The 244,183-nt window shown below is 56.6% G+C and overlaps 3 protein-coding genes across 4 annotated transcripts; 2 read left to right on the plus strand and 1 right to left on the minus strand.

The window, feature by feature from the left end:
• The first annotated feature begins 5,168 nt into the window (after window positions 1-5,168).
• On the plus strand, window positions 5,169-23,878 carry DPH7 (diphthamide biosynthesis 7). The gene is made up of 9 exons (XM_064171451.1): window positions 5,169-5,376; window positions 6,322-6,458; window positions 8,097-8,184; window positions 11,008-11,102; window positions 13,678-13,844; window positions 14,775-14,847; window positions 19,070-19,135; window positions 19,925-20,097; window positions 21,292-23,878. The coding sequence occupies exons 1-9, from the start codon at window positions 5,239-5,241 to the stop codon at window positions 21,894-21,896; spliced, it is 1,542 nt and encodes a 513-aa protein (XP_064027521.1). The 5' UTR covers window positions 5,169-5,238; the 3' UTR covers window positions 21,897-23,878.
• Window positions 23,879-26,859: 2,981 nt separating this feature from the next.
• On the minus strand, window positions 26,860-27,504 carry MRPL41 (mitochondrial ribosomal protein L41). Its single transcript, XM_064170992.1, has one exon. The coding sequence runs from the start codon at window positions 27,375-27,377 to the stop codon at window positions 26,970-26,972; it is 408 nt and encodes a 135-aa protein (XP_064027062.1). The 5' UTR covers window positions 27,378-27,504; the 3' UTR covers window positions 26,860-26,969.
• Window positions 27,505-27,658: 154 nt separating this feature from the next.
• On the plus strand, window positions 27,659-238,884 carry PNPLA7 (patatin like phospholipase domain containing 7). 2 transcript variants are annotated; one of them, XM_064171045.1, is made up of 36 exons: window positions 27,659-27,766; window positions 28,454-28,488; window positions 33,070-33,132; window positions 33,516-33,603; window positions 34,681-34,763; window positions 38,365-38,453; window positions 40,126-40,266; window positions 41,735-41,894; window positions 42,998-43,078; window positions 51,749-51,877; window positions 55,104-55,184; window positions 56,324-56,468; window positions 57,548-57,640; window positions 65,970-66,070; window positions 69,735-69,881; window positions 81,635-81,712; window positions 85,708-85,913; window positions 91,421-91,552; window positions 92,666-92,789; window positions 113,357-113,470; window positions 131,992-132,052; window positions 134,595-134,744; window positions 150,737-150,800; window positions 152,488-152,656; window positions 157,729-157,911; window positions 158,867-158,985; window positions 179,458-179,614; window positions 196,811-196,927; window positions 204,713-204,782; window positions 209,415-209,531; window positions 212,417-212,565; window positions 214,497-214,649; window positions 222,160-222,267; window positions 232,765-232,849; window positions 237,114-237,217; window positions 238,186-238,884. In XM_064171045.1, the coding sequence occupies exons 1-36, from the start codon at window positions 27,715-27,717 to the stop codon at window positions 238,264-238,266; spliced, it is 4,029 nt and encodes a 1,342-aa protein (XP_064027115.1). In that variant the 5' UTR covers window positions 27,659-27,714; the 3' UTR covers window positions 238,267-238,884. The 2 variants fall into 2 exon arrangements, with proteins under 2 accessions (XP_064027115.1, XP_064027116.1); XM_064171046.1 differs by lacking the exon at window positions 214,497-214,649.
• The last annotated feature ends 5,299 nt before the right edge of the window (window positions 238,885-244,183 follow it).

Genomic DNA, 244,183 nt, shown 5'->3' on the forward strand with positions numbered 1-244,183 from the left:
GAGGGAAGTGGCTGCAGGGAATGTGACTCCAGAAAGGTCCCAGGGGCTGCAGCAGACATGTCCACACCTACAGAGCAGTTCCTGCTCATTGCTGTGTGAGCCAAGGTCTGCCAGCATTGTAACTTGGAGGTCTTGTGGCTGAAAGGAGCCAGCTACACTTGGAAGTGGCAGCTCTGCTTTGTGTAACCTGTGTGGCTCTGCAGTGGATGAAGCTCTCAGAAGTCCTCTTTCCCCTCTTACATGGTGGATGCCTTCACATGGGCAAGGGTTAGGCTACAGGGCCATGTTCTTGGAGCAGGCCTCTTCAGTATAGGTCAAAGAGTCAACTTCTATCCTCATGGACACACTCTCCAGCATGCATCCTGTGACCCAACTCTTCTCTCCTTGTGGAGACACTCTCCAGGATGTTTCCAGTGGCCCAACTCTTCTGTCCTCATAGAGACACCCTCCAGGATGTTTCCAGTGAGCCACCTCTTCTATCCCCATGGAGACACTCCCCATGTGTTTCCTGCACCTCTGGTGCCTTGGTTCTCTGAAGCACAAAGTGCTCCTCATTTGCACACACCACTGAGTTACCTGGCACCAAAACAAGGCCTAATGAATGAGGCTTCCTAGATAGGAACATCTATGTGGAAGAGGAGCTGCAGAGGACTTCTGGGGAGAAAATGTGGTCATGCTTGCTGGGCTGTGAAGAGCATGGAGGGAGAGAATGAGGACATGGGACATGAGAATGAGAGCAGTGGGTTAGCATCAGGGAGCTCTGCACCTCCACACCCCCTTTTGCAGCCATCCTTCTCTGAGCTGTGGTGCCTGGCAAGCTGCTTGAGGATCTGTTCTGCTGCTTTTGGGAGGCAGTTTGACTGTTCAGCTCAGTGCCATGTCCTGGACATACATGGCCTTGTGCAGCTGATGGGGACATCCAGGCCTGAAAGAGCTCCTGCTGGTGGCTCACACTGCTTCATCTTGGGCCACTGGGAGTGGGCAAACATCTGTCTGATGTTAGCAAGTTCCAGGAGGACCTCGTGAGCTTCCAGATGTTTTGGGAGACTGGAGAAAGGTTGTCACAGCTGCAAGGTGGCAGATTGAGCTCATGCCTGCAGCACACACCGTGGAAGCACACCATGCTGCTTTCACCCCAGCTGCTCTCCTTCAGAGCAAAGCAGAGTGGTGGCACCAAACCCAAAGGTTCACAGGTCAGGTCAGACTGATAAAACCATCAAACAGGAACCCCAAATCTGGCCTGTGGCACAGAGCTCAGCATTCACCTCTGGTACTGGAGCCTCTGAGGGTTATGCTTGAAAATCTTCCTGGGTTTAAAAACTTCTGAAATGGAACTCTCAGAATCAGTCAGGGCTGGAAGGCACCACAAGGAGCAGCCAGTTCCAACCCCCCTGCCATGCCCAGGGACACCCTACCCTAGAGCAGGCTGCACACAGCCTCAGCCAGCCTGGCCTCAAACACCTCCAGCCATGGGGCCTCAAACACCTCCCTGGGCAACCCATTCCAGCCTCTCACCACTCTCCTGCTCAACAACTTCCTCCTCACCTCCAGCCTCACTCTCCCCACCTCCAGCTTTGCTCCATTCCCCCCACTCCTGGCACTCCCTCACAGCCTCAAAAGTCCCTCAGCTTTTTTGTAGCCCCCTTCAGATCCTGGCAGGTCACAAGAAGGTCCCCTGGGAGCCTCCTCTGCTCCAGCCTGCACAGCCCCAACTCTCAGTCTGTGCTCACAGCAGAGCTGCTGCAGCCTCAGCATCCTCCTGGCCCTGCTCTGGACACTCCAGCATCTCCACAGCCCTCTTGTCCCAGGGGCTCCAGAACTGGATGCAGTACTCCAGGTGGGGTCTCAGCAGAGCAGAGCAGAGCAGAGGGGGAGAATCCCCTCCCTGGCCCTGCTGGCCACACTGCTGCTGCTGCAGCCCAGGCTCTGCTTGGCTTTCTGGGCTGCAAGTGCACACTGCTGGCTCCTGCTGAGCTTCTCCTCCAGCAGCACCTCCAAGTCCCTCTCCTCAGGGCTGCTCTCCAGCCTGGCACTGCCCAGCCTGCATTGGTGCTTGCCATTGCCTCCACCCAGCTGCAGGACCTTGCCCTTGGTCTCGTTGAGCCTCCTGAGCTTGGCTTGTGCCCACCTCTGCAGCCTGCCCAGCTCCCTCTGGCTGGATCCTGCCCTCCAGCCTGGCTGCTGCACCTCACAGCTTGGTGTGGGCAGCAAACCTGCTGAGGCTGCACTCAGTGCCTCTGCCCATGGCACCCACAGAGATGTTGAGCAAGACTGGTCCCAGGTCTGACCCCTGAGGGACTGCACTTGTCACTGCCTGCACTTGGCCATGGAGCCACTGACAGCCACTCTGTGGGTGCAGCCATCAAGCCACTTCTTTGTCCATCCTGTGGTCCACCCAATCAAACCCATGTGGCACCAGCTTGCAGACCAGGATGTGGTGGGGGACAGTGTCAAAGGCCTTGCTCAGGGCCAGGTAAATGAACTGATGAAGGTAAAACAGGAGAGTGGAAAGACTTAAATGCTTAAAGGTGACATTGGAGACAGTTAAAGACCAGGCAGTGGGTGGCAGACATGCTGCTGGTGCCATCAGAACAGAGGACAAAAGCAGGTTGGTGTGATTAAGCAGCAGCATGGGGGATGCTCACAGAATAAGAAGAAATCCTTCCTAAATAATTCTTGTCCAATGTAGGAGGTGGAAAGAATGAGATTTGGCAGGAGAAATGTGAAAAACAAAACAAAAACCCCCAAGCAAACAAAAAAACTGACCCCCAAAATAAGGCAAGGGGAAAGAGACTGAAGAACATTGAATAATAGAACCTGCACAGTTCAGAAGACACAAGCAGGGAGACCTTCAGTCAGTGGATGTCCAGTTCTAGAGCCCCCAGCACAAGGACCTGGAGCTGTCGGAGCAGGTCCAGAGGAGGCCACAAAGATGATCAGAGGGCTGGAGAAGCTCCCCTGTGGGGACAGGCTGGGAGGGTTGGGGCTGTGCAGCCTGGAGAAGAGAAGGCTGCAGAGAGACCTTAGAGCAGCTTCCAGTACCTGAAGGGGCTGCAGGAGAGCTGGGGAGGGACTGTGGAGAAGGGCTGGGAGTGGCAGGCTGAGGGACAATGGCTTTGAGCTGGGAGAGGGGAGAGTGAGAGTGGAGAGGAGAAAGAAATTGTTGAGAGTGAGGCTGGGGAGACACTGGCACAGGTTGCCCAGGGAGGCTGTGGATGTCCTCTCCCTGGAGGTGTTGAGGGCCAGGCTGGATGAGGCCTTGAGCAAGCTGTGCTGGTGGGAGGTGTCCCTGCCCCTGGCAGGGGTTGGCACTGGAAGAACTTTAAGGTCCCTTCCAGTCCAAACCATTCCATGATTCTATGTCTTGTGCAGTCAAGGGAAGGTCAGGCCTGAAGGTGAAGTCCCAGGTGAATTCTCTGCACATGTGTGTGCTGTGAGAGCTGGGGGAGTTCAGGCAGCAACACTTCCAGATGGAGCCCTCAACAGGGAGTCTGCTTTAGGAGAGCTTCAAGCCAAGCTGAAATGAGCAGTACCAGGTTGCCAGGATCAGACAGTGCCGCCCACGGGCTCCAAGGGAATTCAAGGATGAATAAGCTGAGCTACCAGCTGGGATGATAACCTCTCCCTTGGTACCCACCACAAATGTGACAGCAGCTTCTGAAGTGACTTTGGTGTGGCATCTGCAGCCACTTAGCCACTTTAGAAGTACTTTGATGGAGCATCAGTGGCTGAACGTTGTGGAGGGCTCAGGAGAGGGTTAGTTGTGGGGAGCTGTTCTTCAGATCTCTGCTGAGATTGCTTTAACTGCACCACCAAGCAGGGGATCAGGGGGGCTGGGCTGGCACAGGCCACTCGTCCCTCCAGCCTGAACTCAACCCTGATTGTGCTCAGGACACGTAATGAGAAAAGGGAGAAGAGGAATTGCCAGCACATGGACAAGTGCTAGAAAGACAGGGCAGGAAGGGTTAAAGGGGTTTTGGTGGAGGGAATTCAGCAGAGGGATGCCAACTACACTGAAAAATAACTGAGGGAAAGCAATGAAGCAAGGAAGCAGGAAGGTGACAACATCCACTGGTGACATTATCCAGTGCAGTAATAATGCAGCAAAGGCTGAGTGGAGAATCGCAGGAGGACCTTAGGAGACAGACTGGTGGATGAAATTCAGCATCAAGAAATGCGGTGCTGCTCGTGGGAGAACATCAAAAGATGAGCCCCTGGCTGACTCTTCACTCAGCAACCAGTCCTTTGGGTTGTGAAATGGTCCTGCAGACATTTCTGCCTGGGAAAACAAGAGCAAAGGAGGCTGAAGGCGAGGACAGGAGAACAGAGCACAGCACCATGGCATCAGCTGGCTGCATCCTGCGTGCAGGTCTCACCTTCCATCTCGGAAAGGACTGCGAGGAAAGGGGCAGGCTCAGGGCAGGAAGCTCCTTGGTGTGCAGCAGCTCCTGCCGAGGCACAGCCACGTGTGGCACAGAGTGGTGGGCACTGGAAGGGACCTGCGGGCATCATCCAGTCTGACCCCCTTGCTCCAGCAGGGCACCCACAGCAGCTTGCCCAGCAGCACAACGGCCAGGGGGGGTTGGAAGCTCTGCAGAGCAGGAGACTGCACAGCCTCTCTGAGCAGCCTGCTCCAGCCTCCAGCACCCTCACACCAAACAACTTCTCCTGTTCAGCTGGAACCTCCTGGGTTCCAGTTTGTGCCCACTGCCCTTGTCCTGTCCCTGGGCACCACTGAGAGGAGTCTGGCCCCAGCCTCCTGCCCCCCACAGGTCCTTCAGCTGCTGCTGAGCATTGCTCAGGTCCCCTCCGGGGCTGCCCTTCTCCGGGCTCAGCGCCTCCAGGGCTCTCAGCCTTTGCTCCTCAGAGGAGCTACAGCGAGACGAGGAACGCTTCAGAGGCGGCAGGGGGCAGATGCCAGGGGAAGGCGGAGCGGGCTGGTCCGAGCGGCAGCACCGTGGCTCCTACCCGCGGTGTGGGCTGCAGCCCCCCGCCCGCTGCCTGCGGTGGGTGCCGCTGCGCTGCGGCTCCGGGCAGAGGAGGCCGCTCAAGGGTTAAGGACGGAGCTCGGCCCCAACGCTGCTGCTGCCCACAAGCTGCCCTGGGCACCGCCTCCCCGCTGCCCAGCGGCTTGAGCCCGGCTGCCGGCCCTGCCCGGGCCCGCCCCGCTCCGCGGCTGACCGGGAAGCAGACGGCGGCGGTTCCGCTGCGCCGCCCGCGGCCTGAGCCCGCCCCGAGATGGCGGCGCCGTGCCGGACGCGGACGCTGCAGGTGGTGGACACGGAGTTCAGCGCGGACGCGGTGGAGTGGTGCCCGGTGGAGGGCTGGCACAGCATCCTGGCCTGCGGCACCTACCACCTCCGCCCGCCCGCCGCGGTGAGCCTGCCCGCCCGCCGCCACGGGGCTCGGCCGCACCGCGGCTGGGCTCGGCCAGGGGGTCCTGCCCTTCGCGGGCCGCCCCAGCCGGGCCGGGAGTCCCCTCGGTGCTTTCGTGCCCTTCGCTGGCCGCTCCAGGCGGCTAAGGAGTCCCCTCGGTCCGTTCCTGCCCTTCGCGGGCCGCCCCAGCCGGGCCGGGAGTCCCCTCGGTCCTTTCCTGCCCTTCGCTGGCCGCTCCAGGCGGCTAAGGAGTCCCCTCGGTCACCTCGACCAGTCCCGGGAGTCCTTTCTTGCCCTCCGCTGGCCGCCACAGCCGGGCCAGGAGTCCTCTCGGTCCCCTCGGTCCTTTCCTGCCCTCCGCTGGCCGCCACAGCCGGGCCAGGAGTCCCCTCGGTCCTTTCCTGCCCTTCGCTGGTCGCTCCAGGCAGCTAAGGAGTCCCCTCGGTCCTTTCGTGCCCTTCGCTGGCCGCTCCAGGCAGCTAAGGAGTCCCCTCGGTCCTTTCGTGCCCTTCGCTGGTCGCTCCAGGCAGCTAAGGAGTCCCCTCGGTCCTTTCCTGCCCTTCGCTGGCCGCCACAGCCGGGCCAGGAGTCCCCTCGGTCCCCTCGGACCATTCCTGCCCTTCGCTGGCCGCCCCAGCCGGGCTAGGAGTCCTCTCGGTCCCCTCGACCGGCCCCGGGGGTCCTTTCCCTGCCCTTCGCTGGCAGCCTCAGCCCCGTGCCCTGCCCGGCCGTGGCCTTGGGGTTACCTTGAGGGGGCTGAGCAGACCTTGCGAGCGAGGGTGGATGGCTCTGAGGTGGCTGTGGTGGCTTTAATGCCTCAAGGGAGGGACTTGACCTGCCGGGTCCCTCTGCTGTGCTGCTGCCGGCAAGCTCTGCGGCGGGGAGAGCTCTGGGCTGGTAGAACTGCTGCTGAACCTCCTCTTTGCTTCGCCCTTTTTGCTGCAGAGCGACTCCCGAGGCAGCAGTGGTGCCTGTGACCGGACCGGGCGCCTCTACCTCTATCACTACCACGAGGAGCAGCCTTTCATCCCCCTCACCGAGATCCAGAGGATTGACACTGCTGCCATCCTGGACATCAAGTGGTAATGCTGCTCCCTGGCTGTATGGAGCTCACAGCAGCTTGGTTTGCTCTTCGGGGGGGGGGGGCTGTTGGCAGGGACACCTCCTACTAGAGCAGGTCACTCAAGTCAACATCCAACCTGGTGCTGAACACCTCCAGGGAGGTTGTGGAGCACAGAAGCACCCAACGTGATCTTTGATCACGTTGGGTGCTTCTGTGCTCCACAACCTCCCTGGGAAACCTGTGCCAGTGTCTCAGCACCCTCAACCTGTGCCAGTGTCTCAGCACCCTCAACCTGTGCCAGTGTCTCACCACCCTCAACCTGTGCCAGTCTCTCCCCACCCTCACTCTCAGGAATTGTTTCCCCATCTCATAGCATCATAGAATGACTCAAAGACAATCTCCCCCAGCTCAAAGCCATTGTCCCTCATCCTGCCACTCCCAGCCCTTGTCCACAGTCCCTCCCCAGCTCTCCTGCAGCCCCTTCAGGTACTGGAAGGCTTCTCTAAGGTCTCCCAGCAGCCTTCTCCAGGCTGAACAGCCCCAACTGTCCCAGCCTGTCCTCGCAGGGGAGGTTCTCCAGCCTTCATCATCTTCATGGCCACCAACAGTTCCGTGTCCTTCTAGTGCTGGGAACACCAGAACTGGCTGCAGTAGTCCAGTGCTGCTCCTCCATATGCTCATTTCTCTTATGCTTTTCTGGTTCTTTAGGAGCAGTTGGTCTGGGGCTGAGTGGCTGGAAAGCAGCCAAGAGAAGAGGGACCTGGGGGGTGCTGGTGGATAGTAGCTGAGGATGAGGCAGCAGTGTGCCCACGTGGCCAAGAGAGCCAATGGCATCCTGGGCTGGCTCAGGAGCAGTGTGGCCAGTAGGACAAGGGAGGTTCTTCTGCCCCTGTGCTCAGCACTGCTCAGGCCACACCTTGAGTGCTGTGTCCAGTTCTGAGGCCCTCAATTCAAGAGAGATGTTGAGGTGCTGGAAGGTGTTTGGAGAAGGGCAGCAAGGCTGGGGAGGGGCCTGGAGCAGAGCCCTGTGAGGAGAGGCTGAGGGAGCTGGGGGGGTGCAGCCTGCAGCAGAGGAGGCTCAGGGCAGAGCTGATTGCTGCCTGCAGCTGCCTGCAGGGAGGCTGTAGCCAGGTGGGGTTGGGCTCTGCTGCCAGGCAGCCAGGGCCAGAAGAAGGGGACAGAGGCTCAAGCTGTGCCAGGGCAGGTCTAGGCTGGCTGTTGTTAGGAAGTTGTTGTCAGAGAGAGTGATTGGCATTGGAATGGGCTGCCCAGGGAGGTGGTGGAGTCTGTGTGGCTGGAGGTGTTGAAGCCAATCCTGGCTGGGACACGTAGTGCCATGGTCTGGTTGGTTGGGCAGGGCTGGGTGCTAGGTTGGGCTGGATGAGCTTGGAGCTCTCTTCCAACCTGCTGGATTCTATGATTCTGTGATTCTATGACTGTGGAGCTCATTCATTTCATACCCCACAGTAGCTGTCCCCTGTGTACAGTCCCCTCCGTGCAGGTTCCTGGGTACCTGAGGAGCCTTAGGTTTTCTTAAGGAGATTTCTTTTGCTCCAGTGCCTCGTGCATCTTGCAGCAGGAAGTTAGGACTTTGCTCTCCTCCTTAAATATGTGAAAGATAAGACCTTCAAGACCTGTTTAACTTGATTTCTTTTAGGTGCCACATTCCTGTTGCAGAACATCCCATGGTTGGCATTGCAAACTCGACAGGCGCCGTGGAGTTTTGCCACCTGACTGGCAGTGAGGTAGGAGGCTGTGACACCCACTGCTGCTGAAGCTGAAGTGTTCAGAGCCATGTAGGAAAGCAGTAGGAGAGGATTAGAGCCATGCAAATGATTAAGGGAGTTGAACATCTTCCTTAGGAGGAGAGCCTGAGGGAACTGGGGCTTGGAGCTTGGAGAGGAGAAGAAGGGGTGACCTCATTCATGTTTATCAATACAGAATCAGGCAGGCTTGGAAGGGACCACAAGGAGCAGCCAGTTCCAACTCCCCCTGCCATGCCCAGGGACACCCTACCCTAGAGCAGGCTGCACACAGCCTCAGCCAGCCTGGCCTTAAACACCTCCAGCCATGGGGCCTCAACCACCTCCCTGGGCAACCCATTCCAGCCTCTCACCACTCTCCTGCTCAGCAACTTCCTCCTCACCTCCAGCCTCACTCTCCCCACCTCCAGCTTTGCTCCATTCCCCCACTCCTGACACTCCCTCACAGCCTCAAAAATCCCTCCCCAGCTTTTTGTAGCCCCCTTCAGACCCAGGGAGGCCACAAGAAGGTCCCCTGGGAGCCTCCTCTGCTCCAGCCTGCACAGCCCCAACTCTTTCAGTCTGTGCTCACAGCAGAGCTGCTGCAGCCTCTCAGCATCCCTCTGGCCCTGCTCTGGACACTCTCCAGCATCTCCACAGCCCTCTTGTCCCAGGGGCTCCAGAGCTGGATGCAGTACTCCAGGTGGGCTCTCAGCAGAGGGGGAGAATCCCCTCCCTGGCCCTGCTGGCCATGCTGCTGCTGCTGCAGCCCAGGCTCTGCTTGGCTTTCTGGGCTGCAAGTGCACACTGCTGGCTCCTGCTGAGCTTCTCCTCCAGCAGCACCCCCAAGTCCCTCTCCTCAGGGCTGCTCTCCAGCCACTCCCTGCCCAGCCTGCATTGGTGCTTGGCATTGCCTTGCCTCAGCTGCAGGACCTTGCCCTTGGTCTTGTTGAGCCTCCTGAGCTTGGCTTGTGCCCACCTCTGCAGCCTGCCCAGCTCCCTCTGGATGGATCCTGCCCTCCAGCCTGGCTGCTGCAGCACACAGCTTGGTGTGGGCAGCAAACTTGCTGAGGCTGCACTCAGTGCCTCTGCCCATGGCACCCACAGAGATGTTGAGCAAGACTGGTCCCAGGGCTGCTCCCTGAGGGACTGCACTTGTCACTGCCTGCACTTGGCCATGGAGCCATTGACAGCCACTCTGTGGGTGCAGTCATCAAGCCACTTCTTTGTCCATCCTGTGGTCCTCCAATCAAACCCATGTGGCACCAGCTTGGAGAGCAGGATGTGGTGGGGGACAGTGTCAGAGGCCTTGCTCAGGGCCAAGTAAATGACACATGCAAGGGTGAGTGCCAGGAGGATGGAGGAAGCCTCTTGGTGATGCCCAGTGACAGGACAAGGGGCAACGGGTGGAAGTTGAGGCAATGGAGGTTCCATCTAAAGCTGAGGAGGACTTTTTTCCCTGTGAGGATGACAGAGCACTGGCACAGGCTGCCCAGGGGTGTTGTGGAGTCTCCCTCCCTGGAGATACCCAAGAACCATCTGGATGCCTTCCAGTGTGATCTGCTCTGGGTGATGCTGCTCTGGCAGAGGGCTGGAGCAGATGAGTTTTCAGGGTCCCTTCGTGCCCCTGGCACTCTCATTCTGTGATTTCCATGTTTTCCTCACTGTGCTTAGCTTTTTAAATACTTGTCATTTAAATACTGCTTTTGGTCTGGGCAGCCTGATCTAGCTGGAGGTGTCCCTAAGGAGTTGACCTTAGAGGGTCCCTTTCAGCCTGATGCATTCTGTGGTTCTGATAATGCTTTTGCTAAATGCCACAGATGTGTTCATGGCTCCAGAGACTCTCTGGGCTCTGCCCACCTGCAAAGTGTGGCAAATGAGAAGCATGAGGGGACAGAAGCTAACCCTGGAAACTGGCACTTAAGAATAGCTATGGGATGGACTCGGTGAAGACAGCAGAAGGTGCAAAGTGGTTAAGAACAGGGAAGAATTGTGGAGAGAGGCTTCTGGCTGGTGAGGGGAGGGAGTGATCAAGAGGAACATTCACAGAGTGGAGCAAGAGAAGGAAGTCTGTAAAGGCCTTCAGCAGCCAGGTCAGCACTTCCCCTGCACTTCACTCGTGAGAGGAACCAAAGCCTAAGTGGTGTGGTGGGAGATGTGTAGCAGGAGAGTGGGGGTCCTGTGTGTCCAGAGAAGGGCAACGAGGCTGGGGAGAGGCCTTGAGCACAGCCCTACGAGGAGAGGCTGAGGGAGCTGGGATTGGTTAGCCTGGAGAAGAGGAGGCTCAGGGCAGACCTTATTGCTGTCTGCAACTACCTGAGGGGTGGTTGTGGCCAGGAGGAGGTTGCTCTCTTCTCTCAGGTGGCCAGCACCAGAAGGAGAGGACACAGCCTCAGGCTGTGCCAGGGGAGATTTAGGCTGGAGGTGAGGAGAAAGTTCTTCCCTGAGAGAGTCATTGGACACTGGAATGGGCTGCCCGGGGAGGTGGTGGAGTCGCCGTCCCTGGAGCTGTTCAAGGCAGGACTGGACGTGGCACTTGGTGCCATGGTCTGGCCTTGAGCTCTGTGGTAAAGGGTTGGACTTGGTGATCTGTGAGGTCTCTTCCAACCTTGGTGATACTGTGATACTGTGGTACTGTGACACTGTTTGTCCTTCAGCTGGTACTGAGTGCCCATAGGTGTCTGTGGGGTGGTTCATCTCTTCTGGAGCGTGGGGCTCTGCCATGCTCAGCAGTCTGGAGAACACCTGCTGTGGGTGTCAGCAGTACAGGTGGTGTTAGGGCCTGCTGTCTTCCCACTCTTAACCCACTCCTTTTCTTTCCAGTAGAAGAACAGCTGCATGCTGGAGCCTTGCTTCAGGGTGGATCTCGGCGCACAGCGTCTGGCCTTATCTTTGGACTGGTCCACAGGACGAGAGCAATGGTGAGGACAGGAGATGGTATTGGAGGCCACTGTGTGTGTGGCAGCTCTCAGCCATAGGCTGAGCATTTAATAATGAACCCTTGGTGGCTTCTTGCAAAGCAGCTTAAATCTTTCTTGGTCTCAGCTGCACCTTCTCTAGAAGATACTTTTTCCAGAGCAAGGGTGACAGAGGAAAGTGAAGGCATAGCAGGGCCAGTGTAAGAGACTAAGTCAGCAACAGGTGGGAGGTTGTGCTGTGGTGAGGGGCAGCAGGTGGGTCAGGGACACATCCTCTGTTGCCTTTGCTAACAAGGAAAGACCAGAGTGGGATGCAGATACAGCCACTGGCTCCAGCTGCTCTTGGAGGTTTTTTGTGTGAAGTTGTGTCAAAGAACTACAACAGCTCATGGAGGGAGCTTAGAGGTGAGTTAGAAATGGGAGAGAATTGGTTTGGAAATGGCTCCATCTTCTCTCTCTGCAGTAGGTCTCCCCTTAGCCTCCTGCTATTCCAACCAGAAGAGGGAGGAGACTTTGGGAGGCTCTTGTCAGTCTGACCTGGAGGAAAATAGAATCTGCCTTCATGTGTAATAGCAAGCATGGGACAGGTCCTGTTCTGTGTCTAGCAGAAGGCAGACCCAAGGCTGGCTTTCTTCCCCTCCTGTGGCTGTGAGGGCTTACTGCCCTGTGAAATCAGGGAGTGGGGATGGTTGGTGTAGGTGATTTTGGGATGGGCTGGAGCTGGGAAGAGCAGAATACATACAAACATTCCTTCAGAGAGTCACAGCAGGGTTTGGGTTGGAAGGGACCTGAAAGATTTTCCAGTTCCAAGCCCCTGCCATTCGCAGGGACACCTCCCACCAGCACAGCTTGCTCAAGGCTTCATCCAGCCTGGCCTTCAACACCTCCAGGCTTGGAGCTTCCACAGCCTCTTTGGGCAACCTGTGCCACTGTCTCCCCACCTTCACTGCAAAGAATTTCTTCCTCATCTTCACTCTCAATCTACCCTCTCCCAGCTCAAAGCCATTGTCCTTTGTCCTGGCACTCTAAGCCCTTGTCAAAAGTACCTGTCTGGTTTTCTTGTACAGCCTGTTGCTGTGTTGTACAGCCTGTTGCTCTCAGTGTTGTATTGGATCAGACACTCCTGCAACAGCAGGTGTCTGTTCTGCTGTCTGTTCTTTGGCTGCTCTTTGTGAATCCAGCAGCTTCTCAGGACACAGGTTTCAGTAACTCCTGATGCTTTCTGTGTGTTGTGCAGATCAGGGCACAGGTTTCACTAACTCCTGATGCTTTCTGTGTGTTGTGCAGCTCAGGGCACAGGTTTCACTAACTCCTGATGCTTTCTGTGTGTTGTGCAGCTCAGGGCACAGGTTTCACTAACTCCTGATGCTTTCTGTGTGTTGTGCAGATCAGGGCACAGGTTTCACTAACTCCTGATGCTTTCTGTGTGTTGTGCAGCTCAGGGCACAGGTTTCACTAACTCCTGATGCTTTCTGTGCTGTGCAGCTCAGGGCACAGGTTTCACTAACTCCTGATGCTTTCTCTGTGTTGTGCAGATCAGGGCACAGGTTTCACTAACTCCTGATGCTTTCTGTGCTGTGCAGCTCAGGGCACAGGTTTCACTAACTCCTGATGCTTTCTGTGTGTTGTGCAGCTCAGGGCACAGGTTTCACTAACTCCTGATGCTTTCTCTGTGTTGTGCAGCTCAGGACACAGGTTTCACTAACTCCTGATGCTTTCTGTGTGTTGTGCAGCTCAGGGCACAGGTTTCACTAACTCCTGATGCTTTCTGTGTGTTGTGCAGCTCAGGGCACAGGTTTCACTAACTCCTGATGCTTTCTGTGTGTTGTGCAGCTCAGGACACAGGTTTCACTAACTCCTGATGCTTTCTGTGTGTTGTGCAGCTCAGGGCACAGGTTTCACTAACTCCTGATGCTTTCTGTGTTGTGCAGCTCAGGGCACAGGTTTCAGTAACTCCTGATGCTTTCTGTGTTGTGCAGCTCAGGGCACAGGTTTCACCAACTCCTGATGCTTTCTGTGTGTTGTGCAGCTCAGGGCACAGGTTTCACCAACTCCTGATGCTTTCTCTGTGTTGTGCAGCTCAGGACACAGGTTTTAGTAACTCCTGATGCTTTCTGTGTGCTGTGCAGCTCAGGGCACAGGTTTCACTAACTCCTGATGCTTTCTGTGTGTTGTGCAGCTCAGGGCACAGGTTTCACTAACTCCTGATGCTTTCTGTGTTGTGCAGCTCAGGACACAGGTTTTAGTAACTCCTGATGCTTTCTGTGTGCTGTGCAGCTCAGGGCACAGGTTTCACTAACTCCTGATGCTTTCTGTGTGTTGTGCAGCTCAGGGCACAGGTTTCACTAACTCCTGATGCTTTCTGTGTGTTGTGCAGCTCAGGACACAGGTTTCACTAACTCCTGATGCTTTCTGTGTGCTGTGCAGCTCAGGGCACAGGTTTCACTAACTCCTGATGCTTTCTGTGTTGTGCAGCTCAGGACACAGGTTTCACTAACTCCTGATGCTTTCTCTGTGTTGTGCAGCTCAGGGCACAGGTTTCACTAACTCCTGATGCCTTCTCTGTGTTCTGCTGCAGTGGATGTCCCTTGAGAGTCATCAGCAGCGATTCAGAGGGGAAGCTCAATCTTTTCTCCATAGATGAATCTGCTCCTTCTGTGCACGTCCTGAACCAGTGGGAAGCTCACAAATTCGAGGCCTGGATTGCTGCTTTTAACTACTGGGACACTGACATTGTGTACTCAGGTCTGTAAGGGCTGGGAATCCTGTTCAGAGGTGTTCAGGAGGGGACATCTTCTTCAGGGATGTGAATTCCATGGCATTTTGTTGGCCAGGGTTGAGTAGGCTGCTTGCATCACACCTCCTTCTAGGAGCTGGGGTCTCTGCTGTGGGTAAAAGGCTTCTTGATTGTGGGGAGTGGTTGGAGTTAGGAGGAGCTGTACCTTTTAAGCTCCACTTTGGGTGTTGGTAAAAAAGATGTTAATTCCTTGTGGAGTGCAAAAGAGAGCAGAGAGCTTCTGGATTCCAGGCTTTTTCTCTTCTGTTTTTGTTGTTTTGCTTAGCAGTGAGAGTGTGGCTGAGGAATGGCTCCTCTGTGAGCCTCAGGTGCTGGGTGGTAGTCACAGATTGCATTGGGTTGGACGAGACCTCCAAAGCTCCTCTTGTCCAACTCCCCTGCAGGCAGCAGGGACACCTCCAACTAGAGCAGGCTGCCCAGGGACACAGCAAGTTTGACCTTGAATTGTTTCAGGGGCAGGACCTCTACCACATCTCTGAGCAACCTGTGCTGGTATTTCACCACCCTCACTGTGCAGAACTTTCTCCTGATGTCCAACCTACCTCTGCCCTGCTCCAGTTCCAAACCATTGCCCCTGGTCCTATCCTCACAAGTCCTTCTGAACAGTCTTTTGCCAAACTTCTGTAGGTCCCCTTTAGATACTGAAATGCAGCTCTGAGGTCTCCCTGGAGCCTTCTCTGGGGCTCAGCTTTCTCAGCCTGTCCAGTTCTTTCAGTGAGATCCTACAGCTGGAAAGCATCAGCTCACTGGGAAATAGTTCTTAGCCCTGAGTAGCTGAATCAGTTACTGTGCAGATTCTGTGAGGCTCTTGTGCTGCCTTAGTGCCCAGTGCTGCGCTGGGATGGTGCTCTGGGTGACCAGCTTTTGTCTTTGTGCAGGAGGAGACGACAGCCTGCTAAAGGGCTGGGACACCAGGTGCAGTCCAGAGGCTCCAGTCTTCACCAGCAGGAGGTAAGCAAGGCAGGTGTGCAGCTGCAGCCTGCAGCTCTCGGCTGTGAACACAGGGTGCTGCTGTGCCCCTTCCCAGCCCGTGGAGCTCAGAGACATGCAGCGGCTGTGGAGTCCTGTTCCTGCCTGCCCACCCTGGGAAATGGAGACAGCAATTAGATTGGTTTGTCTGAGGACAACTTCAGGTTGGAACTTTCTTCTTTGTGTTCACCAACCTTGAGTGCTGTGTCCAGTTCTGGGCCCCTCAATTCAAGAGAGATGTTGAGCTGCTGGAAGGTGTCCAGAGAAGGGCAACAAAGCTGGTGAGGGGCCTGGAACACAAAGCCTATGAGGAGAGGCTGAGGGAGCTGGGGGTGTTTAGCCTAGAGAAGAGGAGGCTCAGGGGTGACCTCATTGCTGTCTACAACTACCTGAAGGGACACTGTAGCCAGGTGGGGGTGGCCTCTTCTCCCAGGTAACCAGCAATAGAACAAGGGGACATAGTCTTAAGTTGTGCTGGGGGAGGTCTAGGCTGGATGTGAGGAGGAAGTTGTTGTCAGAGAGAGTGATTGGCATTGGAATGGGCTGCCCAGGGAGGTGGTGGAGGCACCATCCCTGGAGGTCTTCAAGAAAAGCCTGGCTGAGGCACTTAGTGCCATGGTCTAGTTGATTGGCTAGGGCTGGGGGATAGGTTGGACTGGATGATCTTGGTGGTCTCTTCCAACCTGCTTGATTCTTTGATTCTATGATTCCATAACAAGCCAGCAGCTTGCTTCTACCTTGTGAGGTTCAGGAAGGACAATGCAGAGTCCTGCACCTGGGGAAGAATAACAGCAGGCACTAGTGCAGACTAGAAATTGTCCTGCTGGCAAGCAGCTCTGTGGAGAAAGATCTCGGAGTGCTGGTGGGCAGCAAGTTCTGCATGGGGCAGCAACGTGCCAATGGCATCCTGGGGTGCAGCAAGAAAAGTGTGGCCATCAGGGCTAGGGAGGTTTTCCTGCACCTCTGCTCTGGTGAGACCACAGCTGGAATGCTCTATCCAGTTTTGGGCTCCCCAGTTCAACAGAGACAGGAACCTGCTGGAGAGTCGAACAGAGAGCTCTGAGGATGATGAAGGGACTGAAACATGTCTCCTATAAAAGAAGGCTGAGAGCCCTGGGGTTGTTTGGTCTGGAGAAGGTTGAGAGGGGATCCAGTGTCTATTAATATGTGAGGGGTGAGTGACAAGAAGGGGCCAGGTTCTTTTCAGTGGTGTCCTGTGACAGGAGAAGGGGCAGTGAACACAAACTGGAAGCCAGGAGGTTCCACATCAGCATGAGGAGAAAGTTGTTTGGTGTGAGGCTGCTGGAGGCCTGGAGCAGGCTGCCCAAAGAGGTTGTGGAGTCTCCTCTGAAGACTTTCAAGACCCACCTGGATGTGCTCCTGCTGTGGCAGAGGGCTTGGGCTCAATGATCAAGTGATAAAGGTCACTTTAGAGCGCTCAGATTTACCCTAAGAGTTATTAGAGTGGTTAACTAATTTGGTTTTCCAACACGAGATTGATCCAGTAGAAGGAAAATGTCATCATCTCCCTGAGAAGTGGTTGGTCAGTTTGACTGATCTGTCTTGCAACCAGGGCTGGTTTTGAAATGAGGCCTGTTCCAAACTGGAGCAGGGTACATTTAGGTTGGACATCAGCAGGAAGGGTGGGGAAATACTGCAACAGGTTGCCCAGAGATGTGGTCCAGGCCCCATCCCTGGAGGCATTCAAAGTCCAACTCAATGGGACCCTGAGCAACCTGATCTAGTTAGAGGTGTCTCCTGCTGGCTGCAGGGGGGTTGGACAAGATGGCCTTTGAGAGTCTCTTTTAACTCAATGCAGTCTGTGAATCTGTCTTGGTGATGAACTCTTTTCACTTTGGGACATGGTTTAATGGGTATGGTGGTGTCTGGCTGATGATCTTAAAGGTCTTTTCTTTCAGCACTGGTCAGGCCACACCTTGAGTACTGTGTCCAGTTCTGGGCCCCTCAATTCAAGAGAGATGTTGAGGTGCTGGAACATGTCCAGAGAAGGGCAACAAAGCTGGTGAGGGGCCTGGAGCACAAATCCTATGAGGAGAGGCTGAGGGAGCTGGGGGTGTTTAGCCTGGAGAAGAGGAGGCTCAGGGGGGATCTTATTACTGTCTACAACTACCTGAAGGGGCATTGTAGCCAGGTGGGGGGTGGCCTCTTCTCCCAGGTAACCAGCAGTAGAACAAGGGGACACAGTCTCAAGTTGTGCCAGGGTAGGTCTAGGCTGGATGTTAGGAAGAAGTTCTTCCCAGAGAGAGTGATTGGCATTGGAATGGGCTGCCCAGGGAGGTGGTGGAGGCACCGTCCCTGGGGGTCTTCAACAAAAGCCTGGATGAGGCACTTAGTGCCATGGTCTGGTTGACTGGCTAGGGCTGGGTGCTAGGTTGGACTGGATGATCTTGGAGCTCTCTTCCAACCTGGTTGATTCTATGATTCTATGATTCCAACCAAAACATTCCTGTGATGCTAGATGACATTAAAGATGCTGTAAGCTTGGTAACCACAACCTAAGCCAGTCTCAGAAAGAGAAGAAGGTGATAGGTAGTTTAAAGTTACATTGACATAGGAATGTACTGAGATAATCAGCTCTGGAACAACATTCTGAGGACCTACCAGGGAGGTGGTGGAGGCACCATCCCTGGAGGTGTTCAGGAAAAGCCTGGATGAGGCACTTAGTGCCATGGTCTGGTTGACTGGCTAGGGCTGGGGGATAAGTTGGACTGGATGAGCTTGGAGATCTCTTCCAACCTGCTTGATCCTGTAATTCTATGATCTGCAGAGGTCCCTTCCAAGCCCTGCCACTCTGTGATTCTAAGGTGGTGATGGTTGCTTTTTGCTAACAGAAGGCTGCTGAATTCCACTGTTCCTTGGGGAATTTTTGTGTCTGTGAAATGTAGTTAAACCTTATTTTGTCACATTTTCTACATGTTTTCTTCTCCACTCTTGCCTCCTTTGAAGCATTTGTCTGGTGGCATAACCTGTCCTTTAGAATATGCTTGCAGCAATCTTCAGAGCTCTGCAGTGAAATTCTATCTGTAGCTTTAAAATACCCTTGGGATCATTGCTCTGGAAATGTCAATGCTGGGAGTGAAGTCTGGTGGGAATGGAGCTGTCATCTTGGAATTCTCACAGGCCCTGAACACCAGTTTGTGGTGCAAATATTGCCAGGAATTATTGGTGCTGAGGGGCTGTGTGAGTAGAAGTTTTGATCTGGAAAGGCTGTTGGATCCTGTGGGTGATGCTTTGCCTGTGTGAGTTCACTCTGAGTTCACTTTGTTGTCTTCCCCTGAGACACTTGGAGCTGGACCTTATGTGGAGTCTCCACATCTGATGTGGACTTCCAAATATTGAAATCCCAAGCACAGCTCCAGGCTGGGTGGGGAATGGCTGAGAGCAGCCCTGAGGAACAGGTCTGGGGTGAAGAAAAGCTCAACATGAGCCTGCAGGGTGAGTGCAGCCCAGACAGCAACCCTGTGCTGGGCTGCAGCCAGAGGAGTGTGGGCACAGGGCAAGGGAGGGGATTCTGCCCCTTGGCTCTGCTCTCCTCACACCCCACCTGCAGTCCTGGGGGCAGTTCTGGAGCCCCCAGCACAAGCAGGACATGGAAGTGTTGGAGCCAGACCAGAGGAGGCCACCAAGATGCTGAGAGGGCTGCAGCAGCTCTGCTGTGAGCACAGGCTGAGAGAGTTGGGGCTCTGCAGCCTGGAGAAGAGAAGGCTTGGAGGAGACCTTGGAGTGGCCTTCCAGGATCTGCAGGGGGCTGCAGGAGGGCTGGGGAGGGACTATTGACAAGGTCTGGGAATGAGAGGAGGAGGAGGAGGAATGGGTTTGAAGTGGCAGAGGGGAGACTGAAACTGGATGTGAGGAAGAAGTTGTTTGCAGTGAGGGTGGTGAGAGACTGGCACAGGTTGAGGGTGGTGAGACACTGGCACAGGTTGAGGGTGGTGAGACACTGGCACAGGTTTCCCAGGGAGGTTGTGGAGCACAGAAGCACCCAATGTGATCAAAGATCACATTGGGTGCTTCTGTGCTCCACAACCTCCCTGGAGATGTTCAAGGCCAGCTTGGATGAGGCTGAGACCTTGAGCAACCTCCTCTAGTGGGGATAAGCTTTGAGGTCCCTTCCAACCTAACCCACTCTGTGGCAGGATCCCTTCTGAACTCCCACACTGCTGTCCCTGTGGCTCTTTTGCAGGCACTCCATGGGTGTGTGCAGCATTCAGTGCAGTCCCCATCGGGAGAACCTTCTGGCTACTGGCAGGTAAATCCCATCAAACTGCTTAAATATTTGGGTCAGTTTTGGGGCCCTCACTCTAAGTAGTGCACTGAGGGGGTGGAAAGAGTCCAGGAAATGGCAGTGAAGCTGGTGAAGGGTCTGGAGAACAAGGATTGTCCCCCTAAACTCAGCGCTGGTGAGGCCACACCTTGAGTACTGGGTTCAGTTTTGGGGGTCTCACTACAAGGACACTGAGGGGCAGGAGCAGGTCCAGAGAGGGGCAACAAAGCTGGTGGAGGGTCTGGAGAACAGGGATGGGGAGGGACAGCTGAGGGAACTGGGGTAGAGGAGGCTGAGAGGAGACCTCATTGCTCTTTACAGCTCCCTGAAAGGAGGCTGGAGCCAGGCGGAGGTTGATCTCTGCTCCCAAGGAGCAAGCAATAAGCCAAGAGGAAATGGCCTCAGATTGTACCAGGGGAAGTTTAGGTTGGACATTAGGAACAATTTCTTTCCCAGAAGGCTTCCCAGGGCAGTGGTGGAGTCCTCATCTCTGGAGGAGCTTCAAAGCTGTGCAGATGTGGTGCTGAGGGCCATAGGTTAGTGGTGACCTGGCAGTGCTGGGCTCATGGTTGGACTTCATGACCAGAAAAGTCTCATCCAACCAAACTGATTCCATGGCTCCAGGATTCACTAATGTGAGCACAGCCTCCTCTGAGCCTTCAAACCTGCTGCTGCTGCAGGTGTGGTGCCTGCAGCCATCCTGTGTGTGGAAAGCAGGCTCCCTTTCCTGGCTGTCCTTGTCACACTCACTCAGCCTTCCTGCCGTGTCTCCAGCTACGATGAGCATGTGCTGCTGTGGGACACGAGGAACATGAAGCAGCCCCTGGCAGACACCCACGTGGAAGGTGGAGTCTGGAGGCTGAAGTGGCACCCAACGTGTGAGTTTGTGCTGCTGGCAGCCTGCATGCAGAGCGGCTTCAAGATCCTCGACTGCCGCGGCAGCATGGGTGAGTGCTGGGGGAACAGAGGTGCTCTCAGGCTGCTCTGCTGCCTCTGGCTTAACTACTGGCAGGCCTCCAGCTCTCAGCATGCTGGAAAGATCTAGAGGTTGTTAGCAGAGTTTTTATTCCAACTTGGGGTGACTCAGACCTCTCCTCGCTGTGGGCCTGGTGTGCTGTGCAGAGGCACTGTTATTATCCACCTGCCCTAATTCCTTTCCTGCAGGAAAGCCTTGGTGGGAAGACATTCCCTGGGAAGACATGACTATTGTGGTTTGTCTTCCTCTTGATGGTTCAGAGAGGTTCTTCTGAATGGCAGGTGGTGCTTTGCTGCAGGCAGCAGCTACTGACCTGCCTTCCTCAAAGGCTGTGCAGCTTGGTTTAGCCAGAAGAACACGAAGAAGCTGTTTGCATTTACATCACAAAGACAGGCTGAGAGGAAATGGAGGCCTTCTGGACTTCTCCAAGCCTTGGGCAGATCCACACCGTGCAAAGTGTGGATGTAGGCAGGGAGGAACTCTGTGCCCAGTTGGTGCCAGAGTCCAGCACTGAAAGCTGATGGGAGGAACTCACCTGCGGTTTGTGACTAACCAGAAGCTGAGCTGGCAGCCTCACCAGCTGTGTCTGTGGCTCAGTGGGGATCATTCCCTGCTCCCTGTTGTCTTTGTGGCTCAGTGGGGATCACTCCCTTCAGTACTGGGTCCAGTTTTGGGGGCATCACTACGGGAAAGGGCTGGAGTATGTATAGAGAAGGGACACAAAGCTGGGGAAGGGTCTGGAGAACAGGGCTGGGGAGGAGCAGCTGAGGGAGCTGGGGTGGGGGTTAACCTGGAGAAGAGGAGGCTGAGGGGAGACCTCATTGCTCTCTACAGCTCCCTGAAAGGAGGTTGGAGACAGGTTGGGCTCTTTCCTGTAGTCTCAGGTGATAGGAGATAAAATGGCCTGAACCTGTGCCAGGGAAGGGTTAGGTTGGAGATGAGGAAAAATTTGCTGCTAAGAGTGTTCAGGGACTGGCACAGGCTGCCCAGGGAGGTGCTGGAGTCCCCATCCCTGGAGGTGTTCCAGGCACCTGTGGCCATGGCACTTGGGGCCATGGTTTAGTGGCTGTGGTGGTGTTGGATTGAGGATTGGACTGGCTGACCTTAGAGAGCTTTTCCAGCCCAAACAGTTGCTTGGTTGTGTGACGATGACTTTGTTTTCCAGCGGAGAACACGGAGGAATGCCTCATCCTGTCATCCTATGTCCTGCACAATTCCCTGGCCTACGGGGCTGACTGGTCAAGGCTGTGTCCAAGGGATTCCCTGACTGCCACCCAGGAGGCTGCTGCTCTGTGCCCATGTTCAGAGGAGCCTGAGGGAAGATCAGAGGAAGGAGATGAGAGACTGAATTTGCAAGTCCAAAACCTGAAGATAATTTATGAGTCTCCTACAGCTACTTTTGATGTGATCTTGGATGAGGAGAGTGAAAGCCCTGCCTTGCCCCTCCAAGCAGAGAGGGGGCCTAAGCTGTCTGGGGATGCTGATGCAAAGAGGAGCTGTGATTTGGCTGGGGGTACCGGCCGAGGGGGAGGTCCCAGCTCAGCCAGTGGGTCTGACTCGGGAGCTGAGAGACGCAACGGGACAGGCGCGGGCCGGGGCGGGGATGCAGCCAGGGCTGCAGACAGCCCGAGGCAAGTGAGCATTGTGGCCACTTGTTCTTTCTATGACAATATCCTGCACGTCTGGAAGTGGGAGATGAGCCTGGGGACCCCTTCAGAGACGCCAGGTAGTGGATCTCCCTCTGAAAGAACAGCTGCAGATTTGCACTGACCAGTCCAGAGGAGAGGGGCAGCAGCATCCTGTGAAAGCCACTTCTGAGCTTAGGGCCCCTCTCGTTTCTGGTGGGGTTCTCCAGTTTTACTGGCAAGTTACCAGCACCACTGAGCTTGTTGAGTCTTTTAAGCCTGGCACTGAAGGACTCTTGGGTGTTTTACTGCCAGCACTGAGCAAAGCCTTTGCTCTGAGGACTGTCAAGCACAGGCACATATATTTGGCTTCCCATTCCTGTCCCAGCTGAGAGCAGGACAGCTCTGGCTGGCCAAGGCTGCTCTCTGTCCCTTGTATCTGAATCCCTGCAAGGCTGCCTTGCATCTGTGTGGCTGTTCTCTTAAGCCTGTTTTCTTTCCATCACCACCCAAACTTGTCTGTGCTGTTTGGTGTAGACAGACAGGACCTGCTCAGAGCTTTTTGGCATGCCTCAGGAAAGCCTGGGAGCAGAGGCTTATGTGTGTGTGTGTAGCTGCTTGTGTGATCTGTGAAAGAGGGTGACACTTGGACAGTGGAGGTGTTCCAGGCCAGGCTGGGTGAGGCACTGAACAACCAAGGCTAGTTAGGAAGCATCCCTGCCCCTGGTGGGGAGGTTGGAGCAGATGATCACCGAGGTCCCAGCCAAGCGAGGCCATTCTGGTACAGTGCAGTGTGCTTCTGGGGGTGCTGAGTAGAGAGAAGCTCTTCCTTAGAAATCCACTATGTCAGACAGCAGTTTGGTGCTGGGAACCTTTGTTCTGAGCAGGTCTTTTCTTGGAGGGATTCTGGTCTGTCTGCACAGCTTAACTCCATCCCACTCCTTCCTGGGTTGCAGTCTCACTTCATTGTTCCCCAGCTACACACAGCCTGGTTCAGCACAACTCATGTAGTGAGCTCCCCACCTTCTGTGGTGAGTGGTGACAGCCTGGCCCAGGCTGCCCGGAGCCGTGAGAGATGCCCCACCCCTGGAACCGTGCCAGGTCAGGCTGGGGCTCAGAGCGACCTGCTGCAGTTGCAGATGTCCCTGCCCACTGCAGGGGCGTTGGACTAGATGACCTTTAGAGGTCCCTTCCCACCCAAACCATTCCATGATTGCAGTGCCACACGAAACCGACTCCACAACCTCTTAGAATCATAGAATCAAGCAGGTTGGAAGAGACCTCCAGGATCATCCAGTCCAACCTAGCACCCAGCCCTGGCCAATCAACCAGACCATGGCACTAAGTGCCTCAGCCAGTCCTTTCTTGAAGACCCCCAGGCACGGTGCCTCCACCACCTCCCTGGGCAGCCCATTCCAATGCCAATCACTCTCTCTGGGAAGAACTTCTTCCTAATATCCAGCCTATACCTACCCTGGCACAACTTGAGACTGTGTCCCCTTGTTCTCTTGGTATCCAACTCCTCTTTTCTGCTCTCCACACAAACTTCCAGGTCCAAAGCCAAGATCTTTCATATCTAAAGGTGAACAGCTTTAAGACCAAAACCTCCAAAAAAAGTATGAGCAGTGTTTCCTGACATCCTTGAAGCTCAAAACAAGTGCAGAAACCAAAACCTTACCAACATTGCCCAAACTACCTCCAGGAACAGCTGCAGAATTCCTCATGGTTGCTCCATTAGCTTGCTTTTTTTTCACTGTGAACTATCAGCAGAACAGTGTTTCTGGAGCACTTTGTTATCTTCCTAGAAACAAAAAACCAGCTTCAACTTGGTAAGTGACTTCTAGCTCGCATGGTGTCTCTTCGGGGGGGGGTTCTCAAGAATGAGTTGTGTGGAAGGAAAGGAACCACCAGCAACAGGTACCTGTAACAGTGCTGCACTCGACAGGGACAGCAGGACAGAACTGAACTGTTTTGAAACTCCCTTTTCCCAAGGTGAATGTGTCTTCTACAAGATGTCCTTGAGCACTGTTACAGGAAGATTCCCATCGGTGTAGTGAGCAGGAGCTTTTGGTAAATAAAATCACCCTATTTTTGGATGTTTCTAAAATAAAACCAATACAAGTGACAGATCTGCCTTGGCTGGTTTGATTTTAGTAAGTTAGTCCTTGGGAGGAGCTTCTGCTGTGCCTTGTGAGGCTGAGACTCCTGACTGCTGTTCAGTCTCTTCCTCAGTGCTACAGGCAGCAAGGTTGCACCCTCAGCAAGTCTGCAAGTGAGAGCAAGCTGTGTGGTGTAGTTAGTAAGACTAAGGACAGGATGGCAGCCAGAGAGACCTGGACAGGCTGCAGAGGTGAGCTGAGGAGAAGCTAATGAGGTTCAATAGAGAGCAGAGTCCTGCACCTTGGTGGGGACATTCCTTGGTATCTATCCAGGCTGGGAGATGATTGAGAGCAGTCCTGCAGAAAAGGATCTGGGGGTACTGGTGGGTGAGAAGCTGGACAGGAGCCAGCAATGGGCACTGGCAGCACAGAAGGCCAAGGGCAGCCTGGGCTGCATCCAAAGCAGTGTGGGCAGATAGAAAGGATCCTGCCCCTCTGCTCTGGGGAGACCTCACCCGCAGGGCTGGGGCCAGATATGGGGGCCTCAGCACAAGAGAGACTTGGAGCAGGATCAGAGGCCACAACGGTGATCAGAGGGCTGAAGAACCTCCCCTGTGAGGACAGGCTGGGAGAGTTGGGGCTGTTCAGCCTGGAGAAGGCTCCAGGGGGACTTCAGAGCTGCATTTCAATAACTAAAGAGGAGGAGGAACTGTTCAGAAGGGCCTGTGGGGATAGGCCACGGGCAGTGGTTTGACACCGGAGCAGGGCAGAGTTAGGTTGGACATCAGGAGGAAGTTCTGCACAATCAGGGTGGTGAAACATTGGCACAGGCTGCCCAGGGATGTGCTCACTTGATGCCCATCCCTGGAGATGCTCAAGGTCAGACGTGATGTGGCTCTGAGTAACCTGCTCTAGTTGAAGGTGTCCCTGCTGCCTGCAGGGAGCTTTGAGGGTCCCTTCCAATCTGAGTCTATCTGTAGGGATGCTTTGGTGTTGAATGTTCCTCAGCAGCCAGAGCAGTCAAGCAGGTTTCCTCAGGCCTCAGGGAGGACACTGAGGGTGTATCCTCTGCCTGGCACTTTGAAGGCTGTAGTGCATGTTTTATTGCATGTTTTATTGCCCTCTGACATGAAGAGAAGCCAGTCTGAGATTAGCACAGCTGCAGTGGTGTCACAGGGTGTGACCAGACTGGGGCACTGGATTTATGCATTAGGCTTGGTCCTTACTCTGCCCTGAGAAATGAGTAGCCTCAAAAACTGCCTTCACATGGGCAAGGGGTGACCTGCTCAAGGCCAAACTGGTATGAACATCACAGAGGGTACCTATCACAGGGTGCAGGATTTCCTGCTCTTCAGCCTTGAGTTTGCTTTTTCCCACCTCCCTCCCAGCCACTGCAAACAGTTATCCCTTCTGGAAAGGTGAGGTAGAGCCCAGGAACAGGGCATCTTGAAAGGAGGGGGCAAAGCACCACCTGTGCCCACACCATCAGCACCCAGAGCTGAAGGCTGTTTGTGTGTGACAATTACTCTGAGCTGAAAAATGCAGGTTGGGTTTTAGCCACAAAGGCTGCATCTTCCCTCAGCCCCACCACGGGTGGGAAGGGATTTTACACAAGGGCTTGTGATAGGATGAGAAGGAAAGAAGTTGGGAGAGGGGAGATTGAGACTGGAGGTGAGGAAGAAATTGTTGAGAGGGTGGAGAGATGCTGGAATGGGCTGCCCAGGGAGGCTGTGGATGCCTCCTTCCTGGAGATCACAGTATCACTAAGGCTGGAAGAGACCTCACAGATCATCAAGTCCAACCCTTTAGCACAGAGCTCAAGGCCAGACCATGGCACCAAGTGCCACGTCCAGTCCTGCCTTGAACAGCTCCAGGGACGGCGACTCCACCACCTCCCCGGGCAGCCCATTCCAGTGTCCAATGACTCTCTCAGGGAAGAACTTTCTCCTCACCTCCAGCCTAAATCTCCCCTGGCACAGCCTGAGGCTGTGTCCTCTCGTTCTGGTGCTGGCCACCTGAGAGAAGAGAGCAACCTCCTCCTGGCCACAACCTCCCCTCAGGTAGTTGCAGACAGCAATAAGGTCACCCCTGAGCCTCCTCTTCTCCAGGCTAACCAATCCCAGCTCCCTCAGCCTCTCCTCATAGGGCTGTGCTCAAGGCCTCTCCCCAGCCTCATTGCCCTTCTCTGGACACGCTCAAGCATCTCAATGTCCCTTCTAAACTGGGGAGCCCAACCTTATCCTTTAATAAATAGTTTCGTGGTGATATCTGGTCTCGTTTGCACCTTCATTTCACAACATGGAAATCCATAAGAACTGGTCTTGCTCCTCTCATTCATCTCTGTTCTCCGGACCTTGACAAGCTTGCATCCTTTTAATGTGATGACCAGCAAGACACTGCTTCTGCAGGAACTGATGTCCAAAAGTAACAATCTGGAGCTGTTTCAAATCTAAAGAGCTTTCTTGCAACCTCAAGTAGCTGCCCAAAGTAACAGACGCTCAATGTCCCTACAGCTGTGTCCCGATTAAGAGTAGTTTTAAGGCTGAGGCAAGCCTGAAGGACGGTGGCATTGAACATAAGCTACAGATCTCAGAGAGCCCAGGGTACAGGCCTGGGATCTCATGTCTGTGGCACACTTCACTGCAGGTAAATCCATCGAAGTGCCCCCTCGGTGGCTGGAGCTGCCACTGGGGGCGAGCAGTACTGCTCTGCCCGAGGTGACACTGTTCGGCTGGGCGCGTCCTGCTCTCCACCGCAGATAACCTGACTCTCCCTCCCTTGTTTCCAGAGGCAGGAATTCCTTCCCGGAAGGGACTGATGCTGCTTCAGCCACCCAGACAAAACCTGCCCGCTGTTACTTACCGGCACCTGGGCAATCGGCTCTCGCCCGAGCAGGCCACCCGCGGGCCCACGCAACACAACCACACAGACAAGCACCGCTTCCCTTGGCGGCGGATGGGCACCACTCGCCAGCTCCCCAGCAACGACTTAAAGCAGACAAGGCAGGAGGCCAGAGCGGGAGGGTTCGGTTTAATGGCAGTGACTGCAGGGGTCCGGTCCGTGCCGGCGGTGCCTCACGCAGCAGCGATGCAGCAGCCCCAGACCCCGCGGGCGCCTCCCTACCGCACGTAGTTCTTGGGGAAGAGCTTGAAGAGCTTGCCCTCCTGCGTGGGCTCGAAGCCGTACTTCTCCAGGTTGTCGGGGTCGAAGGTGCCTTCCTTCACGTCCTTTCTGATGTGGGGAGCTACCACCTCGCTGAAGAGCTGCTTGGCCGTCATGGGCGGCTCGGAGCCCTCGGGGGTGCGGTACGACACGTACGGCTTGAGCTTGAAGCCCTCCAGGTTGGGAACGACGAACTCGGGCACCATCTCCTTGATGAGGATGAACTTCTTGTTGGCGGTGAGCACGCCTGGCCTCTTGGCGCCTCGGCCCTTGTTGTAGGTGCGCGGGCCGCGCTTGCTGGTGAACGGGGACATGCGGTCGGCTCCCCGCACCAGCCCGCGGACCAGCTGGGTCAGCAGCCCCATGCCGGACACCTGCGGGGCTCTAAGGCACGGTAACGGCGAGGCCGCAGCCTGCCCCTCGCCGCCCTCACGCCACGGCCCCGCCGCCCTCCAACACCGCCCGCTCCCATTGGCCCAGCCGCGCCGCCACCTCTGCGCCCTCCAACACCGCCCTCTCCCATTGGCTCAGCCGCGCCGGCCAATCCGCCGTTGGGGGCGGGGGCAGGGGCCCGCCCGCCAATCAGCGGCGAGCAGCGGCGGCGGTGGGCGGGGCGTGTGGGCGGCGCTCCCCGCGCGACCTTCGCCCCCGCCCGGCCCGGGAGCGGCTCCGCAGCGGCGCTCGGCGGCGGCCAGCGAGGGGATGCGGCCGGGCTGCGGGGCGGAGAGTCGACAGGTCACGGACCCGCCTCAGGGTAACTGGGGAGCGGCAGCGGCGGGGGCCAAGCCCTCGCGGGCTCTTGCAGCAGCTTGAGAGGCGCCGGTTCGCGGTGCCCGGGGAGGGAGTTTGTTTTGTAACGTCCGCGTCCCGTGAGAGGGGAGAAGCGGAGGCCGGTTGGGGGGGGGTTAGGTCTCGGCCTGTCGGACGGGCAGCAAAGCAGAGTGAGCGCGGTCCGGCCTGGGGTCCCGAGCAGCGGTCAGGGCCCGCTCGTGTCCTGTGCGGGATCGCCCCCGGCAGTGGGTGCCGGTGAGGCTCCCCGGGGCGGCAGGCGAACACCGCGGGGCTGCATTTCCCCCAGGGCGCTTCCGTGTCTGCCGGGGCGGCTGGGCTGTGGGTGCCTGGGAGGTCGCTCCCGGCAGGGTTTCAGCGCCGGTGTCCCGGGGAGGAGCAGAGCGGCAGCTCCGTGAGCTGAGCCCTGTGCTGCTGCTGCTGCCGCCCGCAGCCTTCGGCGGCTGTCCCGGCTGGAGCTCCGCTCCTCCTTGAAGGCTTGCCGGGGTTTGTTGCTCGGTGCAAAGAAGGGAGGATGCTTTCGTTCCGCTTGAATTGTCTCGTTGAGGAGGAGCAGAGCAGGGACCACGCCTTGAGCTGTGTGGGGTTATGAAGTGTGGTTGCCTCTTCCCTTAATCTTCGTCCTTTGTTTTTGTTGCTGCTGTACGTCCAGACATGGCTGAAGAAGGCAACAGCACCAGCCTTGAGGTACGATCTGCTTTGCTGTTGGTTTTGGACCTCTTTGTTTCCCCGTTGGTATCTCCAGAAGCTGATAGCTGTGGCCCCCGGGCTGACAGCCTTTGGGCCGTGCCTTCAGCTGGGGCATTTGTGCTTTGAAGGATCTTTTGTGCTTCTGGAAGTGTCCAGCTTGGTCCCGTGTTTTGTGTGTGGATGTTTTTGTTATTGCCTGCTCCTATTTGTTCATTTATTAGCCACAAAGCATTCAGCTTCTGCTTCCTGAAAGCCAGGAAGCTCTGCCCCAGCCTGAGGAGCAACTTCCTTGCTGTGAGGCTGCTGGAGGCCTGGAGCAGGCTGCCCAGAGAGGTTGTGGAGTCTCCTGCTCTGGAGACTTTCAAGACCCACCTGGCTGTGTTCCTGTGTGACCTGCCCTGGGTGATCCTGCTTTGTGGGGGGCTTGGCCTCAATGACCTCTGGAGGTCCCTTCCAACCCCTACCAAGCTATGGTTCTGTGATTCATGCTTGAAGCTGTTAGCAGGCTGATGTGATGTAAGTTCTTCCTGCTCCAGCAGTGTCCTTTTAGCCTAAAGGTGGAAGAATCACAGCATTCTCTGGCACAAGCTGGTTTGTTCTTAATCATCAGCCTGAAACTCGGTCCAGCATGGCATGTGATGCTTTTTGTAGCTGGGAAGGACAAAGCCCATGCCTGGAAACAGTTCTCAGCACTGAAAAACACCAAACAAGCCACTGGTGGAAGAAGTGGTGTGAAAATCCAGGGTCTGAAATCAGAACCCAGGGGCATGGAGCTGTGTGCTGCTGTGGGCAGTGCTGGTTGGAAGACCTTGCTCTCAGCACTGATAAGTGCTTCCACCCCTCCCTGAGTGGGGAATGTCTCACTGTTTGTTTGCCTGTGGTTGCAGGGTGAAGTTGTTAAACTCTCTGCTGCTCTGCATGAGCCCTGAGCATTATTGAGATGTCTGATTCTGTTAATTGCCTTTAATTCCCATTTTCTCAATCAGTTTTTAATCTCTTAGTGCATCTCTGCCCTCTTGCCTCGTTGGTCCTCTCACTAGGATGGGCTGAGGGTGTTCAGCCTGGAGAAGAGAAGGCTCCAGGGAGGACCTTAGAGCTGCCTGCCAGTGTGTGAAAGGACCCTACAAGAAGGCTGGAGAGGGACTTTCCATGAGGGTATTTAGAGACAGGACAAGGGGTTTTAAGCTGAAGGAGAGTAGGCTTAGGAAGTGTAGGAAGAGTAGGTCTTGGGAAGAGGCTCTTCAGTACAAGGGTGGTGAGACACTGGCACAGGTTGAGGGTGCTGAGACACTGGCACAGGTTGAGGGTGCTGAGACACTGGCACAGGTTTCCCAGGGAGGTTGTGGAGCACAGAGGCACCCAATGTGATCTTTGATCACATTGGGTGCCTCTGTGCTCCACAACCTCCCTGGAAGTGTTCAGGACCAGGTTGGATGAATCCTTGAGTGACCTTTTCTAGTGGGAGGTGTCCCTGCCCATGGGACTGGATGAGCTTTAGTGTCACTTCCAAGCCAAACCCTTCTGTGACCCTGTAAAGTGAGGGTGTTCTCAGGGCTGCCCTACAGGTGTGTTGTGTTTGAGGCTGTGTAAAGCATGTGTGAGTCCTTGGCTGTCACCCTCCTAAGAGTTCCTGCAGACTTGGGGTGCAGAACTGGTGCCTCCCCCATGGCCTCATACCTCTCCCAGGTGCTGTCATCTAATTACAAGAACCCTCAGAGGCCTGGCAGAGCTGCCATGTGAGGAGAGGCTGAGAGAGCCTGGACAAGAGAGGGCTGAGGGGAGACCTTATTGCCCTGGAGCAGGACAGACAGGAGGATGCAGACTTGATTTCCACAAGCAGTGCTATGGAGAGGACAGGGGATGATGGGGACAGGCTCCTGCTGGGGCCATTCCCATTGGGCTCCAGAAGGAAATGTTTGCCCAGGAGCACAGTCAGAGGCTGGAATCATCTGCCAAGGGCAGCAGTGGAGTGCCCTGCACTGGGCAGTTGAGGACTCCTCTTGCCAGGGTGCTGGAGCAGCTCACTGCAGCTCTGCTGTGACCTGGAGAGGTTGGAGCAGATGATCCTTAGGGTCCCTTCCAACCTGGCATTCTGTGACCTGCTTCTGTGTCTCAAGTGTCTGCATGGCTGCAGCCTGTTTGCTCTCTGCTTTCCCAGCAGGGCTGTCAGACAAGTGTCCCCCTGAGGCAGGGGCTTCTGTCAGGGATTCACTGCTGCTTCTGAGGAACCTTGCCAGAACCTCTTCATTTGTTTTGGAGGTCTGAATTTCTTTCCCTCTTCACCTTTGTGCGTTGGGGCCTGAGGGCTCAGCCTGTGCCTCTGTGTGTGTTTTGCTCATCAGTTTGTTCCCCTCGGGCAGCAGCAATGTGTCTGGCAGTTAGCAACTACTATTTTGGATGTTATTTGAGCTGATACAGGCCTGGGTAGGAGCAGAACCCTGCATGTCCCTGGAGTAAATGAAGTGAGCACAATAGGCTCACACTTGAGCTTCCAGCTCCGTGTCTGCTCTGTGTTGCTAGCAAAGATGCAGCTTTGCCTCCTCAAATTCTTGTGGCTTCCCCTGCACCCCCCTAAGGACAGTCTGCTGAGAGCAGTGGTTGGGTCAGTTTGACTCCTGTTGGAGGATCAGTTGTTGTTCTGCTGTGTGGCAGCTTCAGAGGACAGGCTGATGACAGTGCTGTGTTGCAGTGGACTGGTCAGACAGGGGCTGAGTTTGCACTGGAGAGCTGGAATGGATTTCAGGAGAGAGACAGACTGGTTTGGTGACTCTTGGTGTGCCTTTATTTCCCTCCTGATGGCACAGCTGAACTCAGAAGTGATGCAGACCTGCAGTCAAGGGCAGAAACTGGCACCTGAACTGTGTGTATAGCACTTCTTGGATCACAGAAGGAGTTGAGCTGGAAGGGACCTTCAAGAACATGGGCAGGGACACCTCCCACCAGCAGGGACACCTCCCACCAGCACAGGCTGCTCAAGGCCTCATCCAGCCTGGATTTCAACACCTTCAGGCAGGAGGCAGCCACAGCCTCCCTGGGCAGCCTGTTCCAGTCTCTCCCCACCCTCACTCTCAACAATCTCTTCCTCCTCTCCACTCTCACTCTCCCCTCTCCCAGCTCAAAGCCATTGTCCCTCAGCCTGCCACTCCCAGCCCTTGTACAAATCCCCTCCCCAGCTCTCTTGCAGCCCCTTCAGGCACTGGAATGCTGCTCTGAAGTCTCCCTGCAGCCTTGTCTTCTGCAGGCTGCACAGCCCCAACCCTCCCAGCCTATAGGGGAGGTTCTCCAGCCTCTGATTATCCTGGTGGCCTCTTCTGGACCTGCTTCAGCAGCTTCGTGTCCTTTTTGTGCTGGGGGCATAATCAAATACTTGCAAGGCTCAGGACTTAGAGGGGGAGGTGTCCTTGTACTCAGCTTGTGTCTTGCTTGCTCCTTTCTTGTTCTTATTCACAGATTTCTCCTCCCTTTCTGGTCTGTTTTGAGCTGATGTTTGTGAGATGTTTTTTCCTGGTCAACAACAGTTGGCTCATGTCCCAGGACAGCTACCTTAGGTTAGAGCTTCTCCCCATGTGCATAGTTTTCTTTGTGTGATTCATTCAGCCTGCTGGTTTCTGGCTTGCTTCCCCAGCCTCCTGAAGTCCTGTACATCAGCTTCTCATCCTTGCTGCTCTGAGTGGCACAGAAAGTTATCACCTCACTCTTTGACCCTGTTTTAGGGCTCTTTAGGACTGTGTTCAAGAGGCAGCAGTGCAGGACTCCCTCTCCACTGAATGTCTTGTGTTGGTGAAGTGTGCTGGGGTTGAAAGGAAGAGGTTGGAAAATCACAGAACCAGAGAATGGTTTGGGTTGGAAGGGACCCTCAAAGCTCATCCAGTCTAACCCCCTGCAGTCAGCAGGGACATGCTCCACCACATCAGGTTGCTCAGAGTCTTGTTGAGCCTCACCTTGACTGTTTCCAGGGATGAGGCCACAACTATCACCCTGGGCAACCTGTTGTAGTGCTCCAACACCCTCATGGTGCAGAACTTGTGCTTAGCATCCAGTCTAAATCTGCTCTGCTGCAGTTTCAAACCATTGTCCCTCATCCTACTACTCTAAGCCTTTGTGAAAATTCCCCCTCCCAGCTCTCCTGCAGCTCCTTCAGGCACTGGAAAGCTGCTCTCAGCTCTCCCTGCAGCCTTCTCTTCTCCAGGCTGAACAGCCCCAACTCTCCCAGCCTGTCCCCCCAGGGGAGCTTCTCCAGCCCTCTGATCGCCTTTGTGGCCTCCTCTGGAGCTACTCCATCAGCTCCAGGTCTCTCTTGTGTTGGGGGTCCCATAGCTGGCCCCAGCCCAGCAGATGAGGCCTCCCCAGGGCAGAGCAGAGGGGCAGGGTCCCCTCTCTCCATCTCTGCCCACACTGCTTTGGATGCAGCCCAGGCTGCCCTTGGTCTTCTGTACTGCCAGTACCCACTGCTGGCTCTGTCCTACTCCTCACCCACCAGCACCTACAAGTCCTTTCCCAGCCCAGGCACTGAGGTATTTTTGTGGAGGCTTTTTGCCAGTTGTGGGGAACTAATTTCACCTTCTCTTTTGTTGCTAGGCTGTTTCAGCCCTTGGAACCCCAATTGTCCAGTTTGTGGAAGACAGGATACAGACAACGATGGTAACGTAGAGTTTGATCTGCTGGGCTGAAGGAACCTGTGTGTAGCTACCCCTGAGCTCTGGGAGCTCGAAGTCACAAAGTCTGAGTGGTTGTTCCTTTGCTGTGCATGAGGCAGGGATTAATCCTTGTGACTTCATCCCACGGGCACTGAATTGATCTTTGGGGTTGGAGGGGGAAATGCTGCCTGCTTTGTGAGGGAGACACTGCCACGGTCTGAGCTCTTTCCACGTGTGGAGGCGCAGTTTAAAATCAAGCATTTATGAACGTGCTTGACTTGCTTGGGCTTCTTCCTGAGCTAAGTGCTCTTCAGTCCTCCAAGAAGTGCTTAATTTTCTGTGTTAGAAGTTTCCTAACTCCTTTCCTCCCCCCAATTCCTCTGACAGCTGACTGGGATGGCGATCGGAGCTGCCGTGGCCCTGCTGCTTATAGCAGTCGTTGTCTTTGTTGTCTACAGAAGAGTGAAGCAATCCAGTAAGTCCTCAGCAGCTCTTTGCAAACCACTTTGTCTCAGCTGCCTGCAGTGCTGTGGGAACCAGGTCTGGTGGGCTCTGTACTAGCTGCTTGCTGTGAGGTTAGGGGCTCCTTGCAGGGAAGCAGCTTGAGAGGGATGAAGAACTCTGCTGCTTCGCTTGCCGAGGGCTGAGTGTGGATTTCACAGCTCTCACCTGCAGGATGCTGGAGGGTTTTGATTCTCTGCTGGATGAGAGCCTCGGTGGCTGTTGGCATGCAGAGGATTTCAGCTGTGATTTGCTTAGTGTTTAAAGGCATTGAGGAGGTCCAGAGCAGGGCAATGAAGGTGGTGAAAGGTGTGCAGAGCAAATCTTGCGAGGAGCAGCTGAAGGAACTGGGAGGAAAAGAGGCACAGGGGAGACTTTTTCTAGATACCTGCCACCCCCCTGACAAGAGGTTGGAGCCAGGTGGGGGTTGGTCTCTTCTTCCTTGTAGGAGGTGATATAGGACAAGAGGAAGTGGCCTCAGGTTGCACCAGGGAAGGTTTGGGTTGCATTTTAGAAGTAACTTATTCACTGAAAGGGCTCTCAGACTGAAAGAGCTTCCTAGGGAGGCAGTTGAATCCCTATCCTTGGAGGTATTTCAGCACATGGTGCTGAGGGCTGTGGGTTAGCCCCAGCCTTGGCAGAGCTGGAGGATGGTTTGACTTGGTGATCTTAAAGGGGTTTTCCAACCGAAACAGCTCTATGGTTCTAAGATTGCGTGGCTCACCGTTAGAGTGGTGACAGATGGGTGAATGGCAGGGTTGCTTTGTGAGCTTAAAGTGACCTGATCTTTGGATCTGTTTTGAGAGTCTTTTTACCTCCTCCAGTGATCATGTAGGAGCCTCAGGCTCCTCCCTAGCCAGGCTTGGCTCACCAGAGTTGGGTAAGAAGTTTCTTCTCTTGGTTTGAATTCTACCTGCTGGCCACGGGAGCTTGCTGCTTAGTAGAGGGAGTTGTAGCTGGTGGTAAGGAGGTAGAAGCAACCTGTGCTGGGTTTGTTTTGCCTTGGCACAGACCTGCAGGGGCTTTCTGATGGGATGCTTCTCTGTTCCAGAACAACTACAGCCACACGTGCCTCAGTACAGGTTCCGCAAGAGAGACAAAGTCATGTTCTATGGGAGGAAGATCATGAGGAAGGTGAGGACTCCTGGCATGGTGGGAGGGCAGGGGAGGTCAAAACCCACTTGGGGAGGTGCTGTAGACTTTGCAGTGCTTCTCTTGCTCTGCCTGGCCCAGGGTGTTTGCTAAGGAGCAAGGGCAAGGTGTGAGTGCATTTCGTGTTCCCACTTGCACTTTGCCTCTGAACAGGATCAGAGCACTCAGAGATGTGGGACTGAGAGCTGGAAACTGCCACAACCCCCTGTCCATGAGGGTCATCTTGGCACTGCTTCCTCGGGGAGCTTGCCCAGCAGTGCTGGGAGGGCCCCAGCTCCAGTGTATCACAGTATCATCAGGGCTGGAAGAGACCTCACAGATCATCAAGCCCAACCCTTTAGCACAGAGCTCAAGGCCAGACCATGGCACCAAGTGCCACGTCCAGTCCTGCCTTGAACAGCTCCAGGGACGGCGACTCCACCACCTCCCCGGGCAGCCCATTCCAGTGTCCAATGACTCTCTCAGGGAAGAACTTTCTCCTCACCTCCAGCCTAAATCTCCCCTGGCACAGCCTGAGGCTGTGTCCTCTTGTTCTGGTGCTGGCCACCTGAGAGAAGAGAGCAACCTCCTCCTGGCCACAACCTCCCCTCAGGTAGTTGCAGACAGCAATGAGGTCTCCCCTGAGCCTCCTCTTCTCCAGGCTAACCAATCCCAGCTCCCTCAGCCTCTCCTCGTAGGGCTGTGCTCAAGGCCTCTCCCCAGCCTCGTTGCCCTTCTCTGGACACGCTCAAGCATCTCAATGTCCCTCCTAAACTGGGGGGCCCAGAACTGAACACAGCACTCAAGGTGTGGTCTAACCAGTGCAGAGTACAGGGGCAGAATGACCTCCCTGCTCCTGCTGACCACACCATTGCTGATGCAGGCCAGGATGCCACTGGCTCTCTTGGCCACCTGGGCACACTGCTGGCTCATGTTCAGGTGGGTATCAATCAGCACCCCCAGATCCCTCTCTGTCTGGCTGCTCTCAGCCACTCTGACCCCAGCCTGTACCTCTGCATGGGGTTGTTGTGGCCAAAGTGCAGCACCAGCACTTGGAGCTATTGAACTCCATCCCCTTGGACTCTGCCCATCTGTGCAGGCAGTCAAGGTCCTGCTGCAGAGCCCTTCTGCCCTCCAACCCAGCCACATCTGCCCCCAGCTTGGTGTCATCTGCACACTTGCTGATGACTGACTCCATGCCCTCATCCAGGTCATCTATGAAGCTGCTAAAGAGGATGGGGCCCAGCACAGATCCCTGAGGGACACCACTAGTGACAGCTGCCAGCTGGATGTGGCACCATTCACCACCACTCTCTGGGCTCAGCCCTCCAGCCAGTTCCTAACCCAGCACAGAGTGTTGCTATCCAAGCCATGGGCTGACAGCTGCTCCCAGTTGCCCTCAGTGATCTTTCTCCCAGAATTGCTCCTGCAAAGGAAATGCAGGGAATAAATATCTGTAAAAGTCACCTTTTTTTGCAGCCATTAAAACTGTCCTCAACATGAACAGGAGCTAAGAGATGCTGAGAGGTAGAGCCCTTAGAGCTCACACCTTGGTTGTCCACTGTGGGGGGGTCAAGGCTGTGGAAGCTTCCTCAGCGAATGCCACTGGCCTGGCTCAGGGCTCCTGCAGTTCTGCCTGAAGTGCTGATGCGGCAGCACCGCGTTCTCCTTCTGGGCAAGCCTCTCCAGACGTGCTGTGGAGGAAAAGGAGATGATCAAGGGCAGAGACGCTTTCCCCTGGGGTTCAGCTCCTTTGGGAGCCGACCAGAGAGCCGCTCCCGTTTGGCGGTGCCGGCGGAGGCGCTGTGCTGGCCGTGCAGTTGCTGCATGGCTCCAGACGGGGGCGCTCAGCAGCCGCCGAGAGCGAGCCGGAGCCGGAGCCGGAGCCTGGGCGCAGCTCCGCTGCTGGTCACGGCCGCAGCGCCCTTAGGGCTGGAAATGACCTTCGCGTTCAGGGCTGAGCTCATTGCTGCCTGCAGCTGCCTGCAGGGAGGCTGTAGCCAGGTGGGGTTGGGCTCTGCTGCCAGGCAGCCAGCAACAGAAGAAGGGGACAGAGTCTCAAGCTGTGCCAGGGCAGGTCTAGGCTGGATGTTGTTAGGAAGTTGTTGTCAGAGAGAGTGATTGGCATTGGAATGGGCTGCCCAGGGAGGTGGTGGAGTCTGTGTGGCTGGAGGTGTTGAAGCCAAGCCTGGCTGGGGCACTTAGTGCCATGGTCTGGTTGACCATGAGGAGAGGCTGAGGGAGCTGGGATTGGTTAGCCTGGAGAAGAGGAGGCTCAGGGCAGACCTCATTGCTGTCTGCAGCTACCTGAGGGGAGGTTGTGGCCAGGAGGAGGTTGCTCTCTTCTCTCAGGTGGCCAGCACCAGAACGAGAGGACACAGCCTCAGGCTGTGCCAGGGGAGATTTAGGCTGGAGGTGAGGAGAAAGTTCTTCCCTGAGAGAGTCATTGGGCACTGGAATGGGCTGCCTGGGGAGGTGGTGGAGTCGCCGTCCCTGGAGCTGTTGAAGGCAGGACTGGATGTGGCACTTGGTGCCATGGTCTGGCCTTGAGCTCTGTGCTAAAGGGTTGGACTTGATGATCTATGAGGTCTCTTCCAACCCTGATGATACTGTGATACTGTGACTGGCTAGGGCAGGTTGGACTGGATGATCTTTGAGGTCTCTTCCAACCTGCTTGATTCTGTGATTGAGTCCAGCCAGTAACCCTACTGTACCTCACAGCCTCAAGCACCACATCTGCAGGGCTTTTAAACACCTCCAGGGGTGATGAGTCCACCTCCTTGAGCAACTTGTTCCAATCTCTTGGCCACTCTTGCAGCAAAGGCATTTTTCCTCATCTCCAACCTAACCCTCCCCTGGCACAATTTCAGGTCATTTCTTCTCCTATCCACCTGATACTAGGGAGCAGAGCCCAACCCTCACTTCACTGCAGCCTCCTGTCAGGGAGTTGTAGAGAGCAATGAGGTCTTCCCTCACTCTCCTCTTGTCCACACTGGACATCCCAGTTTCCTCAGCTGCTCTCTCCAGCCCTGTTCTCCAGACCCTTCCCCAGCTTTGCCCATCTCTGAACATGTTTCAGCTCCTCAGTGTTCCTCTTGGAGTGAGATGCCCCAAAGTGAACACAGTACTCAGGTGTGGCCTCATCAGTGCAAATTACAGAGGGATGATCTCCTCCCTGGTCCTGCTGGCCACACCATTGCTGATCCAAGCCAGGATGCTGTTGGCCTATGTGGCCACCTGGGCCCATGCTGGCTCATGAACCAGTTTACCAGCATCACAGGCTGCTGCAGGAGTAGTGGAGCTTTAAACATTGCTGATGTGCCTGATGTTGAGTGTTCCTGCCTGAGGAGCATACAGCTGGGGAGTATTTTCCCTCCATCATCCCTTACCACTGGAGTGATTGCTACAAAATGCACTCCACTTGCTTGGAGAAAGGAAGTACTCCTGGAGCAGATGTTCCAGGCCCTCCAAGGTCTTCTTAATGCTTCACTCTGCTCATCTTCTAATGACTTGGAGCCTTTGCAGGGTTGGGGGCAGTGGGTTGGGTTTTTGGTTTTGTTTGGCTCTTCCTAAGTGTGTGTTTGTTTCCCTGATTCCCTCCTAGGTTACAACTCTCCCCAACTCCCTGGTTGGGAACACTGTGCCTCGCCAAAGGATGCGCAAGAGGGCCAAGGTTCTGTCTTTGGCTAAAAGGTATCTGGGGGGTTGGGACTGGAGAAGTTTTGGCAAGAAAGGGTGGTTTGGTGGTGGTGTGGAGCCTTATCCCTAGCAGAGCACTGAAAACACACGCACAGCTGCAGGGGAGGTGTTGCAGAGCTGCAGGGGAGGTGTTGCTGAGCTGCTGGGAGGTGTTGCTGAGCTGCTGGGGAGGTGTTGCTGAGCTGCTGGGGAGGTGTTGCTGAGCTGCTGGGGAGGTGTTGCTGAGCTGCTGGGGAGGTGTTGCTGAGCTGCAGGGGAGGTGTTGCTGAGCTGCTGGGGAGGTGTTGCAGAGCTGCTGGGGAGGTGTTGCAGAGCTGCTGGGGAGGTGTTGCAGAGCTGCAGGGAGGTGTTGCAGAGCTGCAGGGAGGTGTTGCAGAGCTGCAGGGGAGGTGTTGCTGAGCTGCAGGAGAGGCGTTGCAGAGCAGCTGGGGAGGTGTTGCTGGGAGGGTTGCTCAGTGGAGTGGTTTGTGCAGGCAGTGCTGGCTCTGGTTCTGCTGAGGGGCAGCTGGAGGGTAGCATGGTGCTGTCTGATCTGACTGCTAGTGGGCTACCTGCTCATTCTATGGCCCAGGAGTGTGCTAGGGCTTCCTGGAGGCTGTTTGCCAAGGGTGTGCTCAAGTGCCTGTGTCTACCTTTGAGGAGCTTGGAGTTAGCCAGAGGGGCTTTGATCAGAGGGCTGGAGCCACCTTCCCTGTGGGCACAGGCTGGGAGAGTTGGGGCTGTTTGGCCTGCAGAAGAGAAGGCTGCAGGGAGACCTCAGAACAGCTTCCAGTGCGTGAAGGGGCTGCAGGAGAGCTGGGGAGGGACTCTGGGCAAGGGCTGGGAGTGGCAGGCTGAGGGACAATGGCTTTGAGCTGGGAGAGGGGAGAGTGAGAGTGGAGAGGAGGAAGAAATTGTTGAGAGGGTGGGGAGAGACTGGCACAGGTTGCTCAAGGAGGCTGTGGCTGCCCCCTGCTGAGGTGTTGAAAGAGGCCTTGAGCAGCCTGTGCTGGTGGGAGGTGTCCCTGCCCGTGGCAAGGGCCTGGCACTGGATGTTCTTGAAGGTCCCTTCCATCCTGACCCATTCTGAGAGAGTTTGGGCTGTTCAGCCTGGAGAGGAGAAGGCTCTGAGGAGACCTTTTAGTGGCCCTCCAATATCTGAAAGGGACTACAGGAAAGCTGGGGAGGGACTTTTAGGGTGTCAGGTAGTGATAGAACTGGGGGGAATGGAGGAAAGCTGGAGGTGGGTGGGCTCAGACTGGGGTAGGGTAGGATGTCCCTGCCCATGGCAGGGGGGCTGGAACTAGATGATCCTTGTGGTCCCTTCCAGCCCTGACTGGTTCTATGGTTCTATGAGTGTTAAAAAGACATTCTTCAGCATGAGAGTGGTGATACCCTGGCACAGGCTGCCCAGGGAGGTGGTGGAAGCCTCATCCCTGGGTGTTTTTGAGGCCAGGCTGGCTGTGTCTCTGAGCAACCTCATCTAGTGTGAGGTGTCCCTGCCTATGGCAGAGGGCTTGGAACTGGATGATCTTAGGGGTCCCTTCCAGCCCTGACAATTGGGTTGGGTCTGTGGGGGTGGGTCTGTGGGCTGACTTTGCTGCAGTCAGCCTGGTGCCAGCACACAGGCAGTGCCTAAGCAAGTGAGGAGACCTCCTGAGTTCCTGACTTGTGTTCTCCTTTGCAGGATCCTGCGCATTAAGAAGGAATGTCCAACCCTGCAGCCAAAGGAGCCACCTCCCTCTCTGCTGGAGGCAGACCTGACTGAATTCGATGTGAAGAACTCCCATCTGCCATCAGAAGTTCTCTACATGCTTAAAAATGTTAGGTAATGTTCAAGGGAAAGTCCCTCCCCAGTTCTCCTGCAGCCCCTTCAGGTACTGGAAGGTTGCTCTAAGGTCTCCCTGCAGCCTTCTTTTCTGCAGGCTGAACAGTCCCAACTGTCCCAGCCTGTCCCCACAGGGGAGCTTCTCCAGACTCTGATCACCTTGGTGGCCTCCTTTGGACCCTCTCCGACAGTTCCAGGTCCTTTTTGTGCTCCAGAAGTGGAGGCAGTGCTGCAGGTGTGGTCTCAGCAGAGCAGAGGGTCAAAATCCCCTCCCTTGTCTTGCTGCTCACACTTCTCAGCATGTGAAGTTGGAAGGGACCTCTGGGCACATCCAGTCCAAGCCTCTGCTCCAGCAGGGCACCCACAGCAGCTTGCCCAGGAGCACAATGGCCAGGGGGGAGCTGGAAGCTCTCCAGAGCAGGAGACTGCACAACCTCTCTGGACAGCCTGCTCCAGGCCTCCAGCACCCTCACACCAAAGAAGCTCCAAGTGGAAATGTGCAGTGCTGCAGCTTGTGCCTGCTGCCCCTTTCCTCTAGCAGTGTGTGAGCCTTGCAGGTCTTTGTATTTCATCCCTCTGGGCAGTCATGCTGGGGTCTGCTCCAGGGAGTTGGGGTGTACTTTGTACAAGCAGAGATTCACACAATGGGTTGGGTTGGAAGAGAAGTTAAAGCTCATCCAGCTCCAACCCCCTGCCATGGGCAGGGACACCTCCCACCAGCACAGGGTGCTCAAGGCCTTGTCCCAGCCTTCAACAACTCCACTCTTGGAGCCTCCTTAAGATCTCTGAGCAACCTGTTCCAGTACCTCAGCACCTTCTGAAACTGGTGGCCTTGCTCTGAATGATACTCAGAGGTGTTTAAGAGGAGGCTGCATGAGGCACTTGGTGCCATGGGTTAGGTCATTAGAAGGTTAGGTGCTAGGTTGGACTCCATGATCTTGAAGGTCTTTTCCAACCTGCTTCTTGAAGGGAGGCTGTAGCCAGGTGGGGTTGGTCTCTTCTACCAGGAACCCAGAGACAGAACAAGCCTCAAGCTGTGCCAGGCCAGGTTCAGGCTGGATGTTAGGAAGAAGTTCTTCCCAGCAAGAGAGATTGGCATTGGAATGGGCTGCCCAGGGAGGTGGTGGAGTCCCCATCCCTGGAGGTGTGTCAGAGGAGGCTGCATGAGGCACTTTGTGCCATGGGTTAGTTAATGAGAAGCTGTTAGGTGCTAGGTTGGACTTGATGATCCTAGAGGGCTTTTCCAGCCTGGTTGATTGGGTTTCAGGAAGGAGCTCCAGCATTTCACAGTGCTCCCAGTTCTGTCTTGGGGAGTTCTGCTCCTCCTGCCATGCTGCTGGACTGCCAACAGCTCCCCCTGCGCTTCCTCTGCTGGTTGTTCCTGGGGGTTTTGCTGCCTTAGGGAGGATATTTCCAAGGCAGTGCTGATTTTTGTCTTTTCCCTCCCTCTGCATTTTCTTTCCTGCAGGGTCCTTGGCCACTTTGAGAAGCCTCTTTTCCTGGAACTGTGCAAGCACATGGTTTTTGTGCAACTGCATGAAGGAGAGTACATCTTCCGGCCTGGGCAGCTGGACAACAGCATCTATGTGGTGCAGGATGGCAGGCTGGAAGTTTGCATCCAAGAGAGTGTAAGCATCTGTGGCTGCTGAGATCAAGCTGTTGGCATCAGTCATGAAATGGTTTAGGTTGTTGGGAGCCTCAAAGCTCAGCTAGTTTGACCTCCCTGCCATAGGCAGGGACACCTCCCACTAGAACAGGTTGCTCAGGGTCTCATCCAGCCTGGTCCTGAACACCTTCAGGGAGGTTGTGGAGCACAGAAGCACCCAATGTGATCAAAGATCACATTGGGTGCTTCTGTGCTCCACAACCTCCCTGGGAAACCTGTGCCAGTGTCTCAGCACCCTCAACCTGTGCCAGTGTCTCAGCACCCTCAACCTGTGCCAGTGTCTCCCCACCCTCAACCTTGTTGTGGCCTTTGCAGTACCTGAAGGGGGCTACAGGAAAGCTGGGAAGGGACTTTTAAGGCTGTCAGGGAGTGCCAGGAGTGGGTGGGGAATGGAGCAAAGCTGGAGGTGGGGAGAGTGAGGCTGGAGGTGAGGAGGAAGTTGTTGAGCAGGAGAGTGGTGAGAGGCTGGGATGGGCTGCCCAGGGAGGTGGTTGAGGCCCCATGGCTGGAGGTGTTTGAGGCCAGGCTGGCTGAGGCTGTGTGCAGCCTGCTCTAGGGTAGGGTGTCCCTGGGCATGGCAGGGGGGTTGGAACTGGCTGCTCCTTGTGGTCCCTTCCAGGATGAGGTCTGGCCTCAGCCTTCTCTTCTCCACACTCCACACCCCCGGCTCCCTCAGCTGCTCCTCCCCAGCCCTCTTCTCCAGACCCTTCCCCAGCTTTGTTGCCCTCCTCTGGACCTGCTCCAGCCTCTCAGTGTCCTTCTTGGAGTGAGTGGCCCAAAACTGAGCCCAGGATTTGAGCTGTGGCCTCAGCAGTGCTGAGCTTTTAGTTGTTGGGTTTACCACATTCTGGAGGCTGCTGTAAGACTTTGGTGTCTGAGTTAGCAGACTTCCATCAGAGCAGGCAGGAAAGAAGCCCCCAGGAGCAATGGGGAGCCATTTCTGTCGGGGGTGCTCAGGGTGCCTGGCAGTTTGTGTGCAAGCTGAGCTGTCTGAAGTGCTGCTCTGTCTGTGCCAAATGTGCAGCTGTGAGCCTGCAGTGATCTGCTTCTGTCCTACTCTTGCAGGATGGCACAGAGATGGTTGTGAAGGAGGTGCTGGCAGGAGACAGCGTCCACAGCCTGCTCAGCATCCTTGATGTCATCACAGTAAGTGCTTGAAGCTGCAGGTCCCCTGCAGTGCTACTTTGTGGCACAGGGCCTGTGAGGTAGACTTTGCACAGTGCTGGGAAGGAAGCCGAGTGGAAACTCTTTCTTTGACAACTTCTTTTCCTCCTCTGGGATCTCCAAAACTCTAAACTTACCTGTGTGGTGTGCAAGGGGGTTGTGAAATGTCTGCCTGGAGTGCAGCACTGCCTGCTCCTGGCAGGCTGGAGGGGTTGGGGAGCACCGTGGTGGCCCTGGAGGGGTTGGGGAGCACCACGGTGGCCCTGGAGGGGTTGGGGAGCACCACGGTGGCCCTGGAGGGGTTGGCAGGCACAGTGGTGGCCCTGGAGGGGTTGGCAGGCACAGTGGTGGCCCTGGAGGGGTTGGCAGGCACAGTGGTGGCCCTGGAGGGGTTGGCAGGCACAGTGGTGGCCCTGGAGGGGTTGGCAGGCACAGTGGTGGCCCTGGAGGGGTTGGGGAGCACCATGGTCGCCCTGGAGAGGTTGCCAGGCACTGTGCTGGCCCGGGAGGGTTCAGGGGCGCTGTGCTGGCCCTGGAGGAGTGGACAGGCACTGTGCTGGCCCTGGAGGAGTGGACAGGCACTGTGCTGGCCCTGGAGGAGTGGACAGGCACTGTGATGGCCCTGGAGGGGTCAGGGGCACTGTGCTGGCCCTGCAGTACTCTGTTCCTAAGTCTGGAGAACTGAGGCATGGTTGATTTGCTCAAGGTCACAAAGCAGTGAGGAGGAGGAGCAGGTTTGTGCCCAGAATTCCACACACTTACACTGTTTGGTTTGTTACTATCTTGGTTTAGTTAGTCTGAGGCCAATAACCCTGCCAGTTGCTGTTGCTGTAATTGTGGTGTGAAGCCACTTGATGGATTGAGCTTTCCCCAGACATGTTTGTGCTGCTGGTGTCCATCTGGAGGTTGTGCTCTTTGGCAGGGGGCAGGATAAGCTGGGAGCTACCTGGGCACATCTATGGCACCAGTGAGTGGTGCTGGGGCTTGTTCCAGCTGCAGTTGCAGCAGTGGTTTGCTGAGAGTGTACCAGTGCCTGCATTTGGGAGAAGCTAGATTTGAGGGGGTGAAGTCATCATCTTTGGCAGTTGCAGGACTTTGATAGATGGGAGCATGAGGATAATCTGGTCAGTGAGGTACAGAAGCAGAGAAAAGGCCTCTAAGGTCACCCAGTCCAACCTTCAACCCAGCACCACCATGGCCACACATGGTTTGAGCACCTCCACCACCTCCCTGGGCAGCCTGTGCCAATCCCTGCAAAGAAATTGTTCCTCATCTCCAACCTAACCCTGCCCTGGCACAATTTCAGGCCTTTTCTCTCTTGTCACCTAACACTGGGGAGCAGAGCCCAACCCCACCTCACTGCAACCTCCTTTCAGGGCAATGAGCTCTGCCCTCAGCCTCCTCTTCTCCACACTGCACACCCCCAGCTCCCTCAGCTGCTCCTCCACAGCCCTTTTCTTTCAGACCCTTCCCCAGCTTTGTTGCCCTTCTCTAGACCTGCTCCAGCCTCTTGATGTCCCTCTTGGAGTGAGGGGCCCTAAACTGAACCCAGGATTTGAGGTGCAGCCTCACCAGTGCCCAGTGCAGCCCACCAAAGGCACAGTCCCTGCCCTACTCCTGTTGCTCACACCACTGCTGATCCAGGCCAGGCTGCTGGTGACCTTTGTGGCCACCTGAGCAGATCCTGGCTCATCTTCAGCCACTGTCAACTGCACCCCCAGGTCCTTTTTTCCACTGGACAGTTTCCAGCCACTGCTCCCAGCCTGGAGCCTTCAGGGAGTAGTTGTGCCCCAAGTGCAGGACAGAGCACTTGGCCTGGTTGAACCTCATACAACTGCCCTGTGCCCATGGCTCCAGCCTGGCCAGGTCCCTTTGCAGAGCCTTTCCTACTCTTCAGCAGCCCAACAGTGCCACCCGGTTTAGTGCTACCTGCAAACTTTCTGAGGCTGCACTCAATTCCCTTGCCCAGAGCATTGGTAAGATACCAAAGAGAGCTGGCCCAGCCCTGAGCCCTGGGCAGCAGCAGGGGTGAGCTCCTGCCAGCTGGGCTCAGCCAGTGCTTAGCCCAGGGAAGCATCCACCCGTGCAAGCTGACCTGCTGTGTTTCCTGGGTGCTTGGCTGCCTCTGCTCATTGCAAGGAGCTGTTACTCTGAGCCAGGAGTCCTAATGATTCTGTGAAGCTTTCCTTGCCACTCTGAGCAGGCCTCTGTCTGGGTGATTGCCATGAGGCTTGCTGCAAGTCAGAAACAGTTCTTAAAGCTTGGTCACATTTTGCTCCATCAAGAGAAGTGGCATGAGAAGGACTGGGAGTGTGCAGGTCTGGTTCTTGCTGCTGTCACATTCATCCTGGGAGCAGCTGCAGAGGTGTCTCTGCCCCCCTCACTTCCAGCAGTAGATTGTTTTGCTCACAGTATTGTGAGGAGGAGACAGCAGCATCAGCACCACTCCTGTTCCTTTCCTGCTTTCTTGGTGAGTCAACAAAAAGAAATCACAGAATGGGTTGGGTTGGAAGGGACCTCAAAGCTCATCCAGCTCCAACCCCCTGCCATGGGCAGGGACACCTCCCACCAGCACAGCTTGCTCAAGGCATTGTCCAGGCTGGCCTTGAACACCTCCAGGGAGGGGGCATCCACAGCCTCCCTGGGCAACCTGTGCCAGTGTCTCACCAGTCTTGCTCTCAACAATTTCCTCCTCATCTCCACTCTCAATCTGCCCTCTCCCAGCTCAAAGCTCTCCAGAGCAGGAGACTACACAGTATCTCTGGGCAGCCTGCTCCAGGCCTCCAGCACCCTCACACCAAACAACTTTCTCCTTCTGCTCAGTTGGAACCTCCTGGGTTCCACTCTGTGCCCATTGCCCTTGTCCTGTCCCTGGGCACCACTGACAAGAGTCTGGCCCCAGCCTCTTGCCCCCCACCCTTTAGCTGTTGCTGGGCATTGCTCAGATGCCCTCTGGGGCTGCTCTTCTGCAGGCTCTCAGCCCCAGGGCTCTCAGCCTTTGCTCCTCACAGAGATGCTCCAGAACCCGGGGCTGCAGCAGTGGTGGGGTAGTGGTGGGGGGAGGGAGGCAGGGGTAGGGTGGGAGGAAGGCAGGGATTTGGGTTGGAAAGGAAGGCAGGGGTCAGGGGAGGGAGGAAGGCAGGGGTCAGGGGAGGGAGGAAGGCAAGGGTAAGGGGGGAGGAAGGCAGGGCTGGGGGGAGGAAGACCAAATGCAAGCAGTGGGGATAGGCAGAGCATGCCAGATTTCTGGGTGCAGGGAGGAGTTAGCAGTGCAGGTGGGAGGGGGTGAGGCAGCTGCATGTCCTGTGGCAGATTGCTTACCCAGCTTGGGTGGGGCTTGGCCATTAGCTGTGCCCTGGGCTCAGCTGCTGCCTCAGCTGTGCCATCTGTCACCTGCAGCAGTTAATTCCTCTGCAGAACACGAGGCAGCAGTTACCTGCCTGGAGAACACAAAGTTCTGTGTGGCAGCCCCCCTGGTTCACTCCTGATGATAGCTCCTGGTGCCCTCAGTGTGCTGTTCAGGCAGGGTAATGGGAGCTGGGGGTGCTCCATGTGCTGCTGCTTGCAGCTGAGGAGTGACAATTAGAGAGCATTTCCTCTTCACCTCCCTCTGACAGCTTCTAGCATGTCCCAGACCAGCCAGAGATGGGACCTGGCCCTTTCAAAAGCAGTGAAGGGGCTGGGGAGAGGGAAAATTGCACTGAAGGGATGGGCTGCTCTTTGGAGAGGGGGAGAGAGCTGGGCACAGACTGCTGCATCGTTAGCCCTTATCATCCTAACACTGCTCTGCTGAGAGGCTCTCAGCATTGGGCTCTCCTCAGACAAGCACTGCTCAGAGAACAGCCCAGGCAGACCACCTGAGGGTGACACCTGGGGCTTCTTTTGCTCTTTCCACTAAGTGTTTTGGAGCACTACTAAACTTAGAGCCTATCCTTGGGCCTGGAACTGAAGATTTAATCAACTTCTTTAGGTTTTCACTTTTGTTTTTCACTGGCACCAAGCACTGCCAGCCCAGCCCCAGCCTGGCCTGGGCTGGTCCCCAGCAGTGTGGGCAGCAGAGGCAGGGAGGGGATTCTGCTCCTCTGCTGAGCTCTGCTGAGACCCAGGGAGGGGATTCTGCTCCTCTGCTGAGACCCAGGGAGGGGATTCTGCTCCTCTGCTGAGACCCAGGGAGGGGATTCTGCTCCTCTGCTGAGACCCAGGGAGGGGATTCTGCTCCTCTGCTGAGACCCAGGGAGGGGATTCTGCTCCTCTGCTGAGACCCAGGGAGGGGATTCTGCTCCTCTGCTGAGCTCTGCTGAGACCCAGGGAGGGGATTCTGCTCCTCTGCTGAGCTCTGCTGGACCCCACAGCACAGGCAGGGACCTGCTGGAGCAGGGCCAGAGGAGGCCACAGCAGTGCTGGCAGGGCTGGAAGGGCTCTGCTGTGAGGCCAGGCTGGGGGAGTTGGGGGTGTTCAGCCTGCAGAGGAGAAGGTTCCAGGAAGACCTTCTGGTGGCCTTGCAGTGCTTCAAGGAACAGTTTTGAGCAGGGCCTGTTGGGACAGGCCAAGAGGTGATGGTTTGAACTAGAAGATGGAGATTGAGAGTGGAGAGAAGGGAGAAATGTCTGACACTGAGGGTGGTAAGAGAGGTGAGAGCCCCATGCCTGGAGCCATTCCAGGTCAGGTTGTTTGGGGTTCTGAGCACCCTGCTCTAGTTGCAGCTGTCCTTGCTGGCTGCAGGGGTTGGACTGGATGAGCTTGGAAGGTCCCTTGCAAGCCAAGCCCCTCTGTGAGTGTGTTTGGTGAGGAGCTGGGAGGCAGCAGAGCTGATGAGAGCTGCAGGGCTGTGTGTGCTTGGAGCAGGCTGGACACAGCCTCTTGTACATCTGAGCATGGGGAGAATCCCAACTGAAGTCAAGCTTCAGACTGACCTGCAGACAGAGGATGCTGCCTTTGGGTTAGGGCACAGCAGAAGCACAGAAATGTCATTTGTTGACTTCTTTACTTAATTAAAGGGAGCTGAGGTGGCCTGGAAGCTTTGCACTCTGGGTCAAAGAGCTGTGTAAAATTGCAGCTCCCCCAGGAACCTGAAGATCAAAGCTGCTAATGGCAGCCCCCAGATCTTCTGAACAGCTCAGCTGAAGTTGGTGTAATTAACAAATTGGCTCCAATTAGTGTAATGTAAGCATCTGTTTTGTGGTGACCTCCAGAGCAGCAGCAGAGCTGGAGCTTTGCTTCCCTGAGAGGATGCAGTTGTAGAAGGATCTGATAGATTCATGGGTTGGGTTGGAAGGGACTTTAAAGGTCATCCAGTGCCAACCCCTGCCAGAGGCAGGGACACCTCCCACCAGCACAGCTTGCTCAAGGCCTCATCCAGCCTGGCCCTCAACACCTTCAGGGAGAGGACATCCACAGCCTCCCTGGGCAGCCTGTGCCAGTGGCTCCCCAGCCTCACTCTCAACAATCTCTTCCTCATCTCCACTCTCACTCTCCCCTCTCCCAGCTCAAAGCCATTGTCCCTCAGCCTGCCACTCCCAGCCCTTCTCCAAAGTCCCTCCCCAGCTCTCCTGCAGCCCCTTCAGGCACTGGAAGCTGCTCTGAGGTCTCCCTGCAGCCTTCTCTTCTGCAGGCTGAACAGCCCCAACTCTCCCAGCCTGTCCCCACAGGGGAGCTTCTCCAGCCCTCTGAGCATCTTGGTGGCCTCCTCTGGGTCCTGTTCAGCAGCTCCAGGTCCTTCCTGTGCTGGGGCCCCAGAGCTGTAGGCAGTGCTGCAGGTGAGGTCTGAGCAGAGGGGCAGAATCCTCTCCCTGTGCTGCTGCTCACACTCATAGAATCACAGAATCAGTCAGGGTTGGAAGGGACCACAAGGAGCAGCCAGTTCCAAGCCCCCTGCCGTGCCCAGGGACACCCTACCCTAGAGCAGGCTGCACACAGCCTCAGCCAGCCTGGCCTCAAACACCTCCAGCCATGGGGCCTCAACCCCCTCCCTGGGCAACCCATTCCAGCCTCTCACCACTCTCCTGCTCAGCAACTTCCTCCTCACCTCCAGCCTCACTCTCCCCACCTCCAGCTTTGCTCCATTCCCCCCAGTCCTGTCACTCTCTGACAGCCTCAAAAGTCCCTCCCCAGCTGTTTTGGAGCCTCCTCCAGATGCTGGCAGGCCACAAGAAGGTCACCTGGGAGCCTCCTCTGCTCCAGCCTGCACAGCCCCAACTCTTTCAGTCTGTGCTCACAGCAGAGCTGCTGCAGCCTCTCAGCATCCTCCTGGCCCTGCTCTGGACACTCTCCAGCATCTCCACAGCCCTCTTGTCCCAGGGGCTCCAGAGCTGGATGCAGGACTCTAGGTGGGGTCTCACTCGATGCAGCTCAGCTTGGCTCTGCTGTGCTTTTTGGGCCAAAGTTGTCCTGCAGAGGCTGTGTTCAGCTGGCTGAGTGCTCTGGAGGCCTTGCAGGGGTTTTTGGCTGTAATCAGCATTTAGCATCTGTGTGGTTTAGTGTTTGGGGAAACTTCCCTTCTGCTGCTCAGGAGGCCTGAAGGCTTTGGAAGCTGTACCTGAGGGGAGAGCTGTGCTCAGCCTTAGTTCACAGAAGCACAGAATGGTGGAGTTTGAAGGGACCTCTGGAGATGTCTTCAAGAAAAGACTGGCTGAGGCACTTAGTGCCATGGTCTAGTTGACTGGATAGGGCTGGGTGCTAGGTTGGACTGGATGAGCTTGGAGGTCTCTTCCAACCTGGTTGATTCTATGATTCTATGTCCCTCTTTGGGGCAGAGTCATCTGGGGCAGGTCACACAGATGGCTGTTGAAGTGCCTTAGATCCTGCTCCATAGCACAGAAGGGTTCTTTTTATCTTAGCAGTAGCTAAAGCAACATCTCCTGTGTGAGTAAAGGAACTCAGGACTTCCAGATACTGTTTTCAGCACTTGCTAATGGAGCAGAAAGGGCTGTCTGGAGGGTTGACTCCAGTGATTGACTTTCTTCTGCTCTGGCAGGGGTGTTGGACTTGATCTCTCCAGGTCTCTTCCAGCTCCTAACACTCTGTGATCTATTCTGATTCAAGGAGGGGAAATCCTAAAGGAGAATCTTGCCTTGCTGTGTGAAGAACCTCTGTATGCTCCCCACTTCCAGCTTCATCCTTCACTGGTTTCTCAATTCCCCATCTGCTCTTCAAGCAACTCAGAATGGGCTGGAACCAGCTTACCTCAAGTAAAGAATCCCTGGCATAGGCTGCCCAGGGAGGCTTTGGATGTCTCCTCCCTGGAGGTGTTCCAGGCCAGGCTGGAGGAGCCCTTGTGCAACCTGGGCTGGTGGAGGTGTCCCTGCCCATGGCAGCAGGTTGGCACTGGATGAGTTTTATGATCCAGCCCAAACCATTTCTGTGATCCTATGAAGCTAGGAAAGAGAATCATAGAATCATAGAATCAACCAGGTTGGAAGAGACCTCCAAGCTCATCCAGTCCAACCTAGCACCCAGCCCTATCCAATCAACCAGACCATGGCACTAAGTGCCTCAGCCAGGCTTTTCTTGAAGACCCCCAGGCACGGTGCCTCCACCACCTCCCTGGGCAGCCCATTCCAATGCCAATCACTCTCTCTGTGAAGAACTTCTTCCTAACACCCAGCCTAGACCTACCCTGGCACAACTTGAGACTGTGTCCCCTTGTTCTATTGCTGGTTGCCTGGGAGAAGAGGCCACCCCCACCTGGCTACAATGCCCCTTCAGGTAGTTGTAGACAGTAATAAGATCCCCCCTGAGCCTCCTCTTCTCCAGGCTAAACAGGCCCAGCTCTCTCAGCCTCTCCTCATAGGATTTGTGCTCCAGGCCCCTCACCAGCTTTGTTGCCCTTCTCTGGACATGTTCCAGCACCTCAACATCTTTCTTGAATTGAGGGGCACAGAACTGGACGCAGCACTCCAGGTGTGGCCTGACCAGTGCTGAGTCCAGGGGAAGAAGAACCTCCCTTGTCCTACTGGCCACACTGTTCCTGATGCAGGCCAGGATGCCATTGGCTCTCTTGGCCACCTGGGCACACTGCTGGCTCATCTTCAGCTATTATCTATCAGTACCCCCAGGTCCCTTTCCTCCTGGCTGCTCTCAGCCACTCAGTCCCCAGCCTGTAGTGCTGCTTGGGGTTGTTGTGGCCAAAGTGCAGAACCCTGCACTTGGCCTTGTTAAATCTCATCCCAGCAGAAGCTGCCTGGGTTTGTTCTCTGCAACATTTAACACACACAGCTCTGCAGGAGTCTAAAGGTAGCTGTGTCTTAGGGCACAGCAGCTCTGCCTGAACCTTAACTATGTCATTTGTGTCCTGTTTGCTGCTGTTACTGCAGCACAGCAGTCACCAGCACAGGTGAGAAAATCACCAAACCCTCTTTTCTCTGTGGTCCCCACCAGCTGGAAGCTGAAATTCTTCTGAGGCTTGGCTTTCTCTGTAGCAGAGCTGACAGAGCAGCCAGTTGGCCTTCACCTGGTACAGCTGCTTGTGACTCTTCTTCCTCTGCCTCTGTCCTGTTGATGCCAGCGTGAATTCCCCTGAGCCTGCTGCTCTTGTGGCATGGAGCTGCTGGAGCACAGCTTCAAGGCTCTTTGTGGTCAGCTGGTGCCTGTCAAGCATATGTGGGGGCAGCTCTTGGCTGGATTCACCCTTTTGTCTCTGAAACTCTCTCCTAGGGTCACCCTGCTCCCTACAAAACTGTCTCAGCCCGAGCAGCCATTCCCTCCACCATCCTGCGCCTTCCAGCGAGTGCCTTTCAAGATGTCTTCAAGAAATACCCTGAAACTCTTGTCAGAGTGGTACAGGTGAGCTCTGGGGGTGCCTGGGCTTGGGAGGGGGCAGAAATCACTCTGCTGGCAGAGTCAGGAGGAGGAGGTGGAAGTTCAGCACAAGCTCCTCATGCTTTAGCAGCTAAGGAGCTGGTCAGTGTGGCTTCTCTGCGAGGTTTGGATTGGTTCTGCTCTTCCTGTTGCTCTTAGGGCCCCAGCTTGAGTGATCTCAGCATTAATCATGGACAGGGAGAAATAAACCTGTGCACATTGCATCAGTTTCTGCATGTGATGGCCTCTTGAATCAGCCTGACCTGCACTGTCAGCTTGTGGCTCCGTCTGGAGTAGAATGGGCTGATGTGGGCTCTGCATCCTCTCACTTGCTGCCTGGGACAGGACAAGCAGCAATGGGTGGAAGCTGCAGCACAGGAGGTTCCAGCTCAGCACAAGGGGGAACTTCTTGCCTGTAAAGGTCCCAGAGCCCTGGCACAGGCTGCCCAGAGAGGTTGTGGAGTCTCTTTCTCTGGAGCCTTTCCAAGTCTGTCTGGATGTGTTCCTGTGTGCCCTGAGCTAGACTGTGTGGTCCTGCTGTGGCAGGGGGCTTGGACTGGATGATCTTTGGATCCCTTCCAACCCCTGACATCCTGGGATCCTGGTTACACAGCAGTGAGGTCCAGAGTGCCTCAGAACATGGCCAACACTGCTGCTTGTTGGGAAGAAGGACTGAGGAGCCCTCAGAAGCTGTCTGTGGAGAGATGATGCTTTGTGCAGTTCCCAGCACTCAGACTGACCTGTGAATTTGCAGTGCAGAAGGAGCTGCCAGCACCTGAGGAGAGAGCTGCCTTAGCTTTAAGGTCACAGAATCACAGCATGGTAGGGGTTGGAAGGGACCTCTGGAGATTGAGTCCAACCTCCTTTCCAAGGCAGTCACCTAGAGAAGGCCACACAGAAGCACATCCTGGTGGGTTTTGAAAGCCTGCAGAGGTGCAGACTCCACAACCTCTCTGGGCAGCCTGTTCAGAGTTACAGAAGTTCCTCCTCATGTTCAGGTGGCACTTCTGATGTTCCAGATTGTGCCCTTTGCCCCTGGTCCTGTCCCTGGGCACCACTGAACAAAGCCTGGCCCCATCCTCCTGACACCCACCCTTGAAGCTGATGAGACCTGCCTCAGGCTGCCCTTTCCCTGGCTGTAAGGCCCCAGTTCACTCGGTCTCTTCTCATGAGGGAGATGTTTTAGTCCCCTTCCCTGGCTCTGCAGGAGCTCTGAGAGCTCTCAGGTGAGCACAGCAACATTTCCTGTGTGTCCTGCAGGTAGAGGCCAGTGCAGGGACTGGTACCTGAACAAGTTCAGCCTGACAGTTGGCCAGGTGGCCCCACAGGTGCCCCAGGCAAAGGGAGGCAGGTGACCTGCTGAGTTATTCTGCCCTGTCCTTTTGCTTTGCTGTCACTTCAGATCTTTTTGGCCTTACAAGCTGGTATCTGGCTGATTTATGGGTGCCACGTGGCACTGCCAGCGCTGATGGCTGAGGAGATCATTGCACAGCTTTAATTAGCTCCATGGGAGCTGATACAGAGGAGAGGAGGGGGGCTTGAAAGAGGCAGTGAGCTGCCAGGGCAGAGGGAGGTCAGGCAGCAGTGATGTCTGAGGTTGGAGTGCTTGGAGGAGCACAGGCAAGGGAGCAGTGGGGTAATTCCAGCCGTGAGGAGGAGCAGTCACAGGCAGCCACTTTGATTGCAAGGTGTGGTTTACTGGTGTGTGGTTTACTGGTGTGTGGCTGTTGGTGTGTGGCTACTGGCGTGTGGCTGTTGATGCGTGGTCGATCACAGTATCATCAGGGTTGGAAGAGACCTCACAGGTCACCAAGTCCAACCCTTTAGCACAGAGCTCAAGGCCAGACCATGGCACCAAGTGCCACGTCCAATCCTGCCTTGAACAGCTCCAGGGACGGCGACTCCACCACCTCCCCGGGCAGCCCATTCCAGTGTCCAATGACTCTCTCAGGGAAGAACTTTCTCCTCACCTCCAGCCTAAATCTCCCCTGGCACAGCCTGAGGCTGTGTCCTCTCGTTCTGGTGCTGGCCACCTGAGAGAAGAGAGCAACCTCCTCCTGGCCACAACCTCCCGTCAGGTAGTTGTAGACAGCAATGAGGTCTCCCCTGAGCCTCCTCTTCTCCAGGCTAACCAATCCCAGCTCCCTCAGCCTCTCCTCGTAGGGCTGTGCTCAAGGCCTCTCCCCAGCCTCGTTGCCCTTCTCTGGACACGCTCAAGCATCTCAATGTCCCTCCTAAACTGGGGGGCCCAGAACTGAACACAGCACTCAAGGTGTGGTCTAAGCAGTGCAGAGTACAGGGGCAGAATGACCTCCCTGCTCCTGCTGGCCACACCATTGCTGATGCAGGTCGATGGGTGCGTGGCGATTGGCGCGTGGTTGATTGGCACATGGTGTGTTGGTGCGGGGCTAATGGCACGTGGCTATTGGTGTGTGGGCTATGGGCATGGGTCTGTTGGTGCATGGTCTGTTGGCGCGTATGGCTGTTGGTGCATGGTCTATGGGCGTGTGGCTGTTGGCACGTATGGCTGTTGGCGCATGGTCTGTTGGCGTGTGGCGACTGGCGTATGGTCTGTTGGCGTGTATGGCTGTTGGTGCATGGTCTGTTCGAGTGTGGCGATTGGCACGGGGCTTTTGGTGCATGGTCAGTTGGTGTGTGACAGTTGGCGCGTGGTCTATGGGCGCGTGGCTGTTGGCATATATGGCTGTTGGCGCGTGTGGCTATGGGCACGTGGCTGTTGGCGCGTGGTCTGTTGGCTCAGTGGCTATTGGCACAGTGGCTATTGGTGCGTGGTCTAAGGGCACGTGGGCTATTGGCACGTGGTCTGTTGGCTCAGTGGCTATTGGCACAGTGGCTATTGGTGCGTGGTCTAAGGGCACGTGGGCTATTGGTGCGTGGTCTGTTGGCTCAGTGGCTACTGGTGCGTGGCTATTGGCTCAGTGGCTACTGGCGCGTGGCTATTGGCGTGAGGCCCATCGGGGCGTGGCTGTTGGTGTTTCCAGCAAACAAGCATTATTTGGGGTGGGGGAGGAAGTCTTTGGGCTCTTGGGGTGCCTTTGCCGAACCACTTGAGTCTGTCTGTGCCTCAGTTTCTCAGCTGCTCAGCAGTGTGGAGTGCCTCGAGGTGCTCTGCTCCATATCTGAATGGCAGAGCAGGAAGCAGAGTGGGAGAGTGCTGAACCCAGCCCTGTTCTTGATTTCCCACCTCCAGATCATCATGGTGAGGCTGCAGAGAGTCACCTTCCTGGCTCTGCACAACTACCTTGGCCTGACTACTGAGCTCTTCAGCTGTGTAAGTCTGGGGTACATCTAACCTGCTCTTCCTGTCCACCCTGGCCCTGGCTGGGCACAGGTTGGTTCTCCCTGTTTCAGAAGGTCACAGAAGAGATGTTCTACAGTCACTCAATGAAGTACTTCAGAAGAACAGTTAGAACAGCCCAGAAAATCACCAGCTTGTGCTGATGCCTCAGGGATTGGGAGAGAAGCATAAATTCAATCCCAGAACCTCAGCAGGGTGGGGTTTGGAAGGGACCTCTGGGGATCATCCAGAACAAGCCCCTGCTCCAGCAGGGCACCCACAGCAGCTTGCCCAGTAGCACAGTGGCCAAGGGGGGTTTGGAAGCTCTGCAGAGAAGGAGACTCCACAACCTCTCTGGGCAGCCTGCTCCAGCCTCCAGCACCCTCACACAAAACAAGTTTCTCCTCCTCTTCAGATGCAACCTCCTGAGTTCCACTCTGTGCCCACTGCCCTTGTCCTGTCGCTGGACACCACCAACAAGAGTCTGGCCCCAGCCTCTTGCCCCCCACCCTTAAGCTGTTGCTGAGCATTGCTCAGATGCCCTCTGGAGCTGCTCTTGTCCAGGCTCAACAGTCCCAGGGCTCTCAGCCTTTGCTCCTCACAGAGATGCTGCAGGCCCTTCAGCAACTTTGCAGCCTCTGCTGGGCTCTCTCCAGCAGTTCCCTGTCTCTCCTGAACTGGGGAGCCCAGAGATGGACACAATACTCCAGCTGTGGCCTCACTAGGTCAGAGAAGAGAGAGAGGAGAACCTCCCTTGCCCTGCTGCCCACGCTCCTCTTCATGCACCCCAGGCCACCATTGGCATTCTTGGCCATGAGGGCAGACTCTTGTAAAGGTCTGCAGGATTGCATCTCTCCAGCCTGGTGTCTGTGCAGAGCACCTGTATGGATAAGGAGTCTTGACCCGGGGTAATGATCCTGAGTCACAGTTCAAAGGGTTGTGTGCCCCTGGTGGGACAGCATCTGGTCAGAGGGTACTTAATGGAACTGGCCTGAAATCCATGGGCTGTAGCTGGGAGTGCTGAAGCAGCTGGCACCAAAGTGGGAGGAGTACCCCAGGGTCGATCCAGGGTCAAGTCCTCTTCACGCAGGAGCCTGTGGCTGATGTTTGCCTTTTCTCCTTGCCTCCTGCAGCAGAGCCAAACCATCCCTCACCTCTCTGTCACCAGTGTCACAGCTGGAGGGAGCTCGAGCAAAGCAGTCCGAAGACAGCTGCTGAACGTCTCCGAGGAGGAGCGTGGGGAGAGGCTTGAGAAGGCTGCCGAGGCGCTGGACATGGGTAATGCGCTGGGAATGCCCTTGGTGGTGTTCTGCAGCTGCTCTGCTATCGATCCCAGGATGTTTATTGGATTAGAGGGCTTGGGGATTGTCTTCAATCAATGTCGAGTCTGAAGCCTTTGGTAGTTGTGAGCCTTAATTGGAAGTGATTAGGGTTGTTAATGATGTTGGGGTGGGGAAGGCACAGAAAGGAGCCGCTGGAGTTGGCTTTATAGTAGGAGCTGTGACGGTTCTGCACTGCAGGTAGTAGCAGAGGAGTTGCTGCGTGGGGAAAGCATTCAGGTGGAAGGGGCAGTGTGGAGGCTAAAGCTGGGGAAAATGAGTTGGATTTTGTCTCTAATCCTGAAAATTCCTTTAAATGGAATTAAAAGCAGTGAGGAGGTGTAAAAGAGTTTGCGACTGGGGCTTGAACAGAGCCTGAGGAGGTGTACAAGAGTTTGAGACTGGGGCTTGAACAGAGCCTGAGGAGGTGTAAAAGAGTTTGAGACTGGGGCTTGAACAGAGCCTGAGGAGGTGTAAAAGAGTTTGAGACTGGGGCTTGAACAGAGCCTGCAGCAGGCTTTGGAAGTGGGGAGTGAGAGGTTTGAGTTGGAAGGGACCTTCAGGATCGTCCAGTTCCAACCCCTCTGTTCTCATTTGTACTTCTTACCCTTGTCCTGCCCCTGGCCAGCACTGATCATCCAGTGCCAACCTCCTGCCATGGGCAGGGACACCTCCCACCAGCACAGGTCACTCAAAGGCCTCATCCAGCCTGGCCTTGAACACCTCCAGGGAGGTTGTGGAGCACAGAAGCACCCAATGTGATCTTTGATCACATTGGGTGCTTCTGTGCTCCACAACCTCCCTGGGAAACCTGTGCCAGTGTCTCAGCACCCTCAACCCATACCAGTGTCTCCCCACTCTCACTCTCAACAATTGCTTCCTCCTCTCACTCTCCCCTCTCCCATCTCAAAGCCATTGTCCCTCATCCTGCCACTCCCAGCCCTTGTCAGAAATCCCTCCCCAGGTCTTGCTGTCTTTTATGAGGGAGCCTCCTGGGCAGTCCCTGACACTTGTGTAACCTCTGGTTCTGCATTTCAGATTCCTTGAAGGTTCCTGGCACAGAGAGCTGTGAGCATGTGTTCAGAAGAAGCCTTTCTTCACCTCCCTATGCTGGGTCTGCAGAGGCTTGTGGTCAGTAGTGCTCAGCACCACCTAATGTGTGTAATGGTTAGGGGGGCAGAGCCTGGGAGCTCTGGGGCAGCTCCTCCTTCTGCTTCTCACAGGTGATCATCCTCCACTCACGCTGCTTCCTAGCTCTTTTGTCAGACATTGCTGCTCTGAAGTGACAAATGGGCTGTGAGCAGGGAACATTCCCTTGCTGGCTTCATTAGCAGTGGGGAACAGGCAGGAATTTGGCTACCAAGAGGGCTGCAAAGGAAGAGCTTTATTAATTGATCCAGCTGAAAGCAAGGGAGCTGAGGTGATCTGCTCTCCTCTCTCTCCTGCAGGAGATGACACACGGCTCTAGCTTGGCTGATGGTCCCAAAGAGCACATTAGGTGGCTCTGTTGCTTTTAGAGCAATGCTTTCTGAGTGGGTAATGAAGATGATTTACCATGGAATGCTCTGATGAGACTTTGATGAGGCTGAGCTCTCCTATGGTGCAGTGAACTTCAGACTTCTCCACCACAGGCTTGCTCTGATCCAGGTGTTTAGGTCAAGTTAATGATCCAGATAGAGAAAATGGAACTTCTTGGGTGAGCTTGGGTTGCTGTGGCTGCAGAAGCATAATCATGGAATCATTAAGGGTGGAAAAGGCCTCTTTGATCCTCAAGTCTAACCATAACCCAGCTACCATGACCACTAAACCATAGCCTGATGTGCCACATCTGCAGCTTCTTGAGCACCTCCAGGGATGGGGACTCCACCACCTCCTTGGGTAGCCTGCTCCAGTCCCTGACCACTCTTGCAGCATAGAAATTGTTCCTCATCTCCATCCTAGCCCTCCCTGGCACAGCTTAAACCTATTTGCTCTCATCCTGTCACAAGCTACCTGGGAGAAGAGACCAACCCCAGCCTCACTGCAGCCTCCTTTCAGGGAGCTGTGGAAGCAATGAGGTCTCTCCTCAGCCTCCTTTTCTCCACACTACCCAGCCCCAGCTCCCTCAGCTGCTCCTTGCATGTCCTGCCCTCCCAGGCCCTCAGCAGCCTCATTGCTCTTCCCTGGACACCCCCCAGCCCCTCAGTGCCTTCCTTACATTGTGGAGCCCAGAACTGAGCCCAGCACTCAAGCTGTGGCCTCACCAGAGCTGAGTGCAGGGCACTAGCACTGCCCTGCTCCTGCTGGGCACACTGTTCTCTTCCAGCCCCGCCAGAGTCACCTCACCCTGATAATGAGAGCAGAGAGAGGTCTGTGCTTCGTTGGCAGAGTGCCAAATGCACCATCCCGAGGCAGTTGTGAAGCTCCTGCTCAGACACTGCAGTGACTCTGAAGGTGCAGTGCACAGAGGAGGGAAGGAAAGCTCAGTCAGTGGAGGCTCTGTGGATATGTTCAAAGATCTGTGAGTGTCATCAATTCAGAGTCTGGCTTGGGTTGGAAGGGACCTTTAGTCCCAGCAGCACAGGCTGCTCAAGGCTGCATCCAGCCTGGCCTGGAACAGCTCCAGGCAGGGGCAGCCACAGCCTCCCTGGGCAGCCTGTGCCAGTCTCTCCCCAGTCCTCACAGGAATTTCTTCCTCAGCTCCACTCTCACTCTCCCAGCTCAAAGCCATTGTCCCTCAGCCTGGCACTCCCAGTCCCTCCCCAGCTTTCCTGCAGCCCCTTCAGGCTGCTCCAAGGTCTCCTTTGAGCCTTCTCTTCTGCAAGCTGAACAGCCTCAACTCTCTCAGCCTGTCCTCACAGCAGAGCTTCTCCAGCCCTCTGAGCATCTTAGTGGCCTCCTCTGGACCCTCTCCAACAGTTCCAGGTCCTCTTTGTGCTGGGGCCCCAGAACTAGAGGCAGTGCTGCAGGGGAAGTCTGAGCAGAGAGTGGGGCAGAGTCACAAATAGATCATTCTTCTGAACCAGGGAAAGGACTTAAGGGGAAGTGTTGAAGTGCCCTGTGCAGGACTTGGCTCTGTTTTCATCAGTGTTAGGTTGTTCTGCACTCCAAGAGTCTCAGCAGACATGACTCAGTGGTGAGCTGAGGTAATGCTTCCTCTGGACACAGCCCCAAAGTGGTGCTGTGAGGTCTACCCACCAGGCTGTGCTGCCATACACTGAGACCTGGACACATGGAGAGTTGAGCAGAGGGGAACCTCCTGAAGCTCAGCAAGGGCAAGTGTAGGGTCCTGCACCTGGGCAGGAACAACCTCCTGCAGCACTACAGGGGAGGAGGGACCTGCTGAGAAGTAGCTCCATGGAGAAGGACCTGGGACTGCTGCTGGAAGTTCAGCATGAGCCAGCAATGTGCTCTTGTGGCCAAGAATGCCAGTGGTGGCCTGGGGTGCATGAAGAGGAGCGTGGGCAACAGGGCGAGGGAGGTTCTCCTCTCCCTCTTCTCTGACCTAGTGAGGCCACAGCTGGAGTATTGTATCCATCTCTGGGCTCCCCAGTCCAGGAGAGACAGGGAACTGCTGGAGAGAGTCCAGCAGAGGCTACAAAGATGCTGAGTGGCCTCTGAGAGCAAAGGCTGAGAGCCCTGGGACTGTTGAGCCTGCAGAGGAGCAGCTCCAGAGGGCATCTGAGCAATGCTCAGCAACAGCTTAAGGGTGGGGGGCAAGAGGCTGGGGCCAGACTCTTGTCAGTGGTGCCCAGGGACAGGACAAGGGCAATGGGCACAGAGTGGAACCCAGGTGGTTGCATCTGAACAGGAGGAGAAGTTGTTTGGTGTGAGGGTGCTGGAGGCCTGGAGCAGGCTGCCCAGAGAGGTTGTGGAGTCTCCTGCTCTGCAGAGCTTCCAAACCCCCCCTGGCCATTGTGCTGCTGGGCAAGCTGCTGTGGGTGCCCTGCCTGAGCAGGAGCTTGTTCTGGATGATCCCCAGAGGTCCCATTCAAGCCCTCCATGCTGGGTTCTGTGATCTGCCCAGGCAGATACACTTCTGAGGAGGAGTTCCTGAGTGTTCTTAGAAGCTTTCACCTGGAAGGATCTCCTCAAGTTAGCAGTGAACACATCCATCTGTCCTTCCTGTCTCCTTTTATGTGCCATGGGAGTTGTGTCAGGGTACACAGAGCTTATCAGAGGGAGCAAATGAATTTTCCCTGACAGAAGGAGCATATCTAATTGGGTCATTATGGTTTGCTTCACTTAATGGAGCTAAGCCCTGCTCGCTGCAGAGAGGCTGCAGCTCACCCAGACACCACCTTGGTGTCTTTAATGAAAAGGTCAAGATCTTCCTTCAGGTTCTCTTCCCCACCTTAGTGTGTTCAGGCTCTGTGGGCATATTGATTCTGCTTATTACTGGCTCAGAGGGAGAGCTGCTTGCTATTAGAGCCATCCAGGTGCTATCATCCCAGTTTGGCTCCTTTCAGTTAACAAAACCTGCTGCAAAGGACCTTGGGGGAACTACTTCTGCCTTTCTTGCCCCAGGGCTTGGGCTCTGCTTTCGTCTGCCTTCTGTGTGCAGCTATCTGACTTCAGACAGAGCAGCTGTGTAGGTGAGGAGGTAGAACTCTGCTGGCTTAGGCAGGTCTGCTTGGACAGGATATGAACCTTTGGTGTGGAGAGAGGTGGAATGAAGTCAGGTGGAGTATCTGAGCTGGTGGACAGAAATGTCACAGATTGCTTTGGTTTGGAAGGGACCTTAAAGCTCATCCAGTGCCAACTCCCTGACGTGGGCAGGGTCACTTCCCACCAGCACAGCTTGCTCAAGGCCTCATCCAGCCTGGTCCTGAACACCTCCAGGGAGGTTGTGGAGCACAGAAGCACATCTTTGATCACCTTGGGTGCTTCTGTGCTCCACAACCTCCCTGGGAAACCTGTGCCAGTGTCTCACCACCCTCAACCTGTGCCAGTCTCTCCCCACCCTCACTCTCAACAATTTCTTCCTCCCCTCCACTCTCACTCTCCCCTCTCCCAGCTCAAAGCCATTGTCCCTTGTCCGGCCACTCCCGGCCCTTGTCCAAAGTCCCTCCCCAGCTCTCCTGCAGCCCCTTCAGGCACTGGAAGCTGCTTTAAGGTCTCCCTGCAGCCTTCTCTTCTGCAGGCTGCACAGCCCCACGTCTCCCAGCCTGTGCCCACAGGGGAGCTCCTCCATCCCTCTGAGCATCTTGGTGGCCTCCTCTGGACCCTCTTCAGCAGCTCCAGGTCCTTCCTGTGCTGAGGTCTCCAGAGCTGGAGGCAGTGCTGCAGGTGAGGTCTGAGCAGAGCAGAGGGGGAGGATCCTCTCCCTGTGCTGCTGCTCTCCCTGCTTTGGGCCACACTTGATTAGGTGAAAGAAATACAACAGGGTCTCCTGTGTGGTACTTCTCCATTTTTAAGGTTCCTGACAGTAAATGCTCCCAGTTCAATGCTTTTAAGGTTCCACAGCAGCTACCTTGCATTGCTTGCTTTCTGGGTGTTTTTCCCCAGGGATAAGGGAATCTACTTCTCCTTCCTCAGAGCTGAAACTGATTCCCTGCAGAGTATGTGCAGGAGCACAGGAGTAGCCCTGTTAGGAAAGCAAGAGGGAGTTCAGGAGGTGACACTTGGGATGCTCTGCACAGGGCCCTGGCAGGGCTGGACTGATGGGCTGAGGGCAGCTGTTGGAGATACAACAACCCCAGTGGCTTGCAGAGGAGGCTGGAAAGTGCCCAGCATAGGAAGGCCTGGGGGTGTTGATCAATGGCAGCTGGAGGTGAGCCAGTGTGAGCCCAGGTGGCCAAGAAGGCCACCAGCATCCTAGCCTTGGTGTGGCCAGCAGGAGCAGGGAGGTGATCTTGGCCCTGTGCTGGGCACTGGTGAGGGCACACCTCAAACACTGGGTTCACTTTTTGGCCTCTCACTTCAAGAAGGGCATTGAGGGGCTGGAGCAGGGCCAGAGAAGGGCAACAAAGCTGGAGAAGGGTCTGGAGAACAGGGCTGGGGAGGAGCAGGTGAGGGAGCTGGGGGTGTGCAGTGTGGAGCAGAGGGGGCTGAGGGCAGAGCTCCTTGCCCTGAAAGGAGGTTGCAGTGAGGTGGGGGTTGGTCTCTTCTTCCAAGTAACAGGACCAGAGGAAGCTGCCTCAGGTTGCATCAGGAGAGGTTTAGGTTGGCCCTTAGAAGAAACTTCTTCACTGCAAAGGTTCTCAAACCCTGGAAGAGGCTCCCCAGAGGTGTGGTTGAATTCCCATCACCAGGAGGTGTTTCAGAGAGGCAGAGATGTGGTGCTGAGGGCCGTGGGTTAGCCCCAGCCTTGGCAGAGCTGGTGGTGATCTTAGAAGGCTTCTCCAACTCGAAGCAGTCTGTGAAGGCACAGAGGCAGCTGGAATCCTGCCCGAGCCCACGTCAGCTGCCATTGTTTGTGCAGTGCCTCTGGGGCCAGCAGTGTGTGGGATAGCAGGGAGCATGTGTTCGCCCTGGAGCCTTGCATTCCACTCTCCCAGTTTCCCACTGCCTTCTGTTCTTTTGACTCAACAGTTCCAGTTAAAGCTCCTTCTGCTGTTTCCTTTCTGCCTCCCATTTGAGCAACAAGACAGTTTAATTAATCACTGTGTGGGAAGCTCAGAGCTACGGCTGGGAGGAAGACTTCTGCTCTGAATAGAAGGCTAGTAGACAGGAGCTTCCACTCTTAGAGTGCCTCCTCTTCTTCCCATCTCATTTCTTTAGTCTGCAGACCTAGGCAGAGGATGCTTTTCTTGCCTGCATGCCCATCATCAGATGTGTTAGGTTTGACCTAAGCAGGCTGTGTTTAGATGGCAAATGCACTTTGGTGTGCTGGGGGCTCAGGGATTAACCCTGAGCCTGTGCTTCGTGGAGCAGCCTAATGGACAGGCAGTGAGGGCAGCACACAGGGAGGCACAGCATGGCAGGGGTTGGAAGAGACCTCCAGAGCTCAGCCAGTCCAACCCCACTGCCAGAGCAGGCTCACCCAGGGCAGGGCACACAGGAACACATCCAGGGGGTCTTGAAAGTCTCCAGAGCAGGAGACTCCACAGCCTCTCTGGGCAGCCTGCTCCAGGCCTCCAGCAGCCTCACACCAAAGAAGTTTCTCCTCATGTTGAGGTGGAACCTCCTGGGTTCCAGCTTGTACCTGTTCTTCCTTGTCCTGTCCCTGGACATCAGCAAGAAGAGCCTGGACCCTTCATCCTGGCACCCACCCCGCAGGTGTTTAGAGGCACTGATCAGATCCCCTCTCAGCCTTCTCCACACCAAACAGCCCCAGGGCTCTCAGCCTCTCCTCACAGCAGAGGTGTTCCAGGCCTGCAGTTATCTCAGAGCTCTCATTGGACTCCCTCCAGCAGGTCCCTGACTCTCCTCAACTGGGGAGCCCAAAACTGGACCCAGGATTGCAGGTGAGGTCTCAGCAGGGCAGAGCAGAGGGGGAGGAGAACCTCCCTAGCCCTGCTGGCCTCACTTGTTGAAGCACACCAGGATGCCCTGGGCCCTGTTGCCCACAAGGGCACATTGCTGGCCCCTGGCTAGCAGCCTGTGCTGCCACTCCTGCTGCCCCAGCTCTTCTTTAGAAGTAAGTTAAGGTCTTCACCACTGCAGCCTGTATGAAATTGGAGAGAAAGGAGTATGAAATCAGTTATGAAATGAGTCCCATCAACAGCCTTGTGGTCTTATGAGCTGTGAGGTTTACTAATGACAGTCCTTGGGTCAGCCTGGTGGGTTCCTTGTTTGGAAGCTGAGCATGAAATGATGTTATGACTCCAGTGGCAGATTTGGATTTACTTCATGGTTTTGGATGGCAGAATGCCAGCATGGTGAGATTTCCACCTGAGGAAAGGCTGAGAGCTGGGTTTGGGCAGCCTGGAGAGGAGAAGGCTTGGGGCAAACCTTGTTGCCATGGAGCAGGACAGGCAGGGTGGCTGCCAGAAGGATGCAGGCTCCCTTTGCACAAGCAGTCCCATGCAGAGTACAAGGGGAGATGGGGACAAGCTGCTGGGGAGGTTCCCATTGGGCTCCAGAAGGAAATGTTTGCCCATGAGCACAGCTGGAGAATGGAATCATCTGCCTGGGCAGCTGAGGACTCCTCTTGCCAGGGTGCTGGGGCAGCTCACTGCAGCTCTGCTGTGACCTGGAGAGGTTGGAGCAGATGATCCTTGGGGTCCCTTCCAACCTGGCATTCTGAGGTTCTGTGATTCATGAGCATGGAAAATCCAGACAAGCTGCAGAAAGAATCTGCAGTGATTTCTGGCTTTGGGTGGCTGTTCTGCAGGGAGGGACTGAAGCTTGCAGGTCGTTCTGATCTCCCTAGGAGAGCTGTTGCAGTGCAGCAGGGACAAGAAAACTACTTTGGTTTGGTGGAGAGAAGGGAAATAATCAACTGCCGGAGAGCAGTGAAGGGGAAAAGGCCTTAGAGGGGCTGGTGGATTGGGAGGGTGACCCTGAGCCACCAATGTGCTCTGGTGGCCAGGAGGGGCAATGCTATATCTGGGGTGGATTCGAAGGGCTTGTAGGTCGAGAGAGGTTCTCCTGCCCTCTGCTCTGCCCTGCTGAGGCCACATCTGGAGTATTGTGTCCAGTTCTGGGCCCCTCAGGTAAAAAAGGACTTCAGGCAACTGCTTGAGAGAATCCAGCCCAGAACCACCAAGCAGTGGAACAACTCCTGTGAGGCCAGGCTGAGGTTGCTGGGGCTGGGGGCAGAGGAGCCTGGGGGCTCCACTCAGTGCTGTGCTAAAGATGTGCATGGGGCCACAAAGCTGCTGCCCCAGGGGAACATCTTCACCAGGAGAGCCTGAGGGAGCTGGGACTTGGAGCTTGGAGCAGAGAAGCCTGAGGGCTGCCCACATTCGTGTTGATAAAGATGTAAAGATGAGTGGCAGAGGCTGCAGCCAGGCTCTGCTGGGGGATGCCAGTGCCAGCACAAGAGGCACTGCTGGAAGCTGAGGCAGAGGAAGTGCCATGGAAACATGAGGAGGAATTTGCTCCCTGTAAGGGTGACAGAAGTCTGGCACAGGCTGCCCAGGGGAGCTGTGGAGCCTCCCTCTCTGGAGAGATTCAAGACCTGCCTGGATGTGTTGCTGTGTGAGCTGCTCTGGGTGCTGCTGCTCTGGCAGGGGTTGGACTGGCTGAGCTCTGGAGGTCACTCCCAGCCCCTGGCACTGTGATTCTCTGACAGCAGTGAGGACAATCCTGTGGATTTGCCTCTTCCTGAGGTCCTTCAGCTGAAAACGACTCTAATAGTTGTGCTGTGCACAGGAGTGGCTGTGGCAGCTGGATGTGGCTGTGTGCACATGAGAAGGTGTAAAGTTCCCATTGGATCTTCCAGGTCTAAAGGAAGCAGGAAAAGAAATAAGAATACAGAGGCCACTGCAAACCAGAAAGCAGCCCAAGGGAGCTGGAGGAGTCTGTGTGCTGCCTGCTCTTCCTGAGATCCTGCAGTCAAGGAGGTGCTGAAAGGCTTTTCTGTTGCTTGTAGGTAATGGCAGTGGTGCCAAGTCAGACATGGACATGGCCTACGAGAGGGCCAGAGTGCACTTTGGCTCCGAGGACACCGCCAGCAGTCCCGTGGTGGCCAAGGTAGGCCATGCCCAGCCTGCTTCTTCCCTTGCCCTTCCCTGCAGCATTCCCCACCCAGCCTGGAGCTGTGCTTGGGATTGCACCCACCCAGCTGCAGGAGCTCACACTTGGCCTTGTTGAATGCCATGAGGTTGGCCTGGGCACAGCTCTGCAGCCTGTGCAGGTCCCTCTGGATGGATCCCTGCCCTCTAGCAAGTCACCTGTGCCACACAGCTTGGTGCCATCTGCAGACCTGCTGAGGGTGCCCTGATTGCTCTGTGCATGTCCCTGCAGAGATGTTAAGCAGAGCTGGTCTCCATCTGTGGAGATATTCAAGGTGAGGCTCAAGAAGGCTCTGGGCAACCTGATCCACTTGAGGCTGCTCCTGCTGCCTGCAGGGGGTTGGAGTGGATAAGCCCCAACCAACCTGATCCAAAGTGGTTCCAAGCATGGGGCAGCTCCCACCTCTCTGGGCAGCCTGGGCCAGGCTCTCACTACCCTCAGTGTCAAACATTTCTCCCTTCCCTCCACTCTCAATCTCCCTCTTTTAGTTCAGAGCTGACTGGATGAGCTTTGGAGGTCCCTTCCAGCCCATTCTGGGGTTCTGTCACCCTCTTGGCTCCAGCTGCAATTCCATTGTCATGAATCATAGAATCAGGCAGGTTGGAAGAGAGCTCCAAGATCATCCAGTCCCCCCCAGATGATCTTGGTTAAATGTTTCCTCCTTCAATTCACACTGCTGTCTTTGCAGCTCTGTGTGACTTGGGGTAGCTCACAGAGTCACTGCATGGTTTGGCTTGGAAACCTTCCAGCTCTTCTGGTTGCAGCCCTCCTGCTGTGGGCAGGGACACCTCCTACAAGACCAGGTTGCTGTAGACCCCATCCAACATGACCTGGAACATCTCCAGGCTTGAAGCCTGCACAGCTTCTCTGGGCAACCTGTTCCACTCTGTCTCCTATTCCATGTGCCCAATAGAGCAACCCACTCCATGACTGTCACCACCCCCATGGGGAACATTCCTCCTGAGGGCTCATCCAAATGGAGCTTCTTGCAGTTTGAAGCCACTACCTCTTGTCCTGTTGCTCCATGCCTTTGTGAAATGTCCCTCCCCAGCTTTCTTGCAGCCTGCTTCAAACACTGCAAGGCTGCTCCAAGGTCTCCCTGCAGCCTCTCCTCCAGGCTGAACACCCCCAACTCCCCCAGCCTGGCCTCACAGCAGAGCTCTTCCAGCACTGCTGTGGCCTCCTCTGGCCCTGCTCCAGCAGGTCCCTGCCTGTGCTGAGCACTCCAGAGCTGCCCCAGCACTGCAGGGGGAGTCTGAGCAGAGCACAGCAGAGGAGCAGAATCCCTTCCCTGCCCCTGCTGCTCACACTGCTGGGGATCAGCCCAGGCCAGGGCTGGCTCTGAGCTTCAAGCTCATCCAACCCGGCCTTTGACACCCCCAGGGAGGAGACATCCACAACCTCCCTGGGCAACCTGTGCCAGTCTCTCCCCACCCTCACTCTCAAGAATCTCTTCCTCATCTCCACTCTCAATCTCCCCTCTCCAAACTTAAACTCAAGGTCCTGGCACTCCCAGCCCTTGTCCAAAGTCCCTCCTGAGCTCTTCAGGCAGTGGAAGGCAGCTCTAAAGCCTCCCCAGAGCTGCCTTTTCTCCAGTCAGACCATGCTGCATTTGTGAGATCCTCGTTGCAGGGAGGAGTTGAGTTTGCCTCAGCCTGTGAACTTCTGCAGGTTTTCAGGCTCCATTTCTAAGGCTCTTTTTGTGGTCTGCTTTTTATGAAGACTGATCTGGAAGTCAAGAGCACCAAAAACTGTGGTAAAGGGTTGGACTTGATGATCTGTGAGGTCTCTTCCAACCTTGGTGATACTGTGATACTGTGATACTGTGAAAAATGCCCTTGAAATATTCAACTGCAACCCAAAATGACAGAATCCCAGAGTGGCAGGTGGGAAGGGACCCCAAGGATCATCTGCTCCAACCTCTCCAGGTCTCAGCAGAGCTGCAATGAGCTGCCCCAGCACCCTGGCAAGAGGAGTCCTCAGCTACCCAGGGCAGGGACTCCACTGCTGCCCTTTGCAGATGATTCCAATCTCCAGCTATGCTCATGGGCAAACATTTCCTTCTGGAGCCCAATGGGAACCTCCCCAGCAGGAGCTTGTCCCCATCTGCCCTTCTCCTCTGCATGGGACTGCTTGTGCAAAGGGAGCCTGCATCCTGCTGGCAGCCACCCTGCCTGGCCTCGTACCTGGTAATAGGTCTGAGCAGAACAGCAGCTCAGTGTCACCTCGATGCCCATTTCCCCTTCCCCTCCACCCCCTCATACTGTGTTGATCAGGCTCTAGCTCCCCACGCTGGCAGCTGCCCAGTTCCTCTTGTTCTCCCCTCTCTCAAGCTGTGATGAGTAACTGTTTGAGTGGAGCTCAGCTTTGCAGAGAGCTGCAGGGCTGCTGAAGGTAGCCAGGCAGGAGCTCCTTTGCAAACTTAGCTTTTGGCCTCCCTCCCTTCCTTTTTTTTTTGCAGACCACCACCAGTGGTGGTGTGCAGAGAACCCAGAGGATAGGGCAAGTTTTTGCTGGGTAGGTGCCCAAGAAGAAAGGGCCCTGGGGGTGCTGGTAGAGAGGAGCTGCAGATGAGGCAGCAGAGTGCCCAGGTGGGCAGCAGAGCCAGTGGCATCCTGGGCTGGCTCAGGAGCAGTGTGGGCAGCAGGACAAGGGAGGTTTTATTAATGGTCTGGACCAGGGGATTGAGTCCAGCATCATTAAGTTTGCAGATGGCACCAAGCTAGGAGCATGTGGGGATCTGTTGGAGGGTAGCAGAGCCCTGCAGAGGGACCTGGCCAGGCTGCATGGGTGGGCAGAGGCCAATGGGATGAGACTGAACAAGGCCAAGGGCAGGGTTCTACACCTTGGCCACAACAACCCCAAGTAGCACTACAGGCTGGGGCCAGAGTGGCTGAGAGCAGGCAGGCAGAGAGGGAGCTGGGGGTGCTGGGAGAGAGGAGCTGCAGGGGAGGCAGCAGTGCCCAGGTGGGCAGCAGAGCCAATGGCATCCTGGGCTGGCTGAGGAGCAGTGTGGGCAGCAGGACAAGGGAGGTTCTTGTGCCCCTGTGCTCAGCACTGCTCAGGCCACAGCTGGAGTGCTGTGTCCAGTTCTGGGCTCCTGAATTGCAGAGAGCTGTTGAGGTGCTGGAAGGTGTTTGGAGAAGGGCAGCAAGGCTGGGGAGGGGCCTGGAGCAGAGCCCTGTGAGGAGAGGCTGAGGGAGCTGGGGGGGTGCAGCCTGCAGCAGAGGAGGCTCAGGGCAGAGCTCATTGCTGCCTGCAGCTGCCTGCAGGGAGGCTGTAGCCAGGTGGGGTTGGGCTCTGCTGCCAGGCAGCCAGGGACAGAAGAAGGGGACTCAGACTTAACCTGTGCCAAGGCAGGTCTAGGCTGGATGTTATGAGGAAGTTGTTGTCAGAGAGAGTGATTGGCACTGGAATGGGCTGCCCAGGGAGGTGGTGGAGTCTGTGTGGCTGGAGGTGTTGAAGCCAAGCCTGGCTGGGGCACTTAGTGCCATGGTGTGGTTGGTTGGGCAGGGCTGGGTGCTAGGTTGGGCTGGCTGAGCTTGGAGCTCTCTTCCAACCTGGCTGATTTTATGAGTCTAAGTCCTGCATTTCTGCTGAGACTTGTTGTGTTTCTTTGCAGTCCATACTGAAGAAGACTGTGACAGTGACAGAAACTCCCTCAGCAGTTTTCCACTACAGTGCTGTGCAGGATTCCTCCAACAGCAAGCAGGTGGATGCCATTGTTGAAGCAGCCAAGAAAGACCTTTCCTCCTTGATGAAACTCGATGTAAGTTCACAGGCTCATGGAATGCCTTAGGGTGGGAGGAACCTCAGAGATCATCTGCTCCAGCCTCCTTGCCCTGGGCAGGGACACCTCTCAGCTAGACTTGGTGGCTCAAGGCCTCATCCAACCTGCCCTTCAACAGCTCCAGGGAGGGAGCATCCCCAGCCTGTCTGGGCAACCTAATTCAGAGTCTCACCACCCTCAGACTGAGAACTTCTTCCTGAGCTCCAATCTAACAGTGCAGTGAGGCTCCAGAGATGTGCTCTGTTGTTGCTTGCTTTGCACAGGAGTGCAGCACTTCTGTCTGTCTGCAGCAGGCTGAGCTCTCTTGTGCTGTTCATCTTCAGCTCCTCTCAGGCATTTAGAGATTCATGGAATGCTTTGGCTTGGAAGGGACCTTCAAGCTTATGCAGCTCTAACCCCCCTGCCATGGGCAGGGACACCTCTCAACTAGACTTGGTTGTCCAAGGCCTCATCCAACCTGGCCTTGAATGCCGCCAGGAAGGAGGCAGCCACAACCTCTCTGGGCAGCCTGTTGCAGTGTCTCACCACCCTCAGAGTGAGGAACTTCTTGCTCAGCTCCACTCTAACCCTGCTGTGCCTCAGCTCCAAACCATTCTCCCTTGGCCTGGCTCAAACACCCTCAAGAAGTGTCTCTCTGCAGCCTTCCTGCAGGATCCCTTCAGTTATTTGCAGGCAGCTCTAAGGTCCCCCTGGAGCCTTCTCCTCTCCATGCTGCACCCTCCCAGCTCCCTCTGCCTGTGCTCACAGCAGAGCTTCTGCAGCCCTTGCAGCATCTTTGTGCCCTCCTCTGGCCTCACTCCAACATCTGTTTCTTCCTGGAGGCAGGATTGGAGGTGAGGTCTGAGCAGAGCAGAGCCCAGGGGCACAATCCCCTCTCCTGCCCTGCTGCCCACACTGCTCTGGCTGCAGCCAGCACTCAGCTGCCTGCTGGGCTGCAGGAGGCACTGCTGGCTCCTGGGCAGCTGCTCAGCACCCAACACCCCCAAGGCCAAGGCTTTTTCTTCAGGGCTGCTGTCAGCCCCCTCTGCACCCAGCCTGGGTCTGTGCCTGAGGTTGTCTTGCCCCAGCTGCAGGACCTTGCCCTGGGAAATGTTCCTGCATTAAAAAATGGCTTTGGGTTTGCTTTTTCCTCTCCTTCTGCCAGACACTGAAATGTAAATTGCCTACCTGGTGGACTGCAGACCAGCTGAATGTTTTGTTCTCTGCTCTGTTGAAGTTATTAACAGGGCTGGAATCAATCTGAATTATTCTGCCTTTGGAGAAGGCTTTTCTGAGCCACACTGCAGGAATCTCCTCTGCCTGGGCACAGATTTATCCCTGGGAGAGGCAAATGTGCCATTTCTGCTGCTTTGTAGTTTCCTGCTGTCACATACTGCGTGATGGAGGCTCTGGGAGGGCCTTCAGGTGGTTGCTGAAGCCATTAATCCTGTTGGCAGAGCATCCACGAGCCTTGTTTGGGCTTTGGCCTTGATTGTGTCTTTGGCCAGTGGCTCTGAGTGGGTTTCAGAGCCGAGTGCCTGTGCTGTGCCCGTTCCAAGTGCAGCGCCGGAGCCCTGGCAGCCACCACTGAGCTCAGCCCCTGCCTATCACCTTCCTGCTGTCAGGAGGAGGGAAAATGTTTTGTTTTCATCATTCCTCTGACTCCAGCTGCATGTCAGTACAGAGATGTGTCTGCCCATGCAGCTCAGGAGAGTTCAGAGAAATCAGCCATCTGTCTAAGCCAGCCACAGGTCTCCCTCCTTTGGTACAGCTCACACTGCTCCAGGCTGCAGCTGTACCAGAGGCCTGGGCACAGCTGCTGCAGCTTCCTCCTCTCTTCTTAAGAACTCTCAGCAAAAGCACTTCCTAGAACCTCAAACATTTAACTTAACACAATCCCAGCATGATGGGGGTTGGAAGGGACCTCTGGAGCTCATCCAGTCCAAGCCCCTGCTCCAGCAGGGCACCCACAGCAGCTTGCCCAGCAGCACAATGGCCAGGGGGGGTTGGAAGCTCTGCAGAACAGGAGACTCCAGAACCTCTCTGGGCAGCCTGCTCCAGGCTCCAGCACCCTCACACCAAACAACTTCTCCTCCTGTTCAGATGCTACCTCCTGGGTTCCAGTTTGTGCCCCTGCCCCTTGGTCTATCACTGAGCACCACTGACAAGAGCCCAGCTCCCTCCTCTGGCCTCCCCCCCTTTAGCTGTTGCTGAGCATTGCTCAGATCCCCTCTGGGGCTGCTCTTCTGCATGCTCAACAGTCCCAGGCTTTTGGATTTTAACATTCCCTACTGAGTTCCAAACTGTTCCTCTTGCAGCTTTAAAATCTTCATCATGATCTTGCAGCCACCAGCAGTGAGGCTCCAGAGATGTGCTCTGCTGTTGCTTGCTTTGCACAGGAGTGCAGCACTTCTGTCTGTCTGCAGCAGGCTGAGCTCTCTTGTGCTGTTCATCTTCAGCTCCTCTCAGGCATTTAGAGATTCATGGAATGCTTTGGCTTGGAAGGGACCTTCAAGCTCATGCAGCTCTAACCCCCCTGCCATGGGCAGGGACACCTCTCAACTAGACTTGGTTGTCCAAGGCCTCATCCAACCTGGCCTTGAATGCCCCCAGGAAGGAGGCAGCCACAACCTCTCTGGGCAGCCTGTTGTAGAGTCTCACCACCCTCAGAGTGAGGAACTTCTTCCTCAGCTCCACTCTAACCCTGCTGTGCCTCAGCTCCAAACCATTCCCCCTTGGCCTGGCTCAGACACCCTCAGCTAAAGTCTCTCTGCAGCCTTCCTGCAGGATCCCTTCAGTTATTTGCAGGCAGCTCTGAGGTCCCCCTGGAGCCTTCTCCTCTCCATGCTGCACCCCTCCAGCTCCCTCTGCCTGTGCTCACAGCAGAGCTGCTCCAGCCCTTGGAGCATCTTTGTGGCCTCTTTTGGACTTATTTATATCTCGTGAAAGGCTGTAAAGTATGTCAGATGAAACTCTTGTTGCAGGAGGAGTAAAGCAGGAGTAGGAACTTTCACCTCACACCTTGCATGGGACAGAAGTTTGTCTGCAGTACACAACTGTGGTCTTCATTTATATCCCTGTCTGACTCCAAGGAAGAAATTCCAAGGTCACTGCAGCTGCTGATAGAGCAACTGCTCATTAATTCTTTAATTAGCTATCTGCTCTTTTAAAGCCAGAGCAAATCTCTCAGTAATTAAGAAGGAAACAAGTTAGGCTTGAAGGTATTTGGAGCAGCAGCCTCAAAATGCAGCATGCAATAGGCAGTGGTTTTAACATCATCATCTAAACAATGATGGATTCATAGATTGCCATGGGCAGGGACACTGCTCCCCAGCAAAGCTTGCTCAAGGCCTCATCCAGCCTGGTCCTGAACACCTCCAGGGAGGTTGTGGAGCACAGAAGCACCCAATGTGATCTTTGATCACATTGGGTGCTTCTGTGCTCCACAACCTCCCTGGGAAACTTGTGCCAGTGTCTCAGCACCCTCAACCTGTGCCAGCATCTCACCAAACTCATCCTATGCCAGTGTCTTACCACCCTCACTGTAAAGAAGGTCTCCAGAGCAGCTCTGTGCAAAGCTGGACACAGCCTTGCTTTGCAAAGGTTGAGCTGCAAGACACCAGGACTGCACTGTCCCTCTGCAGAGGAACAGCATTGAATCATGGAATGGGTTTGGCTTAGAAGGGATCTTCAAGATCATCCAGTTCCAACACTCATGCCATGGGCAGGGGCATCTCCCACCAGCACAGGTTGCTCAAGGCCTCATCCAGCCTGGTTCTGAACACTTCCAGGGTGCTTCTGTGCTCAACAACCCCCCTGGGAAACCTGTGCCAGTCTCTCCCCACCCTCAACCTGTGCCAGTCTCTCCCCACCCTCAACCTGTGCCTGTCTCCCCACCCTCAACCTGTGCCAGTGTCTCACCACCCTCAGCCTGTGCCAGTCTCTCCCCACCCTCACTCTCAACAATCTCTTCCCCCTCTCCACTCTCACTCTCTCCTCTCCCAGCTCAAAGCCATTGTCCCTCAGCCTGCCACTCCCAGCCCTTCTCCAAAGTTCCTTCTCAGCTCTCCTGCAGCCCCTTCAGGCACTGGAAGATCACGTTGGGTGCTTCTGTGCTCCACAACCTCCCTGGGAAACCTGTGCCAGCATTTCCCCCCCCTCAACCTGTGCCAGTCTCTCCCCCCCCTCAACCTGTGCCAGCATTTCCCCCCCCTCAACCTGTGCCAGCATTTCCCCCCCCTCAACCTGTGCCAGCGTTTCCCCCCCCCTCAACCTGTGCCAGTCTCTCACCACCCTCAACCTGTACCAGTATCTCCTTGCCCTCGCTCTCAACAGTTTCTTCCTCTTCTCCACTCTCAATCTCCCCTCTCCCAGCTTCAATCCGTTGCCTCTCACCCTCTCAACTAAGGCAGGCTCTTCTGACTTGGGTAATACAGCAACTTGGTTTTCACAAGCAAGTGAGCATCTGCTGGAATGTAGCCAAGAGGCAGAAGCCTCGTTCAGAGGCCAATACTCCTTTCTTCTAGGCAGGAGAGCAGAAGCTGATTCTTCTCCAGCAGTGGAAGAAAGACCTTGTTGTGTCTCAACTCTTGGGTTCAGTGCTGCTTACATAAATCAGGAAATGAATCCTCTGAGCTCTTCTCTCACAGTATTACCTCAGGTCTTGGATTTCTTGGCTGGCTGCAGGCGTTTGAAGTTGCCATTTTTCAGAGGAGCCAGGCAGTGTGCCTGAAATCAGGAGGCTGTGATGACAAATGGTGATGCCTGGGGGCTCTCTTGGCTTGCTTCTTTGGTGCTTTGTTTTGCTTCATCAGAATGAAAGAGCAGGAGGGAGGAGAGGGTTGGCTACTGGGCAGTAGTGCTTCAAAAGGACTTTGGGTACCTGACCCGTGGATGAGGAAGGGAGGATGTAGCCAGGTGGGGTTGGGCTCTGCTGCCAGGCAGCCAGCAACAGAAGAAGGGGACAGAGGCTCAAGCTGTGCCAGGGCAGGTTCAGGCTGGATGTTGTTAGGAAGTTGTTGTCAGAGAGTGATTGGCATTGGAATGGGCTGCCCAGGGAGGTGGTGGAGTGGCCGTGGCTGGAGGTGTTGAAGCCAAGCCTGGCTGGGGCACTTAGTGCCATGGTCTGGTTGGTTGGGCAGGGCTGGGTGCTAGGTTGGGCTTGCTGAGCTTGGAGCTCTCTTCAGCCTGCCTGATTCTGTGACTCTGTGATTGTCTTTTGTTCTAAATGTCTGCAGTTCCTTGGAGCTCTCCCCTGAAAGGTTTTCAATCTCCTGCAACTTTTACATCTTTCCACCTTTACCTACAGCTGGGATCTGAGAGTCAAAACACCTTTGTAGGGCACATCTGAGTGAGTTGTAAGGGAATGGCTCAGAGTCACTGAATGAAGCAGGTTGGAAAAGACCTCTGATATCATTGAGTCCAACATAGCACCCAACACCTTCCAATTCACTAACCCCTGGCACTGAGTGCCTCATGCATGCTGCTTCTGAATGCCTTCTGGTGACTCCACCACCTCCCTGGGCAGCCCATTCCAATGCCAATCACTCTCTCTGACAACAACTTCCTCCTCACATCCAGCCTCAACCTGCCCTGGCACAGGTTAAGTCTGAGTCCCCTTCTGTCCCTGGCTGCCTGGCAGCAGAGCCCAACCCCACCTGGCTACAGCCTCCCTGCAGGCAGCAATGAGCTCTGCCCTGAGCCTCCTCTGCTGCAGGCTGCACCCCCCCAGCTCCCTCAGCCTCTCCTCACAGGGCTGTGCTCCAGGCCCCTCCCCAGCCTTGCTGCCCTTCTCCAAACACCTTCCAGCACCTCAGCATCTCTCTGCAATTGAATTAAATTAAAACTAAATGAGAGCAGATTAAGACTGGATGTGAGGGACAAGTTCTGCACCAGGAGGCTGCTGGAACACTGCAGCAGGTTGCCCAGGGAGCTGCTTGAGGCCCATCCCTGGACATATTCAAAGTGAGGCTGGAGAGGGCTTTGGGCAACCTGCTCTAGTGGAGGATGTCCCTGCTGAGTGCAGGGGGTTGGACTGGATGAGCTTTGAGGTCCCTCCCAAGCCAGTCTATGATTCTATGTCTGCAAGCTCCCCAATGAGCTCTGCATAGCAACAGCTTTTTCTGCTTGCATTAGCTCAAACAAAAGCTGTGGCAAAGATTTGTCTTCATGTCTAAGACTACTTAAGTAAGAGAATAGATTGCAGAGAGGGCTGGGAAGTCTTCCTCATCAGAGAGCTGGCATGTGTCTGCCTAAGCTGCTCTCAAAGCAGTGACTTAGCACTATCTGATCTGCCTTGGGCACGGCAAGAGAGTGGATGACCTCCAAGCAGTCCTTGAAGTCCTGCTTGTCTGTGCTGCTACTACCCTGATTAATGGCTAATAGGCCTGGAAAACAACCCCACAGGCAAGAGGCATCCTGCCTACTATCTTCTCTCTTCAACAGGCAAGAACAGCAGCCCCAAATTTCTCCCTGCTGAGGCCAGGCTGAGGGAGCTGTGGCCCTGGAGCCTGGAGGAGCCTGAGGGCTGCTCTCATTGCTGTGCTGAAGATGTGCAGGGCAGTGTCAGGAGGATGCAGCCAGGCTCTGCTCAGGGGTGGCCAAGGACAGGACAAGGGGCAACAGGGGCAAGCTGGAGCAGAGGAGGTTCCATGGGAACAAAAGGGAAACGTTTGTCACTGTGAGGGTGACAAAGCATTGGAGCAGGCTGCCCAGGTTGTGGATGCTCCAGCCCAGGCTGGAGAGGCCTGGGATTGTTTAGCCTGACAGCTGATTTCATACTCATTCCTCTCCAATTTCATGCAGGCTGCAGTGGTGAAGACCTTAACTTACTTCTAAAGAAGAGCTGGGGCAGCAGGAGTGGCAGCACAGGCTGCTAGCCAGGGGCCAGCAATGTGCCCTTGTGGCCAACAGGGCCCAGGGCATCCTGGTGTGCTTCAACAAGTGAGGCCAGCAGGGCTAGGGAGGTTCTCCTCCCCCTCTGCTCTGCCCTGCTGAGACCTCACCTGCAATCCTGGGTCCAGTTTTGGGCTCCCCAGTTGAGGAGAGTCAGGGACCTGCTGGAGGGAGTCCAATGAGAGCTCTGAGATAACTGCAGGCCTGGAACACCTCTGCTGTGAGGAGAGGCTGAGAGCCCTGGGGCTGTTTGGTGTGGAGAAGGCTGAGAGGGGATCTGATCAGTGCCTCTAAACACCTGCGGGGTGGGTGCCAGGATGAAGGGTCCAGGCTCTTCTTGCTGATGTCCAGGGACAGGACAAGGAAGAAGAGGTACAAGCTGGAACCCAGGAGGTTCCACCTCAACATGAGGAGAAACTTCTTTGGTGTGAGGCTGCTGGAGGCCTGGAGCAGGCTGCCCAGAGAGGCTGTGGAGTCTCCTGCTCTGGAGACTTTCAAGACCCCCCTGGGTGTGTTCCTGTGTGCCCTGCCCTGGGTGAGCCTGCTCTGGCAGTGGGGTTGGACTGGCTGAGCTCTGGAGGTCTCTTCCAACCCCTGCCTCTGTGAAATTCAGCACTGCACAGTTAGAGGGTTTGACCTAAACAAGTGCAGAGCCCTCCCAGCCATGAGCTCTGAGAAGAGGAAGGAATTGCACAATCTCAGTGAGCCTCTGAGGTCCCTTCCAGCCTCAGAATCACCACTCTGACTCTGTGAGTGCACAGCAGGTAACAATTTGTGTTACTACAAGAGATCATAAATCAGCAGAGGTCCAGGATGCAGAACTGAAAGCACAAACAGTGTCTGGAGAACAAAAGCTGCATTTAACTGAGAAAGGCAATTCTTTGTCAAAGGGAGAGAGAGTGGTGAATGGTGCCACATCCAGCTGGCAGCTGGCACTGGTGCTGTGCCCCAGGGATCTGTGCTGGGCACAGTCCTGTTGAATATCTTCACTGGTGATCTGGAGGAGGGGATTGAGTCCAGCATCAATAAGTTTGCAGGTGACACCAAGTTGGGAGCAAGTGTGGAGCTGTTAGAGGGCAGGAGGGCTCTGTAGAGGGACCTGAACAGGCTGCAGAGATGGGCACAGTCCAGTGCCAGGAGCTTTAACAAGGCCAAGTGCAGAGTTCTACACTTTGGCCACAACAACCTCATACAGTGCTAAAGGCTGGGGCCAGAGTGGCTGAGAGCAGGCAGGCAAAGAGGGAGCTGGGGGTGCTGGGAGAGAGGAGCTGCAGGGGAGGCAGCAGTGCCCAGGTGGGCAGCAGAGCCAATGGCATCCTGGGCTGGCTGAGGAGCAGTGTGGGCAGCAGGACAAGGGAGGTTCTTCTTACCCTGTGCTCAGCACTGCTCAGGCCACCCCTGGAGTGCTGTGTCCAGTTCTGGGCTCCTGAATTGCAGAGAGATGTTGAGGTGCTGGAAGGTGTTTGGAGAAGGGCAGCAAGGCTGGGGAGGGGCCTGGAGCAGAGCCCTGTGAGGAGAGGCTGAGGGAGCTGGGGGGGTGCAGCCTGCAGCAGAGGAGGCTGAGGGCAGAGCTCATTGCTGCCTGCAGCTGCCTGCAGGGAGGCTGTAGCCAGGTGGGGTTGGGCTCTGCTGCCAGGCAGCCAGCACCAGAAGAAGGGGACACAGCCTCAAGCTGTGCCAGGGCAGGCTGAGGCTGTATGTTGTTAGGAAGTTGTTGTCAGAGAGAGTGATTGGCATTGGAATGGGCTGCCCAGGGAGGTGGTGGAGTCTGTGTGGCTGGAGGTGTTGAAGCCAAGCCTGGCTGGGGCACTTAGTGCCATGGTCTGGTTGGTTGGGCAGGGCTGGGTGCTAGGTTGGGCTGGCTGAGCTTGGAGCTGTCTTCCAACCTGCCTGATTCTGTGACTCTATGATTTCAAACCATTCTCCCTCATTCTATCACTCCAAGCCATTGTAACAAGTCCCTCCCCAGCCTCCTTGAAGCTCCTTCAGTTATTCAGCTCTGAGGTTTCTCCAGAGCCTTCTTTTCTCCAGGCTGAGCACTCCCAGCTCCCTCAGCCTGTCCTTGTGCTGCTCCCTTCCTGGGGGAGCTTTCCTCTCTTCAGGCTTTGTGAGCCTGGGTGATGCTGTACAGCCAGAGCTGCATATAGAGAGAGGAAACACCCCAGAAATTAGTGGAGTTGATACTGCTTGAAGTGCAATATTTTGACAGGTGCTTGTCAGGCTGCCTGCATTTGATGTCTTCCCCTCCAGCAGCCTGGTTTCATTAGAACTAATTTCTGATGGAAGGCTGTGGGGTGGGTTGGTTTTTTTCCCCCCATCAGCTGTAGGTGTACAGAATCATTCTGATTCGTTCACTTCCTCTGAAGTCCTTTGGGTTTGATTTCCCCAACCAAAAATGGAAGGAGGGAAAACCTCTGCCCCACCACTGGCCCTGCTGCCAGGGTTACATCTCTCTTGTATTGTTTTCCTGCTGCTCCTCAGGTTGATGATTAGGAGCAGATTGTGCTCTGCTGCCTGGGGTGAAGTGATTCTGACTCTGCATCTGCCTTGTCCTGCTCTTAATGGTTCCAGGATGTCAGGAGTTGGAAGGGACCCAAAGAGATCATTGAGTCTGACCTCCCTGCCAGAGCAGGATCATACAATCTAGCCCAGGTCATACAGGAACACATCCAGACAGGCCTGGAAAGGCTCCAGAGAAGCTCTGTGCAAAGCACTGGACACAGCCTTGCTTTGTAGAGGCTAAGCTGCAAAGACACCAGGACTGCACTGGACTGGAATGGGTTGAGTTGGAAGGGACCTTAAGGCTCATCCAGTGCCAACCAGGGACACTTCCCACCAGCACAGCTTGCTCAAGACCTCATCCAGTCTGGTCCTGATCACCTTCAGGGAGGTTGTGGAGCACAGAAGCACCCAATGTGATCAAAGATCACATTGGGTGCTTCTGTGCTCCACAACCTCCCTGGGAAACCTGTGCCAGTGTCTCAGCACCCTCAACCTGTGCCAGTCTCTCCCCACCCTCACTCTCAACAGTTTCTTCCTCCTCTCCACTCTCACTCTCCCCTCTCCCAGCTCAAAGCCATTGTCCCTCAGCCTGCCACTCCCAGCCCTTGTCCAAAATCCCTCCCCAGCTCTCCTGCAGCCCCTTCAGGCACTCGAAGGCTGCTCTGAGGTCTCCCTGGAGCCTTCTCTGTTTTTGCCCCAACCCATTCAGATGTTGCTTTGAAAGAATTTCTGGATGGGATGAAAATGCTGCCAAAAGGAAAGGTGGCCTGGATGGAGCATCTGTGTTTGAAGCTGAGGGGATGTGGGACACAAAGTCATAGAATAGGATCATAGACTCAGGCAGGCTGGAAGAGAGCTCCAAGCTCAGCCAGCCCAACCTAGCACCCAGCCCTGCCCAACCAACCAGACCATGGCACTAAGTGCCCCAGCCAGGCTTGGCTGCAACACCTCCAGCCACAGCCACTCCACCACCTCCCTGGGCAGCCCATTCCAATGCCAATCACTCTCTCTGACAACAACTTCCTCCTAACATCCAGCCTAGACCTGCCCTGGCACAGCTTCAGGCTGTGTCCCCTTCTTCTGTCCCTGGCTGCCTGGCAGCAGAGCCCAACCCCACCTGGCTACAGCCTCCCTGCAGGCAGCTGCAGGCAGCAATGAGCTCTGCCCTGAGCCTCCTCTGCTGCAGGCTGCACCCCCCCAGCTCCCTCAGCCTCTCCTCACAGGGCTCTGCTCCAGGCCCCTCCCCAGCCTTGCTGCCCTTCTCTCAACACCTTCCAGCACCTCAACATCTCTCTTGAACTGAGGAGCCCAGAACTGGACACAGCACTCCAGGTGTGGCCTGAGCAGTGCTGAGCATAGGGACTGCATGGGCAGGCCTTTGAGCTGGAATGGAAGTTCACACCCAGAGTGCCAGGCTGGAAGGGACCCCAAGGATCATCTGCTCCAAACTTTCTAGCTCACAGTAGAGCTGACAAGAGCTGGGCCCAGCACCTGGTGGAGCTGAGTCTTCAAAGAGCCCAGTGTAGGGCACTCCACTGCTGCCCTTGGGAGGTGGTTCCAAGCCTCTGACTGTTCTCATGGGGAAACATTTCCTCCTGGCCAGGACCTCCCTGCTGTGGCAGTCTCCTCTAGTTTCACCTTCCCTCCAGACTCATGCTGCTCATGCCAGCTGCTGTGGGTCTGTTGTCATTAGAGGCCTTTTCCAGAGTCTGGGGGCCAAGCTGACAGAAAATCATTCAGAATCTTAAGTCTGATCAATTAAAACCAATCCAGGTTTAGTGTGAACCTTGAAGAAGGAGCTGGTGAGTAGCTAGAGGGTAGAGAAAGAGAGAAGTCAGCCAGTTTGAAAGAGATTCAGGTCCTGGGAAGGTCATCTTCAGTGCCTGATTCTCTTCATTTGCACAGTGGGGATGGTGCCTGGGGCTGTGCAGGCTGGAGCAGAGGAGGCTCCCAGGTGACCTTCTTGTGGCCTCCCTAGGTCTGAAGGGGGCTCCAAAAAAGCTGGGGAGGGACTTTGGAGGCTGTGAGGGAGTGTCAGGAGTGGGGGGGATGGAGCAAAGCTGGAGGTGGGGAGAGTGAGGCTGGAGGTGAGGAGGAAGTTGTTGAGCAGGAGAGTGGTGAGAGGCTGGAATGGGTTGCCCAGGGAGGTGGCTGAGGCCCCATGGCTGGAGGTGTTTGAGGCCAGGCTGGCTGAGGCTGTGTGCAGCCTGCTCTAGGGTAGGGTGTCCCTGGGCATGGCAGGGGGGTTGGCACTGGCTGCTCCTTGTGGTCCCTTCCAGCCCTGCCTGATTCTATGGTTCCTCACCTTCCTGCCTCGTACAAGTGAGCTGTATCCTCCCTACCCCTCTCTTCTCCAGGATCCTTCGTTGCTGAATGGCAAAGTGACTCTGCACCAGGTTACTGCTGGCACTGTGCTGTCCAGGCAAGGAGATCAGGTGAGTGAGCATCACTTGAGAGCAGGCAGACCCAAGTCTGGCTCAGGCTTTGTCACCCCCAGCAAGGTACTTATGTACATGGATGGTGAATGGAAAAAATCCCCTCCCAGCCTTGTGCTGTGGAGTGAAACAATCCCAGCTGTCAGCCTGCTGTGCCCCCAGAGTCACAGAGTGCTTTGGGCTGGGAGGCCAAAGTCTAAAGGCTTTCTAGCCCAGCACCCCTGCAGTGAGCAGGGCAGCTGCAGCTCGAGCAGCTTGCTCAGAGCCCCAACCAACCTGATCCAAGATGCTTCCAGCCATGGAGCAGCTCCCACCTCTCTGGGCAGCCTGGGCCAGGCTCTCCCCACCCTCAGTGTCAGACATTTCTCCCTTCTCTCCACTCTCAATCTCCAGCTTTTAGTTCAAAGCTGCTATCACCCCTGGGCCTGTCCCAATAGCCCTGCTCAAAACTCTGTCCCCAGCTCTCTGATCAGCCCTTGAAGCCCTGCAATGCCACCAGGTCTCCCTGCAGCTTTCTCCTCTCCAGGCTGAACACCCCCAACTCCCCCAGCCTGGCCTCACAGCAGAGCCCTTCCAGCCCTGCCAGCACTGCTGTGGCCTCCTCTGGCCCTGCTCCAGCAGGTCCCTGCCTGTGCTGTGCTGAGCACTCCAGAGCTGCCCCAGCACTGCAGGAGGGTCTGAGCAGAGCACAGCAGAGGGGCAGATTCCCCTCTCTGCCCCTGCTGCCCACACTGCTGGGGATCAGCCCAGGCCAGGCCAGGATGGAGCTGGGCTGGCAGTGCTGGGTGCTGCCTCATGTTGAGCTTCTCCTCCCCCAGCAGCTCCCAAGCCTCTCTCCTTAGCACTGCTCCATCCATTCTCCATTCAGTCTGGGTTTGTGCTTGGGGTTGGCCTGACTCAGGTGCAGCACTTTGCACTTGGTTCTGTTCAGCTTCCTGAGGTCGGCCCTGGCTGATTCTCACTCTGGTCCCTGTCCCTTTGGGTGATGTCCCTGTCCCTTTGGGTGATGTCCCATCCCATCCCTCTGGCATATCAACTGCACCACCCAGCAGCTGCAGCACAGTGGAAATCTGGTACCTGTCTGGGTTCAGCTCTTACAGACCTTCAGGAGAGTGTCTGGAGTGCCATACCTTGCCCCTTGCTGGGGGCTCTGCAGCCTGGCTCAGCCTGGCTCCTCCCCACACTGCAGGGTTTTGGTGCTGGCACTCACTTGCAGGATTTTTTCCCCCTTCCAGCAGAAATTCAGTTTGTTTGCTCCTGGCAAAGAGTGCTTAGGAGCTAATGAAACTCATCTGTCATGATGCTGTGTCAACAGCCCAGATCCTGCCACGGTGCTGAGGGGCAGCTCCAGGGACAGTGCAGCCACCTTCTGCTCTGCTGAGCTGCCACAGAATGGCTTGGAGCCTCCAAAGCTCAGCCAGTCCAAGCCTCTGCAGTCAGCAGGGACATCCTCCACTGGAACAGGTTGCTCAGAGCATTGGAGAGCCTCACCTTGAATATCTCCAAGGATGAGGCCTCCCAATAGAACAGGTTGCTCAAGGCCCCATCCAGCCTGGTCCTGAACACCTCCAGGGAGGTTGTGGAGCACAGAAGCACCCAATGTGATCAAAGATCACGTTGGGTGCTTCTGTGCTCCACAACCTCCCTGGGAAACCTGTGCCAGTGTCTCAGCACCCTCAACCTGTGCCAGTGTCTCACCACCCTCACTGCAAACAACTTCTTCCTCACATCCAGTTTCAGTCTCCCCTCTGCCACTTCAAACCCATTCCTCCTCCTCCTCCTCTCATTCCCAGACCTTGTCAATAGTCCCTCCCCAGCCCTCCTGCAGCCCCCTGCAGATCCTGCAAGGCCACTCCAAGGTCTCCTCCAAGCCTTCTCCTCTCCAGCCTGCACAGCCCCAACTCTCTCAGCCTGTGCTCACAGCAGAGCTGCTGCAGCCCTCTCAGCATCTTGGTGGCCTCCTCTGCACTGGCTCCAACACTTCCATGCCCTGCTTGTGCTGGGGGCTCCAGAACTGCAGACAGGACTCCAGGTGGGGTATGAGGAGAGCAGAGCCAAGGGGCAGAATCCCCTCCCTTGCCCTGCTGCCCACACTGCTCTGGCTGCAGCCCAGCACAGGGTTGTGTCTGGGCTGCACTCACCCTGCAGGCTCCTGTAGAGCTTTGCATCAGCCCAGACCCCAGGGCCTGTTCCTCAGGGCTGCTCTCAGCCATTCCCCACCCAGCTTGGAGCTGTGCTTGGGATTGCACCCACCCAGCTGCAGGAGCTCACACTTGGCCTTGTTGAATGCCATGAGGTTGGCCTGGGCACAGCTCTGCAGCCTGTGCAGGTCCCTCTGGATGGATCCCTGCCCTCTAGCAAGTCACCTGTGCCACACAGCTTGGTGCCATCTGCAGACCTGCTGAGGGTGCCCTGATTGCTCTGTGCATGTCCCTGCAGAGATGTTAAGCAGAACTGGTCTCCATCTGTGGAGATATTCAAGGTGAGGCTCAAGAAGGCTCTGGGCACCCTGATCCACTTGAGGCTGCTTCTGCTGCCTGCAGGGGGTTGGAGTGGATGAGCCCCAACCAACCTGATCCAAAGTGGTTCCAAGCATGGGGCAGCTCCCACCTCTCTGGGCAGCCTGGGCCAGGCTCTCACCACCCTCAGTGTCAAACATTTCTCCCTTCCCTCCACTCCCAATCTCCCTCTTTTAGTTCAGAGCTGACTGGATGAGCTTTGGAGGTCCCTTCCAGCCCAGTCCATTCTGGGGTTCTGTTACCCTCTTGGCTCCAGCTGCAATTCCATTGTCATGAATCATAGAATCAGGCAGGTTGGAAGAGGCCTCCAAGATCATCCAGTCCAACCTAGCACCCAGCCCTGCCCAACCAACCAGGCCATGGCACTAAGTGCCCCAGCCAGACTTGGCTTCAACATCTCCAGGGACAGAGACTCCACCACCTCCCTGGGCAGCCCATTCCAATGCCAATCACTCTCTCTGACAACAACTTCCTCCTAACATCCAGCCTAGACCTGCCCTGGCACAACTCCAGGCTGTGTCCCCTTCTTCTGTTGCTGGCTGCCTGGCAGCAGAGCCCAACCCCACCTGGCTACAGCCTCCCTGCAGGCAGCTGCAGGCAGCAATGAGCTCTGCCCTGAGCCTCCTCTGCTGCAGGCTGCACCCCCCCAGCTCCCTCAGCCTCTCCTCACAGGGCTCTGCTCCAGGCCCCTCCCCAGCCTTGCTGCCCTTCTCCAAACACTTTCCAGCACCTCAACATCTCTCTGCAATGGAGGAGCCCAGAACTGGACACAGCACTCCAGGTGTGGCCTGAGCAGTGCTTACTTGTCCTGCTGCCCACATTGCTCCTGAGCCAGCCCAGGATGCTGCCCATCTGGGCACTGCTGCCTCCTCTGCAGCTCGTCTCTCCCAGCACCCCCAGCTCCCTCTCTGCCTGGCTGCTCTCAGCCACTCAGTCCCCAGCCTGTAGTGCTGCTTGGGGTTGTTGTGGCCAAAGTGCAGAACCCTGCACTTGGCCTTGTTCAGTCTCATCTCCTTGGCCTCTGCCCACCCATGCAGCCTGGCCAGGTCCCTCTACAGGGCTCTGCTACCCTCCAACAGCTCCACAGCTGCTCCCAGCTTGGTGTCATCTGCAAACTAACTGATGCTGGACTCAATCTCCTGGTCCAGACCATCAATAAAGATGTTGAACAGGCCTGAGCCCAGCACTGACTCCTGGGGCACACCACCATGTCTCCAGGTCTTTTAGATGCCTCCCTCATTTTCCATACCCTCCCAAAGAGGAGCAGATTATTCACTGCTGTGGCTGTTGAGTTTTTAACTACTCTTAACCCTGCTTTTAATAATTCACTTTTGTGCCTTATTTTCTCACCTAATTGCTCAGAAGCTCCGAGGGAGCTTTCTGGAAAGCAGCTAATGGGTCCTGGTGGTGCTGGCACTCTGCTAATTGCTTTGCAAGCCTCCAGAGGTTTCACTCAGCTCTTTCCATGTTCTGCAGGATGTTAATGTTTGTTTTGTGGTCTCGGGGATGCTTCATGTATACCAAAGGAAGATAGACTCTGAGGAGGACACCTGCCTGTTCATCACCCACCCAGGGGAGCTGGTGGGGCAGCTGGCGGTGCTGACTGGGGAGCCTCTCATCTTCACCATCAAGGCCAACCGAGACTGCAGCTTCCTCTCCATCTCCAAGTCCCATTTCTATGAGTGAGTTCTGCCCCACAGGGCTCTCTGGGGGGGGTTTGTCACTTCCCATGGGCCTCTTGAAGCAGCAGGAGTGCTGGATGGATGTGTGGCGTGGGACTGCTACGGCACAGCCTGCAGCGAGCCACGTGGCTTACAGGAGGGTTTGGAGCACCCTGATGAGCTCTGAGCCATCTCTCAGCTGACTTAAACTGCAGCCAGAGGTAATGCAGGGAGCTGGGGGGTTTGGGTTGTGGCCAGCAGCATGAGGGAGGGGATTCTGCTGCTCTGCTCTGATCTGCTTCTGCTCTTGAGAGACCCCATCTGGAGCACTGCATCCAGTTCTGGTGCCCCAGCACAAGGAGGACTGTTGGAGCAGGTCCAGAGAAGGTGATCAGAAGCTGGAGAACTTCCCTCTGGGGACAGGCTGAGAGTTGGGGCTGTTCAGCCTGGAGAAAAGAAGGCTCCAGGGAGACCTCAGAGCAGCCTGCTACTATCTTAAGGGGAGGCAGGAGAGCTGGGGAAGGACTTTGGAGAAGGGCTGGGAGTGGCAGGCTGAGGGACAATGGCTTTGAGCTGGGAGAGGGGAGAGTGAGAGTGGAGAGGAGGAAGAAACTGTTGAGAGTGAGGGTGGGGAGAGACTGGCAGAGGTTGAGGGTGGTGAGAGACTGGCAGAGGTTGAGGGTGGTGAGACACTGGCACAGGTTTCCCAGGGAGGTTGTGGAGCACAGAAGCACCCAATGTGATCTTTGATCACATTGGGTGCTTCTGTGCTCCACAACCTCCCTGGAGGTGTTCAGAACCAGGCTGGATGAGGCCTTGAGCAACCTGTGCTGGTGGGAGGTGTCCCTGCCCATGGCAGGGGGCTGGAACTGGCTGAGCTTTGAGGTCCCTTCCAGCCCAACCCATTCTGCAGTTCTGCAGCTCCATGTCTTAAGAATGCTGCCTGCCTTGCTCCAGGTTTAGAGCACTTCACCTGGGGGCTGTGCTTGATGAGCCAAGGCTCACACACTTTGTAGTCCAAGTAAGAAAGCTTGAGCCCAGCCCCTGTGCTTTGCAGGGTTGGATGCTTCTTTGCCAGGCCTTTCCTCTTAGGTTTATGATTGCTTTTTGCTGCAGAACCACTCCAGTTCAGGTTCCAAATGCAGCCCAGGCTGGACAGGGGATAGAGTGTGCCCTCAGCAAGTTTGCTGTTGCCAGCAGAGTGGGAGGAGTGGCTGACACAGCAGAAGGCTGTGACCTGGGCAGGCTGGAGAGCTGGGTGGGGAGAAATCCAGTGGAATTCATTCAGAGCCCTGCATGTGGGGAAGAGCAGCCCCATGGATCAGTGCAGGTTTGGGGAGAGCAGCTCTGGGAAGAAGGACCTGGGAGCCTTGGTGGGCAGCAGGATGGCCACGAGCCAGCAGTGTGCCCTTGTGGCCAAGAAGGCCAGGGGCATGTGGGGTGCATCAACAACAGCCTGGCCAGCAGGTCAAGGGAGGTTCTTCTTCCCCTCTACTGTGCTGAGGCTTCACCTGGAGTACTGTGTCCAGTTCTGGGCTGCCCAGCTCAAGAAGGACAAAGAACTACTGGAGGGAATCCAGCACAGAGCCACTGAGGTGCTGAGGGCCCTGGGACAGCTTTCATGAGGAGAGGCTGAGAGAGCTGAGGCTGCTTAGCCTGAGCAAGGGGAGGCTGAGAAGGAATCTTCTCAGTGCTTACAAATATCTAAGGAGTGAGTGGCAGGAGGATGTGGCCAGACTGAACAGGAGGCAGCAGTGCCCAGGTGGGCAGCAGAGCCAATGGCATCCTGGGCTGGCTCAGGAGCAGTGTGGGCAGCAGGACAAGAGAGCACTGCTCAGGCCACACCTTGAGTGCTGTGTCCAGCTCTGGGCTCCTCCACTGCAGAGAGCTGTTGAGGTGCTGGAAGGTGTTTGGAGAAGGGCAGCAAGGCTGGGGAGGGGCCTGGAGCAGAGCCCTGTGAGGAGAGGCTGAGGGAGCTGGGGGGGTGCAGCCTGCAGCAGAGGAGGCTCAGGGCAGAGCTCATTGCTGCCTGCAGCTGCCTGCAGGGAGGCTGTAGCCAGGTGGGGTTGGGCTCTGCTGCCAGGCAGCCAGGGACAGAAGAAGGGGACACAGCCTGGAGCTGTGCCAGGGCAGGTCTAGGCTGGATGTTGTTAGGAAGTTGTTGTCAGAGAGAGTGATTGGCATTGGAATGGGCTGCCCAGGGAGGTGGTGGAGTCTGTGTGGCTGGAGGTGTTGCAGCCAGTCCTGGCTGGGGCACTTAGTGCCATGGTCTGGTTGGTTGGGCAGGGCTGGGTGCTAGGTTGGGCTGGCTGAGCTTGGAGCTCTCTTCCAACCTGGTTGATTCTCTGATTCTCTGTCTCTCCTCGGAGGACCACAGTGGTGAGAGAAGAGGCAGTGGGCACAAAGCTGGGCACAGGAAAGTTCCATCTAAGCTTGCCAAGAACCTCCATTATTCTCCACAACTCCTTTCTTCCACTCCTGCCAGGCCTTTTGCTCACTCCTCTGTGCTCTGCTGGAACACTCTGTGGTTTTTCTTCTCGATAATGAAGGAGGAGGCGAAGCAGACAGAACGGGGTTGGTGCTTGCCATGAGGCAGAGAGCAGAGGAGTGGAAGTAGCCCAGGGTCTGGAATTGCAGGTTGGATGCTGGACCAGAGATTAAACCCTGCTCAGTGCAGGCTCGGGGCAGGAGCCTGTTGTGTGGCACTAACCTGGCTAAAGAGCTCTCTGTAAACGGAGGGTTTAAGGAGAGGGGTGGCAGGAGCTAATTCTCCCTTGGAGACCTGAAATGCTTTGCTGTGTTGCTGGGGAGCTGTACAAAGTGTGCAGTGCCTACGCTGCAGCTGTTGGTGTCTCCTGCCCAACGCTGTAATCAAGTTGTCACCAGACTCTCCTGAGGGGCTCTGCTCAGGCTCTGCAGTACCAGAGACTCCCTCACATGTTCTGCTTCACAAGATTGCACTGCCTGGAGCCTTAATCATGTGCACTTGCCAGGGAAGCAGGAGTGCTTTGCTTTTTGTTTGGTGTTGCCAGCCAAGCTGAGGGTCAGGTTGCATCCACAGCTACAGGAGGATCTGTGGACATCCCACAGACCCTCACTTAGCTCTTTCCTCGCTGTGCTTGCTGAGCTCAGGGTCCCTTCAGAAGCAGGTTCTGCAGCACAGAGCCCTGGCTTTTCATTTGGGCCCAGGCAATCCCCAGCACAAATCCAGGCTAGGCAGGGAAGGGATGGAGAGCAGCCCTGAGGAGTAAGGCTTAGGGGTGCTGGGTGAGAAGCTCAACATGAGGCAGCACTGAGTGCTGCCATCCCAGCCCCAGCCTGGCCTGGCCTGATCCCCAGCAGTGTGGGCAGCAGGGGCAGGGAGGGGATTCTGCCCCTCTGCTGTGCTCTGCTCAGACCCTCCTGCAGTGCTGGGGCAGCTCTGGAGTGCTCAGTGCTGCGCAGGCAGGGACCTGCTGGAGCAGGGCCAGAGGAGGCCACAGCAGTGCTGGCAGGGCTGGAAGGGCTCTGCTGTGAGGCCAGGCTGGGGGAGTTGGGGGTGTTCAGCCTGGAGAGGAGAAGGCTGCAGGACACCTTAGAGCAGCTTCCAGTGTTTGCAAGGGACCTAGAAAAGAGCTGGGGAGGGACTCTTTGCAAAGACATGGAGTGGCAGAACAAGAGGCAGAGGCTTCCACCTGGATGCAGCTGGATATAGATTAGACATTAGGAAGAGATTCTTTGGAGTGGGAGTGTTGAGACCCTGGAGCAGGTTGCCCAGAGGTGTTTTGGAGGTGTTTGAGGTGAGGTTGGATGAGGTCTTGCAAATCCTGCTCTAGTGAGAGGTGCCCCTGCCCGTGGCAGGCAGTTGGAACTGGATGATCCTCAAGGTCCCTTCCAACCTAAACCAGTTTGTGATTCTATGAATTCTCCCAAGCAGAAGAGCAAAGATGGAAATGCCCAACTGAGAGGGACAAAGCCTGGCTGCTGCTGGGGACAGCCAGCCTGCTTTCCTCTCCTCCTGCACAGGCTGGGCCTTCACCTGCTCTGCTCATGCTCTTGGAGAAGTTCTGTAGCAGGGAGTGAAAGAACAGAGCTCCAGATGGAAAGCAAAGCAGCCTTTAGCAGTGTGCATTTGGAAGGCATTAAGTATGAAGATCCATATCTTGAGGGAGGCAAAAGGAGTAAATGGCTTTTATTGAGCACAGCAGACAGCCTGTGTGGGAGGACACTTGGAGGGCTAAATAAGCAAGTAGAGTAAAAACAATGAACTGAACCAGGCTGGAGTTTGCAGGGGATTTATTTAACTCCTTTGTGCAGTTGGGAAGGGAGCTGGGGCTGGATGCTTTGTGTCTCCTGAGGGATTGGGCTTCTCTGTGCTCCTGGCTTGCTGGGGTCCAATTCCTCTCTGGCCAACCTGTGCCACTGTCACCACACACTAAGCCCAGAACTGAACCCAGAGTTTGAGATGTGGCCTTACCAGTGCTGAGTACTGGGGCACCATCCCTGCCCTGGTCCTGCTGGGCTTCCACCCACCCTGCTGCCAACCTTTAGGAAGTCATCAGGCCAGACAGTGGACCTGGCACCCTGCTAGCACAGTCTTAGAACAGAATAGAATCAGGCAGGCTGGAAGAGAGCTCCAAGCTCCTCCAGCCCAACCTAGCACCCAGCCCTGCCCAATCAACCAGACCATGGCACTAAGTGTCCCAGCCAGGCTTGGCTTCAACATCTCCAGGCAGAGCCACTCCACCACCTCCCTGGGCAGCCCATTCCAATGCCAATCACTCTCTCTGACAACAACTTCCTAACAACATCCAGCCTAGACCTGCCCTGGCACAACTTGAGGCTGTATCCCCTTCTTCTGTTGCTGGCTGCCTGGCAGCAGAGCCCAACCCCACCTGGCTACAGCCTCCCTGCAGGCAGCTGCAGACAGCAGCAAGATCACCCCTGAGCCTGCTGGGTCAGCAGCATCTTTGAGTGATGAGCAGGTTGGGTTGTGGAGAAGAGGAGGCTCAGGACAGAGCTCGTTGCTGTCTGCAGCTGTCTGCAGGGAGGCTGTAGCCAGGTGGGGCTGAGCTCTTCTCCCAGGCAAGCAGCAACAGAAGAAGAGGACACAGCCTCAAGCTGTGCCAGGGTCTGGGCTGGATGTGAGGAGGAAGTTGTTGTCAGAGAGAGTGATTGGCACTGGAATGGGCTGCCCAGGGAGGTGGTGGAGTCTTCACCCTTGGAGGTTTCAGAGGAGGCTGCATGAGGCACTCAGTGCCAGGGGTTAGTGCATTAGAAGGTGTTGGGTGCTAGGCTGAACTCCATGGTCTCGAAGGTCTTTCCCAACCTGCTTCATTCAGTGGCTCTGTGTTGGAAGGCTTCAGCTCCCTTCTTTGCCAGATGCTCACTGGCACAGCATGGTTGTGGTGGTGGAACCTGTCTGTGGGTCAGTGCCAACTTCTGAGTTAGTGTCCTGTGCAGCTCTGCAGCTGCCCTGGGCACTCTGCCTCTCTGTCCTCGCTGCTGCTGGGGGGGCAGTGCCTGAGTAACCCTGTTTTGCCCTCCAGGATCATGCGGGAGCAGCCCAGCGTGGTGCTGGGTGTGGCCCACACCGTGGTGAAGAGGATGTCTCCGTTTGTTAGGCAAATTGACTTTGCCCTGGACTGGATGGAGGTTGAAGCTGGCAGAGCTGTTTACAGGTGAGAATGTGGCCAGAATCATGTGCTGAGGAGTTCAGGTGTGGGTAGTTCAGGAGCTGAGCTCCCTTGGTGATACCGAGGATAAAAGTCTCGTTGGATTCCTGGAGGGGCTGCAGGAGAGCTGGGGAGGGACTCTGGACAAGGGCTGGGAGTGGCTGGATGGGGCACAGTGGCTTTGAGCTGGGAGAGGAGAGAGTGAGAGTGGAGAGGGGGAAGAGATTGTTGAGAGTGAGGGTGGGGAGAGACTGGCACAGGTTGAGGGTGGTGAGACCCTGGCACAGGTTGAGGGTGGTGAGACACTGGCACAGGTTTCCCAGGGAGGTTGTGGAGCACAGAAGCACCCAACGTGATCTTTGATCACCTTGGGTGCTTCTGTGCTCCACAACCTCCCTGGAGGTGTTCAGAACCAGACTGGATGAGGCCTTGAGTAAGCTGTGCTGGTGGAGATGTCCCTGCCCATGGCAGGGGTTGGCACTGGTGGCAGGACAAAGGTAAGAGGTCCAAATGAGAACAGAGGAGGTTCCACTTGAACTTAAACTCCTTTGGTGTGAGGGTGCTGGAGGCCTGGAGCAGGCTGCCCAGAGAGGCTGTGGAGTCTCCTTCTCTGCAGAGCTTCTAAACCCCCCCTGGCCATTGTGCTGCTGGGCAAGCTGCTGTGGGTGCCCTGCTGGAGCAGAGGCTTGGACTGGATGATCTCCAGAGGTCCCTTTCAAGCCCTCCATGCTGGGTTCTGTGATCTGCCCAGGCAGATACACTTCTGAGGAGGAGTTCCTGAGTGTTCTTCTCCATGCTGGGATTCTGGGATTCCTCTCCATGTCCAGCTCCCAGTACCCAGACTGTTGTCACCCTCAGAGACCACCTGCAGCCAGGTCACTTCCTTCCAGGCCTGGCATTGCCCAGCTGTGCAGAGCATGGGCATTTAGGCACCGAGCACACCTCTGCCAGCTGCCTGTGCAGCTCCTCCTGTGCTGGTTCTCTTCTGCCCTTAGCTAAACACACTCCTATGTGCTCTGGCCGGGGAGGGCAGGCTGGGCAGCTCCCCAGGAGCCTGCAGCTGCGTGTGCTGAGCCGGGCTGCCCTCACTGATGTGCTGCCGGATGGCTGTCCCTGCAGGCAGGGGGACAAGTCGGACTGCACCTACATCGTGCTGAACGGGCGCCTGCGCTCCGTCATACGCATGGACGACGGCAAGAAGCACCTGACGGGGGAGTACGGCCGAGGGGACCTGATTGGAGTGGTAAGGGACAGCCGCCAGGGTGAGCTGCTTGGCTGGGACGCTGCTGCTGGCTCCCTGCCGCACGCAGTCATGCTCTGAGCTGTTGGGAACTGAGTGCTCGTCCCTGGTGATCCGCAGGCGCTGGCAGCACAGAGCCAGCTGAGTGCTGGCTGCAGGCAGAGCAGCAGCACAGGGAGGGGATTGTGCCCCTCCAATCTGCTCTGCTCAGCCCTCACCTGCAGCACTGCCTCCAGCTCTGGTGTGCCCCCAGCACAAAAAAGGACCTGGAGCTGCTGGAGGGGGGTCCAGAGGAGGCCATGATCTGAGAGCTGTCCCTGTGGGAACAGGCTGGGAGAGTTGGAGCTGTTCAGCCTGGAGAAGGCTCCAGGGAAACCTTACAGCAGTCTTCCAGTACCTGAAAGGTGAGGAGAAAGTTCTTCCCTGAGAGAGTCATTGGGCACTGGAATGGGCTGCCCGGGGAGGTGGTGGAGTCGCCGTCCCTGGAGCTGTTCAAGGCAGGACTGGACGTGGCACTTGGTGCCATGGTCTGGCCTTGAGCTCTGTGGTAAAGGGTTGGACTTGATGAGCTGTGAGGTCTCTTCCAACCTTGGTGATACTGTGAGACTGTGAAAGGGCTGCAGGAGAGCTGGGAAGGGACCTGGACAAGGGCTGGGAGTGCCAGGATGAGTGACAACAGCTTTGAGCTGGGAGAGGGGAGAGTGAGAGTGGAGAGGAGGAGGAGATTATTCAGAGAGAGGGTGGGGAGACACTGGTATGGGTTGAGGGTGGGGAGACACTGGCACAGGTTTCCCAGGGAGGTTGTGGAGCACAGAAGCACCCAATGTGATCAAGGATCACATTGGGTGCTTCTGTGCTCCACAACCTCCCTGGAGGTGTTCAGAACCAGCTTGGATGAGTCCTTGAGCAAGCTGTGCTGGTGGGAGGTGTCCCTGCCCATGGCAGGGGTTGGCACTGGCTGAGCTTTAAGGTCCCTTCCAACCCAACCTCTCCTATGATCAGCTAAGAGCTTCAACAAGTTGAAGAGGTGGAAAATGCCTTCTGAATGGCAACTCTATAGAGCAGTGCATGGATGGGATTGTTGGACTTGGTTTCAAAAGAAAGAGCAAGAACAAAACCAAGTCACAACCAGCCCCAAAAGCTCTCCCCATGCTCTCTTTTGTGAGGTGGGTTGGTTTTGTTGCCAGGTGGGAGGAGTGCAGCCTGTTAGCACAGCTAAGGAACAATCCAGGAATCACTCAGGGGTGGTCTGGGTCAATGTCCTCAGAAGCTTCAGTCTGGCTGAGCCCCTTGGAAGTGTCTGGTCCAACCTGCCCTGAGTTAGCAGAGCTGCCTCCAGAGCTGCAGCAGGTTGCTCAGGGACTGTGTAGCTATTAAAAGCTATTACAGCAACTTTCAATTTCCAGCCCCTGGTATTTACCCACATGGAATTTCTCTGCTCTGTTTAGTTTTTTGTATCTCAGACCTAGTTAAGAGCCCAGAGAGGAATCCTACATCATCAATATGCATGGCTTGCTTGGGCTCTGTGCTTAAAATTAGCAGGTTTCTGAAGTTCTAAGGTTGTTGTTCCAGCCCTCTCCTGCTTTCTGAGCTGCAACATCACATCTCCTATGGAGTCTGTTTATAGCCAGAATTTGCATCTCTCTGAAGAAAGCAAACACCAGAGCTGGTGACAGTACTGGGGGAAGAATCATAGAGTCAGGCTGGAAGAGAGCTCCAAGCTCAGCCAGCCCAACCTAGCACCCAGCCCTGCCCAACCAACCAGACCATGGCACTAAGTGCTCCAGCCAGGCTTGGCTTCAACACCTCCAGCCACAGAGACTCCACCACCTCCCTGGGCAGCCCATTCCAATGCCAATCACTCTCTCTGACAACAACTTCCTAACAACATCCAGCCTCAACCTGCCCTGGCACAGCTTGAGGCTGTGTCCCCTTGTTCTGTTGCTGGCTGCCTGGCAGCAGAGCCCAACCCCACCTGGCTACAGCCTCCCTGCAGGGACCTGTAGCCTACCTGAAGGCTACCAAGAAACTCTTGTTCATGGAGATGAAGAGGGTGAGGAAGGAGAAGTCCAAGGCTGTTTCCCTCTAGAAGGAGTTGTTTCAGGGGTAGTGCTGCTTGCAGAAGGTGATGTTTTGGAAAGTGGTGTGAGCCAGCAGCTGAGTGATACCCACTGGTGGGAGGGGATGCTCTCTGCTGCCTCACCTCTTTCCCTTGGCATTGGCTGTGTGTAACTGAGGAGCCTGTGGCTGGGGCATGTGAGACCTGGTTGTCTGCTGACAGGTGGATCACAAGCTGGTGTCTGCACTGTGGTCTCAGGTGCTCTGCCAGACTGGGAACTGACCTGATATCTTGAGGGCACTAAAAAGCTCTCTTATGAGGAAGGTGAAGTCCTTCACTTGGCTGCTAACTTGAAGATACATTGTGTGTCCCTCAGAATGGGCTGCAGGGCTGCAGGCAAGTCTGCCACGGTGGGGGTGCTGTTGGTAAGTCTGAGGGGTGGGATGGCATCCAGAGGGGTCTGGGCAGGCTGGAGAGGTGGGATCTCATGAGGCTCAATAAGGCAAAGTGCAAGGTCTTAGATACCAATCCAGCCTGGGGCATGATGAGATTGAGAGCAGCCCTGCAGGAGAAGTCCTTGGTGGGTGAGAAGCTGGACAGGAGCCAGCAGTGGGCACTGGCAACACAGAAGGCCAAGGGCAGCCTGGGCTGCATCCAAAGCAGCATGGGCAGAGGTGGAGAGAGGAGATCCTGCCCCTCTGCTCTGCCCTGGGGAGACCTCAGCTGCAGGGCTGTGTGCAGATATGGAGCCCCCAACACAAGAGGGACATGGAGGTGATGGAGTGGGGCCAGAGGAGAGCACAGAGGTGATGAGAGGCTGGAGCACATCTCCTGTGAGGCAGGCTGGGGGAGTTGAGCCTGTTCAGCCTGGAGGAGAGAAGGCTCCAGGGAGACCTTAGAGCTGCATTTCAACATCCAAAGGCCACCTGCAGCAGGCTGGGGAGGGACTGTTCAGAAGGGCCTGTGGGGATAGGCCAAGGGCAATGGTTTGGAAGTGCAGCAGGGCAGAGTTAGGTTGGGTTTCAGGAGGAAGCTGTGCACAGTGAGGGTGGGGAGAGACTGGCACAGGCTGCCCAGGAAGGTGGTTGAGGCTCATCCCTGGAGACATTCAAGGTCAGACTGGCTGTGGGCAGCCTGCTCTAGCTGGAGCTGTCCCTGCTGCCTGCAGGGGGTTGGACAAGATGAGCTTTGGGGATCCCTCCCAACCTGATGCAACCTGTGTCTGGACCACATTGATGGAGTGGACAGCATCAGCTCCTCACATCAGTGCTGCTTCTGGCTGGGGACTGCCTTTGCCAATTTCCCCTCACAGTTTGTGTTTCTTTTCTTTCTGATCTGGTTTTGGCTCACCTCTGGGCTGCCTCGTTAGAGACAAACTGATGTGGTTAGACCAGAGCCACAGCTCAGCTCTTCTGTGACCAATGGTGCTGCTCTGAGGCCTTATGCTGTGGGCACAAGGGCTTGGCACTCCTGACAGCTGCAAGCACTGCCCTGCTGCTCTCCCTGCTTGCTTTCACCAGCAGTGACCTGCAGCTCCACTCCCCAGTCTCTGGAGGTTTGCAGAGCTCCCAGCTCAGGACAACAGAGCTGTTCTGCTGCTCTCTGGAAGCTGCTCTGAGGGACAGTGCAGTCCCTGGTCCAGGCTCTACCTCCCTGTCTGAACCCTGCTGCTGGTTTTGGTGCAGTGTTTCATGTGGCCTTAACTGTTTGTGGTGAGGAGAACCAGAGAAGAGAATCAGGGAGTGCTTTGGGTTGGAAGGCACCTCCAAAGGTCATCTGTCTTGTCCAACCCAACCTCCCTCAGCAGGGACATGGAGTCATAGAATGCTTTGGGTTGGAAGGGCCTTTCAAGGTCATCTTGTCCAACCCAACCTCCCTCAGCAGGGGCATGGAGTCATAGAAAGCTTTGGGTTGGAAGAGACCTCTCAGGGTCACCTTGTCCAACCCAACCTCCCTCAGCAGGGGCATGGAGTCATAGAAAGCTTTGGGTTGGAAGAGACCTCTCAGGGTCACCTTGTCCAACCCAACTGCCCTCAGCAGGACATGGAGTCATAGAAAGCTTTGGGTTGGAAGGACCTTTCAAGGCTATCATGTCCACCACCTGTGCACTCAGCAGGGCTGTACAATCACAGCATGGCAGGGGTTGGAAGGGATCTCCAGAGATCATCCAGTCCAACCTCTTGCCAAGCAGGATCACCCAGGGGAGGTCACCTAGGAAGCTTCCATCTTCAACTAGAGCAGGCTGCTCAGAGCCTGTCCAGCCTGATCTGGGATGGCTGCAAGGTTGCTTTTTGGTTGGTGTTTCCTGTGCCAGTGCCATGTTTGTTGACAAGACCCTGGGCACAGATACCCACACAGCTTCTGTCTGAACCCTGAGTCTCTTTCCTGGCTCTGTGCTGTGACATGAATCATTTGGGAGACTTTTGTGACTCGATGGATGCCTTCTCCTGCTCCCAGCCCCCAGCCCCACTGACTCATGCTGCCATTTGCTGAACGACTCTCCCTGCTCTGGTTGTCTTTTGAGAAGCTGGGGGAGGATCTGTGGAGGTTGCCAGGATTCCTGGAGCTGCTCTTGGCAGAGGCCACCAGAGAAAGTGACATTTTTTCCTTTTAAAACCATTTGTTTAGCCCCTTCTGCAGGATCTGTTACAAACCTCTCAGAGCTTGCTGCAGGGTTAAGGGCTGGGGTTTGGGTTGGTTTTTGAGTGCAAGTGAATTGGAGGGTTTCAGGGGCTTGCAGGGAATGAAATCAGCAGTTGGTGTTGGTAATTGGTGGTTTGTTCCTCCATCAAAGCCCTCCAAGATCCTTCTCCCCACCCCCCCCCATGGCCTTGGGAACTGTGGGCACTGACAAAACACAGCTGGGGGCAGATGTGACTGAGTTGGAGGGCAGAAGGGCTCTGCAGCAGGACCTTGACCGCCTGCACAGATGGGCAGAGTCCAAGGGGATGGAGTTCAATAGCTCCAAGTGCAGGGTGCTGCACTTTGGCCACAACAACCCCATGCAGAGATACAGGCTGGGGTGGGAGTGGCTGAGAGCAGCCAGACAGAGAGGGATCTGGGGGTGCTGATTGATACCTACCTGAACATGAGCCAGCAGTGTGCCCAGGTGGCCAAGAGAGCCAGTGGCATCCTGGTCTGCATCAGGAATGGTGTGGCCAGCAGGAGCAGGGAGGTCATTCTGCCCCTGTACTCTGCACTGGTTAGACCACACCTTGAGTGCTGTGTTCAGTTCTGGCCCCCCCAGTTTAGGAGGGACATTGAGATGCTTGAGCGTGTCCAGAGAAGGGCAACGAGGCTGGGGAGAGGCCTTGAGCACAGCCCTACGAGGAGAGGCTGAGGGAGCTGGGATTGGTTAGCCTGGAGAAGAGGAGGCTCAGGGCAGACCTTATTGCTGTCTGCAACTACCTGAGGGGTGGTTGTGGCCAGGAGGAGGTTGCTCTCTTCTCTCAGGTGGCCAGCACCAGAACGAGAGGACACAGCCTCAGGCTGTGCCAGGGGAGATTTAGGCTGGAGGTGAGGAGAAAGTTCTTCCCTGAGAGAGTCATTGGGCACTGGAATGGGCTGCCCGGGGAGGTGGTGGAGTCGCCGTCCCTGGAGCTGTTCAAGGCAGGACTGGACGTGGCATTTGGTGCCATGGTCTGGCCTTGAGCTCTGTGCTAAAGGGTTGGACTTGATGGTCTGTGAGGTCTCTTCCATCCTTGGTGATACTGTGGTACTGTGATACTTTGATACAAGGCTCTTGTCTTGGGGGTGGTTTTGTTTGCTGCCTCTATCTCAGAACTGGAAATACTGAGTGTGCCATCTGCATGGGAGCTGAGTGGCTGCCACTGGTGCCTGCAGAAGGAAGCCTTTCAGACAAGATGTTCCTGTTGGGGCAGGAGCTCCCAAGACTGAGCCTGTGGCTCAAACTGTTTTGTTCCTTGCACTGACTCAGTGGCATCTGTTGCTGAGGGCTGGCAGTGCAGGGGGAGGAGAACAGGCTGGGGATGCCAAACTTTACTTTCCTCTGTAGATCCTGGAAGAGCTGATGGGGACATTTATGCCAGGAGAAGGTGGTTCCTGCCCACCCCAGGAGCCTTTTTTGGAGGGATGCTGGCAGTTGCTCTTGGCCCCTGTTGATCAGAGAATGGTGGAATGGGTTGGGTTGGAAAAGCCTTCTGAGGTCATCAAGCCCAGCCACTGACCAGCACCACTGTGGCCACTGGACCATGTCCCCAAGTGCCATGGTCACAGGTTTCTTGAGCACCTCCAGGGGTGGGGGCTCCAGCACCTCCCTGGGCAGCCTCTGCCAGTCCCTGACCACTCCTGCAGCAAAGAGGTTTTTCCTAATCCCCAACTTAACCCTCCCCTGGCACAATGTCACAGAGTCAGGATCACAGAACACATCCTGTTGGAAGGGACCTCCAAGCTCATCCAGTCCAACTCTCAACCCAGCACTGAAGGGACAACAGAAAACTATGTCCCTAAGTAGGTGGGATCTGGATTCAGGAGATGGATTCTGGAACTGGATCCAGTAAGACACAGACTGGAATCCAAAGCAGGAGGGACAGTCTTCTGGGACACCAACCATTGAGAGGCTTGACCCTGGTGATCCCTCATCTCTATCCTGGAGATGCCCTCCTTGGGCTGCAGTCCCTTGTTAGGCAGTTGAGGGTCACCTGTGCTGTCTGCACCTCCCTGCAGGTGCTACCTCTAACTTCAAGCCCCTCAAGGTGGGGCACAAGCTATGGCAGTGCCCTTGGTGTGCAGAGGAGCGAGTCTCAGGCAGAGCCTTTCTGCAGCTCAGCCCTTGGCAGGAGCTCTGCCCATCAGCTTCTCCCTGCTAGAGGCAGCTCCTGGCTGTGCAGAGCTGCCCTGGAGTGCAGGAGGTGCCTGAGTGAGCAGAGCCTGAGCTGGGAAGTGACAGTACTGAGCAGGATCAGCTCTGGCCCAGCTCAGAGCAGGACACTTGTGAATGGCAAGAGCTGACAGTCCATCTCCTGGAAGCTTTGCAGAGTGCTCAAGGAAGCTGTTAGCAGAAGAGATCTGTAATGTGACCTTTCCCTTGCTTTTAGCTTTCCTTTTTGGCAAGTGTCACAGTGAGAGCCACTGAGTGAGAGAGGGAAGTGTGGCTGGTGGTGAACAGCTAGCTCCTGAGAGTGCCAGGAGGTCAGTGAGGGCAGCAAAGGGGACAAACTATCTGTGGGGAAGGGTGGCAAAGGGCTGTGGCTGAAGTTCCAGCTGGGTTTGGTGTTCTTATGACATGAAACTGAGTCAAAGACAATCAGATCCCTTCCTTTGCTTCTGGGGGGGTTGAGCAGGTTCTTGTGCTCTGTTCTCTCTTCACCTGTGGCTGAAATTCAGCTCTGATTTCACCCTGAAGAAACTTACTGCCTGCCTGCCTCTGCTGCTGCATCTGTGGATGCTCCTCAGAAAGCTCCAGCAGAGCTGATGCATTTGTGAGTGTTCTGCTTGATGCTGAATGGGTCCAGAGAAGGGCAGCAAGGCTGGGGAGGGGCCTGGAGCAGAGCCCTGTGAGGAGAGGCTGAGGGAGCTGGGGGGGTGCAGCCTGCAGCAGAGGAGGCTGAGGGCAGAGCTCATTGCTGTCTGCAGCTGCCTGCAGGGAGGCTGTAGCCAGGTGGGGTTGGGCTCTGCTGCCAGGCAGCCAGGGACAGAAGGGGACACAGCCTCAAGCTGTGCCAGGGCAGGTCTAGGCTGGATGTTGTTAGGAAGTTGTTGTCAGAGAGAGTGATTGGCATTGGAATGGGCTGCCCAGGGAGGTGGTGCAGTACCCATCCCTGGAGGTGTTTAAGAGGAGGCTGCCTGAGGCACTCAGTGCCATGGGTTAGTTAACCAGAAGGTGCTAGGTAGGACTCGATGGTCTTGAAGGTCTCTTCCAGCCTGATTGACTCTGAGATTCTGAGTGTGTGGCTGCAGATGCCTCTGGGTAGTTTTTTGGTGGTGTTTGGGCTGTGATGCTGCATTAGGAGACCTGCAGGAGGGCTGGGGAGGGACTGTTCAGAAGGGGCTGTGGTGACAGGACGAGAGGCAGTGGTTTGAACTGGGTCAGGGAGGGCTCAGGTTGGACATCAGGAGGAAGTTCTGCACGGTGAGGATGGTGAAATACTGGAACAGGCTGCCCAGGGAGGTGGTTGAGGCCTCCTCATCCCTGGAGACATTCAAGCTCAGCCTTGCTGGTTCCTGGGCAGCCTGCTCTAGTTGGAGGTGTCCCAAAGGACACTTTTGTTGGACAAAGATGTCCTTGGAGAGTCCCTTCAACCCAATGCACTCTGTGCAACCTGTGTGCATCTCCCCAGCTTTTCTATAGCCAGAAGTGCACAAGGAGTGAAACTTAAATCCAGGAGGCAGACCTGGCATCAAATCCCTTCCTGTGTGCCCCTTCAGCTGTGCTCTTCCCCTCTGCTGTTCTTTCCTGTTCCAGCAGGGAATGTCATTGCTGTCACTGCACCGCTGCGAGACGCAGGCTCAGTCCTTCCAGACCCTGTGTCGTGGCTGCTGCTGCCTGCCTTACAAAGGCCTTAAGAAAGCTTTAATAAGCTCAGCCCTGTTTGATATTTGCATCTATTTATAGAGACAGGCACACACACAGCTCTCCACCTGGGTGAGTGCCTGGGGCTGTGAGGCTGTTGTGTGCTTTGAGATCAGAGAGAGGAGGTTTGGATTCCTCTTGGTGCGGAGCAGAGGCGCAGGATGCCCTCAGTCACAGGGTTAGCTTGGCACAGGGAGCCTGCAGAAGGAGGTTGGTAGAACAGCTCTCAGGAGTACAGGGTGTACCATGCTCATCCCCTGGCACTGCTCCCACAAACAGCAGCGATTTGCAGCTTGCCTGCTTGCTCTTCCCACTCATTCACTGCTGCCAGCGTCTCCTCCGTTGTCCTTTGCTGGTACAAACAGGTTCACCTTGCAGACCCTTCTGAACTGGTGGCTGGAGGAGACACCTTTCAGATTAGCAGCCCCCACTGCTTTGGGTGCAGATGAGCTGGAGAAGGGTGTGAGGGCAGTTTGTTTAAGCCAGAAAAGCCAAAAGCATTCCGTGTGGTGCTGAGTGCCCTTCCTGTACCACTGCTGCTGCCAGACTGCTGCCTTCAGCTGCAGCAGCACCTCCTGTGCGTGGCTCGCAGAGCACTGCAGTGAGCAGCCAGCTGTGAGCCTGCTTTGTGCCTGCACAGCCCCACTGCTGCTGAGGGCCCTCCAGATGTGGGTGTGCTACCTGTGCAACCTGTCCCTTTCCTTGAGCCTCCTGAACCAGCAGCAGATGTCAGTGTTGATATTTCATCTGCTGCCTCCACGGAGCATCTGCACTTCCCTGCACACTGCACTTCATCTCTCTTCTGTCCTGTGCTGGTCCTTCCCCACAGCCTTTGGTTTGCACAGAATCTTGGGGGCTGGAAGGGACCTCCAAAGCTCATCCAGTCCAACCCCCTGCCAGAGCAGGATCACCCACAGCAGGTCACACAGGAACACATCCATGAGGGTTGATCTAGGGTAGGGTGTCCCTGCCCATGGCAGAGGGGTTGGAACTTGATGATCCTCCTGGTCCCTTCCAACCCTGACTGATTCTATGGTTTTGAATCTCTCCAGAGAGGGAGACTCCACAGCCCCCCTGGGCAGCCTGTGCCAGACTTCTGTCACCCTTACAGGGAGCAAATTCCTCCTCACGTTTCCATGGCACTTCCTCTGCTTCAGCTTCCAGCAGTGCCCCTTGTGCTGGCACTGGCATCACCCAGCAGAGCCTGGCTCCAGCCTCCTAGCACTCACCTGTACATCTTTATCAACATGAATGAGGGCAGTCCTCAGGCTTCTCCTCTCCAAGCCCCAGCTCTTCAGTCTCTCCTCCTGAGGAAGATGATAGAAAGCCTTTGGTTGAACATGGAATCAGAGAAACATTCAGGTTGGAGAAGAGCCTCAGGATCAGCAAGTCCAAATGATAACTCCACAAGGGTTCCCCTAAACCATATCCCCAAGCACCACATCCAAACGACTTCTAAAGGCATCCAGGGTTGGTGACTCCAGCACCTCCCTGGGCAGCTCCTTCCAGTACACTTCCAGATGGGCAAGCCAGAAACATCAGAGGGCAGATCTGCAAGGAAGGTTCCTTTGTTAAAAACAGCAAGGAAAGGGAATGGGAAGAAGCTCAGAATCCAAGCAGTTGTTCTCAGTCCCCACTGCTGATGCTGTAGCAAGGAGCTGTCTCCTGGAAGCACAATCACTTTAACTCAAGATCTTCCACTGCCTGCAGCATCTTTGCAGCTCTGTGCTGGACTCTCTCAGGCATTGCCTGAGGTCCTTCTTGACTTGAGTTGCTCAGAACTGGACACAGTTCTCTGGATGTGGCCTCATCAGGGCAGAGTAGAGGGGAAGAGACTCTATCTCGACCTACTAACCACCTTCTAATCCACCCCAGGATGGCTTTGGCCTTCTTGTCCATCAGAGCACACTGCTGGCTCATGGTCACCCTCCCAGCCACCAGCACCCCCAGGTTCTTTTCCCCTTCACTGCTGTCCAGTAGGTCAGTCCCCAGCCTGTACTGATCCCTGGGCTTGTTCTTTCCCAGGTGCAAGACTCTCCCCTTGCCCTTGTTGAGCTTCATCCATTTGTCCCTGCCCAACTCTCCAGCCTGGCCAAGTCTCACTGAAGGGCAGCACAACCCTCCTGTGTGTCACCACTGCTCCCAGCTTGCTGTCCTCAGCAGACTTCTGACAGTGCCCTCTGTGCTCTCATCCTTTCCTAGTGCCTGCTGTGTTTTGAGGTGAATGCTGTGTAAGGAGAGAGCAAAAAGGAGGCAGTTTAGGCAGAGGCACCTCTGAGGTGTTTGTCTCTTCAGCAGGGAAGATCTTCTGCCTGCAGAGCTGCACCCCTGCACAGGGCAGTCCGAGCCCCTCTGCTGCTGCTGCAAGCTGCACTTGTGCTGAAGAGAAGCAAATGTCCCTCTGCTATTTTTGTCTGTCTGTTGTCAGTTCTCACTCTGCCAGGTGTGAGGCTGCTGGTGTTGAAGCCTGGCCCATGACCTGACCCATCTCCCTGGCACATGGTCAGGCTGCTGGGGCTTGCCAAACCCTTCTGTGCAAGGAAAACTTGCAGCCTACAAATATCAGCCTAGTTGGCAGGTGCTGATTGTGGCTGTCATGAAGGAGGATGTGGAAGATGAAGAGTTTTAGCTCCATGATTCAATAGTGCTTGAGGTCCTAAGCAGCTTCCCAGGGTCTGACTGTCACTGCTGCTCTCGTTGCTGTGGCTGCTGCTCTGTGGCTGCTCCTGCATCGTGTCCAAGGAGTGGCAGGAGTGCAGGTACCCTTGGTGTGGAAGGATGCCTGCTTTCTGTGAGCTGTCAGCAAGGGCAGGGGGATGTGAGAGAAGGAAAGGAGGTGTATGAGAGAACAGGTGATCTTGGAAGTCATTTCCCATCTTAGTGATTCTGTGGTAAGATGGCAAACAGAAGAAGAGCCAGTCCAGGCAGAGCAGAGGAGGTGATGCACTCAAGCCTTCAGCTTAGCGAAGTGGAGAACTGTTTGGGAGAGAGAAGAGGAGCAAGGATGGCACCCAGGTGGGTGAGTTAAAACTGGAAGGGGCAGAGCAGCAGTGGGCAGTGAGGCAGAACTTATTTAGAAGCTTGTTAGTGAGGAGGGGCAATGGATGCCTGGGAGAAGATCCAGGGATGTGCAGTTGCCTCAAGCCAAGCTTGTCATGCTGCCTTGGGTTGGCAAGAAGTGGGCAAGAGTCCACTGATACTCTCCTGCCCTACAGCAGGTGCTGTAGCTGGGTTTGCTCTGGTGTGGGTAAATGCTGCAGATGGAAGCCTGAGGGGGGCTCAAAAGAGAGCTTGGACCTGTGAGATCCTCAGACGTTGGCTCCCTCTGCTCAGGTGGGGTCAGGGCTGCAAACAGCAGTGGTGCTGCTTGGGGAACATTGATTAGTGGTCTGGTGGAGGTGTCTCTGGGTGGGTCACAGGGATGGGCATGGGGCAGTGTCTGTCTCATGACCAAGGAAACCTTATGGGGTTGGTCTGAGTGTGACCAGCTGGAGAGAGGTTCTCCTGCCACTCTGCTCTGCCCTCTGAGGCCTCATCTGGAACGTTGTGTGAGTATCAATCCATGAGTAACAAATAGTTTGGGATGGCTAATCAGAGATCTGTGTGTCAGCAGGAAGCTGGCAGATGGCACCAAGCCTGGTGGCAGTGTTGATCTTCATGAGGGCAGGGAGGCTCTGCAGAGGCACTTGGATAGGTTGGATCCATGGCCAATGTCAATGGGATGAGCTTCACCAAGGCTGAGTGCCAGGTCCTGCACTTGGGCCACAACAACCCCAAGCAAGGCTACAGGCTTGGGGCAGTGTGGCTGAAAGCTGTCAGCAGAAAGGGACCTGGGAGTTGTAATCAACAAGCAACTGAGTATGAGCCAGCAGTGCCCAGGGGGCAGAGAAAGCCAAAGGCAGCCTGGCTGGGATCAGAAGTGCTGTGCCCAGCAGGAGCGGGGAGGGGACTGTCCCCTTGGGCTCTGCTCTGGTGAGGCCACAGCTCGAGTGCTGTGCTCAGTTTGGGGCACTCAGTACAAGACAGATGTGGAGGTGCTGGAGTGAGTCCAGAGGAGGGCCTGGAGAAGAAATCCTGTGAGGAGAGACTGAGGGAGCTGGGGATGGTTGGTGTGAAACAGAGGAGGCTGAGGGCAGAGCTCATTGCTGTCTGCAGCTACTTGAAAGGAGGCTGTGCAGAGGCTGCTGCTGGGCTCTGCTCACAGGGAGTTAGTGACAGAACAGGAGGGAATGGCCTCAAGTGTGACTGGGTAGGTTCACACTGGACATTAGGAACAAATTTTTCCCCAGCAAGAGTAGTCAGGCACTGGCATGAGCTGCCCAGGGAGGTGCTGGAGTCACCACCCCTGGGTGTGTTTAGAAGTCCTTTGGATGTGGTGCTTGTGGCTATGCTTTGGGGTGCACCTTGTAGGGCAGGGTTCTGGGTTGGGCTTGGTGCTCCTGAGGGGCTTTGCCCACCTGAGTGTTCTGTGATCTGAGCTGAGGTGGCAGCCTCCAAGGGGAGATGTGAGTGAGTTTCTGGTGTACAGTGCCTGGGTCCTGGCTGCTTGCCAGGCTGAAGCACCAGGGTGTATTTGAATGAAAACATCAAAGCTAATGGCAAAGGCTTCTGTGGCACCTGTGAGTGAGAGTCTTACAAGATCCAATTTGCTGGGAATTGCACTCAGCTTACCCTGCAGTTCTGGGGGGGTCACTGCCACTGGCAGGGTTACCAAGGCCACTGGCTCTGGGGGTTTGAGTGGCTCCATGTGAAGCAGGTTCTACAGAGGTCTCCATCTGCCCTCTGCTCTGCCTGGGGAGTGGAGTGAGAAGGCAGAGTCACAGTGTGAAGGGAAGGGAATGAAAAATCCCTCAGGCTTTATTTCCAAGTTAAAGTTTAATTCCATTTTTAAACAGATCTCCTCTTTCCTGACAGCCTGGTGAGCCCCAGGCAGCTCAGCTGGTTTTATGCACTCATACATCACAAAAAGAGTGGAGAAAGATGTTAGGCAGCTGGAGTGGGTTTTCTCCACACATTAAACTCAACTGGGTGCTGACTGGCTGAGGGGAAAGGTTTCTTTTCACAGTTGAGACTCTTTAACCTGCTTGCAGGGTGAGGAAGCTAAATCACAGAGCCACATGTCATAAGCAGCTGATAAGAGGGCAGGGAGATAAAGCAGGTGTTGTACAGCCCTATGGGGAGCCAAGAGAGGATCTGCTTCTGCATGAATGTGTGTGCAGAGATTCAGAGTCATGGAATGGGTTGGGTTGGAAGGGACCTTAAAGATCATCCAGTGCCAACTGCCTGCCAGGGGCAGGGACACCTCTCACCAGCACAGGTGGCTCAAGGCCACATTCAGCCTGGGCTTGAACGTCTCCAGGGAGAAGGCAGCCACAGCCTCCCTGGGCAACCTGTGCCAGTCTCTCCCCACCCTCACTCTCCACAATTTCTTCCTCCTCTCCACTCTCACTCTCCTTTCTCCCAGCTCAAAGCCATTGTCCCTCATCCTGCCACTCCCAGCCCTTGTCCAAAGTCTCTCCCCAGCTCTCCTGCAGCCCTTTCAGGCACTGGAAGCTGCTCTAAGGTCTCCCTGCAGCCTTCTCTTGTCCTGGCTGAACAGCCCCAACTCTCCAGCCTGTCCCCACAGCAGAGCTTCTCCAGCCCTCTGAGCATCTAGGTGGCCTCCTCTGGACCCTCTCCAGCAGCTCCAGGTCCTTCTTAGAATCATAGAATCAGTCAGGATTGGAAGGGACCACCAGGAGCAGCCAGTTCCAGCCCCTCTGCCATGCCCAGGGACATCCTACTCTAGAGCAGGCTGCACACAGCCTCAGCCAGCCTGGCCTGAAACACCTCCAGCCATGGGGCCTCAACCACCTCCCTGGGCAACCCATTCCAGCCTCTCATCACTCTCCTGCTCAACAACTTCCTGCTCAGAACTTCTTCTTGTGCTGGGTTCCCAGAGCTGGAGGCAGTGCTGCAGGTGAGGGCTGAGCAGAGCAGATTGGAGGGCAGAATCCCCTCCCTGTGCTGCTGCTCTCCCTGCTCTGGCTGCAGCCAGCACACAGCTGGCTCTGGGCTGCCAGGGACCAGTGCTGGCTGCTGGGCACTTGGGCACCAACTGACACCCCCAAGCCCTTCTCCTGCAGACTACTCTCACACCACTTCTCACCCTGCCTGGATTTGTGTGTGGGATTGTCCCAGCCCAGGTGCAGGACCTTGCACTTTGCCTCATTGACCTTCATGTGGTTGGTTTTGGTGCACCTCTGCAGCCTGCCCAAGTCCCTCTGTGTGGCCACTCTCTTTTTTCCCTTGCCTCCTGTAGCATTGGTTTGAACTGTGACTAACCCAACACCCCTGCCTCTGGAACAGAAACCACAGCCTGGGTCCTCCCACCCTTGGTTACATGTCCTTGGGTAGGGTTCTGTGGATGTGTAGCAATTGCTCTTCTGCACTAGACAGTTACCATGAGCAGGCTGAGCTCAGCTCTCTGGGCAGCCTTGCAGGCTTTTGAGATCTCCATGTCCCAGCTGTCTGAGGTGTCCCTTTCATGAACACGTAGGCTTCCAAGAACTCACTCTTGATGGGAGTAGGGGCACAGAGTTCCCTCCTGTATCCAGTGCTCTTGTGCTGTGGGCAGAAGTACAAGCTCCAGGCACCTGGCACAGCTCTGCTGGGTCTGAGCCCCTCGTTCTCTCCTGCCAGCACTGCTGCTGCTCGGACCTGCAGGGAACCAGAACTTGGGAACTGATTCTGAAAAGAAGCATGACAGAAATCAGTCAGAAAACCTCAGCCCCAAGCTATTAACCCCCAAATAATCCAAGGTCAATTATGAGGAGGTCACAGAATCCCAGCATGGAAAGGACCTCTGGAGATCATCCAGTCCAAGCCCCTGCTCCAGCAGGGCACCCACAGCAGCTTGCCCAGGAGCACAATGGCCAAGGGGAGGTTGGAAGCTCTGCAGAGAAGGAGACTCCACAACCTCTCTGGGCAGCCTGCTCCAGGCCTCCAGCACCCTCACACCAAACAAGTTCAGATGGAACCTTCTGGGTTCCACTCTGTGCCCATTGCCCTTATCCTGTCCCTGGGCACCACTGACAAGACTCTGACCCCATCCTTTTGCCCTCCACCTTTTAGCTGTTGCTGAGCATTGCTCAGCTGCCCTCTGGGGCTGCTCTTCTGCAGGCTCTCAGCCCCAGGGCTCTCAGCCTTTGCTCCTCACAGAGCTGCTCCAGGCCCCTCAGCATCTTCGTATCCGCTGCTGGGCTCTCTCCAGCAGCTCCCTGACCCCTGATGTGGGGAGCCCAGAGCTGGACCCAGCACTCCAGCGGTGGCCTCAGAGGGGCAAAGCAGAGGGGCAGAGCGGAGGGGCAGAGCAGAGCAGAGGGGCAGAGCAGAGCAGAGGGGCAGAGCGGAGGGGCAGAGCAGAGGGGCAGAGCGGAGCAGAGGGGCAGAGCGGAGGGGCAGAGCAGAGGGACAGAGCAGAGGGGCAGAGCAGAGCAGAGGGGCAGAGCAGAGGGGCAGAGCAGAACAGAGGGACAGAGCGGAGGGGCAGAGCAGAGCAGAGGGGCAGAGCGGAGGGGCAGAGCAGAGCAGAGGGGCAGAGCAGAGCGGAGGGGCAGAGCGGAGGGGCAGAGCAGAGCAGAGCAGAGGCTCAGAGCGGAGGGGCAGAGCGGAGGGGCAGAGCGGAGGGGCAGAGCAGAGCAGAGGGGCAGAGCAGAGGGGCAGAGCAGAGGGGCAGAGCAGAGGTGCAGAGGGGCAGAGCAGAGGCGCAGAGCAGAGGGGCAGAGCAGAGGGGCAGAGCAGAGCAGAGGCTCAGAGCGGAGGGGCAGAGCGGAGGGGCAGAGCGGAGGGGCAGAGCAGAGCAGAGGGGCAGAGCAGAGGGGCAGAGCAGAGGGGCAGAGCAGAGGTGCAGAGGGGCAGAGCAGAGGCGCAGAGCAGAGGGGCAGAGCAGAGGGGCAGAGCAGAGCGGAGGGGCAGAGCGGAGGGGCAGAGCAGAGCAGAGGGGCAGAGCAGAGCAGAGGGGCAGAGCGGAGGGGCAGAGCAGAGGGGCAGGGCAGAGCGGAGGCGCAGAGCGGAGGGGCAGAGCAGAGGGGCAGAGCAGAGGGGCAGAGGGGCAGAGCAGAGCAGAGGGGCAGAGCAGAGGGGCAGAGCAGAGGGGCAGAGCAGAGGGGCAGAGCAGCGCAGAGGGGCAGAGCAGAGGGGCAGAGCGGAGCAGAGGGGCAGAGCAGCGCAGAGGCACAGAGCACCTCCCCTGCCCTGCTGCCCGCTCTCCTTCCCGCGCCTGTTGCTAAGTGATTCGTTTCTTCTCCTGCCGTAAGCCCCAGTCGAAAGCCACTTTGGCTTTCACTCTAGGGTCTGCCAGTTGCACTTGGAAGGATTTCGTTTGCGTTTGCAGGGGTTGTGTTTGTTTTCACCTGCCTGCTTGCAGCTGCTCCAGCGGCATCCCTTTTCCTCCCGGGCTCGCTGTGCGCGTTTCAGAAGGCAGCTGAGGCTGCCCGGCCCTGCCGAGCCCAGCACCAGCCTGTTTCTAGGCAATTAGCTGCCGGAGCTGGCTCACTCCTGAGCCCAGCCTGACGCCATCCTGCCTGGCAGGCTCCCTCGTTAAGCACGTGAAGATATTCCAGCAGGGAATTGCGCTGCTGCGTCTGGAAGCGGAGCAGGGGGCGGTGGGGAGCGAGGGGCAGCTGCGCGGTGCTGGGTGGGCTTTGAGCACCAGGCTGGGCTGGGAAGCAGGAGAGCTCTCCTCGTTTTCATTGCATGGTCCTGGCCTTCTCTTAGCTTCTGTGCTGGAGGAAAGGATCGGTTCTGAGTGCAGTGGTTGGGCACTCTGCAGGTGGTGCAGGTGCTGCGAGGGCTGGAAACAGAGAATCACAGCACAGAGCTGCTTGGCAGAGCCCTCCAAGCTCACCCAGTCCAAGCCTCCACCCAGCACTGCAGGGCCAACACTAAACCAGGTCCCTCAGCACCAGCTCCACAGCCTGCTGGGACACCCCCAGGGATGGGGACTGCAGCCCTGCCCTGGGCAGCCTGTGCCAAGCTTTCAGAGTCCTTTCAGTATAGAAATGTTTCCTGAGCTCCAGCCTGAGCCTCCCCTGGGGCAGCTTGGAGCCATCTCCTCTGCTCCTGTTCCTTGCCCCGAGGATCAGAGACTGCTCCCTCCTTGCTTCAACCTCCCTGCAGGCAGCTGCAGAGAGCAATGAGCTCTGGCCTCAGCCTCCTCTGCTCCACCTGCACACCCCCAGCTCCTTTAGCAGAGCACCAGGGATGATCCCCTCCTGTCCCTGCTGCCCACCCTGTTTCTAACCCAATCCAGGCTGCCATTGCCCTTCTTGGCCAGCTGGACACTGCTGGCTCAGGTTCAGCTGGCTATGAACCCACAGCTCCACACCTCCAGGTCTCTCTCCTCAGTCCCCAACCCCTCTGCTGTGAGAGCTGGGGTTGTTCAGCCTGGAGAAAAGGCTCAAAGGAGACTTTGGGATAACCTTCCAGTACCTGAAGTGGGCTACAGGAGAGCTGGGGAGGGACTGTTGTTAAGGGTTGGGAGTGCCAGAATGAGGCACAATGGCTTTGAGCTGGAAGCAGCTGGATTGAAATTAGAGATTAGGAAGAAATTCTTCCCTGTGAGAGTGGTGGTTTCTGGCAGCTGTGTTCTTGTTGTCAGGGCACAGCTACACAGGAGCATGCAAAGAATCCCAGACTAACTGGAAAAGCAGAGCTCACTCCTGGCCAAAATGAGCTGCTCTGCTTCAAAGCCTTGTCCTTAGTTCTGGAGAAGAGTTGGATTGTTTTAAGCTGTCAGTATTTAGCTTCTGAAAGTGAATCAGAGTAGCATTGAGGAAAGATAAAGAGCAGTAGACAAGTGGAGTGTTCCTGTCCCTTGGGTGGCTTCCTACAACTAAAAATGCTGGGTGCAAAGGTGCAGAGCTGTGCTGAGCCGTTGAGGGTGGCTGTGCTGGGGAGCTGAGGGTGGCTGTGCTGGGGAGCTGAGGGTGTCTGTGCTGGGGAGTTGAGGGTGTCTGTGCTGGGGAGCTGAGGGTGTCTGTGCTGGGGAGCTGAGGGTGTCTGTGCTGGGGAGTTGAGGGTGGCCGTGCTGGGGAGTTGAGGGTGTCTGTGCTGGGGAGCTGAGGGTGTCTGTGCTGGGGAGCTGAGGGTGTCCGTGCTGGGGAGCTGAGGGTGGCTGTGCTGGGTGGTTGAGTGTGTTTGTGCTGAGGAGCTGAGGGTGGCTGTGCTGGGGAGCTGAGGGTGTCTGTGCTGAGGAGCTGAGTGTGTTTGTGCTGGGGAGCTCAGGGTGTCTGTGCTGGGCAGCTGAGGGTGGCTGTACTGGGGAGCTGAGGGTGGCCGTGCTGGGAGGCTGAGTGTGTTTGTGCTGGGGAGCTGAGGGTGGCTGTGCTGGGGAGCTGAGGGTGTCTGTGCTGGGGAGCTGAGGGTGTCTGTGCTGGGGAGCTGAGGGTGGCTGTGCTGGGGAGCTGAGTGTGTCTGTGCTGGGGAGCTGAGGGTGGCTGTGCTGGGGAGCTGAGTGTGTCTGTGCTGGGGAGCTGAGGGTGGCTGTACTGGGGAGCTGAGGGTGGCTGTGCTGGGGAGCTGAGTGTGTTTGTGCTGGGGAGCTGAGGGTGGCTGTGCTGGGGAGCTGAGGGTGTCTGTGCTGGGGAGCTGAGGGTGGCTGTGCTGGGGAGCTGAGGGTGTCTGTGCTGGGGAGCTGAGGGTGTCTGTGCTGGGGAGCTCAGGGTGGCCATGCTGGGGAGCTGAGGGTGGCCGTGCTGGGGAGCTGAGGGTGGCCGTGCTGGGCAGCTGAGGGTGGCCGTGCTGGGGAGCTGAGGGTGGCTGTGCTGGGGAGCTGAGGGTGGCTGTGCTGGGGAGCTGAGGGTGGCTGTGCTGGGGAGCTGAGGGTGGCTGTGCTGGGGAGCTGAGGGTGTCTGTGCTGGGGAGCTGAGGGTGGCTGTGCTGGGGAGCTCAGGGTGGCTGTACTGGGGAGCTGAGGGTGGCTGTACTGGGGAGCTGAGGGTGGCTGTGCTGGGGAGCTGAGTGTGTTTGTGCTGGGGAGCTCAGGGTGGCTGTGCTGGGGAGCTCAGGGTGGCCATGCTGGGGAGCTGAGTGTGTTTGTGCTGGGGAGCTCAGGGTGGCTGTGCTGGGGAGCTCAGGGTGGCCATGCTGGGGAGCTCAGGGTGGCTGTGCTGGGGAGCTGAGGGTGGCTGTGCTGGGGAGCTGAGTGTGTTTGTGCTGGGGAGCTCAGGGTGGCTGTGCTGGGGAGCTCAGGGTGGCCATGCTGGGGAGCTCAGGGTGGCTGTGCTGGGGAGCTGAGGGTGGCTGTGCTGGGGAGCTCAGGGTGGCCATGCTGGGGAGCTGAGGGTGGCTGTGCTGGGGAGCTGAGGGTGGCTGTGCTGGGCAGCTGAGGGTGGCTGTGCTGGGGAGCTGAGGGTGGCTGTGCTGGGGAGCTGAGGGTGGCTGTGCTGAGGAGCTCAGGGTGGCTGTGCTGGGGAGCTGAGGGTGGCTGTGCTGGGGAGCTGAGTGTGTCTGTGCTGGGGAGCTGAGGGTGGCTGTGCTGAGGAGCTGAGGGTGGCTGTGCTGAGGAGCTGAGGGTGGCTGTGCTGGGCAGCTCAGGGTGGCTGTGCTGGGGAGCTGAGGGTGGCTGTGCCAGGCAGTCGTGAGTGCCTCTGCTGCTTCTCTACGAGCAGCTGTGCTCCGTGCTCTGCAGATGCACCACTTGTGAGGTCTTGCAAACCTCATTCAGAGCTTTCTCTTAATCCTGGCTGGTGCTGTGGGCTCTGGTGCTGTGCAGGCCTGCTGCTGGCAGAGCGTGTGCCAGCACAGGCTGTGTTCAGTGGGTGCCAGCTGTTGCTGCAGGAGGATATGCCCTCTGTGAGCTCCTTCTGCCAGTGCCCTGGGGCAGGCAGCGCTGTGACAGGCCTGTGCTTGGCAGTGGTGCTGTGTCCTCAGCCTGCCCTTGGGGGATTGCACTGCATTGTGAGTGAGCTCTAACCCCTGCACTGTCTGCCCTTGCAGGTAGAGGCACTGACCCACCAGCCTCGGGCCACCACCGTGCACGCAGTCAGAGACTCGGAGCTGGCCAAGCTCCCCGAGGGAGCTCTGACCTCCATCAAACGCAAGTTCCCCCAGGTAAGAGCAGCCAAAGTGGTTTGTGTCTGTCTCCAAAGGTGTCTGAGGAGCTCAAACTCTGTTAGCACCGAGTCCTCTGGGCTTTGCCTCTGATTGATAGGTACTGAGGAGGCATTTTGCTCTCTCTGTCTGTGAACTGATCCCCACCAGACTTTCAGCAGCGTCTCCTCCTTTAGCTGCTGATGGATTTCAGCTGGGTCTGAGGCAGGTTCCATGTGCCTGGGAGAAGCTCCTGCTCGCTGCAGGACATGCATGCTTAGCAAAGTGGAAATCACTCAGTGCTGTTAGCAGGAAATGGAAGTTTGACTCTGGAATCACTTCCAAATGTTGTTACTCATCTGTCTAGCTCGCTGGGACTCAAACTTGGACTTGGTTATGTGTACTGAGGCCTCAGGCAGCCAAGCCTAGCTGAGAGACCTCCCTGCCCATGGCAGGGGGGATGGAGTAGGTGATCTTTGAGGTCCCTTCCAACCTAAGTCGTTCTATGATGCTTCTATTTCTAGGTATTGATATCTGGGGGCTGCTGTTGCATTTTAGGCTGTCCCTGCTGGCTCTGCAGCTGCCAGCTCGGTGTCCTGGAGGCTGTGCTTGCTCCCTTTGAATCCTCCAGCTCCTCCATCTTCCCTAATTCACTTGACATTCTGCCTCTTCCCTGCAAATCTGGAGGCTGACGGACTCAGAATTTAATTCCTTTGTCCCTAAGTGCATCAGGGACATTTTACTGAGCACTAAATCATTGCCCTGCTCTTAGAGGCAATTCTTCAGTGCTGTTATTTCAAAGGATCTCTGAGTTTTCTTGTTGCTGTCTTTCAGACCTGCACTTCTTCTACTCAATTTCCTTTTCAGACCCCACAGAAGTCATAAAGCTAATTTAAATACTACTTTTGTTTTGCTTTGCTGAGAAGCCATCACCCCAAAAGTGATTGTTTGCTTTGAGCTGTGTGGCACACAGCCTGTGTTCATAGAATCAGAGAATCACAGAGTCCAGCAGGCTGGAAGAGAGCTCCAAGCTCAGCCAGCACAACCTAGCACCCAGCCCTGCCCAACCAACCAGACCATGGCACTAAGTGCCCCAGCCAGGCTTGGCTCCAACACCTCCAGCCACAGCCGCTCCACCACCTCCCTGGGCAGCCCATTCCAATGCCAATCACTCTCTCTGACAACAACTTCCTCCTAACATCCAGCCTAGACCTGCCCTGGCACAGCTTGAGGCTGTGTCCCCTTCTTCTGTCCCTGGCTGCCTGGCAGCAGAGCCCAACCCCACCTGGCTACAGCCTCCCTGCAGGCAGCTGCAGGCAGCAATGAGCTCTGCCCTGAGCCTCCTCTGCTGCAGGCTGCACCCCCCCAGCTCCCTCAGCCTCTCGTCACAGGGCTCTGCTCCAGGCCCCTCCCCAGCCTTGCTGCCCTTCTCTCAACACCTTCCAGCACCTCAACATCTCTCTTGAATGGAGGAGCCCAGCACTGAACACAGCACTCCAGGTGTGGCCCTTTTCAAATCACTGAGCTAATGGAATTAAAACCAATGCCCTGCACACTTCATGCAGTTTTAATGTATGAGACCAAGAAAGGTGTTTGTGAAAGGAAAAGGAGAGTTATTGGCTGTGGAATTGATTCTGAGTCTATGCAGCACTGTAAGAAAAGACCCCTTGAATAAGTATAAGCTAGTAGAGTCAGGCTGTTTTGCTTGCTACCACTGCAGCTGTGCTGTCAGCTTTGGGACTCCCTTGCTGCTGTGCAAGGCTGGTTTGTGCTGTGGGGTGCAGGCAGTGTCATGGCACAGCAGTGTCTGTGCTGCAGGTGAGGCAGTGCCACAATGGCATTCCACAGGCAGGCTGGGTACTGAAGCTACTGCAGGCTGCTGCTACAGAAGCTGTGGCCTTTGTCTCTCTTGTTGCTGGGATCGTTTCAGTGGCACTGGCAGCCTGCAGAAGTTCTGGCAGTGAAAAGTGATCTCCCTGCTTGCCCTGTGAGCACTGACAGCTGTGGTGGTGGTATGGATGCTGGCATCAAGGCACCCTCAGCAGCTTTGCCAGCCACACTAGCTGTGTGGTGTAGTCGATGTGCTGGAGGGATGGGATCCTGAGGGATCTGAACACGTTGGGAAGGTTGAGCTGGTGCCAACCTCATGCAGTTCAGCAGAGCCAAGTGGCAAGTCCTGCACCTGGGTCACAACTACCCCGTGGCAGACTCCAGGCTTGGGGAAGTGTGGTTGGAAAGCTGCAACTTGGAGAGGGACCTGGGAGTGTTGGTTGAGGGTTGACTGAACATGAGCCAGCAGTGCCCAGGTGGGCAAGAAAGCCAGTGGTAGCCTGGCTGTGGTTAGAAGCAGGGTGGGCAGCAGGGACAGGAGGTGCCCATCCCCCTGTGCTCAGCACTGGGAGGCCACAGCTCGAGTGCTGTGTTCAGCTCTGGGCCTCTCACTCCAGGAAGGACACTGTCTAGAGCAGGGCAACGAGGCTGGAGAAGGGCCTGGAGCAGCTGGAGGTGAGGAGGGGCTGAGGGAGCTGGGGGTGTGCAGGTGGAGCAGAGGAGGCTGAGGGCAGAGCTCATTGCTCTCTGCAGCTGCCTGCAAGGAGGTTGAAGCGAGGAGGGAGCAGTCTCTGCTCCTCGGGGCAAGGAACAGGAGCAGAGGAGATGGTTCCAAGTTGCCCCAGGGGAGGCTCAGGCTGGAGCTCAGGAAACATTTCTGTACTGAAAGGACTCTGAAAGCTTGGCACAGGCTGCCCAGGGCAGTGCTGGAGTCCCCATCCCTGGGGGTGTCCCAGCAGGCTGTGGAGCTGGTGCTGAGGGACCTGGTTTAGTGTTGGCCCTGCAGTGCTGGGTGGAGGCTTGGACTGGGTGAGCTTGGAGGGCTCTGCCAAGCAGCTCTGTGCTGTGATTGTGCAATTCTGGGGTTCTGTGATTCTCTTCTACCCTTTGGCAGACTTTTTGTCTCCTGAAGAACGCTCTGTGTGGAGCTGAGAAGGTTTTTGCTTGGCAGCTGAGGCAGAGCTGGAGTGGTGCATTTATAACACAAGTCAAAACATTTATTTGTAAGGGAATCCAAATGCCTTCCCCTGCCTAAGTGTGCAGCCTATCAGCCTCCAATCCCTGACCTTTCCAAGATGCAATTAGCTTGCTCTAGGCTTGCACAGAGTTTGGCTAATTAGTTACTATGAAACAAAATGCCAAAAGAGATCTTTTAGGGCTATGTGCTGCAAGAATGGTGGTTAGAAAAGCACTTTCCTTGCTGCTGAGCTCTCAGAGTTCTAAATAGATGTTCAAATGATATAAAAAAAGAGAGAACTGTTTCCACTGTTGGAATGTTTTAGGGCAAGCATTAGAAATAGAAAGAAGAGTGTAGGCCAGGCTTTAAAGTGGGTGATTTATACAGTTAATGCTTCCAGACTGTCTTAAGAACCTGAGATAACATGGGCTCCAATGGGATGTCCAGGTTCTTGTGTCTTCTCTTTTTGTCTCTTTGGTCCATCAGGGAGTAGAGGAAGGAGAGAAGTGAGAGAGAATTGAAATGGTAGAGGAAACTAATAGAGGTAGGGAGAGAATTGATGGAGGAAAGCAAGAGAGGAGGGAGAGAATTGATGGAGGAAAGCAAGAGAGGAAGGAGAGAATTGAAGTGATGGAGGAAACTAATAGAGGAAGGAGAGAACTGATGGAGGAAACCAATATAGGAAGGAGAGGAGAGAGAATTGAAATGATGGAGGAAACCAACAGAGGAAGGAAAGAATTGAAGTGATGGAGGAAAGCAATATAGGAAGGAGGGAATGATGTGATGGAGGAAACCAATATAGGAAGGAGAGAACTGAAGTGATGGAGGAAACCAATAGAGGAAGGAGGGAATGATGTGATGGAGGAAACTAATAGAGGAAGGAGGGAATGATGTGATGGAGGAAATCAGTAGATGAAGGAGAGAATTGAAGTGATGGAGGAAAGCAATAGAGGAAAGAGAGAAGTGATGGAGGAAGACAGGAGGATAGAAAGTTTGAAGCCAAGTAGGAAGTCAGTTTGTAGTTAACAGAGTGTGCTGGGGAGAAGGTTTTGAGCTGGAAGCTAATGAATTGCATGCAAAAGGATTCTGATTCTTAGGGAGTCCAGCTCCTGGAGGAGCAGAAGCTGCCTGTGCCTGGGCCGTGGCTTGCAGGTAGCCACAGCTCTGCCAGCAGAATGGGGTCGGTGCGCAGGAAGCCTTGGTGGGAGAAGCCTCAGTACCAGCCTGTGGTGGCACAGCTGGGGGGAGAGGCCAGAGGAAGAGAGTCAAGGACAAAAAGGTGGCTGTGGCTGGTAGGGAGAGAGATTAACCTATAAAGCCAAGCAGACTGTGAAAGGTTACAGGAAGACATGGGAGCTATTTTGGGATGTATGAAGTTGTCTTCTGACTGGAAGGACGCAAGCTGGGGTCACGTTGGAGCACAGCAAATGGCACTGAGGTGGATGCTCAGCAGAAGCTGATTCCACTCCCTGGAAAGGCTCAAAGCTTGCTGCTTGTTTTATAACCTCTGAAGACATTGTCTGGGGCAGTGCTTAGTGCTGAGCACCGTGGGCCAGGTGAATCCTCCCTGTCCTGTTCCCTCTGGTGTTCTTCCAGCAGAGCGATTCATGCAGGGGAGCCAGGATGTTGTTTTCCCACCCAGGCAGAAGGGACAGCAGGTGCAGCAGCTCTGAAATCATTCACTGGGTACCAGGAGCTAGCTGTGATTCAGCACTGTGGTGGAGGATTTCCCTCTTGGTCCTCTGCAAGGCAGAAAACCAGCTTTTAGGGGGGGAAAAAAAGACATCTCTGCCCCCATCAAGCACCTGCTGCCTGCTGAGGGTGAGTTAACCTTGGGGGAGTGGAGATCAGGCAGTGCTGCTTGACCCCTAGGTCAGGGGGAAGGCTCTTGTAGTTCAGAGGAATCCCACACCATGGAGAGCTGCTTTGGTTTTGGTGTTCCTCTTGGCAGCTTCCACAGAGCCCACATCATAGAATCACAGAACAGTAGGGGTTGGAAGGGACCTCTGGAGATCATAGAGCCCAACCTCCTGCCAGGGCAGGGGCACCCAGGACACAGGAACATATCCAGCTGGGTCTTGAGACTTTCCAGGGACAGAGACTCCACAACCTCTCTGGGCAGCCTGCTGCAGGCCTCCAGCACCCTCACAGTACAGAAGTTTTTCCTCATGTTGAGGTGGAACTTCCCAGGTGCCAGTTTGTGTCCATTGTTCCCTACCCTATCACTGGGCACCACCAAAAAGAGCCTGGTCCTTCTTCTTGACACCCACACAGCCAAGGGCCAGGCAGTTCCACGACTGAACTAGTCTCAGCCTTCAGCTTTGCTATCTCCTATCAAGAGTGAAGAAGCCTCTAGAAGTCAGTGGAGCAGCTCCACCTTGGCCATGATGTGTTTGCAGGTGACCCAGACAGGGTTGCAGCTCTGGAATGCATCACAAGAAAGCCTTCCCTGCTGGGTAAGGAGATGATAAACGTGGGTGGTGCTGCTCAGTGAGAACCAGGTGGGCTGAGGGCACTGTTGGCCTGTGCAGGATTTCAGGTTAGAGTCATAGAATGGGTGAGGTTGGAAGGGACCTCAAAGCTCAGCCAGTTCCAACCCCCTGCCATAGGCAGGGACACCTCCCACTAGAACAGGTCACTCGAGGCCTCATCCAACCTGGTGCTGAACACCTCCAGGGAGGTTGTGGAGCACAGAAGCACCCAATGTGATCTTTGATCACATTGGGTGCTTCTGTGCTCCACAACCTCCCTGGGAAACCTGTGCCAGTGTCTCAGCACCCTCAACCTGTGCCAGTGTCTCAGCACTCTCAACCTGTGCCAGTGTCTCAGCACCCTCAACCTGTGCCAGTGTCTCAGCACTCTCAACCTGTGCCAGTGTCTCAGCACTCTCAACCTGTGCCAGTGTCTCACCTCCATCACTGCAAAGAACCCTTTCCTCACATCCAGTTTCCATCTCCCCTCTGCCACTTCAAACCCATTCCTCCTCCTCTCACTCCCAGACCTTGTCAATAGTCCCTCCCCAGCCCTCCTGTAGCCCCCTTCAGATCCTGGAAGGCCACTCCAAGGTCTCCTGGAATCTTTCTCTTCTCCAGGCTGTGAAGTCTGACCTGGAAAAATGGCACAGCTGCTCCTTGGGGAAGCAGCATCTGCTTGGCTGCTGTTGTGTCTCCTCCCCTGGGCACAGCATCATAGAATTGGTTTGGTTTAAAGGCAGTTTTGAAGCTCAGCCAAGTCCAGCTCTTAACCCAGCACTGCCAGGTCACTGCCAAGCCACTGCTAACCCATGGCCCTCAGCACCACATCCCCAAGGCTCTTCAATCCCTCTGGGGATGGGGACTCCCCCACTGCCCTGAGCCAGGGCTTGACAACCCTTTCAGGGGAGAAAATTTGTCCTAATGTCCTACCTAAACCTCCTCTGGTGCAACCTGAGGCTGGTTCCTCTCATCCTACTGTTTGCTCCCTGGCAGCAGAGTCCAACCCTCACCTGGCTCCAACCTCCTCTCAGGCAGCTGCAGGCAGCAGTGAGCTCTGCCCTGAGCCTCCTTTTCTGCAGGCTGCACACCCCCAGCTCCCTCAGCTGCTCCTCCCCAGCCCTCTTCTCCAGACCTTTCCCCACCTTTGTTGCCCTTCTCTGGACCTGCTTCAGACCCTCAATGTCCTTCTTGGAGTGAGAGGCATCTGCTCTGGTCCTGTCAGGGACAGGATACTGCTCTGCAGGGGACTTTGGTGTGAGCCACCCCAGCTCCTGCTCTCTGAGGCATAAAACAGACAGCTGAGCATGGACACTCTCATCTCAGGGAGAAGAAACAGCCAAAATTGTAGGGTTTGTGCCCCAAAATGACAGATTCTGAATCCTGCTCAGACTCTATAGTAATGACAGGCACAGATTGAGGGTGGTGAGACACTGGCAGAGGTTGAGGATGCCGAGACACTGGCACAGGTTTCCCAGGGAGGTTGTGGAGCACAGAAGCACCCAATGTGATCTTTGATCACATTGGGTGCTTCTGTGCTCCACAACCTCCCTGAAGGTGTTCAGGACCAGGCTGGATGAGGCCTTGAGTGACCTGTTCTAGTGGGAGCTGTCCCTGCCCGGGGAGGTGGTGGAGTCGCCGTCCCTGGAGCTGTTCAAGGCAGGACTGGACGTGGCACTTGGTGCCATGGTCTAGCCTTGAGCTCTGTGGTAAAGGGTTGGACTTGATGATCTGTGAGGTCTCTTCCAACCTTGGTGATACTGTGATGCTGTGATACTGTGATAGGGGGTTGGAACTGGCTGAGCTTTGATGTCCCTTCCATCCTAAACCGCTCTCTGATTCTATGCTTCTATAACTGGGCTGCAGTAGATTGCATGAGCCAGCAAGGGTAGATCCCATAACAGCCTCAGCAGCCCCAACTCTGCTTGAGTCCTCTGTGAAGCCTCAGAGAGCATCCTACACCCTGGATATACCCACCAGGAAAGTGCCCACGGTGCAAAACTTCTCCTGCAGCCCGAGGAGCGCAGCTCTGCAGCACAGCCCGCAGGGCGGCTCAGCCAGCAGGAGCGTTTGCTCCTCTGACAGCCTCACTGCTTGCCGCTGGTGCAGCTTGAATCTTTTTCAGCTTCACAGGAGGGGAGGGGAATTGATTCTCTCTATTTTCATCGCTGCCTTCAGTTGTGGAAAGTAGGGCAGAGGAACCAGCTCACGATTTTTGGCACCGCCGAGCGGCTTCGAAGCGGGAGCCGAGAGCGCAGCGTTTGCGAACAGATCCCAGCGAGGTTCTAGCCTGGCTGCGTGCAGCTTGGCTCACATTTCAGAGCTTGGCTTTGCTTCTGCTGAGCAAGAGGCTGTTTTTAGAGTTGGAACTTGAAATTTAGCCCTGAACTTGAATTTTAGCCCTGCTCTGGCTGCTGGAAATTGCACTGAGGAGTTGCTCAGGCGCCAGGGGAGTGGACTGTAAGACAACCTTACTGCCTGCTAGAAAATACAGTATCACAGCATCACAGTATCACAGCATCACAGTATCATCAGGGCTGGAAGAGACCTCACAGACCATCAAGTCCAACCCTTTACCACAGAGCTCAAGGCCAGACCATGGCACCAAGTGCCACATCCAGTCCTGCCTTGAACAGCTCCAGGGATGGCGACTCCACCACCTCCCCGGGCAGCCCATTCCAGTGTCCAATGACTCTCTCAGGGAAGAACTTTCTCCTCACCTCCAGCCTAAATCTCCCCTGGCACAGCCTGAGGCTGTGTCCTCTCCTTCTGGTGCTGGCCACCTGAGAGAAGAGAGCAACCTCCTCCTGGCCACAACCTCCCCTCAGGTAGCTGTAGACATCAATAAGGTCTGCCCTGAGCCTCCTCTTCTCCAGGCTAATCAATCCCAGCTCCCTCAGCCTCTCTCCTTTTGCTTCTCCAAGGCTGCCCTTGGCCTTGGAAGCTGTTCTGAGCCCAGCACGCATCTGGAGCCCTGCTCTCTTTGTAGGTGTGTTTGAACCAGAGCTCTTCAGAGCTGGGCAGAGCCTCCCCCAGGGCTTTCTGTGCCCTCTTTTCAGAGCGCTGCCCTGGGCCGGTGCGTGTGTGCCATGTGCGGCGGTGTTCCAGCTCGGTGTGGCACTGTGCTGTAGGTCAGCAGAGGCCACGCTTCTAGAGTTTTCTGTATTTGTTCTCCTGGGCCATTAAAATAACTTTTCCTTGAGTGTAGAAGTGGCAGTGAAAAGGAGAGCAGAGAAAGGTGGAGCAGCAGCGCGGCGGTTGGCTGTAGCCAACGAGGCAGGCAGGAGGGAGTCCTGAGTCATCGCAGCGATGCAAGAGTGACATCTTTTTCTTCAAGGCACAATTGGTCACAGGCATTAGAAGGCTCCAACAGTCCCAGGATGAAGCTTCTGTTCTCCTGTGTGCTTTGGTGGCTTTTGGAAAGGTGCCTGGAGTGGTGCAGCTGAGCGGTGTGGAGCGCTCGCTGGAGTTCCTTGCTGCCTCCTTGCTGAGCTCTGTGGCTGGCAGAGTGTTTGATCTCCTCTAGGGCCTGCAAAGCTTCAGGAGCACCAGGGGTTTATTCCAGGTGAGGATCTAATTGATCTCTCCTCCTCCCTTGTCCCTCAGTAAAGAGGAAGAGGAGAAAGCAAACCTTAAGCAAAGTGGCAGAGAACAGTCGCAGCTGCTCGGGAAGAGCGGCACAGAAATGAAGCTGCTGTTGTGGGAGCTGGTGGAGGTGCAATGGCTCTGGCACTGCTGCTTCACCCCAGCTGCTTCTCCTTTGATGGCTTTCAACAGCTCCAAGTGCAGGGTGCTGCACTTTGGCCACAACAACCCCATGCAGAGATACAGGCTGGGGTCAGAGTGGCTGAGAGCAGCCAGACAGAGAGGGATCTGGGGGTGCTGATTGATACCCACCTGAACATGAGCCAGCAGTGTGCCCAGGTGGCCAAGAGAGCCAGTGGCATCCTGGCCTGCATCAGCAATGATGTGGCCAGCAGGAGCAGGGAGGTCATTCTGCCCCTGTACTCTGCACTGGTTAGACCACACCTTGAGTGCTGTGTTCAGTTCTGGGCCCCCCAGTTTAGGAGGGACATTGAGATGCTTGAGCGTGTCCAGAGAAGGGCAACGAGGCTGGGGAGAGGCCTTGAGCACAGCCCTACGAGGAGAGGCTGAGGGAGCTGGGATTGGTTAGCCTGGAGAAGAGGAGGCTCAGGGCAGACCTTATTGCTGTCTGCAACTACCTGAGGGGAGGTTGTGGCCAGGAGGAGGTTGCTCTCTTCTCTCAGGTGGCCAGCACCAGAAGGAGAGGACACAGCCTCAGGCTGTGCCAGGGGAGATTTAGGCTGGAGGTGAGGAGAAAGTTCTTCCCTGAGAGAGTCATTGGACACTGGAATGGGCTGCCCGGGGAGGTGGTGGAGTCGCCGTCCCTGGAGCTGTTCAAGGCAGGACTGGACGTGGCACTTGGTGCCATGGTCTGGCCTTGAGCTCTGTGCTAAAGGGTTGGACTTGATGCTCTGTGAGGTCTCTTCCAACCCTGATGATACTGTGATAAAAAGCCCTTGGCAGCACTGTTCCCCTGCTGGCTTGGATCCCTGTGTGCCAGAAAGCCTTTTGATGTGTCCTCTAAGCCACAGAAGTACCTGAAGGTCTGTAGCAGCCTGCTGCCAGGGCACCAGAAAATGGCTGGTTGGTGTGTTTAAGGCCAAGGGGGCCTGCTGGATGGCTGGGGGGGCTTGCAGGCCTTCACTCTTCTTACTTGTAGTCTTCAAAGCCACTGGAGAAAGGCCTCAGCTCATCTTGTTCCTGGCAAGGATACTGCTCACAGAGTGAGGGAATGGTTTGGTCCTCAGCAGCTGGGGAGAGCTTTGCTGTGAGGGTGCTGGAGCCCTGCAGGAGGTTCTTGCAGTGTTGTAAGGAGAGGTTGAGTGACACAAGTCAAGAGAGAATCCTAGAATCAGTCAGGGTTGGAAGGAGCAGCCAGTGCCAACCCCCCTGCCATGCCCAGGGACACCCTACCCTAGAGCAGGCTGCACACAGCCTCAGCCAGCCTGGCCTCAAACACCTCCAGCCATGGGGCCTCAACCACCTCCCTGGGCAACCCATTCCAGCCTCTCACCACTCTGCTGCTCAACAACTTCCTCCTCATCTCCAGCCTCACTCTCCCCACCTCCAGCTTTGCTCCATTCCCCCCACTCATGCCACTCCCTCACAGCCTCCAAAGTCCCTCCCCAGCTTTTTTGTAGCCCCCTTCAGATGCTGGCAGGCCACAAGAAGGTCAGCTGGGAGCCTCCTCTGCTCCAGCCTGCACAGCCCCAACTCTTTCAGGCTGTGCTCACAGCAGAGCTGCTGCAGCCTCTCAGCATCCTCCTGGCCCTGCTCTGGACACTCTCCAGCATCTCCACAGCCCTCTTGTCCCAGGGGCTCCAGAGCTGGATGCAGCACTCCAGGTGGGGTCTCAGCAGAGCAGAGCAGAGGGGCAGAATCCCCTCCCTGGCCCTGCTGGCCACACTGCTGCTGCTGCAGCCCAGGCTCTGCTTGGCTTTCTGGGCTGCAAGTGCACACTGCTGGCTCCTGTTGATCTTCTCCTCCAGCAGCACCCCCAAGTCCCTCTGCTCAGGGCTGCTCTCCAGCCTGGCACTGCCCAGCCTGCATTGGTGCTTGGCATTGCCTCCACCCAGCTGCAGGTCTTCAGTGCTGAGGGGACTGGAGCAGAGCCTGAGAGACTGAGGCTGTTGAGGCTGGAGAAGAGCAGCCTGAGAGAGGATCTGATCAATGCAAGAGCTAAAGGGTGGGGGCCAAGAGCTTGGGGCCAGACTCTTCTCAGTGTGGCCCAGCAAAAGGGCCAAAAGGGAAAAGGACCTGGGAGTGGTGCACAGCAGGATGGCCACCAGCCAGCTGTGTGCTCTGGGGGCCAAGAAGGCTAAGGGCATCCTGGGGTGGATTAGAAGGGCTGTGGTGAGTAGATCAGGGGATGTTCTCCTTCCCCTCTACTCTGCCCTGCTGAGAATATTGTGTCCAGTTCTGGGCCCCTCAGTTCAAGAAGGGCCTCAGGGAACTGCTTGAGAGAGTCCAGCCCAGAGCCAAAGCTGCTGCAGGCAGTGAACATCTCCTGTGAGGCCAGGCTGAGGGAGCTGGGGCTGGGAGCTGGCAGCAGAGGAGCCTGAGGGCTGCCCTCAGTGCTGTGCTGAAGATGTGCAGGGCAGTGTGGGGAGGCTGCAGCCAGGCTCTGCCCAGGGGTGGCCAAGGGCAGCACAAGGGGCACTGGGGGCAAGCTGGACCAGAGGAGGTGCCAGGGGAACAGGAGGGCAAACTTTGTCAGTGTGAGGGTGCTGGAGCCTGGAGCAGGCTGCACAGGGAGGCTGTGGAGTCTCCTGCTCTGGAGACATCCAGAGCCACCTGAATGTGTTGCTTGCCCTAGGGATGTGGCTTGCCCTAGGGGAACCTGCTCTGGGGCTTGGGCTGGATGATCTTCCAGGTTCCCATCCACCCCCTGCCAGGCTGTGACTCTTTGGCTCTTCACCACACTGCAACCCTCCAAGCTGCAGCAGCTTTGACTTCCCTGGCTAAGAATGTTGTGAAGGGACTCCAGGTCAGCTTAATCCCCTGCAGCTCCTTGGCAGGGTGAGGAGAAGGGAAGGTCTTTGTGCCTCATCAGCAAGGGTTTAAACTTGGAGCAGAGGAGGTTCCATGGGAACAGGAGAGGAAAGTTTTGTCACTGTGAGGGTGCTGGAGGCCTGGAGCAGGCTGCAGACCCACCTGGATGTTTCCATGGCACTTCTGTGCCTCAGCTTCCAGCAGTGCCCCTTGTGCTGGCACTGGCATCACCCAGCAGAGCCTGGCTGCAGCCTCTGCCACTCACCTGCACATATTGATAAGCATTGCTGAGGTCACCTCTCAGGCTCCTCTCTCCCAGCCCCAGCTGCCTCAGGCTCTCCTCTTAACAGAGCTGTTCCATTCCCTTCAGCATCTCTGTGGCTCTGTGCTGGACTCTCTCAAGCAGTTCTATGCCCTCCTTAAACTGGGGGCCCAGAACTGGATACAGTACTCCAGATGCAGCCTCAGCAGGGCAGAGCAGAGGGGCAGGAGAACCTCTCTTGACCTACTCACTGCAGCCCTTCTAATGCACCCCAGACTGGCATTGCCCCTCCTGCCCCCCAGAGCACACTGATGGCTCCTGCTCACCCTCCCATCAGCCAGGACCCCCCAGATCCTTTTCCCTTCACTGCCTTCCAATAGCTCAGTTCCCAACCCATCCTGTCCCTGGGGTTGCTCTTTCCCAGGTGCCAGCCTCTCCCCTTGCCCCTGCTGACTTTCATTCCAGTTCTCCCTGGCCACCCCTCAGCCTGTGCCAGTCTGGCTGAATGGCAGCACAGCCTCCTGCTGAGGCAGCCACTGCACCCAGTGTGGTGCCATCAGCAAACCTGCTGCCAGTGCCCCCTGTGCCCTCAGCCAGGCCATTGACCAGAACTGGTCCCAGCACTGGCCCCTGAGGGACTCCACTGGTCTCAGGCCCCCAGCTGGACTCCATCCCATTGACCCCAACCCTCTGGCTTCTTTCCTTCAGCCAGCTCCCAGTCCACCTCCCTCCCTGATCCATCCCAGACCTGCTGTAAGGCCTGGCCTTGCCCCAGAGCTGCCTAAGCCATTAGTGCTGGGGTGATCCACTGTGCTTAGCTGAGCACCCACTTGCTGCTGGCACAGCTCCTGGTGCTGAGGGCTGAGAAACTCAACCCCCTCACCGACTAACCCCAGCTGGGAGCTGTCCCCGGCACAGGCCTGCCAAAGGCTGCATTCACTTTGCTGTTAATTAATGATTCTGGGCTAATTTGGAGGCCTGCTGGTGGTGTTGGCTAAGGCTGGGCTGCAGCTTGCTGCCTTCTTGCAGGGCACATTTGTCTGCCAGCCTTGGCTCCCAAGTGCCCAAGGCGGTGCCAGCGCCTGGGGCTGCAGCTCTGTGTCTGTGGGGCTGGGTGGTGGTGCTGGAAGAGGCTGGAAAATCCAGGGATGAGCACAGCAGACACTTCCCACTGTGCTGTGAGGGCTGTCTAGCCCTGGGTGGTGGTGGTGACACCCTGGCAACAAGACAGATTTGCACCTGCAGACGTCTGGAAAGTGCTCTGCGCTGGCACCCAGCTTGGCAGAGGCTGGGATTGGTGTGGGGGGGGGAGTAGGAGTTTTGCCTCCTTCTGGATCCAGTGCCCAGGCCCTCATGGGCTGCACTCTGCTGGGACAGGGCTGGAGGCTGGGTGGCACCCCCAGAGTGTTGGAAGCTCAGGATTCAAAGCTCAGTGCTCAGCAAGAGCTGAAGGGTGGAGGGCAAGAGGCTGGAGCCAGGCTCTTGTCAGTGGTGCCCAGGGACAGGCCAGGGGCAGTGGGCACAAACTGGAGCCCAGGAGGTTCCACCTCAACAGGAGGAGAAAGTTGTTTGGTGTGAGGGTGCTGGAGGCCTGGAGCAGGCTGCCCAGAGAGGTTGTGGAGTCTCTTTCTCTGCAGAGCTTCCAGCTCCCCCTGGCCATTGTGGTCCTGGGCAGGCTGCTGTGGGTGCCCTGCTTGAGGTCCCCAGGGCACCCCAGGGGTCCCTTCCAGCCCCACCATGCTGGGGTTCTTCCAAGCCAATCTGGTTTTCCCAGCACTGCTGCCAGAGTGCCCAAACCCTCACTGCCAACTCCCAGAGCTTTTCCTACACCACACAGCTAAAGAGAATCATGGAATGGGTTGGGTTGGAAGGGACCTCAAAGCTCAGCCAGTGCCAACCTCCTGCCATGGGCAGGGATAGCTCCCACTAGAACAGGTCACTCAAGGACTCATCCAGCCTGGTCCTGAACACCTCCAGGGAGGTTGTGGAGCACAGAAGCACCCAATGTGATCAAAGATTGGTGGGGAGGTTGCAGTAGATGAGAGTAGATGGAGTTGATGGGAGGGTGAGCAGGAGCCAGCAGTGTGCTCTAGGGGGGCAGGAGGGGCAATGCCAGTCTGGGGTGCATTAGAAGGGCTGCAGTGAGTAGGTCAAGAGAGGTTCTCCTGCCCCTCTGCTCTGCCCTGCTGAGGCTGCATCTGGAACACTGTGTCCAGTTCTGGGCCCTCAGTTTAAGGAGGACATAGATCTGCTGGAGGGAGTCCAGCACAGAGCCACAGAGATGCTGAAGGGAATGGAACAGCTCTGCTGGGAGCAGAGCCTGAGAGGTGACCTCAGCAATGCTTATCAATATGTGCAGGTGAGTGGCAGAGGCTGCAGCCAGGCTCTGCTGGGTGATGCCAGTGCCAGCACAAGGGGCACTGCTGGAAGCTGAGGCAGAGGAAGTGCCATGGAAACATGAGGAGGAATTTGTTCCCTGTGAGGGTGCCAGAGGCTGGCACAGGCTGCCCAAGGGAGCTGTGGAGCCTCCCTCTCTGGAGAGATTCAAGACCTGCCTGGATGTGTTGCTGTGTGACCTGCTCTGGGTGCTGCTGCTCTGGCAGGGTTTGGACTGGCTGAGCTCTGGAGGTCCCTTCCAGCCCCTGGCACTCTGATTCTGGCATCCTGACATTCAGTGACCTCTGAGCTCCCTTCAGGCCTGAGCCAGTCTGTGATTCTCCTCAGTGTTGCCAAGAATCACAAGTCTGTGATTCTCCTCAGTGTTGCTGCGAGGCCAGGCTGAGGGAGCTGGGGCTGGGAGCTGGCAGCAGAGCCTGAGGGCTGCCCTCAGTGCTGTGCTGAAGGTGGGCAGGGCAGTGTGGGGAGGGCAGAGCCAGGCTCTGCTCAGGGATGTCTCTGGGGTTGATGGGGTTGGAGAAGAAGACCCTCAGAGGTGACCTCATGAATGGTTGTAAAGATGTGCAGGGTGAGGGCCAGGAGGCACTGCATGGGTGGGCAGAGGCCAAGGGGATGAGCCTGAACAAGGCCAAGTTCAGGGTTCTGCACTTTGGCCACAACAACCCCAAGCAGCTACAGGCTGGGGCCAGAGTGGCTGAGAGCAGTCAGGCAGAGAGGGATTGGCATTGGAATGGGCTGCCCAGGGAGGTGGTGGAGTGGCTGTGGCTGGAGGTCACAGGCTCACAGGATGTTAGGGGTTAAAAGGGACTCAAAGAGCTCATCCAGTCCAACCCCCTGCTGGAGCAGGACAATCCTATCTAACACAGCTCACAGAGGAACACATCCAGACAGGCCTGGAGAGGCTCCAGAGAAGGATAAGGTGTTCAGGCAGAGCCTGGCTGGGGCACTTAGTGCCATGGTCTGGTTGCTTGGCCAGGGCTGGGTGCTAGGCTGGGCTGGATGAGCTTGGAGCTCTCCTCCAGCCTGCCTGGTTCTATGATCCTATGACTCTCCCCAGATGCCCTCAGTCTGTGGGAGCTGCTGAGGCTCCCTGCACAGGGATGGTTGAAGCTGTGCTGGTCTGAGGCTAATTGGAACATTTTGCTGGGAGAAATTCTGTTGTTGGTTGTGTATTGGTGTTGAATGGACCCACCACAAGGCTGGTCACTGGGGGGGGGGTTGGGCTGACTTGGATTGACTGCAGCTGGGTGGGAACAGTTCCCTCCCAGAGGCAAACCCTGCCAGGCTCTGGGAGGCAGAATGGTGCAGGCACTGTACCACTCCATGGAAATTGCAGTCCAGTTCTTAGCTCCCAAACTGCTGCTCCCTCCACGTTGCCATGACTGCGACAGAGTGACTCATCCTGTTGTGGTTTGCACTTTGCTTGTCTTACAGAGTCACCAGGGAAATAATATTTCCATATCTATAGGTAGCAAGGGCTGCAAGAGCTGCTCCAGCAAACACCACAAGTCCTATTTCCTGGCAATGGGAGCAGCCAACTGGAAAATGAGACCAAGAGGATCTATTCTTAGGCCTGTCATTAACCTTGGGCTTTTTCTCTTAGCTGAGGTGGGGCTCAGCTGTCTGTAGAGCAGGAGAAGTTCCAAAGGCAGGAGATGGGCTTAGGGAGTAATTAAAATTCCTGCAGTTGGGGTGTTTCAGAGGTGCTAAATGCTCCTGGCACCTTGCACTGGCTGATTCCAGAAGGTCCTGCTGTGCAGATGCAGGTTGAGCTGCCTCCAGTTCTGGTGTCCTCAGCACAAGAGGGACATGGAGCTGCTGGAGAAGGAGCTGAGGAGGCTGTGAAGATGCTCAGAGGGCTGCAGGAGCTCCCCTGTGGGCACAGGCTGGCAGAGTTGGGGCTGTGCAGCCTGCAGAAGAGAAGGCTGCAGGGAGAACTTAGAGCAGCTTCCAGTGCCTGGAAAAGACTACAAGGAAGCTGGGGAGGGACTTTTGACAAGGGCTGGGAGTGGCAGGACAAGGGACAGTGGCTGTGAGCTGGGAGAGGAGGGAGAAATTGTTGGGAGTGAGGGAGGGGAGACACTGGCACAGGTTGCCCAAGGAGGCTGTTGATGCCTCCTCCCTGGAGGTTTTTAAGGGCAGGTTGGATGAGGCCTTGAGCAGCCTGTGCTGGTGGGAGGTGTCTGTGCCTATGGCAGGGGATTGGCACTGGATGATCCTCCTGGCTTGGGGAGATTCACTCTGATAGGGGTTAAGAACTGGCTGGAGGGCCAGGCCCAGAGAGTGGTGGTGAATGGTGCCACATGCAGCTGGCAGCTGTCACTGGTGCTGTGCCCCAGGCATCAGTGCTGGGCACAGTCCTGTTCAATGTCTTATTGATGCTCTGGAGCAGGGGATGGGGTCCAGCATCAGTGAGTTTGCAGATGGCACCAAGCTAGGAGCAGCTGTGGAGCTGCTGGAGGGTAGGAGAGCCCTGCAGAGGGACCTGGCCAGGCTGCATGGGTGGGCAGAGGCCAAGGGGATGAGACTGAACAAGGCCAAGGGCAGGGTTCTGCACTTTGGCCACAACAACCCCAAGCAGCACTGCAGGCTGGGGCCAGAGTGGCTGAGAGCAGGCAGGCAGAGAGGGAGCTGGGGGTGCTGGGAGAGAGGAGCTGAAGCTGAGGCAGCAGTGCCCAGGTGGGCAGCAGAGCCAATGGCATCCTGGGCTGGCTCAGGAGCAGTGTGGGCAGCAGGACAAGGGAGGTTCTTGTGCCCCTGTGCTCAGCACTGCTCAGGCCACCCCTGGAGTGCTGTGTCCAGTTGTGGGCTCCTGAATTGCAGAGAGCTGTTGAGGTGCTGGAAGGTGTTTGGAGCAGGGCAGCAAGGCTGGGGAGGGGCCTGGAGCAGAGCCCTGTGAGGAGAGGCTGAGGGAGCTGGGGGGGTGCAGCCTGCAGCAGAGGAGGCTCAGGGCAGAGCTCATTGCTGTCTGCAGCTGCCTGCAGGGAGGCTGTAGCCAGGTGGGGTTGGGCTCTGCTGCCAGGCAGCCAGGGACAAAACAAGGGGACACAGCCTGAAGCTGTGCCAGGGCAGGTCTAGGCTGGCTGTTAGGAGGAAGTTGTTGTCAGAGAGAGTGATTGGCATTGGAATGGGCTGCCCAGGGAGGTGGTGGAGTCTGTGTGGCTGGAGGTGTTGAAGCCAAGCCTGGCTGGGGCACTTAGTGCCATGGTCTGGTTGGTTGGGCAGGGCTGGGTGCTAGGTTGTGCTGGCTGAGCTTGGAGCTCTCTTCCAACCTGCCTGAGTCTATATTCCATGATTCAATGTCCCAACCCACTGTGTGGCTCTGTGCTCACTCTTAGTGGTGGTGCCTTAGATTGGTTGCTGTCACTGCTCCCTGTGGGGCTCAGGTGGGCAGATTGTGAGTGGGGTCTGGGGGATCTTTTTGAGTTTGGCTTGAGCTTTTCAGAGCAGAAGCTGGGGATGTGCAGTGGCCACTGAGGAGGGAGATGGACACTGAGGCACAAGCCTGCTGCAGAGAGAAAGAGACAGGAAAGGCAATTTGATGCTTCCCAAATCCTGGGAGTTCCCCTCTGCTCTCTGGCAGCTGAAGCCCTCCCTGAGTGGGCTCTGTGGGGCTGGCTTGGTTTGCCAGAGTAGGGTAGCACAAGGAATGAGGACAGAAGCTCCCTCAGCACAGCCTGCAGGCAGGAGTGAGGCCCTGGCTGTCAGCTGCAGTCTCTGTAGGGTTCAACCTGAGACAGCAGAAGCTTGGAAGACCTCATTCTGCTGGGCTGGGGTTGCTGCATCCTGCCCCGGGGCTGATTCCTTCTCCTTTCTCTGCCACTGCCAGGTTGTGACCAGACTTATTCACCTGCTGGGAGAGAAGATTCTGGGCAGTCTTCAGCAGGGAGGTAAGACTCAGCCTTGGACTTCTCCCGTGGATGCTGCTGTGTCCTTGGAGCTGGGTTTGCCTCCTTTTGGATCTGGATTTCCCTTTCCTTTGGAGCTGGATTTCCCCTCCCTTTGGAGCTGGATTTCCCTCTTCCATTGGAGATGGATTTCCCTCTCCCTTTGGAGCTGGATTTCCCTCTCCCGTTGGAGCTGGATTTCCCTTTCCTTTGGAGCTGGATTTCCCCTCCCTTTGGAGCTGGATTTCCCCTCCCTTTGGAGCTGGATTTCCCTTTCCTTTGGAGCTGGATTTCCCCTCCCTTTGGAGCTGGATCCCTCTCCATTTGGATCTGGATTTCCCTTTCCTTTGGAGCTGGATTCCCTCTCCCTTTGGAGCTGGATTTCCCCTCCCTTTGGGGCTGGATTCCCTTTCCTTTGGAGCTGGATTCCCTCTCCCTTTGGGGCTGGATCCCTCTCCATTTGGAGCTGGATTTCCCTTTCCTTTGGAGCTGGATTTCCCTCTCCCTTTGGGGCTGGATTCCCTCTCCTTTGGAGCTGGATTTCCCTTTCCTTTGGAGCTGGATTCCCTCTCCCTTTGGGGCTGGATCCCTCTCCATTTGGAGCTGGATTTCCCTTTCCTTTGGAGATGGATTTCCCTCTCCCTTTGGGGCTGGATTCCCTCTCCTTTGGAGCTGGATTTCCCTTTCCTTTGGAGCTGGATTCCCTCTCCCTTTGGAGCTTCTGTGCTCCACAACCTCCCTGGAGGTGTTCAGGGCCAGGTTGGGTGAGGCCTTGAGCAAGCTGTTGGTAGGAGGTGTCCTTGCCCATGGCAGAGGTTGGCACTGGCTGAGCTCCAAACCTTTTGGAGTGTTTTCATTGTGACAAGAGGTCTGGAGGGTTTTTTTGGTCTGAGTCAGTTCTTCAGGTGGGCTCAACCAATGTCTGCTGCAAAGCCAGAGCTGTTCAGAGCCATTCAAGGTGCCTTTGTGTCTCCTCCTGAGCAGCTCAGGTAAATGCACATTGTGCTCAGCCTGTTCCTGCCAGCCAGATCCATGCTGACTTCTAGTCCCTCCTGCTGTGTCAGCAGCCAGAAGGTGGAGATTGATCTCTCATAGATTCACAGAATGGGTTGGAAGGGACCTTAGAGGTCATCAGAATCCCCTGCCTGCCCCAGCTGCCCACACTGCATCATCTGAGTCCCTGGGCAGGGACACCTCCCACTAGAGCAGGTTGCTCAAGGCCCCACCCAAGCTGCCTTTGAACACTTCCAGGCTTGGATCCTCCCCAGCATCCCTGGGTGACCTCTTGCGGTCCCTCACTGCCCTCATGGGGAAGAATTTCCTCCTAATCTCTAAATTAAATGCAGCTCCTTCCAGTCCAAAGCCATTGTCCCTCACCCTCTCACTGCCTGCCTTTGTGAAGTGTCCTTTTCCAGCTCTCCTGGGCCCTATCTTCAAACACTGCAAGGCTGCTCCGAGGTCTCCCTGCAGCCTTCTCCTCTCCAGGCTGAACACCCCCAACTCCCCCAGCCTGGCCTCACAGCAGAGCCCTTCCAGCCCTACCAGCACTGCTGTGGCCTCCTCTGGCCCTGCTCCAGCAGGTCCCTGCCTGTGCTGAGCACTCCAGAGCTGCCCCAGCACTGCAGGGGGGGTCTGAGCAGAGCACAGCAGAGGGACAGAATCCCCTCCCTGCCCCTGCTGCCCACACTGCTGGGGATCAGCCCAGGCCAGGCTGTGAGCGCACAGTGCTGGCTGCTGTGCAGCTCAGCAGCCAGCACCTCTGAGCCCATCTCCTTGGCACAAACACACTCTGAGTGCCTGCAGGTTCAGAACTAACTCCCTGTGAAGTTGCCTTCCCCTCAAAGGCACCGAGCGGGTTGGGTTGGAAGGGACCTCAGAGCTCAGCCTTGGACTTCTCCTTCCTCACCCTCTTCATCTCCATGAACAAGAGTTTCTTGGTAGCCTTCAGGTAGGCTACAGGTCCCTGCAGGGAGGCTGTAGCCAGGTGGGGTTGGGCTCTACTGCCAGGCAGCCAGCAACAGAAGAAGGGGACACAGCCTCAAGCTGTGCCAGGGCAGGTCTAGGCTGGATGTGAGGAGGAAGTTGTTGTCAGAGAGAGTGATTGGCATTGGAATGGGCTGCCCAGGGAGGTGGTGGAGTGGCTGTGGCTGGAGGTGTTGAAGCCAAGCCTGGCTGGGGCACTTAGTGCCATGGTCTGGTTGGTTGGCTCCCTGCCAACAACTTCTTCCTCCTCTCCACTCTCCCTCTCCCCTCTCCCAGCTAGAAGCCATTGTCCCTCATCCTGGCACCCCCAGCCCTTGTCCACAGTCCCTCCCCACCTTTCCTGTAGTCATTCCAAGGTACTGGAGGGCTGCTCCCAGGCCTTCCATCCCCTTGGGAATGCAGTATGTGGGAGCTGTTCCCTTTGCTGGGCTGTGGAGGATGTTGCACTGCTGCTGGTTTAAGCAGCTCAGTGACACCTTCCTTGCTGCATGGCAGTTGAGGACAGCAGGATTGGCACTGAGCTTTGGAGACAGCTGTGACACAGGTGGCTCTTTCCCAACAGGTCACCCTCTGGGCCTGCACAGCTCTGGCAGCAAGTGGGATGCTGGAAATCCTGCCAGCAACCTCTCCACAGTGGCCATCATGCCCGTGTCTGAGGAGGTGCCACTCACTGCCTTCACCCTGGAGCTCAAGCACGCCCTGAGTGCAGTGGGTAAGGAGAGCTGGGGGCTGGCGTGGGGCAGGAGAGCTGGGGGCTGCTGTGGGGCAGGGTGCAGGGTGCTGCTCTGGGGCAGGGTGCTGTGTGTGTGCGTGGGCAGGGTGCTGTGTGTGTGTGTGGGCAGGGTGCTGGGTGTGTGCGTGGGCAGGGTGCTGGGTGTGTGCATGGGCAGGGTGCTGGGTGTGTGTGCGTGGGCAGGGTGCTGGGTGTGTGTGCGTGGGCAGGGTGCTGTGTGTGTGTGGGGGGCAGGGTGCTGGGTGTGTGCGTGGGCAGGGTGTCCGTGTGTGTGCATGGGCAGGGTGCTGTGTGTGTGCGTGGGGCAGGGTGTCCGTGTGTGTGCGTGGGGCAGGGTGTCCGTGTGTGTGTGTGGGGCGGGGTGTCCGTGTGTGTGTGTGGGGCAGGGTGTCCGTGTGTGTGCGTGGGGCAGGGTGCTGGGTGTGTGCGTGGGGCAGGGTGTCCGTGTGTGTGTGTGGGGCAGGGTGTCCGTGTGTGTGTGTGGGGCAGGGTGTCCGTGTGTGTGTGTGGGGCAGGGTGTCCGTGTGTGTGCGTGGGGCAGGGTGCTGGGTGTGTGCGTGGGGCAGGGTGTCCGTGTGTGTGTGTGGGGCAGGGTGTCCGTGTGTGTGTGTGGGGCAGGGTGTCCGTGTGTGTGCGTGGGGCAGGGTGCTGGGTGTGTGCGTGGGGCAGGGTGTCCGTGTGTGTGTGTGGGGCAGGGTGTCCGTGTGTGTGTGTGGGGCAGGGTGTCCGTGTGTGTGCGTGGGGCAGGGTGCTGGGTGTGTGCGTGGGGCAGGGTGTCCGTGTGTGTGCGTGGGGCAGGGTGCTGGGTGTGTGCGTGGGGCAGGGTGTCCGTGTGTGTGTGTGGGGCAGGGTGTCCGTGTGTGTGCGTGGGGCAGGGTGTCCGTGTGTGTGCGTGGGGCAGGGTGTCCGTGTGTGTGCGTGGGGCAGGGTGTCCGTGTGTGTGCGTGGGCAGGGTGCTGGGTGTGTGCGTGGGCAGGGTGCTGGGTGTGCGTGGGCAGGGTGCTGGGTGTGTGTGTGGGGCAGGGTGTCTGTGTGTGTGTGTGGGGCAGGGTGCTGGGTGTGTGCGTGGGGCAGGGTGCTGGGTGTGTGTGGGGCAGGGTGCTGTGTGTGTGCGTGGGCAGGGTGCTGTGTGTGTGCGTGGGCAGGGTGCTGTGTGTGTGCGTGGGGCAGTGTGCTGGGTGTGTGTGTGGGGCAGGGTGCTGTGTGTGTGCGTGGGCAGGGTGCTGGGTGTGTGCGTGGGCAGGGTGCTGTGTGTCTGCGTGGGGCAGGGTGCCCGTGTGTGTGCGTGGGCAGGGTGCTGGGTGTGTGCGTGGGCAGGGTGCTGTGTGTGTGTGTGTGGGGCAGGGTGCTGTGTGTGTGCGTGGGCAGGGTGCTGTGTGTGTGCGTGGGGCAGGGTGCTGTGTGTGTGCGTGGGCAGGGTGCTGTGTGTGTGCGTGGGGCAGGGTGCTGTGTGTGTGCGTGGGCAGGGTGCTGGGTGTGTGCGTGGGGCAGGGTGTCCGTGTGTGTGTGGGGCAGGGTGCTGTGTGTGTGCGTGGGCAGGGTGCTGTGTGTGTGCGTGGGCAGGGTGCTGTGTGTGTGCGTGGGCAGGGTGCTGGGTGTGTGCGTGGGCAGGGTGCTGTGTGTGTGTGTGTGGGCAGGGTGCTGGGTGTGTGCGTGGGCAGGGTGCTGTGTGTGTGTGTGTGGGCAGGGTGCTGGGTGTGTGTGTGGGCAGGGTGCTGTGTGTGTGTGTGGGCAGGGTGCTGTGTGTGTGCGTGGGCAGGGTGCTGTGTGTGTGCGTGGGCAGGGTGCTGTGTGTGTGCGTGGGCAGGGTGCTGGGTGTGTGTGTGGGCAGGGTGCTGTGTGTGTGTGTGGGCAGGGTGCTGTGTGTGTGTGTGGGGCAGGGTGTCCGTGTGTGTGCGTGGGCAGGGTGCTGTGTGTGTGCGTGGGCAGGGTGCTGTGTGTCTGCGTGGGGCAGGGTGCTGTGTGTGTGCGTGGGCAGGGTGCTGTGTGTGTGCGTGGGCAGGGTGCTGGGTGTGTGCGTGGGGCAGGGTGCTGTGTGTGTGCGTGGGCAGGGTGCTGGGTGTGTGCGTGGGCAGGGTGCTGGGTGTGTGTGTGGGCAGTGTGCTGGGTGTGTGCGTGGGCAGGGTGCTGTGTGTGTGCGTGGGCAGGGTGCCCGTGTGTGTGCGTGGGCAGGGTGCTGTGTGTGTGCGTGGGCAGGGTGCCCGTGTGTGTGCGTGGGCAGGTGCCCAGCTGTTGGCAGCTGCAGGAGCGGCGCTGTCTGTCCCCGCGGAGGCGCAGCCTGGTGGCCGTGAGCTGCGCTGTGGCCGGGAGCAGCCTTCCCACGGCCTCTGCCCCCGTGGCCGCCTCCCGGAGGTGCCTTTCAGTGCCGTGGGCGCTTCGTGCCGTGGCGGCTCCGCGGCGCAGCCGCTGGGAGCCCTTGGCCTGGGCTGTTGCCTGCGCTGCGGGGATGCCACCGCCGGGGCGCCGTGCCCGGAGCTGCTGCCGGTCTGGTTGTGCCCTTTGGCCGCAGGAGGCTCTTTGGGGGCTCCTCAGTCGCCGCTCCGCAGCCGGCCAGGGGCTCCCTGCGCGGGTTGCTTCCGCCGAGCTGATGCAGGGGGCGGTGGGTGTGGAACTCGACGGCAGAGGCTTGTGGAGCTGAGCCAGGCTGGCTCTGGGAGGCCACTCTGGGGCCTGAGATCCCTGCCCTGTTTGTTGCCAGCTTGTTTGCCTGCCTGATGCTCGCAGACCCATGTGCCCAGCTCCCACCCGGGGCATTCAGTGCTTCATCCACTGCTGCAGTTGTGGGTCCCACTTGCTCAGGACTCCTGATTCAGTTCACACTCAGCACTAGGGTCTGGCATTTCCTGAGCATCCTCTGCTCCTTCCCAGGCACAGAGCTCTTGAGGCCATCTCCTGCAGCCCTGTGATGACTTCTGGGGCTGCTCTCTCACAGCTCCTCTGAACAGCAGAGGTTGCAGGGTGCTGGAGGTGGAGCCACTTACACTTGGCTCTTTGCCCTCTGCCCTTGGGGGTACCTGGAGCTGACACCAGTCTGCTAAGAGAACTCTTCTGGGTGAGCAGGTGCAGGCAAAAGCTGCTGCCTCTTGAACTCTTTAACCTTTGGAAGCGTGGGCCTGGGTGCAGCTAATCACAGGATCACTGATGTCAGGGTTGGAAGGGACCTCCACGGACCACCAAGTCCAACCCCCCTGCCAGAGCAGGAGCAGAGAATCCAGTGCAGGTCACACAGGAGCACATCCAGGCAGGGCTGGAAAGGCTCCAGAGAAGGAGACTCCACAGCCTCTCTGGGCAGCCTGTGCCAGGCTCTGGGACTCTTCCAGTCAAGGAGTTCTTGCTCATGCTGAGCTGGAACCTCCTGTGCTGTGGTTCCCATCCACTGTCTCTTATCCTATCCCAGGGCACAACTGAGCAGAGTTTGTCCCCTCTCTCGACCCCCAGCCCCCAGATGTAAACGTTGATCAGGTCCCCTCTCAGTCTTCTCTTCACCAGACCAAGCAGCCCCAGGTGCCTCAGCCTCTCGTGGCTAAGCTGTGGTCCAGCCACAGCTCGTCTGTGGGTGTTTGAAGGTTCCTCTTGGCTGTGAGAAGGCAGCAGATTTGTCCAGCCACGTCAGGGCCCAGCTCTCAGCCACTGCTCTGTTGCTGCTGGGTGCTTCTTGGGGCCTGCTGCCAGCTGGCTGTGAGGTGTGACAGCACTCACAGCCTGGAGACAAACAGCCAGGGACCCCGGGAGGTGGAGGCACTGTTCAGAGGGGGATAACTCCCCTGGCTGAAAGCAGCTACGCTGTCGCAGTGGAGGGGCTCTGTTACCCTCCCTTGGCCTTTCCTTGTCCACCCTTCTCTTTGCCCTTGCTGATGCTGTGTGGTGCTTGGCAGCCAGAGCTGCTGTGCAGCCTTGGCAGTGCCAGTGCTTGCCAGAGCAGAGCAGAAGGCTGCCATGGGGAGAGCAAAGTGCTGTGTGGGAGCACAGCTCGCTGGGCTGCTGCAGCACAGCACTGGCAGGGCAGCTCCCTGCCCTGGCTGCTCCTGCTGCTGGGCCAGCATGGTGCCCTTCAGCCCGCCCTGCTCAGAGCCAGGCCTCGTCCAGTCCTGCTCCCCTTCATTTAACTGAGAACTTGAGGTGCTGGAGGGTGTCCAGAGAAGGGCAGCAAGGCTGGGGAGGGGCCTGGAGCAGAGCCCTGTGAGGAGAGGCTGAGGGAGCTGGGGGGGTGCAGCCTGCAGCAGAGGAGGCTCAGGGCAGAGGTCATTGCTGCCTGCAGCTGCCTGCAGGGAGGCTGTAGCCAGGTGGGGTTGGGCTCTGCTGCCAGGCAGCCAGCAACAGAAGAAGGAGACAGAGGCTCAAGCTGTGCCAGGGCAGGTCTTGGCTGGCTGTGAGGAGGAAGTTGTTGTCAGAGAGAGTGATTGGCATTGGAATGGGCTGCCCAGGGAGGTGGTGCAGTACCCATCCCTGGAGGTGTTTAAGAGGAGGCTGCCTGAGGCACTCAGTGCCATGGGTTAGTTAACCAGAAGGTGCTGGGTAGGACTCGATGGTCTTGAAGGTCTCTTCCAGCCTGATTGACTCTGAGATTCTGAGTGTGTGGCTGCAGATGCCTCTGGGTAGTTTTTTGGTGGTGTTTGGGCTGTGATGCTGCATTAGGAGACCTGCAGGAGGGCTGGGGAGGGACTGTTCAGAAGGGGCTGTGGTGACAGGACGAGAGGCAGTGGTTTGAACTGGGGCAGGGGAGGCTCAGGTTGGACACGAGGAGGAAGTTCTGCACGGTGAGGATGGTGAAATACTGGAACAGGCTGCCCAGGGAGGTGGTTGAGGCCTCCTCATCCCTGGAGACATTCAAGCTCAGCCTTGCTGGTTCCTGGGCAGCCTGCTCTAGTTGGAGGTGTCCCTGCTGCCTGCAGGATCCCCATCCCTGGAGGTTTAAAAGGAGGCTGGATGAGGAACTTAGTGCCATGGTTTAGTTAATTAGAAGGTGTTAGGTGATAGATTGGGTTCAATCTCAGAGGTATTTTCCAAGCTGATTAATTACAGTATCACAGTATGACAGTATCATCAAGGTTGGAAGAGACCTCACAGATCATCAAGTCCAACCCTTTAGCACAGAGCTCAAGGCCAGACCATGGCACCAAGTGCCACATCCAGTCCTGCCTTGAACAGCTCCAGGGACGGCGACTCCACCACCTCCCCGGGCAGCCCATTCCAGTGCCCAATGACTCTCTCAGGGAAGAACTTTCTCCTCACCTCCAGCCTAAATCTCCCCTGGCACAGCCTGAGGCTGTGTCCTCTTGTTCTGGTGCTGGCCACCTGAGAGAAGAGAGCAACCTCCTCCTGGCCACAACCTCCCCTCAGGTAGTTGTAGACAGCAATAAGGTCTGCCCTGAGCCTCCTCTTCTCCAGGCTAACCAATCCCAGCTCCCTCAGCCTCTCCTCGTAGGGCTGTGCTCAAGGCCTCTCCCCAGCCTCGTTGCCCTTCTCTGGACACGCTCAAGCATCTCAATGTCCCTCCTAAACTGGGGGGCCCAGAACTGAACACAGCACTCAAGGTGAGGTCTAAGCAGTGCAGAGTACAGGGGCAGAATGACCTCCCTGCTCCTGCTGGCCACACCATTCCTGATGCAGGCCAGGATGGCACTGGCTCTCTTGGCCACCTGGGCACACTGCTGGCTCATGTTCAGGTGGGTGTCAATCAGCACCCCCAGATCCCTCTCTGTCTGGCTGCTCTCAGCCACTCTGACCCCAGCCTGTATCTCTGCATGGGGTTGTTGTGGCCAAAGTGCAGCACCAGCACTTGGAGCTATTGAACTCCATCCCCTTGGACTCTGCCCATCTGTCCAGGCAGTCAAGGTCCTGCTGCAGAGCTCTTCTGCCTTCCAATTCTGTGAGTCTCCTGTGCTGTGCTGTGCAGTGCAGTGCTGGCAGCCTCCCTTTTACTTGAGGACTTCATTGAGCAGGAGCAGCATTTTCCCCTTTGAGTGTTGTGGCTGCTGGTGGTTGCTGGGTGGTTGTCTTGTTTGTTTGACAGCTTTTGTGCTCTCTCTCCTCCCCAGCCTGGCTCTAAAGTGTGTGGATATCCCTTACTGGAGCGTGGCAAAGAGCTGTGAGCCATGTGCCAGGTGGAAAGGGCCTGGGGTGTGCACTGATTTTTTGGTTTTGGAGCCTCTTCTCACTTCTTGCATCCAAAAATGTAATGGGTGGTGAAGCAGCATTGCAGTTTCAGCTTGCCCTGGTGTTCACCCTGGGGGGGAGCTGACACTCGCTGCACTTTGGATTTCATTGGTAAATTGGGGCAAATTTAGCATCTGTTAAGAGAGAAGTGTCTAAAATTTGTCATTTTAAATGAGTCAGCAACAAGCCTGAGGTTCACTGAGCCCAGATTAGGCAGCACAAGAACTGAGTTCTGGAGAAACATTCATGGCACCACAAAGCAAGGAACTGAGGGCCCAATAACCTCATACCGAGTCATAACCCTAACCCTGCCTAAGCACAGACCTAGCTCCTAGCCCTAACCCCTAACCCAAGTCATAACCCTAAACCTAAGCATAAACCTAGCTCCTAACCCTAACTCATAACCCTAACCCCTGACCCAAGTCATAACCCTAACCCTGCCTAAGCACAGACCTAGCTCCTAACCCTGACACCTGAACCCAAGTCATAACCCTAAACCTAAGCATAAACCTAGCTCCTAACCCTAACTCATAACCCTAACCCCTGACCCAAGTCATAACCCTAACCTTGCCTAAGCATAGACCTTGCCCCTAACTCATAACCCCAACTCCTCACCCAAATCAAACCCCTAACCCTGCCTAAGCACAGACCTTGCCCCAACCCTAACCCCTGACCCAAGTCATAACCCTAACCCTGCCTTAGCATAGACCTAGCCCCAACCCTAACCCCTAACCCAAATCAAAACCCTAACCCTGCCTAAGCATAGACCTTGCCCCTAACCCTAACTCATAACCTCAACTCCTGGCCCAAGTCATAACCCTAACCTTGCCTAAGCATAGACCTAGCCCCCAACCCTAACCCCTGACCCAAATCAAAACCCTAACCCTGCCTAAGCACAGACCTTGCCCCAACCCTAACCCCTGACCCAAGTCATAACCCTAACCCTGCCTAAGCATAGACCTAGCCCCCAACCCTAACCCCTGACCCAAATCAAAACCCTAACCCTGCCTAAGCACAGACCTTGCCCCAACCCTAACCCCTGACCCAAGTCATAACCCTAACCCTGCCTAAGCATAGACCTAGCCCCCAACCCTAACCCCTGACCCAAATCAAAACCCTAACCCTGCCTAAGCATAGACTTAGCTCCTAACCCTAACTCAAATCCCTGACCCAAGTCATAACCCTAACCCTGCCTAAGCATAAACCTAGCTCCTAACCCTAACTCATTACCCTAACCCCTGACCCAAATCATAACCCTAACCCTGCCTAAGCATAGACCTTGCCCCTAACCCTAACTCATAACCCTAATCCTTAACCAAAGTCATGACCTTAAACCTAAGCATAAACCTAACCCCTGACCCTAACTCATAGTCCTAACTCTTAACCTTAATCCTGAACCCTGACCCTAACTCTTAACCTTAACCCCTGACCCCAACTTTTAACCCTATCCCTTAACCCTGACCCTATCTCTTAACCCTAACCCCTAACCCTCTTAACCCTAACCCTTAACCCTGACCCTAACTCTTAACCCTAACCCCTAACCCCAACTCTTAACCCTATCCCTTAACCTTGACCCTAACTCTTAACCCTAACCTACAACCCCAACTCTTAACCCTAGCCCTTAACCCTGACCCTAACCCTAACCCCTAACCCCAACACTTAACGCTATCCCTTAACCTTGACCCTAACTCTTAACCCTAACTTACAACCCCAACTCTTAACCCTAACCCTAACCCCTGACCCTAACTCTTAACCCTAACCCCTGACCCCAACTCTTAACCCTAACCCCTAACTCCAACTCTTAACCCTATCGATTAAACTTGACCCCAACTCTTAACCTTAACCCCTAACCCCAACTCTTAACCCTATCCCTTAACCCTGACCCTAACCCTAACCCCTAACCCCAACACTTAACCCTATCCCTTAACCTTGACCCTAACTCTTAACCCTAACTTACAACCCCAACTCTTAACCCTAACCCTAACCCCTGACCCCAACTCTTAACCCTAACCCCTGACCCCAACTCTTAACCCTAACCCCTAACTCCAACTCTTAACCCTATCGCTTAACCTTGACCCCAACTCTTAACCCTAACCCCTAACCCCAACTCTTAACCCTATCCCTTAACCCTGACCCTAACTCTTAACCCCAACTCTTAACCTTAACCCTGACCCTAACTCTTAACCCTAACCCCTAACCCAAACTCTTAACCCTAACTCTTAACCCTGACCCTAACTCTTAACCCTAACCCCAACTTTTAACCCTAACCCTTAACCCTAACCCCTAACCCTTCAGCCTAACCCTCCCCCTAACCTCTGCCCCTTACCCTGGCCCTGCCTGTGTCCCTGCTGGGGGAGCTGCACCCTCCTGTGCCAGGCTTTGCCGCAGGGCTGCGTCAGCAGCTGCATTCCTGCCTCTGCCACTTGAGCACTTGCCAGCTTCTGCCTTTCAGACTGCCTCGTTGGCACCTGGGGCTTGGGTGGGAGCTGTGATTAGACCTTAAACCCAGAGATGGCAACGAGAGGTGGGGGTGAAATGCCTGAGGAGGCTCAAGGGAAGGCCTTTTCTTTGAAGGAGGTCTCCTTCAGGATGCCTGTTCCTCATCTTGAAGCCAGAGGCTTGGCTGGGCAGATTTGCTGCTATTAGCATTTGGGTTTTGTTTATTCCTTTGGTTTTTGGTTGTTTTGTTTTTCTTTTCCTAGAACCACCTCTTTTGAAACTGCAAATTGTGATCAGATGTTGTGATTTAGCACTTGGCTTCACATCTGATCCCTGTCACTTCATTGCTCTGAGCTTGGAATATGTTCCAGGGCAGTGGAGTGGAGCCTGGACGTGGGGTGAAAGCAGCCTGGTTTGCCTTTCTGCTGCAGCTTGGGCTGCTGGTGTGGAAGGTTCATCCTCTTGCTGTCAGTACTGACTTAGGTGAACACTGCAGCAGTGCCTTGAGTCCCCTTGCTGCAGGTTGGGGACAAGAGGAGAGGGGAAATGAGGTCAGCTGGTGATAAAGTATGCATGAGCTGGCAGTGGTCACTTGCAGCCCAGATGGCAACTGTGTCCTGGGCTGCATCAAAAGGAGTGGGACCAGCAAGACAAGGGAGGGAACTCTGCTCCTCTGCTCTGCAGGGAGACCTCAGAGCAGCCTTCCAGTGCTTGAAGGGGCTGCAGGAGAGCTGGGGAGGGACTTTGGAGAAGGGCTGGGAGTGGCAGGCTGAGGGACAATGGCTTTGAGCTGGGAGAGAGGAGAGTGAGAGTGGAGAGGAGGAAGAAATTGTTGAGAGTGAGGGTGGGGAGAGACTGGCACAGGTTGAGGGGGGTGAGACACTGGCACAGGTTTCCCTGCTCTTCTCCAGGCTGCCCAGCCCCAGCTGCCTCAGCCTGCAGGTGCCAAGGTTGTGTCTCACGTGGGGCTGGGACCCTGACACCACTTGGGGCCACTTTTTGTGGGGCAGGGTCCTCTGACACTGAGGGCAAACTCCTTGATCACCTCTGGCTGTTGACCACACCAGCCTGTGGGCTTGTGCTAGGCCAAGGAGCAGCTCTCCTGTGATGAGCTCCAGAGCAGGGAGTTTGCTGTGCTGAGTGCTCTCTGCAGTGCCTTTTGCCCTGGCTGTGTCTGTGCTGGGTCAGAGGTTTTTTGTCCCAGGGGAGGCAAATTTACAACCACTGCTCAGCAGCAGAGCTCAGCTCTCACCTCTGGGCCTCTGATCTCTCCACACAACTTTTGCAGCTCCACAGATTGCATGGGGCTGGAAGGGACTCTCAGAGGTTATCTTGTCCAAGCCCCTGCAGGCAACAGGGACACCTCCAGCTAGAGCAGGCTGCCCAGGGCCACAGCAAGGCTGAGCTTCAGTGTCTCCAGGGACAGGGCCTCAACCACAGCCCTGGGCAGCCTGGGCCAGTCTCTCCCCACCCTCACTGTGCACAACTTGCTCCTGATGCCCAACCTAACTCTGCCCTGCTCCACTTCCAAACCATTCAAACCATTGCCCCTTGTCCCATCACCTCCTGAGCAGTCCCTCCCCAGCCTCCCTCTGGGTCCCCTTCAGACAGTGGAAAGCAGCTCTGAGGTCTCCCTGGGCCTTTCTCTTCCTCAGGCTGAGCAGCTCCAACTCTCTCAGCCTGGCCTCGTGGGAGAGGTGCTGCAGCCCTCTGAGCATCACCACAAGAGCTCAGGGCTCTCTGTTCCCACTCCTGCACATCTCAGGGAGCTGATCTTATGTGGAGAAAGATTGCCCAGGTGCCATGCACGGGAGAAAGGGAAGAGTTTGATGTCTCTGCTGTGGTGTTAACATCTGCTCACTGGGTCAGGGCTGGTGTGTGCCTGCTCCTGAGTGCCCTCTGTCCTTTGAGGATAAGATGAACTGAAGCTCTGCTACTTGCTGGCTTGTTTTTTTCCTCCTCACTTCTCTTTCATGCATCTGTAGCTCAGTACTGAAAGCCAAACAGCTCTGCAGTAGCAGTTTAGATGCTGCATGAGGTTTCCCCACGAGTCACGATCCTCTGTGCCTGGGGCAAGGCTGCTGCCATGCAGTTGTCTGCCCTGAAGCACATAAAAGGCAGGATTCAGAATCCCAATGAGTTGACTCAAGGAGGAAATCCCCTGGGGGCTGTTAAAAGTCACCACAGGAGGAATTCATGAGCTGCAATTGCTGGGGGGTGGGAGAATGTCTTACATTTTCCCTGCTCTGATACTCTTCCCCAGCAAGAGGCACTAAATGTTTTGTGGTGCCTCCTGTCACCTCTGCTCTCTTTGAACTTGGAGCTCTTCTCCCCATGTCTGCTCCTGCTTGCAGGAGGACAGCCTCTGAAGGGGCAAGTGGCTGCTGGAGGAGTCATAGAATAGAATCACAGAACCAAGCAGGCTGGCAGAGAGCTCCAAGCTCCTCCAGCCCAACCTAGCACCCAGCCCTGCCCAACCAACCAGACCATGGCACTAAGTGCCCCAGCCAGGCTTGGCTTCAACACCTCCAGCCACACAGACTCCACCACCTCCCTGGGCAGCCCATTCCAATGCCAATCACTCTCTCTGACAACAACTTCCTCCTCACATCCAACCTAGACCTGCCCTGGCACAGCTTCAGGCTGTGTCCCCTTCTGTTGCTGGATGTTTCCATGATGCCAGCTGCAGCTGTAACTTGCCTGCAGGGCTGATGTCAGGTATGGAGAGAGCACCACTGGGTGATGGTGTCATGGTGAAGATGCAGCTTTGGAGTCCTCCAAGAAGGACATTGAGAGGCTGGAGCAGGACCAGAGAAGGGCAACAAAGCTGAGGAAGGGTCTGGAGAACAGGGCTGGGGAGGAGCAGCTGAGGGAGCTGGGGGTGTGCAGCCAGGAGAAGAGGAGGCTGAGGGAGACCTGATTGCTCTCTACAGCTCCCTGAGAGGAGGTTGCAGTGAGGTGGGGGTTGGGCTCTGCTCCCTGGTCTGCAGTGATAGAACAAGAGCAAATGGCCTGAAACTGTGCCAGGGGAGGGTTAGGTTGGAGATGAGGAAAAATGTCTTTGCTGCAGGAGTGGTCAGGGCCTGGCACAGGCTGCCCAGGGAGGTGCTGGAGTCCCCATGCCTGGAGATGTTCCCATGCTGGGCCATGGTGGTGCTGGGCTGCTGCTTGGACTGGATGATCTCAGAGGGCTTTAGCAACCCAACCCATCCCATGGTTGTGTGAGGAAGGGCACTAACATGTGGTCTTCAACACTGCTGTGGTTAGTAGGTGGAGGGAGGTTCTCCTTCCCCTCTGCTCTGCCCTAGTGAGGCCACATCTAGAGTAGTGTGTGCATTTCTGGGTCCCCCAGCTCAAGAAGCACAGGGAGCTGCTTCAGGGAGTCCAGCACAGAGCCACAAAAATGATTAAGGAGGTTGAACATCTTCCTTATGAGGAGAGCTGAGGGAGCTGGGGCTGGGAGCTTGGAGAGGACATGGTTAAGGGATGCCCTCATTCATGTTTGTGAATACATGAGGGGTGAGTGCCAGGAGCCTGGAGCCAGCCTCTTCTCAGTGATGCCCAGTGCCAGGAGAAGGGACAGTGGTGGAAGTTGAGGCACAGGAGGTTCCCTGTGACCTTGAGGAAGAATATTTTCCCTGTGAGGGTGACAGAGCCTGGCACAGGCTGCCCAGGGGGGCTGTGGAGTCTCCCTCTCTGGAGATACTCAAGAGCTGCCTGGATGTGTTCCTGTGTGACCTGCTCTGGCAGGGGCTGGACCAGATGAGCTTTGGAGGTCACACTCTGTGACTCTATGATTCTGCTGCCTTCTGGGGTGGCAGTTCCAGGGGTGTGTGCTTGCAGGTGATTCCTTTTCTTCCTTTATTGCTCAGCAGCTCAGTTGAAGCCTTGCTCCTGGCCCTGCTGCTCCAGCAGAACACATATGTTGGTGTTCTTGATTGCCTTAATGGAGACTCAGTTAGTGGCTGCTTAATTGGGAGCTTGCTCCAAGCTGGCAGCCTGGAGCAGGTGGTTGTTACTTCTGAAGCAGAGCTGGCTTGGCTGGAAGCATCACTGTGTTCTGTGCTGGGGATGAGTAAGGCTCTGGGCATCTTGCTCTGGCTCTGGGAGGCACAGAGGGGGGATGCTGGGCAGGCAGCTCCAGAGCTGGCACAGCTGCCTGGCTGTCTGCACCCACTTGTCTGGGTCAGCTCCTGTGAGCTGCTTCTTCCCAGACAGAAAGGTCAGGAGGGTGGGCAGGATTTGGGAAGCCAGATGCCTCTCCAGGGCTCTTTTTGTGTTGTCAGGAGGGTGGAGCCAGTCCCTCCTCAGTGACACCCAGCAACAGGAGCAGGGGCAGTGGGCACAGACTGAAGCCCAGGAGGTTTCATCTGAACAGGGGAAGAAACTTCTCTGGCAGCAGGCTGCCCAGAGAGGCTGTGGAGTCTCCTGCTATAGACTTTCAAGACCCATCTGGATGTGTCCCTGTGTGACCTGCCCTGGGTGGTCATGGAATCACCTGGGTTGGAAGGGCCCTCTAAAGGTCATCTCATCTAGTCCAACCCCACTGCAGAGAGCAAGGACAGTCTCAACCAGATCACAGAACTAACCAGCTTGGAAGACCTCTGAGATCACTGAGTCCAACCTATCACCTAACCCTTCTGATTCACTAACCTATGGCACTAAGTGCCTCATGCAGCCACCTCTGAAACACCCCCAGGGATGGGGACCTCACCACTCCCCCAGGCAGCCCCTTCCAATGCCAGTCTCTCTTGCTGTGATGAACAGATCAAAGTTCAGATGAGGTCACTCAGAGCCCCAACGAGCCTCACTTTGACCCTGCTCTGACAGGGGGGTTGGACTGGATGAGCTCTGGAGGTGCCTTCCAACCCCTGCCACTCTGTGATTCAAGACTTCTATGCTGAGGCAGTCATCACCTTGACTAGCACAGGCTAACAGCTAGGAGCAGCTGTGGATCTGCTGGAGGGTAGCAGAGCCCTGCAGAGGGACCTGGCCAGGCTGCATGGGTAGGCAGAGGCCAATGGGATGAGACTGAACAAGGCCAAGGGCAGGGTTCTGCACTTTGGCCACAACAACCCCAAGCAGCACTACAGGCTGGGGCCAGAGTGGCTGAGAGCAGGCAGGCAGAGAGGGAGCTGGAGGTGCTGGGAGAGAGGAGCTGCAGAGGAGGCAGCAGTGCCCAGGTGGGCAGCAGAACCAATGGCATCCTGGGCTGGCTCAGGAGCAGTGTGGGCAGCAGGACAAGGGAGGTTCTTGTGCCCCTGTGCTCAGCACTGCTCAGGACACCCCTGGAGTGCTGTGTCCAGTTCTGGGCTCCTGAATTGCAGAGAGATGCTGAGGTGCTGGAAGGTGTTGAGAGAAGGGCAGCAAGGCTGGGGAGGGGTCTGGAGCAGAGCCCTGTGAGGAGAGGCTGAGGGAGCTGGGGGGGTGCAGCCTGCAGCAGAGGAGGCTCAGGGCAGAGCTCATTGCTGTCTGCAGCTGCCTGCAGGGAGGCTGTAGCCAGGTGGGGTTGGGCTCTGCTGCCAGGCAGCCAGCGACAGAACAAGGGGACACAGCCTGGAGCTGTGCCAGGGCAGGTCTAGGCTGGATGTTGTTAGGAAGTTGTTGTCAGAGAGAGTGATTGGCATTGGAATGGGCTGCCCAGGGAGGTGGTGGAGTCTGTGTGGCTGGAGGTGTTCTTGCCAAGCCTGGCTGGGGCACTTAGTGCCATGGTCTAGTTGGTTGGGCAGGGCTGGGTGCTAGGTTGGGCTGGCTGAGCTTGGAGCTCTCTTCCAACCTGGCTAATTCTGTGATAGATGCACCCCAGCTCCAGCCACTGCCTTGTATCCAAGGTGTTGTGACTGGCAGGCACTCAGGGGTTAGTGGCCCCCAGTGAGCACATCTGCAGGGTGCTCCTGTGCCCACTTTCTGGGACCTCAGTGGCCAGGTGCAGGGAGGTTAACAGCCAAGGCAGAGGTGGAGTGCTCTGTGCTCTCCTCAGCATTAGTCTTTCTTGCTTGACATTTTCATTGCATGTCTCAGCTCATTTGGCATTCCTGGCTCTTCATCTTCCCCTGCTCAACTGCCACCACTCTCATAAAGCTCTGTAAGTCAGGGAGCAGCAAGAATATTTGCTCCACATATCACTGCTGCTTAGCTGAGAGCTTTGACACCTTAATGAACACAGATGAGAACTCTGCTGTTCAGTGCTTTTCCAAACTGCCCTGCCCTCCTCCTCCTCTCTCATCTCCATCCTGTCCAATGTCATCACTGTTGCTTCTGGGAGACCTCTCTTAATCCTTTGACACCATCCAAAGTTGTCCTAAAGCAACTGGTGGGGAGGCAGAATGATCCATAGATCCATGGAATGGGTGGGTTGGGAAGGGACCTCAAAGCTCAGCCAGTTCCAACCCCCTGCCATAGGCAGGGACACCTCCCACTAGAGCAGGTCACTCAAGGACTCATCCAACCTGGTCCTGAACACCTTCAGGGAGGTTGTGGAGCACAGAAGCACCCAATGTGATCTTTGATCACATTGGGTGCTTCTGTGCTCCACAACCTCCCTGGGCAACCTGTGCCAGTGTCTCACCACCCTCAACCTGTGCCAGTCTCTCCCCACCCTCATTCTCAACAATTTCTTCCTCCTCTCCACTCTCACTCTCCCCTCTCCCAGCTCAAAGCCATTGTCCCTCATCCTGCCACTCCCAGCCCTTCTCCAAAGTCCCTCCCCAGCTCTCCTGCAGCCCCTTCAGGCACTGGAAGGCTGCTCTAAGGTCTCCCCTGGAGCCTTCTCTTCTCCAGGCTGCACAGCCCCAACTTTCCCAGCCTGTCCCCACAAGGGAGCTTCTCCAGCCCTCTGATCACCTTGGTGGCTTCCTCTGGACCCTCTCCATCATTTCCAGGTCCTTTTTTGTGGTGGGTTCCCCAGAACTGGAGACAGTGCTGCAGGTGGCTGGGGGAGTGTTGAACAGGAAGCAGCAGAGAGCTTTAGGGTTCATGTGGGGAGCTGGGTCAGAGCAGGAGGAGGGAAGGAGCTGCCTCAGCAGATCAGTGAGATGGCTTTTGGCTTTGAGAGCAGATGGCTGAGCCTCCTGTGGCTGCAGAGGGTGTTCTGTGATGATACAGCTGTAGTAAACTCATCCTATGTGACACTAAGGAGTGGGATAAAAGAGAGCTTGTAGGAGGCCACCAATGCAGTGGGAGAGCTCTGGGAGTATGGAGGATGGGAAGATGCTGCTGTAGATGAGTGTGAAAAGGTTGGTGAAGGCTTTGTGCCAGTTCCTGCTTCCAGCACAGCTCTGGTCAGTGCATGGATCCATCATCACAGACCCACCTTTGCTGGAGCTGGGCAGGAGCTGGGGGCAGATGTTCACCTTGGAAACTTCTTCTTCTTCCAGGTCCTGCTTTGCTGCTCACCAGTGACAACATCAAGCAGAGGCTTGGTTCTGCTGCACTGGACAGGTACCTGCCCTCCTCACTTACAGAGAGATGCAGAAAGGTCCTGTGCTGGCCTTGACAAGAGTGTGTGGGAACAAAAACCTGTCCCCTGCTGCATGTTGTGCTCCCAGCTCCAGCAGGATGAGACAGCAACGTTTCAAGAGGGTTTGGTTCAACATGGGTGGTTGTTTCTGTAGTTACTTGTGAACCTCCTGGGCACATGTGAACCTCCTGGGCACATGTGAACCTCCCCCCTGGGCACATGTGAACCTCCTGGGCACATGTGAACCTCCCCCCTGGGCACATGTGAACCTCCTGGGCACATGTGAACCTCCTGGGCATATGTGAACCTCCCCACATGTGAACCTCCTGGGCACATGTGAACCTCCCTCCTAGGCACATGTGAACCTCCTGGGCATATGTGAACCTCCCCCCTGGGCACATGTGAACCTCCTGGGCACATGTGAACCTCCCCCCTGTGCACATGTGAACCTCCTGGGCACATGTGAACCTCCCTCCTGGGCAGATGCAAACCTCCTGAGGGTCAACAAGCCCAAGGCACAAAGCCCAAAACCTGGGTGAGGGCAATCAACAGGAGGTTGGGGGATGAAGGGCTGGAGAGAGCAGCCTTGAGGACCTGTGGGTGAAAAGCTGCACATGAGCTGGCACTGAGCACTACCAGCTCAGCCTCCAGCTCCTGCCCAGCTGGCTGGAGAAAATGCAGCTACAGATGCTGAGAGGGCTGCAGCAGCTCTGCTCTGAGCACAGGCTGAGAGAGTTGGGGCTGTGCAGCCTGGAGAAGAGAAGGCTTGGAGGAGACCTTGGAGTGGCCTTGCAGGATCTGAAGAGGGCTACAGGAAGGCTGAGGAAGGACTATTGACAAGGTCTGGGAATGAGAGGAGGAGGAGGAGGAATGGGTTTGAAGTGGCAGAGGGGAGATTGAAACTGGATGTTAGGAAGAAGTTGTTTGCAGTGAGGGTGATGAGACACTGGCACAGTTTGAGGGTGGTGAGATACTGGCACAGGTTTCTCAGGGAGGTGTTCAGGACCAGACTGGATGAGGCCTTGAGCAAGCTGTGCTGGTGAGAGGTGTCCCTGCCCTTGGCAGGAGGTTGGAACTGGATAATCTTTGAGGTCCCTTCCAACCTAAACCACTCTATGATTCCAGGTCCCTCAGCCTCTCCTCACAGGGCAGTGCTCCAGCCCCTTCATCATCCTTGTAGCCCCCTCTTGGACTTTCTCCAGTAGATCTGGGCCCCTCTTGTTTAGTCTGGAGAAGAGGAGGCTCAGGGCAGAGCTCATTGCTGCCTGCAGCTGCCTGCAGGGAGGCTGTAGCCAGGTGGGGTTGGGCTTTGATGCCAGGCAGCCAGCAACAGAAGAAGGGGACACAGCCTCAAGCTGTGTCAGGGCAGGTTGAGGCTGGATGTTGTTAGGAAGTTGTTGTCAGAGAGAGTGATTGGCATTGGAATGGGCTGCTCAGGGAGGTGGTGGAGTCTGTGTGGCTGGAGGTGTTCTTGCCAAGCCTGGCTGGGGCACTTAGTGCCATGGTCTGGTTGGTTGGGCAGGGCTGGGTGCTAGGTTGGGCTGGCTGAGCTTGGAGCTCTCTTCCAGCCTGCCTGATTCTATGAGCCTATGACTTGCAAGATGTCTGTGCCCTGCTGGAGCATGCCCCGTGACTGTGGCTGTGTTGTGCCTCTCTGCCCTGCTGCAGCATCCACGAGTACCGCCTGACCAGCTGGCTGGGCCAGCAGGAGGACATCCACCGCATCGTGCTCTACCAGGCCGACAGCAGCCTGACGCCCTGGACCCAGCGCTGCATCCGCCAGGCCGACTGCATCCTCATCGTGGGGCTGGGGGACCAGGAGCCCACCGTGGGAGAGGTGTGCAGTGCCCCTGTGATGGTCTGCCAGTTACCCACCCCCCACTCTTGTGCAGTCACCCAGACTAGGCTCAGCTGGGCTGGAAGCTTTATAGGCACAGCTTAGCGCAATGCACAAGCAGAGATTTGCAACACTGAGAGCTGCAGGCAGCAGTAGAATCATAGAATCATAGAATCAACCAGGTTGGAAGAGACCTCCAAGCTCATCCAGTCCAACCTATCCCCCAGCCCTAGCCAGTCAACCAGACCATGGCACCAAGTGCCTCATCCAGGCTTCTCTTGTAGACAAGTCAAAGGTAATGCAGAGGCACAGCAGCCCTCCCAGAACCCAGCGTGCCCAGGAGGGGCTCCCAACCACCCTTCCACCTTCTCCCACCCCTCTGCCTTGCCCCAGAGTATACCTGTCATGGTCTGGTGAACAGAGATCAGCAATTTGCCATTGGAATGGGCTGCCCAGGGAGGTGCTGGAGGCACCATCCCTGGAGGTGTTCAAGAGAAGACTGGATGAGGCACTTGGTGCCATGGTCTGCTTGACTGGATGGGGCTGGGGGATAGGTTGGGCTGGATGATCTTGGAGGTCTCTTCCAACCTGGTTGATTCTATGATTCTGTGAATATCTGTGCAGAGGAGCAAGAGCTGTTCTTAGAGGTGTCTGTGGTGTGAAGTGAAGGTGCAAGCCAGGCCAGAGAGCACCACACAACTGTGTATTACAGAGTAAAGTGAGCAAAACAGAGGGAGAGAGAGGAGGGGAGAGGGGGAGAGAGGAGGGGAGAGAGAGAGGGAACAGTGGAGGAAAAAGTGAAGAAGCAGGGAAGGAAAGGAGCAGGGATTACATTACCATCAACTGAAGATGGGAGGGGTAGAGAGAGAGATGTGTGTGGCCCAGGATGTTCTGCCATTGAGTCCATCAGGAGTTCTTCTTCTGGAGCTGTTCTGCAGGAGTTGTTCTTCTGGTGGAGGTGCTCTGGTGGAGGTGTTTGGGTGGAGGTGCACTGGTAGGGGTACTTGGGTGGAGGTGCCCAGGTGGAGGTGCCTGGGTGGAGGTGCCCGGGTGGAGTGCTCTCTTGGCAGGCTTTGCTCCAGTCTCTCAGATCAGTGTCCTGGTGCAGCTCCCCTGCACCTGGGGAGGAGCAGCTGAGAATTGCCCTGTGGCCAATGGAGTCCATGAGCTGCAGATGTTGTCTAGAGAATTCAGAGGCCCAGATGTTGAGGGCACCTGGGCAATTTTTTACCCACATAAGATCAGCTCCCTGAGATGTGCAGGAGTGGGAACAGAGAGCCCTGAGCTCTTGTGGTGATGCTCAGAGGGCTGCAGCACCTCTCCCATGGGGCCAGGCTGAGAGAGTTGGAGCTGCTCAGCCTGCAGGAGAGAAAGGCCCAGGGAGACCTCAGAGCTGCTTTCCACTGTCTGAAGGGGACCCAGAGGAAGGCTGGGGAGGGACTGCTCAGGAGGTGATGGGACAAGGGGCAATGGTTTGAATGGTTTGGAAGTGGAGCAGGGCAGAGTTAGGTTGGGCATCAGGAGCAAGTTGTGCACAGTGAGGGTGGGGAGAGACTGGCCCAGGCTGCCCAGGGCTATGGTTGAGGCCCTGTCCCTGAAGACACTGAAGCTCAGCCTTGCTGTGGCCCTGGGCAGCCTGCTCTAGCTGGAGGTGTCCCTGCTGCCTGCAGGGGCTTGGACAAGATAACCTCTGAGAGTCCCTTCCAGCCCCATGCAATCTGTGGAGCTGCAAAAGTTGTGTGGAGAGATCAGAGGCCCAGAGGTGAGAGCTGAGCTCTGCTGCTGAGCAGTGGTTGTAAATTTGCCTCCCCTGGGACAAAAAGCCTCTGACCCAGCACAGACACAGCCAGGGCAAAAGGCACTGCAGAGAGCACTCAGCACAGCAAACTCCCTGCTCTGGAGCTCATCACAGGAGAGCTGCTCCTTGGCCTAGCACAAGCCCACAGGCTGGTGTGGCCAACAGCCAGAGGTGATCAAGGAGTTTGCCCTCAGTGTCAGAGGACCCTGCCCCACAAAAAGTGGCCCCAAGTGGTGCCAGGGTCCCAGCCCCACGTGAGACACAACCTTGGCACCTGCAGGCTGAGGCAGCTGGGGCTGGGCAGCCTGGAGAAGAGCAGCCTGAGAGGGGATCTGCCCAGTGCTGACTGAGGAGATCATAGTGAGGGCAGCCCTGGAAGACTGGGTTCAGTTTTGGGTCCCCCACTGCAGGAAGGTCATTGAGGGGCTGAAGAGAAGAGCAACAAAGCTGGATAAGGGTCTGGAGGAGGGGGCTGGGGAGGAGCAGGTGAGGGAGCTGGGGGTGTGCAGTGTGGAGAAGAGGAGGCTGAGGGCAGAGCTCATTGAGAGGAGGCTGCAGTGAGGTGGGGGTTGGGCTCTGCTCCCTGGTATCAGGTGATAGGAGAAGAGGAAAGGGCCTGAAATTGTGCCAGGGGAGGGGTAGGCTAGAGAGGAGGAGCAGTTTCTTCCCAGAAGGGGTTCTGAGGCTCTGTAGCAGGCTGCCCAGGAGGGAGGACAGGTTGGAGTGCTAGGTTGGACCAGATGATCTTGGAGGTCTCTTCCAACCTCGTAGGTTCTATGAGGTGGTGGAGTCCCCATCCCTGGAGGAGCTGTTTAAAAGCTGTGTGGGTGTGCTGCTGAGGGCTGTGATTTCATGGCAGTGGTGTAGCAGCAGGGGTCAGGATGTGAGCTCTAGGGGAGCAGTTGGACTTGATCTCAACAATCTCTTCTGCCCTCACCAGCTCTGTGGCTCTGTGAAATGTCTGTTATAAATAGAGGAAGGGTTGGATGAGGATGTTCTGAAACAAATTTCATGCAGAAATGCTTCCAGCTAAGATCTCTTCCTCTAAAGAGTCGTTTTGGCCAAGAAGAAATCAAAAGCCAAATTGCTTTTAAGCTTTGCCTTCCTGTCCAGAATTCCTCTGCAAGATTTCCACACAGAGAAGAATTCTTTTCTGCCTGGGTGGAATTCATACCTAGAACAAAGCAGATATGAAAAGAGTAGATCTAAGAGGGGATGGATGAATAATTTCAAGTATTTCCCTGCAGCCTGTGAGTGATATTTTTATCCCCAGGCTCTCTATGTTTATTTCTGGTGGTTTATTACCAAACTTGTTTGACCAGGCACAGGAAAAAACCACAAACCAAAAAAAAACCTCAGGGCACAAGTTGGGGACTGTGAAGTGTTGAGTCTGACCTCTGAGGAACCATCTGCAGTGTTGGTTCTCCATGGCTGTATGTGGGAGGCAGGAAGCACAGGAACAGGCAGGCACCATCAGCTGCCTGAAACAGAGAAATAAAGGCAAGGAATGAAAGGAGGGGAAAATGTTTGATTGGAAATGGGGGAGCCAAAGCTGGTTTGTAAGGAGAGAGCAAAAGCTGGCTGGGAAGGAGAGAGCCAAAGCTGGTCTGGAAGGAGAGAGCCAAAGCTGGTCTGGAAGGAGAGAGCCAAAGCTGGTCTGGAAGGAGAGAGCCAAAGCTGGCTGGGAGGGAGAGAGCCAAAGCTGGCTGGGAAGGAGAGAGCCAAAGCTGGTCTGGAAGGAGAGAGCCAAAGCTGGTCTGGAAGGAGAGAGCCAAAGCTGGCTGGGAAGGAGAGAGCCAAAGCTGGCTGGGAGGGAGAGAGCCAAAGCTGGTTGGGAAGGAGAGAGCCAAAGCTGGCTGGGAAGGAGAGAGCCAAAGCTGGCTGGGAAGGAGAGAGCCAAAGCTGGCTGGGAGGGAGAGAGCCAAAGCTGGTTTGGAAGGAGAGAGCCAAAGCTGGTTTGGAAGGAGAGAGCCAAAGCTGGCTGGGAGGGAGAGAGCCAAAGCTGGTTTGGAAGGAGAGAGCCAAAGCTGGTTTGGAAGGAGAGAGCCAAAGTTGGTCTGGAAGAAGAGAGCCAAAGCTGGTTTGGAAGGAGAGAGCCAAAGCTGGTTTGGAAGGAGAGAGGCAAAGCTGGCTGGGAAGGAGGGAGCCAAAGCTGGTTGGGAAGGAGAGAGCCAAAGCTGGTTGGGAAGGAGAGAGCCAAAGCTGGTTGGGAAGGAGAGAGGCAAAGCTGGTTGGGAAGGAGAGAGCCAAAGCTGGCTGGGAGTGAGAGAGCCAAAGCTGGCTGGGAGTGAGAGAGCCAAAGCTGGTTGGGAAGGAGAGAGCCAAAGCTGGCTGGGAAGGAGAGAGGCAAAGCTGCTGAAGGTTTGTAGGCTCAAGCAGGACTCGGGAGGTGTTGCCTGAGCAGCCTGTGTCTGTGCTGTGCACGTAATGGGCTCAGGTTTAAAACATTCATTTCTCAGCAGTCAGGTTGAGGCCCTTGTCTGATCTAAGAGCTCTGTGTGCTCTCTTGTAGCTGGTGTCAGCCTCCTTTGGGTTGGAAGATACCTTTAAGGTCATCAAGTCCAAGTGTAGTTGTCTAAATCAATCTTATTGGAGGGTTCTTGTGTGTAGCTGTCTGCACATTCAGCTGGGAAGGGAGGTCTGTGCTGCACTGGGCTCAGTTTTGGGTCCCTCACACCAAGAAGGACATTGAGGAGCTGGAGCAGGTCCAGGGAAGGGCAACAAAGCTGGTGGAGGGTCTGGAGAATAGGGCTGGGGAAGAGCAGCTGAGGGAGCTGGGGCTGTTTAGCTTGATGAAGAGGAGGCTGAGAGCAGAGCTCACTGCTCTCTACAGCTCCCTGAGAGGAGGCTGCAGTGAGGTGGGCGTTGGGCTCAGCTATCAGGTGGTAGGAGGAGAGGCAATGGCCTGAGGTTGTGTCAGGGGAGGGTTGGGTTGGAGATTAGGAAAAAAATTATGCTGCCAGAGTGGTCAGGGACTGGCAGAGGCTGCTCAGGGAAGTGGTGGAGTCCCCATCCCTGGAGGTGTTCCAGACACCTATAGCCATGGCTCTTGGGGCCATGGTTTAGTGGCCATGGTGGTGCTGGGTTGCTGCTTGGGCTGGATGCTCTCAGAGGGCTTCTCCAACCCGCCCCACGCTGTGGCTCCATGATTCTCTCTGTGCATGCACACACACACACAGAGCTGCCTGTTCTTCGTCCCAACGTCCTGCTGAGCTGCCTCTGGAGCAGCAGGTAACTGCCTGCCCCATCCCCTGGTGTCTGTTCCCTGCTGCAGCTGGAGAGGATGCTGGAGAACACGGCGGTGCGGGCGCAGAAGCAGCTGGTCCTGCTGCACCGGGAGGATGGACCTCTGCCCTCCCGCACCGTGGAGTGGCTCAACATGCGCAGCTGGTGCTCCGCTCACCTCCACCTGCACTGCCCACGCAGAGTCTTCTCCAAAAGAAGCCTGCCCAAGCTGGTAAGAGCCTGCCCAGTGCCTGCCGAGAGCCTGCTGAGTGCCTGCCGAGAGCCTGCTGAGTGCCTGCCCAGTGCTTGCTGAGTGCCTGCCGAGAGCCTGCTGAGTGCCTGCCGAGAGCCTGCTGAGTGCCTGCCCAGTGCTTGCTGAGTGCTTGCTGAGTGCTTGCTGAGTGCCTGCCCAGTGCCTGCTGAGTGCTTGCTGAGTGCCTGCCCAGTGCTTGCTGAGTGCCTGCTGAGTGCCTGCCCAGTGCCTGCCGAGTGCCTGCCGAGAGCCTGCTGAGTGCCTGCCCAGTGCTTGCTGAGTGCCTGCCCAGTGCTTGCTGAGTGCCTGCCCAGTGCCTGCTGAGTGCCTGCCGAGAGCCTGCTGAGTGCCTGCTGAGTGCCTGCTGAGTGCCTGCTGAGTGCCTGCCCAGTGCTTGCTGAGTGCCTGCCCAGTGCCTGCTGAGTGCCTGCTGAGTGCCTGCCCAGTGCTTGCTGAGTGCCTGCCCAGTGCCTGCTGAGTGCCTGCCCAGTGCTTGCTGAGTGCCTGCTGAGTGCCTGCCCAGTGCCTGCCCACTGCCTGCTGAGTGCTTGCTGAGTGCTTGCTGAGTGCCTGCCCAGTGCCTGCTGAGTGCCTGCTGAGTGCCTGCCCAGTGCCTGCCGAGTGCCTGCCGAGTGCCTGCCGAGAACCTGCTGAGTGCCTGCTGAGTGCCTGCCCAGTGCTTGCTGAGTGCCTGCCCAGTGCCAGCCGAGTGCCTGCCGAATGCCTGCCGAGAGCCTGCCGAGAGCCTGCCCAGTGCCTGCTGAGTGCCTGCCCAGTGCCTGCCCAGTGCCTGCCCAGTGCCTACTGAGTGCCTGCTGAGTGCCAGCTGAGTGCCTGCCCAGTGCCTGCGCAGTGCCTGCCCAGTGCCTGCCGAGTGCCTGCCCAGTGCCTGCCCAGTGCCTGCTGAGTGCCTGCCCCTCGCTGTGCCCTGCAGATCGAGATGTACGAGCGAGTCTTCCAGAAGCCCCCGGACCGCCACTCGGACTTCTCCCGCCTGGCCCGCGTCCTGACCGGCAACGCCATCGCCCTGGTGCTGGGCGGAGGAGGAGCCAGGTAGGACACTTGTCCCGGGCAGGCCTGGGGCACCGCCGGGCTGGCACAGCTCCTCCGGCACCCTGCCCGAGCGGCAGATGCCCAGGAGCTGCTGGGCTCACCCAGCCTGAGCTGCCGCCTGGGCTCCCGCTGGGGGCGGTTGGCATCTCCTGGGAGCTCTCCTACCAGAAGGTGGCCAGGACACTGTGTGACTCTCTTCTCTCTTCTCTTGGCTAACACTGTGGATTCTTTTCCTCCTGTGGATTCTAAACGTCTTTATCTCCCCCACAACGTTTCAGAGGCCCCCCCAAAGCTGTTCAGAGCTGGGGCAGCAGGAGGGATGATGCCCTTCAGTGGGAGAATGCTCTCTGCTCGCCCCCAAGCTGCCAGCCTGCCTTCCCAGGGGGGTGCAGGTTGCTGACACGAGGGCAAGGTGTGTGCTGGACACAGAGCCCCTTCTGAATTCCTGCTGGCCTTGGGCAGCAGATCACTCCTGAGCTTCCTCTTTGGAATCCCTTTTTGCTCTGAGAGTTTATGTTGACTTTTGCCACCAGGCAGAATTTGGTAGCCCTTTGTCTGAAGAGAGCACTCTCCTCATCACCATCTTCCTGCAGCCCTTCCTTCCAGCAGGGCTCCCAGCTGCTGCTCTCTGAGGAGCAGGGAATCTCACTTGCACTCAGCCCCAGGTCCACACAAACACCACAGCTTTGTCTTTGGACCAGTGACTGCTTCGTGGGGAGTGTTTGCTGCAGGCAAGGTGGGGGCTGCTTGGTGCCAGCTTGTTTTGGTTAGTCACTTGGTGCTGGGACAGCTCTGGGGCTGGCAGTGCCTGCAAAGATGCCTTTAGCCTATTTGCCTTCAGGTTCCTCACCTGAGACGATTTCAGGTTCGTTCCCAAAAGAAGCACTACCCTCTGAAGAGCAGAGGAGGGAGGGGACCTCCTGCTTAATCTGGGTGTCTGAGGAGGCCTCTTGCCACCTGGTGCAGAGCATTTGTGCAGTGGGGTTTTGTCTGACTCTTTCTTTCTGGTAGCAGCTCTCTGATGTCTCTGCCTCTGAAGCCTGTGTCGTGCTCAAATCTGGGCACGGCTCTGTTCCTGGCAGCACATTTTACCCTTCCCTCTCCACTCCTCTCCTTCCTTCCCTCCTTCCTTCCCTCCTTCCTTCCCTCCTTCCTTCCCTCCTTCCTTCCCTCCTTCCTTCCTTCCTTCCTTCCTTCCTTCCTTCCTTCCTTCCTTCCTTCCTTCCTTCCTTCCTTCCTTCCTTCCTTCCTTCCTTCCTTCCTTCCTTCCTTCCTTCCTTCCTTCCTTCCTTCCTTCCTTCCTTCCTTCCTTCCTTCCTTCCTTCCTTCCTTCCTTCCTTCCTTCCTTCCTTCCTTCCTTCCTTCCTTCCTTCCTTCCTTCCTTCCTTCCTTCCTTCCCCTCCCCCTGCCAGCACTGCTGTGATTTTTCTTTTGCCAATCTATTTATCTGCTCTTCCACCACTTGGTTTGCAAGCTCCCACCTGCTGGCTTTCCAGAGCAGAGGTAAGGAAGAGCAGGGTTCCTGAGCCTGTCTGTTGCTCCTGTGTTGTCCTTCTCCACCAGACTGAGCCACTGCATGGCTCCTGTGTTGGCTCTGGAGCTCCTGGGTGTGCAGTGTCACCACCTGCCATCAGTTTGCTCATTTCTCCATCCCTGCAGTGTGGAGGACTTCAGTGGCAGAATGGATAAAGGGGATGACTTCTGTCTCTGAAGCCTGAGTTCTGTCTTGGGCTGAAGAGGTTTTCTAGGGGGTCAGGCTGATGTGAGCACTGTTTGCAAGGGGAGGGCACAGAGAGCTGCTGCTGTGAGTGAGTTCTGCTCTACACTGTGGTGAGGTATCAAGATGTGGATTCCTTTAAAGGTTTTTTTTAGGAGAGAGAGTGTAATTCAGACAAAGTTTCTCTGAACTCTGTGAAAATCCACCTCTGGAAGGTCAAAGTAAGTCCCTAGGTCCCCTTCTGCACTAACAGGGCAACTTCCAGAGGTGATGCATTGGGTACCTGGAATCATCCCATGAGGAAAGCCCATTCTGGCCCAAGGAGTCACTGCATGGACTCCTGGTACCCTTTAGGTAATACAGAACCCAGTGTGGTGGGGGTAGGAAGGGACCTCTGGAGCTCATCCAGTCCAAGCCCCTGCTCCAGCAGGGCACCCACAGCAGCTTGCCCAGGAGCACAATGGTCAAGAAGGGGTTGGAAGCTCTGCAGAGAAGGAGACTCCACAACCTCTCTGGGCAGCCTGCTCCAGGCCTCCAGCACCCTCACACCAAACAACTTTCTCCTCCTCTTCAGATGCAACCTCCTGGGTTCCACTCTGTGCCCACTGCCCTTGTCCTGTCCCTGAGCACCCCTGACAAGAGTCTGGCCTCACCCCCTTGTCCCCCACAAGCCCTTTAGCTGTTGGTGAGCATTGCTCAGCTGCCCTCTGGGGCTGCTCTTCTGCAGGCTCTCACCCACAGAGCTCTCATCCTTAGCTCCTCAGGGAGCTGCTCCAGGCCCCTCAGCAGCTTTGCAGCCTCTTCTGGACTCTCTGCAGCAGTTCCCTGTCTCTCCTGAACTGGGGGAGCCCAGAGCTGGCCCCAGCACTCCAGCTGTGGCCTCACTAGGGAAGGGGAGAGGAGAACTTCCTAGCACACAAAGTAACCTCCTACCTTGTTCCAGCAGCATGAGTCACAGTGGTCATGAAGCCCCCAGAGAGCTCAGTCACAGGGTGCTGTGACTCCAGCAAGCCCAACTCTTCACTTGTTATTTTGGGGCTGTTTGTCTGGCTTCCCAGTGACAGGAGGTTGGGGAGGTTTTACCAGAGCAGCTTCCTAGCAATTATCCTTGTGGTTTGTCATGACAAGAGGCTCAGGGGAGCTAAAGGTTTTTCTTTCTCTTGTGAGTGTAAAAATAAAACAAATCCAAGTGATACAGTTCTAAAATTACAGCCTTTTGCTGCTGCTAAGTGCTAACTTCACTGCAGAGTTTGAGGGAAGAGGCTCTGTGTTTAGAAGAAGGAGCTGTGGGAGCAGTGACACCTCAGCAGTGACACCTCAGCCCCTGCAACAAAGGCAGAGCTCAGCCTCACCGCCCCCAGCTGTCCCAGCTGCAGCCCTCCCTCCCCAGGGCTCCTGATGGCCTCAGCAAAGCTGCTGGGAAGCTGCAGTCTATGGGGAGTAAATAACTCAGGAGGCTCTGGGGCTTTGGGGAGGGAAGGTGAGTTGTGGTGGTTCAGGAGAAGGACTCAGGCAAAGTTCATAGATGCACAGAGTTGTGGAATGGGTTGGGTTGGAAGGGACCTGAAAGCTTAGGCAGTGCCAAGCCCCTGCCATAGGCAGGGACAGCTCTCACCAGCACAGCTTGCTCAAGGCCTCATCCAGTCTGGTGCTGAGCACCTCCAGGGAGGTTGTGGAGCACAGAATCAATGAATGTGATCAAAGACCTGGCAGTTGGATTCAGTGATCATAGAATCCATCAGGTTGGAAGAGAGCTCCAAGCTCAGCCAGTCCAACCTAGCACCCAGCCCTGGCCAAGCAGCCAGACCATGGCACTAAGTGCCCCAGCCAGATGGCACCTCCTGGGTTCCAGTCTGTGCCCATTGCCCCTGGGCACCAGTGAGATGAGATGAGATGAGTCACTCTTGTCCCTAACAGGTCCTTTAGCTGATGCTGAGCATTGCTCAGCTGCCCTCTGGATCTGCTCTTCTGCAGGCTCTCAGCCTTTGCTCTTCACAGAGCTGCTCCAGGCCCCTCAGCACCTTCAAAGCCCAGATCTGCCCTTTAGATCCTTTGCTCTCAAACCTTCTCTCAGAGACCCAGTGCAAAAACTGCAGTTTGGCAACAGCTTCTAACCAAACCAGAGGTGCCCTTGTCACCCTGACTTGGCTTTGAAACAGTTCCCAGATCATGCTGTGAGCCTCAGAGCCACACTGCCTCCTGTAAACAGCTTCCTGACAGCAGTGTCTAAGGTTGCTCTTGCAGGAGCCTCCTTCTGAGCTCTCTCTCATAAACAGACTGCTGGAAAAATGGGTGCAAAAAATGAGATTCTGATTCTTTGAGGTATTCAGAACACAGAGTCTGACAAAGTGCTTGCTCTGGAAGAAATTAGGAGACAAAATTCCTGCTACAAGCCCTGTGCTTCGTTCTGACCTTGCCTGGGGTAGCTCTGAGAGAGCAGCAGCAGCCTCTGCGAGGTGCTTGTGGTGCCAGGAGCAGATGAAGCTGCTGGGGTTGAAGCAGTGCTGGGATTTCAGCTCTGGTGTGCAGCTCCACACCTCACACAGGCTGCAGCAAACAGCTGAGCCCCTTGGAGCTTGTGTTCTCCTGTGAAGTGAGGAGTTGGCCACCTCAGCTGGGGCTTCTCTGCAGCTCAGCCTTCAGGAGCCGCTCTGAGGCCGTTCTGGAGGAGGAGGAGGAGTATGAAGCAGCAGCAGCAGAGACTGTTTGGGCTTTTAGGAGGGTGTTGCTGTCCCTAAGATGGGTTTCTCTTCTCCTCTCACAGGTTGGATGGGGCTGGGGGGGTTTGGTTAAACCTGACATCCAGCTCACCTGCACTGCTGTGTCCAGCTGGGGGATCACTAACTCAGGAAGGACATAGGGAGGTCACAGAGATGCTCAGAGGGCTGGAGAACCTCTGCTGTGGGGACAGGCTGGGACAGTTGGGGCTGAGAAGGTTCCAGGGAGACCTTAGGGCAGCCTTACTGTACCTGAAGGAGCTCCAGGAGCTCCAGACTTTGGACAAGGGCTGGGAGTGCCAGGACGGGGGCAATGGTTTGAAACTGGAGCAGGGAAGATTTAGGTTGGACATCAGGAGGAAGCTCTGCACAGGGAGGGTGGTGAAATCCTGGAACAGGTTGCCCAGAGCTGTTTATAACAGGTTGCCCATCCCTGGAGACATTCAGGCTGAAACTGAATGTGGCCCTGGGCAGCCTGCTCTAGTTGGAGGTGTCCCTGCTGCCTGCAGGCAGGTTGGACAGGATGGCTTTTGGGGGTCCCTTCCAACCCAATGCATTCTGTGCTTCCTATGATAAAGAGCTCTTTGTTCTAGGGTCCCCAGGCTGCTGGAAAGCCAGGCTGTGTTGCCTGGGTACAGTGCCAGGATGTGCTCAGTGTTTTTGCAGGGGCTGCTGAGGTTTGAGGGTCTCTCCTTGCCCACAGCAGCAGGCCCTGTAGTCCCCAGCCAGCTCTGGGCAGCACCAGCTCTGCTTTCTTCTCCCCCGGTGCAGAGGTGCTGTAGGGGGTGGTCTGCTGGAGGTCAACAGCTTCACAGCATCACTGAGGCTGCAAAAGACCTCTGGGATGGTCAAGTGCAGCCTGTGACAGCACCACAGCAGCTAACCCATGGCACCAGGTGCCACAGCCAAGCTTTTCCTGAAGGCCTCCAGGGATGGGGACTCCAGCACCTCCCTGGGCACTCCATCCCAGTGCCTGATCACCTTTCCCCGAGGAAGTGCTTCCTCACATCCAACTTAAACCTGCCCTGGCACAGTTTCAGGCCATGCCCCCTTGTCCTGGCACAGGTTGCCTGGGAGCTGAGCCTGACCCCCACCTGACTACAACTTCCCTTTAGGTAGCTGTAGAGAGAGCTTAGGTCTCCTCTTCTCCAGGCTGAACACCCTCAGCTCCTCAGCCTCTCCTCAGCAGCCTTCCCCTCCAGCCCCCTCCCCACTCTCATTGCTCTCCTCTGGCTCCCCTCCAGCCCCTCCAGATCTCTTTTGCAGTGCCCAGAGCTGCACACTGTGCTTGGGGTGAGGCCTCCCCAGCACCAGCACAGGGCAGAAGGGCAGCCCTGGTGCTGCTGCCCAGAGTGTTCCAGAGAAGGGCAGCAAGGCTGGGGAGGGGCCTGGAGCAGAGCCCTGTGAGGAGAGGCTGAGGGAGCTGGGGGTGTGCAGCCTGCAGCAGAGGAGGCTCAGGGCAGAGCTGATTGCTGCCTGCAGCTGCCTGCAGGGAGGCTGTAGCCAGGTGGGGTTGGGCTCTGCTGCCAGGCAGCCAGGGACAGAAGAAGGGGACAGAGGCTCAAGCTGTGCCAGGGCAGGTCTAGGCTGGATGTTGTTAGGAAGTTGTTGTCAGAGAGAGTGATTGGCATTGGAATGGGCTGCCCAGGGAGGTGGTGCAGTGCCCATCCCTGGAGGTGTTTAAGGGAGGCTGCCTGAGGCACTCAGTGCCAGGGGTTAGTTGATTAGAAGGTGTTAGGGGCTAGGTTGGACTGGATGATCTCAGAGGTCTTTTCCAACCTGCTTCATTCAGTGATTCTGTGATACAGGCCAAGATGGCTTTGGCCTTCCATGCCAGCTGGGCACACTGCTCCTGCCTCTGGAACTGACCTGTAGGATGTGCCAGCTCCACACCAGCCTGGGGGGTGGGGGAATTTACTCTCTTGGTGGTCTGGAAGAGTTATGGGCTGGATGTGGTGATGTGTGGCCTTCCAGAGCTGGTGTGGGTCCAGCACTGTCCTGAGGTGGGTGAGCAGCAGTGGTGGTGTGGAAAGCAGCAGTCAGCAGTGCTGGGCTCTGCTTGGCTTTGGCCAAGACCCTGTCTGCAGCCTGGTGTCTGGCAGCCCCAGAGGAGCCAGCGTGTGCCAGACTGGCTCCTGCTGCTCTCTCTCCACACCATTCCCCACTTTCCCAAGAGGAGAGTGAGGAGTTTTGGCAATTCCTGCTTGTTGCTTTCTCTCCCCCTGCTAGAGTCAGGCAGAGTCCATCACATCCCTGCTTGGTTCCCAGTGGCTTGCTCAAGACCCTGCGCTGCCATGTCAGGGCTCTGCTGCCTTTGCTGGAGCCAGACAGGCCCTGAAGGATGTGCACTGCTAAAAGGAGCCCATCCCTCATCCTGATATTGCTGCAAAGGCTGTCAGCAAGTGGAACTGAAGTATGAGAGAAGCTTGAAGAATGCTTCCTCCTTTCCTGTGGCTGGAAGAATGAAGTTAAGCATCCAGCATCTGCAGCGGCCAATAATGGCTGATGAGGCAAGATGCAGGATGGAGGTGTCAAAGTGATAGAGAAGAGGCTCAGTTTGCTCTGTGTCATGGAAAAAAAACCACCCAAAGCAAACAACTGCATGCTCAAAATAACTCTCCTGCAGTCCCCTCTCTCCAGAGCAATCCCTTTGTACACCAGGCCAAAGCTGGCTCTGACATTTGGAAGGGCAGAAAGGTAGCAGCCCCCGAGGTTAAGCCTGGAGACCTTTGCATTAGTCAGCCCCTGCAGCTCACCCTGCTCACTGCTCTGCTAGGGGCTGCTCAGAGCAAGGGGAGCTGTTTGCTGACCTGCAATGTGCAGGTAGATGTCTCCTCTCCCTGTGTTGTGGGCCTTTGTTTGATGAGCTTGGTGAGTTAATCAGCATGATGAAGGGACTTGAACATCTCTCCTGTATGGAAGGACTGAGGGCCTTGGGGCTGTTCAGGCTGGAGAAGAGGAAGCTGAGAGGGTACCTGATCAATGTCTGTCAGCTGCCATCCATTGCTGCTTGTCCTGTCCCAGGGAGCAGTGAGCAGAGCCTGTCCCCACCCTCCTGACCCCCAGCCCTCAGATAGTTGTAAGCATTGATCCAATCCCCTCTCAGTCTTCCCTTCTCCAGACTAAGCAGCCCCAGGACCCTCAGCCTCTCCTCACCAGGCACTGCTCCAGTCCCCTCAGCATCCTTGTAGCCCTCTGCTGGACTCTCTCCAGCAGATCCCTGCCCCTCTTCAACTGGGGAGCCCAAAACTGGAGGCAGTGCTCCAGATGAGGTCTCAGCAGAGCAGAGTAGAGGAGGAGGAGAACCTCCCTGGATCTGCTGGACACACTCTGCTGAATGCCCCCCAGGACCTCACTGTCCCTCTTGGCCCCCAGGGCACATTGCTGTGCCATGGATGTTCTCCCCCAGCACTGCCAGGTCCCTCTCCACAGGGCTGCTCTCCAGCAGTCACCTCCCAGCCTGTGCTGCTGCAGTTTATTATTCAAGTCCAAAGGACCTGAACATCTCTGCTGTAAAGAAAGCCTGAGAGCCCTGGGGCTGATCAGCCTGGGGAGGGAAGGCTGAGACATCTGCTCAGTATCTGCAGGGTAGGGGGCAAGGTGAACGTGCCAAGTGGTGCCCAGTGCTAGGACAAGGAACAAGTGGGACAAGCTGGAACCCAGGAGGTGCCACCTCAGCAGGAGGAGAAACCTCTTTACTGTGAGGGTGCTGGAGCCTTGGAACAGGCTGCCCAGAGAGGTTTGGAAGGGCAGAAAGGCAGCAGCCCCGAGGTTAATGCTGGTGGCCTTTGCATTAGTCAGCCCCTGCTGCTCCCCCTGCCTGGCTGCTCTTTGCCGACCTGGAACGTGGGCTTTGGTGTGTGCAGATAGATGCCTGCCTCTCCTGTGCAGCAGAGATGTGATTTCTCTTGCTGATCTCCCCTTTTGAAGCTCAGATTGCTGTGTGAGGGTAGGCAGAGCTGGCAATGACTCATGGAGGTGTCTGCAGAAGTGGCCTGTGCCCTGCCTGAGCTCCTGTCACGAGTGGAGCATCCTGCACCACGTGTGGGCAGCCAGAGCCAGAGCTGGAGACCTTCTCTCTGCACAGCAAGGTGGGGAAGGTGCTGGGCTGGAGCAGCTGCTGCTGGGCCCTGAGCACTCCCAGCTTCTGCAGGGCTTCCCTCTGCTGCTGCTGCTGCTTAGTGTTTGGAAGGCAGCATCAGGGAAATCTGAGTCGGGGCTGTTCAGCCTGGAGAAGGGAAGGCTCCAGAGAGACCTCAGAGCAGCTTCCAGTACCCAAAGGGGCTGCAGGAGAGCTGGGAAGGGACTTTGGGCAAGGGTTGGGAGTGCCAGGATGAGCTGGGAGAGGGGAGACTGAGAGTGGGGACCATAGAATAGAATCATAGAATCAGGCAGGCTGGAAGAGAGCTCCAAGCTCAAACAGCCCAACCTAGCACCCAGCCCTGCCCAACCAACCTGACCATGGCACTAAGTGCCCCAGCCAGGCTTGGCTTCAACACCTCCAGCCACACAGACTCCACCACCTCCCTGGGCAGCCCATTCCAATGCCAATCACTCTCTCTGACAACAACTTCCTAACAACATCCAGCCTAGACCTGCCCTGGCACAGCTTGAGGCTGTGTCCCCTTCTTCTGTCCCTGGCTGCCTGGCAGCAGAGCCCAACCCCACCTGGCTACAGCCTCCCTGCAGGCAGCTGCAGGCAGCAATGAGCTCTGCCCTGAGCCTCCTCTCCTGCAGGCTGCACACCCCCAGATGAGGAAGAAATTGTTGAGAGTGAGGGTGGGGAGATACTGGTACAGGCTGCCCAGGGAGATTGTGGCTGCCCCCTCCCTGGAGGTGCTGAATGGAGCCTTGATCAAGCTGTGCTGGTGGGAGGTGTCCCTGCCCATGGCAGGGGCTTGGAACTTGGATGATGTTTGAGGTCCCTTCCATCCCAACCCATTCTGTCAATCCCAGGGTCAGGATACAGTCAGGCTCCTGGGTTCTCTGTGCCATTCCCAAAGCAGATTGCACTGCAGGGCAATATGCAGGAGCTACAATAACAGAGAAGAGCCTAAACTCTTTATCCTTCCTGATGAAATTCCACCTTTGCCTTGGGGTTTCACTCCTGGTCTCGTTCTGAAGGGCTGAAGGAGAAAGCTGAGCAAAGTGAAGCCTTTCTTGGAAGAGAGGATGATCACTTCTGGTTGGATCCCTAATTAGAGTCTTAACCCAGGTCAACCCCAGTGTATATTGTTAGAACAAACAAAACCCAAGGCCTAAAAGTAAAATGCTGAGTTCTGAGCCTTTGCTTTTGTTGGCAAAACCTCCTGAGCCTTGGCTGGGAGCTTGGCCTGGAGGCTTCAGGCTTCGTTTGCTGATGGTTGCTAATTGGCTGCAGCTTAATTGCCCCTGCGAGGCTCTGCTTTGATTTCTTCGGGGACAGAGCATCCTCTGGAGTGCTCCAGAGCTCAGCTGAGGTCCTGATTCTTCGTGACCATGTTCTGTTTGTTCAGAGGCTGTGCTGGGGCTGGGTGAGTTGTGTCATAGTTGGGTCAGCACACACACATAAAAGCTGTGCTCCTGTGGCTCAGCACCCACCTAAGGCTTACTGATCTGATCCTCCCTTTTCCCACCTGTGGCACTTAGAATTCCTCATTTACCCCTTCTTGTCAGGGGGAGGTTGGGGATTTTAATGCCAGGAGGCTGGAGCCAGGCTGTGCTGGGTGATGCCCCTTGGCTCTGCTCTCCTCAGACCCCACCTGGAGCACTGGGTGCAGTTCTGGAGCTCCCAACACAAGCAGGACATGGAAGTGTTGGAGCCAGCACCAAGATGCTGAGAGGGCTGCAGCAGCTCTGCTCTGAGCACAGGCTGAGAGAGTTGGGGCTGTGCAGGCTGGAGAGGAGAAGGCAGACGTTGAGGGTGGTGAGACACTGGCACAGGTTTCCCAGAAAGGTTGTGGAGCACCCAATGTAATCTAAGATCATCCTCTTGAAGGACCCTTCCAACCTAAACCATTCTGTGAATCAATGACCTAGGCCATTCTATCATTCCACAATCACAGAATCACAGAATCAATAAGGCTGGAAGAGAGCTCCAAGCTCAGCCAGCCCAACCTAGCACCCAGCCCTGCCCAACCAACCAGACCATGGCACTAAGTGCCCCAGCCAGGCTTGGCTTCAACACCTCCAGCCACACAGACTCCACCACCTCCCTGGGCAGCCCATTCCAATGCCAATCACTCTCTCTGACAACAACTTCCTCCTAACATCCAGCCTAGACCTGCCCTGGCACAGCTCCAGGCTGTGTCCCCTTGTTCTGTTGCTGGGTGCCTGGCAGCAGAGCCCAACCCCACCTGGCTACAGCCTCCCTGCAGGCAGCTGCAGACAGCAATGAGCTCTGCCCTGAGCCTCCTCTGCTGCAGGCTGCACACCCCCAGCTCCCTCAGCCTCTCCTCACAGGGCTGTGCTCCAGGCCCCTCCCCAGCCTTGCTGCCCTTCTCCAAACACCTTCCAGCACCTCAACATCTCTCTTGGACTGAGGAGCCCAGAACTGGACACAGCACTCAAGGTGGGAACTTCCTTCTGAGTGCATGGGTAGAGAGCAGCAGAAGTGCAGCAGCCTGGGCTGTGTCATGAGCTGGCAGATCACTGCAGGTTTGTGATGCTGGAAACTTCTATGGGGAGGGAAGGTGGAAAATGATATTACTGGGAGGACACCAGTAAGATTGGGGTTCAGAGAGGTGCTCCTGTGTGGTGCTGCAGCTGCAGAGGATTGAAGCTGCCAAACTGGAGTGGCAATTTGTGGATCTGTTTGATTTTGGAGTCTGGGGCAACCCAACCCAGGAGCTGCTGCTGCTGCTTGAGTAAATAACAACAAATACCTCTCTGCTGATGACATTCTCAGCTGCCTCTCTCTAGAACCCTTCACTGCAATGAAGTCCAATTTCCCCCTGCCCCAGTAGAGTGAGCACCTCCAGGGTGACTCTGAGAAGCATCTACCATCATCAGCACCACCAGAGAGGGTATTCAGGCAGCAGTTCTGCAGCAGGTGTCCTGATAGTCTGAGGCTCACCAGGTCAGTGCCCACCCTCAGTTTGCAGATCCCAGGGGCTGGGTTTTTAGCTTGGAGAAGGCTGAAATGATCAATAGATGGAGGCTGAGGGGTGAGATCTGCTCTAGGGTAGGGTATCCCTGGGCATGGCAGGGGGCTTGGAACTGGCTGCTCCTTGTGGTCCCTTCCAACCCTGACTGGTTCTATGGGATGACCATAACCATTCTAGGCCCTGGAGCAGCTCTGTGAGGAGCAAAGGCTGAGAGCCCTGGGGCTGGTGAGGCTGCAGAAGAGCAGCCCCAGAGGAGTTCTGAGCAGTGCTCAGCAGCAGCTGAAGGACCTGTGGGGGGCAAGAGGCTGGGGCTGGACTCTTGTCAGTGATGCCCAGGGACAGGACAAGGGACAGTGAGCACAAAGTGGAACCCAGGAGGTTCCATCCAAACAGGAGGAGAAAGTTGTCTGGTGTGAGGGTGCTGGAGCCTGGAGCAGGCTGCCCAGAGAGGTTGTGGAGTCTCCTGCTCTGCAGAGCTTCCAATCCCACCTTGGCCACTGTGCTGCTGGGCAAGCTGCTGTGGGTGTCCTGCTGGAGCAGAGGCTTGGACTGGATGATCCCAGGAAGTCTCTCCCAACCATCAGCCTGCTGTGATGCTGTGATCCCAGTGCCAGCAGTGCAGGTGAGCCCTGCTGGTGTGCCAGGCTGTGCTCTGCACTGTCCTGGCCAGGAAGCTCAGTCACTCTCAGCCTGTTTCTAGAGCTTTCAGAGCAGTGCTGGGGGCTTTGTTGGCCAACACCACTTGTGCACATCTCTGAGGTGGACCTAGCAAAGACACAGTCATCTGCTTGCCCTGTGAGCTGCTGGCCTGATGACTGCTCCTAAGGTGCTTTGAAGTCCAGGCTGCTTTTATATGTATGGCTTTGCCTCTGCAGAGTGTTAAGGTTGTGATGGTGCCAAAACTCAGGCTTGTTAGACTCTTCTGGAGCTTGGCCAAGACTCCTTGGCAATCTCTTTGGTTTTCTTCCTCCTTTGCCAGTTAACTACACCAGGAAAGGGCTGCAGCAAGGCCTGTGTCCTGCTCTGGAGAGGCTTTGCTTAGAGACATAGTAGAGCTCTGCCACAGCCATCACCTTAATCCTGTTCTTAACTAAAGAGAGGATGCTCAGGGAGGTGGTTGAGGCCTCATCCCTGGAGATATTCAAGGTGAGGCTTGCCAGGGCTCTGGGCAGGCTGATCTAGTGCACAAAGTCCCTGGTGAGTGCAGGGGGTTGGACTGTTGAGCCTTGGAGGTCCCTTCCAAGCCAGCCCATCCTGTGATTCGGTGGAATGGCATCTCCAGTGTGTCCACAGGGCTTTCCTCCACCCTGCTGGGGCACTTGGGAGGAGAGAAGGCTGCTGGGGAGGCTGAGTGCCTGAGCTCTGTTTTTTTCTTCCTTTCTGAAACTGAAGTGGACTTTGGAGATGTGCAGCAAGGCTGGGGAGGGGCCTGGAGCAGAGCCCTGTGAGGAGAGGCTGAGGGAGCTGGGGGTGTGCAGCCTGCAGCAGAGGAGGCTCAGGGCAGAGCTCATTGCTGCCTGCAGCTGCCTGCAGGGAGGCTGTAGCCAGGTGGGGTTGGGCTCTGCTGCCAGGCAGCCAGGGACAGAAGAAGGGGACACAGCCTCAGGTTGTGCCAGGGCAGGTCTAGGCTGGATGTTGTTAGGAAGTTGTTGTCAGAGAGAGTGATTGGCACTGGAATGGGCTGCCCAGGGAGGTGGTGGAGTCTGTGTGGCTGGAGGTGTTGAAGCCAAGCCTGGCTGGGGCACTTAGTGCCATGGTCTGGTTGGTTGGGCAGGGCTGGGTGCTAGGTTGGACTGGCTGAGCTTGGAGCTCTCTTCCAGCCTGGCTGATTCTATGATTCTATGAGGCTGCAGCCACACTGCTCTGTGGGTCACAGTGTTTCCCCTCCCCGTGTCCCCATGGAATGATTTTTGTCCCTTCTAATCTGAGGGGCAGTGTCCTGTTGATATCAGAGGGCTGCAGCAGCTCTGCTCTGAGGACAGGCTGAGAGAGTGGGGGCTCTGCAGCCTGGAGAAGGCAGAGGTTGAGGGTGGTGAGACACTGGCACAGGTTGAGGGTGCTGAGACACTGGCACAGGTTGAGGGTGCTGAGACACTGGCACAGGTTTCCCAGGGAGGTTGTGGAGCACAGAAGCACCCAGTGTGATCTTTGATCACACTGGGTGCTTCTGTGCTCCACAACCTCCCTGAAGGTGTTCAGGACCAGGGTGAATGAGACCTTGAGTGACCTGTGCTAGACCTGTCCCTGCCTATGGCACAAGGGGGCTTGGAACTGGCTGAGCTTTGAGCTCCCTTCCAACCTAAGCCTTTCTCTGATGCTCTCTGCAGATGTGGCTTGCAGAGAAGATGCTGATGCACAGCCTGGATGTGTGTCAGTTGTGCTGCCTTGGGTGCATTGTGCTTTCTTCAGCCTCCTGCCCTGAGCCCAGAGCACTCAGAGCCTGTGTCCCGTGGCTGCTTCCCACGAGCAGCAGCTGCCAGGCGCTCAGGCTGGCACGTGCAGAGCCCACCCGTGCCCATCTGGCAGCAGAGCTTCCCTTTGATCAGTCCTGCTCTGGCCTTCCTGCCTGGCAGTCACATGCCAGCAGCCTTTCCCCAGGGATGAAAGCCAGGGCTTGTTTCAGGAGCAGGAATTTTCCTGCCAGAGAGGCTCAGTTCTTGCTGCGCTGAGTTAGTTTGAGGGAGCAGAGCTGCAGCCTCCTGACTCCTCTCCTGGAGTTGTGGTGCACAAGAAGGTCACCTGGGAGCCTCCTCTGCTCCAGCCTGCACAGCCCCAACTCTTTCAGGCTGTGCTCACAGCAGAGCTGCTGCAGCCTCTCAGCATCCTCCTGGCCCTGCTCTGGACACTCTCCAGCATCTCCACAGCCCTCTTGTCCCAGGGGCTCCAGAGCTGGATGCAGGACTCCAGGTGGGGTCTCAACAGAGCAGAGCAGAGCAGAGGGGGAGAATCCCCTCCCTGGCCCTGCTGGCCACACTGCTGCTGCTGCAGCCCAGGCTCTGCTTGGCTTTCTGGGCTGCAAGTGCACACTGCTGGCTCCTGCTGAGCTTCTCCTCCAGCAGCACCTCCAAGTCCCTCTCCTCAGGGCTGCTCTCCAGCCTGGCACTGCCCAGCCTGCATTGGTGCTTGCCATTGCCTCCACCTAGCTGCAGGACCTTGCCCTTGGTCTCGTTGAGCCTCCTGAGCTTGGCTTGTGCCCACCTCTGCAGCCTGCCCAGCTCCCTCTGGCTGGATCCTGCCCTCCAGCCTGGCTGCTGCAGCACACAGCTTGGTGTGGGCAGCAAACCTGCTGAGGCTGCACTCAGTGCCTCTGCCCATGGCACCCACAGAGATGTTGAGCAAGACTGGTCCCAGGGCTGCTCCCTGAGGGACTGCACTTGTCACTGCCTGCACTTGGCCATGGAGCCACTGACAGCCACTCTGTGGGTGCAGCCATCAAGCCACTTCTTTGTCCATCCTGTGCTCCACCCATCAAACCCATGTGGCACCAGCTTGCAGACCAGGATGTGCTGTGGGACAGTGTCAGAGGCCTTGCTCAGGGCCAGCTCAATGCCATCAATTGCTCACCCCTCATCTGTCCATAGTGTGACCTGTTCACAGAAGGCCACCAGGTTTGCCAGGCAGGATTTGCCCTTGGTGAAGCCTTGGTGCATCCTGCCTGAGTAGTGAAAACCTCTGGGATCATTGATTCCAACCATAGAATCCCAGGATTGTTTTGGCTGCTGCAGAAGACCTCCATGTGGCTTGATGGTTGAGCTTGATGATCACAGTGGACTTGAACATCCAGGACTTGATCTTTCCCAACCAAAATGATTCCTTGAGGCTATGAACGAGGAGCTGCAGGTTGAGGGTGCTGAGACACTGGCACAGGTTTCCCAGGGAGGTTGTGGAGCACAGAAGCACCCAATGTGATCAAAGATCACATTGGGTGCTTCTGTGCTCCACAACCTCCCTGAAGGTGTTCAGGACCAGGCTGGATGAGTCCTTGAGCAACCTGTTCTAGTGGGAGCTGTCCCTGCCTATGGAACTGGCTGAGCTTTGAGGTCCCTTCCAACCTAACCCATTCCATGATTCTAAAGAGAGAGAATCCTGTCTGGAGCTAGTCCTGGCCAGTTTAAATTTGCTCTCCAAGCAGGAAATGCTTTACAGTGCTTAGCCTGTCCTAACAGATCCATCTGGAGAAGCAGGTTGGGTAGTCTAAGATGTGTCCTTCAGCAGAACATCAGTGTCAGCTGCTGACTTACACCCAGAAATAGCTCTGCTCTAAAAGCCTGGAAACAAAGGGTACCTCTGGCAGAGATAAAGGCTGAACTCTGAGGCCATTCCCTGAGAAGAAGCAGGGGAAGGAGAATGTGAAGAGGAAAACTAAATGAGGCATTTTCTGCTCTTGGCTTACAGCAGCATGGATCTGTGGTGGAAGTCATCTGCAGCAGTAGAACCCAGAGCCTGGCCCCCAGCATCTCAGCAGCTGGAGGGGATTGGTTTAGATGGAAAGAATGCATTGGGCTAATGGCACCTGTGGTGCACTTGGCAGCTGCTGGCAGCTATTTATAGGTGTAAACAGCATGGGGAAAAGGGTTGGGAATAGAGCAAAGTGATGGGGGGGGACAGGGAAATGGGGTGGGGAAAGGTCAGGGCTCGCTGCTGGGAGGCTCAGACTGCAAAGCATCTGTCCAGGTGGAGTGAATGAACTGAGAGGTTGGGTGGCAGGTGGGCAAAGGATGGCAAAGCAGAGGCTGTGGGAAGGAGGCAGTCAGCCTCCAGGGCTCCTTTCTCTGTTCCTGCTGTGGTTCTGCAGAGCAAGCAGGTAGGGTGAGGGTCTCTGTCCTGTGAGGGTTTGCTGCTTGTGAGAGCTGTTGTAAGATCTTCCCCTCTGCTCTGCTCTGCTCTGACCTCACCTGCAGCACTGCCTCCAGCTCTGGGGCCCTCAGCACAAGAAGGACCTGGAGCTGCTGGAGATAGTCCAGAGGAGGGCACCAAGATGCTCAGAGGGCTGGAGAAGCTCTGCTGTGGGCACAGGCTGGGAGAGTTGGGGCTGTTCAGCCTGCAGAAGAGAAGGCTGCAGGGAGACCTCAGAGCAGCTTCCAGTGCCTGAAGGGGCTGCAGGAGAGCTGGGGAGGGACTTTGGAGAAGGGCTGGGAGTGGCAGGCTGAGGGACAATGGCTTTGAGCTGGGAGAGAGGAGAGTGAGAGTGGAGAGGAGGAAGAGATTGTTGAGAGTGAGGGTGGGGAGAGACTGGCACAGGTTGAGGGTGGAGAGAGACTGGCACAGGTTGAGGGTGGTGAGAGACTGGCACAGGTTTCCCAGGGAGGTTGTGGAGCACAGAAGCACCCAATGTGATCAAAGATCACATTGGGTGCTTCTGTGCTCCACAACCTCCCTGGAGGTGTTCAGGCCCAGGCTGGATCAGGCTTTGAGCAAGCTGTGCTGGTGGGAGATGTCCCTGCCCATGGCAAGGGCCTGGCACTGGATGAGCTTTAAGGTCCCTTCCAACCCAGCTCATTCTGTGACTCTGGATCTCCACTGATGGGTGGCAGTGGTTGCTTCAGACATGACTTTTTGCCACACTTAGCAGGTTCTGAGCTTTCTGAACACAAGGTTGCACCTCCAATTGTTCATGTCCCATAGCCACTGGCAGCCTGGTGCCTTTGATTCATCCTGTCCACATTTAAACCCATCTGGGCCTTGACCTCTTGAGCATCTCTACCAGTTTGTGCCCCACTTTGTGCTTTCCATGCAGGTGTCTTGAGTGTGGATCCCTTCCTTCCCGTGGTGCTGTCCTTGCTGTCTCCCCTGTGCATCTCACATCCATCATCAGCTCTTCAGACACTGCAATGAGCTGCCCAGGGAGGTGCTGGATGTGTTTGGATGTGGTGCTTGGGGAGATGGTTGAAGGTGCACCTTGTAGAGCAGGGTTATAGAAGCATAGAATGGGTTAGGTTGGAAGAGACCTCAAGGATCAGCCAGATCCAACCTCCTGCCATGGGCAGGGACAGCTCCCACTAGAACAGGTCACTCAAGGACTCATCCAACCTGGTGCTGAACACCTCCAGGGAGGTTGTGGAGCACAGAAGCACCCAATGTGATCAAAGATCAAAGATCACATTGGGTGCTTCTGTGCTCCACAACCTCCCTGGGCAACCTGTGCCAGTGTCTCAGCACCCTCAACCTCTGCCAGTGTCTCACCACCACTCTCACTCTCACCAGCTTCTGGAATGTTCTGTGGTTCTGTGACCTTCCCCAGGCAGAGACTGAGGTTTGATTTCTTCTCTTGTGATGTCACTTCCACATCCTGGGCATCTTTTGTGCTTCTCTCTGTCCATTTCTCCTCAACAGGAGGAGAAAACTCTTCAGTATGAGGCTGCTGGAAGCATGGAGCAGGCTGTCCAGAAAGGTTATGGAGACTTTCAAGACCCATCTGGATGTGTTCCACTGTGACCTGCTCTGGGTGACCCTGCTCTGGCACAGGGGTTGAGCTCTGGAGGTCCCTTCCAACCCTTACCAGTCTCTGATTCCAGGATTTTCCACTTGTGTTATGCTTTTTTCCAGTGAGAAGTCAGAGCTTGCTTGCAGTTCTCAGGGTGTTGGTCCATCCTGGCTGTGTGTTCCTTAAGGCTTTCTGCCTTATCTGTCAGGCTGGACCTGATGATCTCAGAGGTCTTTTCCAGCCTCAGTGATTCTGGGCTCTGGTTTGCCTTTTGAGTTTGCACTGAACACTCAGTTCATGCTTTTTAAGGAATATCCACAGTGGGTATCTACAGGTGGATGGGTGGGCAGAGGTCAATGGGATGAGACTGAACAAGGCCAAGGGCAGGGTTCTGCACTTCGGCCACAACAACCCCAAGCAGCACTGCAGGCTGGGGCCAGAGTGGCTGAGAGCAGGCAGGCAGAGAGGGAGCTGGAGGTGCTGGGGGAGAGGAGCTGCAGAGGAGGCAGCAGTGCCCAGGTGGGCAGCAGAGCCAGTGGCATCCTGGGCTGGCTCAGGAGCAGTGTGGGCAGCAGGACAAGGGAGGTTCTTGTGCCCCTGTGCTCAGCACTGCTCAGGCCACACCTGGAGTGCTGTGTCCAGCTCTGGGCTCCTCCATTGCAGAGAGCTGCTGAGGTGCTGGAAGGTGTTCGGAGAAGGGCAGCAAGGCTGGGGAGGGGCCTGGAGCAGAGCCCTGTGAGGAGAGGCTGAGGGAGCTGGGGGGGTGCAGCCTGCAGCAGAGGAGGCTCAGGGCAGAGCTCATTGCTGCCTGCAGCTGCCTGCAGGGAGGCTGTAGCCAGGTGGGGTTGGGCTCTGCTGCCAGGCAGCCAGGGACAGAACAAGGGGACACAGTCTCAAGCTGTGCCAGGGCAGGTCTAGGCTGGATGTTGTTAGGAAGTTCCTGGCAGAGAGAGTGATTGGCATTGGAATGGGCTGCCCAGGGAGGTGGTGGAGTCTGTGTGGCTGGAGGTGTTGAAGCCAGTCCTGGCTGGGACACTTAGTGCCGTGGTCAGGTTGGTTGGGCAGGGCTGGGTGCTAGGCTGGGCTGGCTGAGCTTGGAGCTCTCTTCCAGCCTGCTGATTCTATGATTCAATCCTATGGTTCCCAACCCTCTGTGTGAGCACAGCCAGTCCAGAGCTCATCCTGCAGGACATCAGCACTGAGGTTCATCTGTTGTGGTTTGTCACTCAACTCCTTCATTGCTCCAAGTTCTTTCTGTGCTTCCTGGAACACAGAACACATTTCCTAGCCTGAAAGAGTTTATGTCATCCTCACATGCTGCTTCCTCATCTGCCCCTTACCCAGGTCTGTGTGCAGACCTTTCTCATCACTCCTTGTCTCTTCCTGCTCTTTGTTCTCCATCTTCACACTCACTTCCAGCCCATGTAGGACCCATCCTGTGGTCCCAGGCTGCCTGAGTTTCTGTGCACAGTCACTGGAGAAGAAACCTGTGCACAGGTCTCTTAAATGCAGGTGGTTTTGGCTGCTCAGGAGGAGCCTGAGTTGATTTTGTGATGCCCTGCTCCCCTTGGGCCACGCTGCCTTCTCCAGTGGTTCCTGGCTGCTGGGCTCCTGCTGCTGCCTTTCCCACCGAGGCCAGGTTGGGTCATGCCTGTTCCCTGGGGTGCTTGCAGAGCCTGTTTGCAGGTCTCACAACTTCACAGGTTGCATCAGGTTGGAAGAGAGCCTCAAAGAGCATCGTGGCCAGCCCCCTGCATGCAGCAGGGACACCTCCAACTAGAGCAGGCTGCCCAGGGACACCTTGAGTCTGACCCTGAGTGTCTCCAGGGATGGGGCCTCAACCACCTCCCTGGGCAGCCTGTGCCAGTCTCTCCCCACCCTCACTGTGCACAACTCCCTCCTGGTGTCCAACCTAACCCTGCCCTGCTGCACTTCCAAACCACTGCCCTCAGCCTGTCCCCACAGCCCCTTCTGAGCAGTCCCTCCCCAGCCTGCCTGCAGCTCCCCTGCAGATATTGAGGTGCATCTCTAAGGTCTCCCTGGAGCCTTCTCCTCTCCAGGCTCCTCTAGCCCCAAGGTTCCCAGCCTGGCCCCACACAGGAGCTTCTCCAGACCCTCCTCACCTCCGTGCCCCCCTCTGGACCTGCTCCATCAGGTGTCTCAGTCTGCTACAAGCAGCTCTAAGGTCTCTCTCCAGGCTCCTCTAGCGCCAGCTCCTGCAGCCTGTCCCGCAGGAGGCTCCTGCAGGCTCTGCTCACCTCGGGGGTCAGCAGCTCCCTGTGGCTCCTGTGCCGGGGAGCCAGGGCTGGGCAGAGCAGCGCAGAGGGCAGTGCCCTCCCTGTGCCCCTGCCCAGGCTGCAGCCCACGCGTGGCTGCCGCACCCCTCCTGCTTGTGCCTGGCGCTGGGGCTCCTGCAGGTGTGCGCTGGGCAGCCCCCGGCTGTGCCCCTGGGCAGCTGGCACCCAGCCCCTGCTGCTGTGCCCGGGGCCCGAGTCTGACCAGCCTCTCCCCTCTCTCTGCCCGGCGCAGGGGCTGCTCGCAGGTGGGAGTCATCCGAGCGCTGATCGAGGCTGGCATCCCGGTGGACATGATCGGAGGGACCTCCATCGGCGCCTTCATGAGCGCCCTCTACGCCGAGGAGCGCAGCTACAACCAGATGAGGATCAAGGCCAGGCAGTGGGCGATGGTAGGTGATGCCCAGGGGGAGCTGCCGCCGTGGGGGCCTGCCCAGCGGGTGTGGGGCAGAGCAGGAGAGATGCTCCGGGTCATGCTGGCAGGAGATGGGAATGGCTGAGAGCAGAGCAGGAGAGCAGCTCTGGGTCATGCTGGCAGGAGATGGGAATGGCTGAGAGCAGAGCAGGAGAGCAGCTCTGGGTCATGCTGGCAGGAGATGGGAATGGCTGAGAGCAGAGCAGGAGATCAGCTCTGGATCCCCCTGGCAGGAGGTGGGAATGGCTGAGGAGCAGAGCAGGAGATCAGCTCTGGGTCATGCTGGCAGGAGATGGGAATGGCTGAGGAGCAGAGCAGGAGAGCAGCTCTGGATCCCCCTGGCAGGAGATGGGAATGGCTGAGGAGCAGAGCAGGAGAGCAGCTCTGGATCCCCCTGGCAGGAGATGGGAATGGCTGAGGAGCAGAGCAGGAGAGCAGCTCTGGATCCCCCTGGCAGGAGGTGGGAATGGCTGAGAGCAGAGCAGGAGAGCAGCTCTGGGTCATGCTGGCAGGAGATGGGAATGGCTGAGAGCAGAGCAGGAGAGCAGCTCTGGATCCCCCTGGCAGGAGGTGGGAATGGCTGAGGAGCAGCTCCTGCCTGCACAAACTGCAGCCAGGCTGTGCAGGCAGAGGGCTGCTGTCTTTGCCCCTGTTTCACCTCCTGCTGCATGCTGGAATCTGTTTCCTTGCCCACTCTGCACTGCTGTGTTTGTCTCTGTGTAACTCTCTCTCTCTCCTTCTCCCATGCTCTCACTTCTCAGTGGAACTGATGGGCAGAGGTAAAGCTTCTCTCACCTAACTCCATCACATCTTCTTCCTGGGGTAGCCCAGGAGAGCTGCAGAGTGCTGCTGCTGTGCTTCAGGAGGGGTTTCTGGCTTCAAACACTCAGCACAAACCAAACCAAGTGTTTGTAGTTAAAGCAGGGCTTGGGAAGGTGGTTTCCAATAGTGAGTTCTGTGGGAGAATTTGCTCCCTGAAGAGATGTTGGGAAGAATCCCACCAGCAGCAGCAGGTGATGCAGGCTGCAGTTCACTGAGCAGGAGCATTGGAGTTCTCCCTGGACCTTGCTGCTCACAGCTTTGAATGTTCACAGTTCTGTCTTGGGTTTCTGTCCAAAGGGACTCAGGGAACTTCATAGGTGAGACTAAGTCCTGGGTCTGCTTAGGTCTTGAGGAGGGCTTGGGGGTGTCAGTTGGTGCCAAAGTGCCCAGCAGCCAGCACTGGTCCCTGGCAGCCCAGAGCCAGCTGTGTGCTGGCTGCAGGCAGAGCAGGGAGAGCAGCAGCACAGGGAGGGGATTCTGCCCCTCCAATCTGCTCTGCTCAGCCCTCACCTGCAGCACTGCCTCCAGCTCTGGGAACCCAGCACAAGGAGGACCTGGAGCTGCTGCAGAGGGTCCAGAGGAGGCTACCAAAGATGCTCAGAGAGATGGAGAAGCTCTGCTGTTGGGACAGGTTGGGAGAGCTGGGGCTGTTCAGCCTGGAGAAGAGAAGGCTGCAGGGAGAGCTCAGAGCAGCTTCCAGTGCAGGAGAGCTGAGGAAGGACGTTGGAGAAGGGCTGGGAGTGGGAGGATGAGGGACAATGGCTTGGAGCTGGGAGAGAGGAGAGTGAGAGTGGAGAGGAGGGAGAGATTGTTGAGAGTGAGAGTGGAGAGAGACTGGCACAGGTTGAGGGTGGGGAGAGACTGGCACAGGTTGAGGGTGGGGAGTCACTGGCACAGGTTTCCCAGGGAGGTTGTGGAGCACAGAAGCACCCAATGTGATCTTTGATCACGTTGGGTGCTTCTGTGCTCCACAACCTCCCTGGAGGTGTTCAGGACCAGGCTGGATGAGTCCTTGAGCAACCTGTGCTGGTGGGAGGTGTCCCTGCCCATGGCAAGGGCCTGGCAATGGATGAACTTTAAGGTCCCTTCCAACCCAACCCTTTCTATCAGAGTCTGCAGCTGGCTCCTGCACTCCTTATCCTGTCCAAAGGTCTTCTCACCTGCTGTGGCTTTGAGACAAGGTCTGCTGTGTGGGGGTGAGGTGTCCCTGACTGCTAGCCTGGGACATGCACACACATGCTGAGGCCATGGCCTCAGTGCTGACGTGCTGGGCAGGGGCCAGGGGCACTCTGGTCACCCCCCTGTCACCATTTGCTGGAAGGATGTGGATGCTGTGCTTGTTGTTTAAGAACTGCCCTGTACTTGGCTGGCTCGGGAAGCACCCAGAAGATGAAGTGTTGAGGATCCAGAGCAGTTTGCTGGAACCACAAAGGTGGAGGAGCCTGGAGATGAGGGCCATGAACCCACTGTGCTGTGCCAGACATCAGTTTAACCTTGCAGCCCTCATTGCCCCATGCTGCTCCCTACCAAACTCCTGCAGACAGCTCTGTGGTGACCTCCCTGCAGTGTCTGCCCAGCCTCCAGCTGCCCTCTCTCCCTGGCTCTTTCTCAGGCTGGAGGGATGGAATTTTCCTCCCTGCATTTGTCCAGAGGATTATTTCCTCTCTTGTTAACTCTGCACTGGGAGTGATGCAGAGCTGGAAATGCTCTGTTCTGGGCTTCTCAGGGCTGTGCTCCCATCAAAGGAGGCTTCCTTTCCAGCACTGCAGCTCCTGAGCTCACCAGCCTAAGCTGCAGTCCCACTTGCTCTCAGCAGGAACAGTGCCAGGAGCAATGGGAGACATTGTTTGATCCATTGATTACCTTTGGAATGCAGATTGCAAAGCTCAAGGAGGAGCTCAGCAAGGGCCAGGCAGGATTGGGCCCAGCCTGGGAAATGGCTGAGAGCAGAGCAGGAGATCAGCTCTGGGTCATGCTGGCAGGAGATGGGAATGGCTGAGAGCAGAGCAGGAGAGCAGCTCTGGGTCATGCTGGCAGGAGATGGGAATGGCTGAGAGCAGAGCAGGAGAGCAGCTCTGGGTCGTGCTTGCAGGAGATGGGAATGGCTGAGAGCAGAGCAGGAGAGCAGCTCTGGGTCCCAGTGGCAGGAGATGGGAATGGCTGAGAGCAGAGCAGGAGAGCAGCTCTGGGTCATGCTGGCAGGAGATGGGAATGGCTGAGAGCAGAGCAGGAGAGCAGCTCTGGATCCCCCTGGCAGGAGATGGGAATGGCTGAGAGCAGAGCAGGAGAGCAGCTCTGGGTCATGCTGGCAGGAGATGGGAATGGCTGAGGAGCAGAGCAGGAGAGCAGCTCTGGATCCCCCTGGCAGGAGATGGGAATGGCTGAGAGCAGAGCAGGAGAGCAGCTCTGGGTTGTGCAGGCAGGAGATGGGAATGGCTGAGAGCAGAGCAGGAGATCAGCTCTGGGTCATGCTGGCAGGAGATGGGAATGGCTGAGGAGCAGAGCAGGAGAGCAGCTCTGGATCCCCCTGGCAGGAGATGGGAATGGCTGAGAGCAGAGCAGGAGAGCAGCTCTGGGTTGTGCAGGCAGGAGATGGGAATGGCTGAGAGCAGAGCAGGAGATCAGCTCTGGGTCATGCTGGCAGGAGATGGGAATGGCTGAGGAGCAGAGCAGGAGAGCAGCTCTGGATCCCCCTGGCAGGAGATGGGAATGGCTGAGAGCAGAGCAGGAGAGCAGCTCTGGGTTGTGCAGGCAGGAGATGGGAATGGCTGAGAGCAGAGCAGGAGATCAGCTCTGGGTCATGCTGGCAGGAGATGGGAATGGCTGAGAGCAGAGCAGGAGAGCAGCTCTGGGTCCCACATTGCAAAGCTCAGAGAACAGCTCACCAAGTACCAGGCAGGATTGGGCCCAGCCTGGGGCTATTTCAGCTGTGGGTACCTCTAATTCTGCAAGTAAGTAGCTGGAGCAGAGGTTAATGACCTCTGCCAGAGCCAACTTTTCATCCTAGCAGCATAGAGTGGCTTTTCTTGAGGCTTTCCAGGCGTGTTCTGTTCTGTGTTGGTCCACATCCAAACCTGGAATGGTTCAGGGGCTTGAGAAGGGATTAAAAAATCAAAGCCTGCTGTGTTTGAAGCCAGCTGACAGCAGAATGACTGCACTGCAGATTGAGGGGAGCCTCCAAAGCCCTCTCTGTGAGATCAGCTCACATCTAAGGGGGCTGGAGGGGTTTCCAGATCCTTTTCCCAATGACTGTTCTGAGTTAAACTCCTCCTGTGTTGTGTTGCAGCAGCTGCAGAGTGAGCAGGGAGAGCCTTTGCTTTCCCTCAGCACCAGCTCTGGGTGCCAACAGGAGATCCCACCTAAAAATGTGAGCAAAGTCACCAACCCAGCAGATCAACCCCAAATTCCCAGTTCCAACCTCCTGCCACGGGCAGGGACACCTCCCACTAGCACAGGTCACTCAAGGCCTCATCAAACCTGGTCCTGAGCACTTCCAGGAGGTCCTGAGCACCTCCAGGGAGGTTGTGGAGCACAGAAGCACCCAACGTGATCAAAGATCACGTTGGGTGCTTCTGTGCTCCACAACCTCCCTGGGCAACCTGTGCCAGTGTCTCAGCACCCTCAACCTGTGCCAGTGTCTCACCACCCTCACCCTGTGCCAGTGTCTCACCACCCTCACCCTGTGCCTTCTCCAGCCTGCACAGCCCCAACTCTCCCAGCCTGTGCTCAGAGCAGAGCTGCTGCAGCCCTCTCAGCATCCTGGTGGCCTCCTCTGGGCTGGCTCAAACACTTCCATGTCCTGCTTGTGCTGGGGGCTCCAAAACTGCCCCCAGTGCTCCAGGTGGGGTGTGAGGAGAGCAGAGCCTTTAAGGTGACTGAGTGCCACTGTTCTTTGACACTACCATGGCTGTGGTTGAGGTCTCATCCCTGGAGACATCCAAGGGCAGACTCCATGTGGCCCTGGGCAGCCTGCTGTGGTTGGAGGTGTCCCTGCTGCCTGCAGGGGGCTTGGACAAGATGAGCTTTGAGAGTCCATTACAACCCAAAGCAATCTGTGAGCCTGTAGAGCTTGTCCCTCAGCACCACATCTCTCTGTCTTTTAAACACCTCCAGGGCTGGGGATTCCTTCACCTCCCTGGGGAACCTCTTCCAGTTTCCTTCTGTTCCTCTTATTCCAGGACCTTTCCTGCTGTCCCACCCACAGAGCAGGATCACTGTTGCAGGGGGTAGCTGCTGTGGAGGAGCTGCTCTGGGATCCATCCTTTGTTCAGGCAACCTCATGACACATGGGTTTGATGGGTGGAGCACTGGATGGACAAAGAAGTGGCTTGATGGCTGCACCCACAGAGTGGCTGTCAGTGGCTCCATGGCCAAGTGCAGGCAGTGACAAGTGCAGTCCCTCAGGGAGCAGCCCTGGGACCAGTCTGGTTCAACATCTCTGTGGGTGCCATGGGCAGAGGCACTGAGTGCAGCCTCAGCAAGTTTGCTGCCCACACCAAGCTGTGAGGTGCAGCAGCCAGGCTGGAGGGCAGGATCCAGCCAGAGGGAGCTGGGCAGGCTGCAGAGGTGGGCACAAGCCAAGCTCAGGAGGCTCAACAAGACCAAGGGCAAGGTCCTGCAGCTGGGGTGAGACAATGGCAAGCACCAATGCAGGCTGGGCAGGGAGTGGCTGGAGAGCAGCCCTGAGCAGAGGCACTTGGGGGTGCTGCTGGAGGAGAAGCTCAGCAGGAGCCAGCAGTGTGCACTTGCAGCCCAGAAAGCCAAGCAGAGCCTGGGCTGCAGCAGCAGCAGTGTGGCCAGCAGGGCCAGGGAGGGGATTCTGCCCCTCTGCTGTGCTCTGCTGAGACCCCACCTGGAGTCCTGCATCCAGCTCTGGAGCCCCTGGGACAGGAGGGCTGTGGAGATGCTGGAGAGTGTCCAGAGCAGGGCCAGAGGGATGCTGAGAGGCTGCAGCAGCTCTGCTGTGAGCACAGCCTGAAAGAGTTGGGGCTGTGCAGGCTGGAGCAGAGGAGGCTCCCAGGTGACCTTCTTGTGGCCTTCCAGGATCTGAAGGGGGCTGCAAAAAAGCTGGGGAGGGACTTTTGAGGCTGTGAGGGAGTGTCAGGAGTGGGGGGAATGGAGCAGAGCTGGAGGTGGGGAGAGTGAGGCTGGAGGTGAGGAGGAAGTTGTTGAGCAGGAGAGTGGTGAGAGGCTGGAATGGGTTGCCCAGGGAGGTGGTTGAGGCCCCATGGCTGGAGGTGTTTGAGGCCAGGCTGGCTGAGGCTGTGTGCAGCCTGCTCTAGGGTAGGGTGTCCCTGGGCATGGCAAGGGGGTTGGAACTGCCTTATCTTTGTGGTCCCTTCCAAGCCTGCCTGATTCTGTGATTCCAGAGCCTTTGAGTCCTCCCTGCTGGAGAGAACCTGCTGATTGTGCTGCTCTGAAGCCTCTGAGCCTCTGCTGGTGCAGGTTTTTGCTGAGTGCTGCTGTGCAGGAGCTGGCAGCATGGCTCTGTTGGCCCAGGGGTGGGGGTTTGGGAGGTGTCTCTCCTGTGATGGATTAGATCACTCTGATACTCACTTGGTTTCTGAACCATCAGCAGAAATGCTGCTTTGGGCTTGCAGTCAGTCCTCCTTTTGCTGTTTTTAGCCATTGGCATATCTCAGGGCTGGGAGAGGGACCTGGCCTGTGTTTTCTGGGCCTAATGAAGCAGCAAAGAAAGAAATGACTCCTTTTGAGGGGGGAGAGGTGGGCAAAGTACAGAGAGGCTTGTGGCAGCCTGGTGCCTCTCTGTGTCCTCTGGCCCTGTGTTCAGCCAGCCCAGCAAGCAGCCCTCAGGGCCCCATACAAGTCCATATATGCTTCAGTGCCCTGGCTGAGGGCACAGGGGGCACTGTCAGCAGCTGTGCTGATGGCACAAAGTGGGTGGGGAGGCTAAGGAGAGGCTTAGGCAAGCTGGAGGCCTGGGCAGGCAGACACTGAATGAAGCTCAACAAGGGCAAGGGGAGAGCCTTGCAGCTAGGAAAGGACACCCCCAGGGACTGGTACAGGTTGGGACTGACCTGCTGGAGAGCAGTGAAGGGGAAAAGGCCCTGGGGGTGCTGGTGGATGGGAGGGTGACCAGGCTGGCTCTGGTGACCAGGAGGGCCAATGCCATTCTGGGCTGTGGTTAGTAGGTCAAGAGAGGTTCTTCTGCCCCTCTGCTCTGCCCTGGTGAGGTCACATCTGGACTATTGTGTCCAGTTCTGGGCCACTCAGTTCAAGAAGGACCTCAGGGAACTGCTTGAGAGAGTCCAGCACAGAGCCACAGAAGTGCTGAAGGCAGTGGAACATCTTCCTCTTGAGGAGAGCCTGAGGGGCTGGGGCTTGGAGAGGAGGAGCTGAGAGGTGACCTCATTCATGCTGGTAAAGCTGTGCAGGTGAGTGCCAGAGGCTGCAGCCAGGCTCTGCTGGGGGATGCCAGTGCCAGCACAAGGGGCACTGCTGGAAGCTGAGGCAGAGGAAGTGCCATGGAAACATGAGGAGGAATTTGTTCCCTGTGAGGGTGCCAGAGGCTGGCACAGGCTGCCCAGGGGGGCTGTGGAGTCTCCCTCTCTGGAGAGATTCAAGACCTGCCTGGATGTGTTGCTGTGTGAGCTGCTCTGGGTGCTGCTGCTCTGGCAGGGGTTGGACTGGCTGAGCTCTGGAGGTCTCTTCCAGCCCCTGGCACTCTGTGATTCTGGGACTCCAGAGCAGTTTGCAGAGCTTTGGGCTTTGTTTTCTGGTTGGTTTGGTTTTTGATTGGAGAATTACTGTTGCCCAGTATGAATCTTTCACAGGGGCTGGAATGTTCTGCTCTGCTGTGGCAGGCAGTGTGGCTGCAGGGATGTGGAGCTCCACAGCTGTCCCAGCATGAGAGCTGAGGCTTGCTGGGCAGGATGCTGCAGTCCTTTGCTGTCTGTCATTGCCTGGCAGCTGAAGTAAATGCAAAGAGGTGCCTCAGGTCACAGCCCTCAGGTTCTGCCTCTCCCTAGCTCTGCCCTGGGAGATGCTGTGCTTTAATGAGCTGAGGTGGCCAGAACCTCCTGCCTGTTTTGCCTATCTTGCTGCTTTCTGGGCAGCTCAGCTCCTGCAGAGGCAGCTGTGCTGGCCCAGAGCAGCAGGGAGGCAGAACCAGTAGCCCCAACTTGGGGCAGACCAAGCTACACCCAGGCTGGATCCCAGTACTCTTCTTGTTCCATTGCTCTGTTATTTTGAGGGGAAGAGGAGCTGTTCTGTGCCAGGCTGGGGTGATGCCCACACCCACAGCCCCTGTGGGCCAGGGCACAGGTTAAGATGTCTCAGGGCACACAGTCAGAGCACGATGCCAGAGTGGAACCATCCTGCAGGGCTCTGTGGAAGGGGCAAAGTGTGAGTGGCACCACAAAGGGTCCTTTGCCCGTGGAAGGTGGAGGGAGAGCAGCCTTAGCAGGTGTGGTGTGGGCTAAATGAGTTTGCCTGCCACACTGGGGTGTTCTGGGGGTGTGCCAGAGCTTCCAGCCCACCAGCAGCAGCAAGGAGAGAGCCTTGCAATGGGCACACAGTCTGAGCTGAGCAGGCAAGCCTGGCAGGGGAAAGGTAACCTCCTGACCAGAGGAGATGGGCAAAATAAGCTGGTGCCAGCCCCCCAGGGGAAGGGGGCCCTGGGTCCTGGCACTTAGCACTGGGGCAGGCAGAGCAGAAGGCAGCAGGAGCTGAGGCAGCTTTAAAGCTGCCAGCCAGAGGGGCTTGGCTGTGGGAGGCAGCTCGGTGAGCCTGCAGCACTGTCTCCTGAACCTGCTGTGAGTAGCCTGCCAGTGCTGGGGCTGCTGGGGGGGGCTCAGCAGGGGCTCTGCTACCCTTTGGTGCTTTTTAGTTGCAGCTTTCACACTTCAGCAGCCAGTGCTGGAAGGTTTCCTTCCTTGGGCTTCTCTGCTTGCAGAAATGAAGCCAGGCTGCTTTTCCTTGCTGAGCCAGCTGAAGTCTTCCCTCTGGTTGGCTTTCAGGTGGAATCCTGTGCTTGGAGTTGTTAACAGAAGGCAGAAGTCTTCAGTGTGGGGTTTTACATCTGAACAACTTCTTGTGTCACAGAACCACAGCATGGGAGGGGGTGGAAGGGGCCTCTGGAGGTCATAGAGTCCACCCCCCCCCCCCTGCAGGGTTGCACAGGATGGTGTCCAGGAGGGTTTGGAATGTCTCCAGGGATGGAGACTCCACCACCTCTCTGGGCAGCCTGTTGCAGGGCTCCAGCAACCTCCAATTCAAGTTCCTCCTCCTGCTTAGGTAGAACTTCTTAGAATCACAGAATCAGCCAGGCTGAAGAGAGCTCCAAGCTCACCCAGCCCAACCTAGCACCCAGCCCTGCCCAACCAACCAGACCATGGCACTAAGTGCCCCAGCCAGGCTTGGCTTCAACACCTCCAGCCACACAGACTCCACCACCTCCCTGGGCAGCCCATTCCAAGGCCAATCACTCTCTCTGACAACAACTTCCTAACAACATCCAGCCTGGACCTGCCCTGGCACAGCTTGAGGCTGTGTCCCTTGTTCTGATGCTGGCTGCCTGGCAGCAGGTTGTTGTTCTGAACTATTGGACTTTGAACTTGAACATAGGCAGTGCCATTGAAAGGTTAGGAGGAACTTCTTTACTCTGAGGGCAGTGCAGCATCTGTGCAGGCTGCCCAAAGAGGTGGTGGAGTCTCCATCTCTGGAGTCAAAACCCACCTGGATACCATCCTGTGCACTTGAACTTAGGTTCATGTTTGTTGCTGTTACCCTTTCTCCTGTCACTGCACCGTGGAACAAAGCCTGGCCCCATCCTCCTGCCACCCCCCCTGTAAGTATTGAGCAGCAATGCTCAGATCCCACTCAGGCTGCTCTTCTCCAGGCTAAAAAGTCCCAAGGCTCTCAGGCTCCCCTCTAAGAGAGCACAGCATCACAGAGTGCCAGGGGCTGGAAGGGACCTCCAAAGCTCAGCCAGTCCAACCCCTGCCAGAGCAGCAGCACCCAGAGCAGCTCACACAGCAACACATCCAGGCAGGTCTTGAATGTCTCCAGAGAGGGAGGCTCCACAGCCCCCCTGGGCAGCCTGTGCCAGCCTCTGGCACCCTCACAGGGAACAAATTCCTCCTCATGCTTCCATGGAGCTTCCTCTGCCTCAGCTTCCAGCAGTGCCCCTTGTGCTGGCACTGGCATCCCCCAGCAGAGCCTGGCTGCAGCCTCTGCCACTCACCTGCACATCTTTACCAGCATGAAGGAGGTCACCTCTCAGCTCCTCCTCTCCAAGCCCCAGCTCCTCAGGCTCTCCTCAAGAGGAAGATGTTCCACTGCCTTCAGCATTGCCTTCCTGGCCCCTAGCACATGCAGAGGGGCAGCAGGAGCCTCTCTCTGTACTGCCAGGGTCTGAGGGTTGGTGATTACCATTTCAATCCTGCTGCTTGGGGTGCTGAGGTTAACACTCACCCAGGCACTGCAGCTTGGGGCACTCAGAGAAGAGGTTGTGTGCAGATGCCAGCCAGCCCCTGACTTTGGGGTGCCCACTGGAGGCACCAAACCAGCATCACAGAGGGTCAGAACACCTCCAGATGCCTTTAAACCTTGCTGCTCTCCTTTGCCTGACTCTCAGGTGCCTCTGCTTTCATAGCTGCATTCAGGTTCAATTCTTCTGCTCCTAACTTTATTCACAGTTTAAGTACCTGTAAATCTGACTTTGCAGTATCAGGAATTCCAGCCTGCAGGATAAACACATCCCTGTGGAGCTGAGGCTGTTGGCCTGAGTTATGGTTTTGTTTTGCCCTGCACATGTTTTACTTTGTGAATTCTTCTGCTCCTTCCACTGGAGCTTTGTTTGTGAACACTGGAAAGGCTCTGAAGGGAATTCTGGCTTCAGGAGTGTCAGTGCCTAGGGCTGGGCTGGGCTCCAGTCCTGTCCAACATCTCTGTGGGTGCCATGGGCAGAGGCACTGAGTGCAGCCTCAGCAAGTTTGCTGCCCACACCAAGCTGTGAGGTGCAGCAGCCAGGCTGGAGGGCAGGATCCATCCAGAGGGAGCTGGGCAGGCTGCAGAGGTGGGCACAAGCCAAGCTCAGGAGGCTCAACAAGACCAAGGGCAAGGTCCTGCAGCTGGGTGGAGGCAATGCCAAGCACCAGTGCAGGCTGGGCAGGGAGTGGCTGGAGAGCAGCCCTGAGGAGAGGGACTTGGGGGTGCTGCTGGAGGAGAAGCTCAGCAGGAGCCAGCAGTGTGCACTTGCAGCCCAGAGAGCCAAGCAGAGCCTGGGCTGCAGCAGCAGCAGTGTGGCCAGCAGGGCCAGGGAGGGGATTCTGCCCCTCTGCTGTGCTCTGCTGAGACCCCACCTGGAGTCCTGCATCCAGGTCTGGAGCCCCTGGGACAAGAGGGCTGTGGAGATGCTGGAGAGTGTCCAGAGCAGGGCCAGGAGGATGCTGAGAGGCTGCAGCAGCTCTGCTGTGAGCACAGCCTGAAAGAGTTGGGGCTGTGCAGGCTGCAGCAGAGGAGGCTCCCAGGTGACCTTCTTGTGGCCTGCCAGGATCTGAAGGGGGCTACAAAACAGCTGGGGAGGGACTTTTGAGGGTGTGAGGGAGTGTCAGGAGTGGGGGGAATGGAGCAAAGCTGGAGGTGGGGAGAGTGAGGCTGGAGGTGAGGAGGAAGTTCCTGAGCAGGAGAGTGGTGAGAGGCTGGAATGGGTTGCCCAGGGAGGGGGTTGAGGCCCCATGGCTGGAGGTGTTTGAGGCCAGGCTGGCTGAGGCTGTGTGCAGCCTGCTCTAGGGTAGGGTGTCCCTGGGCATGGCAGGGGGCTTGGAACTGCCTGCTCCTTGTGGTCCTTTCCAACCCTGCCTGATTCTAGATGTGTGACAAGTGTGAACCCCTCTGCCTTCCCAAAGGGAATGAGGGAGAGAGACTGATGGGATGGGAAAGAAATTAACCCAGGTGGGGTGGAAATGAGAACGATGCAATGAAGCAGGGACTACGAGACACAGACCAGTGTGGAACTCAACTCCTGATGGTAATGGTGGCACAGATGACACCACTGGTACTGGGGGCAGGCACTGGGCAAGTCTGAACACAGCAGCAGTAATCTGTAGAGGAGCAAGTCCAAGCCAGAGCCTCTCTGCAGACCAGCCCATGGCAGGAGCTATCCCCATCAGCTTCTCCCTGCAGGACACAAAGAGGAGGCTCAGGGCAGAGCTCATTGCTGCCTGCAGCTGCCTGCAGGGAGGCTGTAGCCAGGTGGGGTTGGGCTCTGCTGCCAGGCAGCCAGCAACAGAAGGGGACACAGCCTCAAGTTGTGCCAGGGCAGGTCTAGGCTGGCTGTTAGGAGGAAGTTGTTGTCAGAGAGAGTGATTGGCATTGGAATGGGCTGCCCAGGGAGGTGGTGGAGTCTGTGTGGCTGGAGGTGTTGAAGCCAAGCCTGGCTGGGGCACTTAGTGCCATGGTCTGGTTGGTTGGGCAGGGCTGGGTGCTAGGTTGGACTGGATGGGCTTGGAGCTCTCTTTCAGCCTGGCTGATTCTGTGATTCTAAGTTCTTTAATATAAGGGTGGTGAAATACTGGCACAGGCTGCCCAGAGCTGTGGTTGAGGCCCCATCCTTGGAGACATTCAAGATTAGACTCAGTGTGTCCCTGGCAGCCTGCCCTAGCTGGAGTTGTCCCTGCTGCCTGCCAAGATACCCTTGGAGGGTCCCTTGCAAGGAAGAGCAACCTGTGAATGTGCAGCAGGCTGATAACTGGGTTGGTGCTGAGGCTTTTGTGTTTCCCTGTGTTTCTCTCTATCCACTTGAGGTCCTTTTTTAACTCAGTTTCACTACTTGGGGCTGTATTCTCTGGGCAGGTATTTAGTGTCTGGCTAAAAGCAGCTGGACATGCCTGGGCAGGCTAAGCCTGCTCTTGTCCCTAAGCCAGATGTTGATCACAGATCACACAATCACAGAGAACATCCAGTTGGAAGAAACCTCAAGGATCATCCAGTCCAACTTTCAACCCAGCACTGAAGAGTTGGCACTGAACCACGTTCCTAAGCATCAGGTCCACATGCTGCTTAAGCACCTCAGGAACTCCACCACTGCCTTGGGCAGACATTCCAATGTTTGAGAACCCTTTCAGTGAAGCATATCCTAGCACCCAGCCTGAACCTCCCCTGGTTCAGCTTGTAACCATTTCCTCTAGTTCTGTCACTTGCTACCAAGAAGAAGATGTGCCCTCTGTGCCCCAACCTTCCTTCAGGTAGTCGTAGTGGTGGAGTCGCCGTCCCTGGAGCTGTTCAAGGCAGGGCTGGACGTGGCACTTGGTGCCATGGTCTGGCCTTGAGCTCTGTGCTAAAGGGTTGGACTTGATGAGCTGTGAGGTCTCTTCCAACCCTGATGATACTGTGTGATACTGTGATGCTGGGATACTGTGATGCTGGGATACTGTGATGCTGTGTGATACTGTAGGGAGCAAGGAGCCAAATCGGAGGTCTCCCTTCAGCCTCCTCCAGACTGAACATCTCCCTCAGATGCTCCTTGCAGGTCCTGTGATCCAGGCCCTTCACCAGCCTTTTAGTCCCTCTTTGATGTGATGGTTTGGGCTGTTCCCTGCCCCCCACACTTTTGAATTTGCCCCAGCTAACTCAGAAGGGACTCCAGGAATATAAATGAAGCTATTTATTTACAGCAGCACAATACACAAGCAGCTATTTACAATATCACAGTATCACAGACGTTCAGTGGCTGTGCATGAAGAGCTGAACCAATGTTGGAGAAGCATTTCCTTATCAGATAATCAGCTCTATAGTTCATGCATTACAGCACAACAGGCTGCTGCTGGGGAATCCCCAGCAACCTGTTGCCCTGAATGATCACCTCACTGCCATGGACACTGTGCCCTGGAGAAAGTGTGGGCTTGTCTTTCTAAAAGTATCACAGTGTCACAGTGTCACAGTATCATCAGGGTTGGAAGAGACCTCACAGCTCATCAAGTCCAACCCTTTAGCACAGAGCTCAAGGCCAGACCATGGCACCAAGTGCCACGTCCAGTCCTGCCTTGAACAGCTCCAGGGACGGCGACTCCACCACCTCCCCGGGCAGCCCATTCCAGTGTCCAATGACTCTCTCAGGGAAGAACTTTCTCCTCACCTCCAGCCTAAATCTCCCCTGGCACAGCCTGAGGCTGTGTCCTCTCCTTCTGGTGCTGGCCACCTGAGAGAAGAGAGCAACCTCCTCCTGGCCACAACCTCCCCTCAGGTAGTTGCAGACAGCAATAAGGTCTGCCCTGAGCCTCCTCTTCTCCAGGCTAACCAATCCCAGCTCCCTCAGCCTCTCCTCGTAGGGCTGTGCTCAAGGCCTCTCCCCAGCCTCGTTGCCCTTCTCTGGACACGCTCAAGCATCTCAATGTCCCTCCTAAACTGGGGGGCCCAGAACTGAACACAGCACTCAAGGTGTGGTCTAACCAGGGCAGAGTACAGGGGCAGAATGACCTCCCTGCTCCTGCTGGCCACACCATTGCTGATGCAGGCCAGGATGCCACTGGCTCTCTTGGCCACCTGGGCACACTGCTGGCTCATGTTCAGGTGGGTATCAATCAGCACCCCCAGATCCCTCTCTGTCTGGCTGCTCTCAGCCACTCCCACCCCAGCCTGTATCTCTGCATGGGGTTGCTGTGGCCAAAGTGCAGCACCCTGCACTTGGAGCTACTGAACTCCATCCCCTTGGACTCTGCCCATCTGTCCAGGCAGTCAAGGTCCTGCTGCAGTGCTGGTCCCATGTATCACATCCCTTATGATTCTTTCTCTGAGGTTGTTATACTCCTCCTCAGTGAGGAGCCTCTCAGGCTGCAGCTGCAGAGGCTGTGCCATGCTGTAGATGTCTCCCTGGTGGGTTCCATCCCATCTGATCTGTGGAGCTGGTTGTTAATTTCAGGACCTGTTGGGAGGGAGCAGACATTTCACCACATGGAAGTGTTGCATCCAGTTAAAGCTGGCTGAGTGGTGAAGGAGGTAACTGAGTTCTGAGGTCCTCTGCTGCATTTGTTGGAGTGTGCTGTGCTTTGTCAGGAGTGGTGAGGGCAGGGACAGGGCAAGGGGCAGTGGTTTGAGATCAGAGCAGAGCAGGTTTAGGTCGGATGCTAGGAACAAGTTCTGCACCATTACAGGGCTGGAACACTGCAGCAGGTTGCCCAGGGAGGGAGTTGAGCCCCCAGCCCTGGAGATACTCAAAGTGGGGCTCAACAGGGCTCTGAGCAGCCTGCTGCAGTGGAGGATGTCCCTGCTGACTGCAGGGGGGTTGGGCTGGATGAGCTTTGGAGGTCCCTTCCAACCCAGACCGTTCTGATTGTGTTTGAGGCCACGGTTGTGGGGCAGATGGGATGGCACTGAGGGCCTGCAGCTCAGGCATGTCTGTGGGCTTATCTTGGAGGGTAGTGCAGAGATGCAGGGGGAATGAAGTGAAATAAACTGGGAGGAAAAAGCATCCCTCAAAGCTTCATTACAGCTTCTGTCTGGTCAGGAGAGAGGCACTGGACAGTGCCTGCCACTGGTCTGTGCTTCAGCAGGGGTCTGCAGTGCTCGAAGAAACCTCCTGAGGTTTGGGTTGTCTGCCTTATGGGAGTGCCCACAGTGGCATCCCACTGCCAGGCTGGGAGCTGTCCTGCTGCCAGAGCTTGGGAGCTTGGCACTGTTCTGCTGCCAGAGCTTGGGAGCTTGGCAGCTCGGGCTGGGAATGAAGCCTGAGGGACACATACCTGGAGAGTGTGGGAAGGCTCTGGGCTGTGGCTGCCGACCCTTGCTCACTCCTAGGGGGTCACACAGAGCTCTCTGCAAGCCAGGGGGAAGCTTGCAGACTGAATTAGAACCAGGTGGGCTCTAGAAATGAGGAGAGGCAGGGAGAGACTCCTGGAGAGCAGGCTTAGGAGCCTGCAGTGGTGAGGCACAGCTGCAGTGTGGGCTGGGGGAGAGCAGCAGCATCTCTGCCACACAGCCACAGAGTGGTGGGGATTGGAGGAGACCACCCAGGGCAGCTCACACAGCAGCACAGCCAGGTGGGTCTTGAAAGTCTCCAGAGGAGACTGCACAACCTCTCTGGGCAGCCTGCCCCAGGCCTCCAGCAGCCTCACAGTGAAGTTTCTCCTGCTGCTGAGGAGGAATTTCCTGTTTCAGTTTGTCACAGGACACCACTGAGAGGAGCCTGGCCCCTTCTTGGCAGCCCCCCCCCCAGACAGATGCCAACACTGATTTGTCACTGGCATGGGCAGAGGGATTCAGGCACCCTCAGCAAGTTCTTAGGTGGCACAAAGCTGTGTGGTGCAGCTGCCAGCTGGAGGGAAGGGACCTGGACAGCAGTGTGCCCTGGGGGGCATTCAGCAGAGTGTGTCCAGCAGATCCAGGGAGGTTCTCCTCCACCTCTGCTCTGCCCTGCTGAGACCTCCTCTGGAGCACTGCCTCCAGTTTTGGGCTCCTCAGTTGCAGAGGGACAGGGATCTGCTGGAGAGAGTCCAAGGGAGGGCTGTGAGGATGATGAGGGGACTGGAGCAGTGCCTGGTGAGGAGAGGCTGAGGGCCCTGGGGCTGCTTAGGCTGGAGAAGAGAAGACTGAGAGGGGATTGAATCAATGTCTGTAACTATCTGAGGGCTGGGGGTCAGGAGGGGGGGACAGGCTCTGCTCACTGCTCCCTGGGATAGGACAAGCAGCAGTGGATGGAAGCTGCAGCACAGGAGGTTGCAGCTCAGCACAAGGGGGAACTTCTTGCCTGGAAGGGTCCCAGAGCCTGGCACAGGCTGCCCAGAGAGGTTGTGGAGTCTTCTTCCCTGGAGCCTTTCCAGGCCTGTCTGGATGTGTTCCTGTGTGCCCTGAGCTGAATTGTGTGGTCCTGATGTGGCAGGGGGCTTGGACTGGATGAGCTCTTTGGGTCCCTTCCAACCCCTGACACCTGTGAGCTGTGATCCTGTGACAGGCTGCAGAGCTGGGCCCAAGCTTTAACAAGTCCAAATGCAAGGTCCTGCACCTGGCTGAGGGCAGTTCCAAGCAGCTCAGGCAGGAGTGGCTGGAGAGCAGTGTGAAGGAGAAGGAGCTGAGGATGTCAGCTGGTGGAAAGCCTCAGTGGGAGCTGGCAGCCTGGAGGGGAGCTCTGTGCTGGCCTTCCACAGCCTCAGTGCTGAGTGCCTGCAGAGTTTGCTGCTGGTTTGGGATTGCTGGCCCTAGCCAGGCAGAGACTGGCTGCAGCTTCTGGCATTTCATTTGTGCCCTCTTAACAAGCTCTGCACTCCAGGAGCAGTGCTCCCAGCACTGTGGAGCCTGCAGTGCTCTGGCTCTCCAGTCACACTCATTGCATGCACTGCTGTGGGCTCCTGCAGAGGTTCACCTCTAAAATGCTTTGCCTTTTTTCCCTTTGTAGGTCATGAACTCAGTGCTGAAGACTATCCTGGACTTGACTTATCCAATAACCTCCATGTTTTCTGGAGCAGCTTTTAACAAGAGCATCAACAACATCTTCAAAGATAAGCAGATAGAGGTAGGTTGTTCCTCACCTGCTGTCCCTGGCTCTGGTGCAGCAGAGAGAGCTTAACTCTTTGCCAAGAGGAGGTATGGGGCTGAGGGGTGATGGAAGAAGCAGAGAAGCTCAGACTTGTAGGGGCTGGGAGGGATCTCTGGAGCTCATCCAGTCCAAGCCCCTGCTCAAGCAGGGCACCCACAGCAGCTTGCCCAGCAGCACAAAGGCCAGGGGGGGTTGGAAGCTCTGCAGACTCCACAGCCTCTCAGGGCAGCCTGCTCCAGGCCTCCAGCACCCTCACACCAAACAGCTGTCTCCTGTTCAGATGGAACCTCTTTGTGCCCATTGCCCTTGTCCTGCCCCTGGGCACCACTGACAGGAGTCTGGTCCCATTCTCTTGTCCCCCACAGGTTCTTTAGCTCTTTCTGGGCATTGCTCAGCTGCCTCCTGGGGCTGCTCTTCTGCAGGCTCTCAGACTTTGCTCCTCACAGAGCTGCTCCAGGCCCCTCAGCAGCTCTGTAGTGTCTGCTGGACTCTCTCCAGTAGCTTCCTGTCTCTCTTGAACTGGGGAGCCCTGAGCTGGTCCCAGCACTCCAGCTGTGGCCTGGCTGGGTCAGGTTGGGTGGGAGAAGATCCTCCTTCAAGGTGCTGCCCACCAGTCCCTTCAGCATCTCCATAGGCTCTGCTGTGGCTGTGGCAATAGAAAGCTTTGAAAGCTGCAGTGCAATTCTGCCAGAAAAGGGCAAAATGAATTCAAGGCAGAAGTGTCCTGACACTTCCTGGCACAGGTTGAGGATGGGCAGACACTGGCACAGGTTTCCCAGGGAGGTTGTGGAGCACAGAAGCACCCAATGTGATCTTTGATCTTTGATCTCATTGGGTGCTTCTGTGCTCCACAACCTCCCTGGAGGTGTTGAAGGCCAGGTTGGATGAGACCTTGAGCAGCCTGGGCTGGTGGGAGCTGTCCCTGCCCCTGGCAGGGGGTTGGCACCATTCAGGTTGGCAAAGCCCCTCAGGATCACCAAGTCCAACCCAGACCCCTGCTCTGCAAGGCTCACCCTAAGCCACAGCCCTGAGCACCGCATCTAAACGACCTTTAAACACCACTCAGGGTTGGTGACTCCAGCACCTCCCTGGGCAGCTCATCCAGTGCCTGAGCACTCTGGCTGGGAAAAAAGAATCCTAGGAGTGATTGGCATTGGAATGGGCTGCCCAGGGAGGTGGTGGAGTGGCTGTGGCTGGAGGTGTTGAAGTCAAGCCTGGCTGGGGCACTTAGTGCCATGGTCTGGTTGGTTGGGCAGGGCTGGGTGCTAGGTTGGGCTGGGTGCTAGGTTGGGTAGGGTGAGCTTGGAGCTCTCTTCCAACCTGCTTGATTCTGTGATCACTGAATCCAACTGCCAGGTCTTTGATCACATTCATTGCTCCTGTGCTCCACAACATCCCTGGAGGTGTTCAGGACCAGGCTGGATGTACCTGCTTGATTCTGTGGTTCTGTGATTTATGAGCAGCCTATTGAAAGGTGCAGTAAATGATGTCCCTGTGACTGCAGGGGTGGGTGGACCAGGTCACCTTCCAGGGTCCCTTCCAGCCACTCTGGTTCTGTGATGATGCCAAAGTGTTTGGTGCCCTGCTTTGCATATGGTGACCTCTTTGCTGTCTCCATCATGTCTGCTCTGTCTTATCTGGTAGTCACATTCAGCATCCCTCCATCACTGTCCCCCAGCAGTAGTGCTTTATAAAGCACATGATTGATGGAGTGGGTTGGAAGGGACCTCAAAGATCATCCAGCTCCAGCCCCTTGCCATGGGCAGGGACACCTCCCACCAGCACAGCTTGCTCAAGGCCTCATCCAGCCTGGTCCTGAGTACCGCCAGGGAGGTTGTGGAGCACAGAAGGACCCAATGTGATCTTTGATCACATTGGGTCCTTCTGTGCTTCACAACCTCCCTGGGAAACCCGTGCCAGTGTCTGCCCACCCTCAACCTGTGCCAGTCTCTCCCCACCCTCACTCTCAACAATTTCTTCCTCTCCACTCTCACTCTCCCCTCTCCCAGCTCCAAGCCATTGTCCCTTAGCCTGCCACACCCATCCCTTGTCTAAGTCCCTCCCCAGCTCTCCTGGAGCCCCTTCAGGTACTGGAAGGCTGCTCTAAGGTCTCCCTGGAGCCTTGAACACCTCCAGGGATGAGGCATCTGCAAACTCCCAGGGCAACCAGTTCCAACATGATGCTCAGCAGCAGAGCTTGGAGGAGTGAGGACAGAAGAGAAGGAACTCTCTGAGCTCAGGTGCCCTCAGCTCCCCCTGCTCAGCTGATCACAGATTTGATCTCAGCAGTCAATTTATTGCTTTCCCCTTTAGCTGCAGGCAGATTCCTTCCTGAGGCTTTTGAGGAGCTGTAGCTGTGTGATCTGCTCTAATGCAGCCACAGGAAGGTTTTCTCCAAGGGAAGTCCAGTTGCTGCACTCTGTGTATGTGCTGAGTGCCATGGGCTGAACCCTTCAGTCTGTGCCTGAGGATTTTCTCAGCCTGGAGGACTCCACCAGAGAAATGAGGAGAGAGGAACTTTGTGCAGCTCTGCAAGGGATGAGGCAGCTACTGCTGCCTTGCAGTTGGTGTTACCAGTGCAGCTTAACCACTCATGTCAGAAGGATGGAAATGCAGAGCTGCCCAGGTGAGAATGGCAGCTTAGAGAGTGACAGAAGCTGAAGTCAGGAGCACCAAGCCTTGGGTAAATGCTTCTCTGAGTCACCCAATGGCAAGGGCTGGAAGGGAGCCAACTCCCCTGCCAGAGCAGGATCACCCAGGGCAGGGCACACAGGAACACTTCCAGGTAGGTTTTGAAAGTCTCCGGTGAAGGAGACTCCACAACCCCTCTGGGCAGCCTGCTCCAGGCCTCCAGCACCCTCACACCAAACCACTTTCTTCTCCTCTTTGGATGGAACCTCCTGGGTTCCACTCTGTGCCCATTGTCCTTGTCCTGTCGCTGGGCACCACTGACAGGAGCCTGGCCCCAGCCTCTTGTTCCCCACAGGTCCTTTAGCTCTTCTGAGCAGAGCAGAGGGGCAGAATCCTCTGCCTGTGCTGCTGCTCTCCCAGCTGCCTGCAGGGCTGCCAGCCACCAGTGCTGGCTCCTGGGGAGTTTTTCTTTAGCTCCCTTCCCAGCTCAGCAAGGGAGAGCATTTGGGTGGTGTTGCAGCCTTGCCTCATTTGCTGTTTCAACCAAACTCTCCCTGTTTGGAATCGTTCTGACTTCAGAGCCTGTGACAGCTCCATCCTGTATCTCCTTGAGATGGATGTCTTACAGAGAGGGTTCACCTCTCCCTGCTTCAGTGCAGGCATGAAGGTGATCAATCATTGTGGGCCTTAGAGCAGCATTTGTGGAGCACAGGGGATGGTGCTGGGGACAAAGGGAGGAATCCTTCTGAGGCTTCTGCCCATGCATATCCCTTCCTGGAGCACTCCAGCTCCTGCCTTTGGCTCCAGCAGTGTCTGGCAGGGACAATTGTGATTGTCCTCTGCCTGAAGCAGCTCCTCTGGAGTGGCTCAGATCCCATCTGGGGCTGCTCTTCTGCAGTCTCACCAGCCCCAGGCTGCTCAGCCTTTGCTCCTCAGAGAGCTGCTCCAGGCCCCCCAACATCTTTGTAGCCTTTGCTGGACTCTTTGTAGCAGTTCCTTGTCTCTTAAACAGGGGAGCCCAGAGCTGGACACAGTACTCAGCTGTGGCCTCGCTGGGGCAGAGTAAATGGGCAGGAGAACCTCCCTCGACCCACACTGTGCCCAGGAGACCATTTGCCTTCTTGGCCACAAGAGCACCCTGCTGGCTCTCAGTGGACACATCCACACCAGGCTGTGCAGCCTTTATCCCCCATGCCAGCAGCACAAACTGCTCTTGCAAGTCATCTCAGCTGGAGGCTCAGGAGTGAGGAGTCAGGAGAGGCTTTCTTCCAGTCCTGTCTCAGCCCTGCAGCAGGACCAGGAGGAGCTCAGCAGTGACGTCCTCCTCACCCTGTGCTTGGCCTGGGTTTGCTTTCCCCCGTGCCTGTGCTTGCAGGAGCATGGCAGGAGCTGTCAGGTGGCCTCCTGCTCTCCCTCTTGCCCTACTTTTGCTTAAAAGGTGGCTGCTGCTCCGAGCTCTGCAGCCCTTGGAGTGTCTTTAGCAGGCTGAGGCACCCCTGATGCTCCTGGAGTCTCGCTTTGCTCAGCCTCCTTCCCATGCCCTTTGCACCAGATGGGTGTGAGTCTGGTGCTGCAGCATCTGTCAGTCCTCCTCAGCTCCACAGAGCTGCTTAGGAGATTAAAATGGTTAGGAAAATAAACCCAACTCCCCCCAGGGTGAAGCTCTGAGCAGCCCAGAAACATGCACCAGAAATGCAGAGTGAGCAGAGAGAGGCTGCTTGCTGCTTGGCTCCAACCCAGAGCTGGAGGCCAAGCCCTGCTTTGCTTGAGGTGAAGGCACATCAGAGCTGTGCCAGAGAGGCTCAGGCACCTTGTCCTGGCAGCTGGAGCTGCCTGCAGGGCAAAGCAGCTTCACCTTTGCTCCTGCCATTCAGCCTTGCCAGTGCACAGAGAACTGCCAGCTGCTGCTCTCTGGGCATCACTGCACAGAGCCACAGAACCTCAGAGGTCAGAAGGCACCTCCAGAGCTCAGCCAGTGCAAGCTCCCTGCCAAGCAGCAGCCCTAGGGCAGGGCACACAGGAATGCAGCCAGGAGGCTTTGAAGGTCTCCAGAGGAGACTCCACAGCCTCTCTGGGCAGCCTGCTCCAGGCCTCCAGCACCCTCACACCACACAAGCTTCTCCTCATGGTGAGCTGGAACCTTCTCTGCTCCACTTTGTAGCTGCTGCTCCTTGGCTTATTGCTGCTGAGCACCCAGAAGGGATTGGCCTCAGGCACTGCCCCCCACCCCTCAGCTGTCTGTGCACATTGCTCAGGTCCCCTCTCAGCCTTCTCCTCTCCAGGCCAAGCAGCCTCAGGGCTCTCAGGCTCTCTGCACAGGGGAGATGCTCAAGTCCCCCACTCACCCTGGTGGCTCTCTGCTGGGCTCTCTCCAGCAGGTCTCTGCCTCTCCTGAACTGGGGAGCCCAGAACTGGACCCAATGTTCCAGCTGTGGTCTCAGCAGGGCAGAGCAGAGGGGGAGCAGAACCTCCCTAGCCCTGCTGGCCACATTTTCCTGATGCCCCCCAGGGTGCCCTTGGCTCTCTTGCCCACCAGGGCACGTTGCTGGCCCGTGCAGAGCTTGCTGCCCAGCAGCACTCCAAGGGCTTTCTCCACGGAGCTGCTCTCCAGCAGGGCAGCCCCAAGCTCTGCTGGTGCCTGCTCGTTCAGTTTATTCAGGCAAGAGCTCCTCAGCTTCCCATTCGGTTTTTGCAGCTAGTGGGATGTGAGCACAGCCATGGCTGAAAGCAAAGTGAGACCTTCCTCTGCCATAAAGTCATCGAGAGGTAGGGCTTGGGAGGGACCTCCAGAGATCGAGTCCAAGCCCCCTGCAGGATCACCCAGGAAGGCATCCAGGCAGGCTTTGAAGAGCTCTAGAGAGGAGACTCCACAGCCTCCCTGGGCAGCCTGCTCCAGGGCTCCAGCACCCTCGGAGTGAAGAAGTTTCCCCTCATGCTGAGATGGAATTTCCTGTGCTGGAGATACCTCTGTTGCCTCTCATCCTGTCGCTGGCATCGGTGGGGAGGAGCTGGCTGCCTCCTGCTGGCAGCCCCCTTCGGTAGGTGTAGGCATTGACCAGGTCCCCTCTCAGCTTTCTCTTCCCCAGCCCCAGGGCTTTCAGCCTTTCCTCCTCACAGGGATGCTCCAGTCCTTGAATCATCCTCGTAGCTCTGTTGAGCTCTCTCCAGTAGTTCCCTGTCCCTCTTCAGCTGGGAAGCCCAGGACTGAACAGAGAATTCCAGATGTGCTGTAGCTAGGGCTGGGTAGAGGGGCAGGAGAACCTCTCTCAGACTGCTGCATAGACTCTGCTTAACCTCCTGCCCATGGGCAGGGCTTGTTGGTTTTGTCCAGCCAAATAGACTTGAGGAGCACTTGGCCTGGGTTTTCTTCTTGTACATCTTCCTCCTCCTCAGGTACCACACCTCAGCTCTTTCACCCTGCACTATCTCCAGCAAGGGTCCTTGCAGGATCCTTTACTGCTGCAGGTCATGCTGCAGAGCTCAGAGTTGTCCTCTCTGCCTCTAGGCAGCTTTGGGTCTCTCTGGAGCAGGCTGCCCAGAGAGGCTGTGGAGTCTCCTTCCCTAGAGATCTTCAAAGCCTGCCTGGATTCCTTCCTGGGTGATCCTGCAGGGGGCTTGGACTCGATCTCTGGAGGTCCTTCCCAACCCCTAGGTCTCAGAATGAGCTCTGGTTCCATCCTCAGAAGGTACAGATTGGAGGTTGAGTCAGGAGACCATGGCTCATGATCCTCCTGCCTTGACTTGGGCTGTGGTGTCTCAGGAACTGAGGCAAGGAAGATGCTGCCTGCTTCAGTCTTAGGCTGGGCTTGGTGGGACTGAGCAGCTGCATGTTCATCCCTGGGGAGTTGGCTGTGGAAGAGGCTCTGTGCAGTGGGGGAGCACCACTGGGCAGAAGCAGTTGGGTGAAAGGCAGGAGTGGCCACACTGGGTGAGACCAGAGCTCTGCCTAGCTTAGTGCCATGGCTCCAGGGGAGGTACTGAGCAGCCTAGGTAAGGACTGAGTGTACAAGAGGAGAGGCTTCCCTGCAGCCCAGGAGACTCTTCAGGTGAGAGTTCTCATCAGACCCCCACACTTCATCTGAGAGCACAAGAGATGTCAGAGAGGAGGTGAACTCCTGGCTTGGGTGATGAGGTCTCTGTGCTGCTCTGTCTCTGGGCACTCTTCTCAAACCAGTATTGGTCACCATCAGAAACAGGAGGTGAGGATTTTTCTGTGCCTTGGTTTGAGAATCACAGAATTGGTTGGGTTGGAAAAGCCTTCAGAGGTCATCCAGTCCAAGCAGCAGCCCAGCACCACCATGGCCACTGAACCATGGCCCCAGGTGCCATGGGCACAGGTGTCTGGAACACCTCCAGGCATGGGGGCTCCAGCACCTCCCTGGGCAGCCTGTGCCAGGCCCTGACCACTCTGGCAGCAAAGACATTTTTCCTCATCTCCAACCTAACCCTCCCCTGGCACAACTTCAGGCTCTTGCCTCTCCTTCTGCCAGGCAGCCAGCACCAGAACAAGGGGACAGAGGCTCAAGCTGTGCCAGGGCAGGTCTAGGCTGGATGTGAGGAGGAAGTTGTTGTCAGAGAGAGTGATTGGCCTTGGAATGGGCTGCCCAGGGAGGTGGTGGAATCTCTGTGGCTGGAGGTGTTGCAGCCAAGCCTGGCTGGGGCACTTAGTGCCATGGTCTGGTTGGTTGGGCAGGGCTGGGTGCTAGGTTGGGCAGGGTGAGCTTGGAGCTCTCTCCCAACCTGCCTGATTCTGTGATTCTGTGGTCTGAGACCAGGCAGCAGAGCCCAACCCCCACCTCACTGCAGCCTCCTTTCAGGTCTCCCTCAGCCTCCTCCACACTGCACACCCCCAGCTCCCTCAGCTGCTCCTCCCCAGCCCTGTTCTCCAGACCCTCCCCCAGCTTTGTTGCCCTTCCCTGGATCCCATCCAGCTCCTCAGTGTCCCTCCTGGAGTGAGTGGCCCAAACCTGCCCCCAGTGCTGGAGGTGCAGTTCTGTGTGAAGCGTCTGCAGAAGACCCAAATGCCTGAGCTCAGGCCCGGGGCTGAGAGGTTCCTCTGCAGCCATGCAGGTGCCTGTGTCTGCAGTGCAGGGCCCCAGGTGTGTGACAGCAGCACCTTCTCTGTTGCAGGACCTGTGGATTCCCTACTTCACCATCACAACTGACATCACTGCCTCAGCTATGAGGGTGCACACAGACGGTGAGTGGCCAAGCAGCCTTCTCCTGGGGCAGGCTGTAAGCCTTGATGTGACACTTCCCTGTCACCTCTTGCTCCTGGACTCTTCCTCACCTCGAATTTGTCTTCCTTTTGGCCTGTCCCTTCGCTGTGATTTGCTGAGCATCAAACTGCAGTCGGGGGGAGCTAACAAGGAGCAGAGCTGTTGGGAAGAAATGAAATGAGCTGCTTTACTCACTCTTCAGAGGCAAAATTGCTCCTCTGGCACCACTCTGTTCCCTTAAAACATCCTGTGAAGTGCAGATGGCTTAGCCATAAATCAGCCCTAATGCAGCCAAAACATTTGAAGATCCAAATGCCCATAAGTGAAGATCCAAATGCCCATAAGTGAAGATCCAAATGCCCATAAGTGAAGCTCTTTGCCCAGTAAGGAGACTCTGGTGCCAGCTTGTCACTTGTGCCCAGTCCCCTCTGCTTCTCTGGTGGAAAGCTCTGCTGTGCTTCACTGCCTGAAGAGAGGAGAAGGATCTGAACTGTCTGCTCTGCTGCCCAGGATGTGGTGGCAGCCCTGTGGGACACTTGCTTTAGCTTTTGTCTCCTGGGGGTGACAGAGCAATGACTCAGACTTCAGTTAAGAGAGTAGAAGCCTGCCAGGAGCCCCAGATAGTTCCTTGGGTAGCTGGAGATGCTAGGCACCAGCAGAGCTTGGGGCTGCCCTGCTGGAGAGCAGCTCCGTGGAGGAAGCCCTTGGAGTGCTGCTGGGCAGCAAGCTCTGCACTGGCCAGCAATGTGCCCTGGTGGGCAAGAGAGCCAAGGGCACCCTGGGGGGCATCAGGAAAGTGTGGCCAGCAGGGCTAGGGAGGTTCTGCTCCCCCTCTGCTCTGCCCTGCTGAGACCACAGCTGGAGCACTGTGTCCAGTTCTGGGCTCCCCAGTTCAGGAGAGGCAGAGACCTGCTGGAGAGAGCCCAGCAGAGAGCCACCAGGGTGAGTGGGGGACTTGAGCATCTCCCCTGCCATTTCTGGGGTGTTTTGTCTTTGGAGCTGGCACAGGTTGGACTCTCTGCTCCTGCTGCTAGGGTTTGTGCCAGAGCACTGCTGAGTTACAGCAGCACCAGGCTGTGCTGCCCCAGGGCAGCCAAGGGAACTAAAACAAGCAGAAGGATTAACCTTTCTTAGAGGTTTTGTGTTCCTGCTCTCAGGCAGCTTAAGCCAACTGAGGTGAGAAAATTCACTCCAGCTGTCTGTCCCTCTGGAAGGCTGATGTGAGGCTGGAAACCAGGCTGATGTGAGGCTAGAAACCACCTGGAGAGTGCCAGCAGGGTAGGGTGGGAAGGGACCTCTGGAGCTCATCCAGTCCAAGCCTCTGCTCCAGCAGGGCACCCACAGCAGCTTGCCCAGCAGCACAATGGCTGGGGGGGGGTTGGAAGCTCTGCAGAGAAGGAGACTCCACAACCTCTCTGGGCAGCCTGCCCCAGGCCTCCAGCACCCTCACACCAAACAGCTTTCTTCTCCTGTTTGCATGGAACCTCCTGGGTTGCACTTTGTGCCCATAGCCCTTGTCCTGTCCCAGGGCACCACTGACAGGAGTCTGGCCCCAGCCTCTTGCTCCCTACAGGTCCTTTAGCTGCTGCTGAACATTGCTCAGATGCCCTCTGGGGCTGCTCTTCTGCAGCCTCACCAGCCCCAGGACTCTCAGCCTTTGCTCCTCACAGAGCTGCTCCAGGGCCTAGAATGGTTATGGTAATCCCATAGAACCAGTCAGGGTTGGAAGGGACCACAAGGAGCAGCCAGTTCCAACCCCCCTGCCATGCCCAGGGACACCCTACCCTAGAGCAGGCTGCACACAGCCTCAGCCAGCCTGGCCTCAAACACCTCCAGCCATGGGGCCTCAACCCCCTCCCTGGGCAACCCATTCCAGCCTCTCACCACTCTCCTGCTCAGCAACTTCCTCCTCACCTCCAGCCTCACTCTCCCCACCTCCAGCTTTGCTCCATTCCCCCCCACTCCTGCCACTCCCTCACAGCCTCAAAAGTCCCTCCCCAGCTGTTTTGTAGCCCCCTTCAGATCCTGGCAGGCCACAAGAAGGTCCCCTGGGAGCCTCCTCTGCTCCAGCCTGCACAGCCCCAACTCTTTCAGGCTGTGCTCACAGCAGAGCTGCTGCAGCCTCTCAGCATCCTCCTGGCCCTGCTCTGGACACTCTCCAGCATCTCCACAGCCCTCTTGTCCCAGGGGCTCCAGAGCTGGATGCAGGACTCCAGGTGGGCTCTCAGCAGAGCAGAGCAGAGGGGGAGAATCCCCTCCCTGGCCCTGCTGGCCACACTGCTGCTGCTGCAGCCCAGGCTCTGCTTGGCTTTCTGGGCTGCAAGTGCACACTGCTGGCTCCTGCTGAGCTTCTCCTCCAGCAGCACCCCCAAGTGCCTCTCCTCAGGGCTGCTCTCCAGCCACTCCCTGCCCAGCCTGCATTGGTGCTTGGCATTGCCTCCACCCAGCTGCAGGACCTTGCCCTTGGTCTTGTTGAGCCTCCTGAGCTTGGCTTGTGCCCACCTCTGCAGCCTGCCCAGCTCCCTCTGGCTGGATCCTGCCCTCCAGCCTGGCTGCTGCACCTCACAGCTTGGTGTGGGCAGCAAACTTGCTGAGGCTGCACTCAGTGCCTCTGCCCATGGCACCCACAGAGATGTTGAACCAGACTGGTCCCAGGGCTGCTCCCTGAGGGACTGCACTTGTCACTGCCTGCACTTGGCCATGGAGCCACTGACAGCCACTCTGTGGGTGCAGCCATCAAGCCACTTCTTTGTCCATCCAGTGCTCCACCCATCAAACCCATGTGGCACCAGCTTGGAGAGCAGACTGTGCTGTGGGACAGTGTCAGAGGCCTTGCTCTCCAGAATTCACTGCAGGGAGCAGGAGGCAGTTCCCAGCCTGTGCAGTTTCCCATCTGTGGGTTGGAGCACAGGAAGGCAACGTTTTTCTCAAGTGGAAGTTCCAACTCAATTAAAACTATTCCTAATAAACCCAAAGTCTGCCACTGCTGATCTCTGCAGCAGGGAAGGCTTAGAATTAGAAGTGTGAAGATACATGAAAAAGAAAAGCAAAAAGAATCAATTCCCAGTTTAGAGAGAGAGAGTTTGTGGTGTGAAGCCCCAAGCAGTTCATTGCTGAGCACTGAGCCAGCACTGCACATCTGAGCTGGCTGTGGGGTTTTGAGGATTTGCTGCTCAGGCAGAAGGGGGCTGCAAAAAAGCTGGGGAGGGACTTCTGAGGGTGTGAGGGAGTGGCAGGAGTGGGGGGGATGGAGCAAAGCTGGAGGTGAGGAGAGTCAGGCTGGAGGTGAGGAGGAAGTTGTTGAGCAGGAGAGTGGTGAGAGGCTGGAATGGGTTGCCCAGGGAGGGGGTTGAGGCCCCATGGCTGGAGGTGTTTGAGGCCAGGCTGGCTGAGGCTGTGTGCAGCCTGCTCTAGGGTAGGGTGTCCCTGGGCATGGCAGGGGGGTTGGCACTGGCTGCTCCTTGTGGTGCCTTCCAACCCTGCCTGATTCTATGACTCTTGGGCTCTTTGGCAAGGTTCTGTCCTCCCAGTTCAGAGAGTCACAGAATGGGTTGGGTTGGAAGGGACCTCAAAGCTCCATCCAGTTCCAACACCCTGCCATGGGCAGGGACACTTCCCACCAGCACAAGTTGCTCAAGGCCTCATCCAACTTGGCCTTGAACTCCTCCAGGGAGGTTGTGGAGCACAGAAGCACTCAACGTGATCTTTGATCACATTGGGTGCTTCTGTGCTCCACAACCTCCCTGGGCAACCTGTGCCAGTGTCTCACCACCCTCAACCTGTGCCAGTGTCTCACCACCCTCAACCTGTGCCAGTGTCTCACCACCCTCACTCTCAAGAATGTCTTCCTCACCTCCACTCAAAGACATTGTGCCTCATCCTGGCACTCCCAGCCCTTGTCCAAAGTCCCTCCCCAGCTCTTCTGGAGCCTCTTCAGGATGCTGCTCTAAGGTCTGCCTGGAGCCTTCTGTTCAGGGCAGCTGCTGCAGCCATTGAGAGAGAGCTCAGTAAATAGGAGCCTTACAGCAGAGTGTTTTAGAGGGGACAGATCCCATCAGTTCCTGCTTCTAACAGAGGTGTGCTGGGAAGAGAGGAGATCTGCACCATGCACTCATGTTGGTTTTCCAAGTGGAAGTCTTTGCTTGTTACAGAGCAGGGGGAAACAGCTTTTTGGGGCAGATAACTGTTTCTTGTTGAGTCTGGGCTCTGTGGATGCCTGCAGAACATGAGAGCTTTAGCTGCACTTCAGTCTGCTGCTTCTTTCTCTCCCTTTGGCCCCAGGAGAAGCCTTTTCCTCTCCTTAGCTCTGGAAGCTCAGCACAGCCCTGAAGATGTTCCTTACAGTCAGGGAGATGCTGCTGCAGCCTCCCTGGCTGCAATAAATGTGAGGCATGGGCTTCAAGTGGTGGGCTCTGAGGCCTTTGGCTGAGAGCAGAGCTGAGCAGTCTGCTTGCTTGCTTCTTCCTCCCAGCCAGGATGATGGCACAGAGAGTAAGGAACTGCTTTAATAACTTGCTGTGGTGCTCTCAGGAGAACCTCTCCCTCCTAATGATTTTAATGAGTGCAAAGCCCTCTCTGGCAGTAATTAATGCTGCTGCTGCTCCCTCCTGCAGGCTCTCTCTGGAGGTATGTCCGTGCCAGCATGTCCCTCTCTGGGTACATGCCTCCTCTCTGCGACCCCAAGGATGGACATCTCCTGATGGATGGAGGCTACATCAACAACCTTCCAGGTCAGTGACATCCCCCAGGGGTGGGTACTGGCACCAGTGCTCTTTGTCTTCTTTGTCAGCAACATGGGCAGTGGGACTGAGGCAGCCTCAGCAAGTCTGTGGCTGGCACCAAGCTGTGTGCTGCAGTCGACACACTGCAGAGAAAGGCTCTGGCCAGAGGCACTTGGGCAGGCTTGAGAGGTGGGCCCAAGCCAGGCTCATCAAGTTCAACAAGGCCAAGTACAAGGTCCTGAAACTGAGTCAGGGCAATTCCAAACACAAATCCAGGCTGGACAGAGAATGGCTTGAGAGCAGTGTGGAGGAGAAGGGCTTGGGGGTGTCAGTTGGTGCCCAAGTGCCCAGCAGCCAGCACTGGTCCCTGGCAGCCCAGAGCCAGCTGTGTGCTGGCTGCAGGCAGAGCAGGGAGAGCAGCAGCACAGGGAGGGGATTCTGCCCCTCCAATCTGCTCTGCTCAGCCCTCACCTGCAGCACTGCCTCCAGCACAAGAAGGACCTGGAGCTGCTGGAGAGGGTCCAGAGGAGGCCACCAAGATGCTCAGAAGGCTGCAGAGGCTCCCCTGTGGGGACAGACTGGGAGAGTTCAGCCTGGAGAAGAGAAGGCTGCAGGGAGAGCTCAGAGCAGCCTTCCAGTGCCTGAAGGGGCTGCAGGAGAGCTGGGGAGGGACTTTGGAGAAGGGCTGGGAGTGGCAGGGTGGGGGACAATGGCTTTGAGCTGGGAGAGGGGAGAGTGAGAGTGGAGAGGAGGAAGAAGCTGTTGAGAGTGAGGGTGGTGAGACACTGGCACAGGTTGAGGGTGGTGAGACACTGGCACAGGTTTCCCAGGGAGGTTGTGGAGCACAGAAGCACCCAATGTGATCTTTGATCACATTGGGTGCTTCTGTGCTCCACAACCTCCCTGGAGGTGTTCAGGACCAGGCTGGATGAGGCCTTGAGCTGGTAGAAGGTGTCCCCTGCCCATGACAGGGGGCTGGAACCAGATGATCTTTGAGTTCCCTTCCAACCCAACCCATTCCATGAATCAGTTCCTGAGAGCACAGCTCAGGAACTTTGTCCTTTTCTCCTTACCCAACAAAAGGCAACAGGAGAACTTTTGCAGACACCTTCAGTCTCCTGAGGGTTACCAGGAGTCACTGCTCACAGTTTCCTAGGTGTTTGCTCCATCCTGGCTTTATTAAGCCTATTTTGTGTTACAAATTACTTCCTGATAGACAAATATTCTGCAGATGGAAATGCCAAGCTAGTTCCGGGTTTATTTTAGTGCTTGCTGAAAGGAGAGAGAGCAGAAATGAGGCTGCAGATGCATTGTCTGTGTCTGAGTTCCTCTTCAATGAGTGTCAGCTGAAAAAAAAGGACTCATTCTGGGGAAGAACAGCATTTTACCTGTCATGCTTCAGACTGATGGCACCAGAGCCTGAAGGCTTCAGCTGGCACAGTGGTGTCTTGGTTAGCTGCTGGCACATGGCAGGGAGGTGGTGGAGTAGCCATCCCTGGAGGTGTGCAAGAGAAGCCTGGATGAGGCACTTAGTGCCATGGTCTAGATGACTGGATAGGGCTGGGTGCTAGGTTGGACTGGATGAGCTTGGAGGTCTCTTCCAACCTGCTTGATTCTATGATTCTAGGGGTGACTTCATTGCTGTCTACAAGTACATGCAGGGAAGCTGGTCACAGCATCACAGTATCACAGTGTCACAGTATCATCAGGGTTGGAAGAGACCTCACAGCTCATCAAGTCCAACCCTTTAGCACAGAGCTCAAGGCCAGACCATGGCACCAAGTGCCACGTCCAGTCCTGCCTTGAACAGCTCCAGGGACGGCGACTCCACCACCTCCCCGGGCAGCCCATTCCAGTGTCCAATGACTCTCTCAGGGAAGAACTTTCTCCTCACCTCCAGCCTAAATCTCCCCTGGCACAGCCTGAGGCTGTGTCCTCTTGTTCTGGTGCTGGCCACCTGAGAGAAGAGAGCAACCTCCTCCTGGCCACAACCTCCCCTCAGGTAGTTGCAGACAGCAATAAGGTCTGCCCTGAGCCTCCTCTTCTCCAGGCTAACCAATCCCAGCTCCCTCAGCCTCTCCTCGTAGGGCTGTGCTCAAGGCCTCTCCCCAGCCTCGTTGCCCTTCTCTGGACACGCTCAAGCATCTCAATGTCCCTCCTAAACTGGGGGGCCCAGAACTGAACACAGCACTCAAGGTGTGGTCTAACCAGTGCAGAGTCCAGGGGCAGAATGACCTCCCTGCTCCTGCTGGCCACACCATTCCTGATGCAGGCCAGGATGCCAGTGGCTCTCTTGGCCACCTGGGCACACTGCTGGCTCATGTTCAGGTGGGTATCAATCAGCACCCCCAGATCCCTCTCTGTCTGGCTGCTCTCAGCCACTCTGACCCCAGCCTGTATCTCTGCATGGGGTTGCTGTGGCCAAAGTGCAGCACCCTGCACTTGGAGCTATTGAACTCCATCCCCTTGGACTCTGCCCATCTGTGCATGTGGTCAAGGTCCTGCTGCAGAGCTCTTCTGCCCTCCAACCCAGCCACATCTGCCCCCAGCTTGGTGTCATCTGCAGGCTTGCTGATGACTGACTCGATGGTGCTATCACTTGTTCCTAAGGAGAAAAGGCCAAGCCCCACCTGGCTCCATCCTCCCCTCCAGAGAAATGGAGCAGGTGAGGTGGGAGGCCTGTGTGAGGCTGGAGCCCAGGTGGGGTTGGAGCCTCCACAGAAGGGGAATGGTCTCTCAGTGGAGGTGCTGCTGTGTTACGTGAGGCTGTTCTGAGAGCCCCGTGGCAGGTCCAGGGCCAGGTTCTGCACTCCCCAGCGCTGTGTAGGTGAGCTTTGGCTGGGCAGCTCCGTGGCTGGCAGCACTGGGACTGACAGGACCTTCTTTCCCTCTAGCTGATGTTGCCAGGTCCATGGGTGCCAAGGTGGTGATCGCCATCGACGTGGGCAGCCGCGACGAGACAGACCTCACCAACTACGGCGACTGCTTGTCTGGCTGGTGGCTGCTCTGGAAGAGGTGGAACCCCCTGGCAGAGAAAGTCAAGGTACTGCAGGCTGCATGAAAGGGGCAGCTGGGTTTGGGTAGGGAGCAGAAGGCTTCAGGGAGCAGCCTGGTGACCCCCCAGCATCTCCCTGGGCTTTGGGTGCTGGCTTAAGGACAAAGGCAGCTGGGCAGTGACAGGGGAGAGAGGAGACCTCCAGGCAGGGAATGGGGTGGGGAAATTGTTAGAGCCAAGAACCCTTTTCTTAGAGGAGGTCCCTGGATTTTGCCAGTGCAAGAAGTAGAATGGCAAAGTGCTGTGGGTTGGAAAGGGCCCTTTGAAGGTCATCCAGTCCAACCTCCCTGCAGCGAGCAGGGACATCTCCAGCCACTTTAGGGCTTCTCCACTCTATGACTCTGAACTGCTGATTGGAGGGGGCTGAACTGACTGACTACAGGAGAGCTGCAGAGGGGCTTGAAGGAACAGGGTGTGGGACAGTGGCTTTGGGCTGGAAAAGGGAGATGAGGAAAAGATTCTCTTGAGTGTCTCAACATTAGCACAGGTTGAGGGTGCTGAGACACTGGCACAGGTTTCCCAGAGAGGTTGTGGAGCACAGAAGGACCCAAGGTGATCAAAGATCATAGAATCAAGCAGGTTGGAAGAGAGCTCCAAGCTCAGCCAGCCCAACCTAGCACCCAGCCCCAACCAACCAACCAGACCATGGCACTAAGTGCCCCAGCCAGGCTTGGCTTCAACACCTCCAGCCACACAGACTCCACCACCTCCCTGGGCAGCCCATTCCAATGCCAATCACTCTCTCTGACAACAACTTCCTCCTAACAGCCAGCCTAGACCTGCCCTGGCACAGCTTGAGGCTGTGTCCCCTTCTTCTGGTGCTGGCTGCCTGGCAGCAGAGACAGCTCAGCCAGACAAGGTCTCAGACAAGCTGCCCCAGCTGGCCCTGCTTGAGCCAGGAGGGTTGGACTCCAGTCCAGCCTCTCTGATCTCCAGAGCTCTCTGCCAGCCTCAGCTTTGCCATGGAGCCTCTGCCCTGGTGCTGCAGAGCACAGCACTGACTGCTGCCTCGAAGGGCTGCTGCCTCCCTCTCACCCCTGCTGTGCCCCTCTCACTCCTGCTGTGCCCCTCTCACCCCTGCTGTGCCCCTCTCACCCCTGCTGCACCCCTCTCACCCCTGCTGCACCCCTCTCACCCCTGCTGCACCCCTCTCACTCCTGCTGCCTCCCTCTCACCCCTGCTGCACCCCTCTCACCCCTGCTGCGCCCCTCTCACCCCTGCTGCCTCCCTCTCACCCCTGCTGCACCCCTCTCACCCCTGCTGTGCCCCTCTCACCCCTGCTGCCTCCCTCTCACCCCTGCTGTGCCCCTCTCACCCCTGCTGTGCCCCTCTCACCCCTGCTGTGCCCCTCTCACTCCTGCTGCGCCCCTTGTGTGGTGTGAGGGTGCTGGAGGCCTGGAGCAGGCTGCCCAGAGAGGCTGTGGAGTCTCCTGCTCTGGAGACCTTCAAAGCCTCCTGGCTGCATTCCTGTGTGCCCTGCCCTAGGGCTGCTGCTTGGCAGGGAGCTTGCACTGGCTGAGCTCTGGAGGTGCCTTCTGACCTCTGAGGCTCTGTGGCTCTGTGCAGTGATGCCCAGAGAGCAGCAGCTGGCAGTTCTCTGTGCACTGGCAAGGCTGAATGGCAGGAGCAAAGGTGAAGCTGCTTTGCCCTGCAGGCAGCTCCAGCTGCCAGGACAAGGTGCCTGAGCCTCTCTGGCACAGCTCTGATGTGCCTTCACCTGAAGCAAAGCAGAACATCCCTGCGTGCCCTGCCCTAGGGCATCCTGCTCGGCACAGGGCTTGGACTGATGAGCTCTGGAGGTCCCTTCCAACCTCCCAGGCTCTGTGAGAGTTGGAGGGGATGCCCTGAGAGGCCAGCTGCCAGCAGAAGCCCTGCGTGGGTGGCTGTGCAGTGCCCAGGCTGAGGAGTGCTGCCGGCAGGTGCTGAACATGGCCGAGATCCAGACGCGGCTGGCGTACGTGTGCTGCGTGCGGCAGCTGGAGATGGTGAAGAGCAGCGACTACTGCGAGTACATCCGACCCCCGATCGACCGCTACCGCACCCTCGACTTCGGCAAGTTCGACGAGATCTGCGTAAGTGCCTCCCGGCAGGGACTTTCCAGCCCTGCCCTGCTGCCTTGGCAGCCTCCACCCCCCGCAGACGCACCCTGGGCATGTACCAGACCCACGCAGCCAGCTCGGGAATGAGGTGAAGCTTTGGTTCTCCTTCCTGCTCTGGCCACACCGAGAGTGCAGTGCTGAGGGCTGGGGCCAGAGTGGCTGGGAGCAGGCAGGCAGAGAGGGAGCTGGGGGTGCTGGGAGAGAGGAGCTGCAGAGGAGGCAGCAGTGCCCAGGTGGGCAGCAGAGCCAATGGCATCCTGGGCTGGCTCAGGAGCAGTGTGGGCAGCAGGACAAGGGAGGTTCTTGTGCCCCTGTGCTCAGCACTGCTCAGGCCACCCCTGGAGTGCTGTGTTCAGTTCTGGGCTCCTGAATTGCAGAGAGATGTTGAGGTGCTGGAAGGTGTTGAGAGAAGGGCAGCAAGGCTGGGGAGGGGCCTGGAGCAGAGCCCTGTGAGGAGAGGCTGAGGGAGCTGGGGGGGTGAAGCCTGCAGCAGAGGAGGCTCAGGGCAGAGCTCATTGCTGCCTGCAGCTGCCTGCAGGGAGGCTGTAGCCAGGTGGGGTTGGGCTCTGCTGCCAGGCAGCCAGGGACAGAACAAGGGGACACAGCCTGAAGCTGTGCCAGGGCAGGTCTAGGCTGGATGTTAGGATGAAGTTGTTGTCAGAGAGAGTGATTGGCATTGGAATGGGCTGCCCAGGGAGGTGGTGGAGTCTGTGGCTGGAGGTGTTGAAGCCAAGCCTGGCTGGGGCACTTAGTGCCATGGTCTGGTTGGTTGGGCAGGGCTGGGTGCTAGGTTGGGCTGGGGGAGCTTGGAGCTCTCTTCCAACCTTCCCTCTGCCCTCATTGTGGAGCTTGGTGTGGCAGGAAGGGTTGGGAGGTGAGGCAGGGGAGGTGGTGGATGCCTGCCATGGGGGGCAGCAGGCTGAATACCTGCTCAGAGAACCTTTCAACACTTCTATTAATAGAGCATCTGCTCCACAGTCCCTCTGCACCCAGTAGAGAGGACCCAGCACCAATGTCAGTGCAAGGTCATTGTCAGAAGGGCACCACCAGGTTACATGTGTTGGGATCTGGTTCTGTCTGTTCATGGATCAGGAACCAGCATGGGAAGATCTGACTGCAGATGTGCAGCCAGATGGTCCCAGGGGCATTATTCAGAGTCATTAAGGTTGGAAAACACCTCTAAGATTGTCAAGTCCAGCCACAACCCAGCTACTGTGACCACTGAACTGCATCCTGAAGCACCACATCTACAGCTTCTTGAGCTGCTCCAGCAGCAGCCCTGCAAAATCACAGAATCAGACTGGGTTGGGTTGGAGAAGCCCTCTGAGATCATCCAGTCCAAGCAGCAGCCCAGCACCACCATGGCCACTGAACCATGGCCCCAGGTGCCATGGCCACAGGTGTCTGGAACACCTCCAGGCATGGGGACTCCATCACCTCCCTGGGCAGCCTCTGCCAGGCCCTGACCACTCTGGCAGCAAAGAAAATTTCTCCTCCTCTCCAACCTAACCCTCCCCTGGCACAGCTTAAGCCTCTTTCCTCTTACCATCTTTCTAGACACCTGGGAGCAGAGACCAACACCAGCCTCTCTCCACCCTCCCTTCAGGAGCATTCAGGTTCAGTGCTCACCCAAAACTGTCTCTGCCCTCATAGGTGATAGTAGCAGCTCTGGTTCACTGGCTCTTGCCAAGGCAGTCATTTTACTGTCCCCTTCCATTCTTTGTCTGCTTCAGCTGTGCAGCACCTTCCACCTTTAAGGTGTTTCTGCATAGCTTTGCTCATCTCCTAGACTGGAAGTCCTCTCCCCCCAACCCCAGTGTCTCTTTAAGTTGATCTCCTGTGTAGATAGATGCAGTGAGAGCCTGCAGTGCTCATCTCCTAGGCTGGAAGTCCTCTCCCCCCCACCCCAGTGTCTCTTTAAGTTGATCTCATGTGTAGATAGATGCAGTGAGAGCCTGCAGTGCTCATCTCCTAGGCTGGAAATCCTCTCCCCCCAACCCCAGTGTCTCTTTAAGTTGATCTCCTGTGTAGATAGATGCAGTGAGAGCCTGCAGTGCTCATCTCCTAGGCTGGAAGTCCTCTCCCCCCAACCCCAGTGTCTCTTTAAGTTGATCTCCTGTGTAGATAGATGCAGTGAGAGCCTGCAGTGCTCATCTCCTAGGCTGGAAGTCCTCTCTCCTCCCCACCCCAGTGTCTCTTTAAGTTGATCTCCTGTGTAGATGCAGTGAGAGCCTGCAGTGCTCATCTCCTAGGCTGGAAGTCCTCTCTCCTCCCCACCCCAGTGTCTCTTTTAAGTTGATCTCCTGTGTAGATGCAGTGAGAGCCTGCAGTGCTCATCTCCTAGGCTGGAAATCCTCTCCTCCCCACCCCAGTGTCTCTTTAAGTTGATCTCCTGTGTAGATGCAGTGAGAGCCTGCAGTGCTCATCTCCTAGGCTGGAAGTTCTCTCTCCCCCACCCCAGTGTCTCTTTAAGTTGATCTCCTGTGTAGATAGATGCAGTGAGAGCCTGCAGAGCTCATCTTCTAGGCTGGAAGTCCTCTCTCCTCCCCACCTCAGTGTCTCTTTAAGTTGATCTCCTGTGTAGATAGATGCAGTGAGAGCCTGCAGTGCTGACTGGGCTGCAGAGAGGTTTTTCATAGAGTCAGAGAATGGGTTGGGTTGGAAGGGACTTTAAAAGCTCAGCCAGTTCCAGCCTCCCTGTGACATGGGCAGGGACACCTCTCACCAGCATAGGTTGCTCAAGGTCTCATCCAGCCTGGCCTTCAACACCTCCAGGGAGGTTGTGGAGCACAGAAGCACCCAATGTGATCTTTGATCACATTGGGTGCTTCTGTGCTCCACAACCTCCCTGGGAAACCTGTGCCAGTGTCTCACCACCATCAACCTGTGCCAGTGTCTCACCACCACTCTCACTCTGCCCTCTCCCAGCTCACAGCCATTGTCCCTCATCCTCCCACTCCCAACCCTTCTCCAAAGTCCCTCCCCAGCTCTCCTGCAGCCCCTTCAGGTACTGGAAGATTGCACTAAGCTCTGCCTGGAGCCTTCTCTTCTCCAGGCTGAGCAGCCCCAACTCAGATGCTGCCTCACAAACCCTGAGCAGCAGCAGCAGCAGCAGCACATTGAAGCCCTACAGAGTGCTTAGGGCCAAGCAGCAGCTTTTCCAATCCACCACCTGCTTTCCCTACTGTCAATATTTTCTCAAGGCTATTGGGTGTCTCACAGCTCCTGGGCACACAGAGCTGTCTGCCAAGAGAGGGATCTAAGGCTCTGCTGATAAATAATGTTCCTGGCTAGATGGAGTGCTCTGGCCCTTTGGAAAGCCCTGACAAACGTGTCTGGCAGCTCAGCACAGGAGCAGGTAGTCAGGTGTCAGATGGTTGTTCTGCCTCTGTCTCATTTGGGGGGGCTGAGGAGGTTGAAGGATGCCAGGGAAAGTGTTCTCAGAGGGGTAAAAGGGGAGGCAAGTGCAGGTTCTGGGCCACTCGATTCAAGAGAGATGCTGAGGTGCTGGAAGGTGTTGAGAGAAGGGCAGCAAGGCTGGGGAGGGGCCTGGAGCAGAGCCCTGTGAGGAGAGGCTGAGGGAGCTGGGGGGGTGCAGCCTGCAGCAGAGGAGGCTCAGGGCAGAGCTCATTGCTGCCTGCAGCTGCCTGCAGGGAGGCTGTAGCCAGGTGGGGTTGGGCTCTTCCCTCAGGCAGCCACCAATAGAACAAGGGGGGACAGCCTGAAGCTGTGCCAGGGCAGGTTCAGGCTGGATGTGAGTAGGAAGTTGTTGTCAGAGAGAGTGATTGGCATTGGAATGGGCTGCCCAGGGAGGTGGTGGAGGCACCATCCCTGGAGGTGTTCAAGAAAAGCCTGGATGAGGCACTTAGTGCCATGGTCTGGATGACTGGCTAGGGCTGGGTGCTAGGTTGGGCTGGATGATCTTGGAGCTCTCTTCCAACCTGGCTGATTTTATGATTCTGTGATTCTATGAAGCCCAAAACTCCTGCAGAGCTCTGCAGTAGGTCTGCTTTATTTCAGGGCTGGCTGCAGGCAGGATGGCTCCACCAGTCCTGCACAGCCCATGCTGGCAGAAGGCACAGTTCATGGCACAAGAGCAGGCATGTTCATAATAGGAGGCAGGGTTATTACAGTCAGCTCTTGGAGTTCATTCACATAAGGATTTTCCCATTCTCCACCCCAGTTCCAACCATTCCAGCCCTGGTGGTCTGGAATGGTTATCATCTGCCATGAACATCCCACACAGTCTTCCTCACAGGGTCTGTCTCATCTCTGGTCAGGCAGAGCCTTCTTTGTTGCTGATGTCAGGACATCCCTGCTTCTCCTTTATCTCCTTCCTGCTTTCCTTAGTCACTGCAGGCCTGGGGCTTTACAGGATTGCTCACCACAGATCTCCCAGGAGTAGCTGCAGACACTCCTAGAGTAGCCCTTGTTTAGGTTTGCAGATTATCAACTGATTGCTACAACCAAACATCTCTGCAGGGTTTGGTATCTTATGGTTTGTCACAGACACCCTCAAAATGAGCCCTAGGAGACCTTTTTGCCAGCATCCCTTGGTTTTTCTTCTATCACAAGGTACTAAACATGTCAACACACAGCCAGGTTTGTGATGGCAGTGGGTTCTGTCTGCCTCCTGGTGATGGTGGCCACCTGGTGAGGCAAAGAGCAGCAGGAAAAGCAGGAGTGGTGATGCCAGCAGGCAGGGAGGGAGGGCAGGGAGAGAGAAAGCAGCTGGCTCCCTGCTTTCATGGATCTGGGGGAGTGAGCTGACCATGAATCACCTGGTGGGGTTCAGACCCACCCCTGGGGAGGGTCAAGACCACCTGGAGTCAGGTTCAAGGTCACTCTCCTAGAAAGGTTAACTCTGCACAACAGGGAAGATGGAAACTGTGCTGACCTTAAAGGAAAGGGCAATCTGGGCACCCTTTTGCCACTGTGGTGAGGGGTTCAGTTCAGCTGTGCAGAATATAGACCTGGGCACCATCTAACCAGCAAGGGCAGTCTGGGCACCCTTTTGCCACTGTGGTGAGGGGTTCAGTTGAGCTGTGCAGAATATAGACCTGGGCACCATCTAACCAGCAAGGGCAATCTGGGCACCCTTTTGCCACTGTGGTGAGGGGTTCAGTTGAGCTGTGCAGAGCACAGACCTGGGCACCATCTAACCAGCAATCTGGGCACCCTTTTGCCACTGTGGTGAGGGGTTCAGTTGAGCTGTGCAGAGCACAGACCTGGGCACCATCTAACCAGCAAGGGCAAACAGACAGAAGTCTCTTCCTCCTGTCAGCATCCTCTTCTGCATCAGCCTGGAGTGCTGCTGGCTGCCTGTCACTTCCCGGAGCTCAGCTTCTCACAGTCACTTCAGATCACTCTGACCCAGCCAGCTGTAGATCTGTCAGGTCCTTTTTCCTCCTGAGTAATCATATCCACCTCGGGCTGAGCAGCTAGGATCGATTTCAAGGGATGCATTCCAGCCTGAGTGCCTCCTGCTTTGAACCCTGCTGCAAAGCCCAGGGGAGGGGCAGCAGCAGCTCAGCTCGGCCGGGGCTGCTTCCAGCGCTCAGCTTTGCCACGCAAGCCTGAGCTTTAGTGTGAGCTGCCAGGGCCAGGGCTGGAAATAGGATCCAGGGCTCCTGGCACCTGTTGCTGCCTTCTTCCCATTGGATTTTTCAGCCCCGTTTCCATTGTCACGTTTAGGACAAGAGCACAGCTGGGAGCAACTGTTTGAGTTTTCCCTCTTGTTTCCACGCTGAGGACACAGAGCTGTGGGATTGTTGCAAGCACAGATCCCTTTGTGCTTTTAAATCAGAGCAAGGTGGGGTTGTGGCTTTGGTGGTATCCATGTGCCAGCATTTCTGCTCCAGCAAAGTGACATTTGCAGCTTCAGTGGCCTCTGGCTCAACTCCTTGCTGGAGGTGGTGGAACTGGTGCCCTGCAGGAAGTTTTCATTGCTAGGCTTGAGCCAAGGGGTTAAAGAGACAAAGTACTTAGTGCCTCCATCCAAGCAAAGAGCCAATGGAAGGAGCCAGTGATATCCTGGGGTGTATTGAAAAGCCTGTGGCCAGCAGCTCAAGGGAGATTCTCCTCCTCCTCTACCCTGTCTGGGTGAGGCTACATCTGGTGTAGTGTGTCTGGTTCTGGCTTCTCGGTTCAAGAGGGACTGGATACAGTAGTGTCCAACAGAAGCTGTGAGGATGCTGAAGGGGCTGGAACATCTCTCTGAGGAGGAAAGGCTGAGACCTGGGGCTGGTTAGCCTTGGGGAAGAGAAGACTGAGAGGAGATCTTAGGGTGCCCAAGAAGGGGCCAGGCTCTTTTCACTGGAGTCCTGCGACAGGATAAGTGGGTAGGGGCCACGATGCTGCCCATGAGAGAAACCAGCACCAGTGTTCCTCTGGCATCTGCCCTCTGCCTCCTCATGTCCCTGTAACTCCTCTGTTTTCCAAAGCAGAGACCTCTGAGGAGTAAAGGCTGAGAGCCCTGGGGCCACTGAACCCGGAGAAGAGCAGCCCCAGAGGAGATCTGAGCAATGCTCAGCAACAGCAAAAGGACCTGTGGGGGGTGAGAGGATGGGGCCAGACTCTTGTCAGTGGTGTCCACTGACAAGGCAAAGACACAATGGGCACAAAGTGGAGCCCAGGAGGTTACATCTCAGCATAGGATCACAGAATCTTATAATCAGTCAGGGTTGGAAGGGACCACAAGGAGCAGCCAGTTCCAACCTCCCTGCCATGCCCAGGGACACCCTACCCTAGAGCAGGCTGCACACAGCCTCAGCCAGCCTGGCCTCAAACACCTCCAGCCATGGGGCCTCAACCCCCTCCCTGGGCAACCCATTCCAGCCTCTCACCACTCTCCTGCTCAACAACTTCCTCCTCACCTCCAGCCTCACTCTCCCCACCTCCAGCTTTGCTCCATCCCCCCAAGTCCTGCCACTACCTCAACATGAGGAGAAACTTGTTTGGTGTGAGGCTGTCAGAGGTCTGGAGCAGGCTGCCCAGAGAGGCTGTGGAGTCTCATTCTCTGGAGACTCTCAGGACCCACCTGGGTGTGTGTCTGTGTGACCTGCCCTGGGTGACCCTGCTCTGGCAGGGGTGCTGGACTGGCTGAACTCTGAAGGTCCCTTCCAGCCCCTGCCATTCTGTGGCTCCATGATGTATCCAAGAGTGTCCTGGGCTTCTCTGGGTGTCCTGCTCTCCTGTGAGCAGCCTGCTTGAAGCCAGTGCTGCAGAAATAGTTGTGTCAGGTGGCACTTTTCAGTGCAGGCTGTGGCCTCCAAGGCCACAGTAATATTTTGCCTTAAAATAATCTTTCCCTCACTGACTCTGAACCCTCCTAGGGAGCTGAGGCTGGGAGGCAGCAAAAGTCCAGCCTAGCTCTGGGGTAGAGCTCAGGATTTCCTGCTGGTGTGCAAAGAATGAGACCTCAGGAGCTGGTAGTTATTAGTGACAATTCTTTTTCCCCTGACTCTTGTTTCTTTTGCTCCAGGAAGTGGGATACCAGCATGGGAAAACAGTCTTCAATGTCTGGTGCAGGAGTGGAGTCCTGGAGAAGATGCTGAGAGACAGGCAAGAGACTTGCAAAGCCAAAACTGATGTAAGTGTTGGGGGTCAATGCCAGGCTCTGCAGGAGCTGCCTGGTCAGGTTGTGTGCCCAAAGAGGGCAGGGGTGTGGAGGAATCTCTGCAGAGACTCCACAGCCTCTCAGGGCAGCCTGCTCCAGGGTTCCAGCACCCTCCCAGCACAGCAGCTGAACAGGACTGGACCCAGTGTTGACCCTTGGCTCCTAGGCACTGCTCTGCCAGGGCAGCTGCCCAGTGTTGGCACAGAGGGGGTGGACCAGGACTGCTGGCACTGATCTCAGCCATTGCTGTCCTTCAGAATGTGACTCCAAGGGCAAGGTCCTGCAGCTGGGTGGAGGCAATGCCAAGCACCAATGCAGGCTGTGCAGTGCCAGGCTGGAGAGCAGCCCTGAAGAGAGGGACTTGGGGGTGCTGCTGGAGGAGAAGCTCAGCAGGAGCCAGCAGTGTGCACTTGCAGCCCAGAAAGCCAAGCAGAGGCTGGGCTGCAGCAGCAGCAGTGTGGCCAGCAGGGCCAGGGAGGGGATTCTCCCCCTCTGCTCTGCTCTGCTGAGACCCCACCTGGAGTCCTGCATCCAGCTCTGGAGCCCCTGGGACAAGAGGGCTGTGGAGATGCTGGAGAGTGTCCAGAGCAGGGCCAGGAGGATGCTGAGAGGCTGCAGCAGCTCTGCTGTGAGCACAGCCTGAAAGAGTTGGGGCTGTGCAGGCTGGAGCAGAGGAGGCTCCCAGCTGACCTTCTTGTGGCCTGCCAGGATCTGAAGGGAGCTCTAAAAAAGCTGGGGAGGGACTTTTGAGGGTGTGAGGGAGTGTCAGGAGTGGGGGGAATGGAGCAAAGGTGGAGGTGGGGAGAGTGAGGCTGGAGGGGAGGAGGAAGTTGTTGAGCAGGAGAGTGGTGAGAGGCTGGACTGGGTTGCCCAGGGAGGTGGTTGAGGCCCCATGGCTGGAGGTGTTTGAGGCCAGGCTGGCTGAGGCTGTGTGCAGCCTGCTCTAGGGTAGGGTGTCCCTGGGCATGGCAGGGGAGTTGGCACTGGCTGCTCCTTGTGGTCCCTTCAAACCCTGACTGATTCTATGATCCAAAAGTTCCCCAGGCACTTCCAGCAAACCTGGGTTAAACCTTTGGTTTTGGCTAAGACTTAAAGTCCCTCCCAGGCTTCCTACTTTGATGATTTCCTTCCTCACTCTTCTGATAGAAAAGGCATTTAGTGTGGCCAGCAGCATAGAGATGCTGCTCCTCTGCTCAGCACTGGGCAGGCCACACCTTGAATGTTGAGATTAATTTTCAGTCCTTCACTCCCAGAAGGACACTGAGAGGCTGGATGGGATCCAGGGAAGGGCAACAAAGCTGGAGAAGGGTCTGGAGAAGAGGGCTGGGGAGGAGCAGCTGAGGGAGCTGGGGGTGTGCAGTGTGGAGAAGAGGAGGCTGAGGGCAGAGCTCACTGCTGCCTGCAGCTCCCTGGAAGGAGTTTGGGCCAGGTGAGGGTTGGGCTCTGCTTCCTAGAGTCAGGTGATGGAAGGAGACCAAATGGCCTGGAATTGTGCCAGGGGAGGGCTAGGTTGGAGATGAGGAGAAATTCCTTTGCTGCAAGAGAAGTCAGGGATTGGCACAGGCTGCCCAGCGAGGTGCTGGAGCCCCCATGCCTGGAGGTGTTCCAGACACCTGTGCCCAAGGCACCTGGGGCCATGGTTTGATGGCCATGGTGGTGCTGGGCTGCTGCTTGGCCTGGATGACCTCAGAGGCCTTTTCCAAGCCAACCCTTTCTATGATGCTGTGGTTTTGCAGGGCTGTTGCTGAGGCTCCCCAGCAGCTTGCAGAGCTGCCCAGGTCCTGCTGTCCCACACCTCCTCCTGCACACCTCAGCACATCCAAGCAGTTCCTGGCAGCTGCCTGACTCTGGTGCATCTCCAGGCTCCAGAGCACTGCTCTGGGGGTGCAGCCCAGTGAGGTTTCTACTTAGAAGGAGGATGAAAGTCTCTTAGTTTGAGAGGTGAAGGGCTGAGGGCAGCCTCCAGAGCCAGTTCATAGCTCAGCTGGTGACTGAACTTCTGGCAGGGAATTCCCAGCTGATTTTAAGGAACAGTTCCCACCTGTTGAAGGGCTTGGGTGCAGAGTTGTAGTAAATTGGCTTGTAAATTGGCTTTTTGTCCTTCCTCTCTCCTGAATTCCACTGATTTAAGCCCCAAATGCTTCTTGTTCTGCCCACTGTTTCATCCTTGTTGTCTTGTAGAGATAGGGCAATGAGCAGAAATGCTTAAAGTGATTGCCAGAAGGTATCAGAGCTGTAGTGAGCCTCACCAGAGGAGGCCACTGGAGGTGAGAAGTGACATGGAGGATTTGCAGCTCTTCCAGAGGTTGGGGTAGGGCACTTTGGCTAGGAGGGAGATGGCAGGAGCAAGGGCAGTGCTGCAGGGGTGGCCATCAGCCCAGCTAGGAGGGGTAGCTGTCACCCATGCCTGAGCTCATTGCCCCAGACACCCCCAGGGCTGAGCTCTGCAGGCTGAGTCACTTGATGAGATGGAAGCAGCTCCACTGGCATGATCTAAGTGGCACCTTATGAAGGGTGCCAAGGGGACTGGCACTGATGCCTTCCCATCGTCAGATGGATCCCACCCAAGCTGCCTGGCAGGATGAGTGGCTTTGGAAGGAGCACAGATTGATTGAGCTTAGTGGGAAACTAACTGCTGCTGATCCAGGGAGAGCCTGAGGAGGCCCAGAACTCATCAGCTGCTTCTTCCTGGGAAGATCACAGGCTCACAGATGTCAGGGGTTGGAAGTGACCCAAAGAGCTCATCCAGTCCAACCTCCCTGCCAGAGCAGGACCACACAGTCTAGCACAGGGCACACAGGGACACATCCAGACAGGCCTGGAAAGGCTCCAGATGAAGGAGACTCCACAACCTCTCCTCTGGGGAGCCTGTGCCAGGGCTTTGGGACACTTCCAGGAAAGATGATCTAGACAAGGAGTCACTTTAGGCTGAGCTGCAGAAGACAGGTCCCCACTTTGCCCCTGACAGCCTGTGTCCAGCCTGCTTGTAAGCTGGAGAGTGTTTGGGTATGAACAGTCACAGGGAGAAGTCAAGGGAGAGGCAGCTCTGTGTGTGTCTCAGAAATGATTCTCTGTCCTGTCTCAGCCTCTGGCTTTATCCCCAGCTGCTGAGAGCTCCAATACCTTCACTGCTGCTTTAAATTGCCCCTTCTTGGGGATGCAGGAGTCCAGGCTGATGCTCCAGTTGGGAGCTGTGCAGCTGAACATTTATCACAACCTGTCATGGTCCTTCAGTGCCACATCCAGTTGGCAGCTGTCACTAGTGGTGTTCCCCAAGGATCAGTGCTGGGCCCAGTCCTGTTCAGTATCTTTATTAATGATCTGGAGCAGGGGATCGAGTCCAGCATCAGGAAGTTTGCAGATGACACCAAGCTAGGAGCAGCTGTGGAGCTGTTGGAAGGTAGGAGAGCCCTGCAGAGGGACCTGGACAGGCTGCATGGGTGGGCAGAGGCCAATGGGATGAGACTGAACAAGGCCAAGGGCAGGGTTCTGCACTTTGGCCACAACAACCCCAAGCAGCAGTACAGGCTGGGGCCAGAGTGGCTGAGAGCAGCCAGGCAGAGAGGGAGCTGGGGGTGCTGGGAGTGAGGAGCTGCAGTGGAGGCAGCAGTGCCCAGGTGGGCAGCAGAGCCAATGGCATCCTGGGCTGGCTCAGGAGCAGTGTGGGCAGCAGGACAAGGGAGGTTCTTGTGCCCCTGTGCTCAGCACTGCTCAGGCCACACCTGGAGTGCTGTGTCCAGTTCTGGGCTCCTGAATTGCAGAGAGATGCTGAGGTGCTGGAAGGTGTTTGGAGAAGGGCAGCAAGGCTGGGGAGGGGCCTGGAGCAGAGCCCTGTGAGGAGAGGCTGAGGGAGCTGGGGGGGTGCAGCCTGCAGCAGAGGAGGCTCAGGGCAGAGCTCATTGCTGTCTGCAGCTGCCTGCAGGGAGGCTGTAGCCAGGTGGGGTTGGGCTCTGCTGCCAGGCAAGCAGCAACAGAACAAGGGGACAGAGGCTCAAGTTGTGCCAGGGCAGGTCTAGGCTGGGTGTTAGTAGGAAGTTGTTGGCAGAGAGAGTGATTGGCATTGGAATGGGCTGCCCAGGGAGGTGGTGGAGTCTGTGTGGCTGGAGGTGTTCAAGAAAAGCCTGGCTGGGGCACTCAGTGCCATGGTCTGGTTGACTGGCTAGGGCTGGGTGCTAGGTTGGGCTGGAGGTCTCTTCCAACCTGCTTCATTCTATGATTCAGCTGCCCTGGAGATCAGATATGTCACCGAGTGTGTGCAGGCAGAGCCTGGCACTGCACTGCTGTGTGGGCAGCTCCTACCAAGGCAGAAAGTGCTGAGACAGCAGGAGTGAGGAAATCATGGGCTCAGGAGAGTGCCTCTGCAAACTGCCCGGGTAGGGCTTGTGGGAGAGAGGGGGAGGGACCCTCACAGGGACTGTAGTGACAGGACAAGGGGAATGGTTTTAAGCTCAGGCAGGAGGTTCAGTTGAGACACTAGGAAGAATTTCTTCCCTGTGAGGGTGGTGAGGCACTGGAGCAGGCTGCCCAGGGAGGTTGGTGATGTCTCCTCTCTGGAGGTGTTCCAGGCCAGGCTGGATGAGGCCTTGAGCAACCTGGGCTAGGGGGAGGTGTCTCTGATTATTGGAGCAGGAACCATCAGCATTGTGCATTCCTCCAGCTGAGGCTCAGCTCCAGGCTGTGCACCCAAGGAGCTCAGAGCTCCTTTGCTCTTCACCCAAGAAGCTCAGAGCTCTTTTGTTCTTCACCCAAGAAGCTCAGAGCTCTTTTACTCTTCACCCAAGAAGCTCAGAGCTCCTTTGCTCTTCACCCAAGAAGCTCAGAGCTCTTTTGTTCTTCACCCAAGAAGCTCAGAGCTCTTTTACTCTTCACCCAAGAAGCTCAGAGCTCTTTTGCTCTTCACCCAAGAAGCTCAGAGCTCTTTTGCTTCTCACCCAAGATGCTCAGAACTCTTCTGTTCTTCACCCAAGAGGCTCAGAGCTCTTTTGCTCTTCCCCCAAGAAGCTCAGAGCTTTTGCTCTTCCCCTGCAAGCTCTGGAGGCCAGTACAAGGCTAAGAGATTTCTCATCTGGCTTTGCTTTCCGTGCATTTATTCCTACACAACAACAACAACAACCTCTGCAGGCTCCCCCTGGGGTGTTGGATGTGTTGGGTTTTTTTTTCCACCTTAGTCCATTAGAGTCACTTAATCCTTTAGCTCTGCTCTCTTCCAGGGGTAACAGCTGATATTTTTAACTCTCCTTTCATTAGTGCAGGGTTTGATGCTCCACATTTTAGCTCTTCAGCTATTTCTGGAGCGTTCAACATCCGAGCGAGCCGAGCTGGGTCTCTTATCTTCTTTCCATGGCGTAAGCACTGAATTCTTCCTTCAAGCTCCAGACAGTTCATCATTTAGATTCCTTTCCCTTTGCTTCCCTCGTTCAAGCACTGTTTATCTTGTCCCCAAAATGCAAATGCAGAGAAGACAAACAACAGGAACCTCACATCAGCTTCCCTCGCAGAGGCATTGCTCTTCCCCGGCGCCGGAGCGCGCGGAGCCGTTAATTGGATCTCCTCGGGGGAAGTTTTGTCTGCTGAAGTTGTTATTCATAGTCAAAGCTAAATATAATCCAGCAGGCTCCAACAGAAACTTCTCTTTCCCCTCTCATTTATTTAGTAAAGATTGTGCCAAAGAGAATACTTTCTGCCCTGGAAAATCAAAGCAAACCCAGCAAAGAGCTGTCAGCGGAAAGGGTTTAGGCAGGTTTCGGATGGTGGAGGTTGGAAAGATCTTTGAGGTGCCTCAGCCCAACCATTTCAGATGACTCTGAGTTGCCTCTTTGCTTTCTGCCATGGTTTTGTCCTTCCAAGTAGTAAGAGGAAGTGCTTAAAGATGACATTGCTGCCTGCAAAGCATCAGAGGGACTGCGAGGAGACACCTGGCTTCCCACGGGCGCTGCTCCAGCCTAGCTCAAAGGCTCTGGGGTGCAGCTGCCTCAGCAGGTGCCCTCTGACAGCTTCCAGGCAGGATGCTGTGTGTGTCAGCCTCCCTGCCAGCTGCTCCCGTGGCTGTGCTCACACTGAGGAGTGCTTCATAGCCATCTCTCCCCACCTGCAGTACATGAGCTGAGGGGTTTGCCTGCAGCACCTCTTGGTGCTGGTCACCAGTTCATGCAGAGCCCTGGGCTTTGGGCCCCTCCAAAACCAGTTCCTGTCTGCTCCATGCACCCAGGGACAGCTTGGAGCGTGCCCAAGTGCTCTCTGCATCTGCCTTGTCCCCTTGCAAAGAGCCCATGCTTTGGGGTCCAGGAGATTGCCTCAAGCATAGAGTCACAGAGTGGCTGAGGTTGGAAAGAACCTCAGAGATCATCATTCCAAGCTCCCTGCCAGGGGCAGGGACACCTCTCAGCTAGACTTGGTTACTCAAGGCCTCATCCAACCTGGCCATCAGCACCTCCAGGGAGGGGACATCCACAGCCTCTCTGGGAAACTTATTCCAGCCTCTCACCACCCTCCTACTGCAGAACTTCCTCCTCAGCTCCACTCTAACCCTGCTCTGCCTCAGCTCCAAACCATTCCCCCTTGGCCTGGCTCCAGACACCCTTAGGAAAAGTCTCTCTGCAGCCTTCCTGCAGGATCCCTTCAGGCACTGGCAGCAGCTCTAAGGTGCCCCTGGAGCCTTCTCCTCTCCAGGCTGCACCCCCCCAGCTCCCTCAGCCTGTGCTCACAGCAGAGCTGCTGCAGCCCTGGGAGCACCTTTGTGGCCTCCTCTGGCCTCACTCCACAGCTCTGTGTCCTGCTGCTGGGCACAGCAGAGCTGGAGGCAGGATTGGAGGTGAGGTCTGAGCAGAGCCAAGGGGCACAATCCCCTCTCCTGCCCTGCTGCCCACACAGCTCTGGCTGCAGCCAGCACTCAGCTGCCTGCTGGGCTGCAGGAGGCACTGCTGGCTCCTGGGCAGCTGCTCAGCACCCTGCACCCCCAAGGCTTTTTCTTCAGGGCTGCTGTCAGCTCCCTCTGCAACCAGCCTGGATTTGTGCCTGGGGCTGGCCTGACCCAGCTGCAGGACCTTGCCCTGTGACTTACTCATTTGCTGTGTGGGCAGAGCTTGCCCTTACCCCTTGCTTGGTCACCTGGCCCAAGGTGCAGATGGTTTTTACTTTGTCTGTCCTGGGCAACAGCTCCCTCAGACACTTTCCTGGCACCATTCAGGTCAGATGTTCCAAATAAGCCTGGTCTGACACAGCCTTCTTGACTGTCCCTTAGTGGCCAAAGTGAGCTGCTGAGCTTCCAGCCCTGTGTGTGTTCTGAAGTGTGTGTCCTGAGCCACTGCTGCTCCCTTTCACACAGGTAGCTCTTTGCTTTCCCTCTGCTCTTTCCTCCTTCCACTGCTCCCCAGCAGCTGTTTGCCCTGGATCTGCAGCTTGCTGTAGCTGTGCTGAATGCCATCAAAAGTCAGTTACAGCTGAAAGGTCAGCGGAGAGCAGGCTGCTGCAGCCACCATGGGCTTCTGCTGTGACCCCGCAGGGGCTGTGTGAGTCACAGGAGCAGTGCTCTTGCCAGGCCAGCAGGGAATTGCTCTGCAAACACATAGCCAGGTCTGGGCTGTTGGGTAGATGAGTGCCACAGCAAGCCCCAGTGCTGATAAGGTGGCCCCTGCCAGCTCTCTCCTCTGGGGGCGTTCAGGTTTCCACCTGGTGAGCTTCTGCCTGGCCCCAGGGAGGCAGGTCGGGATGCTCCTGGCATGGCACATGGGAGGTCCAGAATGGCTCTGCAGTGCCAGAGCTGGGTCTTGGCAGAGGAGAAACTGGAGCAGGCAACTCTCAAAATAGAGAGCACTCAACCCACTGCTGGGGTGAGGTGGAGTGAAAATGGAAAGGGTTTATTGGGAAGAGGAACTGCAGTGGGGAATGTTTCCCCATGGCTGCAGGCTGCGGAGCTCAGGCTCTGGCTGGCTCCAGCACCTCCAGCTCCATGCTTGCTGCGTGGGTCTAGGCCACCCCAGTGCCTGAGCTGCTGCCTCTGGGCCTTGCAGCCTCCTGTGGCATCGCTCTGCAGGCTCGGGGCTGGGCCTCCTGCTGTGTGCCCCTTGGGCACTGCAGCCTCTGCTCCCACGGGTAGCCAAAAGCTCGCTGGGGGCTGCACCTGGCCCCCGGGTGAGTGAGTGCTACAGAGCCCACGAGTGAGGGCTGCAGAGCCCACGAGTGAGTGACAGAGAGCCCACGAGTGAGGGCTGCAGAGCCCACGAGTGAGTGACAGAGTGCTGCAGAAGCAGTGAGTGAGTGCTGCAGAAGCAGTGAGTGAGTGCTGCAGAAGCAGTGAGTGAGTGCTGCAGAGGCAGTGAGTGAGTGCTGCAGAGGCACCGAGTGAGTGCTGCAGAAGCAGTGAGTGCAGCAGAAGCAGTGAGTGCTGCAGAAGCAGTGAGTGCTGCAGGAGTGAGTGAGTGCTGCAGAAGCAGTGAGTGCTGCAGGAGTGAGTGCTGCAGAAGCAGTGAGTGCTGCAGAAGCAGTGAGTGCTGCAGGAGTGAGTGCTGCAGAAGCAGTGAGTGCTGCAGGAGTAGTGAGTGCAGCAGAAGCAGTGAGTGCAGCAGAAGCAGTGAGTGCAGCAGAAGCAGTGAGTGCAGCAGGAGTGAGTGAGTGCAGCAGAAGCAGTGAGTGCAGCAGAAGCAGTGAGTGCAGCAGAAGCAGTGAGTGCTGCAGGAGTAGTGAGTGCAGCAGAAGCAGTGAGTGCAGCAGAAGCAGTGAGTGCTGCAGGAGCAGTGAGTGCAGCAGAAGCAGTGAGTGCAGCAGAAGCAGTGAGTGCAGCAGAAGCAGTGAGTGCTGCAGGAGTGAGTGAGTGCAGCAGAAGCAGTGAGTGCAGCAGAAGCAGTGAGTGCTGCAGAAGCAGTGAGTGCAGCAGAGGCAGTGAGTGCAGCAGAGGCAGTGAGTGCTGCAGAAGCAGTGAGTGCTGCAGAAGCAGTGAGTGCTGCAGAGGCAGTGAGTGAGTGCTGCAGAAGCAGTGAGTGCAGCAGAAGCAGTGAGTGCAGCAGAAGCAGTGAGTGCAGCAGAAGCAGTGAGTGCTGCAGGAGTGAGTGAGTGCAGCAGAAGCAGTGAGTGCAGCAGAAGCAGTGAGTGCTGCAGAAGCAGTGAGTGCAGCAGAGGCAGTGAGTGCAGCAGAGGCAGTGAGTGAGTGCTGCAGAGGCAGTGAGTGCTGCAGAAGCAGTGAGTGCTGCAGAAGCAGTGAGTGAGTGCTGCAGAAGCAGTGAGTGCTGCAGAAGCAGTGAGTGCTGCAGAAGCAGTGGGTGCTGCAGCAGTGAGTGCAGCAGAGGCAGTGAGTGAGTGCTGCAGAAGCAGTGAGTGCTGCAGAAGCAGTGAGTGAGTGCTGCAGAAGCAGTGAGTGCTGCAGCAGTGAGTGCAGCAGAGGCAGTGAGTGAGTGCTGCAGAAGCAGTGAGTGCTGCAGAAGCAGTGAGTGAGTGCTGCAGAAGCAGTGAGTGCTGCAGAAGCAGTGGGTGCTGCAGCAGTGAGTGCAGCAGAGGCAGTGAGTGAGTGCTGCAGAAGCAGTGAGTGCTGCAGAAGCAGTGAGTGAGTGCTGCAGAAGCAGTGAGTGCTGCAGAAGCAGTGAGTGAGTGCTGCAGAAGCAGTGAGTGCAGCAGAAGCAGTGAGTGCAGCAGAAGCAGTGAGTGCAGCAGGAGCAGTGAGTGCAGCAGAAGCAGTGAGTGCTGCAGGAGTGAGTGAGTGCAGCAGAAGCAGTGAGTGCAGCAGAAGCAGTGAGTGCTGCAGAAGCAGTGAGTGCAGCAGAGGCAGTGAGTGCAGCAGAGGCAGTGAGTGCTGCAGAGGCAGTGAGTGCTGCAGAAGCAGTGAGTGCTGCAGAAGCAGTGAGTGAGTGCTGCAGAAGCAGTGAGTGCTGCAGAAGCAGTGAGTGCTGCAGAAGCAGTGGGTGCTGCAGCAGTGAGTGCAGCAGAGGCAGTGAGTGAGTGCTGCAGAAGCAGTGAGTGCTGCAGAAGCAGTGAGTGAGTGCTGCAGAAGCAGTGAGTGCTGCAGAAGCAGTGAGTGAGTGCTGCAGAAGCAGTGAGTGCTGCAGCAGTGAGTGCAGCAGAGGCAGTGAGTGAGTGCTGCAGAAGCAGTGAGTGCTGCAGAAGCAGTGAGTGCTGCAGAAGCAGTGAGTGCTGCAGAAGCAGTGAGTGAGTGCAGCAGAGGCAGTGAGTGAGTGCTGCAGAAGCAGTGAGTGCTGCAGAAGCAGTGAGTGAGTGCTGCAGAAGCAGTGAGTGAGTGCTGCAGAAGCAGTGAGTGCTGCAGAAGCAGTGAGTGCTGCAGCAGTGAGTGCAGCAGAGGCAGTGAGTGAGTGCTGCAGAAGCAGTGAGTGCTGCAGAAGCAGTGAGTGAGTGCTGCAGAAGCAGTGAGTGAGTGCAGCAGGGCAGCTGTGCCCGCAGCGTGCTTCCGCCCTGGCCACATGGCCCCGGGCTCGGTGGGGGTCCCTGCTCGGTGCTGACCCAGCCCCCCCTTCTCCTGTGTTGCAGGCTGTGACCTGTCCCACCGCCTCCTTCACGGACCTGGCCGAGATCGTCTCCAGGATCGAGCCGGTGAAGGCTGCCGTGGCCGACAGTGAGTGGGGCACCTGCCCGGGGTGGCACTGCCCCTCTGGCTCCTGCCCCTGTGGCTGCTGCCCCTGTGGCTGCTGCTTCCAACACCCCCTGCTCGGGCTGGGGGGGCTGGCTGCCCGCTCTGGTGTCTGCAGGGCAAAGCTGGCAGTGCCAGGCTGCCTCCTTGCTTCTCCCAGAGCCTCTGCCCACAGCTGGCCCCAAGCTTGTCCCAGCCAGACCCTCTGTGTTCCCCTCCTGCTGCATGCCCAGAGAGCCTGGCAGCTGGGTGGTCTTGCCATGCTTTCAGAGACTGCACTGGGGTGGAGGAGACCCTGGCAGCTCATCTTGTCCAGTCTCCCCTGCAGGCAACAAGGACACCTCCAGCTAGAGCAGGCTGCCCAGGGCCACATTGAGTCTGATCTTGAATGTCTCCAGGCCTCAGCCACACCCCTGGGCAGCCTGTTCCAGTGTCTCACCACCTTCATGGTGCAGAACTTCCTCCTGATGGCCAACCTGACTCTGCCCTGCTCCAGTTTCAAACAGTTCCCCTCAGCCTCTCACCACAGCCTGCCTGCAGGTCCCCTTCAACTATTGCAGCACAGCTCCAAGGTCTCCCTGGAGCCTTCACTTCTCCAGGCTGAGCAACCCCAATCCTTTCAGCTTTCCTGGTGGCACTGCTCAACTTGGCCTCCTCTCTACCTGTGGCACTGCTCAACTTGGCCTCCTCTCTACCTGTGGCACCTCCACCTCTCATCCTCCATCTGCTGCCTCAAGTCCTTTGTGGTGGCTTTGCTCCCTTGGTTCACCTCCTTCCAAGATGGGGAGGGATAACAAACTGCACCAGTACAGGCTGGGAGGTGACTGCTGGAGAGCAGCTCTGGGGAGAGGGACCTGAGTGTCCTGGTGGCTAACAAGTTACCCATGGCACAGCATGGCACGGCATCTTGGGGTTGGGCTCTGCTGCCAGGCAACCACCAACAGAACAAGGGGGACACAGCCTCAAGCTGTGCCAGGGCAGGTTCAGGCTGGCTGTTAGGAGGAAATTGTTGGCAGAGAGAGTGATTGACATTGGAATGGGCTGCCCAGGGAGGTGGTGGAGTCACTGTCCCTGGAGGTGTTCAAGAAAGGACTGACTGAGGCACTTAGTGCCATGGTCTGGTTGGTTGGCCAGGGCTGGGTGCTAGGTTGGCACTTAGTGCCATGGTCTGGTTGGTTGGCCAGGGCTGGGTGCTAGGTTGGCACTTAGTGCCATGGTCTGGGTGGTTGGCCAGGGCTGGGTGCTAGGTTGGCACTTAGTGCCATGATCTGGTTGGTTGGCCAGGGCTGGGTGCCAGGTTGACACTTAGAGCCATGGTCTGGGTGATTGGCCAGGGCTGGGTGCCAGGTTGGCATTTAGTGCCATGGTCTGGTTGGTTGGCCAGGGCTGGGTGCTAGGTTGGCACTTAGTGCCATGGTCTGGTTGGTTGGCCAGGGCTGGGTGCTAGGTTGGCACTTAGTGCCATGGTCTGGGTGATTGGCCAGGGCTGGGTGCTAGGTTGGGCTGGATGAGCTTGGAGCTCTCTTCCAACCCACTTGGTTCTCTGATTCTATGCTGCACACCCCCAGCTCCCTCAGCCTGTCCTCAGAGCAGAGCTGCTGCAGCCCTTGGATGATCTTCATGGCCCCACTCCAAAACCTCTCACTCTTTGTGCTGTTTGTTGCTTCCTTAGCTGAGTTTCCAGTTTCTCTGCTGTGTTTTTGCAAGGGTTCTCAGTCCTGCTTTGGGTGTAAATTGATGGGAGGGGGGAAACAAGAGAAAAGCTGATGGTTAAAAAAAAATATGTGACAAAAGCCCACTTGAATCTCTGTAGTCTGAGTGTGGAGCAGTTGGTTGTGGCTGTTGTGTGGAACAGGCTGTGCTCAGGCTGTGCTGTTGTCCTCAGCGTGGAGCAGATGCTCTGTGCTGTGCCCAAGAGCAGTCCTTCATCAGGAGCCTGATTTAAACCCCAAGGAACAGAGGCTGCTTCAGCAGCTCAGAGCAGCCTGGACTTGACTCATCACGGATCACAGAGTGCCAGGGGCTGGAAGGGACCTCCAGAGCTCAGCCAGTCCAACCCCTGCCAGAGCAGCAGCACCCAGAGCAGCTCACACAGCAACACATCCAGGCAGGTCTTGAATCTCTCCAGAGAGGGAGGCTCCACAACTCCCCTGGGCAGCCTGTGCCAGCCTCTGGCACCCTCACAGGGCAAAAATTCCTCTTCATGTTTCCATGGCACTTCCTCTGCCTCAGTTTCCAGCAGTGCCCCTTGTGCTGGCACTGGCATCCCCAGCAGAGCCTGGCTGCAGCCTCTGCCACTCACCTGCACATATTGATAAGCATTGCTGAGGTCATCTCTCAGGCTCCTCTTCTCCAAGCTCAAGAGCCTCAGCTCCTCATGGAAGTGGCCAAAAAATAGTGTCAAAGGGAAGGAAAAACAAGAAGGAAATTCTGCCACCTCAGTGCCTGAGCTGGCACTGTGAACAGCTGCATGGCAGCAGCTGTGCCAAGGGAGCTGCCACCTGCTGCCTCCCTCTGTGCCTTGGTTTCCTACCTGGGGGCAGTTGGGCTCTTCGGTGGCTGCTGGGCTTCAGGTGGTGTCCTGGGGCTGGGCATCTGCCCCAGTGCCTTTGTGGAGTGTTGGGCTGGTGTGGGAGAGAGTCAGACCTGCTGGCACAGCTGAGGGGCAGGATCCATCCAGAGGGAGCTCACAAAGCTGGAGCAGCAGCCTCTGTGAGCAACATGAGGTTCAGCAAGGCCAGGTGCAGGGTCCTGCCTGGGGCTCAGGGAAGCCTCAGGGCTGGAGAGCAGCTCTGTGGAGAAGGGCTTGGGGGGTCCTGGTGGGGGAGAGAAGCTGGGCATGAGCTGGCATCAAGCATTGCCAGCCCAGCCCCAGCCTGGCCTAGGCTGATCCCCAGCAGTGTGGGCAGCAGGGGCAGGGAGGAGATTCTGTCCCTCTGCTGTGCTCTGCTGGGACCCTCCTGCAGTGCTGGGGCAGCTCTGGAGTGCTCAGCACAGGCAGGGACCTGCTGGGGCAGGGCCAGAGGAGGCCACAGCAGTGCTGGCAGGGCTGGAAGGGCTCTGCTGTGAGGCCAGGCTGGGGGAGTTGGGGGTGTTCAGCCTGGAGAGGAGAAGGCTGCAGGGAGACCTTCTGATGGCCTTGCAGTGCCTCAAGGGCTGATCAGAGAGCTGGGGACAGGCTCTTGAGCAGGGCCTGTGGTGACAGGTGAGGGTTTGAAACTAAAAGCTGGAGATTGAGAGTGGAGAGAAGGGAGAAATGTCTGACACTGAGGGTGGGGAGAGCCTGGCCCAGGCTGCCCAGAGAGGTGGGAGCTGCCCCATGCCTGGAAGCATTTTGGATCAGGCTGTCTGGGGCTCTGAGCAAGCTGCTCGAGCTGCAGCTGCCTCTGCTGGCTGCAGGGGAGCATTGGGCTGCAGGGCTTTTAAAGGTCCCTTCCCACCCAAATCATTCCATGATCCTGCTGGCAGGTGGCTCCTCTGCTGTCTGTGTCACTGCCCCTGAAGTGATCTCCAGGCTCTGGAGGAGCTGCTGACTCTTCACTGATGTATCTCATTGCCTGGGAGCAGGCTTCAAGCTGGGTACTGGGGGCTTGATGCTGCTGGCTGCTGCCCCTCAGTGTGCACAGCTCTTGACCTTCCCTGGGTTGTGTCAGTCTCCTGGGCCACTGGAGAGAGCAGGGGATTGTGCCCTGTGGGGAGGAGGAGAGTATAAATGTCACTGTCCCCTGTGGATCAGAGGTTGGGGAACACTTAACTCTCATCTCCACACCAGGCAGCCCTCACCCTGCACCTGGAGGCTTCTGTTTGCAGCGAGGCTGTGGCCAGTGAGTGCAGGGGGTTGGACTGGGAGCTGATAGAAATGGCTTCTAAAGGTGTCCCCCAGGTCTTGTCTGCACTGATGGGTGGCAGACAGCCACTGCTCCATGGAGGGCATCCACCAGGGAGCATGTCCCCAGTGCTAGGCTTTGTGTTCCAGCAGCCTGAGATGCTGGTGCCCACCAGGATAACACAGGCAGTTTGCTGCTCTTGCTGCAGGCTCCGGAGGGCTCCAGGGCACCAATTCACATGGAGGCCACCGTTTGTGCTGTGCCCTGGCTGGAGAGCTGGTGACAGTGTTTGGGGCAGCCCCAGCTCAGTGAGCTGCGGAGAGCTGGGCAGCAGTGCTCAGTGGCAGCAGCTGGCACTCCTCTTTCAGTTGTCTCTGCCTGGTGCCAGTTCAAGCCAGCGTTTTCCTCTCTTCTCTCCCCAGATGAGTCAGACTACCAGACTGAGTACGAGGAGGAAGTTCTGGGCAGCCAGAAGGATGAGTACATTGACTTCGTAAGCAGCCAGGTCGAGGAAGACTCTGACTCGGTACGAAGTGCCCTGGGAACAGCTGTGTCCAGGCTGGCTGTGAGTGGTGGGGGCAAGGGGACAGGAGGGAGACTGCACCTGGAAGGGACCTGCTGAGAAGACTCTGCAGGAATGGGTTTACCTCTCCTGTGGCACAGACACCAAGTGAGATGTGCTCACCCTGGCCAGGTTGGTTCTCCAGGGCAGTGCCACATGCGGCAGAGCCTGGCCGCGGTTAGAAGCTGCCCGCAGCTCCGTGGGGTGGGTCAGGGCTGCAGGGTGTCTGCCAAGAGGAGAGGCTGAGGGAGCTGCTTTCTCCAGCTTGGAGAGCATCTGGCTGCTGCTGGCAGCTGCCTGCAGGGTGGCTGTGGAGAAGACAGCAGCAGGGATGCAGAGCAAAGATACAGGAGGTGGCAGACAGGACATGAGCTAACAAATCCTTCCTGGGCACAGGGAAGTGTTTCCAGCAAGCATGGCTGGGAGCTGCACTGGGCTGTGCAGGGAGGTGCTGGAAACTCCTTCCTTTAGCTCCTTGAAGACCAAACAGATGCGCTGAAGGATGAGATCTAGCAGTAGTTAGCCTACTTAGAGCAGAAACCTGGCTTATACCCTCCAGAGGTCCCCTGCAGCCAAAGCTGTTTGGTTCACACCCTGAGGAAAGCCAAGGCCAGGCAGCCTGAGAAGCAAAGCTTGTAGGGCTGTGTGCCTGCTGGAGTGGTGGCAGGTGTCAAAGGAGAAGCTGCCTGTTGTGTTGGGCAGTTGTGAGTGGATTGGGAGGGTGCCCAGCCTGGGGAGCTGCCTGTGTGAGGCTGCAATGTGGCTCCAGTGCTTGGAGTGATGGCATGAGAGGCTTGTTTGCTGGGCTGAGTGGCTCTGGGTAGGGGTTGGTGGGCAAAGAAGAGGTGGAGGGGAGAAGGGCAGGTTTTCTGCAGCTCAGAGAGGCTGCTGGGTTTGTGCTGACTTGCCTGTCTGTCTGTCTGTCCTCCCAGGATGAAGACATGCAGATAAGGAAGCGCAGGAACCTCCCCAAGGCAGAGGGCCAGGCCAGCAGCACCGGAGAGCCAGGCTAGGCTCAGAGATCCAACCCTGCTGGATGAGAGCTCAGCCCCTCAGCCCTGCCAGCAGCCATCTCTATTTATTGAGTGTTTAACCCGAGCACAGGGAAGTGAAGCAAGCTTTGGTCCTCCTCCAGACAGGCACTCGGCTGCCAGCAGCAAGCGCAGCTCTCTGCCCCAGCCCCTTTGCAGCTCCCGCGGAGGGAGGCTCCCCCCTGCAGCTGGCTCATTGAGCCCCCTGGGACTGGCCGAGGGGACAGTGCTGGGGACGTGCAGCGAGGCAGTGCCTGGAGCTCTGCTGCCAGGAGTGCTGTGTCTGGGTTTGCTGGGAGGGCCAAGGGACGGAGGGACCTCTGCTGCCTGCTGGAGCGGCAGGGTTGGGTGGTGGCAGCTGCCTCTCGTTCTGTGAGTCAGGTAACTCCCTGATTAACTCCTCAGGGGCTTCCAGCCTCCTGCTCATGAGCAGTGCTCTGGGAGGAGCAGGTGTGAACATCCTGCACTTGAACTCTGAGCCTAAGCCCTGGTCCGTGTGACCGCCAGCAGCACGCTCCCTGATGGGTCATGGAGCTCTGGGCACCTCTGGAATCACTCTTTGGCTGTGTTTGCCCTGTCAAATAAAGGTCTTCTGCTGGATGGAAGTGTCTGCATGGTGCTCTGTGTTGGGTCCCACAAAGTGCCCACAGCTGAGAGCCCAACTGGCCTCTGCTTGTAGCAGAGACCTGATGGAGCAGGTCCAGAGGAGGCCACGAAGGTGATGAGGGTCTGGAGAACCTCCTGGGTGGGGCCAGGCTGGGAACCTTGGGGCTGTTAAGCCTGGAGAAGAGAGGGCTCCAGGGAGACCTTAGAGATGCACCTCAGTATCTGCAGGGGACCTCTAGGCAGGCTGGGGAGGGACTGTTCAGAAGGGGCTGTGGGGATAGGCTGAGGGCAGTGGTTTGGAAGTGCAGCAGGGCAGGGTTAGGTTGGACATCAGGAGGGAGTTGTGCACAGGGAGGGTGGGAAGAGACTGGCACAGGCTGCACAAGGAGGTGGTTGTCCCCCAAGACAGATCAGGCTGCTCTGCTAGGAGGTGTCTCTGCTGCCTGCAGTGGGGTCAGAGCAGCTGCCCTCTGAGGGTCCCGTCCAACCCGAGACACTCTGTGACCTGCAGCAAGGGGTGAGTGGCTTCCAGTTGCCAGCAGGAGTCACCTGGGGCATTGCCAGGCACTGCAGAAGAGCCTTCAGTGCTCTTCCCCCCCAGGGGCGGCAGCAGTGCAGGGGAGCGGTGAGCAGCTGGCATCGCTGCTTGCTCCTCTCAGCTGCCAGAGCTCAGCTTGGCAGGAGCGCTGCTGCTAACCCCTGCCCTGGGGGTGCGCTGGGTGGAAGCTGCGGCTCAGCGCTGGCTCCTGCTGCTGTTGCCTGGAGGAGCTTTGTCAGCAGGGCGCCGGAGATGCTCCTCAAAGGCGCCTCCTCTGCTGAGCTCTCCTGGCCCTCTGAGCCGCTGGCGATGCCTCCAGGCATGACCAGAGCTGAGCAGCACAACGCTGAGGCCAGGAAGGTGTTGGGTGGCAGAGCTGAGGGCTGCGGTGGCTGTGCGAGGTGTGACCTAGCCCTGCCTTTGTGTCCTCTCCCTGTGGCACAGAGCTCTCTGCCTGCCCTGTGTTTTCCCCCACCGTGCCCACGGATGTGCAGGCTCCACCTGAAACTGTCCAGTGCCAGAGCCTCGGGGCAGTGCTCACTCCCAGCCCACCCAGCCTGGCTGCACCTCCAGCTGGCCCCAGGCCCCTCCAGAAGGGATGGCAGCAATCAGAGACCTCCCCTGCAGGGATCCCCCAGAAGTGTTTGGTTGCTGTGGCTGTACTGAAGATGCTGCAGCTGTTGGGGGCTGCTCCCTGCTAGTGAAAAGGATCTGTTCTTAGAAAGCAAACTGACAAAAGGCTTTGAAGTGGAGGGGGAAGACAACAGCCAAGAGCTGCTTCTTGGGCTGGAGAGAGCATGTGTTGAGGCTGCTCCCAGGGTGATGTTGGTGCCTGGCACAGCAAAAAGAGGTGAGTCTGGGATGCCCAGAGGTGAGGGTGCGAGAGTCCCACCTGGGGACTGTCTGTGGTGTTCCTGCTGCAGCAGCAGCACAGTTTGGAGCTTTGGCTTTGTGAAGAGAGGCTGCAGAGCAGCTGAGTCCCATCAGTCTGGGGCTATGGGTGGGTGCAGAACTCCTGTTCCCTTTCCCTGGGAACTGGAGAGTAGGGCTGGAGAGAGAAGTGACTCTGGAGAGTCCTCTGGCTGCCCTCACTGAGCCCATCCCAGACCTGGAGTCTTCAGCTTTAAAGGGTACATCTGTGCCCAGAGGGCCAAGAAGGGCAGCAGTGTCCTGGCCTGGATCAGCAATAGTGTGGGCAGCAGGACCAGGGCAGGGATTGTGTCCCTCTGCTGGGCACTGGTGAGGCCACACCTTGAGTACTGGGCTCAGTTTTGGGTCCCTTATTCCAAGAAGGACCTTGAGGGGCTGGAGCAGGTCCAGAGGAGGGCAACAAAGATGGGGAAGGGTCTGGAGGAGCTCCTCCTCTGCGGAGGAGCAGCTGTGGGAGCTGTGGGTGTGCAGTGTGGAGAAGAGGAGGCTGAGGGAGACCTTATTGCTGTCTGCAGCTCCCTGAGAGGAGGCTGCAGTGGGGTGGGGGATTGGGCTCTGCTCCTTAGTGACAAGTGATAGGACAAGAGGAAATGGCCTGAAGTTGCACCAGGGGAAGTCTAGGTTGGACATGAGGAGGAATTTCTCCCGTGAAGGCACTGTCAAGCCCTGCAAGAGGCTGCCCAGGTTGGTGATGGAAGCCTCATCCTTGGAGGTGTCTAAGAGCTGTATAGATGTGGTCCTGAGGGACCTGCTTTGGCACCAGGCTGGACAGTCAGAGAACAGTTGGACTCTGATGTTAAAGGCCTTCTCCAACCAAAACAATTCTCTGATGCTACAAAAAACCCAAAAGTGCCTTCATCAGAGGCTGGGGGAAGCCTGCTGATGGTGGAGGGGTTGTTGTTTGTCAGACACCTGCTGCCCATGGCTCCAAAACCACCTCTGCTGTTCCCTCTGCCCCGCTGCCAAGCAGCTCGGGGCATGCTGGCACCACAGCCTGCTCGCCAGAGGGGTGTCAGCCTGAGCCCAGCTCTGCTCTTGCTCTGTGCTGTGCCAGGAGAGCTCTGCCCCTGGCTTCAAACAGGCGATCAGCTTCCGACTGCTGTGCTGCAACTCACAGCATCACAGTGTCACAGTGTCACAGTATCACAGTATCACCAGGGCTGGAAGAGACCTCACAGATCATCAAGTCCAACCCTTTAGCACAGAGCTCAAGGCCAGACCATGGCACCAAGTGCCACGTCCAGTCCTGCCTTGAACAGCTCCAGGGACGGCGACTCCACCACCTCCCCGGGCAGCCCATTCCAGTGCCCAATGACTCTCTCAGGGAAGAACTTTCTCCTCTCCTCCAGCCTAAATCTCCCCTGGCACAGCCTGAGGCTGTGTCCTCTCGTTCTGGTGCTGGCCACCTGAGAGAAGAGAGCAACCTCCTCCTGGCCACAACCTCCCCTCAGGTAGTTGCAGACAGCAATGAGGTCTGCCCTGAGCCTCCTCTTCTCCAGGCTAACCAATCCCAGCTCCCTCAGCCTCTCCTCCTAGGGCTGTGCTCAAGGCCTCTCCCCAGCCTCGTTGCCCTTCTCTGGACACGCTCAAGCATCTCAATGTCCCTCCTAAACTGGGGGGCCCAGAACTGAACACAGCACTCAAGGTGTGGTCTAACCAGTGCAGAGTCCAGGGGCAGAATGACCTCCCTGCTCCTGCTGGCCACACCATTCCTGATGCAGGCCAGGATGCCACTGGCTCTCTTGGCCACCTGGGCACACTGCTGGCTCATGTTCAGGTGGGTATCAATCAGCACCCCCAGATCCCTCTCTGTCTGGCTGCTCTCAGCCACTCTGACCCCAGCCTGTATCTCTGCATGGGGTTGCTGTGGCCAAAGTGCAGCACCCTGCACTTGGAGCTATTGAACACCATCCCCTTGGACTCTGCCCATCTGTGCAGGCAGTCAAGGTCCCACTGCAGAGCCCTTCTGCCCTCCAACCCAGCCACATCTGCCCCCAGCTTAGTGTCATCTGCAGGCTTGCTGCTTCCCAGCAGCCAGATGTGCTCCTGCAGCCAGGCTGGGAGCTGCTGGGGTCCTGGCTGCATGAGTTGGAGCCCCAGAAAAGAGAGCATTGGGCTCCTGGTGGGCTGACTGCAGCCTCTGTGCTCGCTTCGGGCTCGGCTCAGCTCTGTGCAGCAGAAGAGAAGCGCCTGGAGTGAGACCCGGAGCCTCCTCTGCTGCCCTGCTGCTTCCCCACAGCTGAGCCCTGCCTGCCCAAGGGGAATTAAATCCATTCAGGTAGGGCTCAAAGAGCAAAAGGGTCTCTCCAGCCTGCTTGGCTGCTGGCCGTGGCCAGCTGGGCTGCCCTGGGGGGCACTGCAGGCTCCCAGCAGTAGTTCTGCCTCAGGGCTCTTGTTGGAGCTCCACAGCCTGCACCTAGGAGCATCCTGCTGAGCACAGAGCACAGAAGGGTTCGGATGGGAAGGGACCTTTAAAGGTCCTCTAGTCCAGCCCCTTGAGTCAGCAGGGACATCCCCAACTAGAGCAGGTTGCTCAGAGCCCCAGACAGCCTGATCTAGGATGGTGCCAAGGATGAGGCAGCTCCCACCTCTGTGGGCAACCTGGGCCAGGCTCTCGCTGCCCTCAGTGTCAAACCTTTCAGCTCCATGTTTGGAGGTTTTAAGCAGCCTCTGCCCTCCTGGACGTGTGCTGAGGGCTGTGCTGTGGAGCTGGTGCTGGGTGACCCCTGCACACCCCAGCTCTACAGTCCAGCCCCATTTGTGTTCTGCAGGACATGCAGCAGCAGAAGGCAGTTTGGAAGAGCCTGAGTCTGCCTGTCTCAGTTGTCCTGCCCAGGCTGCTGTCCTGCCCAGGCTGCTGAACTGCCCAGGCTGCTGTCCTGCCCAGGCTGCTGACCTGCCCAGGCTGCTGAACTGCCCAGGCTGCTGAACTGCCCAGGCTGCTGTCCTGCCCAGGCTGCTGAACTGCCCAGGCTGCTGTCCTGCCCAGGCTGCTGTTCTGCCCAGGCTGCTGTCCTGCCCAGGCTGCTGTTCTGCCCAGGCTGCTGTTCTGCCCAGGCTGCTGTCCTGCCCAGGCTGCTGAACTGCCCAGGCTGCTGTCCTGCCCAAGCTGCTGAACTGCCCAGGCTGCTGTCCTGCCCAGGCTGCTGTCCTGCTGAGCTGTGCTGGCTTGGGCTGGAGACCTCCTGCTCTGCCTGTGGTTTTCCCTTGGGCAAAGGTGAAGCTTGGCCAGTTGCTGAATGAGTTTGGCTCTACTGGGAGAGAGAAAACAGCTTCTAAGACCCAAGGGTTTGAGCTGAGGTGAAGAGGACACAGAGCCTGTTCCCACAACGAGCCTGGTGGCCAAGCAACACCAAACATGAAGGAGCAGCATCAGAAGGAGGTTTGGAGGAACCATGACTGTGAGTGGGAGCTGCACTGGGAAAGGTTCCCCTCAAGGCCTTTGACTTGCCACAGCTGGTGGGTGCCCACTGCTGGGAGTGACACCTTGGGTAAGCTTTCAGAAGCAGGTCTCAGTGATGGATTTGCAGCGAATCAAGCACTGCTGAGAGGCCTGGGCTGAGCCCCTCCAAACAGCAGGGCAAGGAACACCCACAGGCACAACTTGTGCTGCCCAAGGGCTCTGCCAGTGCCTGTGCCCTGAGTCTGTGCTTGGAGCATCAGACACCCACTGGGGAAGGGAAGCCACAGGGGCAGTGTCCTTCCTGTGCTGGGGGCCCAGGGCTGGACACAGCACTGCAGGTGAGGTCTCCCCAGAGCAGAGGGGCAGGATGCCCTCTCCCTGCCTGCTGGCCATGCTGCTTTTGATGCAGCCCAGGATGCCAC

Source organism: Pogoniulus pusillus, chromosome 35 (assembly GCF_015220805.1).
Source record: "Pogoniulus pusillus isolate bPogPus1 chromosome 35, bPogPus1.pri, whole genome shotgun sequence".
Classification (NCBI taxonomy): Eukaryota; Metazoa; Chordata; class Aves; order Piciformes; family Lybiidae; genus Pogoniulus; species Pogoniulus pusillus.

Bases quoted from the DNA above. Each gene is read 5' to 3' on its own strand.
- DPH7 (XM_064171451.1), top strand. From the start codon at position 5,239: ATGGCGGCGCCGTGCCGGACGCGGACGCTGCAGGTGGTGGACACGGAG. The intron at 6,459-8,096 runs GTAATGCTGCTC...GATTTCTTTTAG, and splicing joins GCCATCCTGGACATCAAGTG to GTGCCACATTCCTGTTGCAG. The intron at 11,103-13,677 runs GTGAGGACAGGA...GTTCTGCTGCAG, and splicing joins TCCACAGGACGAGAGCAATG to TGGATGTCCCTTGAGAGTCA.
- MRPL41 (XM_064170992.1), bottom strand. From the start codon at position 27,377: ATGGGGCTGCTGACCCAGCTGGTCCGCGGGCTGGTGCGGGGAGCCGAC.
- PNPLA7 (XM_064171045.1), top strand. From the start codon at position 27,715: ATGCGGCCGGGCTGCGGGGCGGAGAGTCGACAGGTCACGGACCCGCCT. The intron at 43,079-51,748 runs GTAAGTGCTTGA...ACTCTCTCCTAG, and splicing joins GCATCCTTGATGTCATCACA to GGTCACCCTGCTCCCTACAA. The intron at 92,790-113,356 runs GTAAGGGACAGC...CTGCCCTTGCAG, and splicing joins GAGGGGACCTGATTGGAGTG to GTAGAGGCACTGACCCACCA.